The 266,327-nt window shown below is 40.9% G+C and overlaps 31 protein-coding genes, 2 long non-coding RNA genes and 2 pseudogenes across 63 annotated transcripts; 16 read left to right on the forward strand and 19 right to left on the reverse strand.

Moving 5' to 3' along the window:
• The first annotated feature begins 7,684 nt into the window (after nt 1–7,684).
• LOC115756838 (brefeldin A-inhibited guanine nucleotide-exchange protein 1) lies at nt 7,685–20,223 on the forward strand. Of its 5 annotated transcripts, XM_030696803.2 has the most exons (12): nt 7,685–7,723; nt 7,801–8,943; nt 9,988–10,305; nt 12,902–13,235; nt 13,461–13,883; nt 14,354–14,646; nt 15,079–15,352; nt 15,709–16,211; nt 16,484–16,805; nt 17,040–17,409; nt 18,402–19,075; nt 19,400–20,223. In XM_030696803.2, the coding sequence occupies exons 2-12, from the start codon at nt 7,859–7,861 to the stop codon at nt 20,006–20,008; spliced, it is 5,205 nt and encodes a 1,734-aa protein (XP_030552663.1). In that variant the 5' UTR covers nt 7,685–7,723; nt 7,801–7,858; the 3' UTR covers nt 20,009–20,223. The 5 variants fall into 5 exon arrangements, with proteins under 5 accessions (XP_030552663.1, XP_048128460.1, XP_048128462.1 ...); XM_048272503.1 differs by lacking the exon at nt 7,685–7,723 and having other exon boundaries at nt 7,730–8,943; XM_048272505.1 differs by lacking the exon at nt 7,685–7,723 and having other exon boundaries at nt 7,730–8,943; nt 18,402–19,142; nt 19,400–19,541.
• A 5,652-nt stretch (nt 20,224–25,875) lies between these two features.
• Nucleotides 25,876–28,774, forward strand: LOC115756849 (3-hydroxy-3-methylglutaryl-coenzyme A reductase 1-like). Its single transcript, XM_030696818.2, has 3 exons — nt 25,876–27,028; nt 27,348–27,876; nt 28,201–28,774. Exons 1-3 carry the CDS (start codon nt 25,995–25,997, stop codon nt 28,441–28,443), a joined length of 1,806 nt encoding a protein of 601 aa, XP_030552678.1. The 5' UTR covers nt 25,876–25,994; the 3' UTR covers nt 28,444–28,774.
• On the reverse strand, nt 27,046–27,377 carry LOC115756850. The gene is made up of 2 exons (XR_004017257.1): nt 27,258–27,377; nt 27,046–27,224 (listed from the first exon to the last, which is right to left on the reverse strand). It is a non-coding gene; the product is annotated as an uncharacterized LOC115756850 (long non-coding RNA).
• Nucleotides 28,775–38,526: 9,752 nt separating the features above from the next.
• LOC115756853 (AT-hook motif nuclear-localized protein 25) lies at nt 38,527–40,207 on the forward strand. Its single transcript, XM_030696819.2, has one exon. It carries the CDS (start codon nt 39,296–39,298, stop codon nt 40,061–40,063), a length of 768 nt encoding a protein of 255 aa, XP_030552679.2. The 5' UTR covers nt 38,527–39,295; the 3' UTR covers nt 40,064–40,207.
• Nucleotides 40,208–42,399: 2,192 nt separating this feature from the next.
• LOC115756851 (AT-rich interactive domain-containing protein 3-like) lies at nt 42,400–48,007 on the reverse strand. 3 transcript variants are annotated; one of them, XM_048272468.1, is made up of 14 exons: nt 47,943–47,989; nt 47,284–47,904; nt 47,160–47,199; nt 46,272–46,324; nt 45,878–45,923; nt 45,694–45,783; nt 44,812–44,919; nt 44,619–44,667; nt 44,450–44,525; nt 44,285–44,351; nt 44,121–44,171; nt 43,249–43,341; nt 42,777–42,861; nt 42,400–42,667 (listed from the first exon to the last, which is right to left on the reverse strand). In XM_048272468.1, exons 2-14 carry the CDS (start codon nt 47,895–47,897, stop codon nt 42,597–42,599), a joined length of 1,443 nt encoding a protein of 480 aa, XP_048128425.1. In that variant the 5' UTR covers nt 47,898–47,904; nt 47,943–47,989; the 3' UTR covers nt 42,400–42,596. The 3 variants fall into 3 exon arrangements, with proteins under 3 accessions (XP_048128425.1, XP_048128424.1, XP_048128426.1); XM_048272467.1 differs by having other exon boundaries at nt 47,284–48,007; XM_048272469.1 differs by having other exon boundaries at nt 42,400–42,861; nt 47,284–48,006.
• Nucleotides 48,008–49,833: 1,826 nt separating this feature from the next.
• LOC115756833 (protein FAR1-RELATED SEQUENCE 5) lies at nt 49,834–53,645 on the forward strand. Of its 2 annotated transcripts, none has more exons than XM_048272187.1 (3): nt 49,834–50,187; nt 50,358–52,571; nt 53,141–53,645. In XM_048272187.1, exons 1-3 carry the CDS (start codon nt 50,176–50,178, stop codon nt 53,312–53,314), a joined length of 2,400 nt encoding a protein of 799 aa, XP_048128144.1. In that variant the 5' UTR covers nt 49,834–50,175; the 3' UTR covers nt 53,315–53,645. The 2 variants fall into 2 exon arrangements, with proteins under 2 accessions (XP_048128144.1, XP_048128143.1); XM_048272186.1 differs by having other exon boundaries at nt 49,844–50,187; nt 50,309–52,571.
• Nucleotides 53,646–53,967: 322 nt separating this feature from the next.
• On the reverse strand, nt 53,968–57,280 carry LOC115756834 (protein FAR1-RELATED SEQUENCE 9). The gene is made up of 4 exons (XM_030696794.2): nt 57,033–57,280; nt 56,775–56,937; nt 55,176–56,673; nt 53,968–54,360 (listed from the first exon to the last, which is right to left on the reverse strand). The coding sequence occupies exons 3-4, from the start codon at nt 56,655–56,657 to the stop codon at nt 54,193–54,195; spliced, it is 1,650 nt and encodes a 549-aa protein (XP_030552654.1). The 5' UTR covers nt 56,658–56,673; nt 56,775–56,937; nt 57,033–57,280; the 3' UTR covers nt 53,968–54,192.
• A 2,203-nt stretch (nt 57,281–59,483) lies between these two features.
• LOC115756866 (pentatricopeptide repeat-containing protein At4g38150) lies at nt 59,484–61,835 on the forward strand. 9 transcript variants are annotated; one of them, XM_030696836.2, is made up of 3 exons: nt 59,520–59,634; nt 59,762–59,785; nt 60,546–61,835. In XM_030696836.2, exon 3 carries the CDS (start codon nt 60,557–60,559, stop codon nt 61,622–61,624), a length of 1,068 nt encoding a protein of 355 aa, XP_030552696.1. In that variant the 5' UTR covers nt 59,520–59,634; nt 59,762–59,785; nt 60,546–60,556; the 3' UTR covers nt 61,625–61,835. The 9 variants fall into 9 exon arrangements, with proteins under 9 accessions (XP_030552697.1, XP_030552691.1, XP_030552695.1 ...); XM_048272002.1 differs by having other exon boundaries at nt 59,539–59,618; XM_048272000.1 differs by having other exon boundaries at nt 59,560–59,618; nt 60,550–61,835.
• Nucleotides 61,836–62,043: 208 nt separating this feature from the next.
• On the forward strand, nt 62,044–64,548 carry LOC115756817 (pentatricopeptide repeat-containing protein At3g62890-like). The gene is made up of 2 exons (XM_030696774.2): nt 62,044–62,798; nt 62,913–64,548. Exons 1-2 carry the CDS (start codon nt 62,466–62,468, stop codon nt 64,500–64,502), a joined length of 1,923 nt encoding a protein of 640 aa, XP_030552634.1. The 5' UTR covers nt 62,044–62,465; the 3' UTR covers nt 64,503–64,548.
• Nucleotides 64,549–64,940: 392 nt separating this feature from the next.
• On the reverse strand, nt 64,941–75,850 carry LOC115756814 (phototropin-2). Of its 2 annotated transcripts, none has more exons than XM_048271999.1 (24): nt 75,513–75,850; nt 74,532–75,169; nt 73,838–74,020; nt 73,163–73,254; nt 72,802–73,081; nt 72,201–72,417; nt 71,596–71,666; nt 70,700–70,806; nt 70,457–70,506; nt 70,245–70,349; nt 70,036–70,095; nt 69,413–69,502; nt 69,083–69,159; nt 68,784–68,868; nt 68,246–68,326; nt 67,607–67,710; nt 67,146–67,195; nt 66,831–66,937; nt 66,595–66,717; nt 66,347–66,398; nt 66,127–66,239; nt 65,763–65,903; nt 65,502–65,620; nt 64,941–65,309 (listed from the first exon to the last, which is right to left on the reverse strand). In XM_048271999.1, the coding sequence occupies exons 2-23, from the start codon at nt 75,140–75,142 to the stop codon at nt 65,504–65,506; spliced, it is 2,916 nt and encodes a 971-aa protein (XP_048127956.1). In that variant the 5' UTR covers nt 75,143–75,169; nt 75,513–75,850; the 3' UTR covers nt 64,941–65,309; nt 65,502–65,503. The 2 variants fall into 2 exon arrangements, with proteins under 2 accessions (XP_048127956.1, XP_030552629.1); XM_030696769.2 differs by having other exon boundaries at nt 75,480–75,850.
• Nucleotides 75,851–77,643: 1,793 nt separating this feature from the next.
• LOC115756859 (tetraketide alpha-pyrone reductase 1) lies at nt 77,644–80,214 on the reverse strand. The gene is made up of 6 exons (XM_030696826.2): nt 80,040–80,214; nt 79,744–79,913; nt 79,302–79,490; nt 78,982–79,144; nt 78,677–78,869; nt 77,644–78,153 (listed from the first exon to the last, which is right to left on the reverse strand). The coding sequence occupies exons 1-6, from the start codon at nt 80,176–80,178 to the stop codon at nt 77,997–77,999; spliced, it is 1,011 nt and encodes a 336-aa protein (XP_030552686.2). The 5' UTR covers nt 80,179–80,214; the 3' UTR covers nt 77,644–77,996.
• On the reverse strand, nt 78,027–199,511 carry LOC115756815 (ATP-dependent DNA helicase At3g02060, chloroplastic). Of its 3 annotated transcripts, XM_048271967.1 has the most exons (16): nt 199,506–199,511; nt 185,677–185,757; nt 184,928–185,627; nt 184,118–184,343; nt 183,274–183,519; nt 182,923–183,057; nt 182,696–182,820; nt 181,449–181,588; nt 180,305–180,375; nt 178,772–178,933; nt 178,224–178,310; nt 177,884–178,057; nt 177,391–177,435; nt 176,253–176,609; nt 175,277–175,598; nt 175,064–175,210 (listed from the first exon to the last, which is right to left on the reverse strand). In XM_048271967.1, the coding sequence occupies exons 3-15, from the start codon at nt 185,533–185,535 to the stop codon at nt 175,497–175,499; spliced, it is 2,478 nt and encodes an 825-aa protein (XP_048127924.1). In that variant the 5' UTR covers nt 185,536–185,627; nt 185,677–185,757; nt 199,506–199,511; the 3' UTR covers nt 175,064–175,210; nt 175,277–175,496. The 3 variants fall into 3 exon arrangements, with proteins under 3 accessions (XP_048127923.1, XP_048127924.1, XP_030552631.1); XM_048271966.1 differs by lacking the exons at nt 175,064–175,210; nt 199,506–199,511 and adding an exon at nt 78,027–78,153 and having other exon boundaries at nt 185,677–185,775; XM_030696771.2 differs by lacking the exon at nt 199,506–199,511 and having other exon boundaries at nt 185,677–185,775.
• On the forward strand, nt 84,621–89,105 carry LOC115756819 (histone deacetylase 19). Of its 2 annotated transcripts, none has more exons than XM_048271968.1 (8): nt 84,621–84,869; nt 85,173–85,712; nt 86,239–86,679; nt 87,013–87,243; nt 87,939–88,009; nt 88,085–88,145; nt 88,611–88,682; nt 88,768–89,105. In XM_048271968.1, the coding sequence occupies exons 2-8, from the start codon at nt 85,185–85,187 to the stop codon at nt 88,861–88,863; spliced, it is 1,500 nt and encodes a 499-aa protein (XP_048127925.1). In that variant the 5' UTR covers nt 84,621–84,869; nt 85,173–85,184; the 3' UTR covers nt 88,864–89,105. The 2 variants fall into 2 exon arrangements, with proteins under 2 accessions (XP_048127925.1, XP_030552636.1); XM_030696776.2 differs by having other exon boundaries at nt 84,621–84,865.
• LOC115756816 (chloride channel protein CLC-e) lies at nt 89,631–95,450 on the reverse strand. 2 transcript variants are annotated; one of them, XM_030696772.2, is made up of 6 exons: nt 94,542–95,450; nt 93,925–94,125; nt 92,252–92,718; nt 91,240–91,821; nt 90,593–90,831; nt 89,631–90,173 (listed from the first exon to the last, which is right to left on the reverse strand). In XM_030696772.2, exons 1-6 carry the CDS (start codon nt 95,332–95,334, stop codon nt 90,143–90,145), a joined length of 2,313 nt encoding a protein of 770 aa, XP_030552632.2. In that variant the 5' UTR covers nt 95,335–95,450; the 3' UTR covers nt 89,631–90,142. The 2 variants fall into 2 exon arrangements, with proteins under 2 accessions (XP_030552632.2, XP_030552633.2); XM_030696773.2 differs by having other exon boundaries at nt 90,593–90,801; nt 94,542–95,449.
• LOC115756824 (ankyrin repeat domain-containing protein 2A-like) lies at nt 97,350–101,061 on the reverse strand. The gene is made up of 10 exons (XM_048271971.1): nt 100,893–101,061; nt 100,720–100,774; nt 99,901–100,055; nt 99,379–99,585; nt 99,145–99,293; nt 98,880–99,048; nt 98,605–98,697; nt 97,836–97,975; nt 97,516–97,741; nt 97,350–97,471 (listed from the first exon to the last, which is right to left on the reverse strand). The coding sequence occupies exons 1-9, from the start codon at nt 101,043–101,045 to the stop codon at nt 97,642–97,644; spliced, it is 1,221 nt and encodes a 406-aa protein (XP_048127928.1). The 5' UTR covers nt 101,046–101,061; the 3' UTR covers nt 97,350–97,471; nt 97,516–97,641.
• Nucleotides 102,692–105,853, reverse strand: LOC115756829 (uncharacterized monothiol glutaredoxin ycf64-like). The gene is made up of 3 exons (XM_030696788.2): nt 105,506–105,853; nt 104,160–104,429; nt 102,692–102,895 (listed from the first exon to the last, which is right to left on the reverse strand). The coding sequence occupies exons 1-3, from the start codon at nt 105,720–105,722 to the stop codon at nt 102,840–102,842; spliced, it is 543 nt and encodes a 180-aa protein (XP_030552648.1). The 5' UTR covers nt 105,723–105,853; the 3' UTR covers nt 102,692–102,839.
• On the forward strand, nt 107,393–110,974 carry LOC115756822 (eukaryotic peptide chain release factor subunit 1-3). 3 transcript variants are annotated; one of them, XM_030696779.2, is made up of 2 exons: nt 107,393–107,549; nt 109,329–110,974. In XM_030696779.2, the coding sequence occupies exon 2, from the start codon at nt 109,366–109,368 to the stop codon at nt 110,674–110,676; it is 1,311 nt and encodes a 436-aa protein (XP_030552639.1). In that variant the 5' UTR covers nt 107,393–107,549; nt 109,329–109,365; the 3' UTR covers nt 110,677–110,974. The 3 variants fall into 3 exon arrangements, with proteins under 3 accessions (XP_030552639.1, XP_048127927.1, XP_048127926.1); XM_048271970.1 differs by lacking the exon at nt 107,393–107,549 and adding an exon at nt 108,700–108,724; XM_048271969.1 differs by lacking the exon at nt 107,393–107,549 and adding an exon at nt 109,005–109,087.
• On the forward strand, nt 111,798–113,406 carry LOC115756825 (WD repeat-containing protein LWD1). The gene has a single exon (XM_030696784.2). The coding sequence runs from the start codon at nt 111,954–111,956 to the stop codon at nt 113,001–113,003; it is 1,050 nt and encodes a 349-aa protein (XP_030552644.2). The 5' UTR covers nt 111,798–111,953; the 3' UTR covers nt 113,004–113,406.
• Nucleotides 116,029–117,253, reverse strand: LOC115756828 (heavy metal-associated isoprenylated plant protein 35-like). Its single transcript, XM_030696787.2, has 3 exons — nt 117,139–117,253; nt 116,938–117,016; nt 116,029–116,858 (listed from the first exon to the last, which is right to left on the reverse strand). The coding sequence occupies exons 1-3, from the start codon at nt 117,160–117,162 to the stop codon at nt 116,212–116,214; spliced, it is 750 nt and encodes a 249-aa protein (XP_030552647.1). The 5' UTR covers nt 117,163–117,253; the 3' UTR covers nt 116,029–116,211.
• LOC115756823 (glyceraldehyde-3-phosphate dehydrogenase A, chloroplastic) lies at nt 122,718–125,233 on the forward strand. Of its 2 annotated transcripts, none has more exons than XM_030696781.2 (5): nt 122,718–122,966; nt 123,055–123,168; nt 123,755–124,059; nt 124,159–124,403; nt 124,518–125,233. In XM_030696781.2, the coding sequence occupies exons 1-5, from the start codon at nt 122,925–122,927 to the stop codon at nt 125,018–125,020; spliced, it is 1,209 nt and encodes a 402-aa protein (XP_030552641.2). In that variant the 5' UTR covers nt 122,718–122,924; the 3' UTR covers nt 125,021–125,233. The 2 variants fall into 2 exon arrangements, with proteins under 2 accessions (XP_030552641.2, XP_030552640.2); XM_030696780.2 differs by having other exon boundaries at nt 122,719–122,966; nt 123,055–123,164; nt 123,748–124,059.
• On the forward strand, nt 126,072–127,973 carry LOC115756818 (tyrosine--tRNA ligase, chloroplastic/mitochondrial). The gene is made up of 2 exons (XM_030696775.2): nt 126,072–126,144; nt 126,178–127,973. Exon 2 carries the CDS (start codon nt 126,222–126,224, stop codon nt 127,731–127,733), a length of 1,512 nt encoding a protein of 503 aa, XP_030552635.1. The 5' UTR covers nt 126,072–126,144; nt 126,178–126,221; the 3' UTR covers nt 127,734–127,973.
• Nucleotides 129,395–135,919, reverse strand: LOC115733763 (OVARIAN TUMOR DOMAIN-containing deubiquitinating enzyme 12). 6 transcript variants are annotated; one of them, XM_048271973.1, is made up of 10 exons: nt 135,653–135,919; nt 134,421–134,628; nt 132,687–132,760; nt 131,825–131,879; nt 131,676–131,750; nt 131,358–131,431; nt 131,168–131,216; nt 130,595–130,679; nt 129,835–129,891; nt 129,395–129,752 (listed from the first exon to the last, which is right to left on the reverse strand). In XM_048271973.1, exons 1-10 carry the CDS (start codon nt 135,763–135,765, stop codon nt 129,706–129,708), a joined length of 837 nt encoding a protein of 278 aa, XP_048127930.1. In that variant the 5' UTR covers nt 135,766–135,919; the 3' UTR covers nt 129,395–129,705. The 6 variants fall into 6 exon arrangements, with proteins under 6 accessions (XP_048127930.1, XP_048127929.1, XP_048127934.1 ...); XM_048271972.1 differs by having other exon boundaries at nt 134,421–134,608; nt 135,585–135,712; XM_048271977.1 differs by lacking the exon at nt 135,653–135,919 and adding an exon at nt 135,373–135,646 and having other exon boundaries at nt 134,421–134,611.
• Nucleotides 136,059–141,674, reverse strand: LOC115756813. 3 transcript variants are annotated; one of them, XM_030696766.2, is made up of 8 exons: nt 141,466–141,674; nt 140,943–141,388; nt 140,355–140,540; nt 139,736–139,843; nt 138,951–139,151; nt 137,764–138,858; nt 136,976–137,676; nt 136,059–136,624 (listed from the first exon to the last, which is right to left on the reverse strand). In XM_030696766.2, the coding sequence occupies exons 1-8, from the start codon at nt 141,539–141,541 to the stop codon at nt 136,105–136,107; spliced, it is 3,333 nt and encodes a 1,110-aa protein (XP_030552626.2). In that variant the 5' UTR covers nt 141,542–141,674; the 3' UTR covers nt 136,059–136,104. The 3 variants fall into 3 exon arrangements, with proteins under 3 accessions (XP_030552626.2, XP_048127921.1, XP_048127922.1); XM_048271964.1 differs by having other exon boundaries at nt 136,976–138,858; nt 141,466–141,673; XM_048271965.1 differs by lacking the exons at nt 140,943–141,388; nt 141,466–141,674 and having other exon boundaries at nt 136,976–138,858; nt 139,736–139,839; nt 140,355–140,525.
• Nucleotides 143,285–143,824, reverse strand: LOC115756831. The gene has a single exon (XM_030696791.2). The coding sequence runs from the start codon at nt 143,822–143,824 to the stop codon at nt 143,285–143,287; it is 540 nt and encodes a 179-aa protein (XP_030552651.1).
• Nucleotides 153,882–155,003, forward strand: LOC115756830. The gene has a single exon (XM_030696790.1). It carries the CDS (start codon nt 154,061–154,063, stop codon nt 154,703–154,705), a length of 645 nt encoding a protein of 214 aa, XP_030552650.1. The 5' UTR covers nt 153,882–154,060; the 3' UTR covers nt 154,706–155,003.
• On the reverse strand, nt 158,549–159,624 carry LOC115756827 (protein SRC2 homolog). The gene has a single exon (XM_030696786.2). It carries the CDS (start codon nt 159,593–159,595, stop codon nt 158,720–158,722), a length of 876 nt encoding a protein of 291 aa, XP_030552646.1. The 5' UTR covers nt 159,596–159,624; the 3' UTR covers nt 158,549–158,719.
• Nucleotides 160,399–165,389, reverse strand: LOC115756820 (probable magnesium transporter NIPA8). The gene is made up of 14 exons (XM_030696778.2): nt 164,894–165,389; nt 164,162–164,460; nt 163,574–163,661; nt 163,410–163,471; nt 163,184–163,269; nt 162,991–163,064; nt 162,086–162,188; nt 161,848–161,976; nt 161,647–161,746; nt 161,441–161,560; nt 161,272–161,362; nt 161,119–161,188; nt 160,808–160,904; nt 160,399–160,715 (listed from the first exon to the last, which is right to left on the reverse strand). Exons 2-14 carry the CDS (start codon nt 164,252–164,254, stop codon nt 160,503–160,505), a joined length of 1,326 nt encoding a protein of 441 aa, XP_030552638.1. The 5' UTR covers nt 164,255–164,460; nt 164,894–165,389; the 3' UTR covers nt 160,399–160,502.
• Nucleotides 166,920–168,705, forward strand: LOC115756861 (annotated as a pseudogene).
• On the reverse strand, nt 172,826–174,139 carry LOC115756826. The gene has a single exon (XM_030696785.2). The coding sequence runs from the start codon at nt 174,078–174,080 to the stop codon at nt 173,166–173,168; it is 915 nt and encodes a 304-aa protein (XP_030552645.2). The 5' UTR covers nt 174,081–174,139; the 3' UTR covers nt 172,826–173,165.
• LOC115756865 (non-specific lipid transfer protein GPI-anchored 30) lies at nt 188,958–189,731 on the reverse strand. Its single transcript, XM_030696830.2, has 2 exons — nt 189,317–189,731; nt 188,958–189,212 (listed from the first exon to the last, which is right to left on the reverse strand). The coding sequence occupies exons 1-2, from the start codon at nt 189,660–189,662 to the stop codon at nt 189,094–189,096; spliced, it is 465 nt and encodes a 154-aa protein (XP_030552690.1). The 5' UTR covers nt 189,663–189,731; the 3' UTR covers nt 188,958–189,093.
• On the reverse strand, nt 193,254–194,063 carry LOC115756864 (ethylene-responsive transcription factor LEP). The gene has a single exon (XM_030696829.1). It carries the CDS (start codon nt 194,061–194,063, stop codon nt 193,254–193,256), a length of 810 nt encoding a protein of 269 aa, XP_030552689.1.
• An 11,656-nt stretch (nt 199,512–211,167) lies between the features above and the next one.
• LOC115756855 lies at nt 211,168–227,112 on the forward strand. The gene is made up of 4 exons (XM_030696821.2): nt 211,168–211,252; nt 211,285–211,323; nt 211,509–212,280; nt 226,977–227,112. Exons 3-4 carry the CDS (start codon nt 211,531–211,533, stop codon nt 226,998–227,000), a joined length of 774 nt encoding a protein of 257 aa, XP_030552681.1. The 5' UTR covers nt 211,168–211,252; nt 211,285–211,323; nt 211,509–211,530; the 3' UTR covers nt 227,001–227,112.
• LOC125312794 lies at nt 215,939–216,980 on the forward strand. The gene is made up of 3 exons (XR_007196867.1): nt 215,939–215,960; nt 216,197–216,523; nt 216,590–216,980. It is a non-coding gene; the product is annotated as an uncharacterized LOC125312794 (long non-coding RNA).
• An 8,613-nt stretch (nt 227,113–235,725) lies between the features above and the next one.
• Nucleotides 235,726–237,334, forward strand: LOC115732176. The gene is made up of 2 exons (XM_030662843.2): nt 235,726–235,876; nt 236,062–237,334. The coding sequence occupies exon 2, from the start codon at nt 236,084–236,086 to the stop codon at nt 236,657–236,659; it is 576 nt and encodes a 191-aa protein (XP_030518703.1). The 5' UTR covers nt 235,726–235,876; nt 236,062–236,083; the 3' UTR covers nt 236,660–237,334.
• A 6,232-nt stretch (nt 237,335–243,566) lies between these two features.
• LOC115726462 lies at nt 243,567–246,691 on the reverse strand (annotated as a pseudogene).
• Between the last annotated feature and the right edge of the window lie 19,636 nt (nt 246,692–266,327).

Raw genomic sequence — 266,327 nt, forward strand, 5'->3', positions numbered from 1 at the left:
CCGATCCATGTCGACGATTTTCGATCAAAATTGGTTAAAAATATTAAATTGTCAAATTGTCAAAAGATTTATAACTGAATTATCACAATTTTAATGTCTATGACTGAATTGGTTGCTGAACAATGTGTTTGAGATTTTTTGGACAATTTTTCGACTTCATGAATCTATCCTTTCTATGCTGTTCTTGCATTGATCCGGCTGGCGATTTGTATTGTTATGTGCAGTATCTATCTCGTAACTTTTTTTTTTTGGTCGAATCTCGCAGCTATTAAACGCTCGGATTTTTGCATAGACTCTACAATTTGTTTTTTTTTTTTTAACATTTGAGTAAACATATCTCTATACAATGGACGTTCGTCGTATAAAACGATTGGTTTTCTGCATTTACGCTAATTGAATATGACCTCGAACACAATATACATAGATTGATGAACTGAATATATTTACGATGCGTTTGTTTCGTGGAAAATAAATTAAATATTTTTCTCAAAATGATCGCTTGTATCTCTTACAAAAACAAATCAATAGAAAAAAATTTCATTATCCACAAAGTTCTTTATATATAAATTAAAAAAATATTTTGATCAATTATTGCTGCGAAAAACACTTAGCATGTCTATTCCATTTAGGCATTTTTGACCACGATGGCGGTGTAATGACTCCGTCAATAGTTTGAAAACTGGATCGTATTCTTGAAAAATTGCTTGATATGCTTGATTTATGCATCGTTGGGTTTTTTGGAAAGAATATGATGATATCTGATTCATTCATTTTATAAAGCTTATGAACGTCAATGACGGCAATATTTCAATGTGTGTGCATGACATGGCATTTCATGATGAAACAAATGAAACACTCGTCGTGAGGTTCATTTGACGTTATACCGCCGTGAGGTTTATTTGGCGATGCCCCATGGGAGCTAGACGGAATTCAAGATGTCCTTCGATGCTTTCTGTAGGTCGAAGGTGCCTCTGCTCTTGCGAGCTTGAGATGCCTCTCCAGTGAGATGCCGGATGAGGTTTATCTCCGAGGACGGCACGCTCGCATGAGGTTTATCCGTGAAGGAGCCAAGGACATTGCATATAAATTCACGAGATTTTGAAAAGAAACTTGACTGGAAATGCTTGAGATGCGTGCATTGAATTTACGAATTATTGAGATAGCATTCTAAATTTAATGCATACATTCTATTGTGTTAGACGTTCATTCGTGGGGCGTTAGCTCACTATTGTCGAATTGTGGTTTTACAGATAGTAAGAATGCCACAGGTTAGTTCCGCATCGCCAATTCTATGTTATGGAGTCTCCCGGGGATGTATCTCATCCTGGGAGGACTATGTGGATACGAACCACCCCGATGTGAAGTTTAAGAAACTTAGCAGTACCCCGGCAATCGAAGTAGGACTAATGTCCGCCCGAGTCTTGTATCGTTTTGTAGCACCGTACATGATTGGTGAGGAAGACATACTTCTGGGTCGTCTCCCATTCGTTGAGGATGATGATGATGCTAGTGATGCGTAAGTAAGGAGAAGGAGTAGTCGTGGGAAACAGGATAGTTTGCTTATGTATATAGCGGAATTGTGGTTGTATATAGCTATTGACTAGCTTGGATGGTTGTCTTTTGATCCAGTTTCTTGGATATTTAAGCGTGGTTGTAAACTAAATCAAACCCCTTGTAAATATTGTTGACACCTAATTTTGGCGTTCCCCATGTTATATATATATATTTATTAAATAATAACATGTCTAATTTATTTTCGTCTTATTGCAAAATAGAAAATTAAAAAATATATATAACTACTAAAAAAAAAGAAAAAAAAAGAAAGAGAAAGAAAAAAATAATAATAATAAATAAATGAAATGATAAGCTATTGAATATGCATATTTTCTTGTTGTACTATAGAATAAAAAAAAATTTCAAAATTCAAATTTTATTTTATTATTTTATTTCATTTTTTTTTAAGAAAAAAAATCAATTCGGGCCCAAACTCGAGCCCACAGCTTTTTATTTTGTTCTCACGCGTAGCCCACCCACGTGCAGCCCAGTTGGGCAATTCTCTTCCTCAGCCCACCTTTTCTTTTTATTTCTCAGCCCATCTCCCTTTCTCATTTTTCTTCAGCCCATCTTTGTTTTGTTTCCTCCCCCCACAGCCCATCTCTCTCTTTTAATCTTTTCTCTTCAGCCCTTCCAATACGTGAACATGTCCCACCCTCACGTACACTCACCTGCGCATACTCACGTCACCTTCATTTTTCACCGCACAACTCACGTGGTCTTCCATCAAACCACGTCCACATCAAGCTGGATTCACGCTGGTCCACATAAGAAAACTTGCTGAAGGAGGCAAGACTAGTATAAAAGAAGAGGAAGAAGGCAGGCTGTTGGTTGGCTGGTTCATTGGTTCGGCTCCAGTAAGAAGGTTCTGTTCGGCGACCAAAAAAAATGAAAAGAAAATAGAGAGAAGGGAGAGAGCTAGAAAGGTTCGTTCGAGGACTACAAAAAGAAGGATAGGAGAGCAGGTGGTGCGTTGGGTCAAAGAGAGAAGAAAGGGGGGCTTCTAAAAAGAAAAAGACAAGAAAAAGAAGGCTTCAAGAAGTTCCTGAAGCTCGCTTTTCCTCAGCTCGCTAACTAGGTAAGTTTTTGTTCTTTTTCTCCTTGGTTTTGCCCAGCCAAAGTGGACGTTTCCTTGTCCATGTATGCATCGTGTCTTCATATGAATAGTGCATGCGTGGTTTTCTTTTGAACCTAGATGTACTCCCCTACCCACAACCTGCTCGTGCCCCCCACATCTCTAGCGAAGTACCCCAGCTTCCATGATGGATTTTCTTCCTCCAAACTACTGGTTTTGCACTCATTTTTCCTACGATAGTCTTTTATCTGCTGCACTTGCCTTGTTGTGATCTGCGGCCCATCGTTTTGGACGATTGGTCGTCCGAGAAGACCTGACAATACGAGATGGAGCTCTGCCGCCCCATCTTGGATACCGAGGACCCGAAATCTACAAAAGAGACCCGAGGTGAGCTCGATCTGAGTAGAAACCAGTGCGGGAAACCGAACTTAAGTGACGCGAGTCCGAACTTAGGCGACGCGAGTCCGAACGAAGGCGACACGAGTCCGAGCTTAGGCGACACGAGTCCGAACGAAGGCGACGCGAGTCCGAACGAAGTCTACGCGAGTCCGAACTTAGGCGACGCGAGTCCGAACAAAGGCAACACGAGAGTGGACTCGAACCAGTGGCGTTGAAGGTGGATCTCGGCGTCGTTTTTCCGCGGCACTTTCAGCGAACGGCAGAGCGAGGCGGCCTCGGAGTGCACGAGTTGGTCATGGCGGCAAGGTAACCTGAACCAGTGGTTGCGCATAAGGTCCGGACGCGACTGCGAGCCCGAACGGCAGTGATGCAAGCTTGGGCAGATGCGATGCACGCGTGAACCGAAGGCGACGCGTGTGTGGACGGTGCGGCGGACGAACGCGATTCGATGATCGAGCCCCGGCGGTGCAGCGGCTAGGCGAGTAAGGGCTGTTGGTGTCGGAAGGGCAGGACCGCCGTCGGAGGTTGCAAAGAAGAGCGCGTTGCAGGAGGCGCAAGCTTGAAGATGATGAACAGTGGAGCTTGGGCTGAGATAATCCACCGTGTAATTCATGTGGGCTATAGTATGGGCCACTCATGCATGGGGATGGGATTAGAAGAAATGAAGAGAAGCTCCTGGGCCCGTGTAGGTTTGGGCGTTGGGAGTTGGGCTGAAGAGGAAGAGATTGGCCTGTTCGAGCGGGCTGAGCAAAAAGAAGAGAAGCTTCTAGGCCTGGGCTGTCTTGTTCAGGGGAGTGGCTGTTTTGGGCGTGAGGGAGCTGGGCCAGAAGTAGGGCTGAAGCCCAGTTCGTTTAAGAATAAAAGCAAAAGTGGGCCTGAACTTCTTTGTGTCAACAGGCCCGGTTCGGGTCCTTTCTCTCGGGCCTGATCAGGTCCGGGTCCGGAACTCGACCCGGACCCGGTCCCATATTAAAAAAATAATAAAATAATAATTAATAATAAAAATAAAAAAATCAAAAAAATAAATAAAAATTTCAAAAAATCAGAAAAATTTCAGAAAATTAAAAAAATGGTTTTCATGACCTTTTTACCCCTAATGTGAATTTTCAGCCTGAAATTGGCGTTGATTGAAGACCGATGTCCAATCCGGGTCGATAACTTTTGTACTTCGACCTTCGAGTCGAATTTGTTTGTTTAAATATCGCCATCATAGATTTGGTCCGCATGTGCTTATCCCGATCTTTATTTGGCATATTTACCTGATTGAGTGTTTACATACACCGTCTTTTGAAAAATTGCCTGTTAATCGTTTTTCCTATCTGTTAGGTTAAGAATAAATAGGTAATTGCACGAAATGACGGAAAAACATTATGCATGATCATTTAGTACTTGGTTAGATACCCGATAAGCTTAAAATGATATGCAGAATGTGTGGTCACTTTAGGGAATGTCAACCGGTTAGGTACCGAAAGGGCGCTAATCATCTAGTTAGCGTAAACAAGTCCCCGAATCTAGAAGCTGCGGTTGCGTAGGAATCGAGATAACCCTCCCATGTCTCGATTGGTTTCTAGCCGACCCCAATAGGCTAGTGGCGACTCTTAATAGCATTTTAATTTGCTAATCAATAAAAAGAAATCCAATGTCACGCGAGGTAGGACTTGGGAGAGTCCACGCCATTGATCTATGGCAATACCTCTAAACCCGCCGGACCCTCCGCGGGAGGCCGAAGGCGAGGTCGCGACAAATATGTTTGATGAAATAAAGGGTTGACTACATTTGTGTGTAATTTGGTTAGTAAACCAAGAACAGGTCATACCCTTTGGATTAGGAGTACCTACTATTGGTGTTTGAAGATTTATTATGCACTTGTTATGTATGGCCAATTGATTGATTGAATAGAGTTTCCACATGCGCCAAATTTATAATGAAAGATTAAAACGGATAACGTAAGTCTCAAGGCCGTGGCGCGTCCGAGACGTTACGGTTCATGAGTTCAAATGGCTAGTTGGACCTCAAGTAGAATATTTTGAAATATTGTGGAAGACAGATGCTAATGCTTTTCAATTTTTGTTGGCTTTGCTCATTGAAACTTTTTTTAAAGTTATAATATTCCTTTTGTGTTTTGCTTTTTTTTTTATCCAAAGAAGTTTGAGAGATCTATCCTCATCCTATGTCTTCATACTATGAACATGCTATTCGTCGCAATTCTAGCCTCAAAAGCGCCTTCGTTAGGGATATGCACATTGTCCGATTGTATATCTAGCTCAATGCCAGGTTGGAGTAGTTCGGATGTGTGTGCCACAGCAAATCATGAATTTTAATGTGCATATTTATGATTTTTAATATCTTTTGAAAGAAAGTTTCTAATATGTGTTAGAAATATTTAAGAGGTGGCCTATAATGTTTGGAACTTCTCCACTATCTGTTTAATCAAGTTCTAAGGAGTTTTTCCCTTCTTTCCATGTGTCCATTTCAGTGTAGCTATTATTATAGCATATCTAATGCGATCGGAGCAATTAGTTGCAGAAGATTCATATATGGATAGGTGTTCACATTTGTGGAGGTGATGTGACTTGAAAATCAACCAAACAAATTTGTGAGACAAAATGACAATCCTACTAAACCAAAAATTGACTTGATTAAAGTAGATGATCCAGTGACGCAATTGTTATAGTCGGTTTTCAAGTTAATTTTGTGGTCAATATGAAAGAATGAGTGGAAGATTAAGGTACTATCAAGCATATACATGAAAATACAACGCTTTATCTTCGTACACTCTAATAGAAGAAAAATGAGAAAAATACATTTACCTTGGTAATTCGAGAACTAGTCAAGTTTTTGGGAAAGTGAATGAAACTAACACGTTACGTGTCATAGGCATTGCGATTGCTAATAGGCACTAGCCATTGTAAAGAATGAAACTTACAATGGTTAAAAGAGGCATGTCCGGTCGAGATGTGATGTGGTAAAATAACTGCTTAAAGATAACATTATGTACATTGATTATATGAAGTTAGGAGTGGATTTGGTCAATCTTCTAACTATACATTAAGGAAGGGACAAGCTAGTTGAAGAAAATCAACGGTGATGGTAACCCAATGAGTGTGATTGGCGATCCCATGAATTAGGATCATATGTAATAACAAGATACTTATTGATCTAATAATGCACTATTAGATATTAGTGTCCCTCCTAAGGTGAAAATAATGCAATACTACAAGGAAAAGAGGTTGAGCCAAATTCTTAATGAATTCCATGGTAGAGTATTAAGCTACAAAATACACTTGATGGAATCACCTATATAAGTATGGAGTTAGGCTGCACGTATGAGAGTTTTTACCGAAAATCTCTAGAGCACTTATGAATAATTTAAGCACGTGCATGGCCTATTAGCGCAAAACTGCGTTAAACAACAAACATTGTGGGAGGGTAATACAATTGGTGAAAATTATAATTCACAAAAGAAATTCTTAGTTCATAAAAGTTTCAAACTTCACCAATAATTTTGTGAATTATAGTTCAATCTTTCCAGGGTTGATTCATAATGGTTTTCTAACGATTATATGGCGGCCTTATAACAACTTTGTAACATATGATCGATTTCTTCATAAACCCTCCAATATTCTATAACGGCTATGTAATGGTCATATTCTATTATTACCAATTGATTTATAACGGCTCTGTAACAACTTCATGACGACTCTCTCTCTTGCTTTGCCTATAAAATTGGACATCAAATCACAACCCTTGCATCTTTGATTGAGATAGAGAATTTTCATTTCCTGCAAACATCTTTCATTCTATTGCTGGGTTATACATATAATGTTGTTCTTGTCCCTTTTAATATTCAATGTGGGATATAAAATAATATTTGTTGTGTCTTAGGAAAATAGCCGCTAGATGCTTTAAGCGTCGAGTTTTATACTCCGAGAATTAGAATTATCTTTAAGGATAATTTTCGCATGTCTTAGATAATTATTCTTACTTTTCTTGTCTTTTTCAACATATTTTCTACGGTTATTATTTTTCATATCATCTAATATTTTTCCAACATAATCACCCATGGTAATTGTTGTGATTATCCTTATCAGAATAAACTTACCTCATGGGAGGTAATTTGCCTTGAAAGGTGTAGGTTGGGTTTTATGGCCCAGTGAATTGACTTTATGGATTGCGATTAACCTTTTTTTTTTTTCTTTTGTAAAGTCAATTGCATGCGCTTCGTTCTATATTTGTAAAGCTACATAAATGTTCCCTTTGGCATGGCAATTAACAAATACAATTCAAAAACTAGCCTTTGGGGTCCTTAATGTGACCTTTGGTTTTATAAATACCAGCTTCGTGAGATACAATATTCTATATCGGATCGAAATTGATTAATAAAGTTCTGCAAATCACCTCTTATCGGTAAAATGTATGCAAATTGACCATAAAATAGCTTTAGTTTCCGTAAAAATCTTTTTTCAGATAGATAGTAATAATTTTACTTTATGTTACCACATATTTAAATTGACCATAAGTTATTTTTATGGTAATATTGCATGTTGCATCAACCGTAAGTTTTATGTTTTATAGGAATATCGCATGTTGCCATTTGGCAATTTGCAAGTGTTTTCCCATCATACGACACTAGAACTAAAAAGGACTATCACCTCCATCACGAAATTCCCCGCTCCGATCTGACAAAGTCGTACATCATCGCCCCCACATCTCTCTCTATTCTCTCTCGCTTCGCATCGTTCATCTGGAGACTGGTTCGCGATGCCATTTCGTCGCCGCCCCAGATCTGCAAATGCGCCGACTCCCTGAACCTCCTCCTCCTCCCCCTCAATGTCGGCCTCCCAATCCCTCGGCGGCCAGTCCCGCTGCGGCCGCGTGATCGGCCCCTCCCTCGACAAGATCATCAAGAACGCCGCCTGGAGGAAGCACTCCCACATCGTCTCCGCCTGCAAATCCGCCCTCGACAAGCTCGAGACCATCCCCTCCGCCCCCTCCCCCGTCTCGGCCGATCCTCCCTCTCCCTTGCTCGGCCTCTCCCTCTCCGACTCCGACTTCGTCCTCCAGCCCCTGATCCTCGCCCTCGACTCCGCCTACGGCAAGATCGTGGAGCCCGCGCTCGAGTGCGCCTTCAGGCTCTTCTCGCTCAACCTCGTCCACGCGGAGATCGGTGACGTCGCCGGCTATGGCGATCAGGCCAGCGCCGGTGGAGGTTCGGGCTCGATCTTGAGGCTGTTGCAGGGCGTGTGTAAGTCAGGCGGGATCGGGGAGGAGGCCATCGAGCTCGGCGTGCTTAGGGTTGCGCTAGCGGCTGTACGGTCGCCTTGCCTTTTGATTCGAGGAGATTGCTTGTTGCATTTAGTCAGGACTTGTTACAATGTGTATCTCGGTGGCCAGAATGGGACTAACCAGATCTGTGCCAAGTCTGTTCTGGCGCAAATCGTGGTGATTGTTTTCAGTCGGGCTGAGGAGGACTCGATGGCTGTTAGTTTCAAGACGGTGTCTGTTAGTGAGCTATTGGAGTTTACGGATAAGAATTTGAACGAAGGGAGCTCCATACATTTTTGTCAGAATTTTGTTAACGAGGTTGTTGATGCCAACGATGGGACTGCTGTGAATAAGAATTTGGAATTGCATTCGACCTCAGACTTGCAAAATGGGGATGTCCCTGGGGTGAAAGAGGATGAGAAACACGAATTGAGTGATGCAGAGTCGACTGACGGAGCTAAATCAGGCGGTGGCAGTAAGATTAGAGAAGACGGGTTTCTTCTTTTTAAGAACTTGTGTAAACTGTCGATGAAATTCTCAACTCAAGAGCAGACCGATGATCAAATACTTTTGAGAGGGAAAATTTTATCTTTGGAGCTGCTGAAGGTCGTCATCGACAATGGTGGTCCTATTTGGCGCACAAACGAGAGGCAAGTGACAGTTGCTATTTAGTTTTAAATTTCAGCCAGCCTTTTCAGCTTCAGTAACATAGGCAACTAATGTCAGCAAAATTGCTGTAGAATTAAAGCCAAATTTCTTATTCTTCAGCCTGCCATATGTATACGGGTAAACTCATAGTATATCATGGCCGATAGAGAGATTGAATCATGAACTCCATGATACTTGGCATGAAATCTCCTTTCTCCTTTTGAGCAATTTATGATTTCATTACAATGTTCTAACCATATCAACGCTTGATATTTTAACTTCTTGGTCATCGACCAGTGACTGTAATATTGTCCAGCCTAAGCTTTATTACAGTCTATGGGACTCTATAATTTTTGTTGTTGCTTTATACTGGTCTTTTTATCATGTAAAGAAATTATTACACACAAGAAATGATAGTTGGTTACGGGGTTGGAGGGTTTATGCAGAATATAATAGCTGACTATACAACAGGACAAAGTTCCCTGCAATCGTTGGGAATTCTTCTGTAATAGTGTGTAAGTTGCAAAGGATTTCCTCCTGGTGTCTGCAACTCACATGTTCTCTAGCCAAGACAGTGGTAGAGGGATGAATACATTTTAGTCGCCTGCCTAATTTTGTCCTAAATTAACAGGGTAAAGAATAAATGCGCAACAGTTGACTTTATATAAAACAATTCAGATTATTAATTGATGTACTCCGACATATTATTTGGAAGCTTAGCTTTTGGGATGTGATGTGTGAGTACCGTTAACACTGTTACATTCTATTTTGTTTTTTACGTGCACTATTACATGGGAGTTTTGTTATGTTGCGGGATACTCCATTGTTTGGTTTGCAATGGAAAAGGATAAGGAACGGAGAGAAGATATCAGTTATCCAAATTTGAAAATACTTAAGAGATTGGATTTTTAGGATACAACCTAGCGCCATGTGCTGTTAAGTTAGCATGTTTTGTTCATCAAGTTTGTGCACACATGCAGTTATAATGCTTCCCGAAAGTTGAGTGTTCGTTTCTAACGAGGCTTCATTTCCTTACCTTTGTGCAGGTTTCTCAGCGCCATTAAGCAGTTTCTCTGCTTATCATTACTAAAGAACAGTGCATTGTCAGTCATGGCTATTTTCCAGCTTCAATGTTCTATTTTTATGAGCCTCTTATCAAAGTTCAGATCAGGGTTGAAAGCAGAAATTGGAATATTCTTTCCCATGCTTGTGCTTCGGGTGCTTGAGAATGTTCTGCAGCCTAGTTTTTTACAGAAAATGACGGTTCTCAACCTATTGGAGAAGATATCTCAGGATTCGCAGATTCTCATTGATATCTTTGTTAACTACGACTGTGACTTGGATGCCCCAAACATTTTTGAAAGGTACTACTTACTAGCTATGTCTGAGAATTCTGTAATCTATCAAGGGTCTCCTTATGATATGAGCGAATTACAATCAATGTCAGCAATAAGCTTGGCCACCGGCGCTTAATAGATGCTTTAGTCATTGGTTTTATCGGAGCACTCGGATCATTTGTTCTTGAGAGGCTACAGAAGAATTGTTTGAGGCTGAAAGTTAGGTCGATATGGGAACTTTAAACTGAACTTTGCTTTAGGATCCGGCATCATGAGATAGCGAGTCCAGGATCTCGTGGAAATGCAGGATTAATACAGAATCTCATAGAACGTCTTATTGTTCTTTACTAAGTAAGCAGAGAGGTCTATATCTATAGGCTGATGGGACTCTTCATTGGCTAGTTTGCCTCATGCTATCCAAGTTCTGATGTTTTGTCTCATGCAGTCAATTGATTAAGGTTTCCTCGGGGTTAATTTGGTGGCTCCATTGTGGATTCTACCTCACGTGTTACCTGTCAATGACATGTTTCAGAAATTAGCTTATATTGGACTGTTATTGTTATTTGGTAGGAACTTGTTAGCAGTTTTGATGTAAGACCTCCGTAGCTTGCCTTTTTGAGAATATAGGATATTGTTTGGCTCTTTCTATCCTACAATTAATTCAGAGTGGTACTTTATTAACCATTTCTTCTATATCCCGCTATAGTCTATAAGTTTGGATACTTTGGAAGAAATCAAGAGTCCATGAGCCAAAGCAAACTGTCAAGTTAGTAATAAGTGATGCACCTGGTGGCTTTGACCCGGTAACTCTTGGGTTTGATTTCTACATCCCATTCTTGTTCTTGCCCATTGAAACTAGAGATACAGGCACTGGAAATTCCTGAAGTTTGGCAAATTGTTCAATTAGGTCCTACAATTCTCTTTTTCTAATTGGGTCACTAACTATAGATTTTTTGGGGTTGAATTGGTCCTTCCATTTAAAAACAATTGGAATTGCTGATGTTGCGTTAAGTTTCTATTCAAAGAAAATGTGGGATTCTACGACGCCATAAACAACTTTAGAGAGAGAGGCCAGTGAAGGGTTGAGCCACAGTGCACAACATGTCAAATGGGCAACACCTTCTCCTCCAAACCCCTTCTGCTGTCTGAACTTGACCTGCACTGACTTGCCAACACCTTATCCTCTAAACCCTCGCCTTCCCCACCGAGCAATCATCTCTTTGCACCTCTTGCAATCACAATTCAACACCATGCCATCCACCAAATCTATCTCTCACAACTCAGACTCGTTGGTGTATTCGATCAAGCAAGTAATAGTGGCACCGGAGGTCCTTGCCGGTGCTTGAGAGGGGTGACATGGCTCCAGCTGCCTCGTCTCCCTTTCTCTCTGTAGTAGGGTTCGAGTTTTTGATTCAATTTTCTAATTAATCCATGCCATCATCATAGGTACTGATATTCATGTCATCACTCATAAGTCCAGTCACCACTGACATGGAATCCATGTCTGTATCTCTGTTTGCTTTATAATGGAAGAATTGTGAGCAAAAAAGTACATAATTTGGGGACTCAATTGCACAAAAAAAATGTTAAGAGAACTGATTGACCAATTTGCAATAGTTTAGGGACCTCCAGTGCCTTTATCCCTTGAAAATAATAAATAAAAGCAGCAGCATAGTATTTTCTTGTTTATTTTGTGAAGAAAATCAATATATCTTTGTTCAAATAACTATTTGTAGGGTGGCACCTCATGGAAGATCCAACAATGGGACTGAATTTTATGTAAACTCGAGCTTAATGATGACAAATTTATGGGGAAGCATCAGTAATTTGTCATAGTCTACACCAAATTATTGATGACCGTCATCGGCAGGTCAAGATAATAAGAATGAACTTGTTTTGAACTACCCTTGAGGTTGTTTTCTGTGAGATTGAGAAGTAGCTATAATGTTGTAGTAATGTTCTTTGAACTGTGACAGTAGCCATCTTGTGGCACCACCACTGCACCCATTAACACAGATTGAAGCGGCAGAATTGCAAGCTGGGATTCGGAAGAGAGAAAGAGCCAGGAAAGAGAAGACGGAGAAGGGGGGCAAGGGGGGTAGTGGGTTGAAAGTATGCCAGGTTATGGAAAAAATATTTAGGCTGTGGCTTTTTGTTTGACCAAATTTGAAATGTTAAGGACTTTTAGTTTCTATTGGTGCTATTAAGATTGTAGAGAAATATGAGATATACTGAGATATGGTAGGCTCTTTAGAATTTAAGTAGTTGGCCACTCTGAAGTCTGAAACAACAGTGAACAAGGCATATCAGTAACGTGCTTTGAGCTTTCTTTGTAAGTTTTTTTTTGTCCCTGTCTATGGCGTGTGCCACCTTGGTTGGTGGTGATTTGAAATTATTACAGTGTCTTTTATTTTGGTTTGAGATTTGATAGCTTTGGTTCAAATAGAACCCATCACTTCTGGAAGCAGAATATTTTGTTGCCACCTTCAAACTTGAAAGCTATTGAGTCTACTTTGCCCTCATGTTGATTTTTACCTTCACTCAGTCCTTATCTATACTGAGTTTTTTGTATTGTTGTTTTCAAATGTATTAAAACCCTTATAATTCAATCAGATAATCGCAGGACTGTTAATGGTCTACTTAAAACTGCCTTGGGACCACCAGCTGGTTCAGCCACAACCTTGTCTCCAGCTCAGGATATTACCTTTCGGCATGAGTCAGTGAAGTGCTTAGGTACCATCGTTAAATCAATGGGAGGTTGGATGGACCAACAGCTGAGAATAGGAGAATCCTCTCATACACGATTTCCGGAAAGTGATGTATCAACAGAGGCTCATTCTACCTCCAATGGAGAGGATGCAGCTGTCTCAGATTATGATTTTCATCCTGAAGTAAATCCAGAATTTTCTGATGCTACCACCCTTGAGCAGCGTCGAGCCTACAAGATGGAGCTTCAGGTCATTTTCCGTTTATGGGGTTAGACCATATCAGTTAGTCATTAAGCTTGTCTGTAATCAAGTGACACCTGATTGCATATCTGCTATTTAGGTCTTCTATGCAATCTGTTGGCTTATACTCTTGCTTCCTTTGTCTCTTTTTCGCTGAATTAGATTCTTTTCAGTAGAATTGCGCTGAAAAGCCCCTCCCTGCCTTCACTGATTGTTTTTCTGACTTTCCTGCAGAAAGGTATTGCACTGTTTAATAGGAAACCTTCCAAGGGAATTGAGTTTCTTATCGGCACAAAAAAACTTGGTGGTTCTCCTGAAGAAATCGCTGCTTTTCTGAAGAATGCTTCTGGTTTGAATGAAACTGTGATAGGTGATTATTTGGGGGAGAGGGATGAGTTTCCCTTAAAAGTTATGCATGCTTATGTGGATTCGTTCAATTTCAAAGAAATGGATTTTGGGGAGTCCATAAGGTTCTTCCTACGAGGCTTCAGGCTGCCTGGGGAGGCACAGAAGATTGATCGCATAATGGAGAAGTTCGCTGAACGCTATTGTAAATGCAACCCAAGTTCATTCACTAGCGCAGATACTGCATATGTTCTTGCTTACTCTGTGATAATGCTTAACACAGATGCGCATAATAACATGGTTAAGGATAAGGTATGGTAGGATAAATTGCTCTTATCTCCATCTCTCAGATATTCTAAAGTTTCTGTAATGATTAAGTTGGTGCCTCATGCATTTGGTTTTTTTGGTTGAGTTGTCATTTCTTTATTTTTGCCCCTCGTGTGGATTCACAGTCACAGAATAATCGAAACTGTTTGAAAGTGTTGTTCATATGTGTCTTTAGGAACAGATTGAGACTTGTTGATTGTAGGAGTGTATCAACCGGTGCTTTTTCGGTGTTCATTAATAAAAGGGCAAGCCAAGAAACATATGCAACTACTTTTCTACAAAGTTCCTGAAAATCTTGTTCTTCTCTCTTTCAAGAGATCTTCTGTTGGAATATAATAGCTTGTAAATGCAATATTGCCGTATAGTGGCACTGGAATGATCTATGACCTTATTTGCTGAAATATGCAAAACTGACAGTAAGCCTGTGCTGATCATCTGCTCTGGTGCTAAAATAGATGAGCAAGGCTGATTTCATCCGGAACAATCGAGGAATAGATGATGGGAAGGATTTACCGGAAGAATATCTTGGTGCCCTTTATGATCAAATTGTTAAAAATGAAATTAAAATGAGTTCTGATTCTCCAGCTCAACAGAGCAAGCAGGCGAACAGCCTGAATAAACTGCTAGGATTGGACGGTATTCTCAATCTAGTCACTGGGAAGCAGACAGAGGAAAAAGCGTTAGGTGCAAATGGGCTTCTCATAAAGCACATCCAGGAACAGTTCAAGGCCAAAGCTGGAAAATCAGAGTAAGTTCATTAATAGCATATTCTGTTAGTTTCAAAGTTCGAACATATGGTGGTGAGTGGTAATCGAGGACATCTAATGGAGAGCATGTACAAGGCCATGACGATCTTGGTGTTTTCAGTTATGTACGTTGATTGTTCAGAAAAAGAAAAAAGAAAGAATGTGCTTGGCGTGTCATGTGCTTTTGTCAGTCTGCCTGAGTTGGATGAAAATCTGGGTTCTGTCGTTATGTCTCCTTTTCCATTGTAAGGGCTTTGCACATTTCCTCTGCATTAAAGATCTTGTTTATATTTGATAAATGTCAGGGGCTTCGTTGGAACCACCGTAAAATGATTAATGTCATGGGCACTGTTCCAGCCCATGAAAATTCCAACACTGCAATTTTCTCTTGAATTTTCTGAAGTTACTGATGTACTTTTTCTCTGGTGCGACAGGTCTACGTATCATTCTGTCACCGATATAGCAATACTGAGATTTATGGTGGAGGTCTGCTGGGCTCCTATGTTGGCTGCATTCAGTATGACACTCGACCAGAGCGATGATAGGCTTGCTACTGCTCACTGTTTGCAGGGATTTCGTTATGCCGTGCATGTCACTGCAATCATGGGTATGCAAACGCAGAGAGATGCCTTCATGACGTCTGTTGCAAAGTTCACTTACCTCCACTGTGCTGCTGATATGAAGCAAAAGAATGTTGATGCCGTTAAGGTATGTGCTTGCTTATAATAATTTGACAGGTGGAGTTTCACGTATTCTATTAGATGGTGGTACCATGGCACAACTTGTTGAATATGTGTATTGAAAAATTTAGATGGACTGCCTCCTCAGACATTTCTGAATTAACATTATGTGCAATAATTTGGTTTTGCTTCTTCAAACTGTATTTCTGTACCTTCTTGACTCTTCAAGATGATAGAGATTATAAGTCTCAGCAAAAAGCTAAGATACTTAGGTGTAATGAGGATTCTAGTTTTTAAGGTACTCTACGAGATGCTTGTTGCTTTTAGTGTTTTAACAGTTTTACGTTTGACCTTTTCATAATTTAGTGTTTCAACTTTGTGCAGGCAATCATATTGATTGCTCTTGAAGATGGTAATCATCTTCAGGAAGCCTGGGAGCACATACTAACGTGCCTTTCTCGAATTGAGCATCTTCAACTATTAGGAGAAGGTGCCCCTACCGATGCATCTTTTCTTACTGCATCAAATGGTGAAACAGAGGAACGAACACCTAAACCCATTGGCCTTTCATCTCTAAAGAAAAAGGGAACTATTCAGAATCCTGCAGTGATGGCTGTTGTTCGCGGGGGTTCATATGATAGTACTACAGTTGGAGTTAATTCTTCTGGACCAGTAACTCCTGAGCAGCTCAGTAACTTCATATCAAACTTGAATTTGCTGGACCAGATTGGGAACTTTGAGCTAAACCACGTCTTTGTTCATAGCCAACAGTTGAACAGTGAAGCAATTGTTGCTTTTGTGAGGGCCCTTTGCAAGGTTGCTATGTCAGAATTGCAGTCTCCAACTGACCCTCGGGTTTTCAGCTTAACAAAAATTGTAGAAATAGCGTAAGACTCTTTTAACTTTTTTTCTTCTGTTTGGTTGTCTGGATCAACTTCCACCTCGATAGGTCTGTGCTATGGAAAGCACATCACCTGAAAATTATCAGAAGAAACTGAAAGGTGTATGTGCCCTGTTGCAGTGCACATATCCGACATTTTCTTTGAAAGATGTCATCTTGATTGCATATTGAGTTTCTTCCATTATGTGTCATGCGCGTTCCTGTGGAAAATGAGAATTGGCTTTTACGTCTTTGTAATTGTGCATGTTTCTGGTGCAGGCATTATAATATGAACCGGATCAGATTAGTTTGGTCTCGTATATGGAACGTTCTGTCTGATTTCTTTGTGTCAGTTGGGCTATCAGAAAATCTTTCAGTTGCGATCTTTGTGATGGACTCGTTGCGGCAGTTGGCTATGAAGTTCCTGGAGCGGGAGGAGCTGGCAAACTACAATTTCCAGAATGAGTTTCTTAGACCATTTGTAATTGTTATGCAGAAAAGCAACTCCGCAGAGATTAGAGAACTGATAGTTAGATGTATCTCTCAGATGGTTCTCAGCCGCGTAAGCAATGTCAAATCTGGGTGGAAAAGTGTTTTCCTGGTATGTTAACTCTTCGATAAACTCTTTGACTTTAATTATACTATTTTTGATCAATTAAGGTTAGGGTAGCAGAAGGGTCAGAATATTGGAGGTTATGCATTTTATTGATGTCTCTTGTTTGTATATATCTGGTCCATGATGCTATGGCTGACTTGATTGAATTTTTGAGCTTTTAGAAACCGAAATCTCATTAGCCATGTCTTTTCTTCTGAGAGAGTATCTTGTTTTTTTCAGATTTTTACAGCTGCTGCAGCTGATGAGAGGAAGAATATTGTCTTGTTGGCCTTCGAAACCATGGAAAAGATTGTCCGTGAATATTTCCCTTATATAACTGAGACTGAGGCGATGACCTTTACGGACTGTGTAAGATGCCTCCTTGCTTTTACGACTAGCAGATTTAACAATGATGTCAGCCCCAATGCCATAGCATTTCTTCGGTTTTGTGCGGTCAAACTTGCTGAAGGTGAACTTTTGTCCAACGGGAAGAGCATAAGTGATGGTTCAACTTCAGATGCAGCAGAAGGTGGTGGTGAGGTTGTGTTGAATGCAGAAACTTTCATCAATAAGGACGAGCCATCATCTTTTTGGGTCCCTTTACTTGCTGGTAATTTGCCCTATAATTAATGTCTTATTCTAGATGCCGCTGCTTGGCAACCTTATCTACATGTTTGGCATCAGTGCCACAGACTTGAGATGACCTTGCCATTAAATAAAGCTGATCTTAAATGAAGTATTTATTGTTCTGAGAAATATATGACAGTTAGATACATGGTTGCTGATACATAAGGTTGAAAATTTATGAATCACCTGGTTCAGTTATCCGACTGTAACCCCTTGCAGTTTGAGGTGAGCATAGTTCTGTTTAGTTTAGAAGTTTTGAAGATTTAAATATCATATTTCCTTCGGTATACTATTGTGATCGGGCTGGAACTGGTTTTCAGAAATTTGTCTTTGATGTTGTATGGATAATGAGGGGCAAATTATAGAATTATATGCAGAGAATGTTCAAGCAGATAGCATATGATCAAATAGGTTGACTTTTTTATTTTCCTATTTTTTGAAGTATTTGAAGCTTTTGGTCAAGTTTTTCATAACATCATTAAGAGAATGGTCCTTTTGGTTGATATATTCATATAGCGATAGATAAATTGCCAACCTGGTATAGTGTCCTTTTATTTTTTGGTCAGAATAGTGTCCTTCAGTTGTTTGAAGTGAAAGAAAAACAAACAAATAAGGAGTAGTGTTGTTGCTCCGAGATGCAGGATTAGTGTCAAACAATTTCATAAAAAAATCTGGAACTAGGGCTTTATCTATGATGATATGCGTGGGCTCACCTTGAATCTGTCTCGCCATTTTTCACCTTCTCAGTGCTAATTCCTCTATAGACTCCTGTGGAGAGACCTTGAATCTGTCTTGCCATTTTGTTCTTTCATAGAAAAAGGAATTGCTCTTCATTGAGGTGAAACAAGTACACTAAAGATGTGGTACATGTATTTGCTGAAAGAGCTCCTTTGATTTTCTCTCACTACATTGCACATGCTATGTTTGACGTGAGGCTTGCATATGTAAGTCATTAACCTTGGTACTTTTATTCAGGGTTGTCAAAACTGACATCAGATTCCAGACTAGCAATCAGGAAAAGTTCTTTAGAAGTGCTTTTTAGCATACTGAAGGATCATGGTCATGTCTTCTCCAGCGAGTTCTGGATTGCTGTTTTCAACTCTATTGTTCTTCCGATATTCAATTTTGTCTCTGAGAAAGAGGTGCCTGTGAGGGATGACCAGTCATCACCTAGTGCTAGATCTTCACAATCTGAAGGAAGTACTTGGGATTCTGAAACTGCTTCTGTGGCTGCACATTGTTTAGTAGATCTCTTTGTTAGTTTCTTCGATGTGGTGAGGCCTCAACTGCCTGGTGTTGTTTTAATAATAACAGGGTTCATAAAGAGTCCTGTTCAAGGTACTGCCAGTACAGGTGTTGCTGCACTAGTGCGATTAACAGATGACTTGGGCATCAGACTTTCAGAGCATGAATGGAGGCTGATATATGTGGGTTTGAAGGAAGCAACAGAATCGACTATTCCTGGATTTTTGAAGGTTCTAGGAACCATGGATAACATTGAATTCACTCGTTATTCTCAGACAGATTTGGAAATGGATTCCGATCACGGGCTCAGCAGTGATGACATTGAGGATGATAATCTTCACACTGCAGCTTACGTGATTTCGCGGATGAAGAGTCACATTGCTGTGCAGCTACTCTTGATACAGGTACCTCTTGAGTCCCTATGATCAGATGCATTCACGTACTGAATAGGACCATCTTCTAATTTCATCTGTGGGTCTCAATTCTCCTGTGCAATTAATTTATCCTCCACTCAAGCGATCCTCCAAAAGTATCTTTTGATTGCTCCATATATTCACTGATAGACCATTCGTGTCGTGCTCCTTTTCTTTGGTTTGCTTTTATGCTGCAAGCTTGTTTCTCATTTTTTATGTAATTTTCTTTTCTGGGGAAGATCTCTAAGGAACATCCTTGTGGCAAGTTTATGTCAGTGTATTGATCATCCTGGAATTCTTCTCTTTTTTGTACAGGTGGTGGCCGATCTGTACACGTCACACCCAAAATCTCTATGCCGAGGCAATATTGCAACCATCCTGGAGTTATTTTCTTCAGTTGCTTCACATGCCCACCAACTGAACTCTGAAATGAAACTGCAGAAGAAGATTCAGAGAGTGTGCTCTGTGCTAGAGCTCTCAGGTCCACCCATTGTTCATTTTGAAAACGAGTCTTACCAGAGCTATCTCAACTTTCTTCAGTATTTGCTCCTGCAATTTCCTGGATTGTCCAGTGAGATGGGCACGGAATCACGGCTGGTCACAGTGTGTATGGAAGTGGTGCAAACATACTTGAATTGCACGAGCCCTCGATTCGCGCAGGTGAGATCGGCGAACCGGCTGGTTCTTCACTGGATTCTCCCGCTAGGTTCGGCGAAGAAGGAAGAACTGGCGGCCAGGACGGCATTAGTTGTGACGGCGCTGAGAGTGTTGGGCAATCTGGAGAGAGACACGTTCAGGAGGCACGCCTCACGATTTTTCCCTTTGTTGGTCGATCTCGTGCGGAGCGAGCATAGCTCTGGGGAAGTTCAGCGTGTCCTTACATACATATTTCAACAATGTATAGGTTCCATAATAATGGAATGACGATTTCACCTCACACCTCCGAAAAAATTTTGCGATCCCGCGTATAATTGGTGTCACCACCAGTTTGAAAAAATCCTTTACCCTTTGATTCTATGGCAGGATAGAGAGCACGATTCCCTCTGTAAAAGTTCCCTCTTCCTTTTTCCCCACTTGGAAATGTACTGTATAAATGGCGAGGTTGTCGGCCTACCTATACTTTGTGAGTCTCCTTTCTCCGTCGATTCTCAGAGCTCTCTCTAATCTTAGTCAACAATGGTGGATGCAAAGGAGTAACGCGCCACTTTAGAACATCGCTCGTACGCGATAGCCACTTGGGATTGCATAGTCAATGTGGGCTTCCATGGCGCTCGTCATGATGTCTTTGGTCCCCCCCCCTCGCTCTCTCCATGTTGAAAAGCAAAGTCCAATGTATCGATCTTTGCTCGGTACACCGCCCTTGAATCTTGACTTGTTCACCCCAGTCGCACATAATGCTGTTCAAGTCCCTCATGCTCTTTGGTGTCAACGCTGCGTGATTCCATGTTTGTATGTATCCTCTTTTATTTTGTCTTTTACTCTCCCTCCCTCTTCTTATATTTCAGAACTTCCCTTGCTCTAATTTTGTCACATTCTTTTGGCACGGGTGATTAATTTCATACGGTTAGTTAGAGTAGAGATCCCTCACTTAGAGAATGCTTTCGATCTTCATTTGGTTCCCCCACCCAACCCCCCCGCGGAAGGGCTGGCACCGGATGACGGCATATGATTTAGTCATCAATTGGATATTCAAACTCGCTAAGAGGCGGCCGTGACTAAAACTCTTAAAAGCGGGTCTGAGAAGTCCCCCATGCTGTTGCGCAATTTGGCCGTTCAAGCGTATCTATAGAGCGAATACTTTTGTTTCTGGATAATTATCGGATGGACGTTCTTTTTATTAGAAAACTTCTGCATTTTCTATCGTGGCGTACCTCGAGTCACAATGGCCAGCGGGAGGAAAACTCTCCGAGAAACAAACGATACGGATCACAACATCGTCTACCAGAAAATGCCTGTCCATTTACTCAAGAAACCCATCTCCTCTTGCTTGGGAAAAAGTAGGAACGAAAGGGAGCTTCTCCATATTTATAGCATTTATTGTTTAAACTTCCAAGCTTCGACAACGCTTTGCCGATTGTGAGCCGCGAGAAGTTAATCCAAATGGGAACGTAACCACACACCTTTCAATTCTCTTTCTGTAATTGAAGCAAATCAATAATGAAAAAACAAGGAGAGGGGGGTTCTCTCTCATGTGTCAATGTCTCTCTCTCTCTCTCTCTCTCTCTCTCACTTCATCTGTAAATCTAAGTGTCGAAACGAAGCTGGGGGCAAACATCGGTCCCATTCAAAAGAAAAAGAATAATTGATTGCCGTGGTTTCTAAGCTCCCCACCCGAAGTTGCGGTCTGGCCGCTTGAGTCATAATCAGGTCGCGTCTCCAACCCCTTTTGCCAACATTAAATGTTTCCCCACCTCTTTTGAAGATGTGCATCACACCCCCCCTCCCCTCCTCCACCCCCCTCTCTCTTTAATTGAACTCCTTTTCTGTTGAGTCATGATGGCATGTATTGCCCAAATCCACTCCCAATAACCTGATGATGATGTGTCAGTGTTGAGTCCCTTTCCCTTTCCCTTTCCCTTCGTTCAGTGTGCATCACGAAAAGGCCAAAAGGTAAAATCTAGACTTGGCGTCGCTTAGAAATCGATAGCCGAAAAGCGCTGCGAATTACACAGGATAGAAGCGATCGAGCCATGTAAATTGCTCCTCGGGATGATCCGGGCTCGATCCGATAGATTCGTCGTGTCTTCTCATTTGTACAAATTCTTGATTCGATCGTGCTCGACGTGCGGAACGGTGTTTTTGATAGCGACCATCGCTCCGTCGCTTACTGAAACCCTGATGAAAAGTCGTTGCAGCATGCTGCACGGCACGAGAAAGAAATGTCCCCGTTTCATCTCTGTCTCATGTCTGGACTTTTTATTTTTCCTTCTTGTGGATAACGAACGGAACTCTTAATCGAAAATGACGCGATTTGGACAAAAATGCACGATGATGTGATCTACTTAGAATTAACTTCGAAATGAAACTAGAACATGCTACATAAATTTCACTCGGAGGAGGTCGATTATTCATATTTATTTCACTACATAATCATCATATTTTGTGATCGTTAAAGTCACCGAATGCACCTAATTAGAGCGTTCTTTTTCTTCCCAAGTTGCTCATTGACAAATAATCATTCAAGTTGGGGACACAAATGCATTATCGGGCACACGGATTTTGATTTCTTCGAGCGTTGCATTTCATGACATTAAGCAAAATGAACTGGCGCCCACCACAGCAGACTGGAACGAAAGTGCATGGATCCAGATCTCTGCCGCAGAGCAATCGCCTTCAACTTCCCTGCAAATGATTATTGTATAGCCAGCAGTATTTCGTTTACTTTCCTAGCATGTATGATCCTTTTCACACTGCCCTTATACAAGAACTTGGCCATGCTTGGAGATGGACAATGTTGAATGTTTGGGATTCGGATGAGGTCAATCGAGCTTTTGTGATGTCCATCCAATACATGCAACCAAAAAAGCAAAAAAAAAAAAAAAAAATTTGGGTGGAGATTTTTCGTTGAGCGCATCGTGATTACGATCGCTTATGAAGCCAGAACCGCCGCTTTCGAAATCAAAACCGGGGAGGGTGAAAGATCGGGATTGACTTAAGTTGTTATGGAATCGAATTATGTGAGGGACAATGATTTCGAGCGAAATGAGGAACCTAAAACGATATGAGAAAATTTATCCCGAGTAACAATGTTATGGAACTTTAGTCTTTCATTTTTTAATTTTTTTTTAAGTTAATATGCATTGGAGGAAATTTTTTTTGGTTTCAGAGCGATGAGTCGTTACCTGTGCATTGAATGAGTAACGAGGAATGGAGACGTCAAAGTTGGTCGGCTCAACGCATGTTAAAGTGTCGTGCAAAAAATTAACAGTTGAACAATATACACGGCCTCATTTTGCAGACTTTTTCTCCAATTAAGAAATAACTATACTAAAACTTTCTTTGTCGTTGACCTGTCCACAATTCATTTGGCAATTATGGGAAGGACTTGAGGTTGCATCAACTGCCAAAGAGAGAATAAAAAGGGAAAGATATGGTAAAAAAAACAAAGGATTAATATATGTATTATGCTTCCGAATTTTGATAACGATATAAGCACGACTAAAATAGTAAAATTTAACAGCGATATAATCCCGACTAGGTCTCGATCGAAACCCTCCTGGCATCGACCCTTTTTTTTAAAAAATAATTATTATTATAACCGGCGATAATTATCGTGCGAAGCTATCATGAATGTTTTTCGGAAAGAGCAAATGCTCATTCACCCAACGATACCGCGTTAATTATTCCATAACTCTTTACCCGACATGACGAGTCATCTATTCCTTCCTTTTCGAAAACAGAATTTAATTTTTTTTCTGTATTTTCTCATGTCAGTTGTTAACTAGATTAAAACAAAAACACGGCATGAACCAAAACCAAAAAAAAAAAAACAAATGATGTAAAAAAAAATCCGAACCCTTGTCCTTGTCGCTCTGGATACTTCATCCCGTGTCTGTTTCTCTCTCCGAGTCTTATGCAATTTCTGCATGAATTGCATGCCACCAACCTTCGGCATTTATTTGGAGAAAAATATAAATGTGATGTGAACCCTAATTTGACTTTTGAGAGCCGGGCACTTCATCCAACTTTGGACGTAAACGGTCGAAATTAAAAGGATGTCCTTTCATTCAATCCCCTGTGTTCGATTCTGATTGGTCCATGCCATCCATTAAACACTCGTAGGCTTGTATGTATAGTGATCTTCCCTCCGCGTAAAATTAGTCTTAAATGTGCACGCAAATGACATTATGGGTTGGGCAGTACATCAACATAATAATCGTCTTAATTTCGCATCACACGCGGTAACTTGCGCCAACTTTTTTTGTTTTTTTCAAGTCTTTGTGAAGAATATTCATCCGCTTTTAACTTTGTTCGTTCAAATTTTGAATCATTCTTCGGATAAAAGCGAGTAAGAGAATACCTCTATGAATGGATCACGATAAATATGTATTTTATATGATTTATTGCGAGCCGGAGCTTGGAACGAGCCCGGTTGAAATTTCCGCCAATGATAAATTACGCAAACGAGCGAGAGGCGACTAAGCTGTGCACGACCATCCTCTCACACCATATAATAACCGCAGGGGGGGACATGATTAGTTAAAATTTCCTCTCTCCTTGTTATTCGAAATATCGAGATTAATTATTCGCTCAACTACTAATCTTATTTCTGCCCTTGGTTTTGATGAAGAGAAAAAGTTCACCGCCGGCATGCATTGCATTATTCAAAGTTGCCAATTGGACTCCAGCTCTGCTAACTTCTCCCTCACCCAACCAACCACATGACAAAAATTTTCAAGTCAAACAGGGACAGCTGCAGATAAAGCATGAGCACATAGTTCAAAATTGATCTCATTTCCCCATTATAAAACGGTATTGCAGTCAAAGGGTCAAAGGTGAGACCCTAATTCCTGTTTTCTCATAAGGGCAAGCAAAACCTGCTTAATTGGTCTCTATTGGGTAACGCCAACCCAAATCACCTTAAGCTATTTGACTTTTTAAAGCAGCCAAAAGTGAAAAAACCACCTCATGTTATGTTAAAATATAGACCCACATATTTTAAGTGAATTTTAGGGTTAGGTACGAAATTGATGTTAGTTGGGCCTTCTTTTTGGAGGTGTAAATGTACCTAAGTCATAAGTTGAAGGTGGCAAGATTCTAGCTCTTGAGATTAGTCTTGGAAGGATTGAGCTTGTTGGTTTTGATCAAACTACGTACAAGTGGATTGGTGATGTTTGAAGGATTGAAAGGTACATAACCCCCGTTATTCCATATAGCAGCGGGCACGACATCTTAGGGCATTGGTTCGAGATTAAATGTCAATCAAGTAATTTCAATTCGTGGGCGTGAGATTACTGTACTTCGCGTCCCCTCTCATTAAGAGAAAACAAATAAGGAAATTAAAATGGTTTAGCGTCCTACCCCGATGGGGTAATCTCCTAGGACTTAGTATGATCGGGACAACGGCTCTTGAGTTTTGACTAGAACAATATAGGGAAAATAATCAAAATAGTCCTAAACCTCCTGCCTTTCGTTGGAGGCTTGCAGCTAGCGACCCTCACCTAGGGGCCGACGACTTCCGCCAACCCTCGGCTGGTCCTGTCAGCCCAAAGCCAAAAAAAAAAAAAAAAGAAAAAGATAGAAAGAATTATTAAAAAAATAATTAACAAATTTGAAAAATATTTAAATATCATTAAAAATATTGAATTAGCAAAAACATAAAAGGTTTAGGACTTAATTGACTAAAAAAAAGATGTTTAAGACTGAATTGGCATAATTGCAAGAAGTTTATGAATTTTATGGTTATTCTCCTGAAAATAATATTGCGGGCGTAATATAATTTATCGAGTACTTCATTAAAGACGCTATGTTTCTTGTTATGGTAGGGAAATCGTATCATGAAGGCTCTTAAAATGGGAGATAGAAGTGACAAAAGGCAGAAGCAAAAATGTCCACAATTTTTTTTTTTTTTTGCCCTTTTAGAAAGATTTCGAGCTGAAATGGCAAAGAAGAAGACAATAAAGAGATCTACCAATTCTCTCACTTTGACTCTCCTTGATCACTCTCGCACGTGCCAACACTCTCTCACTGAAAAACTGAAATTACCTCATTACCCCTCCAATCCTGCGTGAACCCCCCTCCTCAACGACCCTATAAATACCGACCCTCCTATACTATCGCTCCTCCATTCAAACCCACAGTACAAACTCCCTCCACTATTATCTCTCTCTCTCTCTCTCTCTCTCTCCCGGTCATTTCGTCGAACACCTCTCTCCCTCCCTCGTCGCCGGCAGCCCCGCCGCCGCCCACGATGGACGTTCGCCGGCGACCTGACAAGGCCCTCGACGGCCACGTCAACACCAAGTCCAAGCAGCACCAGGACGCCGTCGCCGGCTACGCATCGTCCCTCAAGGCGTCGGATGCCCTGCCGCTCCCCCTCTACGTCACCAATGCCGTCTTCTTCACGCTCTTCTTCTCCGTCGTTTACTACCTCCTCTCGCGGTGGAGGGAGAAGATCCGCACGTCGACGCCGCTCCACCTGGTGACCCCCGCCGAGATGGCGGCCATCGTCGCCTTCGTGGCCTCCTTCATCTACCTCGTCGGGTTCTTCGGCGTCGACTTCGTCCAGTCCCTCATCCTCCGTCCCGCCGGTGATGTGTGGACGGCAGACGATGAAGAGGATGAGGTCGTGGTCGCCGGGGCCGATCACGAGAAGATCCTCCTCAAGGAGGATTCCCGCAGTTCGCCCTGTGGCCAGGCTCTCGACTGCACGCCAATCGTGCACAAACCTAAGTTTGTCGATCCGGTCGTGCAGGACGCCCCGAAAGAGAAGGTGATTGAGGCAGTGCCCAGCGCTTTATCCGAAGAGGACGAGGATATTATCAATTCGGTTGTCCAGGGAAAGACGCCATCGTACTCGCTCGAGACGAAGCTTGGGGACTGCAAGAGAGCTGCTGCGATTCGGCGCGAGGCGTTGCAGAGGATCACGGGGAAGTCCCTCTCGGGATTGCCCTTGGAGGGCTTCGACTACGAGTCCATATTGGGACAGTGCTGCGAGATGCCAGTTGGATATGTGCAGATACCAGTGGGGATTGCTGGGCCACTGTTGCTTGACGGGAGGGAGTACTCTGTCCCGATGGCGACCACCGAGGGGTGTCTGATAGCGAGCACGAACAGGGGCTGCAAGGCCATTTTCGTGTCCGGTGGCGCAGCCAGCGTCGTGTTGAGGGATGGGATGACCAGGGCTCCTATCGTGAGGTTCGCCACGGCGAAGAGAGCGGCTGATCTCAAGTTCTTCTTGGAGAATCCCGCGAATTTCGACAGCTTGGCCGTTGTTTTCAACAGGTTGGTTTGGTTTTTTCCTGTTTAGAAGGTCTCTTCTGGGTCGATATCACTCGTTGAGTCTAATAATACGTAGTAAAATCGGTGTACAGTATGTTGAAAAGGATTGAGCTTGGTGGCCTTTGGTTCAAGATCAGAAATTGCGAGCCTTAAGACTAGTGGATCGTAATTTTTGATAAGTGGTGCATATGTAGTTTTCCTGATTTGCATGATGATTACTTTATGTAGTTACCTTTTCGCTTTTTCTCCTATTTTGGCATTTATAGTTGAGTTTTGGTTTGAGCATTCATTGATGATGTTTGTTGCAATTGCTTCTGAACAGGTCCAGTAGATTTGCAAGGCTCCAAAACATCAAGTGTGCGATTGCTGGAAAGAATCTGTACACGAGATTCTCCTGCAGCACAGGAGATGCGATGGGCATGAACATGGTCTCGAAAGGAGTCCAGAACGTTCTGGACTTCCTCCAGAACGACTTCCCCGACATGGACGTCCTCGGGATCTCCGGGAATTACTGCTCCGACAAGAAGCCGGCGGCGGTGAACTGGATCGAGGGGCGAGGGAAATCCGTAGTCTGTGAGGCCACCATCAAGGGCGATGTGGTGAGGAAGGTGCTGAAGACGAGCGTCGAGGCCTTGGTCGAGCTCAACATGCTGAAGAACCTCACTGGCTCCGCCATGGCTGGGGCTCTCGGAGGCTTCAACGCCCACGCGAGTAACATTGTGGCAGCCGTCTATATCGCCACGGGTCAAGATCCCGCCCAGAATGTGGAGAGTTCTCACTGCATAACCATGATGGAGGCCCTTAACGATGGAAAGGACCTTCATGTTTCTGTGACCATGCCTTCTATTGAGGTATAAAATCAAGCCCCTTTGCATATCTCACTTGTTTATCCTCTAGGAATATCTCTAACAAATGAACAAAGACTGTTAGAAAAGAGAAATTCTAATAGAGTGAGTTAGCGGAGTTCAGAAAAGGACATGGCTTTAGGGAATACAAAAACAGGATGTGAACTTGGCAATGCTTCACTAGTGATTTCGCTGAATCCGGATGCAACTTCGACATGGGAATTGATTGTATTTTATTCTTGTTTGCATATGATAGAATCTAATAGAAAATTTCCACGAATATCTAATGAGTCTGGAATTAATGGTGCGATTTCTTTCTTTCATCATCAGGTGGGTACAGTTGGAGGCGGGACTCAGCTCGCTTCCCAGTCGGCATGTCTGAACCTGCTCGGCGTGAAAGGTGCTAACAAGGAGGCAGCGGGAGCTAACGCGAGGCTTCTGGCCACGGTCGTGGCCGGCTCTGTCCTCGCCGGTGAACTCTCTCTCATGTCGGCTATCGCGGCGGGGCAGCTCGTGAACAGCCACATGAAGTACAACAGATCCAGCAAGGACGTTACCAAGCTCTCCTCTTAATCTAACACTACCAGTATAAAACACAGGACATGCGAAAGAAGAAGGAAGAGCCATTGGAAGAGGCCTCGACTGTGTGTCTGTAACTCTGCATAAGGCATACCGAAAAAAAGAAAGTAGTGGGCATATATATCCAGCTCTTTAGATCCAGGGTCGGAGGGAGGGAGAGAGAGAAGATGATTGTGGGAAAACGCAAGGAAAGATTTGCAGAGCAGAAACTGGACTCAAAGAGTCAAGTTTGTAACCTGTGTTCTTTCTTTCTTTCTTTCTTTCCGTCTTTCTTTCTTTCTTCATGTTTGTTCTGTTTTCTTTCCTGAATTAAAAAGCAATGTAAGAAGGTCCTGCAAATATTGTCAATAAAGTCCCGAACTTTTAAATTGTACCAATTTAATCTTATACTTTTTGAAAGATACGCCAATGTAGTCATAAACCTTTTTGTCAAATACAAATTTATGACTAAATTGACGAAAATTAAAAAAAAAAAAAGAATTGGGACCAAATCCCACAAAACTCCAAAAGGTTTCTTCCAACTGTGGTGAGATTTGTTTCAGCGTGCCTACATCCGATTCCTAGCCCAACATCAATCTCCCCTGAGAAGGCTGGCGAGCTAAACACGGTTTCCGAGCCCCCTCCGTCGTCGTCCAGTGCATGTGAACGGGTCACGTTCGGTGTCGCGTCTCGTGCAATTGACTCGATCGTGTTGCCCGAGTCACTACCAACACATTTGCACCCTTTGAGCCCCGATGCGCTGGCGTCGTTGCTGCATAGACATAGACTACACAGGATTGAGACACCGGCCAGTTCACATCTCCACCACGTGCGCGGGGCCGCCCATGCCGGGCGAAACTTTTCCTCGTACGAAGGGATTTCACGTGAATAAGATGACTCTACGAACAAGTTCGGTACGCTAGTTCGGTCTCATTCTCGTTGCCTCTGCGGCATTACAAGGTCAAAATCGAAGGACGATAGATTCAACAGATATTTCATATGATTGTACCGGTCGATCGAGGACGAAACGACACGACAAGGAACGATTCTTTTCTTTGGAATTGGTCGACTGATTCCTTCTCCTGTCTTCTCGTCCCCTCCAAAGTCCATCCCATGCATGTTTCACGCGACGTGAAGCCCCGCCACCATGATGCACGGACGTTCTTGAGGTGGGAATTTGTGGTCGTGATCAAATTTGAGGAGTGGTGAGGTGAATTTGATTTATGTTTGACATTAGCCCTTGTGTGTTGACAAAAGAAAATGCATTTGATTTTTTTTTATTGAATAATGTCATGGGAGGACGCTTATTTTAGTAATAGACCAAACGAAAATTCCTAATTTCGCATGCTATCATGTTTGTGTGTGGATGTGTGGCGACACTTCAGAGGTCGTGCAATACCTTTAAAATTTCAATCAAGCCTCTTTGGCCAGAAAGGGAAAAAGTAGGCTAAGTCTTAATTTACACGGGGATAAGTACACCGGATGGCCTAAAACTTGCTGCGAAAGTGCGATTGAGATCGAAATCTTTCGAAAAGTGCAATCATGCTCCAAAAAACTTGTTAGATTGGTGTGATCAAGTCATTCCGTTTACTCCATCCGACTTGGCTAACGTGTGGCTTTATTTTTTTTTTTTTCAGTTATTTTCTCTATCCTACAAGGCGATGACGTGGCCAAACGAATCACGAAATATAAGACTAAAACGGTGACGCTCTGGTCGAAATTTGATCTGTTTATAATTTTTATTATATTATATTAAAAATAAGCAAACAAATAAAAACATAAAAAAGAGAGAGAGGAAGACGCTGGCAAGGGTTGTGCGAATTATTTATGTGGATCCCACAATATATATATATATATATATATATATATATATAAATGGAATAAGTGCATTAGAAATCCTAAAACATACTCGATGAAATAATGTATTTTGTCAAAAAATATAGTTGTGGTTTCATATGGAATTAAAATCATATACCGGTTTACATTATAGAGTACATCGGTAAGAGACTTATATGAGTTGGAAACGTGCGAATAGTTCACGTGATCAATCAATCACGCAACATCTCTCAGGACGACCAGCGTGCCATGATCCAAAATTAATCCGAACTCCACGAAATCGACCTCGACAGGCCAAGTGGGTGACGAATGAAAAAAACATTTCGGCTCACAATCGAATTAGGTACGACAAGACCTCTTTTTTTGTTGTTGTTGTTGTTGTTGTTCTCTAATGGTTGTGACTCAATTATAAATTTGGCTTGTGAGGACATCTTTAAATTCAAATCGCGTTTTCTTTCTTAGATAGAACCAGAATCTGAAATCGGCCTAGCTAAATCTGCAGCCTGAAAATTCATCGTACAGAAAGCAGAAAAATAAAAAAAAAATAGTCCGCGGCGAACGAGTTCAGTATACTAGTCCGATCATATTCTCGTTGCCTACGTGGCATTACGAGATCAAAATCGAAGGACGCGTGAATTCAATAGATATTTCAAATAATTGTACTGATCGATCGATGACAAGACGATTGCAACAAGCAACACATTTTTTTTTTGTGGAATTGGGCGACCGGTTCCTCTCGTCTGTCTTCTCTCTTCTTTGTCCTCTCCAGTGTCCCATTCCATGCATGTTTCACGCAACGTGAAGGCCCCGCCGCGACCATTCACAGACGTTTTGAGGTGGAATATGAGGTCGTGGTGAATCTGATTTATATTGACTTTAGCACTTTTGTTGACCCCAAAAAAAAAAAATATGCATTTGATTTTTTTTTTATATTTAATGTCATGGGAGGACACTTATTTAGTAAAAGAGTAAACGAAAATTTCTAATTTCGTATGCTATCATTTTTTTGTTTTTTGTTTTTTTGTGTGTGGGGGGGAATGTGTGGCTATACTTTAGAGATCGTGCAATACTTTTAATTGCAATTAAGCCTCTTTGGCCAGGAAAGGGGAAAAGTAGGTATCTCTTAATTTACATAGGACAAGTGCACCCGATAACCTAAACCTTACCGCGAAAGCGCAGTTGAGTCCGGGAACTTTTAAAAGATACAATTAAACCCAAAAAGTTGTTAGATTGGTGCAATCAATTATTTCCGTTTTACTGAGTTAACGCGTGACTTTTGTTTCGATTATTTTCTCTCTCGCACGATGCGACGACGTGACTTAAATGGATCGTGAAATGTAAGACTAAAACAATCATGTCTTGGCCCAAATCTGATTTGTTTATAATTTTTCATTAAATTAAATTAAAAATAAGCAAACAAAGAAGAACACAAAAGAGAGGGGAAGATGCAAGCGAGGGTTGTGTGAAATATTTATATGGATACCACTATATATACATACACATATGTACGTACGTATGTGTGTGTCTATATATATATATTGCTCGATTCGAAATCAATGCGAAGTTCGTGAATTCGACCTCAATAGGCCAAGTGGGTGATGAGTGGAAAATAATTCAGCTCATAATTGTATTAGGTGCGAAAAGACCTTTTTTTTATTATTTATTTTGGGTGCTCTAATGGTTGTGACTTATTATAAATTTCGGCTCGTGAGGAGATCTTTAAATTGCGTTTTGGGTCCATTCCATGACAAAATCGCATCCGACGAGAAAAGAACTTCCGGATTCTCAAACTTTGGAATCAATTTCAAATCGGGTTTTCTTTCTTAGATATATAGGCAAAAGCTGAAATCCATCGAGTCAAATATGTAACGGGAAATTCATCATGTGAAATGCATAAAAATAAAAACTTTTTTTTTTTATATTATCGGCCCATAAAGATTAAATATTTTTGGTAGTCATGTTTGGCTGCCGCACAAGTATTGATTCGATCAAAGATAGTGTGCTACTTTTAATAACAAAGGATTGACTAGGAGACTGCATAGCACAAATGCCGTTGACTCCAATTTTTTTTTTTTTGGGGGTCGAATGCCGTTGACTCATTGACTCGTGCAGTCTCCATCAATTTTTATTGCTTGTACTCTTTTTTTTTTTCCCCTCCTTTTTTCCAATATCTCCATCTTGACTTCACAGCTAAATATGCTTTTGCACGATGACATCTTGTAAGATTTGAACGGATGTGAAAATTTTGCACATGAACTTCTTTAACATGTGTTGCATGTTTGACCCCCAAAAAAAAAAAAAGTGTTGCATGCACACGAAGACGAATCAACGGCTAATCCAATTCTTGCTATCCATCCGGTCGTTTGGCGCTCGGTGCAATTTTCAGCAAATTCATATTAAAAGTTTTTAATTTCTCCCCCTCCCCGAGTTATAGTGTTACGGAAGATTATTATTTTTTCCTTAAATCCCGTCTCGTAATTAATTAAATTTTCTGAATATTTCTCGAATTGGGGGTTTTTTTTTTTTTTGGTTTATTCGTGTTGAGAAAGAGATGATAAAAAGATGGTATGGCCAAGTGGGATGGAGACATCAAAAGGTCCAAGTCAAAGGTTGTTGGGCTTTTGGACTCACTCACTCTATCAATTCACACTTGAGAACCACCAACTTAGCAAAATAAATAAGAATAAGTAATTAATTAGTTAATTAAAAACATTAAGAGCACTAGGAGAAGTTACATCAGTTCTGGGCTTAGCCCACATCCGATGTAAACGTTTGACAATCATCTTGGGCTTCAAGGCTGGGACTCTCCGTTCGTGGATTCCATTCAGAAGTTCGTATTTAGGACAGGGCAAGATCCATACAAAAATTCTCAAACTATGCCTACTGTGACATAGTTGTCTAATTTTTTTTTTCTGTGCAACAAAAAATCATAAACTTGCGCATGAGTGACACATTTATCCTCCATAAATGACAATCGTTAAAAATCTGCCTACATGGATGCTGGAAAGCAAAATGCGCTGACATGGCGAAGCCCACGTGGCTTAAGTGAAATAAAAATGACGTTATATTGGCTGAAAAATCATCTGACAAAATGGTCTAAGGTATATGTGTTACAATGAGCATAGTTTGAGATTTCTTATAGCTTTTTTCTCTTTAGGATATGTCGGACTTTGTTGACATGTTAACATCACTTAGGTCACTGAATTATGATCACTCCACATGAAGATATACTAAACAGTGTAAAGATGATGTATTAAGCGCCACGATTGAGTATCATCGAACTTTGAATGCAACCCACTTATTTAAAGTTTTGTTTTGTTTTTGATTGCTCTATCGCTTTATTAAATCGATCTAGCAGACCCGTCTTAATATACCCAGCATTACTCCTAAAATTATAGTATAACAACCTTATCCAAGACATATATTTTTATTACAAAAATAGGAAAGGGGCCCCACATGATTGCTGATTTCTTGGCGTGGTACAATGACCATACTAAATTTTAATGATGTGGCACACGTCAAAAAGTGGAGAAGTGTTCATGTGCAATTTATTTTAACATCAACATTAGCAAGTGGGTACTTGGCATGGAATAACGATGAGATTCTAATCAAAGCCTTTTCTTTTATATATATATATATTGCAATAAAAAAATTTATTTATCTTATAAGATTTTTTTTTATAAAGGAAAAGGCATTTTGGGTAACCTAGGATTTCCACAAACAATATTTCATTATCGCTCCAATATTTAAAATCCGACACTTCTATTATATTGGGCCCTTTTCTTGGCATATTTAATTTCATGGGAGCCATACTTCTCTAGTAATTAATTTCCAAAAGTTATACCCCTCTAGTGACTTTGGTAGGCTAGCACTCCATTCTACACACGCATATATAGAGAAAAGTACCAAAAAAGTTATAAAGCTATTGCATTAGTATCAATTCAATTATAAATCTTTCAATTGAATTAATTTAGTCCTAAACCTTTTTGCATTGGTACAGATCTCCGTCCTATGTGGCACCGTCGGCACCGACGTGAATTCTTTTTTAATTTTTAATTATTATTATTATTATTCCCCCATTTTCTATTTTTATTGTCAATCGCCGATCGCCCACTAATAAGGGGAAGAAAAAAATTAGGGAAATAATAATAAAAAATTCAAAAAATTATTTAAATAATTTCACATCAACGCCAACAGTACCACATAGGACAGCGATCTGTACCATGCAAAAAGGTTTAGGACTAAATTGGTCCAATTGAAAGGTTTAGGACTAAATTGGTCCAATTAAAAAGTTTAGGATTAAATTAGTACCAATATAATAGGTTTATGACTTTTTTGATACTTTTCTTCACATATATATAAGCAGCAAAGTGCATCATGAAGTCGAGATTACTTAGTTTTTCTCCTTTTCAAGTTACATTGCTCCGTAATTTGTTATATGGCCAAAAATAATAATAATAATAACCTTGAATTTATAATGCACGTCGCTTGTTTGAGAAAATTTCAAATAAATGTCATGTTTTTCATTTAAATACGGAGTTTAAGTCGATCTTAAAAGTACTTTATCCCCCCTTCACCTAAATCAAGTGCTTTTGTTGAGTTTTTTTTACTATTCTCGAGACTGTTAGCGCTTGTTGACAAAATTGAACCAATCTCATGCGTTGACACGGGAAAATTACTAAAAAAGTCATAAACCTATTACAATTGTGCCAATTCGGTCTTAATTTTTTTTTTGTCGATTTAGTCCTAAATCTTTTGCAATTGTGTCAATTTAATCCATCATGTTAATTTAACCTAGCCGCATTGACATGGGGGCCGGCCAGCGCCGGCCATCCGACAACATAATATTTTAATAATTTTAAATTTTTTAAATTTTCATTTATTTTCTTTTTCTTTCTGCCTTTTTTCCTACCATCTTCTTTCTCTAGTCGGTCGCCGGTCGGTGGCTGGCTAAAGGTTGAAGAATATACGGAAGGAAAAAAATAAAAGAGAAAAATAAAAAAAGAAGAAGTCAAAACAATATTGTTAAAATTTATCACGTCGGCGCCGTCGGTATAACGTTGGGGATTTCCGTTCAAAATTAATCGAATAGACTGAATTGGTAAAAATACAAAAGGTTTATGATTGAATTGGCATCATTACAAAATGTTTAGTACTGAATTGGCAAACAAAAAAAGTTTATGACTGAATTAGTAAAATTGCAATAATTTTTAAAAAAAAATTTGTAATTTTTCCATTTAAATATGAGTTTTCTGACAGAAATCTAACCCACGACCATCGGTTCCCGAACTGAAAGCACGAGAATGAGATCGGGTCCATACCAGATCAGATCGCTCTTGGTATTATAGAACCATGTTATTATAGGTCAGTTCCTAAAACTGGCTCTCGCTTTGGAAGCATACCCTCCCTCCTAATCTCACTTACAAATCCAGGACTAATCTTTAAGACAAAGGGGCAAATTAATTAGAGGGGTTTCTTTCTTCTTCTTCTTCTTCTTTTTCAATGTAAAGTATTCAAGCAATGCTGGCCTTTTTTGGTGGCTCAAGACAAAAGTGGTTCTATATTATAATTGATCATTATTCTCTCCGAGGTGGCTCTGTTCATTCAAGTTGCACAGCATGTGATTATCTCATCATTTTTTTTATATGGCACATTATTAAATTCATGTACATCCATACAAACATAGACATATATAACTGCACTGTTAAATTATGACACATTAAACAGATGGGCGGTGCTGGAAGATTGAAAAAAAGGAAGAGAGTAGAAATCCTAATGATGAGCATATTGGTGATGAGAGCTAGCTGGGCACACTCTTCTCTGAGGTCTATATGCATGCAAGCATATCTCTGACTTTAAGATTAATTTCTCTTAGTATAGTGATTAGCATAGTGATTAAAGAGTTGTGGGGGTAAATTAATAGTGACAATCATGGCTAATATTGGATAAGGTAGGTTTACTATGTATGGCATGAAAAAGATGAGACGATTGATGAAGCTAATAGGTGCTGCAACTCTAGTGCTCGGCGCGAAAAAAGATTTTGGTACTTAGTCTTCACTTCTTAATGATACTCTTCTGGCGTCAAGTGGACACGACTAAAGTTTAAGATAGTGGAATGAATTAGTCAAATAAAACAAGCAATGGCTACGCAGTGAAATTGGATGGATGTAACGCACATCAAGTTGAACATGTTGAGAATGATAGGGTTTTCACAAGTTGTGGAAGGGGGCAGGTCGAAGGGGGAATTATTTTATGTATCTATTACATGACCGGCGGGGTATGATCCATCGATCACGTTGCTCGTGTGACTACACATATCCTGACCCATTTTTTCATTTGAATTGTGGAACTTTTCGTTTTTGCTTGAATTGTCTCTCTGAATATCACTATTATGTGAGGTAACCGTTTTTATGAAATATCTTATCGTATTGGAGAATGGAATTAGAAGTAGCGTGTGTGTTGACTAACACGATGAGTTGACATAACGATCTCATTGGCGGTTGTTGAACCTCGGCTCTTAGGAGTAAATGGTGAGGACACATCAATAAGTGGAGATACATGACTCCATAATACATCACACGTTAACTCACCCTAGGGAGACGTTTGAGAGAAATCCCTAGTTGAGGTCAATTAATGTATCCAATTGAGGTCACTTTCATTCATAAGTTTAGCTTTAATGAGTTGTGATCTAATCAGATATCTTAACCGACCCATATCACTTAAATCTTATGATATGGTACTCAGCCATGAGCCAACTTCCGTCATAAATATGTCTCAACAATCTCCCCATCTCATGTGTGGCTCTTGAGTGCTAATTAGGCTTGCTCCCCTTTAATCCAAGCATCATCTACACCTTTGATACACCCCAACTGAATATCCACGGACATTGCAACACCTGTCCATCGCTACCTCGAGACTATGCTGTTACACCATAGTGTTCGCCTTCGTCCGTCATCTTTCTCTTGCCATATATCGCTTATTCTGGTGTTTACCGGTGATGGTATACAATTAGTTTACACAACACTTTTGCAATGTCCGGGAACAACTGATTTGGTCGACTAGATCGGAAACTATCAAGAGATTAGAACTCAAGTTCGAGTCCATCTTTACATAACATCCATGAATTGTAGACTTTATAACACGCATTAAAAGTTTGCTACCTTCATCCAGAGCTTATTATCAAAAGAAAAAAAAAGGAAAAAAAAAAAAAGAGTTCAAGTTGTCCAAGCTCATTAACACATAGCTAGTAGGACATCACCGCCCACTAAAAGAGTTTAAGCCAATGGATTACGACACATTATACCGATTCCGTCACGTGGGACTTCGCTTAACATCTCGCATACTCCGTCAAGCATGTTTATTCATAAAATCCTAAAGTAATATCTGATTTCAAAGTATAAATTAATTTCCCGAGAGAAGTCGATATACATATATCGTATATATATCCTCCTTATATACTATGTAATGCCAAATAGGGTTGTGGGGATGGATGAATATGAATGAAAGAGGACCCAAGAAATGTGAGGGAGGAAGAGTGGGAGAGGGATGGAATTGGTCAAGTTCCGATGTCCCGACACCCCTCACGTGTCGGACGCGCCAATGCGTCTCGTCCATGCTGCCTTGACTTCTTGCTTGGCATCTTCACCAGCATACATGCACATTGCTCCACACACATTATATATTCATATCCCAATTTTTTGCCCCCCAATTTCACCATATGGTGTTCATAGTTATCCGAATATTCGATTCGTGAATCTTTCCTTCCGAATTTGTGATTTTAATTTTCGGGATTTCGACGGAAAGATGCTCTCTTCATAATTCCTGGAAATGCAGATTGTTTGAGGTTAGGTTTGTTCTTAGACTATGAGTTGTGACCCCGTGAGTTTTACATTTCTTCTTCGGCACACCGAATCTGACTCGGTGAATTTATGCTCCTCCTCTGCCCTTGCACAAATCACCGCTTTCTCGATTTTATGTTCTGCTTGTTGCTTTTGCGGTTCACAAACAAGATCAATCCCCTATAGGTGGAAGATGAAAACCCTCTTTAAGAGTGGCCATTGATGTCACTCGGAAATTAAAGAAAGCACCCAAGAATACAATAACAAGCTAGCTAGGAGATAGCTCACAAGAATGACGGTGCTACTAAGAATTATATAAGAACTTCAAATTGCAACTCCACCAGTCTAAGGTAAGCTTAAGGAATGCTTCTTTTTGCATAGATTAGGGCATCCATTAAAGTAATTTTTAGTGCTTCCATGCCTTTGTTTGTCAGGCATTTTCTTCCTCTCTCACTCAACCCTTTTTCATCTTTTGCTCCACTTTTGCATTGGAACTCTTCTCTCTCTCTCTCTCTCTCTCTCTCTCTCTCTCTCTCTCTCTCTGAGATAATAAACTAGTAAACCCTCTTCACTCAAAGCCTCTCTCAGAGACCTGTTCATCCCAGACACCATAAGTGATCTGAAGAACATGAGCTCCTTCTTCGTTCACAGTGATCTATCTCATCAGTGATTGCGATCAGTTGATCCTAGAGCTTAGCATTTAACGTTTAGCCTCTTAAACTTTTGCCCTTCGTCTCTTCTCCATGATCTTCCGCCCTCGCCTCTTTCCGGAGACCTCAATCTCAGGCCGAGTAAAAGACGAGAAGATGGTAGAGCGGTTCGAGATGTTCTAATTTTGAGGATGGTCAGTGTCCTCAGATATAAGTTCTCTCTGAAACCCAGAAAACAAGATCCTTTTTTTTTTTTTTTTTCGCTTTTGTTTTATGCACTTACAAGGTTCGAAGTAGTAAATGCAAGAAGATCAGATCACCTGTAAAGAACATAGCTTTCACTTTTGCCCTCCGTCAGTTTCCTCTTTTTCTGGTAGTCTTAAGCTGTTCTTGAGCTTTCTTGCTTCATTCCTTTGATCTTCTAGCCTGTCCTATTCTACTGCATAGAAACCCTAGCTGGAATGTTAGAATACCCCAAAGAAAAAAGGAAGTGCTAACTTCTATTCATGGAGACCTAGAGAGAGATTGAGAGAAATTAGGGCAATGTCCGGTTCAAGAGATCCTGAAGCACCCACCACCAGCTCAGGCACACCATCCTCCTCCGGTCGCAGACCACGTGGCCGCCCTCAGGGCTCCAAGAACAAGCCCAAGCCCCCAATCATCATCACCCGAGACACCCCCAACGCCCTCCAATCCCATGTGCTTGAGGTCTCCGCCGGATCCGACATTGTTGACGCCATCACGACCTATGCCCGCCGCCGCGGCCGGGGCATCTCCATCCTTAGTGGCACCGGTGCCGTCACCAATGTCACACTCCGCCAGCCCGCCACGCCGTCCGGGAGCATCATCACCATGCATGGAAGATTCGACATCCTTTCGCTGACGGGGACGGTGTTGCCACCTCCCGCGCCACCGGGTGCTGGGGGATTGGCGATATATCTTGCGGGAGGACAGGGGCAGGTAGTGGGTGGGAGCGTGGCTGGGCCCTTGATGGCATTGGGGCCAGTGGTGCTGATGGCAGCGTCCTTTGCGAACGCGATGTTCGATAGGTTGCCTTTGGAGGAAGCGAGGGAGGACGCGCCGCTGGCACAAATGCAGCCATCGGCATCGCAGTCGTCGGACGCGACGCCTTGTGGAGGTGATCAAATGGGCGAAGGGGTGAGCAGGACTAGCGCAGGTGGCGGCAGTGGGAACAGCGGCAGTTCTGTCCCGTTCTACAATTTGGGAGGGGGAAATTATCCTTTCTCTAGCGGCGATGTGTTCGGTTGGGGCAGCGGAGGCAGCGGAGGTGCAGGACGGCCTCCCTTTTAGGATTTCCTTATGAAGGTAAGGTGTGTGGAGGATGAGTATTTGATCTGTTTGTTAATCAAGACCTCACACACGGTGATCAAGAAAGAGAGGATTAAACTAGAAATTCAAGCATACGTCCATACACATCAGCTTAGAAGTCGCAAACTCAAGCTGTGTAAGTTTTCTTGATATCGAGGCACATGATTCTCTTCTGGTTTTTCATGGGACTGGTTGCTAAAAATCCTATGTGGGTGTCTTGTGCTTCACCTTCTTGGATAACACAAAACAATAAGCATGCTTTCTTTCTTCTTCCTTCTTCCGGTGGAAATTCAGCAGCATATTTTAAGACATTAAGATCTGGAGGCATGCAGATACATGACTACATTCATGGCAATTATGTGCAGCAGGAAGCACTCTTGGCAGAATTTTGTTTTGACTGGTATTTCATTGTGAAGTATTCATGATGATTTCCTCTCAATAATGGAAGTTAAAGAATAAATAAATAGATAGATAAATGTATGTATAGCTGAAATTTACAAAACTCTACCCAGTAACATGGGCAAAAATAGAAATTTCTGTTTGTCAGACATTTGGAATGTGCGAGGCCAGCTAGAGAATTGGACAAGAGGGACTCTTTTCTTTCCTTTAATTTCTTCAGTTCCCATGCAGTTTAAGTAGCTCGAGTATGGTCATTTTTATCTATCTCATTAGCTGATCACAGTTTCGGGTAACCATCCTCGGCGCTATGTGTATAGTCAAATCACCAAAAATCATGTAAAACACTGCAATAATATCATTTACAGAAGATGTTCACACATAGGACAATAACCTTAATCAAACAAGTTGGACAAGCATATGAGGCTTATCATATAAGCAGACCAGAATTTAAAACACCGACGTGTCTTGGGCATTGGTCCCCTCCGATCAAGCAACTACAGCTTACCAATTCAGTTCACACTCCCAAGTAACCAAGTAGAATCATCTTCTGACTCTCCAGAACAAATAGATTAAGTCAGAGAGGCGCCACGTTGGCTAATGTGATGGCAAATGAAGCGACGGCAAAGGCCACACTCGCTTGAGGCTGTCCAGCAGTGGAGCCACCGCCTCCAGGCGTGACGCCCAGGGTTGGAGCGGCAGCAGCGGCGATGGTGTACTCCTTAGATGAGGCGGACCACACGGTATCTGACATACCCACCGACACCAGGATTGCGAAAACGGTGATTGCTAGGCCAAGCAAATAGCTCAGATGACGCCTGTTATTTGCCATATTTGAGAGGGCAATGGCAGTATTCACCAAAATCTCGTTCAAGGGGACATAGGATTATATATAAAAGCTCGTCAGACAATTGGTTCAATCAGTTATCCATCAATCTTTGCCTGTCTTGCTAAGCAAGGCGTTAGGAAAGTCAAGCCCTCCGATTCCCCGGCGACGGCGACAAGCAGTGTTTCGTGTTCATACAAAGGATGCTTTTAACATGGTAGAGATTGGCTGCTGCTTTAAATTTTGTATTGAACTTTAACCCTGAGATTTCGACTGTCTGAAAACACAGCTTTCATTAATATATGTGTATAGGATGAAGAAAGTCATGAAGTGGTTAAAGCTGTCGCATTTGAATAGGCTTTTTGGCGTTGAAACACTCGTTGCTTAAGACTAAAGGGAGGGCAATGAAGAAAGTGATTATGCACAGCCTTCAAGAATCACTTCAATAATTAATCTCATAATATTTTCCTAATTGCAAGAAAATTAGGGAAATCGCAGTGCCCGCGCATGTGTGTGTATATATATATAGCCTAAATGCTTGACCATCTACGCTTGGGAATTGCAAGAATTTGTGCTGGCTTCACGCTAAAGATTCACTCTTCCTACTCGAGCGCTTCCTTTTGTTGTCAAAAGTACTGACTTTAAGATAATGAATTGGCCAAGTAGTTAAAGTCCTCAAGTTTCTGCAGTTAGAAAGATGAGCCTGTCCTATAAAGACGCTGCAAGAACAATGCAGCGAAACAAGCGAATCGAGTCACGGGACTCTCTCTGTATCAACCTCTACATCTCCTGAAACCAAAGCGCGCCCTAGAATACTTATCGATCAATACCCGCATGGTTATATTTTGTGAACTTCAGCAGTTAGAGACAGTTTCCATCAAACTAGATTTTCATGTTGTATTAGCTGTAATTACCAACAGAATCTAACTGGAAATCAATTACCTTAAGGGAAAGATTATGCAAGAATCACTAATGCACAACAAAGTCAGTGTACTTCATACCATGGAAGCATACCATCTTCGGAATCCTCCTCATGGAATAGCTCCTCACATCAGGCACGCACCACACATAATTCCATCAAAGACTATAAAGATCCGAATACTGAATAAGTGTTCCCTTTTCCCAGTATGCGACAGACATGTTTAATCATAGCTCCTCTTGAATCTCGACAACAAAACTACATAATACCATGATCATAATACACTAAGAATAAAGACAATTATTAGTCAAATAAATATAAAAAAATTATTCCAAAAAGATTAAGCTATCCACTGGTGTAGGTCAAAGCTTCATTTAGGCATTTAGTGCGCAAAAAAACTTATTTGCGAGACTTTTGAGTTGAGAAATTCGGCGAAGCAGGGCCACAGCAAGGTCAGAAGCAAATCTTTCACCTCATAGATATGAACAGAGCATGACATGCAGATGCCTCGCGAAATATGGAATTGCCCTAGCATTACAGATCCTTCTGCTCACATGGAACACGCACAAATAATTGGCCATTCAGGGTGACCACAGCAGATGTCTGGTGTGGATCAATTCTCGATGGTAAGCTGACAACCTGCGAGAAACCGCCTTGATTGTCAAATTTCCAATTGTACAAACACTGCAAATATACGGCAGAAAATCAAAAAGCTGATCAACCAAGAACGCAAGTATCTGAAAATCTATTCTGCAAGATCAGTATCTCCAAAAAACTGTAGGACAGCAACAAGGAAGATGAGATTTTTTATGATCTTGTCCCATATAAAGAAATTTAGTACTTCATCTGAGTTATCATAAAGATAGTAAAATGCAGGCGTAGACATTTGGAACTCACAATAACTCTATCAACAAGGATTGGCACAGTGCTAAATTTGCACTTTAACCGCTTGAAACTAAAGAAGAAAGTAAAAAATTCATCCTTACAGGGACTCTACATAAATAATCTTTATTTTGTTTAACAAACCTTTTTAAAGGGCGTGACACCCCAGGGATTATCCAGTTGCTGTGGTTGACCAGATATAATCAGACGTCCTGCAGGATCAGACTGCACATGTACCTGACTTACAAATAAAAAAGTTATGAAGTGAAGGCTGCAACCAAATAATCACCAATGATTTTAAATGTCTTTTCTGACATTTTCTGCTTTAACCATCAGAAGATTTTCCTGGAGCACCTCTTCTTTTCATGAAAAAAGAAAATCAAATTATCCAGTAAAAGAGTGGCTACCTTATAACAAAATGACTTCCAGGTGAGTCTAATGGATTCAGCTTTGCCTAACTTAGTCTAAGCTCCCTCCCTCACTACAAGCATCCCCTCCCATGGGGCTGACTAACAAATTTTTAATTCCCAAACACCTGTATAAGTTCTTTGTATGAACTAAAACCCATAAACTCCTATCCTGAATTTTATGCCCAAAGTGTTATTACACAGCCATCTTTTAATTACTGCAACACTGGGGACAGAAAATAAAACAATCACGAGTGCCCAGCACTAAAAGCTAAGGTGGCATAGTCAATTCCTCTTGCACCACAAGGACCAGCAGACACCGGTATGCATAAACTATGAAAAAGGTTAACCATCTTTACGTCACATCCACTGAATTTTCTGTCAGCAAGTACAATGTTACTTAACCTTCTCAACAAAACAGAACTATGATGTGATTTGAGATCATGTATTTAGAAATCCCTCTAACCACTTACATAAACCCAATAACATTAATGACAATCCTCCTTTAAGGGTAAAGATGAAACAATAAAACAAGAGGTAACACTGTGTAAATGGAGGAAGCGTGCCAAAAAGGGCATAATAAAGTGCTACTGGCTACATTAGACTTACCTCCTCACGGAGAAGCCCAGGAACTAAAGCATAAACCTCAAAGCATTCATTCTGCAGTCATAGTTTTTTTTTTTTTTGGTCAGACTGCAGTCATAGTTAGGATAGTTACTTTTAATTGCAAATATATGTCTGAAAGAACTCAATCAGAAAACAGAAGAACTTACAATTTTATACACGTTAATCTTTACCCAGTCAGCAGGTGGCCCAACATCAATTACTATTGAGTTTAATCTGCAAAAAATAAAAATAAAAAAAATCCAAAGTCAAGGAAAAATTTTCACTTGTTTCACAAACAATTCAGACCCAAACTAGTTGATTCGGCAAATTACTGTGGCTTCGATGCTTTAGTGCGAGCCGGAGGGACGGTGTTCCCAGGTGCAGGTGTTTTTTTGCGCTTTAACAAACCTGAAGATAAACATTGGGAGTCAGTATAGTAAGTCTCATGTAAGGCTATCCCATGGGCACAAAAATCAAGAAAATTGATTAAAAGATAACCACCACTCTTTATCTGCTTGTCACTTTTCTGCGAAAAGCTATATTTCCCATCCTGAAAAATGAAATTGTTCGTAACAGGGGACCATAAATGGAAGAAATGGATAAAACAGAGGTAAGGCAAGGCAGATGATGGGACATAATTGTTGAAAGTGTCGAATATCGAATCTTAAAATGCCTTAATAATTGGATTGCTAACCTCGGCATTACCAGAACTCTGAGAGTGCCAACCCTGCATAGCACGAGCAGCAGCATCCCTTAGGGCCCTACCTGAGGTTGATGCTTGGCTAATGTGACTACCACCAACCTAAAGATGAATTCATGAGAATTATATGAATTTTGGCTTCTAATATCTGTATTTAGCATAACAGGATAAAGAAGAGCATACAGCCCGTTCTGTGGCCAAATTTGACATGCATCATAACCTCCTGGCTTAACTCTACTAGGACTGGTTCCTTCATGTATTGCCAAAGTAGATGTGACCCCTAGAGCTTTAGTAAGAGTTTCACATACTTGCCAGGTCTTCCAGTTTCGAATGCATTTATGGTGCCAGAAAAAGATATTGCCAAGCTCCCAAAGCAGACATATAACCATAAAGCAATTGACAAGAGATATTACTTACGTCTACAAATAAAAAATGTTAGAATATTCACAACATTCCTCTTGCTTCAATTAATATCTTGGCATCTATTGATCACTGCAAGAAGAGAGTGAGCAACATGATAATGTTCGCGACAAGACTTAGACAAGGGCATCAAATCCCACAATGTTTATCACTCCTATGGATAATCACAAAAGACTTCAACAGAAAGGTGAAATGCCAACCACATGAACAAGACTGACTAGATGATCAGTATCTCCATTCACATGGTCATTCTTTTAAGATGAAACCAATATAAATTCAGTCAACTCTTCAATTGTGAAATCATCCCTAACCCTCGTGCTGCAGATGAAACATTATTCTCAATGGTCAATGGCTTAGCAAAGTTATTTTCAATCTTAGGAAAAGAATGCTTTGTCAAGTTATGAAGCTCAACCCTCATTCTGCTTGGCTCAGCCTTACTATTTGCACAAAAGTTACCTGATTTTCAGACTTGGGAATTGAATTATCATATTCAAAATAAGGAAGTTCACCACACTGCATTCTGTACTTTTCATACTCAAGTAGTGCCTGCAGAAAATCATGTGCAAGAAACTTCACCACATACAGGTAAAATCTGATGGAATTTTGAAAACTGAAAGGAGTGTAGCACGGGTAACAAAACCTTCTCATAGAAGTTCCGGAATGTCCAAGAAACAGTAGTACAAGTCCTGCTCAAGTAAAATAGCAATACCCAAGTCAGCCACTACAGAGGAAACTACAATAACTACACAGCCACCACCATCCCTTGCTCATACACAAGGAAGAGCTTCAGATTTCAATAGTATTTTCCAAAATCTTATCTGCAAAGGCTACGCGCAATAGGTACCCCAGACATGCAGATTACATGAAAATATAACTCGAACCCTCTCTATCCAAAAACCAACAAAGTAAGTGATGCAAAATATGCAAACTAAAAGAATCTACTGACTTATGATAAAAGTGGAACTATTCTATTGAAAAACACCAAGCGGCGAATGAGAACAAATGAGCAAATCATATTCAAAAAGAGCCATTACTTTGGAGGTCTAAATGGTGCTCCCACTTGCCTCCACAGTTTGCATGATGTAACCTGCAGATGCCCAATAAAGAGAAAGCAAGCCATTAATTTCTTGATACCAGCAAGGAGATCATGTTGTCTTCACAGATCAATATGACGGCATATACAGTAATTGAGTTTGGTTGGGATGGGACAACACTATTTTTCACTTGAAATCATCCTTTTGTGGTCTAATGAGCAGTATTGCTTTAGATATGTCATCTCAGCATTTACTGAAAAAAACTGACAACCTTTTCAAATATATCCACTCAAATAGATCGGTATACGCATAAGTAGACATACAGCATAAATCCATGCCTAAACCACCCAACAGTTACGCATCTCGGCAAAGCTAAAGTGTTATGAATTACACAGCAGAAGAGATAATAGACAATTTCAACTAACTACATTTAGGGAAGCAAATAACTGATCACTTGACTCAGGTGTCCCAGTACCACTCACAATATAAGCTTTTGCGCAACAAAGTTCCTTAGTAAAGAACATTTTGCATGCTTTAACCATACAGCCACAAATGGCCTCCAAGTGGAGTTTCCGATGTACAAACAAAATTGTTGCTGAACACGAAGCTTGCATTGCTTGCCAGCAGCCCAGCAAGGAGCTATGAAGAAAGTTTTTGCAAGCTATTCATCATTCTTTCATGGTAATAAGCCTTAGAAATGGGCAGGTAAATGGAGATTGGAGAACGGGAGAAGAAAAGCTTATACCATATCCTGAACCCTTCCCCCGGCTTGAAGAAATGGAATACCACAATGCATCATTGTTCTGGTTACATATATCATTCGTGGGAAATAAAAACGGAAACTTTTCCAAAATTTGCTACAGTAAAGGGGATAAAATTGAGAGGCACCTGCTCATAGCCGCCAAGTTTAACCACAGCTCTGTATAGTCTATTGCAAAAAAGTAAAACTGTCAAAAGACAACAGGGTACGAACAGCTAAATTCAAGAAAATATCGCAGCAGAAAAAAGTTACTTGAGCAAGTTCAGTTCTTCTTTGTAGAACTTCGGAGCTTTGAACTCCAAATTCCTCCCCTTGTAAAAAGTTTCGACCTCCTTCCTGAAAGAATATTGCTCCTCCTCTGTCCCTGATTCATCGCCATAATCATATTGTGTTTCCCAGGAAAACCGTGGCTCCGAGCTTTTCAATGGATCAATCTCTTCCTTCAGAACAATCTGCTTATCATTCTCCGTCGCACTACCCTTGGATTCTTTCTCAATCCGGTTGTCTTCGGCATTTTCAACCTGATTCGAAGGCTCCACATCGCCAGAACCGTTCCCAACGGCGGCGCGCGGTTCGTCAGCACTCGCATCGACCCGAGCATCCTCGCCCACCGGCTCGGGGACGCCATCCGCGTTTGCGCCCGTCGGCGCCTCCGCATTTTCTCGGCCCGCGTCGGCCTCGTCAGCCTTAGCGGGCTCGGCGAGAGCCAAGGCTTCGGGGGCTCGCTCGGAGGGATCCTCGTCGCCGCATTCGCCCGCGGCTCGAGACTTCTCGCACGCGCTGACGCCCTCGCATTGTTCCGGCCCTCCCTCCTCCCCGATGGCCGCCGTCTCCTCCCGCGCCAGAGCGCCTCCATCGTCGTCCATCTCGACAGCCGCAACGACTCGCTCGCCGTTCGGAACTCAGCTGTTCGACCTCGGAGCCCCCGCAAAGCACGAAACGCTCGTCCGCTCGCTCGCTCGCTCACCCACGAGAGAGAGAGAGAGAGAGAGAGAGAGAGAGAGAGAGAGAGAGAGGGGAGGGGAGAGCACGCAGCGTCGCCCCCCGCACCCAGAACGGAAGGAGAACAGACGTGAACACCGAAGCGCGGCGGAGCGAAGGTTACCCAGAAGCCGTGGCTGCTTGCAGGCGACAACTGTGGGGTTTTCTGAGCGCTCTGCGACTGAGATTCGAAGCTCCTGAAACTTTGGGTGAGAGAGAGAATGAGAATGAGTGCGCGCGACGATATATAGAGAAGGCAGGGAAGCAAGAAGCTGCGCAAAGTGGCATTGGCTGCCGTAGGCAAAGGCCTCCGAGGCAAAGGTGTGGATGAACTTTTCAACCTCCTTCTCTATCCGCCTCACGTGCCGAACCCCGCCCCCCTTTCTTTGTCTCTCTCCCTTTGATCTCTCTTCTTAATTTTCTTGATTGTTTTTTTGTGATAAATGTCCTTTTATTTTGAGTGGATATTAAGTAACTCGAAATCTAATTTCGGATATTTCTTTTGAAAACGCAAAACAATTACGTTGATACCGAACATAAGAATATTTGTTTCCTTCGACGGATCGGAACACCCGTAGACGGGAGATATCGACATTATTGTGTTCCCGCCTCTTGACTTGCGGTTTAGGGCATTCATTCCCCTACTCGATTAAATAACGAGAGGAAGCGAATCCAAAGAAGAAATGCAGGTCGAGAGAATTTTTTTACTAGAAAACAAGTTTAGAAATATAAATATTTGAAAAAAAAATATTTGCTTTATTTCTTTCTTTCTTTTTTTTGAATCGTTGCTTCATTTCACGGGACATTTTTAATAGCATGGGAGGAATATGAAGAGTGATTTGATCAAAAGCTTTTGATCCGGTAAATTATAATAGCAAAAGATTAGTTTTAAACTTTTATAAGTGTTAATACTATGAAAAACCTCAAATTAGTACACATATATAAATTTATTCAAAACTAATTTTTTGACAACAAAATATTTCAAACTGATGTACACGTGATAAGTTTACCCTGAACTAATTTTTTTATTACCGTAAACCTCCAAACCGGTACATCTGCTACAATTTTGCTATTAGTTTTCGTTAAATTGAATTAATACCACGAAAAATCCAAAAAGTGATACACTCGGTGGGTAAAACCCCAACCTGGTGACTCATCGATTGTCACATGTCATCGAATTCGGTAATTTAGTAGTAAAATTTAACGAAATCAACGGAAGATAAATTTATCGTATACTAGTTTTGAAAAAAAAAATTGTGGTGAAAAAATTAGTTTGGAATAAATTTATCATAAATATATTAATTTGTGATTTTTAGCAGTATTAAACCCTTGTGATAAAGAGCGAGAAAGACCGATTGTGAATCGGAATAAACATACAAAATGAATAGTGGATGAGATGTTTGCATAAAAGTTCAATAGTACAATTTCTTACAAACATAGATATGTATTATGTCTTGTAATCAACAACTCCGAAGCGTGGCCCAGAAATTAAAACAAGAAAGAAATAAATAAAAAAAAGAAAAAGCCAAACTTTTTTTCTACGGTTTAAAATTTCATTAACTAGTTTTATTTTTGTTTCTCGTATGTGAAGTGAAGACTTTTTCCGCCGAAAACAGAAAATTGAAAAAGAAAAAAGACAATATTATTGAATAATCATGTGAGGTCACGTCACGTGGTTTTCCTTTCCTTCCCCTGAATCATGTGCTCACCGTTCACGTCCCGCTCTGCATCGGCCTCAGCCGTATGATCACATCCTCCTTCAAATCAGACGGTGATCACCACCCTACAGTCAACGCTCAACGACCCCGAACTTGAGAAACCCAGCAACACACGATCGCCACCCCAACACTCCGTCCGCCATTCTCAGGCTTCACGATTCTCTCTCTCTCCCTGTCTCTCCTTTTCCACTCGTGCCAGTTTCATCACTCCTCTCCGTTCAATCGCAAGCAGAAAGCTTCAAACTTGATCGTATTCTTCCGGCGAAACATCTCGCGGAAGCTACAGGGGCTTCCTTCGTCGCTTCTGTCTCAAAACCCTAGCGCGAGAAATTTCTCGCTCTCCGTCGCCTTCATCGGTGTCCGCCCCATTGCTCTTCGAAGCAGAAATGCCGGCTGCTTCAATCACGGTGACGCACGTCAATTAACACTCCGCTCGTTGTTTCTCATGCTCCCGAGGGTCAGTTCTCTCTCTCTCTCTGTCTCTCTCATCGCCTTGTGCGAATACTGCGTAGACACTCGCTCGATATTAAATGCTTGTGTTGCGTCTGCTTTCCTGCTGTCGATCGCATGATATGAAGCGTTCGAGTTAAGTGCAAGGCAGTGGCTGTTTGGGATATTTTCTTTCAGCTGCATATGGAAAACGAGGTGATTGAATTCGACATAGGGTTAGGAGGTGGAGTTGGCAGTAGTGGGAGGGAAGTGGACGATGATGGTGTGGACATAGAGCACCAAGCCGACGATGAGGACATGATTGATAGTCCACAAAATATCAGTGGCGGAGGCGTTTTTGGCAGTGGAAGTGGCGAGATTTATCTCCCTGACGGGGATCTGCTGGATCTCGAGCCTTATGAGGGGATGGAATTTGAGTCAGAGGAGGCTGCCAAGGCCTTTTACAACTCGTATGCTCGCCGTGTTGGGTTTAGTACCCGCGTGAGCTCCTCTCGCCGATCCCGGCGGGATGGAGCCATTATTCAGAGGCAGTTTGTTTGTGCCAAGGAGGGGTTTAGGAATCTGAACGAGAAGCGGACGAAGGACAGGGAGATCAAGCGCCCAAGAACGATTACAAGAGTCGGATGCAAGGCCTCTCTGTCGGTGAAGATGCAGGATTCTGGTAAATGGGTCGTCTCAGGGTTTGTCAGAGAGCATAATCATGAGCTGGTTCCCCCTGATCAGGTGCATTGCCTCCGCTCTCACAGGCAAATATCTGGCCCCGCTAAGACCTTGATCGATACCTTGCAGGCAGCTGGTTTGGGTCCTCGAAGGATCATGTCAGCGTTGATAAAAGAGTATGGTGGAATTAGTAAGGTCGGGTTTACGGAGGTTGACTGTAGGAACTACATGAGGAACAATCGTCAGAAAAGCTTAGAAGGAGATATTCAGCTACTTCTGGATTATTTGAAGCAAATGCAAGCTGAGAATGACAATTTCTTCTATGCAGTGCAGAGTGATGAAGACCAGTCTGTGTGCAATGTCTTCTGGGCTGACTCGAGGTCGAGAATGAATTACACTTACTTCGGTGATACTGTCACGTTTGACACGACTTACAGGTCCAATAGATACCGTTTGCCATTTGCACCCTTTACTGGGGTGAATCATCATGGACAACCGATACTATTTGGCTGTGCTTTTATGATTAATGAATCTGAATTATCATTTGTCTGGCTTTTTAAGACATGGCTTGTGGCAATGTCTGGACGCCCTCCGGTGTCAGTCACAACCGATCACGATGCAGTGATAGGCTCAGCAATTGCACAGGTTTTTCCTGAAACTCGTCATCGCATCTGTAAATGGCACATCTTCAAGAAGTGTCAGGAGAAGCTGTCGCAAGTATTTTTTAAGCATCCAGCTTTTGAAGCAGACTTCCACAAGTGTGTAAATTTGACGGAATCAGTTGATGAATTTGAATCTTGCTGGCTGGCGCTCATTCATAGGTATGACCTCAGGGATCATGAATGGCTTCAGACAATATATTCTGCCCGTAGGCACTGGGTCCCTGTATATCTTAGGGACACGTTCTTTGCAGAGATGTCTATAACTCAGCGTAGTGATAGTATGAACTCATATTTTGATGGATATATAAATGCTTCGACTAATTTGAATCAGTTTTTTAAATTGTATGAGAAAGCGCTGGAGAGTCGGAACGAGAAAGAAGTAAAAGCAGACTATGATACGATGAACACTTCCCCAGTCCTCAAAACCCCATCTCCGATGGAGAAGCAAGCATCTGAGTTTTACACAAGGAAGCTTTTTATAAGATTTCAAGAGGAATTGGTTGGCACACTTACCTTTATGGCATCCAAAGTTGATGATGACAGTGAGATCATTACCTACCAAGTTGCCAAATATGGGGAGGATCATAAATCTTACTATGTTAAGTTCAATGTTCCGGAGATGAGAGCAACTTGTAGCTGCCAGATGTTTGAATTCTCAGGTCTTCTTTGCCGACATGTATTAGCTGTTTTCAGAGTGACCAACGTGCTTACCCTCCCACCTCATTTTATTCGAAAACGATGGACAAGAAATGCGAAGAGCAGTGTTACTTTAGAAGAACATGCTAATAGCTTATATACAAATTATCTAGAGTCGCATACTGTCCGGTACAACACCTTGCGACATGAGGCTTTTAAATATGTCGATGAAGGGGCAAAGTCTCTGGATGTCTATGATGTGGCAATGAGTGCTCTTCAAGATGCTGCAAAGAAAGTTGGTCTTGCTTCAAAAAATGAGGGAAGGGCTGTCATGGTCAATGGACGCAGTAAAGATGATTTAATGCGGCATAGGTCTTCATATAATATTTCAACTGGCCGTAGTCATATGACAGCCGGCCAAAGCCTATCCGAGGTACGAATCATCTCTCTAATTCAGCCATTGCTTTGTCCCTCTAATTGGAAATGACACTTGCCTATGCCTGCCTCTTCTTTTCGTGTAAAATCCTTCCTAGTCAATTTTGTTGTTTCCTCCCCTTTTATTATGTGTGGTGTATTTACTAAATAATGCCACTTTTCCTGTATCCTTAGTATGGTCGTGTGAGAAATGATGGTTAGATCTTGAGATTGTCCAGAGTTTACTTACCTTGTGGAAAGGATTGACTAACCACTGGAAAAACAAACTGCTACCCTACAGTCTAAGATTATTGGACAGTGAAGATTTTCAGAATTCATCTGATGCGGACCTTAGGTTGGTTGTTAAAGCAACAATTTTTCTAAAGATGTCAGTAATTTTTTCACTGCTAAAGTTTCTCAGTGTCTCTGATTTCTCTGAAAGATTAGGTCCCAAGTCTTTTTCAAGTTGCATTGACACTTGTCAGATCTCCATCCTGTATTTGTAATCAGATAGTGATCATGCCTACAGAATGTATGGTGAAACATGTTTTCTGCTGAGGCCTGAAATTGTTTGTGTATCTCTTTCAGGAGGATATGGACCGTAAGATTGGAGAACTCATCAATGAACTAGAGTCTGCAAATCGGAAGTGTGAATTATATCGGGCTAATTTGCTTTCGGTACTAAAAGAAATTGAGGATCATAAACTTCAATTGGCGATAAAAGTGCAGAATGTGAAAATCAGCATGAAAGATGGCATTTGATGATGCGCTAGAGCAACGCCCTGTGGCGGTTCATCTTGGGCTACATCAACCGTGAAACAGGCCTCGGTCGCATCTGCTTTGGCTGCTCAGGAAGAAACAAGGTGCTCTTTGTACATATAGGGTCAGCAGATGAATAGAGTGTAGGAACTTTCTAGGTAGCGTTGTTTGCCTCTCTCTGGCTTTCTTTTCTTTCTTTCTTTTTAAAGAATTGGGGGAATTACGTTTTTATAATAGAAGCGGCCAATTTCTTCCAAACCCTAAAAGAAAGGCATTTGCTAGGTTTGATACTTATCTCACTGCCTTCAATAATTAATACGGGCTTTACCGACAATCAGGGAGTACCGCTATAATTTTGCGGGGAGACAATGTTTACTTGTAAAGTCTCATTTTAATTTCAATTTCGCTTGGGTGCACCTTGCAAGGTGGTCCAACTGTAGATTCCGCGTGCATTATCTCTGTTCAATTGTCTCCGGCATTAACTCCGGGGGTTATCCAACACCGACTGTACAGGATATGTATAGCTTGAAATACAACACGAACTTCAAAAGCCATGCTTGTGAAGATGACACTTGAAGGCTTTGCTTGAGAAAGCAAAAAGATGACCCTTGAAAGGCATTGCTGGACATAATGTGTGAAACTTTCAAGGCATGTACTTTTTACATTAATTGACTATGGTTAAGGCATATAGTATTTCCCGGATGTAACTTTAACTGTCGGCACTTCAACTTTTGTCAAGCACATGGGGAAGCCACGGAATCGGAACTTTCGTGAACCACCGACCTCTCTCTCTCTTAAAGAACACTCACTAGTGAGTTAGATAAGTGCCATGATGAAAAGCTAAGAAACATACAGCTACAAGAACGATTCTCCCAACAGACTCACTCTTTGAGACTTAGCCTAGCATTTTGGACCTTCACTGAGAGCTTTAACTTCTGATCTTCCATATCTTTCAAAATAGCCAGAAGATTTGTCCGATAAACTTCGCATCTTTGATTCGTACTTTCCAATGCAGCAGTCAACTCACGAATTTTCTTTTTCTTCTCATCCTGAAGGCCACAAAGCATTAACATTTACAAGTCCAATGACTTAAGATCACATATAAAGCAAGAATGAAAAGTAACGAGTATAACCTTTCTGCATGAATTGGCACTAGTTTCAGACATCTACAAATTCCATATTCAATCTCAGATTGCAGTTTAAAATTTTCTTCCAACTACTTCTACGATCACATATATCAGAAACTGACAGGCCACATCTACAATGTTCCTGTTATCAACTGTTGTTATGAAGCAAGACATTGAAGACGATAAAAAAACAGCAACATGATATATTCAGCATAGCATGATAAAAGAGAAATCCTTTTCCGTCCAGTATATACCTCTGCAGACAACTCAATGCATAACATTAACTACTCCAAATAACAACAGAGAAACTGAGAAAAATCATCGTATTTATGTGCTTTAAAAACCTTCATTTCTTACCACTCCAAACTGGGGTTCGATCATAATTCCCTATGCTGTACATAAGGAACCCACGCCCCTCTTGGAGGGGATAAAACTAGGTTGGTGCAGGGCACTTCAGATATTATAGCATAGTAACACTTTCCACTAAGTGGATTTTGTTACAGGAATTCTACTATGTTGTTTTGCCAACACCAGCATTTTAGTTCAAGAAAAATCCCAAAACATAAAGTACAGATGAACCAGTAATTACACTGGAGCATCTTGGTTTTGAAGAAAAAGTGGAATAATACAGCTGAAAGTAGCTAAAGTTCAAGAGGGGGTTACATGAACAAATTTATTGGCAAGCCACAAAACTAGAATTAGAAACATGACACGTCCATAAATCAGAACGCACTTACCACGGAGTGAAATGTCAACATGTGATTTTCTCCAGAGGCATGAAACTCTTTACTATTGCCATTTGCCAGATTTCCATCCGGCGCAGCTCCAGGACCTTTATTTTTCACAGCAGCTACCTTCTTAGCAGCATCTTGTAGAGCACCCAGTGCCACATTATAAATGTAGATGGACTTTGCTCCTTCCTCCACGTATTTAATTGCTTCCTGGCGTAAATTATTATACCGCACTGTTAGAGATTCTCGAGGATCATTTGGTACTTCGGGAGCATTCTCATTGGTAATGGAGCCACTCTTGGCATTTCTAGTCCATCTTTTCAGTATATATTGAGAGGGCAGTGTCAAAACATTTTTTGCTCTAAAAACTGCCAGGATATGTCGACAAATGATTCCAGTATATTCAAACATTTGGCAGCTGCAAGTGGCTTTCATCTCGAAAGAATTGAAACTAACAGTGTGTGCTTTGCACTCTTCCCCATATTTTGCCACCCGGTAAGTGCTGACTGCTCCTGAATCCTCAATTTTGGTTGCAGGATTTGCAAGAGTCTCGACTAGTTCCTCCTGAAATTTCATAAAGATTCTTCTCGTAAATAACCCGGCAGCTTGTTTCTCCATAGGAGACGGTGTCTTCAGAACAGGTGGAGTATTGGTTGTGTCATAATCAGCTTTTAGTTCCTTTTCATGCCAATTTGCTACAGCTTTTTCATACTGCTTAATTAGCATCTGTATGGTCGTTGATGCATTGACATAACCATCAAAAAAAGTGTTCAAACCTTCACTTCTCTCTGCCAAGCCTAAATCTCCAAAAAAGGTATCTCTCATGTAAAGTGGGACCCATTGCTCCCGAGCACTATAAATTGACTGAAGCCATTCTTTATCTGTAATGTAATATCTTTGCAGCAGTGACTCCCAGGCTGCTTCAAACTCATCAATTGTCTCAGCCTCGTTTATGCATCTTTTAAATTCAAATTCAAAAGTGGGATGTGATTGGTAAAGGTCTGCCAGCTTGTCTTGAGTTTCCCTAAATATGCCCCGCTTACAAAAACGGTGGCGAGTACCAGGAAGAACTTGCGAAACAGCGACCTGGATAAGTCCGTCAGGATCGGTCGTGATAGAGACAGGATACCGTCCGCCCATAGAATGAAGCCAAGTTTGGAGCACCCAAATGAAAGAGGACTCCGAATCATTCAGAATCAGTGCGCAGCCGAACAAAACCGGTTGCCCATGATGATTCAATCCCGTAAATGATGCAAAAGGCAACTTGTGCCGGCTCGTCCGGTACGTAGTGTCGAATGTCACGGTGTCGCCGAAGTGCGTATAGTTCATCCTAGCCATCGCATCGGACCAGAATATGTTTCCACTGGAGTGGTCATCATCGCTCTCCACCGCATAAAAGAATGCTGGGTTCTCCGCTTGCATCCGTTTAAGATAATCCAAAACGTGCTGACCCCCAACTCCGAGGGCCCTCTCCCTGCCACCACTCATTTTAACTCCCCGGTATCTGTTGATCAATGAGCGAAGTCAAAAAACACCCCTGAAAGGATAACATCATTTCGTAACCAGAGCAAACTAAAAACAATGAAAAGCAAGACAAATTCCAACCTTCAGCTAAAACTCCTAGCCTGATTACGACAGCATCACCAGCATAACAGCAGGAAATTCAACCCTTGACCCATAGAGCTCACTTTCCACATCGTTTGCCACAGTAATTTCAGCAAAAATGCAAAGCTTTAACAGGTAGTAGCAGGAGCAGCTCGAGAGTAAGCTGAAAAGAGAGTTTTTCACCGAGTCGCATGCGGAATCAAACGAACGCGGACAAGACCAGCACGAGATTGAGCGATACCTGAATTGTAAACTAACCTGAAAGACCATGGAAGTGGTGGAAGCAGTTATCAGACCTCTCCGATGTGCTCTGCTTCTTCTAGGGTTCGCAACACACCTCCGATTCGTCCCCAATGCCAGAACAGAAATCTTCAACTGAAAGCTCGAATGATCGAATCGACGGAGTTCGGTGGTTTCGGATTGATAGCGTACTCTGAATCCGCTCGGTCGCACGAGTTGATTGACTCGCTCGGGCTCGCAAGTAATTTTTGCGACTTTTTTCTTTAAAAAGAATTCGTTGTTAAGTGCCCAAAGCACCTCATAAGCACACATGCACACCATTTTTTAAGGGGAAAATGAGACAAATCTCCTTTAAATTTTGGCTCAATATATAATGTAATCTTTAAATTTTTAATTTATGATTTTTAAACTTTAGTCCAATATACAATGTGACTCGCGAGTTTTTAATTTTGATTAATGTGATTTTCGAATTTTGGGAACATGTTTAACTTAGTTCATGAACTATATGAAGATGTTCAAGGTGCAATATGGCCCCTAAATTTTTAATTTCGATCAATGTGGTTCTCGAATTTTTGAAACATGTTTAATTTAGTCCATGAACTATAAGAATACCATCGGATCTCAATCTACCAACGACATTTGGAACCGCGCAATCCGGAGATAATTGAAAGGAACCTAAGCGAGGCCAATGAGTGAGCTGTGGTTCTAGCATATAGTTTGATTTCTCGCTAAAAGAAAAGATTGACAATCAACAAAGGCAAGATCAGCTTCTTGCCCACCAACTCAATCCATCCGAGGTTTCTCCCAGTTTAGGTTTATTGTCATTGCTAGGCTCCCTTATGGGTAGCATTGCTTCGCCTAGGATGATAATTCTAATAATTCATAATCCTTCTCATTATAGTCCTCCTAAAACCAATAGCATTTCAGCTACTATCACTCTACGAACAAATGCCTTCCCATAATTTATGAATTAAGTTAGGACTGAGTTAAATATGTTTAAAAAATTCGGGGATCACGTTGATCAAAATAAAAATTTAAAAACCACATTGCACATGGGATCAAAGTTAAAGTATCATTTGTGATTATCCCTTTCTTAAAAGTCAATCACTAATAAGTAATCGTAATTATAATCATTGTTAATATTACTAACTAATTAGGATTAGCTGTTCTAATCTTGTCTCTGTTTATACTATGTACACTAGTGATGGGCACACGTGCTGCGTATTGGTAAAAGAATTGTCGTTTGAAAGGTTGAACGAAATAATTTTGCAGATAAATATTTGAATTATCGTATAGTGGCAATAACTTACCAATAAAAATACACAATTTACATTAAAAAAACATATATACACACGTGTGTGGACAGGTACAAATATCTTGAGATTTGACATGATTTTAGAAAGGTTACTACTCGATAGGAAAGATTCAGATCTTAATGTTAAAACTCGTAAGAGATTATATTATATTATTTACTTACACATTTACAGATGAATATATTATCAATAAATTAAGTAATTACGAATATTTAGAGCTTTTTTCGAAAGTCCCACTTCGCTTGAAATTAAAGAATATAGGGAAGAGAAGTGAAAAAAAGATTATCTGAATTTCTCAAAAATAAAAGACACTCTTATCTTTACACAACAATACTAGATAAGAGATTACAATCAACTTGGACAGATACTTAATTAATATAAATTCTTACTTTTCATATATAAACAAGTATCGACGATGCTCATGTGATGCGAGTGCCGTAATAATATGATGACTCGCTATACCAGTATACACTAATATACATGATAATATAAAAACTTGTGCTAAAGATCGAGAGGCGTGGAATAGAGAGAGGGAAAAGATTAAATATGGTAGTAACCCATGCTATTGGACAAGTCACTAATGAAGGTCAAGAATGATAATTTTATAAGTAAGTATTCGAATTGATAAATAATGAAAGGAAATTATAGATAGTAAAAACATATAGATATACGTGGAAAGATACGGATATTTCAAATTTAAAATCCTTTTAAGAAAGCCGTTGCTAGACGGAAGATATTCAAATTTTAGTGTGCGAGAGACTATATAGATGAATTGGTTTATTGGTACGCAAAAAAATTGAATATATATGTTAATAATGCAATGAATAGATACGGAAAATCGTACGAAATCAGAAGGCATGAAATAGAAGGAGGAAGAAATTGTCCAGAAAAATGTATCGAGGAATTGTTAAAATAGGCCACTTGTGCTCTCATTATAGAAGTATTGATAAGTATTTTTCCTGTTGCACAAGTTACTAATGAAGATAAATCAGCTATTGGTTAATGGTATAATCATAGTCAAGTATCTATTTTTCACCAATTTGCAATATTTAAAAAAAAAATTATGGGCATAAATGCAGGGAACCAATACAGACAAATGTATTTGGGCCTTGAGGTCCAGATTGGTGGCCCAATTATCGGCCCACAAGGAGGAAGAAGCTTGTCTTCTTGATATTGAGCTCCGCTAACAAGTAGGGGCACTCGCAGAGCTTGAGGATGATCAAGTCAACTTCAACGCAGATTCAGGAATGGTTCACTGGTTGTGGCCAATAACTGGGCATAGATTCATACAGTGAGCGAACTTTCCGGTCTCTCTCTCGCCCTTCATCTTCTTCTTCTTCTTCTTGTTTTTTCCATCCTGATGCGTCCTTTAGCAGCCGAGTGTCTGATAAATTTTTGTTTATGTTCTTGATTCATGTGTTAAAATCCGACCAGCCTCAGGCCTCTTCCCGCATCAAGGTGTGCTCTCTATTTAGGCTGTCTTTCTTACGGTCGACTGGAACGTCTGGTTTCTCTTTCTTGATTGACCCTCTAGATGTTTGATTTATTTCCCAAGTGAAGGGCATCTCTTCTGGGTTATTTCTTTTTGTTTGTTTGTTGGTTTGGTGCTGTTCTAATTATGGGTTGCTGGAGATAATAAAAGACCATTGATCAAATTTGGAACGGTCTATGGTCATGCCACACTAGGCGTGCTATTAGACTTTCTCCTTCTACGGTTGGCTTCAACATTTGATTGGTCGTTGTTTGTGCTTAGTTCAGCTCCCTTAAACTACACAATGATTTTACCTATAAATGATTGACCTAAAAACGAGTATGCAGAGTATCAGAATGTTTGAACTGGTGTGGTTTCCAAATGTGAAGGGGCGATCACATTCAGCTTTAATTTGCATGCATCTCCCCCTGCTCTATTGAGGAACTCTCCTTGATGACCTTTGTTCGATGCTTTTTTTTTTTTGGAAAATTAACTTTGACTACAGGTGTTCATCTATGCATTATGTTGTACCTCGCTTGTCGCATGATGCATACCTCCTTATGAAGTTAAATGCTAGTCTATATGCATTATAACCAAAATGACTAGCTAGATGTCAAGGTTCATGATTTGCTTGTTTAATTGTTTCATGATACTATAGACCCTGCTGCTATGCGCAAGTCGAGCATTTGCGGCTGAATCCGGTTGCCAGAAACTGTAGATCTGCCTAAAAGCATTTCTTTGTCACAGTAAGCTCTAACATGGCAGCACCGTGGCGTCGACTTTGCAACGTCGTCCGTGGTTCCAATATATCTCATGAAAGGATCAAGGAGAGTAGCAGCATAAAGGTGCACAGCATGACATTCCAGGATCTTAGCAGCTCCTTTGGTTTCAATGAAAGTGGGCTGGAAGATGCAAGACCAAACCAAAGCCAGAGCCAGAGCCGGAGCCAAAGCCAAAGCCAAAGCCCTGGCTACAACAAGGACAACCAGTATCAAGCTCCTCCTCCGAACCCAATACCCAATAGACCTTTGAGAGGTCGTCAACAATCTCAACGCATAGAAGGGAACAATGGGCCTAATTTTAGAGGAGAAAGAGTGAGAAGAGATCGATCCGATGATAGTTTCTTGGAAAAATTTAAGCTGAGTTTTGACAAGAGGGATAAGCCCGAGGGAGATGCAGCAAGTGCAACTATCAAGTTGTCTCAGGAAGAAAATAAAGCAAATTCTAACCAAATGGCAACCGAAGGCCAGCCGCCACTCCCAGAAGATGCTGATCAGATATTCAAGAAAATGAAGGAGACGGGTCTAATTCCAAATGCAGTGGCGATGCTTGATGGTCTTTGCAAAGATGGGTTGGTCCAGGAAGCAATGAAGCTTTTTGGTCTGATGCGGGAGAAGGGTTCTATTCCAGAAGTTGTTATATACACAGCTGTTGTTGAAGGGTTTTGCAAGGCCCAAAAGTTTGACGATGCGAAGAGGATTTTCAGGAAGATGCAGAATAACGGGATTACTCCAAATGCATTCAGCTTTACCGTGCTAATACAAGGTTTATACAGATGTGACAGATTGGAGGACGCTCTTGAGTTCTGCGAGGAGATGATTGATGCCGGTCATTCTCCCAATGTGACTACTTTCGTGGGGTTGGTGAATGGGGTGTGTAAGGAGAAGGGTGTTGAAGAAGCTCAAATCATTATCGGCAGGCTCCGGGAGAAGGGATATGTAATTAACGAGAAAGCTGTCAGAGAATTCTTGGAGAAGAAGGCTCCATTCTCATCCATGGTCTGGGAGGCAATCTTTGGGAAGAAACAGTCGCATAACTTATTCTGATTGATTTCGCTTGATAGGCCTGAGCTGGACTTGGCAGTTATGGAATTAAATCTGTTATGAAAAGCATTGTCATATAGGACTTCTATTTTGTCTAACATGGCAGAACAAATCTGCCTGCTTCCTTTAGTGGTAGCCGTTTTCGAAAAGTAGCATAGTATTGTGATAGATGATCCACTTGCTTGGTTTCAATTTATCTTTCTATTTCCATGTGGTACACGCAGCTGCCAACTTGAAAAGACTAATTCAGTGAAATGGTGTTGGATGTGTGATCTCCCAGAAAGAAACAAGAGAGGGCGACTTTAGAGTTGCCAATGCATCACATCGATCATATGAATTTCTAAATGGATTGAATGAATAGATGCTTCGAGCAAAGTTTAAAATGACTTTGTTATTTGTTATTCGAAAGCACTCTTTTTTCTCATCTTTTGCACGATCAGAATGCGAATACTTAATATTTCGAATTACTTTATCAATGCATTCTCTTGTCAAAACCGTTGAATCGTCGAACAAAAAGGGAACAAACAAGTAACTCATAGATGAATAGATTTGGGGGAAAAAAGAAAGTACACTAAGTGCAACCTTGTACAGGAGATGCACAGGCAGAATGCGTCTCGTTGCCTCTTCGCCTTGTCCATTTAAGTCGCGAACATAAAGGGTGAGCACGTGGAGAGCGGAACGCGTCGTCCAAACACATCAAGATCATTCGATCGCGTCGTCGCCTGAGGTTCGCGTTCTACATCCGAAAAGGCATTGGCGGGAGGTAACGGCTTTGCAATTGCCGTCTTCCTTGTGAAAGATACGGAGAGGCAGGCGAACTATGGTTCTCGTCTTCCATGTGTGAATGTATTCGGCACCCAAGAATCTATGGTCTGTTGCCGACCACCTCACTGTCGTACTTCAAAAACATTCCTTCACTCGGAAACAGCTGGAGCAGCTCCACGCCCGAATCCTCGCCGGCGGTCTCCTCCACTCTGCTCCTCTCCTGACCACGTTCCTCTCATCATGCTATCGCTCTCAAGAACCTCGCTACGCTTTGCTTTTCATGCGCAATCTGCCGATGCGTATTCCATCTTTGTGGAACTCGACGGTTCGGTTGTCGCTGGACTCCGGTCTGTGGCCGGATTTTGTGGGTTTATACAATGGGATGCTCCGTAATAGTGTCTTTCCCAGCAAGGTGACGCTTTCTTCGATACTGCGTTCTTGTGCGGCCCACGGTGCGGCCCAGTTGGGCGAATCGTTCCATTGCCAGATTTTTAAGATGGGTTTTGAACTTGACGTGATATTGCAGACTGGGTTGCTCGACTTCTATGGAAAGGTTGGGGATTTGAGGTGCGCAAGAAAGATGTTTGCGGGAATGCTGCAGAGGGACGTGGTGGCTGATAACGCCATGGTTTCTGCGCTTAGCAAGCATGGATGCGTGGAGGAGGCTCGTGATTTGTTCGATAATATGCCGCAGCGGAACTCGGCTTCTTGGAACTCTATGATAACTTGCTATTGCAAGTCGGGTGATATTGGCGCTGCCCGTTCAATGTTTGATGCAAACCCAGTCAAAGATGTGGTCTCTTGGAATGCGGTGATTGACGGGTACATCAAAGCGGACCAGCTACTGGCTGCTCAGGAGTTATTTGTAACGATGGGAACTGCCAGGAATTCTGTTACTTGGAACACTATGATATCAGGTTATGTTCAGTGTAAGGAATTTGGGAAAGCAGTAGCCACATTTCAAGAAATGCGGGTCGAGAATGTGAAACCAACTGAAGTTACCATGATTAGTTTGTTATCTGCCTGCGCTCACCTTGGAGCACTAGACATGGGTGAGTGGATTCATGATTACATCAGGAGGAAGCACTTAAAGATTGATGCTGTTTTAGGTAATGCCCTTATAGATATGTACAGCAAGTGTGGGAGCATAGAGGCTGCTAGTGATGTATTCGACAGGCTTCCTGTGAAAAATATTTTCTGTTGGAACTCGATCATAGCAGGAATGGGCACAAATGGTTATGGTGAAAAGGCAGTTGATCTATTTGCTCTGATGCAAGAGGAGGGACTAAAGCCAGATGGGGTCACCTTTGTTGGACTCCTCAGTGGGTGTAGTCATTCTGGTTTGGTTTCTGCAGGCAGAAGATATTTTTCTGAGATGTATGACATTTATGGAGTTACACCAGCTATTGAACACTATGGCTGCATGGTTGACCTATTGGGACGAGCAGGGTTGCTCAAAGAAGCTGTTGAACTTGTGAAAACCATGCCAGTGAAACCTAATGCGCAGGTATGGGGAAGTTTGCTCATGGCTTGTCAAATTCATAAGGACAATGAACTCAGTAAGGATGTGGTTCAGAATCTGCTTGATTTGGATCCACGCGACGGAGGAAATTACGTGTATTTATCTAATTTGTATGCATCATTAAGTCGCTGGGATGAGGTTAATGTCTGCCGCAAGGTAATGATTGATAGAGGGGTTCACAAAGTACCAGGATGCAGTTCAATAGAGGTGGACGGTATGGTGCATGAGTTTGTGGCTGGGGACAGTAGACATCTGCAGATCACACAAATCAACATGTTTCTTGATGAGATTGCAAAGAAGTTAAAAGAGCATGGCCATGCGTCTAATAGAGCTCTAGTGCTCCATGATATTGAGGATGAGGAGAAGGAAACTGCAGTCAGCTATCACAGTGAAAGAATCGCCGTTGCTTTTGGGCTCATGAGCACACCACCTGGGAAGACTATCAGGGTGGTGAAGAACCTCCGCACTTGCAGTGATTGCCATTCTGCTCTTAAAATTATTTCAAACGTATACAAGAGAGAAATTGTTGTGAGGGATAGGAAAAGGTTTCACCACTTCAAGGATGGATGCTGTTCCTGCAGGGACTATTGGTAAATTAAAACATACTATCGGAGGGCATCATCTGTTTTTGCTATCAATAGACAACAATTCTGAGGTTGTACCTGTGGGTATTACTCACTTCCTTAGGCTGATCAATGACAACCACTTTGAAATTATGAGGCTTCTTTATCCTAAAAGATCGTGTTATTAATATCATTATGTGGAAATATGCCGTTTCTCGCTCATCAGAATTGTGTTCTTCCATGGTTGCTAATCCCGAGTTGTCAAATGTGTCATTATAGCATTTTTCTGCATGATATGAAAGAGTAAACTTCCTGCATTTCGTAAGCAAACTGAATAAAGTCTCATCTCATGTAGCTGTTATGCATAGCAGGCATTCTACCTGCAATGAGAGCTCTCATATGGGTACAAGCATCAGCTTATATTGATTGGCATGCTAGTTTCTTTTTAATGAAGTTGGGCTATACTCTGACAAATTTGTCACTGAAAAAAAATATCTCAACATTATTGATGTCATTAAAAGCCTTTATTGGAACGTTATACACGAATTATTATACCTGACCTCTGTGTCGAACGAAGTTACCTAGAAATACAATGGTTTTTGGCTTTATTTGTCTGCGAGCACCCGTTCACCATACAAACTCAATTGATCACCCTTTTGATTCTGCCCAAACCTATCTATTCTGAGACAGAACTTTAGCTGCTGCTGCTGCTTCCTCTTCTGCTTCTGGACCTTAATAGCCTCAATAATCTGTTTCTCTGTCTTTGGATGAAAGAGTGACACCGCGGCATGTGCAATGGAGATCCTCCGCATAGTAATGTTTGGATACACTCACTTTCCTGCACATTGATCGCCAATGACAAGTGAGAGAGAGCCTAACTAGCAGACCTACCACAAATTCTGTCAAAGACGTTCAGAAGGCATTCATTTCCCTAAGGCAGGTGTTTGCATTTACTGCAGTTATAAGCTGGTCTAGTTCACTGGAGTCGATATAAATTTAGACGTGAACTTAGAAACGGCAATAGACTTGCCTTCAAAATATATCCAGGTCCATGGAAGAGACGAGCACTCCATCCTCTTCCCAATGTACATCCTTGGCTTTTGGATCCTTTCCAATTAGCTGAAGAGGCGCTTCTAGTGGAGGTGGGGACTGCAGGGAAAAACATAATTCAGCAGCCATAAAAGGTAGCTTACGTAGGTTCATGATGCATCTTGGCCTCTATATGATTTCTGAGAGACTAGTTCCTGGATATAGGACAAAGGGTGAGTTTTCACTGCTGAAAGAAAAGTACCATGCAGCGAATGAGAGGCCAGTTGATCTCCCGGAAGAAAGGATGTTGCTTGATTTCATTGGCGCCATTATTTGATCCTAGACGGGATGCAGGATCTCTCTGTAACAACGCATAGATGAGTTGCCTGGCTGCGAGACTTACCTGGAGTGTGAAATAAGGATTCAGTTCATCAGATTCTCCCGAGAGAATGCTAAAACAAATGCCTAGCATAGCAAGTAATTCACATATTTAGGTGGAATATGGCTGTGAAAGTTCAAAGGAAGCATAGTCAGACTTCACTGAAAATCTTTTGGTCAAAGAAGATGAAAATACATGAGGAGGAAGTATGTTTTCATTTAATGTCTAACACAGATGAAGTTCATACTCGAATGCTACTTGGGAATGTTAGATCCTTGTGCAAGATGTTGGCAAATGTCTTCTGCCTGTTCTTTCCTCTAAAAGGCGTCCGCCCATACAACATCTCGTACAATAAGATGCCTGAATGTGTGAAACAAGTAGGTCCATCAGAAACTGACGCAACTGTTGTCATGACCTATCAAATGAAGAGTACAAAGTGATGTCGCCTACAAACTTCATGTACTTACCAAGGGCCCACCAATCGATAACGCTGCTATGCCCTGCTCCTGTTATAATTTCCTGCAAAGACAGATCGAGTTCAACTTGAGAATGTCAGAGCAACCATGCTCAGTTATAACTGAAGCCTTAATTGGAGGATTAAACAATGCATGCTGAACAATTAACAGGACTTTCTGGGTGTAAAGGAACTCCTTATGCAGTTACTCAATAATCTGAACAAAGTTAAAAACCAAAAAAGCATGGAGATCCATCATACAGGTGCAATGTACTCTTCAGTTCCGAGAAAGGAATTGGATTGTGTTACTGGTTCGGCAACAAACATCGCTTGTGGCTGACTCCTTGATTTTCTTCTACTTTTGGGAGGGGGACGATGTATTATCTGTAGAACATGTTAGAAGTTAGTACATTTATGGTCCCTTGTTCGAGCATTCTTTATCAATTCCAAATGATGTTCATGAAAAGTTGACTATATGGTAGGAATAAGAAACTTACTTGGGGTTTACAGGATGTCAAGAAGGATAAGTCGAAGTCAGTCAATACGACATGCCCATCCTTCTGGAGTAAAATGTTCTCAGGCTTCAAGTCCCGATATACTATTCCTGCTCCAGAAAGAACAATACACATCGAATGTAAAAGGAACAAATAAAAGGTTTTCCCATGAAAGGGCATGATCAAATAAAAGGTTTTCTCATGAAAGCGCAAGGAGAAAGATCATCATTGATGAGCTTGGTGCGACAAAAACTAGAAAGATATGCTAGAAGCTTCAGTGACTCTGCATTCATAACTTTTGTTAACTCATTGACATACCTAAGCAATGAAGATATTCCAAACCAACAAGGACCTCTGCTGCATAGAACCTGGAAACAAAGAACAGTTTACACTAAGTAGCTGGAGGTTGTTCCCGGCAAGGGCTAACTATTCCAAACATAAAGCTTAGAAAGGTTCAATTGGTTCTCCACCAGAACAGTCCAACATGGATGATACTAATGAAGAACACCAACTAGGAGGCACTGGTTCATCAAAGAATATATCTGACATTCAAGGATGTACTGCCAAATTGGTAAGATTATTCAATTAATTCATATAGGACAGCCAACATTTGCATCAATCCATGAGGGCAGATAAATATAATCATAAATTGCAGGATGCTAAACCAAATTGGAACGTGAAACCAAAACCATTTCTAGTATCAAGAAGAATTACTGTTCTAAAGCTGGCAAAAATGTTAAAAGAGTTATAGAGTCTTAAGAATGGAATACTGAGAGTACCTTGCAGAATCCTCCGTAAATATTTTCATTGGCTGTTTGTCAATCAAAGCAAACAATTCTCCACCAGGACAAAAGTCCGTGATTAAACAAACATGTGTTGGAGTCTGGAAATGAAACAGAATCGTAAGATGATCAATTGATGCATCAAAAGAGACATCTTATGCATAAGTTTGTACTTCCTAGATAATTTCAGTTCCTAAACCTTTCTACTACATTTCATGATGAAATTCTTGATGGGGAAAGAGTTGCAGCCTGCAATTGTAGAAGAATGACTCATTGAAACACAAACCATGACGCAACTCATGCAGGTAATCTGAAATCGTAACAACCGAACATCGTGAATTGCTAAAAGATTTTTCCTATACATAATGCCTTATACGGTTGTAGCATCCACTAAATCTGCGTATCAAAAAGCAACATCTCCTATTGTTTTTTGTCTTTCATTTATTCTTGTGAATCATTCTGTTGAAGTTTATGGCAATGATTTTGTATATCAATTCCATCCAGACAAGTCCAGTGATAACTCTCTTTTAAATGCAGCTATTGATCATACACATATCCAGTGCCGTTACAGTGGAGTATCTAGGGATGAAGAACATCCAATAATCGGCAAATGTCTTGAAGGAGCAAATGTAAGACCTGAAAGGAACTGTATAGCGTTGGAAGAAACGGATGATCCAGTAATGAAATGATTTCTCTTTCAATACATGCTCGGTGAACCTGCAGGCAACAAACAACCAAGTGTTACATCCTTGAAGCTTTAGACTGAAGTGCTCGAATTACGGATGCATCAGTTAAAGTTAATGTCTGCAGGCTTTTGTTAGTCATGCACACATCCGTTACCCAATGCTACTTGAGGAAATAGAATGATTCCTAATGATTCAGTGCACGGTAGTTTGGAAATTTACCTTTAGAATCACACTAGCAATCAGAGTTGGATGATTACAATGACGATAATCATCAGCTTAAAGACAAAAGATAACCTGGCGCATGACTATTACATTTTTCTCTTAAGTTGTCATTCAAGTCATGATGAGCTGATAATAAAGTTATGATCCACAGATATCAGGTGTTGTGGTGGTGTTAATCATGATGTGCTACAAGAGGACAGCAATAAAACAATATATTGAGAATTAACTGGCAATATTAAAGTTTTGAATCCTTCGCACATGCAAACCTTGTTACGATTCAACATCATTGATTTTTCCATCGCCTTCATAGCAAACAGTTCACCTGTGTCTTGCAGTTCCACCAAATGAACGCTGCAGCAAAATCACAAACTTAGTGAAGTTCTTTAGTTCCAAAATGCGATCTGTTATTTCATTTCTTTTTTAGAATTTATGTACGTAAATACAAATGCATGATCTCATTATCACAATGGATGGATGTCATGGCCTCATAGGCATGTGTAACTGGATACATTCTACATAAAAATGACAGACTGCAACCTAGTTTTTGCATAGGAACCTTGCATACCTCCCAGTGTCGCCACAACCCAAAGGCCTGATGGGCTTAAAATGCCGCAGGCCGATTTTTTCACCGCGTGCTGTGATCTGTTCCAGATATCCAACAAATTATATATTGTTATTAGCACAGATGAGAACAGAGCAGTGAACATGCGAGAAAATTAGAATCCGACAAACTGAAAACATTAGATCAGTGTACTAGAAACACAAATACGTAAATGAAAAGTACAATTTTCCAGACAATATAAACACAATTATCCTATAATTTGAAGCAAAACCTTCCAACAGCATCATAATAGAATACGGCTCGCCAGGAAAATGTGAACTGACCAACACATACCTTTTGGATTGCTATCCATGAAGGACTATATCTTTTGTGAGGCCTTGGGAAGACGGGTTGAGAATGAATTGCCCACAAATCTTCTGGCCTCTAAATGATGGAATCATTTAAATTGCATCAGCTACATTCCAAATAACTTGCAAGAAAATTAGCAGTTTCTCATCTCCCAACGACGTATGAGATGCGACGGCTAAAGTCTAAAACTGGAAATGAAAATGTAAGCGTCAATACTTTAAGCTTCTGAAAATTGATGCAATCATATTTATCATAATAGATGAGTCCTGTGTGCACTAGAACCTGATGTGCTTTCTAAAACAGAAGTACTAAAGGTGTGTGGTAAACGCTTTATATTTTGTAGCACCAAGACAGTTCTTGCTAGCCGTGCAGATAGATGCACAGACAGGAAATATAAGACTATGGAACAATTAGCATGGTCAATAACGAGTAAAAGAAACAATTCCCATTGCAGGGCTTGATTTGATGCTATTTTTTTCCTGAAAGGTAACCCAGAGCACTACAAGACTTGAATGTATCTTTCAGAGAAATGGAAATCAGCGGATTAGTTTTTTTTTTTTGAAAGGCATTAAAGTAAAGCCTAGTCATGGAAAAAAGAAATACCTTACCAAATTGGCATCAGGAAGCTCACGGACAGCTTCATCAACATTTTCAGCTGTAGCTTTGACCTGGTAAAACGGATATAAATCACATTGACCATAGCGGAATACAAGTGCCGATATGTCGTCTATGCTGATGCCTGGAAATACTAGACAGGCTCAAACCAGTTTTTTCTCAATTCTCTGTACACAAATCATTGATCAGCGTGAACTCTCACCAGTTTTGCACTTTGTAGCTCTGTCCTTTCAGAAAGACGGTTCCTAAGGGGTTCCACATGATCACTTCCATCTAGTTGAACACCAATGAAGTATTGAAGCTCACCCTAAAAGATCATACGAACATTTCATGAAAAATGAGAGAAATATTCTGCTGAGAAAGCTGATTCATGAATTGTTTCAATGATTATCTAAAGCAAGAGAAAAGAGCCACCTTCTGGTCGCGCATAGGTTGCAAGTGAAACACGTTCCAAAATTTCTTCCCTGCAAAAATGTGAACTCGATATATATTTGAGTGACGCTAATAAAAGAACTAGAAGGTATATTATTCAACTGAATTGTAATCTCAAATGGGCGTAAAATTCATGATGTGAAGGTTTAATAAAGGGGAATCAAGGTCGAGGTAATGCACCACCAAATTCATTGTAGGGCAGCACCGATCGAACATCTTACTCACCGCTCTTAGTATAGTTGATCAACTGAACAGTGATCTCTCTTTGTTCTCTTATAGCGTCTCTAATCTTGGAGACAATTGACTGATCTGTTTCAGGACCTTGAAGAAACCTGTACCCTTAGAAGTTAGACGTAGTGAGTTAAAGATAGAATATTTACTTATGAGGATCAGAATAGCAGCATTCCATCAGGGAATGTTTCAATATATCAGGATTATTTCACTTTAACTTCATGGAATATCTGGCATTACGACCTTTACTACAACGATGTTATTAGTGCCACTTGTTTACATTCATATTATGTTGCTAATATCATAGTTTCCTATTTTTATGAAACCCTATAACAATATTTTATTGCAAGACTCCTGGTGCAGTGTCATGGAGACTAGAAAATATCTGAAGAACTGAAGTGCCCAGGCAATAATATTAGCAACTAATCTTGGTAGGGTAAGAATTCAAAAAAGGAGATCATCTACCTCTACACTAGAGTAGTTTTTTTTTTTTTTTGGTAAAGAAAAAAATAGAATAACAAATTCTACACTATAGTAGTCGAGTTCTGTGGTGTCAAAGAAATGGGACACAGGAAGTGTTACTGGAAGTTACTCCTCCAAATCGGTTCACTATATGGAAGAAGCACTCTCTCGGATCCTTAGGACATCTTCTCATTTCACTTTCGATCTCTATTATTTGCAGCAGTGTACTATGTTCAGAAAAGAAAATTTTAACTGGCATTTGCAATATTGTGACCAATCTGAATACTGAATGAATCCTTTGGGTTAAAAGACATATGGACCTTGAATTAGAGCAAATGACAAGTAGGATGGGTTAATTATAGTATGGATATGGGCCACCATTGTGAAAGATGGTTACAGATCCTAATACAAAGCACGAAAATTCGCACCTACAATTTCTTCCCAAAATTTCCTCACGGGTATATTCAGTCAATTCAAGGAAGCTGTCAGAAGCAAATATCTGCACAGATAGGACCCAAATAAGTCTGTAGATGTCATCAGCTCAAAGCACAAATGGCATCAGAAGATTCACAAAATAGAAACTGAAAAGCTATCCATACCACTTATTTTTCACATGAACGGATATCTTATCCTGCACAGGGATCTGTAAGACATCTCTAACCACCAAAGTTACAATGATTGTTGAGGTATTGAGTTCATTGTAGCTAGGTGTGTGTATTAGAGTTATTGCAACGTGTTCAGTACCAAATCTCTCAGATACAGTTTTTGGTACAAGTGCAGGTAATACTTGTAAGTCTATGTAGGAGTACGTTGCTTTTCCATATCTCGAATTTGTCAATTGTCATATGCCCTCTATCTATATTTCACCTAAAACCATATATACAAAATTCTAGACAATCATCGAAATTTCCTAGACGAAAATGGATGAAAGTTAAACATCTAATATGTATACAGCAACTTGTTCTTTCTCAATGTTATAATTTCAAATCGCAGTAAGGAACCAAATGATCCCAAGGATGACGACTAAACTTACAATTGGATTATCTGGTAGTCTGGGATCTGTAATCACAAAGTTCTTTTCTATGCGCTCCAATGTGGTTGCAAGGTCTATTCCTTGGCGGATATCCCTCTCTCTATCAGTGCGGTCCCAACTGTCTCTGCTTTCCAAATCTTTTGTCACCAAAACTTCAGGTTCAATACTTTGTTGTAGCTCTTGCTTCCTTCCAATGCTTGGAGACCTCCCTTTGAACCTAGAATCAGTAGAACCTCCCAGCAAAATGTTAGCTATAAGGCTTGCGCAATTGATTAAAGCGAGGATCGTGAGAGAAAAATAGGGATTAGTAGGATAGGAGTGTCCCACTTTCTTGGAAGCATTGCTTTCCTTTCTTCAAATTACCGACAAAGTTCCAAGCACATTTTTTCCTAGAGTTGATGGAGTAATAGAACATATACATGGTTTCAAATGTTTTCTCACATACCAACTGCTGGTTCTGGATACACTAATTGACTAGGAAGGACAACAATGATTTTGAGAGTATCAAAGAGATCACGTGTTTGACATGATCATTAGCTTATTAAATGGAAAAGAGAGAACTGCCCGTGCGCTCATAGAGTGCTTAAATGTAAAAACTCACCCCACCAAGGAGAGATGTCCTGATTTTCGAGATTTCTTTTCCGCTTCTTGAATGGAACTGGTACGCGGCAAACTACTAGCACGATCTATTAGAGGAGTTTGTCTACCAGGGGTGCTCAGTTTTTCGGTATCTGTGTACTTCGGCAGGAAGGAGTCAAGGTTAAATCTTTCCAGTTCTTCATTCCTAACATCGTAACTTATAGACCGAATATGAGATCGTGGATGCTTCACTGTTTGGACAACCTCCGTGATGGATTCCAAAGCCTCTTCCTTCTGACGAGCTGTCACATAAATGATTCGAATATTAGAAGTGAAAACAATGTCCAAGCAGGATGCGGCATCAAGTTGCACTTCACACTTACCATCATAGCGGATTAAGGACTGAGGCAATCCATTTGGCCTCAAAGCTTTATCGACAACACCCTCTGTGTACTTGCTGACCTCAACTTGCATTCTGCAAGGAACTGAACATGAGACAATGCAACATGGAAAGAATCTGATTTATCTGCAGAAACAGATATGTGCTACGAAACTTGTAAAAGAAACATCGCAATCTCATTCTTTTCCACACTCTCGTAAACGTCTTTTATTGAACCACCAAGCCTAGTACCCCTGAGCTCTTCGGATGACTCGATGCATTCGTGAATTCGATGCTCTAGATCCATGGTTTCCATGCATGGAACCATTCCAAATATTTCCGTCTCCATCACTTGTTATTTTCACATAACATGATATGCTTATAAATTGTGCAAGGTCATGTTGCAGCAGCGAGTCAAGTTGCATAGTCGCAGAGATAAAAGGTGAAAACGTCTCCAATAACCTATGGTCAATCTTTCTCTGAGAATCACAAGGAGGTAGGATTGTCAAGATGAAACTACAAGAACCTATAGTAGGATAAATACAGACACCATGATAAAATTGCATATATCTGCCCTCATCTTAGATTGGATGTTCACATGCTTAATGCACATGGAAGACTGGTACGACAAAAAATGTGCGTTACAGACAAGAGGAGTCGAAAGTAATAAAAGACCGACCCGATGAACTTGATGGTGTTTCCTTTGTCATCTTTGATGGGGGTGAGTGTGAGGAGGTTCCAAAAGGGAGTTCCATCCTTCTTGTAGTTCAGAAGCCTACCGCAGTAGCTTTTCCCGGTTTTCACAGCATTCCTTATCTTGGTCACTTCGTTCTGGTCCGTCTCCGGTCCTTGAAGAAACCGGCTGAAGAGGAAAAACACACAAATCCTTCCATGTTTAGTGGGTCGTGAAAACTTTTATGCACAGTCCCACTCATGCTTAAAAGGCAGCACTCGGCATGCAGCTAGTTTACAGAAGAAGACACCTGAGATCACTCTCTTCGTCTCCTACTTCCATTTCAGATACTCTTTGATTTGGTGTTAGATTGCGGCAATTCATGCCGTGCTCGTGTTCAGCAATCATGGCATTGTTCGAAGGATCTTAATAGGATTTTTCCCCGAGAAGAATCGAAACATAGGTGTCGGTTTGAGTTCACCATTGTTTAGAATCATGTTAGCTTTGTTTGTTCTTGCGACATTTCTCAAGTTGCTCACATCATATCGACTGTCATCGTTAATGGGTCAGCAGCTGCATCGGCCTAATTAACTAACATAACGGACTTGATTGTTAAAATGTGGAATTAGAGGTCCAAAGATGGAATTATAGACAAATACGACGAGACGAGGGGACTCAGTCAACTCAGTTCTCGACTCACCAGTTCCTCCCGATGACCTCATTGGAGGAGTAGCCGGTCATGGTGAAGAAGCCACTGCTAGCGTACAAGATCGGGCACTCCGGCTTCGTCGCGTCCGACACCACGAACGTCTGCTGCAGCGACGCCAACGCGTTCTTGAGCTCCTGCGACACCCTCGGCAGCGCCTCCGGCCCGTAGTTCGAGTCCTCCGACGTCCTCATCGACTCCACCGCGAACCTCTCCGACGAATTCGTGCTCCGCTCGCCGCCGTCGCCCGACGCCCTGATCGTGAAACCCGGCGCCTGGAAGCTCCCTTCCCCGCCCTCCGGCTTCACGTACAGCCCCCACTCCGCCGTCCTCTCCGCGATGGACGCTGCGGTCAGGGTTGGGCCTCGCCCGGCTTGGGAGGCCGACCCGCCGTTGGAGGCCGTTGCGAGATTCGGAGGGCTAAGTTCCGAGCTCGGTTGGCTAAGTTCCGAGCTCGGTTGGGGACGATCGGGGGCCTGATGCTTTTCGAAGGCCATCCACTTGCCGGCTTGCTCTCTGTTGACGAAGACCCCCGGAGACTCTTCAATTTCGTCAAGGGCGCCGTGACGGCGCGATTCAATTGGTTCCGGAGCAGGTTTCTCCATCTTCTGACTCTGTTTTTGCCGGGAATCCTGGAAGCAAAATGAGATTAATTTGAGGAAATAAGAACAAATTCAGCTGCTGCTGATTGCTAATCATGATTCTGGAACTTGGGTTTTCTTCTTCTTCTAAATTGAGCTTGTTTACATGAAAAGTTGGAACTTTTAGCTGATCGGCTCCTCTTCCTAGTCATCCATAGCTGCTTCTGGTGCTGTAGTGTTAGGTGACTTGACAAGATTTGAGAAGAGAATGTGAAGTTTCAAAGCAAAAGCACGCTAGGACACTACACTGAAGAGCCAGCGAAAACTACAAAGCCTAGATCAGCTAGCAACAAAAACCAACCTGAATAAGAACTTTCAGTTAAGATCTTCAGACTATCTAAATGGAGACTGAGCCAGTGGGACTCGCTGTTCGAGGCTCAATTTGGAGGAGCCATCAATTTGGCGGCAGCAGCAGCAGCAGCTCCTTCAAAGTTCCCAGTCCAGTCTTGCTGGTTCTTCTTGATGACAAGCTCTGCAAGTCCTCGCTCTGTCTTCAGTCTCTGGCCTACAATGTTTCTGGTAAGAAGTCATCTCTCAAAAGAATGCCCAAAACATACAAATGCTCTAGATTTCTTCATTAGGGGAATGTTCTGTAAAGAGAGTAGAACAGGTGGGAAGAGATAACGTTCAGATTTCAGAATTAATATGAGTCCCCAACTGTTCTTTCATACCCAACAATAAGAACAAAAGAAAAGAATTATATGCTTTACTCATTCTCTATCCATTTGATTCAGATGCATCGTGCGTACGGATGCGCCAGGGCCGTTGGTTCTTTATGATCCATCCAATCATTGTCGATTTAGCATAGTTCTCCCTGTTTTCCTGGATGTCACGTTTTTAGGGAAAAAGAAAATGAGAAATCTTGAAGCGTGTCCTGAAGCAAAACACGGTAGAGAGATTATGTGGCCAGAAAAGATTGATGTGGGATGGTTTGAGGATAGATTTCGCTATCACTTTAAATTTGTTTTGGTCGTTTTGTGGAAAAGTCTGCGTGAGAGTCTGCGCGCGCGTGTCTGTCATGAGTAGGGAAGCTTAAATCCTCTCGGGACCGCAACATTATCGCGCGGTCCTGTTAACTTCCACGTCGGTTTGCTTGCGCGTATGCCGTAGTTGAAGTCAGGAACAGGGGAATTTTGAACAGCATAACCTCATGAACTTGGCTAGAGAAAGTCAGTATCAGGTTGCACCTCCTACTTTTACTGCCTGTGTGTGGCGTGGGATGATACGGGATTGCACGGTTTCAAGAATTGAATGAGACGATGATCGAGCTGTGCATTGAATTCTAGTCCTCAGCCATCAAGACGGGCTTCTCTGCATGGCCAGGTATATAGTTGGACTTTCTTTTTCTTGCTTGGTGATTTCCCTTTACCGAACAAGTTCACCTATCTGAGATATCCCGAGTTTCAAACACCGTGTCTCGTGTTCCCCTCTAGGCCGGTATGCCTGGTGGATGGGCCGCAGATATAAATTCTCGAGAAAGTGGTGATTGACTTCGAGATAAACCGAACCCATCACCGAGGCGTAGCTGTAGGAGATCTTTCTTTCCATGGGTATGCACCTAGCATTCGTTGTCATTGGCGGAAACAATAACTGCAGCCAGTGTGTGGTTAAAGGAAGGTCAGTCGAAATCCTTGGTCAGAGTCCATTGATGAAGGACAATGATCTTTGCATCCTAAGATAAAATTCCACCGTGTTGTGTCCCCCATTGATGAAGGACAATGATCTTCATGTAAAAGGACATTCGGACATCACCAAGCATAAGAGAGCAGATGAAGCACGCGGCGTCGGTTGCCGCCACAAGGGGCTATTTGGCTGTTCTTGTGGATGTGAGTCCAAAGCTGTGAGGCTTTCAGCGAAGACATCTGTGGGGAGTGCGTGACCACTCAAGGATCTGGAGGGCCCTCCTGAAACGATCGGCATATCTTCACATTGAAGAGGAGGGAGGGCTCGTTGCTTTGTGGCAATCATTTTACCTATGGGCTCTCCATGGGGAAAAGAGGAGGGAGGTGAAATAATTTCACAATGTAGAAATAATAATGACAAAAGCGGTTTTGAAGCAAGGGTTGATGTGAGCATGGCGCGGTTTGGTTTCGTTTGGTCCGAGTACCGAACCGCGCGGCAATACAGTTTGAAGATATAATTTGGAAGTAGACTGAGCTGAATCGGTTTTGCGGTTTGGGGCTTCCTAAATCGAGACGGACAGTTCCCCCCCTTGTTTCTTCTTGCTGGTTTTGTGAACTCACACACTGAAAGCTGGAATGGAATTAGCTTTAGATAGTTCACTGATTTGATAAAGAATTAAGCCATTAAATTGCAACAAATCACATGCAAATCCAAAATGCGAATCTAAGCTGTTATATAATCTGAAAAAGAATACGCGACACAATTCGGTTTTGCTGTTTGATTTTGGTTTAAGGAAAAGTAATGCTAGGGTTGTGAACTGCTTTCCTAGCAGCAAAGGAATCCTCTAGCATCGAATTAAACCGCAAAAACATTAATTTGTGATTACTGGTTAGAACCTTCTTTTGCTCACTCTAGAGACGAGCAACGGGCGGTCGAAATTCTTGGAACATTCGAGTAATTCAACCCGGCTATCGACGATGTAATTCAGAACTATCGAATTTGGACACGGCCACAGACTGAAAGACAGTTTGTGCTCGACAGTTCCGTTGGCATAATGAGTGAAACGGATAGATTTCTTTTTCTTGCAGAAGCGATTAGTGTGATAAAGTGTGTCACAGCGTTATCAACTGGCGAAAGACAATGGAGTTATGGAGGAACATTGAACTTAGCCAACTTTGGGGGCAGAACCACGATCTCAACTAGAGCTGGCCTGGACTGGTTTGAGATGGCCTTGCTCCACAAGTGAAGCAAGACAGTCATCAAACATCTCTCCGACCGATTTGAACTCGAACCCCAAGCTCTTCAGCTTTGACGAGTTGTACTCGTAGTATGGCCTATCCAGAGGCTCGAACCTGTTAAAAGGAGCTGCTAAAATTTAGCGACCAAACCACACACATGCACAAACTGATTGCTGCGATAAAATCACGTCAGTAATCCTCATGCATTATCATATAATCCGAGGCAGGACTAAATTACAAGAAAGGAAGTAAAAGGAGGGCGACAGGCCAACGAGAATGATGCTGAATGATGATAGTATTATGCATTCTTGACCCTTTCACATGCTGTGTCTCCCGTTTTGCTGAGGTTCTTGTACCTATGTTGGTCTGGACCCGGATAGCATGAAATCTCAATAGAACATTTGCTTTTGGAATGCTCACATTGAAATTTATAGCACATGATATTCTATGAATGATTGGGTGGGAGAGGCAATGAAATGATCCTTGAGCACTCTAAAATGTCTCTTGCAATTGACAACAACTGCTAGCCGACAGTCATGAATGTCTTTGGCTATGTCCAATATCAAAAGCATAGCATTCAAACAACCAATTAATTGATTGAGCTGGTAATCTTTTTTCGGGTTGTCAGTTTACCGACCTTCTCGGCACAGGTAGAGATGGATAGCGCGATGATAAGAACGACACCAGTTCATTGTTGTCCATGACGACCGCACTACAAATGTAGCGCCCGCGAGCGCTTCTTTCCTCATAAACGAGAATATGGCAGCGCGCAACGTCGTCGATGTGGACGTACCCCATCCTTCCGTGCCATTGGAACTTTTCCGTTTCTCCTGCTTTGCATCAGCAAAACAAACTCATGTTAAACGTAGAACAGCTGAAATCACAACCAGGAGTTGATAAATTGGTTGAGTGACTAGTCAATTAGAGAGCGAAAAACGGCACCTTTAAGTAATCCGAGGACATCGGATGCAGTGGAGCACAAATCAGGCGGCAAACTGGGTCCGATGAGAAATGCCGGAAGCACCGTGACAAGGTCGATCTTGTTCTCATCACAGAAATCCCAAGCTGCCTTCTCAGCTAAGGTTTTCGATAGAACGTACCATATCTTCCCGAAAGCACGAAGCGCACCGCATTTATATTAGCCAAGATAACATGTCATAATGGACATTGTCGAGCGACATAATGAGCGAAAAAGAGAGTTTTCGATACCTCTCCAAGAGCCGAATGTCCCAAAAAACTGTAGTGGTTTTATAGTGCCTTACCTGCAGTCTTTCACAAAGTTCTATGGAGCTCCAAGTTGACTCGTCCAATGGCACGTTTGGGTCGAAGTCATCTCTAGCCCGCACCGTCGAAGAAGACGAGGTGAGAACAACACGCCTTAGGTTCGGGTTTTTCTTGCACGAGTGTAGCACGTTCAAAGTACCCTCAATGGCAGGTTCCAGGATTTCTGCCTGTAACGCAAATTGAGCAGATGATAAGAAATGAGTCAATCGAGCCTACTGCTTTCCGCGGTTGACAGCAACTCATAGGACAGTTTCAGACTGTGTCTAGCACCAAAATCTATCAATCTGTTTGGCCATCTTCTTCTACCCTGTAATTCAAAGGTTCAGCCTTTTCCCGGAGCAACGGAAAATGATTCGGGCATGCTAGGATCTGAAGCTAGAAAAGGTGACAGGCTCAAAGTGAGCTGTGATAACAACTTGCCTTTGGATCACTAGAAGGTTTCAGTACAGGGGAGGCGGTGTGGAACACGCCCTCGCATTCCATAATCGCGTCGTCGAAGCTTCCCTCTTTCATCAAATCCGCCTTCACCAGCCGCAGTCTCTCTTTCGCTCCCTCCAGCTTCCACAAGTGCGCCACTTTCTTCTCATTCCCTGCCAATGAAGCATTAAAGTTATAACGTCATATTAGTCAAATTCGATGCTTCTTCAAGGGAAATCGAAGCAAATGATATTGCATGACGGCCATTCGATGATGATATGTGCTGCAAGTACACGGACCGGGGTCTCTGACTGTTCCAACTACGTGATAACCAGATAAGAGAAGCCTCTTGATCAACCAAGAAGCAAGATAACCAGCAGCTCCTGTAACACAGACTTTGCCTATACAACCAGAATCCATGTTGTTTTCCGCTATCATACAATGTCTCCAAGCTCTGCCAAAGTTGTGCTGTAGCCTGTCATTCCACGAACATTATATACCAAGAACAGCGTTGCTTCGCGGGTTCTTCAGAAATTGTCAAGTGCAGAGAAGGTAAGTCATCTGATGCTCGTGAGCTACGCATATTTCCGAAATCAACCAAGAAAGAAAATGGATAATCTTTAAAGCCAAAAGCAGGATTTAGAGTTTGTTTAGGAGAAGCATTGTTTGTAGTCAAGAACCTGTGGATGTTTGCAAGCAAGAATGTCACCAGACCAAGCTGTTGTTCTTGATTTAGGTGAATCATTCGAAAGTGATGAACCTATTCCAGTCTCACAGCTCAGTTAGCTACCCCGGCAAAATCCTTCAGGGTACTAACTTTCCCATGGGTAAGCAGCTTTTTGGTATAAAGCATTAACCTTGCACATCATATCAGAGCTGGCTAACGATCCATGACATGCATAATCTATAGTCGCCGATCAAATGCTGAGCATAGACGAACACGATCACCGTGCAAAACCGAACTTGGTAATGGGAGACGAGTTGAGAACTTGAGCTAGTCGAGATGACCGAGTCATCTGGATGATCATTGCCAGTTTTCAGGAATGACAGACGAAAATATGGTGAAGTATGTTAGCTGCAACAAAGAGCAGCGTTCCGTCAGTTGAATTTCACGTGGATTGTCTTTGGTTACTCGTTAGTGCTTAGAATCAAATCCATGGCCTGTACAGACTGATCTACAAAATTTATTAAATTATATATCGATTTTGAGCCTGTGAAAGAATCTCAATCTTAAAGCAAACAATTTGAACAATTTGGTAATGTAGTTCATTCGATCAATTTTAATTGAAAATTGCCGCATGATGGTCGTCCTAAGTGGTGTGGCTAGTAATAACCGACGCTAACGTGGATAATTTTTTTGCAATTTTTAATATGTATTTTATATCATTTTTTGTTTTCTTTTCCCTTCTTCCTCCGTAGGTTGCCGGACCACATGATGGCCGGCCGACCACAAGTGAGGATTAACCTCTGATGAGGCTCGCCCTAGTCGAGATTTAGTGAGGATCAACCTCGCCAACCAGCGAGGATTGACCTCGCCAGCTTCGAGCAAGGTTGGACCTCACCGGCCTATGGCGACGTTGCCTTTGTGCAGGCAAGGTAGACCCTCACCAGCGACTTCGCCCTTGCGAGGGTGAGCGTCACTCGGCGGGGGACATCCGCCCTTGCTTGTGGTTGATTGTTTGTCATTGTGGAGGAAGAAGGAAAAAATATAGACAAGAAAAATAAAAAATTGCAAAACTTGTTGACGCCGATCATGCCACATGGAGTCATGTCACGTAGGAGGACCAACATCTTTGTTAACTATTTCCGGCCAAAATTAGCCGGATTGACTATATTGGCAAATTATCAAAATGTCTAGGACTAAATTAGCCAAATTAAAAGGTTTAGAACTGAATTGACATAAGTACAATAGATTCAAAACTTTTTTTATGATCCCGTAAAATAAGTATTGACACTTGAACTGAACCACATAAATTACCGTCGTTTAATTTCTCTAATGATTTCTTCTTCTCGTGTTAAGCTTGAATTGCAAGATTCGTTAGCTTTCATATTATTTGAAAACATAATTTATATATATTTAGCCACGTGACAAACTCTTTTATAATGTGATATATGCCCGAATTTATTTAAATGCTCATTCACAATCCCTCCCGTCACTTAATTCACGAATTTTTATGAAATGGTCTTTGTGGATGACAATTGACAAAAAGGCATTCGTGTTTTCACAAAATACAGAAAATGACTTTAGTATGTTGATCAGATGGTGAGCAATTTATGAAAAATTCCAAATAAAAGATTGAAGTACCATCATTTTCTCAAATAAAAGTCTAAAGTGCTCTATTTGTTTCAAAAAAGAGCCCGACCAAGAACATTTTCGTCATTTTATTTTTTAAAATTTTCCTTTTTTCTTTTTCTATTTTTCTATTTTTCCTTTTCATTTTTCCTCTCCCCGCCCCCGCCCATTGCCGGCGTCGAGCAACCCTCGCCGGGGTCGAGGGAGAGAGGAGGGAAAACAGGGAAAAGAAAAGGAAAAAAATAAAGAAATAAAGGGAAAAAAGTAAATGAGGATAATACCCTTGGTCAGCCCTTTCTTTGAAATAATGTCCACTTTAAGAAAATAAGGGCACTTCAAATTTTTCTTAAAATTTTTTCGGTATTTTATGATGTTGAGACACACACTACAAAAAAGATTATTGCAATCCTACATGTCAACAAGTTAGGGCGTGTATGGTACCACTTACGCTTCTAAAATCAACTTCTAGTCAAAAGTTAATTTTTCTACTTCTCCTCAGAAGCAAAAGTTGATTTTTCTACTTCTACTCCGGAAGTTATTTCTGATAAGAGAAATTTATTTAGTAATGGTTGAAATTTTCTACTTTTGAAACATTATTAACACAAAATATTCTATAAAAAAGCCGAAAAATTTATACTTTATTTTTAAAATTTTAAAATTTCTTTAAAAATAATTTAATTATTGAAATATTATGTAATTTTTAAAAATAAAATTTTATTTTTTTATTTTTTACTCCTACGACTAGAGACGGCGACTCGGAGGCGATGGCCAACGCGGTAGTCGATGGTTGGCGGTGGTCACGACCGGCGAAGATCCGCGGTTGGCGGTTGGCAAAGGTTGGTAGTGGGCGGTGGTCGGCGGTTGGTAGCGGCGGTGGTCGGCGGTCTCGGGCGGCGGCTGGGGGAGGTCGGCGGTGGTTGGCTACCAAGGAAGGTCGGCGGGTGGCGGTCGGTGGAGGTCTGCGATGGACGGGGGGCAAGCGATGGTCGGCGGTTAGCGGTGGTCGTGGATGGCAGACTGCGACGATCCGCGGCGGCGGAGGTTGGCGAGTGTGAGTATGATTGGAAAGAGGATAAGAGCGTAATAAAAAGAGGGTGATGTGAGAAGTACTTCTTGAGTTTGAAAAGTTATTTTTTTTAACTTCTCAAATTGGGAGAAAAATAATTTCGGAAGCGGAAATTTTTTTCTGAAGTAACAATTTTTACCGAACGGATTTCTGCTCAAGTTTATACTCCAGAAGCACTTTTGGAGCATAAATCCGCTTTCAGAAGTGTTATCATGTGCACCCTTAAAAACCTTTTGCTAGAACTAATTCATGGATTATTATAAGAGTCATTCCCAGGATTTTGGACAAATTCATCGTAGCTCGTGTACTTAGAATCAGTTATGTAATCCACTTATCATCTATCCAATATTGCATATATATATATATATATAAAATCTTTTATGCCATAATGCACCAAATAAAAAAAGTACGAGGAGTTATGCACAGTAATTTGAAGCTGCATTCGTTGCACCCCCTTTGGTGGTGGGGCGAAGGAAACCATAAGATAGATTGCTCATCAAAGAGGGCATCATCATTAATTTGTTAAGACTGTTCGACCCTAAAAAAAAAATCTTTGTTAAGACTGATTTAAGTGATGCGTCAGATCGTGAGCGACCAATTAAACGAGTGGATCATATTCACTGACCAATTGCAGCCCAACACATCATTCAGCGAATCCCGTTCGCAAACCAGTCTTTAGCAAGTATAACATTTCCTTTCAACGACCAAATTCATCGCGACATGTCTGTGTTGACTCGAGAATAGCTGTTTAACCAAATTTATCCACGTGTCATCCATCCAATGGTGAGTGTTAATGAAAATCTTTGCGCCGTGAATGTACCTAATGAAAATTCTCATTTAATGTGTCATCCCCCAACTAATCCATCGTGACGTGGAATGCCGACTTGGAAACGCCGGACACAGGCGTTCGGTTGGGCCTTTGGACCCAACTGGTTCGGCCCATCACTTTTCAACGCGATCGGTCCGGTCCAGCTATGGGTTCTCGAAGCTCATTTCGAAAATCCGGACAAGAAAATATGAGAAATCAAAACGCAAAATTGAATTGGCCAATATAGATAATTATAATAATCAGGATTAATACAATAAAAAATTTCAAATTAGCACACCTTAATAAATTTATCTCGAATTAATTTTTTTATCGTGAAAAACTCCAAATCGTTGTATTCATGATAAATTTATCATGTGTTAATTTTCATATTGAGTTCAATCTTACGAAAAGTTTCAAGTTGATACACCTATTACAAACGAAGGGAAAGACTCCAAATCGATACGCTCATTAACTGTCACGTGTCGTCTAATTAAGCAATTTAACGGTAAAATTTAATCGATACTAACGGAGGGTAAGTTTGTCATACGTGTATCGGTTTAATTTTTTTTTATCATTAATAAATAATTTAAGATAAATTTATTATAAATATATTGATTTGTGATTTTTCGTGGTTAAAAAAATTGGCTAATCCTAAGATTTTAGGAGAGTGAGAAAATATAAAACAAGAGATCTAATCCGGGAGTTGTTCGTTCAGTAGTCATATGAACATAAAAGGCCAATTTGATACGACTGGTTAACAGACGCACCCGCACTTTGATTCACCATCGTGCTGGTGTCGTTCTTGTATCGCTTAGCGGCTTCGCTTGCTTGGCCGCTTCGCTTTTGGAGTAAAACATCGAGAGAGAGAGAGAGAGAGAGGGAGGGGGGGAGGGAGGGAGAGTCGGTGAAAGCTTCAAAAATCGTTACTTGGGAGAAAGATTTTGCTCCGAAATCCGAAGTAAGTATGGAGCTTCGCGGCCTCTCGCGTTTCTCTTGATCTTCACATCAAGCTCGTTGTTTTGCGCATCCTCTCGACTCTTCTTCTTCGTTTTTGTCAACTTTTGTCGTTGTTTTCTAGAGTTTTACGAACTGGGTAGTTGAATCTGTAGCCTTTGCGTGTTGTCGTTGTGTCGGGTTATTGTACATTGAACGTGGCTGTGTTTCCTAGTGTGTCGCATCTGATTTGAGCAATTTGTCGAGTTTGCGTTCCTTGTTCTTTCGAGAGTGTTGCATCTGACTAGGGTTTACTTGGGGGGGAAAAACAGAAGTGACGAGGAATGGATACTGGAGGGAATTCTCTCCCATCTGGGCCTGATGGGGTGAAGCGAAAGATATGCTACTTCTATGACCCTGAAGTTGGCAATTACTACTATGGCCAAGGGCATCCGATGAAGCCGCATAGAATCCGCATGACTCATGCCCTGTTGGCGCACTATGGCTTGCTTCAGCATATGCAGGTCCTCAAGCCCATCCCCGCCAGGGACAGGGATCTTTGCCGCTTCCATGCCGACGATTACGTCTCGTTTCTTAGGAGTATAACCCCGGAGACGCAGCAGGATCAGCTGAGGCAGCTCAAGAGGTTCAATGTTGGCGAGGATTGTCCTGTGTTCGATGGCCTTTACTCTTTCTGTCAAACTTATGCCGGAGGCTCGGTTGGTGGTGCCGTGAAGTTGAATCACGGCCTCTGCGATATTGCTATCAACTGGGCGGGTGGGCTGCATCATGCCAAGAAGTGCGAGGCTTCTGGATTTTGCTATGTCAATGACATCGTGCTTGCCATATTGGAGCTCCTTAAACAGCACGAGGTTTGCATTGCATCTGTTCATTTAAATGCTTTATCATATGATCTGTGTTCATTGGCTTGATTACGAGTCCTGGAAAGAATTGCTTGTGATTTTGTTTATGTTAATTACAGAAGAACGCTATGTGACTGTTATCTTATTTAGTCGTTAGTGGCTTCCTCTTTGGATAGATAAAAAAAAAAAAAAATCAGAGATGGAGTTTTCTGTAATTGGTTAATGGATTTAGTTTGCTAACTTCTCCTTCCTTACGCATGATGTTGAGCATGGTGGCAAATACCGACAATCATGCTAATCATCCGATTAATATGGTCTGCATGTAATGTATTGGGGGGAATACATCTTTTTCAGTTGTGTTTATAGTCTCAAACGTAACCTTTTTGTTCTAATGATTGGAGCAAAAGACATTAGTAATATTTCACATGCTATGTCAATGACATTTAATGTTAGATTTAAGTGACAACTAATCCACGCAATCTATCATTTTCTCTGTTTACGTTCCTTACTGATTTTTTATCTGTTAACTTTGCAGCGTGTTTTGTACGTGGATATTGATATTCACCATGGGGATGGTGTTGAAGAAGCTTTCTACACGACTGATAGGGTCATGACAGTTTCATTTCACAAATTTGGTGATTACTTTCCTGGTACTGGCGATATACGTGATCTAGGATATGGTAAAGGGAAGTATTACTCCCTCAATGTTCCATTGGATGATGGGATTGACGACGAAAGCTACCATTATCTGTTCAAACCAATAATTGGAAAAGTAATGGAAGTTTTCAAACCCGGTGCTGTGGTCCTTCAATGTGGTGCTGACTCTTTGTCAGGAGACAGATTAGGATGCTTCAATCTATCAATCAAAGGACATGCAGAGTGTGTCAGATACATGAGATCATTCAATGTGCCAGTATTGCTGCTAGGAGGCGGTGGTTATACCATACGTAACGTTGCTCGTTGCTGGTGCTATGAGGTATTCTGTTGTTCTGATGTTCTCTGGAGCACTTTTAATCATGTACATGACACTATAAATAATTAGGTTTCATTGTCCTAGTGGAAGGGCCAGGTCTTGTAACCCGTCTTGTTTTAGAGTCCAGACATGAGATTAGATTAGACATAAGAAACTTCATGGTTATGGAGTTCTTAAAGCTATTATTGTAGGGAAACTCTACAAGAGATATACTATCCCTTCTCATCCTATCCAGCTAGTTTACACTCTTGTCATTGTTAGTATTTTATATGTTTGGAAAAGTAAATTTGTAGTGTGCTATTTGAGATTGTCATTAATTTGGTATCTCTGAGGCAGACCGGAGTTGCCCTTGGACTTGAAGTTGATGATAAGATGCCCCAGCACGAGTATTACGAATACTTCGGTCCTGACTATACTCTTCATGTTGCTCCGAGTAACATGGAAAACAAAAATTCGCGACAATTGCTGGAGGAGATAAGAACAAAGCTTCTAGATAATCTCTCTAGGCTGCAGCATGCACCCAGTGTCCAATTCCAAGAAAGACCCCCCGATACTGAGCTCCCAGAGGTTGGTTTCTCTGGCTAAATATGCCACACTTTATATAGTGATTGCTTATGTTATATATGTGGAAGAATCTGTCGGATGATATTGAGAATGCTTTTCCGTTGCTTTATCTTATCCAAGTTTTGAATTCTGTTTTATCTGCTGGAGCAGCAAAATGCTGTGAGATGCCACTTGCTCTTAATTGCAGCCCATCCTTTGAGGTAGTTAAATGGACTGTTGTGATATAAGTGGCAGCTTTGCCTTACTCGGACTAGGGCTGGTCATTCGTGTTTACCTGTCATAATTGGGTTTTCTAATTGTCTCTAGCCGTGTCTCTGGATAAACCTACATTTTTGCTAATTATGCTATAAGGCATGTATGTTAAATTTGTGTCAGTTTGTATTACTTTCGGGTTTTCCATATAATCATGCATAAACGTGTTAACTTGTGTTTTAAATTGCCACCCCCAACTCCGATGTGTATATGCCAAAAAAAAAACTCCGATGTGTCAAAACCTCAAACTCAAAGTGGTGTATGCTAAATATTCATGAATACGTGATATTGGTGAAATAACATTCCCACGATTGCATTTCTTGAAGAGCTTAAATTTCAAAAGTGTTATTTTATGGCACTGGTTTAATTGCTGGTTCCGTGACTGTTTCTTCTTAACCTTATGGAACTTGATTGTTTGATTAGCTTTTTTTTTTTGTAATTTTTAGGCTGATGAAGATCAAGAAGATCCTGATGAAAGGTGGGATCAAGATTCTGACATGGATGTTGATGAAGATCGGTATGTTTTTCTCCTCTGCATTCACTACCATCTTATTTCATTGTAATATCGCTAACTGAGCTTATAATATTGCAGCAAGCCCCTGCCTAGCAGAGTAAAGAGAGAACTAATAGTAGAACCTGAGGTCAAAGATCAGGTTGGTCCTTTATTTGTGTGTAATTTTAAGTTCTATTCTCTTTAATCAATAGTTTAATTCCAGATTTGTCAGATTATCTCCACTTTGTAAGTTTATCTTTTTGTCCCTTCTTTTGTGCGAAATTGTGGATACCCATTCTATTGTAGTCCATGCATTATTCTCTCGCTTTTTGTGGCAACGCCCATTTTGTGAGTGTTTTAAGTAATGTTGCACATGTACATGTAGTGGAATTAAATCTTACAATGTCAAAATGCACAAATAACATCACTAAACCTGACATAATGACATGTGAGTGACAGCCGATTAGATTTAGTTTACAGCTTTTTAAACTCAATTTCGTACTATTCAAAATCTCGAAATACCTCTCTTGCTTCTCTAGCTGAGGGAAGATTTCTTTCTGGTTGAGGTTCTTTTGCTTCTGGTGCTTCGATGTTTAACCTAATTACTCTGCACCTTCTATTGCAGGATTCTCAGAAACCATCTATAGATCATGGTAGAGGGCTTGACACAGCACAAGAGGATAATGCATCTCTAAAGGTGACTGACGCTGTAACATACATCATTATCTTTCATTTTGACCTGCGGACTGGCATATTAATCTCCATTCATGTGGTTTTTGCAGGTCTCTGATGTGAATTCTATGATAACAGATGAACAGAATGTGAAAATGGAGCAAGACAATATGAACAAACCATCTGAGCAAATATTCCCCAAGTAGATTGTCCATTGTTGGTGATTGACTTGTAATGCTTCTGAGGCAAATGCTTAAAGCTTATGATGTGGAAACATAGGCTCTTTTTTGTGTGAACTATCATGCTAAATTAAACCTCAGCAAATACTGTTTCCTTGTGTTTTATACATGCGGACATTCCAATTTCGTGTAAAGTTGACAGTGAAGCTATTGAACTCCCAGTACAGTTCATTAGATTTTAAACTGGTCAATGAAGTTTTCATAGTTTTGTGATAGACGTTATGTGTGATTGATTTTCCAAGTTCCTAATACTGGCTGAGAAATTATGCGTTAGTGACATTGCAATCAATGCGACTATATATGGTTGGTTGTTTTGATGATGTTTGCACTAATACCACTCTATATCTTGCTGATTGCACCGACAGAAGGACTACAGCTGAACAAACCACGTGAGAGAGAATTAAACTGAGTTTTCACTTCTGTCTGTTTCACCAGAACATGGGTCTCACCACGCATGCAAGAATGTATGATTCAATAATCACAACTTAAAAAGGTTTTGCAGTGAGAGTGCCAGAAACCTAAGGATAACAGGGCTTGAGAGTAGTCCCAGTGATCATGGTCAGGAGCATGCCAGGCTTTAGATGTCGGAAAACTTCGCATTAACCAGTGGGTAGCACGTCTTGAGATGATAAACAAGAAACCTACTATGTTGTTGTCTGGTCAAATACAGTGCTTGTTCAAACTGCATTTGTGTTTCGACGATCAACTTGATTTGAGAAAAGAATGTTTTGTACAAGCATGTTGAAATAAGTCTGCGCCTCGGTTCCTGGGTTTTATGGCATAGAGCACCATCCGAGATGCACGCTTGTCACTGGAACGTGTCTGATGCGGTTGAACTCCCCAAACTTCAGCAACTTCCTAATTACCCAAGCTGCTAAAGAATTTCAGACACAGTAACCGTCCCTTTCTGAATTATGACTGCTCCTTTCCACCCCTTTCTGTAAAGATGGATTAGAACGTTTCTTTCTAAGCTTTATTGGGCAAGGCCATCTTGGCCGCGGCCAAGGCCAGCCTCTCCCAATAGCTGGTGGCAGCACCCGTTGAAGCGGCCAGATACAATTAATGGTGATCGAGCAGAACCCACCTAGGAAGTTGCTTTGCTGCTTTCAAACAGGGATTTGGTCTGTGCCTGCGCTGCATCATACATGACTTCTTTTGTCCATCTTGTAATGATGGGTGCTTTATAATCCAAAGATTTCATGAGGAGACATTCATTGTCAAGCACGGATCACCGGAGTGAAGCTTGTCATTTGAATAGTTCTTTCATTGCTAGAACTCTGCATGGAAAAGGGGAAAAAGAGAGGAACGGAAATCAAAATAGATACCTATGCGTGCGTCTCTACACTTGTGTGGACACACGAATGTGGCATATTAACACATGTGCGCGCACACAGAACAGAGTGGATACTTTCCCATCTCACCTCTGATATCTGAGCAGTAAGTCTTGTCTTTTATGAGTGGGACATACATAAAAGCATTAAATTTGTAGAGACGTTTTTCATTACCCTATGTTCTCCTTCAGACATTTTGTTTATCGAATTTGAAGTGAAGTTTATTGATAACTTCTGGTGCTGCCGCTATTCATTGTGAAATTGTAAAAATAGCACAAGAGCCAAGTGAAACAAGACAGCGTGTTTTCTGGTGAACTTTTATTAGGAGTAATCACTTAGAGAGTGCTTGAAGTTGGGGATGGAACCTGCAAGTTAGGCTGATGCACTCTCTGTCCAAAAGACCAACAGGGTGTCCTCTATGACCTTCGATGTGCTCTGAAACAACTGGAACATGGCTCAAGCCATGCCTGTTCATACTCATACGAGCATAAAGAAGATTCATGCTAGGAACTGCTGTCCAGGGGACTCGACATTTTCCATCCTCAAGAGAACACAGTTCGGATACCAAAAGCTCCTGTAAAGAAAAGTCAACATTCTGTAATATCTATGCAAGTAAAAGCCTTACAATAATGAGGCAAAAAACATGTGAAGAAAGGCACTAGTCGCAAAAGATTCAGTCTGATAATTCATGTGTACATTATCTTTCGTTCCTCATTAAACTTCATACTTGGCCGTTTCATCACTAAAACTTACTTTTCTTCCTTATATCAAAAATGATTTCCAACTAGTTTGAGATAAAGGTGATGTTGATGTTATTGATGTTGATCAAAAATGATTTCCAGGGTCGTTCTTCCCTACATTCAGTTGATTTTCGGGGTCATGTATGTCAAGGAAACTTTGCGATACTAGTCTAGACTTGTAGGATCAGTCGCATCATATTCCATTCAAAAAGCATTCTTAAAGCACATTTGAAGCTAAATATGACAGTAAAACCAAAAAAAAAAGTGCCCACCTTTGGTTCTTTGCTTTTTGTGGTAGAAGATTTGCTGAATCCTTGAATGTCCTCTAGTGAAAGTAGCCCGACCAAAATTCTGTCATCGTCAACAATTACTGCACATGATTGCTTCTCTGCGAGCATGAGGCTCACAGCTTCTGACAGCAAAGTCCTTCCTTGGACAGTGACATATCTTGTCCGCATGGCCTGCGAAACCAAAACTCTTCCTTCCAACTCGTCAATTCCCATAGTGGGCTCCTCCAGACATAGCGAACTTTCGACATCACAAAGGTTATAGGCATTTGCATTTGTTTCAGCAAGTGGGTAAGACGAAGGCGCTTCCCTTCTGTTGCCGGAATTTTCGAACTTTTGAGTTACAGGAGCATTTCCTCCGTAAATATTTGTGGAATCCTTGTCATCTAGCTTTCTACTGCTCTTGCTGTCTCTTCTTTTGGACTGTCCAGATGTAATCCATGAAGACAATCCAACAGCCCCAAGTAGTGGTAGAACTATCCGATAGTCCTGTGTCAGTTCAAAAAGCAACAGAACTGAAGTAAGAGGCACCTGACACACCCCTGCCAGAGTAGCAGCCATTCCTACCTGCAACAAATTATTTCTGTCATTGAGCATTTGATTTTTCTGCATAAAGACAGCACGGGTCTCTGAAATCATAATGAAGTGGATTTGTAAGTGATTGATGTTTTACACTGCCACATTTGCTGCATGGTTTTATATTTACACACGAACCCGACAGGATGTCAAAGTAGTACTCCCATAATGCCAACAAACAATCTCATTTGTGGACTGATATAACTGAATCTTATTCCCATAGATTGCTTACACAGCTTCTTGACATGAAATACGGTAAGCATCTGACACCTTTCTGGTCAGATTATGCCACGGAGAAATGCTTGTCAGCATGTGTGTTTCTCCATATAAATATAGAAATCTTGTCAACTGTCAACATGTTTCTGTGTATGTCAATCTAAAATTCAACAGTGCTGATGATGATTGAATTATGGAGAAGTACCAGGCCATATGCTTGAGGTGATGCCACCTCCAAAATGGAGAGATGGACTACTGGATTCAACTGGGAAAGTGCAGAACTAATTAACTTCCCATACGCTGTCCCAGTTGCTGCACCAATAAAGAGGGAAGGGGCATAGTAACCACCTACTAATCCTGAAGCACGGCATAGAGAAGTTGCTAGAACTTTAACAGCTACTAGTTGAAGCAATAGATCAGCAGAGAGACCTTTCACAAATGGCCGAGATTCCAACAAAATGTCAACGTTCTCAAAACCCCAGTAGAGTATTTCAGGATATGCCAAGGCTATTAGGCCAACTGTTAAGCCACCCACTACGGGAAAGGCAGCCCTTGGCATTCCGGTGGCTTCATGAATATTGTCAACAATGACCAACATATATGATGTGCAACTAGACAATGCCAGTGAAACCAAGCCACATAGGGCACCCAATAGAAGATACAACGGGAGTTCTGAAAATGTATTGAACAAATTCCAGATCAGCAAAAGTAGAACTGTCGTTTCTCCAAGAACTGAAGTTAAGAACAGAAATGCTCATCAGATAGTCATGCATAAATCACGATGAGCAATCTGGATTCTTTAGCCAATCATCACATGGACAATAACGTCCACTAGAGGTGGATGACATGTTTACCAACAAAGAGTTGCAGCAATCTTCTGCAAAATAAGACATAAGGACCAGTAGTAGCAAATTATGCCACCTGTGTCTATAACAGCATAAGAAGCATCGACATAATTAAAGAATTTTTGTGATAACTATCCAAAAATATAAAGCAACTTTGAAATTATCTAAGAATAATTTCCATACATACAGTCTCTAGCCATTTGAAGAGTTACTAGAATCGAGGCAGTCTGTGAATTTCAAGTCTGCACTTGCAATGGCAGCAGCAGCAGCTACTTTCTTGTCGATTCAATCAGTGGAAGAGAGACTTAGATAATTAACATTAGTGACCCGAAACTTGAAACAGTGTGCATGAGGACCACTGCTTTAGGGCAGCAGAAATGGAAGCGTGTAGTTGCATCCCAGGTTGATCTAGATGCGAAAGAACGGTTGCAGATGTATCAAAATCAAGAATAAGATTCCTGATCTAGGGGATGAACCTTCAGACTTGAATGCTTTCCAAAACTAATATTCCTAATGTTTTATTCTCAATATTTGCATTAAACTAGTGAAGTTACATTTACACAAAGCTCGAACTCTAACTTGTTCAAGTCCAAACACGATGCGTCCAAGCAAGTGGCAGACGGCAAGCAAAAGGCAATTGGGTGAGGCACAAGTCTTAAGTTTCTTCTACACCCATTTTAGTACCTTTAACATTAGCGTACCTTTAAGCTTCAAAATCTAGAAACAAAAACTTTAAGATGGAGTTAGAAGCCTTTTGAGGTTTCTCTATGCATGATTATTGAAACTAAACATGGTTTGAGAGAGAGAGAGAGCAGTGAGCACATAATTTCTAAAGAGAATTTGATGTGTAATTGCTTTCTTTTGAAAGCAAATTTCACATGCAATTTAAAATCTTTAGCTGTGATTTGCATGTATGGCACCAGTTGCTATTCTCTTGTCAAGCAGAAAAAATGTCTAACAGAACCATCAATGTAGGAGACTAAACAATGAGCATATCTATGTAAGTGTCGAGCATTGATAATGCATGACTTACCCCCAGGTGATCGGAAGTCATATAGTGGAACTTTGAAGGCTGGTTGAGAGCCAAGACCAACTTCTGATACAATCGAAGCTATAACAGCACTGAGGATAACCATAGAGGTGTTATTTGTAAGTGAGATGGATGAATCTGCCGGGGAGGGCCACAAGACAGACTCCACAGCAAAAAAACAACCAGCGACAGCAGCATTAAAACCTAGACACAAACGACACTAGTATAAGTATTCAAGAGAAACATTAGGAGCCAGATATCCTTTAGGATAAGGACGAAACAGGGCAACTTTCCTCAAAGCCAATTTCTACCCACCTGTTTCAAATATTCACATATAAATTGTTCTTTAGGTATAAAATATGAATTAACATTGAACTTACGAAACTCCCAATCTCTTAGCTAAACTACGTTGTTAGTAAAGCTTCTATGGAATAAAACATGAAACGATGTTAAACCAATGAAACTGCCAATCTTTTAACTAAACTACCTTGCATTGCCCTTGAAGCTTCCTATATAAAAACCTGACAGAAAATGTCAAACAGAGAAACATGCCCTTCTGCAGAAACTGAAAATATCTACGTAAAGGGTGTGTTAGATCAACTAAGAAGGCAAATATCCACCTGAGGAAATTCCAGCAGCAGACCCCGCCGCCACGAGCGAGAGCCTTCTCTGTGAACTCTTATCAAACAGTTTGCCGACGCCCTTTGCTACCGATGCTCCAATCTCCACACTGGGACCTTCCGGGCCCAGAGAATTCCCAGTACCTAAAGTAACACAAGCAGCCACAGCCTTTAGGAATGGCCTGAATCCATCCTTCACTACATCGCCCTCACCAAACTCTTCTAAACCACTCCTCACCGCGTTCAGCGCCCCAACAATCAGACCACCACAAGCAGGGACAAGAATGACCCGCGTCCAGACAGCCTGAATGGGCTCTTCTCTGAGCCACGAAGCTCCCCTAGAAGGTATCCCGTCCCAGAACAAATCGCGAACTTCATGAACCCCGCTGTTGAATATCACTACGCTAATGCCGGTCAAGAGGCCCACCAAGCAAGAAGACACGATAACCCAGTTCCCGCTTTGCTGCGGGAAAGCTTCTTGGATCACACCGTCCACTACGCCGCCTCTGCTTCTCTGTTGGGTGCGTCCTTGCGGGCCCAGAGCGTCGTCAACGCCGTCGTCTTGAAGGAGGGATGAGTCGTTTTCTTCGTATCTCGAACAGCGAATGTGGATAACGCTGCTGGCGGGAGACGAAGATAAAGATGAGCGCTTTAAGAGCAAGAATGATGATGGCGAAAGTGAGAGAGAGGATTTGGGGATGAAGGGTTCGGAGAAGAGTGGAGGTGGAGGTGGAGGTTGGTGCGGGTTGGAGATGAGAAGTGAATAATTGAAGCTCGCCATTGCTGTTTTCATTTCTGCTTCAGGCACTGTTTCGTGGATAAGGAGGAAGCATCTGAGCCTCAAGTGTATCGCCGGAGATCGAACCCAACTGTAAGTAACCGCTCCACGAGTGACTGGTAAAATATCAGATTAACGAGAAAACCCGGCCAATTTATTTATTTATTTATTTTTTGTCTGTTTTCCTATGAGCTTTCTTTTTGTAGTCTCGATCATCTCTCAATCTATCCAATTATTGACAAGACTTAAAGATATCTTATTTTAAATAAAGACTTGAAATGCCCTCATTTTCTTAAATAAGCAATTAAAGTGAAGTTTATTTTAAATAAAGGCCTGAAATGATCATGTTAATATCAAAAAAGGGCTTGACCTCACTGGCCGACCAAGGGCATTATTGTCCAAAGATAATTTTAACCTAAATTTAGTAAAATTAGATTAAAATTAAAAAAAGTTAAAAATGATAAATAAATATAAAAAAATACATGCCAGCAATTCGAGTTCTCAACGAGGGTTGTCGGCCCTCTCCCGGTTCTAGCGTAGGCCGGTAGGCCCTCACCTTTGGTTGGCGAGGGTTGCCAGCTCTTGTTGAGGCGCCAATGATGGGGCAAACCCTCTCACTTGTATTTTATTCTTTTGTTTCTTTTCTAAAAACTTTTAAATTTTTTTTAAAATTTTAATCAAATTTAATCAAATCTTAGGTTAAAATTATTTTTGGACAAAATACCCTTGGCCGGCCAGAATATTTAGCCGGCCAATGAGGTCGAGCCCTTATTTGAAACTGTCACCGCCACTTCATGACCTAATATTGTGTTTGCTACGACAAATGGAATATAAGTTATGAAATTAGCAAAATTTAAAAGGTATTGCAATGAAGATTCTACTCTCTATGTTTGATGAATTATGAGAATATGGAATGGAATTCTTATATTTGTTTATGAGAGAAGCTTTGATGGAATAAAATGGAATGATAACAGGATTCTTCTACAGGACACTATCGTCATACTAAAGCATATGATACGATTTAATCTTGATTGTACTTTAAAATTGATAAACAAAGATAATAACCATAAAGTCTTACAACTTTAATGAGTTAATTTTCCAATTAGTTATTCTAGTATTAATTAAATGTACTAAAATTTTCAAGTAGATGTTCATGCCTAATTAATCTAATATCCGATTTCACTTAGATTTTCCACACTAAATTCATAACTGCAAATAAATTAACCCATATTCCTACCTCCAACAATACGTACAATCGAACTGTATTTCGCGAAATAAGTTATTCATTTAATTTCAAAATTATCAATTTCTTTAATTCAAATGTGTGTTAAGATTAATATTTACAATTGTCAATCCAGATTTATAAATTAATCAATTCCACAACTAATATTTTGGTTTCAGATGGAAATGGAATCACGACTCTATAACCCAACCAAACCACATGGGTAAAAGGAGAGGGAATTCCAATTTCCAAGCAATGCTCATTCCCTCTGTACCCACCATGCTGTGAATAATTTCTCTCGGAGTTGCTGGAAGATTCACATCATGAACTCGGGAGCAAAATCAGGTGCAATTGCGCATCCGTGCCAGTTACGACTCTTATAGTTTGAGAAAAAGGAAAGAAACTTAGGACTATATGCATTGCAATTACTTTAAATGCGAACTCCATGAAAGGAAAAGGAGAAAACCCCAGCTAAACACGAATACATTCAGTAAACTCACTGTAATAGAAAGAACTGAAGTTTCAGTGGCTTGAAAAGGGATCCAAAATCTCTCATCTGAAGATAATCAAGACTCACGAGGATGAATCGACAATTTCAACCTCCCATTTTATCGCAACCAAATGAGACGGCTTTTTTGCTTCTTTTGTCAAAAAATTCGACCCTGACATTCGGAATAGGTGATGACCGGGGTCCATTCCCCGTGAATGTGCATAATCTTCTTGGAGAATGAAAGCACCAAGGCCTATTTTGACCAACTCCAGTAGGGACTCAGGCGAAGGACGCGAAAAGAACTCCCAAGCCACGACGGGATAAACATTATTGCATCATTGCCCACACTTGCCAGGTGAAAAATAAAGGCACCAACAACACTGCACCGTCCCAATAAACCCACCTCCCACAAATCATCCTATGGAAACATTGTTTGCTAGCTACGGCATATGAGATTGTGATTGGATTTTAGACAATAGAAAACAGCAAATATGACCTCAATATATGGAGGACAGGAACCCTTATGCTGAACAAAAGCTACAACGGTCCCGGAAAGCGACATGTACTGAAACCAAGCACGCCAAGTTGCTGCGGAAATATCTTTTTTTTTTTACAGGAAAGCATCCTTCTCGAGCAGCTTTAGTACCTCATGCTGGTTGTTCAGCTTTGCGACGTCAATAGGAGTCTTGCCATCCAAGTTCTGCAGGGTTCTGTAGTGACGAAGAGCGCAATAAAGGACATATAAGGGTAGAGACTAAAAGCAATAAAGCACATAATCATATTCAACGGGGTAGTTGGACTTACACAGCAGCACCATTCTTCAATAGAAGTTCCACGCACTCTTTCCTACCATAGCCAGCCGCATAGTGGAGAGCAGTGTTTTTGTTTTTATCCAGAGCATCGACTCCCGCTCCTGCTTCAAGGAGGACCTGAGCACACTTCTCCTGCAAATCACATATACTGATAAAACTTCTCTTCCAAAATTTTACTTAGTCGAGTCTGGCAAAGTAAGTCCTCGGTCTCCTCTGGTTTTAATAGGTCCACAGATGATTCATGTCTGAGCAACTTGTAAATTATACCAAACCTAATAGGGTCTAGAACCAAACAGAAACAATCAGACCGGTTCCACCCAAACTGAACCGATCTGGAGAAGTAACCCAAACCACATCAAAACTATCTGACTCGAGGGTGAAAATGGGCTCAATTTCTTTGTGATTGTTGGCTTCATACCTGGAACTGTAAATATACTATCTAAGAGGTACAGACCGGGAAAATCCTTTCACATCAATGTTATAGCTTGTCAAAGCCAATGTATGCCGATTTCTGCCATGGGCTCACTGTTCCGACACTATTTGACCATTCTAAAGACTATTTCACTCCAAGGACAAAGGGAAAAATAAATAGATAGAAAAAACGGATTAGATTAGGCAGTTCAGTTTATTCCTGAAGAACATTGCGACTGAACTGAACTGCCAAAAAAGGGCAAAACGCCCGTTGCACCAACAGAATCGAAAAAACCAAACAGACCCATAAATTCGGTCAATCGGTATAAACCTTTTTTTTGCTTATATACCTCTCCATATCCACATGCGAAATGCAATGCTGTTCTTCCTTCAGCATCTACTTCATCCTTATCAGCACCAGAAGCAAGTGCTTTCTTCAAACCCTGGTACAAAATTAAGTCTTTCAGTTTCTGTACATAGGCTGAAAAGAGAAGTGCCCTGCAGGTGAACCATCTCTTGGGAAAATCCCTTCGACTGCCAAGGAATCACTATTTCACTCTTTTGGTCTTTTGATCAAACAATAGTTCTTAAAAAAATCATAAGGCAGCTTCGATTGACGCCATACCTCCACATCACCAGCACTAGCAGTTCGGTGAACTATAGGCTCGTCATCATTCGCTGAATCATCTTCTTCGTCTGGAACAGAATTTTGAGCAGAAGTCGCTGCTTCTCCTGTAACTGCGAGTCCCATTGCTTCACCCAGCTTCTGCAGAACATCTTTATCGTTCCAATATCTAAAGCAACACATATGGACAAAAGTTAATACAGCAACAGCTTTATCCACAACTTAAGTTGGATAGCCAAAACATGAAAGCTCTAGTAGTGGTGACCTCATCATGGCAGGAGGACCCCCCTTCTCTATTTCTTCCAAAATATGCTTCAACGAAGGATCCTCCTTGATACGTGCCATCCGTTCCTCAATCTGTTCCTTTTGAGATGGATTCGAAAAATTCTCAAGCATGCTAGACATGGCAGGATCCTAAGAAATAAAGAGAATATTATCCACCTTTCCTTCCTAACATTCTTTATAAGGACCACACAAAAGAACTTAAAGCACATTGTACCTGCATCAGTACAGTACCAAGCCGCTCAGCCATGGACATGAAGTCGGGATTATCCATGACCTGCTGGATGGTCGACATGTACTGTTGACTATCAAACTGAGGAATACCCTCTTCTTCACCTTGAAAAGTCTGCTGAAGCTGCTCTGCCATTTGGTTGAATGCAGGGTCCTTCGCTATCTGTTCAGCTAATTCCTTGATGCTAGGATCCTGCAAAATCATGCTAATAATCATCAATAGCATTTTATGAAGAAGACCTCTATGGGACAAAGAGGCAAGTTTTCCAAATCAACCAGTGAAAAAGGAGATCAAGAAACCCGACATCTCAGGGAAGAAGGAAAAGAGAATCTGGGTCTGGGCAATACCCATAAATGGTGTTATTTCATCTAAAATCAAGCACACACTTCAATTGTTGACATCACGTTGAAGTCACGACTTATACACCGCAGAAATTAATATAATTTAAATAAGTAGTCTGATCACCATAGATTAGACAAATAATGAGTGAAAGTACAAAATACATACATTGAGCAGGTTGGACATAGATGAGAAGTCAAATGGATTGGCTGCACCAAAATCAACTCCTGGCAGAGGAGAAGCCACAGCTTGCCCTGATTGTGCCAGCCCCTCAGACGACTCAGATGCAGAAGGCCTATTTGCTTTGACTTCAACCTTCTCATCTATATGAAGAAAAGGAATACATGAATTTATCATAGAAAGAAAACTTCACATTAAGCCCCATATGCACCTCTCCCGACACTCAGTATAAATTTCAGGTGACCAACTTTTCTTAAGCCGGTTACTTTAGGAGATAGGGTTTATCCTCAGTTGGACCAGAAAGTTAAGGGAAGCTTTAAACCAGTGAAGCACTTTCATAAAATCTATTAACATTATCGGCATGTTCCTCCCATTAGAATTTTCATTACAGCAAGAACTAACAAAGCAGCTCGTAATCTTTGACTGACTGACTAAAGGCATCTCCTCTGCGGATCAACTAGCTGATATTTTCACTCCCCAGCCAGACACAGAAAAACCTCACGCAGCAAGCTCAATTGCCTTCTGTTTCGCACCAAACTCCACCCAAATCATCCCCCACAAAGCACACGAAGGGCCCTCCCGATGCCATACCTCAGCAAAGACAACGCCAAACAAAACAGATCCCCACCGCCAATCGAAGACAAGACCGATCTAATTACCAAGCAGCAACAAAGCCGACACTCTCGTCACAGACAATCAGTCCGGAAAAGCGCAAAACCATCGCGACCGAAATCAATGTCAAACCGAGGAGGGAAAAACAAGAGACAGAGACAGAGAGAAAAAAGCGGAAGCAATCAAGAAGCTCACCGGAAGGAGCGTCCTTGACCGGATTCGAAGCCATGCCTGCAAAATCGAGCTCGAGCTGTAAACAAAAAAGGAAAATGAAAAATCGAATCGCTAGGAGAAGAAGGAGAGAGCTCCGAAATCGTCGAACGACTGGAGGAGGCGAGACGGATAGCGAGGCGGGATCGGAACTATACCTGACGAGCTGAGGGGAACGAGGAGGAAACTTGCAGAGGAGGGGAAATGAATCCTATCTTCCCTCTCTCTCTCTCTCTCTCTCTCGCGAGATTCGCAAAAACCCTATTAAACCAACGAGTCGATCGAACCGCGAGATGATTGTAGCTCCCCATCCCCCACGTAACGGTTTTTATATTAACGTTTAAGTTAAACCGGATTAAAAAAAAAAGGTTAAACCGGATGGGACGGGTTGCCGAGCGGGGGGGACTCGCCCTTCCCAGGTTCCGAATCCGAACCTGAGGTACAGAGGCTTGGCTTCGGTTCGGCGGGCCCCCACCAATCGGTCGACTTGTCTCCTTTGATCCTTTCCCATTGTGATGAACGGCTCTCGTCCAGCGCCGGCCAATTCCGATAACCGGCTGATCTGCGTCACGTTGGCCCATAACGTATGGGGAGAAGTTATTAATTTATTGATATAATTGCACGATTCTAAAACTTACGGGCCACTCAAACTTTAAGTGGAGGCTCAAATTTTCTTTTTGTCTAGAGAAAATCCCAATCTTTAGATCCAATCTAAATATATGCCTCGAACTTTTCTTTACCTAAGAAAAAATCCCACACCTTAGATTCAATTCCGCATCTATCCTTAACTTCTTCTTTTTTTTGTCTAAGATAAAAATCATTAATTTTTACTTTAATTGCAAGTCTACCCCCACTAATGCTATGTCCAAATATCGACGTTAGTCATATCTTATTTCCATATCTCAAAATGATTTCATTTTAGGGGTAATTTTACATGTCACCTTTCCGATATGAATTTATTATTCATGTGAAAATGTCACATCAAAGTCGGAACTAGGCCATGGGGATATATTTGGAGAGTAGATTGAAAGTTGGCCTTTTCTAGAAAAAATAAAATTCGAGATAGATTTGAAACCGAACTTAAAATTTGAGATTTCTTGTGAGACAAAATTAAGTTTGAGGTAGATTTGAGAATATGCCTAAAATTTAGGATTTTTTTGAGATAAAAAAAAGTTCAAAATAGAATTGACACTAAACCTAAAGTACAGGATTTTTTTTAGGAAATTAAGATAAAACATATCATGAATGTGCAATTGAGTCTTAGAACTTATAAAAAGTTCAATCGATTCTTAAAACTTATCAAATTCATATCAAAACGGGATAGGAAGATTAACACAGACGCCACATGTCTGTCACTCACATACCAATGAGTTAACCCTTCATGCAATGAACACAATGAAATTTAACTTGGACTGCTTAACTACGCATCATGTCCCTACTGTTCAAATGGGTCTACTTCGAAAATTGTGGGCTTAATTTTGAGCCACTCCCCTGGGAAACAGGCACAGACAAATAATCGCATGAGCACTTCTGAACGAAGAAGCGACGGTTAGCACTGGCTAATCTGGATCTTATTGTTTTTTTTTTTTTTGGTCGGAATGGATCTTATTGGTTGAAGAGCCTGATTTGGCATCTTCATTTTCTTGACATTCTCAAGAGATTGAATTCGAGTAAGTAAAATTTTCTTCTTAAAAGAAACATTTGCAAGCTTCTCATGGGCTATCACCATTTCGCAGAAAAATGTAAAATCTTCCAAAAGTCCTTGGAACCATATATCTAGATGATCTTGAACGAGGGAAAATACATATCAAGAAGTCGCCTTTTCTCCATCCTCAACCATGTATAGAAGCATCCTGATTAGCAGTAACAAATACCGACAATCATCGTCGTATGATCAGAAACGAAGTCGCAGATCCTCAAGGAGCACCCAGCTTCTATGCGATTGAACAGGGCGTACGGCAAATTTTTAGCAGTTATTTTACATGTAAAGTTAAGCATCCAACAATGAGATGTTCTATACAAATTTCTCCGGCATCCTAGAGCAAATCCTCAGAAACTTCCGCATCCCACCAACAAATATCAATCTTCCTGAATCAAAGAGCACATCAGGTGCACATTGCTTTCTCCAGTAGTTCCTGCAGCTCCCCGCTTTTGTATGCCTCTGTAGGAAAAGTGATTTCTCAAGAGATAATGGAGGCTAGAATTTAAAGGCATAATAACATGATCAAAACCGACACCAGACAGCGGATACGTCACGACGTGCATAAATTTCAAATCAGCAACGATCGTTAATTCTTTTCCCAACCCGACCAACTACCAGTGGGCAGAATTGAAAGCTGAGTCCTCACTGACATTCGACCTATGGGATTACCACGTGCAAGTCGACGCACACCCGCATAAATGTCACCTCACAGTCATAAAGAACAGCTTGCATTCCAGAATTAATATACATACGGCTAGTATTAGATGCTTCATCCATAAACATTGTTGATCAGAAATAAAAAGATTTAATCCTCCGGAATAATGAAAAATCTATCCAAAGGAATGGAAAGCCTTGATGAGACACCAGCCAGTTGGACCATGTCTTTCCACTTAGCAGCCAAATTCATTAACTTCAGTTCAGTGCTTGGCTCAAGCGAAATTTCCTTTAGTTGAAATTATCCAGATTATAACGTCCTGACCGTGAAAAGATTGTATGTTCAGATACCGTAGAGCTAACTAATCTTTTATGCAGACTTTTTATCTGTAGAGGAGCCTCCGGTAGAGAGATCGCTGGATTTGGTCATGGTCAGTGAGGGTGATTTGTGTGAAGTCACTTCCCACAGCATCCCCTTATAGAGGTTCCTCTGGCATCAATGTGACCATCCTACTGCACCAGAGCTTTGAAGAAGTTCAACCCACATTGCGCTCTCTCTCTCCCCCTTCCTGAAACCCCCCCCTTCTTCTTTTTTCCCTTCCTCATTTTTCATAACCAAACAACGACTAATGAAGGCTATACTACCATGTCCTTCATGTGACAATCAGAAACTGAGTTGATTGGAATTTCACATCAACATTTATTAAAAGTCCAACAATGAAAACTATCTTCGGTTAGGTCATTCCTATTGTTTCTCTAGCACAGATAAGTCAGTTGGTAACTTAGAAGCATTTACTGATAAATTAGGCATCAAGAGGTATTATGTCATTTTCAACGATAGTGAACCGCAGAAAAATGGAAACCACCAATGATACAATTGTACCCGTGAAAACATCTAGTGAGGAAGAGTCCCAAGAATAACCATCAGGAGGTTGCAAAGATCTTACATGAAAGTAGTGAAAGAAGTGTGTGAATAGTATGATAACAGCAAACCATTAAACAGATTTTCATAGGAACAGCTGAAAGTAGTTGAATCATTTTTCCACTGGAACCATATATCTAAACTTACCAACGGTGATGTCACACCCTCCAAAAAACTCTCCTTCAATATAAAGTTGAGGAAAGGTCGGCCAGCTGGAGTACTCCTTCAGACCTTGACGGAGTAGTTCATTTTCAAGAATATCTATAGTTTCAAAAGGTACATTGAAGGACCTCAGTATTTGCACAACGGTGTTTGAAAACCCACATTGAGGGAAATCCTTAGTTCCCTTCATGAACAAAACCACCTTGTGCGAATTAACCACTGTATCCAGTGTACTCTTGAGTTGTGGAGTTAATACTGCATACATAGACGAGCAAAAGGAGACATATCAGACATTCGTTTTTCTAAAGAAAAGAATAGAAACAGAAGATGAGGAAAAAAGAACACTTAAATACTCTGGCTCCCACAGGAAATTGCGAAAAAGTTTTGAGTGGACATTTAACTAGCCTAAGGACTTGGGATCTCCATAAATCATCACAAATCATGTAAATGCAATCTTATGATGATTTTTCACATGGATGGAGCTCACTTAACAGTTAGAGAAGTTCTTTCATTCTGTAAAAATGCTACAGAAGAGCAAATACAATTGACACGAAATCAGTGTAGCTTGCACCCTCCGTTCAGTTATGAACTGTAAGCACAACTGATGCGTAATTAGTGAAGCTGACGTTTCTCCCAAAATAAAGCGCCACAGATAGAAAATTCACCGTTATAGTCACCACTACTCCCCCTTCGAACAATTTAATACCAAGCCCTCAAATATCACAGCAGCTTCCAGCCATCAAACCCAATGCCTAAGCCCTATTTCCAAGTACTGTAAATATGATCGCTCTTTTCCACTGTCATGCGAACCAAATTTGATGAAGTCGCAACAACATGCCAGTACATATCGAACAAATAGTGCGAACTTCATTGGTAAACTGTGACCCAGCATTCTTCAATGGAAAAATCCAATAAACTACAACATTGGTCGTTCTTCACATTTCACGCCTCCCAACCATCGACAGAAAGTTCTTGGCCCAGGCCAATACCCTCTAAATTCTTCGTAATACTCTTTTCCCCATTTCTTCTGTTTTTCCCACTATCGACCTTCATCTGAAAAGATCAACATTTCCACACTCCTGTGTTTGTGAACACACAACATTCTTAAAGAACGGCGCAAATCGATCGTCACTTAATCAAAACTAGAATGTCAGGAAACATCAGGAATCAGCATGGCTTTCAACACGTTGGCTTAGCTAAATTAAGAATCGACTTCGCAAACCAAAAGCCCATTCCAAAACCCTCTCCTCCAACGAACACACTCGATTCGATGCAAAATTGATCAATCATCGAGGACTGAAACGAAAAAGGGGAACGAAGGGGTCCCATACCAGAAGCGAAGCAGCGAAAGGTCCCGCTGGTTCTGGACCTGAGCCCAGGCACCGGGTTGCCCACGACGGTCAACGCGCGCGGCGAAAGAGACGACGGAGATGGGTAGGCGGAGAACTTATTGGCCGCCAAGGATGCGACTGTCCTCGGCGCCAATGACGGCGATTTGGCGGAGGAGAAGGTCGCTGGCGTGAAGGTTGTTGACGGGAGAGAAGCCATCGCAGACCCACCTTCCGATCGTCGTCCTCCTTCAACTGTTAACGTGCTTCCCAGAATCCTCCCAGCTTCTACGCTCCACCACAAACTCGAGTCTTGTCGGGAAGTGAAGGGTGTACTCGTGCGAAGCAAATTCCACGATGCCATGGGCAATTAAAAGGAATAAAACTGGGAAATTTTTCAAATAAGGGACGCCTCATTTTCTCAAAAAAATAATAATATATATATGAATAGGAGATTATTTAAAATAAAAATCGAAAGTGTTCTTATTAATTCAAATAAAAGCTTGACTAAAAACATTATCACCATTTGTTAATTTATTTTTGCTTTTTTTTTTCCATTTGCTTTTTTTTTTTCGCCCTCCCTTCTTATTGGTGGCCGGCCACCTACTAGGGTTGGGTGAGGCCGCCCTTGAGGCCAACAAGAGGTGAGATGATCCTCACCCGAATCTAACAAGGATCCATCTTGCTCGTGCATGGCGAGCGAGAGCAGCCCTCGCTATGCACAAGCCAATTTGAACTTGCGGACTAAACTAATTTTATAGTTCGAAAAAACAATTCATAATATCATCACGGCCTTATTCTTCATGCACCATTTTAATTATACTTTGCACGGCAACCCGCACAATGCGTGAATCACCATATAATACATAAATAATCATGAAACAAATATATTTCTTTCAATCTAACATCCGTAAAAGCACGATTCTTTGCCAAGTTACTGCTCATGTAAAGAAATTACCAATTATTTTGAAAATTCTCTATTCTCTTTTATCGAGGATTTGTATTTTTTTTTGCTTTCTCGGTAATTTTCCAAAGTGAAAAAGTAATCTCGAAACTACCAAAGCTTAGTGACATTTAAAGTTATTGCAAGTAAGCAAGTTCAAGACTATCAAAGTTGGGGCCTAAGTGTTGAAAACTAAACGTTCAGTATTAACAAGGTTAAAATTTATTTAATAGCCTTAGTCCTTAGATAGAATGAAGTAAAAAATATAGTTAATCTAGTAAGTAAGGGAATGGTTACTTATTTCGTTCAACTGAAGTATAATACATGAAAATTATAATTTAATCCGTTACATTGATAAAATAAGTCGATAATGATCGTTTCTAATGTTCGGTAAGAAGATAATCACATTAAGCTATCGATTCTCAATTATTATTAATAACCGTTCCCCTTTTTTATTTTTAATACTTAAGATCATCAACACCCAAGGCCCGTTTGGTACAGCTCGTGTTTCTCTTATTCCTGTTCTTTTGTTTCCGAGTGCAAAAAAAAAAAGGAAATCTATCTAATAATGTAAGTTCAATTTTTTTTTCTCAAGATCACATCGGTGGCTAGGAAATAGATTTAGAATAGAAAGAAGAAAAAAAAATCTACTTCTTTGTTTTCGGGAATAGAATTAGAAAAAAAATTATTTTCAAACAGGAATTATTTTCGAGAATAAAATTATTATCAAACATGCTCCTAAAGTATTGCATTTAAGCCAGTTATCTCTCCAAGAATCTCTCCGAAAAACAAAGTATTTTCCCCCAGATATTTTTTTTCAAGTATCAAATGACAAAATCCGAATTTAGAGCAGGAAAATAGATACCGACAAATATCTTTTAGAGAGAGAGAGAGAGAGAGAGAAGGGATAGGAAGAGGAAGACGATGGGCGCGTAGTGTGGGCCCGGAGCATTATTAGCTGGACATAGAAGAAGAAGAAGAAGACGACGACGAGGAGGAGACGACGAACCACTAGGGTAACAGCTTTGAGTCTCGAGAAGGCGGAGCTCCGCGGCGGTACTGAAAAGCCCTAGCTCCTTCCATCCGACTGCTCCTATCTTGCAGGTATCTGGAGCACTATCCATCGCGATTCTCCATAGTTGCATCTTCCTCCGCTTATCTAAATACGTCTGTTCTCGCATTCGCACGCCATTTCTTTTGTGCTTTTTTTGGCTCAAGATTGGTTCGCTCTTACTTTAAGCTCCATCTTGGCCTTTGACTCGATTTGTTGGTTCGCGGAGCTCGATTTGCTCGGATCTTGATCGCTTCTTTCGTTGAATCGGGCGCGACAGCGTTTGCCGACGACACCGCCATTTCTGTTCTAGTGTTGTTATGTCGACGCCGTCCTGGGGTGGTCTTCTGCATTTGAATTTTCAGTGCATCAGAGATGCGTTGACTTCGGAGTCAATCGCTTACTCTACGTGGAATTCCAAGTCCGTGATTGGTTTACATGATTCGATCCGGTTTCGGAGTCTAGGATAGCGTTAGGTGGAGAGACAACTGATGCGTTGGGGTCGTTTTGTTAGATCTCCGTCGCTTCTCTGTTGTTGTACTGGGTAAATCCCAGCTTGAAATGGCTATGCAAATTTGATGGACTGCTGACCTCTGATGGAAAATTCGTAATTAAGTCGATCCAATCGAGATGATCTGATATAAAACGCTTACATTTTTTTTTCTATAAGCTAAATAATTTTGTTGCTGATACCTGTTCAAGTACCCGAGGAATATACAAGAACTGAGAAGGAGTCTAATCTAGACAAAGTACATTAGAATAAATTGGTACATGTAGATCATAATCGACTAAGTTAGACCAGAGCAGATTGGAGAAAAGATTCAGATCCTTCAAAAGGTCGTTTGTTTCGTTCCTTCCAAATGTAAAATCAAGTGCTCATTGACATGTATAACTTCTTTTCTGCTGTTTTTTTGGGGACCTGGCTGTAAATTAGGTTCTTAATATTATATTTTGTGATAGCCGGCATATTGGATGGAATAATCTAGGCCATCTACCATTTATGCAATCTTATGCGCAGACTAGTCGTGAATTCTACTTTATTATTGTTGGCGTCTTTCGTCGAGGAGATCCACGGTTCATGTGGTTGTGGGGTTTTCCAATTGATGCTTATGCACAAGAAGGGTTGTGACTTAATGGGTGAAGAAGATAACTGCACATATTAGCCTGCCCCTTATTACCATGTTTTGTTATTCTTTTGGGGGTGACGGTTCAAAATAAAGAAATATTTGTATGCTCTTTTCCTTCAAGCTTTTCTTCTGGGATGTTGGATTTGATTTTACATCCATATCAGTTGGTATCATACAGTTTGGACTAGTGGCTTATCTTATGGAAAGGCTCTTCCTCGATGTCTAACACGGTAACATTTGCATCTGCTCGGTGGACCTCGACTGCCCTTTTTCACTTGACCCCATGAGAGGACATACAATAGATATCTTGCGGCTATTTTATTTCAACTATTTTACCAGCTGTTATATAACTATTCTACCATTCTCAATTCATTTCTGGATTTAACCACAGAAATTACATATGCATTCCTTCTTACGATAATTGCCATGTTACAAAATCTTTTTGATATTTGCACAGTGCCAAAATGAGTTGTCACTTCTTATTTGATAATGCACAAATAGTTCTTTTGGATAGATACATGTTAAGTTTTGTGTTCAATATAACTTGTTCAGGATACTGATGGTTTAGGGTTTTTCCAATCAAGATTTTTTCCCCTTTTCATGAGATTTCTACTCGATGTGCTGCTCCATTTTCTCTTTCCTTTTGTATGATCAACAAGTTTCCTGGATTTGACTTGTTTGTTGCTCTTTACTAATCTCATGCAGCTACATTGCTGTCCCATTGTAACTACCTTCACCAGCAATGGCAGACAGTGAGTCAGATAAGAATATTGAAATCTGGAAGATCAAGAAACTGATCAAGGCTTTAGAATCTGCCAGAGGCAATGGTACCAGCATGATATCTCTTATAATGCCCCCTCGTGATCAAATATCCCGAGTAACCAAGATGTTAGGTGATGAATTTGGAACTGCTTCAAACATTAAGAGTAGAGTCAACAGACAGTCTGTGTTAGGTGCCATTACTTCTGCCCAACAAAGGCTGAAACTGTATAACAAAGTTCCTCCTAACGGGCTGGTGCTTTACACCGGAACAATTGTAACTGAAGACGGCAAGGAAAAGAAGGTGACAATTGACTTCGAGCCTTTTAAGCCTATAAATGCATCATTATACCTCTGTGACAACAAATTCCACACTGAAGCTTTGAATGAACTCTTGGAGTCTGATGATAAGTTTGGGTTTATTGTCATGGATGGTAATGGAACTCTATTTGGAACATTAAGTGGGAACACTAGGGAGGTACTTCATAAGTTCACAGTGGACCTACCGAAAAAGCATGGAAGAGGAGGGCAGTCAGCTCTTCGTTTTGCTCGTCTTCGGATGGAGAAACGACACAATTATGTAAGGAAGACGGCAGAACTTGCCACACAGTTTTTCATCAATCCTGCCACCAGTCAACCGAACGTTGCTGGGCTAATACTTGCTGGTTCTGCTGATTTCAAGACAGAGCTTAGCCAGTCAGATATGTTTGATCCTCGTCTGCAAGCCAAGATTTTGAATGTTGTTGATGTTTCCTATGGTGGAGAAAACGGTTTCAATCAAGCCATAGAGCTTTCTGCAGAGATTCTGTCAAATGTGAAGTTCATACAGGAGAAACGTTTGATTGGTAAATACTTTGAGGAGATTAGTCAGGACACCGGAAAATATGTCTTTGGTGTAGACGACACTTTGAAGGCGCTGGAAATGGGTGCTGTTGAAACCCTGATTGTCTGGGAAAACCTGGATATCAATAGGTATGTGCTGAAGAACAGCACGACAGGTGAAATCATCATCAAGCACCTGAACAAGGACCAAGAGACCGATCAGAGTAACTTCCGTGATGCAGCCACCTCGGCAGAGTTGGAAGTTCAGGAGAAAATGGCACTGCTTGAGTGGTTTGCCAATGAATACAAGAAATATGGTTGCACGCTGGAGTTCGTCACCAACAAATCCCAGGAGGGATCACAATTTTGCAGAGGGTTTGGTGGGATCGGCGGCATCCTTCGCTACCAGCTTGACATAAGATCCTTTGACGACTTATCTGACGATGGAGAGGTTTATGAGGACTCTGATTAAAGCGAAGGGCGAACTTTTTGCTGTGGCGGGCTGCTATATGATACTATGATTGGCAATGGTAAGTGCAGGATTCTGGGAAGCTACTGACGACGTTACTGCGAATTCTCTGGCTAGCCCCTCACCACTTAGATTCAAGATCGCTCCGATCCTCGGCTTGCACCGCTCACCCACTTTTGTTTTTATCATGTATTACCTGCAACTTAAAACTTCCATGTGTGATTTCCGGGTGTGGACCCAAAAGCAGGACAGATGAAATGGGTTTAACTTGCGAAAAAGGACCGAGCTTTTTATTCCTTTATTACCCGAGTGCATTTCAATATACTTGGGAATAGATGATGAAGACAGGGTGATGCTGTGTCCTTATATCGAAGGATGTTTCACAATTTTCTCTTGCAGGGAGTTTTCACCATCAGCTTCAGCTGGTCACGGTTGCTTGTTGGTCATTTAGATGGTATGCCCGCTCACGGGTCGATTCGATTAGCTCCATGCTCAAGCCTTTTCCATTGTTATGTTCTCTCGATGGGGGTAGCATTTACAACATAGCCATCTCCTTCTCTCATTTCTCTTACAATTTGGAATTACAGTTACGATAATCCAGAGTCCCAATGCAAATGTTGCATTTAAGCAGCTATACACCATTTGCTAATGAGGGCAAATCGGGACCTAAATGAACCTTAAAAGGCTTGCCCAATCGATTCCAAATGACTTTTTTGAGTCGGGAATAAACTAAAATTCAGGGAAGCAAGAAGAAATGCAAAGATTGATTATCGGCATTTCAATTTACCCGCTAAGAAGGAAAAAAAAAAAACAAATTGTAATATGGAGAAAGAAATGACTTTCACTTTAAACGAATTTCAGGATTGTCAAATTGAACTTTTATGTACATGTATAGATTGTTTTACAATTTGTTCGCAACTTAAAATGTTTTTTCAATCACGTTCAACTTTCTATAGAGAAAAAAAAAATTACTGGGTTTGCAATTTTTTTTTTTTTTTATGGTCAAAAGGGTTTGCGAATTCACGTTATTCTTTTTTTGGTCAAAAGACTTCACCTTGTTTACCCGGATCATATCCCTCTGTTTTCCTTTTACGCTCTAATTACATCCATGCCCCTTATCCATTGGCATTTTGACTCTCTCTTATCCTCCTCGGAGAATTCTCTCTCCTCTACCTCGGCTCAGCTCAAAACCCTATCGAGAAACATTCCCATCGCTCGCTCCTCGCAGAGCTCGAATCGAGCCCCGTTCAGTCCGATTCGGATCCGGTTCGAGCACGAAAATGGGGATGAGCAGCGATCCGAACCCGGACGTCTCCGACGAGCACCAGAAGCGGTCGGAGATCTACACGTACGAAGCCCCCTGGCACATCTACGCCATGAACTGGAGCGTCCGCCGCGACAAGAAGTACCGCCTCGCCATCGCCAGCCTCCTCGACCACCCCACCGCCATCACCAACCGCGTCGAGATCGTCCAGCTCGACGACTCCACCGGCGAGATCCGAGCCGACCCCAACCTCTCCTTCGATCACCCCTACCCCCCGACCAAGACTGCCTTCGTCCCCGACAAGGACTGCCAGCGCGCCGACCTCCTCGCCACCTCCGGCGACTTCCTCCGCATCTGGCGCGTCGCCGACGACTCCTCCCGCGTCGAACTCCGCTCCTTGCTCAACGGCAACAAGAACAGCGAGTTCTGTCGGCCCCTCACCTCCTTCGACTGGAACGAGGCCGAGCCCAAGCGCATCGGCACCTCCAGCATCGACACCACCTGCACCATCTGGGACATTGAGCGCGAGACCGTTGACACCCAGCTCATCGCCCACGACAAGGAGGTCTACGACATCGCCTGGGGCGGCGTCAGCGTCTTCGCTTCCGTCTCGGCCGACGGCTCCGTCCGGGTCTTCGACCTCCGTGACAAGGAGCACTCGACCATCATCTACGAGAGCTCTGAGCCCGACACCCCCCTCGTTAGGCTCGGGTGGAACAAGCAGGACCCCCGCTACATGGCCACGATCATCATGGACAGCGCCAAGGTGGTTGTGCTCGACATCCGCTATCCTACTATGCCAGTCGTCGAGCTGCAGAGGCACCAAGCGAGTGTGAACGCGATTGCCTGGGCGCCACACAGCTCCTGTCACATTTGCACAGCTGGGGACGACTCGCAGGCGCTCATCTGGGACCTGTCATCGATGGGGCAGCCCGTGGAGGGTGGCCTAGACCCGATTCTGGCCTACACGGCAGGGGCGGAGATCGAGCAGTTGCAGTGGTCGTCCTCGCAGCCTGATTGGGTTGCGATCGCATTCTCTTCCAAGCTTCAGATACTTAGGGTGTAATGGTTAGTGAGTAATCGTTAACTTGTGTAGTGGGGCTTAGAAAGTGATTTATTTGTGCCCCATTCATTCGACTTGACTGACTGGTGAAACTGAGGTTACTGATGGCTGTTGATGGTAAATGTGATTATTGCAGCTTCGCACATGTTTGCATGGCGTAATGCGTCCGACCTTTTATGTTTTGAGTTTTCATGGGCTGCCAAATACTGGGTCTCACGCTCCAATCAACATACTGAAATGTAGAGCTCCTATTTTTTTTGTGATCCTATCCATTGGAGATCAATTTGAATAGGAATTTTTGCATTTCGAGTTGATCGTAGTTCTAATTGCTGGTGGTCTGGTGTGATCATCTTCTTCTGATGTAAAGCCTGCCTATGAGAAGAAGAAGTTTACCCTTTTCCAGATTCTTCTGGTCTCTCTTGGAGATTCTGACCTGGCATTGCAACTATGTGACTTGATGATGAGCTGAGGTTCTTATTCTAATGTTGCATACTACCATGCACATGCCTGATGGTATAAAATGATGGAGCTGTATGAGATCGTAATGAAGGCAACTAATGTTGATGTTAAGCCATTGCTGTATGCAACGATTGGTGCTGTTTGAATTTCGTTTACCCTTATGTAAGCTTGCCTCTGAAATATTTTGCTCGTCTTGTCTGCTCAGTGAAAATGTGAAGCACAAGGCAAGTATTGGATTCAGTGTTTTGCTGAATGGGCAAGGACAGAGATGACTTTCCATGCACTACTCATCTCATGCATAGATCCAAGAAAATAATTCATGTAGAGCTCTAGGTCAATTTCCATGGGCTAGAGTGACTGAGGTGGTGTGGGGAGAGTTTTGATGTGAGTAATCAGTAATATCTTTGCACAGTGATGTTGTTGGTATAAGACTAATGCAATTAGAGGACACTCATTGCTTCTTTCATCCTGCCTTATTTTCGCTCCGCGATTCATTGATTTATGCCCTTATCTTGTATTTCTGGACATGTGTGGAGGTGATGAGCTGAATATACTGTCTCAGAAATATTGTTCCTGAATTGAGATTCTTGAACATATTGAAACACTGCACATATATCAGTAATTGGGTCAGGATCTCTTGAAAGTCCCAGCAGAGTAAGATTCTGATTGCACTTTCAAATTGTTTTCTACTGCATGGCCACAAGGTTGATCTCTTGCCACAGACCATTTTTTGACCCCTGCTTTGCTCAAAGGTTGGGTTAGGTATTAGGGGTTAAAATTCCTCCCTAGTCCCTGGCCCTACGTCCTGGGGGGCATTTGGTCCTTCTGGTGTCTGCACGAATTTCTTTTTCATTGGTAAGTATTAGTCAAGGATCAGTCTCTTGGCACGCAGATTCTCTTCTTAGGCCACTTGTGATCCTGAATTTTACGCACTCGTATGTGAACATCTCTCATTATATATGCTTTTAGTAGATCATTTCTTACTTGTCTGCACTGTTTTTCTGGCGTTTGTAGCATGGATGGATGGCTTGATTCTAAATGAGTCAGAAATGGGTATTTCAGATGTTGTGGAGTCGTTGATGATGTTTGCTTGCATTCATCCGAGTTTCTCTCTGGATGTTTTACCTCACCTGAACCTGATCTCTCAATCTCAGCATAGACAAGTAATTCTAGTTCTAGTTCTGATAGAAGTCCCACTTAGAACCGGTCCTGGTCTGGTCCCTTCTCTAGTAAAATGGGCTCCTCCGATCAGGTTTTGTTGTTTTAGATCACGAACTCAGTCCACCATGTCAGCAAAATTCAAAAGGAACTCTTCTCGTTGAAGCTGGTCAGGCATCTACTGTAGAGAAACCCCACCCAAACCGCCTCAAGATGCCTGCACTTGCAGGGACTGAACGATCCCAGTTAATCCTTCAAAAGTGGAAACTCCCCAACCACAACTTTCGAGATTCACTACAAAAATACCACTATAGCATTCATCCTCTCTCCCCCTCTCTTCATATTTATTGAAAAGTTGTTCTACGCGGAGTAGAATTCCTAATACCGTTCCTTAGAAATGAAGCAATGAGTTGGATCTTTGGCCGCTAGTACCTACCTACGATCTCATCTCTCAAAAGGACTCTCACAGCATATGGCTCGAATTTGAGTCAAAGGTCAACTCCCCACCTTTTCTTTCTGGGTTCAAAGATCTGCCTTTGAGGGGCTCTCTTTTAGACCTCTTTCCTCTCTTCCTCTCAACTATGAGCGAGCAATCTCTGCTCTACAAGACTTTGGGAGTGACAATGATATTCCCTGATCTGATCCCAAGTCCACCATGGATTGAAAAGGATGTCGTGATGTACACACCAAGTAAAAAGACATAAACTTGACCAAAGAGCTGGCAAGATGAGCTCGGGCCTGCCTATGGAAAAATACAATCCCGGCCTTCGCTCCGCATCAGGCATATAGAACCTTGTTCAGATTTGTTCATGAACAATAAACATCGAGGATTTCTGTACAAAGTTGGTTGAGCCCGACGGGCAGTGCCGCTGGCCTAGACGCTCCCAAAAACAATGCCCTTAGCCACGCCAGCCATCATTCAGGATGACGAGTAAAAAGAAAGTAGAGATCTACCCTGAAGATTACAACTTTGAACTTCTCATTGGGTGGGAGCCTTAAACCCGCTTGAAACGTATCGGGTCATGACAAGTTATAACATAGGATGCACTCACAAGGTGTGAAGGCTATGTGGTTTGAACGACACGCTCGATTTGATGGAACAGTGGCCTGATATAACGGCAGCAACTGTAGTGGGGCCACGACCTTCCACATCGCTCCGGTTGTGCGCATAGCATGTGGATTTGTGTGCTAGGAACATTAATAGTAATGTGGTGATGGTACCCACGACACCCCTGACTCCTACCTGGATGGTGGTTTGTACTCTGTAGCACCGCTCGAGTACTTCTTTCTAAAGCTTGACATGTGCTGTGGTCCTTATGATCCCGATTTATTTGCTAAGTAGCAGCAGTGTGAATTTTGTGATGATGCTCGTGGAGTGAAAGCAAAATATGTATCAGTTGTAGAAGCGGAAGAGCAGAATGCTAACTGCATAACTGTGTATACAACTTCAGAAGGAAAAGAAACCACAATCTAGACTAACAAAAGGTAGTAGTTTCGCTCTCTCCTCAAAGCGATTGTCATCCCCGCAGGAACTCATCATACAGAAGAAATCACCTCTCTTCTGAATTCATTTCTGTAATAATGTCTGTCATTCTCACATCACATGGCATCCCACCGTGTTCTCGTCATCAAAGTAGTCTCCTACGCGGGCCAATGGCGTCTGAAATTCCATCTGTACCGGTCGCCTCTCATGGGAGTAATATTCTTGGCCATAACTTGTTGGAGGCAAAGAAGCCATATACGAGCATACCGCGTAACATGGGATTCCCATAGGACGAGGCTCGACCAAGTAAAAGCATTGGGTACTTGTCTTAGGATCACCTTGCACAATGCCTGGGATTGGATACATAAAATTATTGGACTCGGATAGTCTTGAAGGAAAAGGAGCCTCGTTTTTAATAGCCTCAGTGTTTGCAGAACTCTTGCTGCTGCTGTTGTTTTTGTTGTTATCTGTTTCCTCGTTCTTCTTTGAAGCTTTTTTTTTGCCTTCATCTTTAGAGGGGATTGCCTCATTGGTTTTTCCTTTCGGTTTATCATTTGATTCCGAGCACTTTGCTGGCTCTGACCCGGTTTTGGGGGTTTCCTTCTCTCTTTTGTCTCTGTCATCATTCTTGTTCTTGCGAATCCAAACTTCTGCTTGTTTTCCGACTCGGGCTAGTTTCTTGATCAGTATCTGGGGATCCACATTTCCGAGGACTGTGACCTTCGGCTGCGAAGGATCAATTTCCGTCTTCAAAACGCCTGAAACTCAAGTGAGTTACTCCACATATTTAGAGGCATGACAAGGCCTAGAGTCATTGCAAATCCCAACTTAATTTACCTTCAACTGCTTGCAAAGCCTTCTTGACCTTCTTCTTGCAGCCATCACAGCAGTCAACAGACACCTTCAGCTCAATCTTCTACAACGGGTGAAAAGTCAAACTTTCCACTCAGACCATTATAGCTAAATGTGTCGGAACGGCGACAAGAAAGAACTCAGGAAACATTAACAAGAGACGTCAAAGTTTCGAGCTTTAAGCACCTTGAGTTCAGCTTCCTTGGCCATGCCCTCTGACTTCTAGAACCTCTCTGTCACGGAAGTCGAAAAAGCGAAATGACCTTAGATTTTACAAAGGAGTTTCTCTTCTGTTCTGTCCTGTTCTGTGTACCTACTTGTCAGTTGGGTTGCTCCTATTTATATGCAGCAAAAGAAACATGGGCAGGTGGGGTTTGGAATAAGAGGATGGTTCGTTTTATTAGCCTTTGCTTTTGCTATATTATTTTTTTGTATTTGTAGCTTCTGGTTCCAACTCAGAAGTCACCATTAAAGGACTAGCTTTCTATGCAAGCAATATATATGCAACTTCTTCTGCTACCTCCTTTTGAAAATGCCCAACCTCCCCTTGTCGACCGACACTACATGTACCTATGTCTTGCCCTTGCACGCGAATGACAAGTTTCTTGCTTATCTTGCCCGCTCGGTTGAAGAATTTCATCAGTAATAACTCACTGGTCAGCTTAGCTCAAGTTAAATCCTTAACCGGCTCTGTAAAGGCGGTTGAGTTAAGGCGCGGAGTCTTGATTGGAACTTGAGTTTCGGCCTTGTGGGAGTGTAGAGAGCAGAGCATCAACTGACACGTTGCTATGTCCAGAGGATTGACTCTGCTCTTGGAGATTTGAGAACCCAGATGTCCAATAATTCCCAAACTTTTCCACGATGAAATGATTTTCACAAACATGAACTTATGTAATTTTCCCATTTTTCAAGGAGAAGTTCTTGATCTTGAAATTTGAATGATCTTTAGCCACTTGCATTTGGCTGACCAAAGATACCTTTCTTGTTTCCCTTTAGCTACTTGCAGTATGGCTACGGATCATTTGTAGCCTTATCAGCTGCATGCTTGATCTTGAAATTTGAATAATCTTTAGCTACTTGCATTGTTGGCTGACCATAAGATACCTTTTCCTTTTTCCCTTTAGCTACTTGCATTATAGCTGCAGCTCATTTGTAGCCTTGTTAGCTGCATAATTCCTCGTCCTTTATTTGGTTTTCATATCTGAAAGAATACAATTTAGTTACAGTAATCCACGTACTATGATGTAAATTATGATTGTTAGTTCGAAGATTTCTGTCCATTGTTCTCATGCATCTTTATTCTGTTTTGATTGGGCTGCCTTTGTAATGACAACAAGGATCCCACATCCAGTCTGCTGATTTCCAAAGCTTGGTTTCCTGCTTAAAAACTCTAGACAAAGCATCAGTGTCCGGAAAAGTGGTGGGCCTTTTTCTTACACCACTAAGCAGCCGCAGCTTCCAACCACGGGCCGACGCGCCTGTTTTAACGCGCTAATGCGAACTCAAATGACGCTCTATTCGAATCACCACGTCGAGAAAAGCGTCGATCAAGTATGGTTCTTGATAAACCCGGCTTTGCATCACTTGACTCCAGCAACTGCATGAACTGCTCGGATGCAACTGGTCTCCATTCATGAGCACCTATTAGTTGATTGACATTCCAAAACAGGGGATACCAGCAAATTGCAGGGTAAAATTCCTCGTTCAATGCGAGTTTTCAAAGTGAAAAATTAGTCGTGTCCAAGCACAGTGAACTTGAAAAAAGCGACTTTAGTGCAAAAAAGCTAACCTTCAGAACTGATGATTTTTTTTTTTTTTTTTGGGTTCATGAGTTGCAAGAGAAAGAGAGCCGCACACGTGGATGCACATCGACATGAATTTTGTTTATCATGTTCAAATGTAAAGAGAAAGAAAGAACAGATGCAGTCTCGTAGTTCTTGAATTTGTTTATAACCAAGAAACGCATGAGGGCCAGGGGGCTTTTTCTTGATTCCGCCGAGCTATTAGACGCTGAACATGGGGCGGGATGCTCTTGGACTTGACCATATGAGGTCAGCCCCCCCATTGATGAGTCATTGAGTCTACTGCAAAGTCACTGTTCAGCTGTGGATTTCATGGGTTTCTCAGTGGATTAATTTGTGGCAAAATCCAACAGTGAACCGGCCGGTCCGATCGGATGCAGTTCTAGGGTCAGCAAAGTCGGTTCTCGATTCCCTCAAACTGGAAATCGACGCTAGCCGGACAGGCTCCGGGTTTCAAGATAGGAGTCGATCCACCCTGAAACCGACTGCTCTTGTATAGAGGCACGAGAGAGTGGATGATATCCGAGCTTCGAGGCTAATTTTAAGAATATTCCATCACGTACGGTCGAAATGATCATTAACCCAGCAAATTATGAGGCTCACAAAATTAGCCAAGATGCGGCAAATGGAGGCCGGGATAGCCAGGGCCACGAGCTTCTTTTAGAGAGTCAAATCCTCAAATTCTCTCTTTGAACACATTCTACGCTATCAGGAAAGCAAATGATTCGGACATGTCAGTCTTATAGAGCTTCTCTCTCTCTCTCTCTCTCTCTCTCTCTCTCTCGGTTTCATTAATGCAGTGGACGAAAAACCCTCTCGAAGCAAAGTTTAATTTAATGTTTTGACCAATCTTTCGTTTGTTAATCCAAGAAACCTTAAATAGCCCAGGGGTGTCCGCGCATGCCTCGCCATAGAAGCTCTCTGCACGCTTCTCTAATTGGGCGGTTAAGCTCGATTACAAACTTTGCTTTTGTCGACCAGCGCTTCGATCTCGTCCACGTGCCATCGGCTTTGCGCTCTCACCAAAATCCCATCGAGGTTGACCAACTTGGTCGAACTTTTGGGAGATTTTCAGTTCAGGAATTGGAGGTCAACCGTTCGAATCTCACCCAAATTACATGCAAATTGTTCTGGATTATGGTCACCTTTAGGTAGCCGGGTCTTTGCTCGCATACCCTTAAGATTATTTCGAAGAAAGAACGCAGGGAACATGAAAGGAACAAATGAATTTCGAGGGCATGTAGATAGACTTTCAACTCGTCTATTATGAATATTTTCGGGTTAGTTTGGCTAATAAATATCCGTATTCGGTCCATGTCCATACTTTGGGAAAAGAAAAAGTGAACCAAAAAATTTATCAAGATGAGCCCAGTTAGTCAGCAGAAGAAGAAAAAAAATTGGGAGGATTACATTTCTACTCGCCGGCTCTTCTTAGAAATCAAATTTCTCGTCAAGGGTGCGTTTATTTCGTGAAGAAATGAATGTTTTTAAAAACTATATTTCTAAAAAAAAATAATTAGTCGTATCGCTTTAAAAAAATGAGCGAGCGAAAAAATAAATGCATCGTTCACAAATAATTTATGAAATTAAAATATATTTTCGGAAAAACAGAGGAGACCATCTTAATTTTTAAGTTTTCAACTCGACTCAACATGCAATGCTCTTGGCTGACCTTCCACCAAATACTCGGCGGATGGCACTTACCATTCGGTCCATATCATGTCTAAAAAAGGCACCACACTAACTCTTGGGACATTCAATCAGGATACGAAAAAAAAAAAAATTAAGGATTTCAATCAAAGTTGTTATATAAGATTTCTTTAAACCGTATACAAAATTCGATTTCATGATAGCTAGTAGGGGTAAGCAGTTCTAGATTCCATTGGAACCCGAAACCTACCCCGTCACGGATTCCGAGATCGGTTCTAGGGTACTTGGGAACCTGTCAATTTATTTTCTTATTTTTTATTTTTAGTTAAGCAAAATGAGAGTGAACACAACAGCAAAAATGAATATTTCTCATCCGTCAATAGCAACAATCCATAAAAGGTAAACACTTAAAATAAAATAATCAACAATTCATACAAGATGAACACACAGAATGCACGAAATAATAATAAGTTCAAAACGCGTGATATAAAACCTAAATTATAGAACTTCCGTCCGCCATCAATCTTCCATGATAAATCAAGGAAAGAATTTTGCTAAATAAGAAAGGAAGTTTGAATCATCTAGCCCAATTCCACCAAGCAAACAATACAAACGTGACCAAGAATTCATGAAATACAGTGCATCTGCCTGAACAATTATGAGAGTTCAAGTTCATGCATTTCTCAAGACTCTGTATTTAGATTCAGTAGAAATTTTCTATTTACCTTCAACATCTCTAATGTTGCACAATGCAGATGTTAGAGACAAGATATCAGTTTCATCTTGATCATAATAAGCAAATGACATCATCAAAAACGACTTGACAGATGCTTGCATCTTCGTATGCCATCAATTTGATTTATCACCGATAGTGTGGTGTAGGGGAAGTGCATAAGTAAAGGCTGAAGCAAAACAGACCACTTTGTCATGCAGAGTAAGAAAGCAAGGGACACATAAGTTACATGACAAAAATCAGAGCAGATTCCAAGTTAATCATTAATTTGTCAATACGGGCTGGAAGGTATTTTCGGTTCTAGTTCCTGGTTCCTGGGAAAATTGGAATCGGGAACCGGATCCTGGCTTATCAGAACTTGGAATCGGATCGGGAACCGGCGGTTCGGTTCTTCGATTTTCGGTTCTACCTTGAAACCATGCTCACCCCTAATAGTTAGGTCACATTTGGGTTGTTCCATGTCACATAAGGTTTTGGCTCATTTCGGGCCAAAGAAGTCCTCAAGGAAGGCACGGATCATATCCCATGCTAAGGACATATTGTTTGTGCACACTTGACCACAATTCAGGATGTGCATGGTTCAAGCATTTCTCTCTTGATTTAGTATGATTTTAATGGGATAAGTGCGCTGAAAGTTATACAGCTTGTCAAAAAAGTACAATCGAGTCCTTAAACTTTCAAAAAGTGGACTGAAAGTCGTGAAACTTGATAGAAAGTGCAACCGAGTCCTAAACTTTCAAAAAATTGCAATCAAGAGCTTGTTAAATTGGTGAAATCAAATCATTTCATTGATTGCACTTTTTGAAATTTTGAGGACTCGATTGCACTTTCGTGATAAGTTTTGAAACTCCCAAAATCTAGTAAGTGCTATCCGACTCTATAGAAAATTTGACTTAGATGCACAGCTCCAAGTATTGGGCACAAACAAGGAGACTCTCGAGGGGCACAAAATGAGGTGAAGGCCACCCAAAGGGAAGGGAAGGGAAGCTGTTTATGGCCACCAAATCCAGAAATTGGTCACTGAATTGTGGCCATTGATCCTTTCACATATGCCGCTGATGAAAAGAGGGTGTGAATGCAGATAACACTGTCAAGCCAAACTCAGATTGGCCATCCATTCCCATCCCCAACCATTTTTCCAAAGTCTCCCTCCCTTGTATTCTTTAGGCAGGGGAATTTTGTCTGCAGAAAAATTCCAGATTCTAACTGTTGGAATCATCAAGCAGATGTCGTAAAATCAACTCGACCTGAGGAATTCGACCGCGTGGCTAAACCCTTGAATTGAATGTCCGTGCACGCGTTTTCTAAATCAACAGCGCTTTCCATTCAAAATGGGGTCTCAAGCTCGCTACCTTGGGCATGAAGCCCTGATCGATGCTCGTATAAGGGGCGATCAGCGTGCATCCATGGGAATCGGTAGGATCCGAAATGTTTGGATACCCGGGGTTGCGAAAAATTAAGGCTAAAAACCATGAATTAAGAAAAAAAATGAAGAGAGGCAAGACTCGCGTGGTTTGTGAGAACAGGGGAGGGAGGGATATAAAGACCGGGATTGAACAAGAGCCATACATTGGATGAGAGGCTATCCACAACCTCATCCTCTCTCTTTGGTTACACTCACCAGTCACCACCCAACACACACACATTCCCTTCTTCTTCTACTACTTCTTCTTCTTCTTCACTTGTTACCACTACATGTTTTAAGCTAAGATTGAAAAGAGCCCACTTTACACTTTCTCTTTGCTAGCTGCTGCTGCTGCTGCATTGGGACACCCTTCACTCCAACCATGGCCTCTGCTGCCCTTTCTGTAGCCAAGCCATCCCTTCAGGTTCACTTCTTTTGGTGCATGAGCATGAGACCCATCTTTGTGTCGCCTCCATCTGGCTGACCTGTATTTGTTTCTTGATTCTGAGCAGGCGAACGGAAAGGGATTTGCGGAATTCTCCGGTCTTCGCAACTCCGCCTCGGTCTCGTTCGGGAGGAAGAACTCGGACGACTTCCTCTCCGTCATTGCCTTCCAGACCTCTGCAGTGAGTTTTTTGTTTTTTTTCCCTCTCTCCTTTGTCTTGGCAACCGTATTGAGCAATTGATTCCTACAGTGAATTCAACATGATCAGCCTTCTAAAACATCCTCCCTCCCTTGAAAAACTTGATGAGATCCTACCCTGATGCTCATGCATTAGGGACAACATTTCAGGATGCAAAGATATTAAGTTAGCTCTCTGACTGGAATTGAAGGTGAAAATTGACAGCGAAATTCGATCGTTTCGACCCCGATGGCCCCGTTTTGTAGATGCTACAGTTGAAAACCAATTGGATGTTCACATATTTGCTCAAGCATGAACTACAAATACAACAAGCCAAGCCTTTCGAATCGTGAAACGGCGTAATAGGAATGGCATTGAATCTTTCAACTCTGTGATGGATGGAGTATTTGAACAGCTTATCATGGCTCAATTTGAAGCCTCATTTAATAAAAATAAGATGGCCAGTGTAGTCATGCTAACCCAAGTATTTTACTGATACAACTCTGGTTTGTCACAACTAAGGGCTAGTGTTGAAATTGTGACTGTCAGTCCAAGTCCCTTTGAACAAAAAACAAACTCTTGCTTGAAGGTGGGAAGCAATGGTGGATACAGAAAGGGAGTGGTAGAGGCAAAGCTGAAGGTGGCCATCAATGGGTTCGGCAGGATCGGCCGCAACTTCCTGAGGTGCTGGCACGGCCGCAAGGACTCGCCCCTTGATGTCATTGTCATCAATGACACCGGCGGCATCAAGCAAGCCTCCCACCTCCTCAAGTACGACTCCACCCTCGGCATCTTCGACGCTGATGTCAAGCCTGTGGGCACTGACGCCATCTCGGTCGACGGCAAGGTCATCAAGGTCGTCTCCAACCGCAACCCGCTCAACCTCCCCTGGAAGTAAGTCCTCCACTGCTCTCCCCACACATCCAAGTTTATTCGCTTGCGTGATGCTCAAGCTCACATGAAGTTCACTTTGTCGTGCTGAATGAATTCCAGGGACATGGATATTGACCTCGTGATTGAGGGAACGGGAGTTTTCGTGGACAGGGATGGAGCAGGGAAGCACATTGAGGCCGGGGCGAAGAAGGTGCTCATCACAGCGCCCGGCAAGGGCGACATCCCGACGTACGTCATCGGGGTCAATGCCGACCTCTACAACCCGGCCGAACCCATCATTAGCAATGCCTCTTGCACCACCAACTGCCTCGCCCCCTTCGTCAAGGTCCTCGACCAGAAGTTTGGTAATTCGCCGCGTTTCTATCAACTTCCATGAATTCCTAACTTCACACTCATCAAAGAGGATCAGAACGATTGTGTCGACATGAATTTGTGGTGACCGAATTGTTATGTGACAGGCATCATCAAGGGCACCATGACCACCACCCACTCGTACACCGGCGACCAGAGGCTGCTCGACGCGAGCCATCGCGACCTCAGGCGCGCCAGGGCTGCCGCCCTCAACATCGTGCCGACTTCCACCGGGGCGGCCAAGGCCGTGGCCCTCGTCCTGCCGTCCCTCAAGGGCAAGTTGAACGGGATCGCCCTCCGCGTTCCGACCCCGAACGTGTCGGTGGTCGACCTCGTGGTGCAGGTCTCCAAGAAGACCTTCGCGGAGGAGGTGAACGCGGGCTTCAGGGAGAGCGCCGACAAGGAGCTCAAGGGCATACTCTCGGTGTGCGACGAGCCCCTGGTCTCTGTCGACTTCCGGTGCTCCGACGTGTCGTCCACGGTGGACGCGTCGCTGACCATGGTGATGGGGGATGACATGGTCAAGGTGATTGCCTGGTACGACAATGAGTGGGGCTACTCTCAGAGAGTTGTGGATTTGGCCGACATCGTTGCCAACAACTGGAAGTGAAAAATCAAAATCCGGACATCATCATCATCTTGGAGCTGATTTTGTTCCCACTCAAGAAAATGTCTTGTGTAATTTGGATTTTTAGAAAGAAAAAATTACCTATCTTCTTCTTCTTCTCCTTCTTTTTCCTGAATCTGTAATGCGATTGGGAATTGCAGGACCACTTCTCATTTCTTCTCTTTGTTTATGAAATAATTTAGCTTATATTCATTAGAAGGATTGAGCAACTTCTTCAAATTTGCTGGTCTACTGCCAAAATATGATTCAGAATTCTTGCCCTAACTGTTAAGATTTCATTCCATTGCTGAATAAACATGTAATATTCTATGGTCACTCATGTCATTTTGTATGGTTCCTTAATTCTTGGTGCATCCACTTATCCACGACTCCAAATCATGAAATGAGGCGTTCCCATTTTCCCTATTGACTGAAAAATGTTCGCGAAGGGATAATACTTTCAACTTCATACTTTACTCAAAAATAGAAAATTCCCGTCAACATCAACATTAATATCAACATCACACTTATCTCAAATTAGTTGGGGTCGGCGGTCGATGAACCCAAAACTAAATAAAAAAGAAGCAAAACCGATTGAGGGAAAAGAAATAATTATATAAAAATATAAATATAAATATAAAAAATATATAAATATATATAGAAAAAAATGATTAAAAATGACAGTCCGGAACATAAGAAGTATGCCCCTCCACAACGCTAAAGAAAATCCCCGTCTCATGAGAAAATAATAAATTTTTATTTGCCGTTGCTAGGGTGAGTATTCGAAGCGGCCATCAAATACAGAAGACCAATCAAATTCAAAAATTTGGAATAATGCATTACTCGACTCATGATAGACGCTGAATTTTCACACGGGATGATTGCTAAAGGAAACTTTAGCAAATAGAATCGCCAAAAACAGAATAATCATAGGAAGAACATTAAGAAAGAATTCTTTATAATTCCTTCAAAATGACAGAATTAGACGGTTATTCTTGTTATCACCCAGACCAGGAGAACCTTTTCATCTTCCTCTTGTCTGTCCACCTTAAAAAACACGAAAAAGAAGAGGGAAAAATAAAGCCAAAGGGGAAAATTTTTCGTCGCACAGGAAAGGAAGGAGCCGATTGGATTGTGGTGGGCTCTGCGTTCTGCTGGTTTAAGGGCGTCGGTGTTTTCCTTCTTCCCTCGCATTCAGCAGAGCATGGCAACATCGGCTGCAACGGCAGCCGCTTGCAGACTCTTCTTCTCCTTCAACCCAACCTCTCTCTCCCCACTCAAGGGACGACCCTCCTTCCTCTTCCCCACCCTCACCCCGACCCTCGCTCTCCCTCCTCTCAATTCCACCTCTCGCACCACCCACTCCACCACCCTCTCTCCCCAGCCCCCACCCTCCTCCGACGGCGACCGGGATCTCCCTCGCCGCCTCCCCAACGTCGTCGACGTCCTCGAGGAACGGGGCTTGCTCGAGTCCGTCACCAGCGAGAACCTCCGCTCGGCTTGCTCTTCGGGCTCCGGCTTGAGGGTCTATTGCGGCTTCGACCCGACTGCGGAAAGTTTGCACCTTGGCAATCTCCTGGGCATAATCGTGCTCTCTTGGTTCCGGAGGTGCGGCCACCGCACCGTCGCGCTCCTTGGCGGCGCCACCGCCCGCGTCGGCGACCCCTCTGGCAAGAGTCTCGAGCGGCCCGAGCTGGATTTAGAGGCCCTGGAGAGGAACACAGCGGGGATTGCGGCGACAGTGACTAGGATTCTCGGTAAGAGCAGTGACGGTGATGATGATGGTTCTTTTGTGATTTTGAATAATTATGACTGGTGGAAAGGTGTGAAATTGCTTGATTTCTTGAAGAGGGTGGGGAGATATGCTAGGGTTGGGACGATGATAGCCAAGGAAAGTGTGAAAAAGAGGTTGGAGTCGGAGCAAGGGATGAGTTACACTGAGTTCACTTATCAGTTGTTACAGGGTTATGATTTCCTGCACTTGTTTCAGAATGAGGGGGTTAGTGTGCAGATTGGAGGAAGTGATCAATGGGGTAACATAACTGCCGGCACTGAGTTGATCCGGAAGATCTTGCAGTTGGAAGGGGCTTATGGCCTCACATTCCCCCTTCTGCTGAAGAGCGACGGCACGAAGTTCGGGAAGTCGGAGGATGGTGCGATTTGGCTGTCGCCGTCGATGCTGTCTCCTTACAAGTTTTATCAGTACTTCTTTTCCGTTCCTGACACAGATGTCATTAGGTTTCTCAAAGTTCTCACCTTCTTGGAGATCGAGGAGATAAATGAGATGGAGAGGGATATGAAAAGACCGGGCTATGTGCCTAACACGGCGCAGCGGAGGCTTGCTGAGGAGGTCACCCGTTTTGTTCACGGGGAGGATGGTTTGCAGGAGGCTCTTAAGGCGACTGAAGCGTTGAAGCCTGGAGCTGAAACAAAATTGGATTGGAAGACCATTGAGGGAATAGCAGAAGATGTCCCGTCCTGTTCCTTAAGTTATGATGATGTGTTGAATTGTTCTCTTGTAGACCTTTCGGTTTTGGCTAGCTTGATGGAGAGTAAATCAGCTGCTCGTAGATTGCTGAAGCAAGGGGGTATGTATTTGAACAACTGTAGAGTCAATGGTGAGGATAAGAGGATTGAGGTTGAAGATATCGTTGATGGGAAGGTTCTTCTGCTATCAGCAGGTAAAAAGAATAAGGTCATTGTACGGATTTCCTAGTGGACACTTCCTTTTTTATCAAATATATTGAGTTTGCTTTCTTTTGTGGAGTATCTGCATGCACAAGAATTTTGGTTTTACGCCATAGCCCTATGGGCGCTTTCCTATATCACAGCTAAGATAGCTAACATTCAGCTGATGTTGAACACTTTGTTGTATCTTCTGAAATCCTCCCTTTTTTCATTGGTTTTCTAGATCGATCAATCAAAGAACTCATCTGGATAAAAACAGCTTTGTTTCTGCTTTTTATCATCAACTATCTCTTTGTTTAGCTCTTGTTACTCGTCCTGCTGAGGTTGGTGAGTTGCTTGTCGATCCTTATGTTCCTGTCTTGTCAACCATTTTCCCCCACAATCTGTTGTATGATGGCAACATTTAATGAATGGCCATTCTATAGCTGATCGCGTTGGTGATCAATTAGCAGAATCTGGGTCCAATTGAGTTGGTGTGATGAGGATAGATGCATAATGTTTGATGCTGAAGTACAGATAATATCGGGGGTTTCCAATGTGTATGGATATGGCAAAAGGAAATGGCAAATCTGGGAAATGCCTCAACATTGTGCTGAAATTTTGAAGAGCTGGGATAAATGCTTCAAATTCACCTCATGGTTGTGAAGATGAGAAGTAAGGTAACCGAGGGCATTGATTTATGTTCACCTCAGACTAGGTGCACCGAGCATCTGGGTGTGGTTGATCGGGGTAGTCCAGCTCCAGTGACACGAGTGGGAGTGATGCATCCATTCCTGGTGCTTTATTTGCACACTTGCGAGTTACGATCCTCGTCGGTGAGAGAGTTGCATTATCTGATACCAATTTCATAGCACAGAGTAGGATTTGTCGAGCAAGCATGTGAGATAAACTTCAGTGTTCCAACTTCTAATGGTTGTTCGATTCTGCTCTCATTTCATGTCGGAATTTTAAGACCTTGAAGTGCACCGGAAAGACCAACATCTGAGAACTGTACTGATGTGAAGACCCTGCTCAGTCTGCTGAATCAGATGCCCTGCTTGGTTTGTGTACGGGTGATGTAGTTGACTTGGTTCATAAGATTTCAGTAGATCCTCAGTCAAATCAGGCAAACTAAAGATTGCATCCAATGTGGATCTTAAGACTTCAAAGGATCTATTAAGCTAATACCCATAGATGGTACGGTTCTACTGCTTTGTGTCCTGCTATCAGTTCAAAGTGCAATGTGCAGTGTCTAGCAACTACAACTGAATGTAGAAAGGTAAATCTAAACCCACTGAGATGGGACTGAGTTACAGATTGATTCTATGAGTTAAGCCACCGATAATAGCCTCAAGCCTCAAGAGGGAGACTGTTTATTTACAATCATCTTACAAAACATCGCCTTATCAAGAGAGTTAAAAATCCAAATTTTAATAATCAGGTTTATTGGCGCAGAATATCCAAATTAATTAGCCAAAACAGGGCTGGGAGAAGTATTGACTCCTGAACAATTCTTTCCTTCTTCTGTCCACATTCACGCCATATCTTTTCGAGAGCTTGGGACAGGTAGAGATATCGGATCCACATTCTGCATCTGTCGGTCGAAGCTGTCTGCGTCTAAGTCGAAAAGAATCGGTATACTTCCACACTTCCCTCAAATTCGGTACATATGGAAATTAACACAGTAAGTATTGAAAAGAATGTAATGTCATCGAGCAAAGAAATTTTTTCAAAAATCTGATGAAATCAAGTACTATACATAAAAACTTAAAAGTATCCAATGAAGGCTGCAACAGAACATCTACCTCATCAAAAGAAATCTATCATGAATAGTAAAATTATACTGTGGATCATCACAACTCATCTATGATAAACCTACTATGACGTGATCCACAAAAATGATCAATATGATACAAGCCAAATGGGGAAAAAAATAAGAAAAACATGTAAGGTATACGGACTGTCTAAATTTCGACTCCCATTTTCCTGCAGGTGGCAACATCATGAGCGACCTGCTGCTTCTAAAACAACCAGTGTTTCTTTTTCGGTTTCTGAGGAATTGGAGCGTCTGCAGAAAATAAAAAGTTATGCAGGCAACATAAATGTAGATTCCATGCCAGAAGATAGAAGTAGCCAATAGGAAAACACACCTCGTATTTCGTAGAGGGAATTATAGTGAACCTCAGACCAGAAACTCAACCAAAACTCTGCATCGATCGAAAGCAGTGTTAACCAGGGAAAAAGCTTCAACCATATGGAGTTTCGAAAGACCAGTTGTACATTGAACAAAAGTATTAATAGATCAGTTGCATTTGTTCACATCCAGGTTCTAAATCAAGCTATTCTCTATGTGCCTGCCATGCCAAAAGAAAACATCCAATGAAGATACCATAGATCTGGACAAATACCCATTTCAGGAGATTATCGAAGGAACTACAAGAATCTAAGATAAATTCATCGACCTAATCATTCAATCATTGCATAAGTAGAGAAATCGAGCCGACTTGGAATCTAGGGCAACTACAAATTTTGCATTAGGCGAAAATGTGAGAGAGAGAGAGAGAGAGAGAGAGAGAGAGAGAGAGAGAGAGAGAGAGAGAGAGAGTTTTCCTCTCCAGTTAAGCCCTAGAAAATCGACAAATCTTCATGAAAGCTTCGTTTGTTTAGTGGAAAATAAATTAATTGAAGAACATTTCATGAAAATGATTGTTTATATTGCTTAAAATAATTAATCAATAAAAAAAGTTTCATTATTGACAACAATTTATGCCAACATTTTCACAGGCAATGGAAACATTTTTTGTTCTTTCATTTTTGTAAGCGATATAAGCAATCATTTTTAGGAGAATGTTTTCCAAATCATTCTTCTTCTGCGAAACCAATGAAGCTGAACTATAGAGTTAGACTTACCACGTTTGGGCGCCTGAGATCGGGGCATTATTTCAATAAAACACGTATCTCTGAATGAAGTTAACAGGCAGATCTTTGCCGCAAACTGCATTGCATTAAAATACTGACTTACTAATTCAAGAAACAATATCACAAATGTTAATAAAAGGGCTCATGCAGCGAATTAAACTTGGGCCATTCACCTCAAGGACAGGACTAAAGCAATTATACCACCTCATGCGCAGTACCATATGGGACATGATCACAAAATTATTTTTATGATAGATGCTTTCTTTCCCATTATGTGCTTACAGCCACATTTGCTGGACCAGTTCAGAACTCAAAGATCACATCAATCACAAAGAATAACTTAGCAACATAGTTGCAATGATGCCTTTATAACAGAAATTTAACGACGAGTAACTATCTCAATTTTCTTATCTTACATCAAGTCATGGGAATCATATTGCAAAGAGTTTCATTGCAGAAAATGGTTGATGTGTGATTGCATTGCATAGAGACTGTAGACATGAGATTAAGTTGGAGACATAGTTCTTGAAAAATAGTAAGGGTGTTAGAACAAGAATAGAGTACCTTATCTGCAGCTGCTTGTAAGGTAACATGGTCCCCCCATTCACCAGATCTGCATCACTCGGAGGTCAGAAAATAGATAAGCGATAAACTCTGTATCAAAACAAAGATACAAAAAGCAATGATAGAATTTGAAATTTCAAGACTGGTACATCGCTGAGGCAGCAATAACAAAACCAAGACGTTAACATACTTTGCCATCTTCTTGTAATAACGTTTGTACTTCATTGGAACATAACCTTCATATAAAGAACGATAGTCTTTAAGCTGGAAAGGAGAGAGTTCAAGAATATTAGAGCACAAAAATGAGTTGCTATGTTAACTCTAATTTCTTCACTGCAAACTAGCCAAATAATTCACAGGAATTAATCTTCAGTTTATGTAGTGGGAATCCTATGGAAATCCAAATCAAACAGAAAGAGAGCATCATGCTAGACAGGGGTCACAGTGCAAAATTTGATTGAAGCATCTGACTAACTAGTGGACACAATCGCATATTGTGATGTTGTACCTGCTTCACTATGTCCTTCCTGACATGCTTGTGATATTCAGGTGATTTATACATCTGGTCTGACAATGCACGGAACTGCAAGGCAGAAAAGAAACATTTACTTATATGAGCTTTATGCTTTGTAATATTGATTTCTGAATCCAATATACCTGGCAATTTCCATCCCCAGAGACTTTCACTTCATATAACCCATAGACATTCAGCCTGGAAAAAACAATAAAGGATTTGGCTTTGATAGCTTACATGCAATGAAGAGATGTATAACCAAAAGAGAATCCTCTAAACCTATCATTTTCTGGGGAGAGCAATACAAGTGAGTTGCTGCTAGGCAAAGCAGCCTGGGTAGCGACACGGGGAGGGGGGGTGTGGGGTGGGGGGAGGAGGGAGGTGTGGTGGGGCGGTTAACAGTCCATCTGAGTTCAAGTGAAACACACATGTATGAAGAAACGTCGCCTAGATAGCATTCAGAATTATATACAAGAGGTGAGGAAAGGGGCATAGATCAACAGCAAATAGCTTCTCATGGTATAAATGAAAGAAAGCCACTCTAATTAAAAGAAAGGGGCACAGACTTTGATTATGTGTTCATTTTCTGTTAACCTAACTGACAGGATGAGTGGTCATCTAACATGGTATAATATGAGAGCTCATTCATGCTTTTAATTCCAACACTCTCTCATTAGGTTATTGCCCTGTTTCTTACGGGTAAGGCTCCTATTCTTCTGTCGCCTCATAGATGTGGGTAAGTCTACATTGTGTGATTCATGTCTCTACTTACACATGAGGCAGAGTGTCAAATATAAACTCGATATACATAGTGGTCCTATTTCCAGATAGCTTTTCCAATGGTAATCATATTTCCAAAAGGTATTCTATAGAGAAAGCTTCTATTCCACTCCACCAAATATGCTAGCTTTCTTCTTTACTAGCTCTGAAGAGTTACACACACTTTTGTTGGTATAATTAACAATGACGATTGAAAAAAGCCTTTGCCATTTAGTAGGCAAGTACCTCTGTAGCAGCCGCTGGTGATCTAAACTGGCATCGCTTAGATCGGGGATATAGGAATTTATGCGGGGAACGTGCTGAAAATTCAGAAACCAGTTCCAGGAGTTAATGATTGGAGAACTACTGAACAAAAAGAGGGTGCTGATAGATGAATGAAGCAACAATTAATAGGAGGAGCAACAAAGCCACCAGACAGACAATTCAAAACAATGTCCAAATTCACAAGTATGGACCTCTTGAATATAATCATTTTCAACCCTATCTTTTAGATGCGCTAATACATCCTTTACCCTAAGGGCACATCGTTTGTAGTCAATACTTCTGATACATGACCAGATCACCCAGGCACACCTCGCTGGCATGGCAAATGAACACACTTAAGACTGTTTTCTCATTGACAACTTCAGGCTCCCCCACATTAAATCCTAAACTCATTTTGGCACTAAAAGTTATTTTTCTCTCAATCCTCAAGAATTGGACCCACAGCAAGCTTATATCAAAGGCATCTACCATCTTTCCCAGTTGCCATCTAGCAGCATGGATGGTGACGCCACTATTGCAGTGTTCGTCCCGGACTAGCAAAAAGGCTAGTGGAAAGCCAGCCCAACATGGGTGTGGTTCTCCTAAGGTTCAGATAAATCACACATCAAAGTTTTATACCATCAATGTGAGAGTTAAGCCTCATAAGTTCTTTTTCTCTCAATCCTCAAGAATTGGACCCACAGCAAGCTTATATCAAAGGCATCTACCATCTTTCCCAGTTGCCATCGAGCAGCACGGATGGAGACGCCACTATTGCAGTGTTCGTCCCGGACTAGCAAAAAGGCTAGTGGAAAGCCAGCCCAACATGGGTGTGGTTCTCCTAAGGTTCAGATAAATCACACATCAAAGTTTTATACCATCAATGTGAGAGTTAAGCCTCATAAGTTCTTTTTCTCTCAATCCTCAAGAATTGGACCCACAGCAAGCTTATATCAAAGGCATCTACCATCTTTCCCAGTTGCCATCGAGCAGCACGGATGGCGACGCCACTATTGCAGTGTTCGTCCCGGACTAGCAAAAAGGCTAGTGGAAAGCCAGCCCAACATGGGTGTGGTTCTCCTAAGGTTCAGATAAATCACACATCAAAGTTTTATACCATCAATGTGAGAGTTAAGCCTCATAAGTTCTTTTTCTCTCAATCCTCAAGAATTGGACCCACAGCAAGCTTATATCAAAGGCGTCTACCATCTTTCCCAGTTGCCATCGAGCAGCACGGATGGCGACGCCACTATTGCAGTGTTCGTCCCGGACTTAGCAAAAAGGCTAGTGGAAAGCCAGCCCAACATGGGTGTGGTTCTCCTAAGGTTCAGATAAATCACACATCAAAGTTTTATACCATCAATGTGAGAGTTAAGCCTCATACCTTGCAATTAGGATCGTAACAGCTTAATATGGTATAATGATGCAACTCCATTACTTGTACATTTCAAGTACACAGGATGTATAAGGGCCCAAATTCTAGAAGATGGCATGCAATAGTCAAATCTCCACCATATCCTTCACACTTGATGATGAAGTTCAATGAAATAAAACATCATAAGGGTGTCAGCTACAAACTCGCACAATGGCAATGCTCCAGTAAGAGATAAAGTAGGAACTCTTTCATTCTCTTTTGTTGGGGGCCTCTCCCTTGTATGCTGTATTCAAGAACTAAGGATAAGAGAAAAAGTTACAAAAGAAAGTATGGGATCTAACCGCAACAGGAGCAAGATTAGAAAGGCGTCTAGCCACTCCTCCATCTAATTTCGCATATTCTTCAGATAGAACAAAAGCAATCATCCGATCATCGTCCAGATCCTGTTGACTGCTTAAGGAAGTTGAGCTGGAACATTCACCCACGCTTTGAGTTCCATTCCACATATTAGACATCCACAAAAGTGTGTAACCTGCCGAAGGACGACACCTTAAGTGCACTTCCCCAGCTCAAAGCTCACAAAGAAATATAAGCTCCGCGACAATCAGACATCTAGCGGAAAACCATCGAGTAGCACCATGCATTGTCCGATTAAAATGCAGAAAATTCTATTGACACAAGTCACATGACTAATTTGAAAAGACGAAACTTTACCAACTTGTAACATCGACAGAAGGACGAGGAAGTGTATGACCACCCTTAATTTTAGAGGAAAATAGGGATACCAATCAATGGAGATCTTCCTTACACTGAGATATGCCAGTTCAATCAGAGGATAGAGTACATGGTGGTGCAGGTGAAAAGCTGCACATGTGACCCATCATGACGAACACAATCCTAAGATGCCAAAACACTCGTTTGGCACTTCTAGGGGAGCATTTTCGAACGACGCCTAGGCAGGACCCACATGCAGTTATCATCAACCTAATGGCAGGCAGGCAGGCAGGCAGGCAACTCATCGGTACGGTATCGGTTTCTGGTCAATAGTGATCATCCAATCTAAGAAATCAGAGGCGTCGCCAATTCGAAAAACTAATTGCTGTCCGATAGTAAAACGATCGACGGCTACTTGAAAGCGGCTCTTCTTCACAATTTAAACACAATGAATCCTCCCAAAAAAAAAAAAAAAAAATGAAACAGGAGAACACAACCGAAACCAATCGCAGAAAAGAATCGAACGGGATAATTACCGAGCAGCAAAGGTGGATCGAAGTCACAAATTGCGAAGCGCACCACAACAACGACCGTGGAAGGTGACGACGAGCTCCGAGCGCAAAGGCGCGAAACCAACAGAAGCGACCCGCGACGCGATCGAGCAGAACAAGTATGGGAGACGTGAAGAGACGAAGAAGAAGGTCGATGCCCTTCAAAGGTTGGTCTCGGTCAGACTGGTGGGTCGAGACGCGGCAAGTCAGAGGCAGAGAGAGAGAGAGAGAGAAGAGACACGCCACGCCTTTTAAGACCGATTCGTCTGATGATGGGTCGACGTCGATCAAGAGGGGAGATATCGCACTCTTCGCTGCTTATCGCCAACCCCCGCGGCGAAGAAGGAAGTTCCGCCCGCGTGCATTCAGTTGCGATCGTGAGAGTTATCATCAAACACATCTTTTCTCCTCCCCACCCCATTTTAATTTTTAATTTTTAATTGAATCCGAATTCGGGGAGTTTGGTGTTGGTTGGCTTTCGCGGGGACTTTTTCACAGGGCTGAGGAAGGAGGGGCGCAATGCCCCGCCGACGCGTGTCCTCTGTCGGATAGCGGCTCCACCTTCCGCGCGCTGGGGCAGATCTTGAGCCCGTCTGGGTCTGGGACCCCACAATATGGCCCCGCCGTCCCGCATTTGGACATATGACGTTCGGCAAGTCTACCTTCCATCCCACTCGGGAGTTCAAAGACCTTACTAGATGGATTTTCAATTATAAAGTCCTAAAGTAACTGGGATTTTATATTTATCTCCGTATTTATGCTATTGTACAGTGAATACAGGTCCCAGATTTAACGGGGGCAGACTCCAGTAAGAATCCCAATCGTCCAGACATCCGCCGTGCCATTTCAGCCTGTAACGACCCACTGGAAAATGAGAAACGTCGAGCAGGCAGTCCGAGAACCCTTGGCCCTTCTTATTTAGCTTAAAATGCACATATGCTGTGGCACCGTCACCTCGGACATTCTTCGCGCCACACTTCTCTTCGCATCCCATCACCTCATGAAACAGCTTCTCGTTCAGGTCGACCATATCTTCTCTCCCCCAAGGTTGATAAACCATAGAAGCAGCCTCAGCACACGATCCGCTTGGTCCTTGCAACAACCCGATGGGTTCTCTGCAGTGAATGATGCAGTACAACTGCCGAACAGGAAGATCGGGGGGCATGTTCTTCAGTTGAAGGCAGAGATTCAGAGACAGTTGGAATCCTCGCGAGATGCATAACCCATCTGGGTGTCTCGGATCAGCATTGAAGACATAGAGCTCTGCACCGATGGGAGGCCTGAAATCAGTCACATCAAGTGTTAGAATAGCTCCCTATAATCAAAATGTCACTAGTCAAAAGCAATGCAACAGATATTCCCCTTTCCTCCTCCAAACCCAGAAAAGAGACATCAGACTAGCTAATTCCTGATCAATAATCTCAGAGACATTCTCTTGGCTAATCAACTACGAACCTAACAGATTATCAGACGAAAAATAAACAGTGATCTGAATGAGCATGAAATTTACACTAATATCGCAAGATCAATAAAGAGCATGCATGCCGATTTTGCCACTTAATCTACAGAAAGATCTTCTGCATGCTAAGCATTCTGCAGGCTAGCCAAAGACCTTGTAAAAGTGTACTTACCTCACTTTAAAATAGTATTTAGGGGCTCGAATAGGAATTTGGAACCAGTTCATAACGACATTCATTGCTAGTCCTCCACTGACTTTGGTAATCTCGGAGAGAGATTCTTCCCGTACTCCGTCCGTCTGATTTTGCAAATCAATAACTCCAGAAACTGCACAGTGACAAATGCTGAGCAGCTCCCTCACTTCGCAGCCGCTAAGTTGATTGTTGGACTGCAAGTGAAAACAGCTCTTGGGCTGCTCAATCACAGCCAAGAGTGAAAGGATACTTTTGGCGGTCTCGTGATTTAAGTGGAATAAGCGCCCAGACAGATTTTGCAATATCGCTGTCGGTGTAATTTTTTTGGAGTCTTCTAAACCAGAGGCTAAACTTTCATTAGGGGACAAGCTTGGAACAAAGAGAGCAAAACCAGTGACAAATGAGAGTAGCGAGCAACCTAACGCAAGTGATGAAATGTTTTGCAAACTTTTTCTGTCAATACTGACAAAAGATACAGCAAGCAAATCAAACTCCTTAGATAGCTTCATCAATCGAGATGAGATTAGAATGAGCTCCCGCAAGTACTTCATGGACTCATCCCCCCTTCTCTCAATCCCTTCGTTATTGCCATGGTCATTATCAAAAGAAATGGAAGCCGAGACTTTGATCATTTCAACCACAATTTCCAACAGTTTCACTCTTAATGCCATAAACCACGTCTGGAAGAGAAATGCTCTGTCAGATGTAGCACTAGATTGCAACGTTTTCCACGAAGACTGCAGATCAAAATAAGCATCAGAAACCACCTCTCCAAATTCAGATGAATACGTAGACTCGACAGCACTTTCTCCAGTCTTACAGAACTTTCCTCGAATAAGCACATCGGGAAGCTTGATCTTCTCTAAACATTCTGTCAAACTTGATCCTTTATCTGGTAATACAAGCATTTGAAGTTTCATCTCCGCCACAGAAAATTGAGCTAGTGATTTCAACCAGCAACAATGAGATTTATGTTTGACTCTGGCTGACAAATCGGTAAATATACAATTTGCTGTAAACCATGCTCCCTGACATGCTGCATAAAAGCCAGCATTATACGCAGGCCAGTAATCCTTGTCAGCCAATATCTTTCCTGCACACTCAATACTAAAGCATTCTCGTTCAACCAAGTAACGACAAAGAGTAGCATGGAGGTTCTCATCAACTACCTCATTATTCTTTATTGTGCAGATCCAAATAAATGGACTGTGCAACAGTAACGAGCATATTATCCGTACATAAGATGTAAATAAGCTGCAGTGCTGAATGCATTCAGCCAGAACCTTAATTTTATCAAATATCTGGGTGGTAATAGCACCAGCTTCACTTAGAACTCCCATGAAAGCTGTCAAAAATCTGCAAATAATAAGTACAAGGTTTGATATTCTAACTATGTTTCCTTCCTTCATATATTCTGTACCATCATCCACTGATAGGCCATTTTCTTCTGACGACCTAGCACCCTCACACTCATTTATAAGACCTTTAACAACCAAACCAGTTTGATCCAGCACCAAAGCACCCAAATCCAAGTCTCCGCTAGCCAGACGAAGAAGTAGCCTGAGCATAATCTTAACTTCACCAAACACTTGAGAGTCACTATGAGAAGGATTTGAGGATGGCCTAACCAAAAAAAGAATCCGATCAACGATGGATCTGACAACTTGCAGAGGCAGAGAAGAATAGTACCCAACAGATCTCATTTCTTCCCTCACAATCACCATAAGAGATGCATCTACTAAAAGACAAATGGCTAAGATGCTCTTTGGCTTGGTAGGACGTTGGGATGCAATACTTATAAATATCTTAGTGAAATCGAGCATGTCTGTGGGAGACATGTTTGGCAATACATAGAACCGAACCTGCAAAAGTGGATAGATCTCAGTATACTTCAATCAGGATACCACAAAAAATAAATCAGATGAAGAATGCAGGAGCATTTAAGAGACGTAACCTGACACAAAATCCGTAGAACTTGGCATTGAAGACCTGTAGGATGGATAGGATCATCTGCTATCCTGAGCAACTTCTTAACATTTCCAGCATCAGGGAAATGAAGAACTCCTCTTCTGTAGACATAATGGATACATCTGAGTGCCATTTCTTGCATAAACAATGTTTTCCCTTCACTCAAAATTGAGAAAAGCAAGTCCACCTGCATTTAAATGTCAAAATGCCAGGCAATTATACATCAAGAGTAGAAATATGCAATCATTGCCACGATTAGGGATGAACAGCAAACTTTCAATACAGTCTAAAACCAATAAGCGGGTTTACAGCCAACTACGAGCCATAGGGAGTTATCTATCAAGGTCATGTCAAGCAAAATAGTACTACAAGGAGATAATATTCTTGTCCTGAATTAGTTGAGTCCAAATGTGCTACAACCAGTTGTTCTCTTCTCTGTGAAGAGCACGGAGAATCGGAAGATGAAGGGGGTTACCAAACACAAACTCCAGACTTCCCAAGGCTAAAACAAGAGGGAAAATATCAGTGACACGAAACAATTTTCCAAAAAGGTTGATGATAGAACAGTCTAATCGACTGGATTTGCTCCCCTGTTGAAGAGCCAAGAATGTCCTGTATAGTGCAAGTTGCAACCAACTAAAAGGCAGAAACATCTTAGCTTTTCCTTGAACAAATGATTTACGCTAAGAGCATGCGGTTGAAAAAGCAATTGAGGACAAACATCCAACTGCGAGATTTCTCAAAGTTATGAATATTTTACGTTAAACTTACCTGTTCAGAAACAAGTAGAGGTGATGTGCAAGCAAGTTTTGATAGTGACACCATCATGGCAGCAAGAAACTCCTCATCAACAGAGCCTAAAAGCATCTTTAGACCTGTCTGCAAAAATTAATGCTTAGTAAACTGTGAATAATTGTCAACAAACATTCATGTAAATAAATTTACGAAGCTTATAATAAGACTTCTGCTTCTGACTGCTGACTATCATCCTATACCATCAAAGAACAGAATAAGCTAGCGATAGCTAAGAGCAAAAATTCCAATTACCAGTATGGTGCCGAATTGCAGGCACTTATATAATAGAGTGGCAAGGCATTTGCTGACACTACAAGAAGAGATAGAATTTAACATGAGATTATTTATTTATATGAGTGGATTTTGGGCCAATACAACATAATTCTTTAGTTCTAGAATTAATTTTAAGAAACACGTCAAAGTGACACAGCTAATATGCTACATCCACTGTCAGATATTACATCAACACTAGAGTCTCTGTTCACATTCTTCTCATGTCAAGGCACAAGCAATAACAAACCAATCATGCCGAAGTTAAAAGATTTTTTTCTTGCGAATGCATGTCTCGCAAACAAGCATAGAGAAACTGCTGAACCTTGTAAGCTCCATCTGCAATCAAACATGAGCAGTTCATTTTCGGGAAAATGCGTGCTCCAGCCAACCTAACAGTAGATGATGTATCAGGTGAACTCATCAGATTAGCAAGCATCTGCAAGAAAACCAATGCAAAGTCATCTGCTAACTCACAAAAACACCCTCCCGCAAATAAAGACGCCTGCACCTGCAAAAAAACAACAAAATTCAAATGAATTCCTTTCGATCATATACTGCATTAAGTCGACAAATTGTCATGCGTAGAAAAAAAAAAAACAAGAATTGTCCTAGCAAATTGGAGAGGTGTGAATATGAAGCAAAACATATAATCCCCCTGCTTATACGCTTAATAAACACTTGTTTTGTCAACAACAAAAAAAAATCAACAAAATGTCCAATAATCATAATATACTGTGCTTCCAACAAGCAACAATGTTAATCCAATTTCAAAAGTACACTAGCCTTACAGCTCCAAACTAGACAAACAACAGGTGCCAGCTCAAAAAGCGCAATTGGAAGTATGTCGTTCACACTGTCAACGAAAGTGAGACAATGGGGTTTGAAACATTTAACACGTAACCAATCTAACCTCTAAAATCTCCGAAGAAACCAAACTTGAAAGTATCAGGTACCGCACATGAGCACTATCTTTAGCGAAATCAGCGCAACACCCGAACATCACGAGAGCCATCGCTCTCGATTCGACATCCTCACCATCAAACACAACCTTCATTCTAGTCAGCAACTCAGTGGGATTATTCACGCGACCTTTCGACAAGATCCCCAGCACCACATCCCCGCTCCTCTTCCTACTGCATCTGCGGAGCCTCCGGAAGACCCTGACAACGGCGCGCTTGATTTCTCCGTCGCCTGACAAAAATGCATCGGCAAGGCGTAGCAGGATCGTGTTGGCAAAGAGCCTCTCCTCTCCGGGAACCAACCCGTACATGCTGTAGACCGACATGGTCGGCTCCGGTTCGGAGCTCCATTGCTCCAACCTCTGCCCCACCTGCAGTATTGCTTCGACCGCTCGACCTGTGGTTAACGAAACAAGGCGTTGATTTTAAGCGAGTATGAAGGTGTATGGTATCGGAGCCAAAAGGTGAACTTACCAGGCATTCTGGAGCGGAGGGATTTCTCGAGCTCGATGCTCCAATCCATGGCGCAAGCTGCCGATATCTTCTCCATCGATTCGACTTCGCGGAATCATCAAAAGAAGAAGAAGAAGAAGGAGGAGCACACAAGTCTAGGAGATGCTGAGAATCGAGCGTATAAACCCTAGTCTTCTCAGTTCGATGAAGGTGGAAGCAAGAGATTTCGCGGGGTTTTTGGTTGATGAGGCAGGTCCGTTTCGCCACCTACGACGCCGTTTCCATATGGTGCCGCCTGCATTTTTATTTGGGAAAATTCTTTTCAAATGAGGTCTTAATTGCCCTCATTATTTTAAAGAATAACCTAAGAAAATTTTCATTATTTACCTTTAGTCTTTTTTCTTTTCTATTTTCATGTTTCTTTTTTCCTTTTTCTTGCCCTCGGCGGCCTCGCCCGAGAGAGTCGAGGGTTGCCCTTGCCTAGGCCCTCGCCAATAGCCTGCCAACTACCCTCAAAAAGGGGAAAACAAAGAAAAAAATACAAAAAAGTAAAATGATATAAAAAAAAAATGTCATTAGTTAGACCCTTCTTTAAAATAATTTAGACACTTTATGCTCTTATTTGAAAAAATGATGGCACTCTAAACCCTTATTTGAAAATTTTCCTTTTTATTTGGGCTTGTATTTGTATTCATTTTTCCTCTGTTAATAATGCTAAAGCATTCTTTTTCATAGGACGAGCGGTTAGTACTTGTAATAAGCACATAATAGGAAAACCTAATTTAGGAAATTTATTTGGACTTTTCAAAATGAGTCATAAATTCAATTTTTAACCCATATTTAATGAGTTAAGTCGTTAAAGGGATTAGTTGTATTTAGTAAATTGGTCATTACTAAGTTTAGGGTGGTAAAGCAGGGAATAATATTGGTGATAAATGTGCAAAAATTATTTAGACTTAACCTACCTTTGTAACTCTCTTTTCACTCTCTCTCGCCGTCACTCGATCTTGCACCCGCTTGCACCTCATTTTGTGCACGAATTTTCCAAAATTGAATTAACTATGGAAATGTTTCAACAACACGAGTCAAGCATGGATCACTAGATTTTCCATTGCGTGAAAACCGATCAATTCGAGTCGAACAATCTTCGATCCGACCCAAACCCAATCAATCTAGACCCGCGCACCCGCTTGACAGATCTAACTTTATTTTCTGAAGTCTTCAAGTTTACCTACTGTAATACCAGCCACACCCCCACAGAAGGGAGCAATCTTGGTGCGCTAAAAAATCTCGAGTTATATCGATTTCAGTAAATCATACGTTAGGTCGATGACGTTGATGCTCAAGCTCAGTTCATCATCACAAAACAAAATCGACCATTTGCACGAGGATTTCAAGCTCCCTCCATGGTCTTGGGACTTGGAGTGGAATAGGACGAGGACACCTCCCCTCTAAGACAACCTCGGAAGTTTTCTTTAATATGAAGTAAGAATCCTATTTTCTCAACGGATTATATAACAAAGATACTGTTTAGGAAAAAAACAAAGTTGTATTTCACTCACGAATCATCTGTTCAACTTTAAACTCCGGTTCATTGTAAATATGATTACACTAATCCACTTTATTTTCTGAATTCTGTATCATGTTAAATTCGCGAGGGAATCGGAGAGAGCGACCCAAAAAATGGCGCGAAGGGAAGTCAAACCGAAAAGACCGATAGGCCCTCGCTCGTTCCTAGCCCCTTCCCTCCTTCAACGCGACGATTCGTCGTCAATCTGAGTTCGCAGCTCGATAACGGGAAAAAGACTAAGATTGGAAGATTTGATGGCCGAGTGGCGAATCACTGCGGACTCCGATCCAGCGCGTCGTTGAACCGCTTCAGCGAGAGCTGCTTCTGCATCCTGATCTGCCGGTGGAACCGCCGGATGAACAGGTCGGCCACGCGGTCGATCTCGTCCTCCAGCACGAAGTCCTCCCCTTCCTGCTTCGAGTTCTTCACCAGATCGATCACCGACCCCCCGGGGTCCTCCAGGTCCTCGAGGCCGGACAGCGAGCGCGTCAGATCCGGATACTTGTCCTCCTCCTCGCCGCCGCGAGCTGACGGCTCGCGAGCCATCCCGCGGGCGTAGAGGACGACCGCCCTGCTACGGTCGGCCGATTCACCGTCCTCGCAGCCGCCGTGCCCGCGCGGGCCGAGGAGGGTCTGGAGCTTGTGGGAGATGGACTCCACGAGGAGCCGCCTGTTGCGGAGGAGGGAGAGTAGGGCGACGCGAGCCTTGAGCGCGTTGGTCTTGCTCTTGAGAGCCAGGGACTTGGCCTTGGTGAGGCCGGCGAGGACGCCAATGACGTGCTTCAGGAATCCCGAGGCTTTGTTCCTCATCTTCGATTTCGCTCTCGGCTTTTCGAATCCCCCGGCCTTTTTTTGATTGAAGTGACGGTGGATTGGATGGAACGAACAGGGGATGTTCGTATTTGGGGGGGATTGAACAAAAAGGCTCAGTGGTTTGGCATGGGAAGAGCGGAGGAAGGTGGATGGGGGTTTATATAGAGAGATTCTTTTGGTGTTGCGTTGCATGGATCTAGAGAGAGAGAGAGGCGTGGGGATTGAGGAAAAGGAAAGTTGATGAAAGTGAAAGTTAAAGTCCCAAAGCGATGTACACGTGGCTCCGTATGTTTGGTCGGATGTATAATCCATCAGGGCTCTCTAATTCTTGTAATGTGATTGGGTATGGTCTTCAAAACTTCGGTTTAATGCGATGTTCTGTGTACTTTACATTGGAATATCAAACATGTGTGTTGAAAATGCAGAGAAGCCCCGCCTCGAGAAATTGATGTGGTGTGGTGCGCTTAATATTTAAATTGGCCCATACCACTTGTTTAAGCAATTTGTTGGCAACTTATCGACGCTTTCATAAAGTTACCATCTCATTTTCACAGCTTGCAAACTAACAGCTTGTCTTATGTTTTATCAACTTTCATTTGGTTTTGCCCTCATGCCTTAAACTTACCAGCTCTTATATAAATCTACCAATATATTTGAGCGACTTACAAATTGTTATTATTTTCCAATGAAATGACCACCTAGTGTTGGATCACCAACTCTCATTCAATTTGCTTATTGATGTTTGTTTGGTTGTCTTTGTAATAATCCACTTTTCTCGTCGTTCTTTTTTAACTTTTGTTTGCATGTGTAACGAATGCCTTAATTTTATCTACTCTTATGCATGAGTTAGTAATTTTTATATGACTTACCGGTTTTTCTCCCTATTAGGTTATCCTATTAGTTTTGATTTACCAACTTTCATCCTGGTCGATTATCAACATCCATTACATTCTTTAAAAGAAATCCCACTTTTCTATTGAGTTATCGACTTTCATTTGCCTTACTCAGCCGTACCGGTACATTAAATTTACCTCTAGAAAAGTTGGCAAATTACAAAAATCAAATAAACACCGCTCAGTAATTCAAATGAGAGATGGTAACCCAAAAATAGTTTGTTACTTAATTTGATAAAAGTTTGTAAAGTCGCTAGCATGGCAATTTCATATAAGAGTAAGTAGAGGTTGAACATTAATAAGAAGTTATTCAAATGAACTTGATATTTGACCGAAAAAAAATATTGATCAGTGGACAAAAACTTGGTAATTTTAACACTACAGAAAAAGTCAGTAATTTTATTGGCAAGTTACCAACAAATTACATGAAGAAAAATTATGTTTTTGGACTTCGAAAAAAGGAATTTTACGATGGAGATGCATATGCAAATAAAGATCAACCGTCTCGAGATTGCTTTACCCTCATCGAATACTTATAAATTTATGTTAAAACGCCATTTCATCTCACTTTTTATCCCTTCAAAATTTACCATTCCAAATAACGAGAAAAGGGTTATCAAAATAACTATTCTTTCACCCGTTCCCTTCAATCGAAAAATAACTACTCACTTTTTCTTTTTTTGAAGTTGCTCTCGATCTATTTGTTTTCTTCTTCTTATCTTCTTCTTAATTACATATCTTAGTTGCTCCACTAAAAATGACAATTGCTTAAACAAGTGGTTTTCTTTTACGTTGGAATTAACGAGAAAACATTTTCGACCGCGCTCTTTCTCGTTCGGTGCGTCTGGTGCCCCACTTGCTTTGACTATTCATTACATCGATAGCCTTTTGAACTAAGTGATTCTAACGTTGGATGCAACGGCGAAGTTGCTAGTATTAACGCCTTCTTGTGATAAAGGTTAATCATTGTTTATTGAATTTATTGACTAATACCTATATAGTTGACATATCTAATCACAAGAAGGGCAAAGGAAATGCTAACTGTTCACCATATTTCAAATCCACGATATCTTACTATTAGCAGAATCATCAAAGAAGTCATAAACCTATCATAAGGCCGCCAATTCAACCTTAAAATTTTTAATTTGACCAATTTAATTCACTATAGTCCTTCCGGCTAATTTTGATAGGAATCTCGGACATAGCGGTTCGGTTAGCACATTTCATTCTACATGGCACGACGGATGATGACATAGACGATTTTTTCAATTTTTTAAACACATTATGCATTTTCCGCTTTTTTATTTTTCTTTTCTTTCGTTTTCCTTCCATCGGTTGCCGGGGCCTCGGCGATGGCCACAGAACTTAGGAGAGGGCGGTGGCCGTACAATTATTCTAGTATTTTTGGGCTAACTAATCCCCTTTACCAAGCCACGCGTGGTATTATATGCCATCTTTTCATATAAGATGTATTCGTCATATACATATATTTACGTATAAATGTATACGTCCGTACTCATCCCAAACGATCTTCTTTTTGCAACAACTTGGATCGTAACAACAGCTTCCAACGAGGGCACGAGCCAAAGACGTGGAGGAGAAGAAAAACGAAACGTCGCCGTCTAGAAGAACACGATACACACTCAGGTTTAGGTACAAATCACGATTAAGGAAGACTATCAAAATCGAGCAATCGGCCATGGTCGAGAGCCGACTCCATTGAGGTCGATAGCCACGTTAGTCCATGCCAACCCGTCAAATTCGACCCGACCCAAATAAAATAATTCCCGACCCAAAAAGAAGAAGAAGATCAATTTAACACTTTTTGACCCCATTTTCCGTACAATGCAAATCAAGTGACTTATACCGGACCCGATCCATATTACTAAAACACTTTCTCATTTAACCTGATTTAGGAAAACTCACACCCTAACCGAAGTGAGTGAGTACGAGATAGAGCGAGGGCTATAGAGAACAAAGAGAGAATCATAAAGATAGGTTAGGTCTTTGAAAGTTATAAGCCTATTTAACACACATAAGTTCAATCCCATTTCTAACTCATTTATTAAATGCAATCAACTCATCTTACAACTCAACTCATCACGTATGGGTTAAAAAATGGGTTTATGACCCGTTTTGGTAGGTTTAGGCCCCGTGTCCTTATATTTCATCCTCGACGATGCACGTTGTCAATGGTACCTCAAAGATATTTAGCTACGGCGATTCGTCGTGCATTGGCAATACTTAAATAAAAAAATGGGTGCCAAAGCAAGGAAACCCTAATTTGCCAAACCAAGGGGCGCTTACCCAATGAAGAACCACACCCCACTTGTTGAATTTTGTGGAGGAAAAGTTAATTTGGAGGAAAAAGAGACCCCACTAAGCAAATAATATAAAATGTGGAAGAGCAAAGGCAAGAGGGGAGGGGGTGAGTCGCTTTTGCTTTATGTGCACTCGCCGCTCTTCCGGAAAGTAGGCAAAAAGCAAACCCTAAATAATCGGCAAAGCAAAAAACGTATCGATGTCGACCAAATGTCCATAAATTGAGAAATTGTTTATTGTAATTTTTATAGAATTAAACATTGCGTGAGAGCTTGTGCATGCTGCACTCAGAGCTGTAAAGCTCCGTAATAATATTATAATTGCTAGGGCCAAAAAAGAAAAAGCAAAAAAGGTGACACAGTAGAGAAGCACGCCCCAAAGAAAGAAAAGATTAGAGCAAGGCGACAAACGTTAATTGTTAATATAAGTGAGTTTTGCTTTACTTTGATGTTAACAACGTTAGATATGCATTGCATGCCCGTTCGCGTGGTCATGCTCGTGAGGTTAAATGTGCGGTCAATGCTAAACGTGAATTAACCCACGTGCAGTTCCTTCGTAGCCAAAAAGAAATTGGCAAAGTTACCAGAAAAAGCCTCCGAATTTATCGTGCATATATCAATTCAGTCATGAATATTTTGATTTAATTAATTGAGTCTTGAACTTTATGATGATTTGTCAATGCAGTCCTTCCAGCAATTTTAGCCGATGACCCCCGATATATATGCCGGTTGTTCTATGCAGCAATGTCGGCGTCAATATGGACAGGTTTTTGAATGTTGATTTTTTTTTTTCTCTTTTCTTTTTCCTTTCTTCTGTGGCTGATGACAATGGCAAGCGACATGCCACAACCGAGGGCCGGTCGGCAAGGCCCAATCTCACCAAATTCAGGCAAGATCGACCCTCGTTGGCCCTATCCCGTGGCCGGTTGCTAGCCATGGAAGAAGGAAAAAAATAAAAAATAATATTCACGTTAACGCCTATCGTGCCACGGTCAAAGGGCACACTTGTATTTATTCAGGAATTAGGATACGTGTTAATAATTATTTTCTTGACTTCCGTTGGTAGAAATACTGAAACTTGCAAAGGACCAAGCGAGAAATAGTTCTAGTACTAGTTATAGATCATGGAGCTCAGCATGTAAAGGGAATTGTAAGACCGGAACTTCAGGTTGCCAGTCAGTCGCTACCCTAATTGGGGTTAGGCCCATAGCCTTTTCGTCCTTTCTTCTATTAAGCCCAAACTTGTTCCCAATATTATGCCAGAATAAAACTTCGTTAATTTCTCAAATGACAAACGCAAACTCAATCAAAAGAAAGGTCAGCTAACATAGAAATATCACAAGCATATACTCAACAGTCCATTTATCGACACGGCGAGGATCACACGACGCGTGTTCTCCTAACACTTCACGTGAAATAATCGGATCCGGTAACGACAGGATTAGAAAGCTGTTGTAACAAATTCCACGTCTGTTTCGAACGTACGGAGCCGAGCGGCCATAAAGTGATTGAGAAATTATGGAGAGGTTAAGGTGCGGCATTCATCGTAGACAGGCAAGAGGGCATAATGTTAAGTTACGAGACGTCGATTTGATTCGTTCTATGGTAATTTAGTAGATGAAAAGCTGTACCAGTGAAAGTATCCCTCTTTTGATTCTTCTCTCTCTCTCTTTTTTGACAAGTTGATTTTAATAGACAAGTACCACTCGACGAGAATAAAACGAAAGGAAGAGGGTATGGTAAGCACCAATGCATTCACAAAACGGCATTTTTCCAATGATCAAACGGAGTCTTCTGTTTTTCAAGGCAAAAAAAGGAAAACGAAAAGACTAAAGGGAGAAAAGCAAACCAAATCAAGAAGAAAACGTTTCGAATTGGCCGAAAAATAAAGGGACGAATGCGTTGGAAGTCCTAAAACTTGTCGTGAAAGTGTAATTAACTCATAAAACTTTCAAAATGTGCAATCTAAGTCATAAAACTTGTCGGGAAAGTACAATTAAGTTCTAAAATTTTTAAAATGTGTGATCGAATTCTAAAACTTGTCAAATCGGTGAAATCAAGTCTTTCCGTTGATTGTTTTTTTTGCACTTTCATAATAAGTCGTAGGACTTTCGGTACATTTGTCTCAAAAAGAAAGAAGAAGAAGAAGAAGAAGAAGAAGGCGACGAAGACGAAGGACGTGCATGGTTTCTATTCTCCTTTAATCACATCATAGCTTGATTAGAGGAGAAGGAAGTGAACGGAAAACATGGTTTTGAACATGGATTTTGCACGTCAGTCAACCCTTCCTTTTAAGACTATTTCCACAATCACATCCAATCTACAAAAGCTAACGTCTACGATTCAAAAAGTGCAAAAAAAAAAAAAAAGGGGGTAAAAAAGATCAAACGTATCAGATCCAAAACCCGTCTCGAACGTACAGAGAGCCGGGCGATCGTAAAGGTGAAGGGCATTTTCCCCGATGATGAAATGGGGTGTCCTACCTTTCAAGGCAAAGAAGGTGAAAAACGAGAGAGCAAAGGGAGAAAAGGCAAAAACCAAATCGAGAAGGAAAACCCACGTGCGTGATTTCTATCCTCCCTTCAATCACATTTTATCGAAGCTTTGATTAGAAGAGAAGAGAAGTGAAGGGAAAAACATGGTTTTGAACATGGGTTTTGCACGCCAATCAACCCTCCCTTTTAAGACTATTTCCACAAATCGGGGTCGAATCTACAAAAGCTAATGTCGGCGATTCAAAAAGTCCAAAAAAAAAAAAGGGTAAAAAAGATCTCGAAAATTCGTTCCACCACCCTTAAGAAAAGCACGAGAAGTGGGGGACTTAAGCCGCACTTCATGCTCCATTATTGAGCGTAGAGAGAAGTCAAGCTTCCCAGATGTTTCGCATGGGAAATTAATTAATTAGTTCCAATGATTAATTGAACCCTAATTAGGTAATTAAGGAAAGCTTTGAAAAGGAGTGATACAGACTGGTCACAGCTTCTAAGTTCTAAAGCTCAACTTTGAGGAGCCTTAAAGGCCTTTGACGTCTCAAAGCTCAATGCAGCAATCTTTCCCTCTTTGATGTATGTATGTATGTATGCCTTGTCATCGTTAACATTTGGAAAATGCCTGCGAGTCTCGGGATTAGGATGCGAGATGAAAACTGTGCCGTTCTCTGGCTCCGAAGAAACATCGCGCGGGCAAGCTAGCTTTTGCAAGAAAGCGCACATTTTCCATTGACCGTGACTCTCAATCAGACACGATGATTTTCCTTTTATGGTTCTGGTGGTGCTCCCGGGCCTCAACATCGATAGTTTTACCCCCACAACGTCATATGCATATTTACTGAGGGCTAAGAGCAAACTTGATTGGGTTAATTGGACATATATTCAAGTGAATATCCGGCGTGTAGTTGGAGATTTGATCATACATTGTCCAAAGAGCGTTTCTTGGTGGGCTAGGGACAATAATGAAGGCAAGCCTCGAAAAAATTATCCAAAAGAATTCTAAACATATTGCAGTTTTGCCAATTGAGTCCCATTAATGTTGAGGCCCGGGAGCACCACTAGAACCATCCAAGCTCAATGTAGGAATCTTTCCCGCTTCGATGTGTATATGTATGCCTTGTCATTAGTAAGATTTGGAAAAGGAAATGGACATTGTCTCGATGTACTTCCGTCGTCGTGCTATCGCGAGCTACAATAGTTGGAAAAACTCACTTACTTGTCCTGTGAGTTAACATCTGTGCATCTCGGGATCATAATGCAATGTGAAAACTGTGCTGTATCGCACGGGGCAAGCTGGCTTTCGCAAGAAAGCGCACAGTTTCCATTGACCATGACTCTCAATCAGACACAATGATTTACCTTTTATGGTTCTGGTAGCGCTCCAGGGCCTCAACATTGATAGCTTTGCCCCCACAACATCATACACATATTTATAGAGGGCTAGGAGCAACCTCGATTGGGTTAATCGGACATATATTGTTCGAGTGAATATCCGGCGTAGAGTTGGAGATTCGATCATACATCGTTCAAAGAGCGTTTCTTGGTGCGCCAGGGACAATAATGAAGGCGAGCCTCCCAGCTTTAGAGCTTGAGATGTATATAGGATGGTGCGTAGATGGGGAAAATTGTCGAAAAAGTTATAAACATATTGCGGTTTTGCCAATTCAGTTCTAAACCTTTTTATGTTTTGCCAATTGAGTCCTAAACATTTTCATGTTTTGTCAATTGAGTTCATTCGGGTTATTTTAGTCAAAAATTACCGACAATGACGTTGGCCGTCCTCCATGGCACAATTGGTACCGACATAGATAAAATTTAATATCATTTTAATATTTTGGACATTTGCGGGCAAAATTGGCTTGATAAACTCAAGTGGCAAAACGTGAAAAGATATAGAAGTCAATTGACAAAATTAAAAGATTTTAAGGCTCAATGGCAAAATTGCAACAGGTTTAGTACTTTTTGGACAAATTCGATTGAACACAACTCTCTCGCTCGGAGACAGTAACTTTCCTTTTATGGATCCGGCAGTGATCTCAAGCCTCGACCTCAGTAGCTGTACCCCCCACGACGTCATACATATACTTACAGCGGCTTGCCATTGGCGACTCCGATTACATTAGCCGTGCACATATTCCGTGTGAATATCCGGCGTACAACTTTAGAGATTCGATCATCACATCGTTGCAAAAAGTGTTTCTTGGGAGGTTAGGGACGATCATGAAGGCGTGCCTTCCAGCTTTAGAGCCTTGAGAAGTACATAGGATGGTGCTTGGATGCTTCTCCAATCAACAAAGAACATGTGACCCAACAATGATTGCCCTAGAGCTCGTCCTTGGCTTTTGGACAAGAGAATACACTTTTGTTGAGTTGGTTCCGGATCGTACGCCAAGTATATGTCCCCATGTGATGCTCCAATGTCTCGAGTTTGTCGGCGACCTGCTGGAGGAAGAAGATGGGAAAAAAAAAAAAAAGAAAGAGAAAGAAAATGTAAATAAAAAAAATATAATTTTAAAAAAATATTAAAAATATTTTTAAAAATTATCAATATTAATGTTGATCGCGTCACATCAGTGGCTTTCAGCCAGATGAACTGAACATGCATAAATATAAAAGATTCAAGACTATATCAGCCCAAAAAAAAAAATTCAAGACTGAATTGACACAATTCCAATTGATTAAAGATTTTTTTTTTTAGTAATTCTCCTGTTAACATTTCAACAAAAAATAACAAATTTTCCCCCACAAGAAAATGTAATTTGTCGGAGACAACAAGTCATTGAGTCCCTGTCAAGACCAAGACCACCCACTTCTCCCCCCCAGTTCATTCCAGCTTTTAAGCAAAGACATGGATCCAACCATTAAATAGTTTAATTTTGGATTTTTTTTTTTTTTGCATGAGTTCTTCTTTTTTTGGTCTTATTTTTTTTGTCATGAGTTTTTCTTTAACTCAATTTTTTTTCATGAGCTTTTTTTTAACTCAATTTTTTCGGCAGGAGTTTTTTTTTTTTTTTTTTGGGGGTCATATTTGGCATGAGTTCAATGGCAGATCTTTATGAGAAGAGGAAATAGGTGAGGCCAAAACACAAAAAAAGGAAAAATTCTGGACTTTGGGGCCCATTTTCTTTGGCACACCAGCTGGCAATTTCTTGCAACAGGGGCCTTGCAATATCACAGCCTTCTTTTCAGTCCATGAGAATACCAACGTTGACCAAACTTATGTGTCAAATTGGACTTTTCCAACCCTAATAATTGAGAGGTGGGTGTAGCTAGACAACGCGGCTAAAAATCTATTAGGACAACTAATCAGTTAATGACTGTTTAAGTACAATGCAAGTGATATGGTAATTAGTCCCTGCACCGTGTAATGCTACTCTCTCTAAGCTAAATGGAAAAAAAGAGCAGCTCTACCAGAGAAGCTTTCCTTTTGCGAGGGGAAGAAGGGGCAGGTGGGCGGGACATCGATTGTCTTTGAGGCTTTGTCTACTTAGATCTAAAACTTACATGGCGATGCTTACGATTTCGATAGCCATATCAATAGTTTGGAGGAGATCTCTTGAAAAATATTTAGTGCTTGTTTCGACCGACTCTCCATTCTTTGACCTAAAAGAGAGGGGACGCTCTCGCGAGCCGCTCTTTTGTGAGAGTCTCGGTGCTAATCGAATAATTCGAAATTTTCGTATCTCGTGAGGGCACCAAACACATTCAAAAGTGGATCGATTTAATTTAACTAGATTGCAATCGAATTTGTCTAAATTCACACTTTAATGGAACAATTCGATTCTAATTGAAGTACCCACATAAAGATACGTACGTTGCCTACCCGTCTTTCAGACTTAGTTTTCTTAGCCAAGGCAACTAAATAGCCGTTGAAGAAAAAGGGCAGCAACAAATTCGAACTTCTCCGACCAAAAGTAGTCCCACTCCACAGCTCAATTATTACCAGTATTCATTCAGGCAGAACCAATGTTAGCTGTATTGAACTCAGAATAATTTAGCTATAGGTGGTCCCCACAGCCCTTTTATATCCTTATTTTCCTATTATTTTGTTTTAGCTTTTTCCTCTTTTGAAAAAACATATTGTTTATGTTAAAGGAGGGGAGCGGTTGTTGGGTCCATTTGAATATATGGTCGTGATGCCTTTCCAAAGGACATTGATGGGTACGTCTTTCCTATTTCCCTTTCCTAATCATGGGGCCATTTTCTCTCTTTTTATTTAATTCTATTATTTTTTTTTTTGTGACTTACCTTTGTCTTCACTTTTCATAATAATTAATCCCGTCAAGGCACACCATGTCCCGCCCCTATAAATTGGCATCTCGATCCGGCTCCCTTCTCATATTCATTAAGGGTTTTTCTTCGGCTTCTGCGAGGTCCCGCCTCGCAGAACAAGAAAGCCCGTCGCTTCTCAATCCCTTCTTTCTCATAAACACACGCAAAGAAAAGAATTTATCTTTGTTGCTTTTATCGAAATTTTTGATTTTAGGGTTTGAGAAGTGGTTTGTGAATTAGCTTTGTGGAAAAAAGAAAATGGAGTTGCCTAACTCTAGAGTGAATTCTCCCATGGCCAAGAGGCTATGGAATGTGCTGAGGATCTCTTTCTTCATGATAAGGAAGGGGATCATGTCAAAGAGGAAGTTGATCATGGACATGAACATGATGATGAAGAGAGGGAAGCTCATGAGGAAAACCCTAACCAACCTCCTCTTCCACCACCACCACTCCAAGGCCGTGGCGCGCGGCGGCTCTGCCATACGGGAATACGAGTTCTCATGCAGCAACAGCCCGAACCCTGTTTTTTTCCGCGTGCCGACACGGAACAAGCACCATTTTTTTCCATGCATCAACCATCCTCAAGTCATAGAAGAAGAGGAAGATCAAGAAGATGATCACGAAGAAGAGGCTAAAGCTGTCGCTTTAATGCCCAAGACTCCGGAGTACGACTTCAGCTTCCATTTCGGCGCCCCCGGTGAACGCGTAAACAAGGAAGACGAGAAGCTGAGCCCTCTACTGCTATCTCCATTCGCTGTAAGGGTCTCCAACTATTCATCGGAAGATGAAGATGATGAAGGTGGGAATTATTGCGGAAGGGTCGATGACGAGGCCGAGGAGTTCATCGGGAGGTTCTATGAGCAATTGAGAATGCAAACTCGGATGCAACTTCTGCAGTATTAAGAGAACATTGTGCCGTATCTCGAAGAATGAAATCATCAGCTTAAGCCCGAAAGGTGAGAGTACAGGTGAGCATGCCACTGTACATCCGCCTTATCTGGTTCGGTTCGGGTTGAGATTATGCAGATGAAGATGGCCATCGCTTGGGCAAGATTAAACTTTTAAATCCCGATCTATCGAAACAGTGATGATATATATATACACACTGGTTTTCTATGTATACCGTGAATTGGTGGCGTCGTGCGTGTAAATTTCTCTGAGTTCTTTCCTTTCCCTCCTACATAACACGGTCTTATCGCTTTCGCTATACCGCCACTAATAATGTCTATACACCATCGCACCGCATCCGACGCTAGGAGGCAGCGAAGGATTTCGACGCATTAGAATATGGATGATGCTAGTTGGCATTTCATAATAACAACATGTGGTTGCAGCTGTTGCTTCTCTGCTTCTTTTCTCCTTTCTGTTGCTTTGAGTCCCCACCAATGTCCATGGCTGTCACCTAACCCTCCTTCCTCGCTTTTCATGCATGTTAGGATCAGCAACGGAGGAAAGAAAGAAAAAAGAAACATACCTTTCCTTTTTAACTTTCTATGAGAATGTGTGGTGGGTGTATGTGCATATGCTTCGGATGGAGCGTAAAAGCCTGTCTGGACATTGGAATCGCCAGGTTGGGTTCTCACGTTTGGCATAGCTAAGCCTTTTTGGTGGTGGTACTGGTATTCAAAGTGGAGAATGCTAGACAATGCCGATTGTTTGGGCACAAAAAAAAAAAAAAAGGTTATTATTGGTTTCGTGAAATAAATGCTAGCATTCGGGCACCAAAGAAGCAAGATTTAGGGCAGACATTTGAACATACTCAGGATCTCATAGACAGTAACTTTGCCTAGAATCCTCCAGCCACTGGTAAGTAGTCCTAATTTACACGTGTTAGAAATTGCAACCCAAAGTTGGGTTGGATTGGACTTTCTAATACAGTAGCAGAGCTAGTGTTATTCTTTTTCGCGTATATGGACCCATATACGTGAATATAAAGAGCATACTGAACTCATTCACAATCGACATGGGACGACAACAACTTCAACACCCCCTCTCACGTGCAAGCCGGGTTACGAGCGACACATGAAAATTGATTGATGAGGGTGGGGCCCACATACGCGAAAAGGAAAAATATTGGCTCCGATATCATGTTAGAAAGTCCCACGTACATAATGAGTTATTCAATTGGAAAAACAAAAGGGGTTGAAGAAAAAATTGAATTTTTCGCAAGAAAGAGTCGAGAGGAACAATCTAAAAGTTTCGTTAAATTTCTTCACGCATCTTCAATTTTGTCCCCTCACAAACAAAGCCTTTACAGAGCTACACATCTAGCTCTTGCGTGCCGAGTTGGAGAGATATCTTTCCTAGACCATTAAGATACTTTGCCATTGATCGATTGTTTATTATTAGTTAGAGGCGCATCAAAGCAGGTGCAAAGCTCATTATTTATCACATCTTTTAGGGGTCAGGTCATAAGTGGATCAGCAAGGGCGCACATGACAATATTTCTGCTCTAGAAATCAACTTCTGGCCAAAACTTGATTTTTTTACATATGCAGAGAAGGTTAATTTTTTTTTTTAACTTTTTCAAGTGGCTTCAAAATTAGTTATGGAGCAAAAAAAAAAAAAAAATGGTCCGGAAATAGAAAAATGAACATGTATAACCAAGTGGATTTTGTTCCGGAAACACTTTTAGATTAGAAATTCTACTCCATAATTGTTGTCATTCCCTGAGATGTTCGACAAGTGTTCAAGAAATAAATGTCTAATTAGGGAACATATATATTTCAAGCCCATACCCACTTTCGGCCCATGTAGCTAATTACTTTGAGATGTACCTATTTGGTTCTCGCATTTTATTCAATGAGAGGTAGATATTGTCTCCAAAGGATTCTCCTTTTTTCACCGGCATTAGATTTTTCGGATCGTTGTTCGAACCTAGACTCAATCCAAGACCATTCAGTGTTGGGTTCCGAAAGTCTAAGGCTAGTATCGTGGATTCTACTCGAGAACCGATTCAAACTGATCCTAAATGGTTCTCAGATTAAACCGACCCTTGAACCCATCCAAGAGGGTATTCTTGTCCGTCAGAGGCTCACGCACGTCTCCACGTTGCTCAATTTCTACCCCGAGAGTCCTAGCTCGGGGTCCCAACCTCGGCAACCAAGCTCCTTCATCGACTCGGCAAGCCGATTCAGGAGTCCTCCATTCTTCGGAGGCAACAATTTGAGGAGGAAAACCGCAAAGTATAAAAACTCGGGTTAGGTCGGGTACGGGTCCGGCCTATTATCGGCGAAGAGAGAAAAAAATGGTGGGAGATGGTGGGCATTCGACGATTGGGAGCCTTGCGACACGGTGCGCCCAAGGACGCAGAATCCGAAGCTCACGGCGTACGCGTTCCACACTTCATACGCGCGTCCGGAGGGCAAAAATGTGCCTCCTCCTCTTCTCCGTCCTCGCCTTTCTAGCGAAACGGACATATCAAAGGCCCGATAAGAAGACTGGAGACGGGATCTTCCGAGGCATAATTCTTGGCACGACACAAGGACACGACTCGAGAAAAATCCAAATCTGGTACGAAAGGCTCGAAGTAGACACGAATTGGTACGTAATTATTCCCAGTTAAGACCCAATGAACCGTGCTTCGCCGCTAAGATGGAGATGATCAGTCACTCACTCTCTATCTATATCTTAAGCTTCATCCTTCTTCCATATACGATTACAAAATACTTGGCTATGAATGAGAAAATTATCAAAAAAAAGTCCTGGACTTATTGCACTTGTGTTAATTCAATCAAAAACTTTTGAATTGTGCCAAATAAAAATTTTTTGTCGGAAGAAAAAATTTTCATTTCACTTCAAACAGAGATACATAGTTTCAAGAAAAAGATGCAGATCAAACAAAGCAAGTAAATTTAAAAGATAAATCAACTTAATACACAATGTAGAGACTCGCTCATTCCATAAGGACGGATCTAATACAGCATCAAAACACAATCGGCGGCCAATTACCAAATCTAGCATCAACATCGGGATTATCTACGGTTTTTCTAAAAGGCGTTACGCGCCTAGATTCGACGTCTCTAGTACCATCACTGTATAAAGACAACAACAATCCTAATAGGTTGAGGGGGCACAAAAAAAAAACATTGTAAATCCCATATCTATTTCTAGATCAGAATAGAAGAGCACCCAAATCTAATATAATTTTAAATCGGAAAAAAAAAAAAGACTTGTAAAAGAGATATCAGTTGATTACAAAATTACTTTTCGAGATGCTTGCCCATCGAACTTCTACAAAACTCTCCACGCGAAAAAAGTCGCAAACGTCCCATAAAATCAACGAAAAAATCCTATAGATAAGGAAACAAAGATTGAGAAAGAGACGGAAAGGGAGAGGGATCTCCTCCTCAGAAAACAGGCTACAGGAGAAGTGGGGTTTGGCTGCGGCTGAAGGAGAGCAGGAAATCCTATTGGAAAAAAGAAAAGAAAAGAGAGTAATTATGATAATTGAATCCTTAAAAAAAATTTATATTTTGCTAATTGAGTGGTATCATTTCAATTGATGGCGAAAGCTGCTGCTGAACACTGATTGCATTTGTAAGGATGTTTTGCGGTTTTAGTAATTGCATAGTGTCCGCAAACGTAAGATCAAATCAAGCACGAACACGACACAACTTCAAAAAGTTGGGAAACTGTATCGTTGATAATGTCCGATGACGACAGAAGCCACGCTGAAAATGCTAAATCTCCAGAACATGCAGATTCCGACAAATTGCGTTTCCCCAGCGCAAAACTTTTTTTCCAGGAAAGTGACGGGGAAACGTCGCGTAACGGAAAATCTCGAAAATCTTTATCTCAACAGCTGGTCGTCGGTCACTACCATTTAATTCAGTGCGAACATCTTTTATGCAAAGCACATACATACATCGATGTTACCCGCACGCTCCAACGACAATTCAAACCACCGTCCCCATCTCACCTGCCAGTCCAATACGACAAGCTCCGATCCCTCTCCCACGGCCCTCCTCGCCACCCTCCGCCGAACCTGTGGCCTCCTGCGTACGGATCGTGTTGCCACGGACCGAGCGGAGGCGGACGCGGTGGGTAATAACACGCCCCGTGCGCAAAGGGCGGCGGTGGCGGAGGCGGCAGCGGAGGTAGCATCGGAGGCGGCTGAGGATAGTAGCTCTCCGGCGGCGGGTAATAGCTTTCGTGAGGTACTACGGCAGGATAGGTTTCGTTTGATTCGCTCTGAAAATCAATCACTGGGTACTGAACTCCTGGCGACGAAGGCTGGTTTTCTGAAAACGTGGCTCCGACTTCGCCCCATCCGCCGTGCGGAGGGGGGTTAACGACCGCATATCCGCCGACGATCGGGCCCGGTCCGGTCCCGGCCGCCGCGGCGTCGTCGGTCTGGCCCTTCCCGCACACTCTGAACGAGAAGGTCAGCGCTCCGTTGGGCTTCCCTTCCGGATTCTTCACCTGGTAGCTCACGAACCTGACCACTCCGTCCCCCTGCTCGGCCAAATCCGTGAGCGGCACGCGGACCTCGCCGATGTGCTTGTCGCCGAACATCACGCCCTCGTGGAACAGATCGACGCGCAGGAAGACGTGGCCGCAGTCCCGGAGGGAGATCTCCGACAGGTCGAACCGCACCTCGTGCTTCCACTCGGGGTCGCCGTCGCATTCCTTCACCGTCGGAGTCCGATGCTGCTGGTCCCGGCCCAGCTTCTTGCTGGGGTCGTCGCTGACGACGGAGGCTCGGGCGTAGACGTTGAGTTTCTGGAAGAAGTTGAACGCTCGCACGTCCTTGCCGTGGAGGAGCTTGACGATCAAGGTGTTGGAATCCATGAACTGCGCCAAGAGAGACGAGCAGCGAAATGGGTCTTGGTGAGCTTAGGCACCTCTCTCTCTCTCTCTCTCTCTCTTCTAAGCGTTTTATCAAGATGAGCAATTTCTTCAATTGCGTGTAGGTGGCAAGTACTTTAAGACTCATAATGTCATTTTCCAGCAATACTGCCATTACACTTGATTCCAGTTAATTTCACATCACCGCCGGCCGTGATTTCCGGTTGAAATTAGCTAGACAGACTCAATTGGCAAAATATAAAAATAATTAGAATCGAATTGATGAAAAATGCAATAAATTTATGACTTTTTGAATAATTTTCTCATTATCTAACGGCGGCGAGTATATCATCTTAAGATAATCTGTGGACCTCAGTCGCATTTAACATGACAGACCGACAATCGGACACTATGCACTTACAACTGCCAAATAGCGAGGCTGCTCCGACTCCGACTCGGCATGGTTATCCATTGGAGCCGGCCGGAGATGAAGCCGCATACAAGTGTAATCTAGAGCAGAATTTTCTTCGAACATTTTAATGCAACGGAGATGTACAGGGCTTAGCCAGTAGCCACAGCCACAGCCACATCTGCCCATACGCATAGATACAAAAAGGGTAACAAGATGAGTTAGTGAAGATTTGAGTAATGAACTTGATCGTGATACCTGTTCCTTTAGTTTACAGCAAGTTTTCCAAGATAGCCAAGTCCCTCACTTTTCTACCAAGTGAGTCAAGATATACGGCCAATGCACGCCTCCTCTCCATGCGAACCCGCCCCAACCCACCCGCCGCCGCCGGCCCAAGCCCCCCTCTAAAAACCAAAACAATCCCTAAATACGTGTAATCTAAACAATCCCTACTTCGTGGATGTTCGAATCGATGATATGCTACAAGAGTTTGAAAAGAATCTATGCGAGCACCACAGCCGTGTCCATCATTTTCGCGCCCTCCTCGTCGAGCGAGATCCTGCTCCACCCGAAGTTCTTCATGGAGAAAACCTTTGACCGGTCGAAACCAGTGCTTCTAAAGCCCGTGATCTTTGAAGACACCATGGGCATTACGAGCACGGCGGATGCGTTGATCGAAACGTCCGTGAATCCTAGTGAAACCGAGCAAGCATTCTGCAGAATCACAGAAAGATGTCGTGTTAGGTATCTCACGTGTCAAGCATTCGCTGACAATTAAAATATTTGTTGACTTCCGTAATTAGCACCTTCGCCCTCACTAATATGTCCGTAATCCTGAAGGTGAATTCTTGCATGAACGATCTCGTCTCTTTACTGTGTCCATCTCCGTATGGCGCGATCAATCTGCCACAAACAGCCCAAAGTTTGATACCCACGTTTTAATGCGTCAAATATCATGCAAGATCATATGAATGCCAATTAGAAGATATCCTCATTTTGTGAGGGACCACAAAGATCAGGAAATTATCTAAATGGCATTCTACCTACTATTTTTTTTCTTCGGTCGAAGCATTGTACATACTTAACTCCTCCACACCCTTGGCAATTTCAAAATTACCTGTCCGCTTCACTTGAGATGCCTGAAGATGTCACAGACGCTAAGGATGGATTATCTTTCACTTCACCGCCTGAAAAGAAAATGAAAGATAAGTGTAAGCAAACCTACGTCTACGTAACGCGCTGAATTTTCACTGCTCTTGAAACTCAGTACCTCTTGACTCATCGGGGGCCAGCAAAGAAATCCCTACGAAAACGGCCGTCATTCCCAGTATGAACATTGTTGTCCTCAGTGCATCAAACACCTGTTTAAAAATGGGTGAATCATACAAAATGATTGTGTTCTGGCTGAATAAAACAAAATGAATGTCTCATTGTAGGACCTGATATTCCTGAAAGTAAACAAATCCTGTACAAATGGAAAAGAATGTCCAAGCAATTTGAAACATGGGAACGATCAGAATTGCATCAAACAATGACAATCCCTCATTCAACCTTGTCATCTGCAAACCAAGAAAAAACCGTTAAGCTTTCTGCAACAGTTAGGCACATCGAAAGATCCAGGAAAAGACTATGCCAGCTATCTTACCCAAAATCCAGCAGTACTGAGAAACAGAAGCAGCATTGAGTATGTGAACCAGCTGTGCAACTGATAGCTGCTAGACATTGCCAGTCTGAGCAAGTTAGACCTGAAAACAAGAGAAATTATCTAGTTTATACCACAAATAGTTGAAGTTTTTACTGGTCACTCGCACCACAAGAGTTACGATGTCTAAGATAGCTTGCTTACAGAGATTTTGCGAATAACACAGAGCATGAGCCTACGGCACCTGAAACTATAGCATATGAAAAAGGAAGGAGCATATGCCAGTATGGTCTCAGCTCCTGTCCTGCAACTGCAACAAGAAGCTCTCCTCTCCTGCAATCCAACACTTTCAAGGTAAAGAAATTGCAGGCCCAGTGATATAGTGAGCAAAGAAGCATACACATAATGAAGAGTCAGGAAAATGATAGTTTGCAAGGCTCACCTGTAGACTGCATGATGCAAGGCAACGATGAGCATCAAAATCAGACAGTAAAAAAGGAATGTGATGTTGCTGTATTTTTCAGCCAATTGCTCGGGCGTATATACTGAAAGGAAAGTCAATGAACAGGACATAAACTTTCCACCCAAAGGAACCAGTAAAGCAGGAAGAGAATAGGATTATAAATGGTTGACATAAAATGATCAAATTCCGTCAAGGTAATCAAATGTCTCTATATATATGAAACTAAGCTTGCCGCCAATGATCACATATGAAATCATCTTCACAGCCAAATGGGCTCTGGACTCAACACATTGACAGACAATGTTTCGGAAAAAATGAACTCCATGCAAACCTTCCAGAGCTAAATGCAGAGTAGAGAGCAAAATGAGATGGAGCCATGCTGTAGAAAGGATGACACTCTTTCTAGAAGTGCTAACTGTTAACGGAGTCTAATCACTATCATGGTTAATGGAAGTAACATATGGTCTTCAAGATTGATGCTAAATAATCGACATTGCAGTTGCAATGACATTGTCCATCAACAATGCAGAGGCGCGTCTCAAGTACAAGAACAAGCAGATGTATGCCACAGAAAAGATGAATATATTACCATCTACGGATTATGAAACATCCGTCACGACCATAGCAACATTAGCACAGCTCAGGTGCACAGCCGAATTAAACTATAAGAAAGTATCTAAAAGGGTTTGCCTGAAACAGTAAAGCCCCGTCAATGACAACACTTTTGCTGTATGAGTATGGGAACTCTCAAACTTAAGACATAAGACAACATTACAACTTCCGAGAATTCAAGTTCCAAATATTGGCGCCATTAGTTCGAATGTCAGTAAGGCCTGCCATTGAAAGCAACAAATGATAGCGAAAAGATTGCGGCTCACACTAACCAGGTGATTGATGGTTACCAAACGCAACCAGAAAGACATTTCCAAGGACTATGAATGCTGTTGCAACCAAAACCCTGTAAACAAGAAATAACACAGCCTTTCATAATATGATAAATAGAAAGAAAGACACATGCGACTATCTAGTGTGTCCTGAAAGTAGACTTTACTATTAGAAGGGTTCTAATCAACATACTTGACGGTAACCATTTTGTTCAACACAAAGTATGCGAAAGCGATGTTGGAGACGAACTGAACTGATCCCAAAGCTGCAAGGAGTGACTGCATGAAAGGGAGATAATGGATGAAAAGAAATTGAAAGTAAAAGGATCAAGAAACAAAGCTATGCGATCCATCCTCTCATACAATTCTCTGTGACAATAAAAACTGTAGGTGCACTTTTGGTAGATAAAATAAATCACCTGGGCAGCATATCCAAAGGAAATAAAATTCAGGCAATTCCCCAGGAAGAAAAATAATATGCCTGCATGTATGGAAACATAAAGCCAAATGAGGACATAGGCCATTGGTTTCGCAGAATACGTCATTCCTACAGCGTATGCAGTGCCATGAGATTAGGATTTACCAACTCTCCAAGTGTGGAAGTATATAATAGGTTTTAAAGGAAGCTTGCCATTTGCACCATCCACATCTTGCACGGACTGCCTTTCTCTCTGCAAGATTTTAAACAAAGCTCATAAAAGCTAATTTTGCTGGAGCAATAAGTGATTCTTGTGATAGTAATAAGTTGCTTCATTTCATCTCAGCTCATGCTTAAGATGATCAGAGATAAACGATAAGCAATGGCATGTAAGAAACAGCTATAGGATAGTCACTTCTTCCTACATTCCAAGTAAGCTGCACGTCATTGATCGGACAAACCAACCATATGTTTCCAATCAAAACAACCTAATCCAGTTGACTCCTCAGATTGACGAGCTGACATTTAATCAGAACAGACGCTGTACACTGTCAAACTCAATGCCATGTTCTCCATGACATTGCTAAGTCTGTAGGTGGAGCACGACCCGGGAATAACACATAATAGTAGAAGATTAATATCGGAACAGCACTTCTGGAAGAGATCTCCAAGAACATCACTTTGGCAGCTGTTGGTATAGAAGGCAAAGATCAACCCAGCAAACTATTGTCTCGATAGAAGAGAGGGGCATACCTCATTATGACCTAATTTAAGGAGGTTCGTTCCAAAGTTGATGGCAATGCTGCCGAAGAGGTTAATGAAAGCTCCAATTACCCAATCCCCCATGGATTAAGAGGTGCCAATGACACCCCCGCATAAAGCACAAGAAACACGGCACCGTCCTCTTTCAGCTACGCACTCTCACAACATTGCGAAAGCATCACATCATCAGAAAGATGACTTTCGCAAATAAGTGAGGTCTTACAGTCTAGTTTCAAGATGGATTCTCAACACCGAGGTTGAAAAACTCAAAAACTCAGTAAACTCTTTACCTGCAACATTCACAGACACCCCAATTCAGAATCGACTTCATGTAGCGCAAACCATAAAAACACGAAGCCAAAGCACGCCATGATATCTTATGATTTATCCCCTTAAGCTCTTCTCACCCATAACATGCTCTAGGGTAAATGGAACGAAAACCAAGGTAACATCTAAAATCACTGAACAAAGAAATGTAATGTCCCCGTGACGACAAAAATTTCCAGCTAAGCAGCTCACAATGATGAAGTGCAATTCACACAATCGGACCCTTAAGCAGTCTCGTTCGCACCCAACCATCGAAAACACAAAAGATCGAACTTAATCCACAAGAACCAGAACCCGGAAAAGGGAATCACTTCCTGATCTAACAAAGTTCCCCCCGCGTCAAAACAAACCATACCCAGATTCAGCAGATCGAAGAAAAAAGAAGAGGAGATTAACCTCCCAAAACGAGACCGATTATGTCGGGAAAGAAAGCGTGTGCGAACAAAAAGTTTGCCGCTGCCCCTCCAAAAGCTCTTGGGCAAAACAAAAACAAGTGAATTTGATTCCCTCCCAACTTTTTTCACACCGCGGATCGCAATGATGGACGCTTCGAGGCACGCGCTGGATCCAATGATGCTGCCCAAGAAGATTTCTGGGATTGCCTCTTTCTTGGTCGCCTCAAGAAAATCTCCTTCCTTTGGTTTCTAAACTTGCACTCTTTTCCGTCAAGAGAATATTTCCCAGAGAGAGAATAGAAAATTGCTTAGAAGTGGGAAAGAGAAAAAGTGGAGATAGGGAGAATTTGAGGGTGGTGGGTCAATAGCAAAAAAGCGCGACGCTTTGCCGACCGCGCGATCCTCTGCGTCAGGGTCCACGGCAGCCCCTGTGGTCCGCTCAGCCTTTGCCGCTAGATGCGTGGAAAATGGGCTCCGTTGGCTGTGGGGCCTTCGATTTCGCCACGTCACGTCTCCCTCTTGCGACGGGGCGCGATCCAGGGGATACGTGTGATTTTGGGGGGGAATGTTCGTGGAATCGCTGGAGAAGCAGGGGATTGGCGGCTGTTGAAATGTCATAGGGAGGGAAGTTAAGTCAAACTTTGAATTTATGGTAAAACGAGTCATGCGGGCGGAGTTCGTCTCATATCCCAATTTCATTGGAAGCCATCTTTATTATTTTTACCCCCCTCCCTTTTGGGGAAATTTCACTTTGGGCCGCAAGCTAATTATGGAGTTGTTTCTTGTTGTCCCTTTTGGGTGATGCTTGGAAAGAGGTTATCTACTGGCCAAACCCCCAAGAAAGTGTCCGGAGTGCGGCAGCTCCACAACGTCTGCCTTCACCCCGGGAGAAAATTTGAACAACGATACATATCGAGAGTGGCTTGGTACCGGTTGTTGCCGCCGAGTGGGCAGCGGCATATGCCCAATACATTTGATGAGGAGATTATTAAGAGAGAGCTCGAGTTTAAGCTTGTTACCGTATTCAGATAGTCTCACATTTGCTCTCACATTCGCTCAATACTTCATGCCACAATTCTTGGATATTGAACCTTTCCAACACAACCTGCACATGCCTTTCAAAAAAAGAATGTATTGATTTATAATCATAGGATACATATATTCATATTAAATGGTCCAAAAAATGCACAAATTCTTACTTGACGGGTAAAAACTCTCACTGAGTTTTTTCGTCCATGTAAATAGACGAATCCGCCTGAACCATTCTTTTGGACTACTAATTTTTGAAACGGGATAAAGGAGTACTCAACTCAAGAATCCCAACTCCTTCCAATTAGGGTGGCTCAATTTTTTTTTTTCGTTGAAATAGACAAATCTAAATTTAGAAGACTTAAAAAACGACATCGTTCCTCCATATGAATGCGAATGCTGTTGAAATGTCTACTGTACAAGTCCGCATCGCTAACCAAGTAAATTGCCAGATTGGTTTGCGTGGACGGAAAAAACTTAATGGGGTTTGTTGAAGGAGACTGAAGAAAGTGCTGAGCGTCAAAATGTACTTTATTTGAGAACAGAGGAATAGTGGAAGGAATAAAAAAAACTTGTTGAGCAGATTTGTTTCACCCTCAATTTTGAAATTCACAAGACTTAAAGCGTTCTTGGGAAACGGGGAAAGTACTAATATGGATTTAAAAGAGCTAATTGGTATTATTGCATTCAATTATGCGCTCAAAAGCCCTTTTAGAAAGGGTTAGGCCCCGTTTGGTTCAACATTTGACCAAGGGACTTTGAAAAAATGCAAATACCTTTATGCTAAAGGCCTTTTTCTAAATGGAAGTAGTGTTTGATAAAATGTATTTAAGCAACTTTGACGTAAATATTGTTTGGTGAAAAATGAACTTTGTAAAGTATTTTTATTTTTTGAAAATAAAAGTGACGGCGAGCAACGGTGGAGGGCGGATGGCGGCGGTTGGCGGGTGATGGGGAGGGGGGGTGGCGGGGTTCGCTGGGGGGGGCGACAACGGATGATGGCCAACGGTGGGCAGGGGGTGGTTGGGCGGCGGCAACAACGGGTGGCGATGATGGCCGGCGGGTTGCCGCGGTAGTCCGCAAGTGGAGGGTGGCGACGGCGGCAAGCGGGCGGGTGGCAGCAAGCGAAGATGACAAATTTCAAATAAAAAAAAATTAATTGCATTTCGTTAAGTCCTTTAGCTCAAAGTACCTCTAGAGATACTTTGAGCTAAAGGACTTTGGAGAATATTTAAGATGCAACTGTATCTCCCTCTTCGACGATTGTCATTGCGATTGCGTTCCCGAATCGCCTTGTCTCGATCGCAAAGATGAAGACGGCTTCCCTCCGAGGGCGACGGAGAGAGTTTCGCGTCCAGCTTCTATGGCAGTGGGACCGATTGGTCTAGCTTGCGATTGGAGGAGGAGGGCGATAGAAGTGGCATAATTTTGGATGAGGACGGCGACGATGGCGTGCGAAGTGGAACGGTGTCGGAGAAGAAGCTGAAGCCGGGGGCAATCTTTTCCGGATGTGGGGGTTGACGAGGAAAGAGGTCGGAGGCGGGAAGCTGAAGCAAGGCAATCTTCTCTAGATGTGGGGATTAAAGAGGAAAGAGGTCGGAGCAGGAGGAGGCGAGGTTGCTCCGTTGGAGCCGAAGCTAGCTCCGAGGAAGAATAGGTCAAAGACGTTGAATGTGGGGAATAATGGTGGAGCTGCGGTGGCGCAGCCAAGAGTTTGCCCCTTCTACAAAAAGATTCCAGGTCCGGAACTTACTTGGTGCTTGATAATTTGTTCGTTATGGATGCACATTTTGCCGAATGAGAGTTGTTTTGGTTAGTTAATGGGTACTTACACACCTGACACCAGTGTTGATCATTATTTAAATGCAGGAACTTATTACATTCGGGTTGAATTTGTCTAGTGATAATGGCTTGTGAGTGACATTCGTATATAATGCATAGTAAAGGAGATGTTTTGGTGTTTCCTCAGGGACGCTATTCACTGTTGATGCATTCCGCTATGGTTGCGTCGAAGGATGTTTGGCATATTTTCTCGCACATTTTCATGCCGATCACTATAGTGGCCTTAGTAAGCGATGGTCTCACGGCCCTATTTATTGCACCCCTCTCACTGCTCGGCTTGTTATAATGTGTCTCTAAGTCAATCCACAGTGAGAATTGGATTTTGTTGTTTCCTTTCTCTCCTTTCGTGCTTATACTCCATACTCCAGAAGCATTTGTTTCTGCCACTTTCCGCAGCATAGTGTTAGGAGTGTACTTAGAACAGTTTTATGTGCTTCCTGTGTAAGCAGGTTTATCCGGCCTCTGGAATTGAATGAAGAACATATAATAGGAGGAGTTAGAGTCACACTGTTAGAAGCTAATCATTGTCCAGGTGCAGCTTTGATTCACTTTCGTCTGTCGAATGGTCAATGCTACTTGCACACGAGAGACTTCAGAGCCTCAAAACTGATGCAAACTTACCCTCTTCTTGCAAACCAACGAGTTGATGTGCTTTACCTGGACACAACTTATTGCAATCCAAGATACAAGTAGGACACTTTCCTTTCTGCAGAGTATAACCGACAGACATCTTTTTGGTTGCGACTCATGTCCAAACAACTTGTTTATTCCGCGTGTTTTTTTTTATCGGTCCTTTTCAGGTTCCCTTCCAAAGAAGATGTACTAGATTATGTTGTTAGAGTTTCTAATGACTTCCTCAAAAAGCAACCCAAGACCCTTATTGTGGTTGGGGCTTATAGCATTGGGAAACATTGTGTCTACCTTGCTCTTTCAAAGGCGTAATGGGTATGGCGATGCACTTTTTCCTCTTTTTTTTGTAACACATTCTTACTTTATAGAGCAATAAGGCTGTGTATGGTAACGCTCCAAAAAAAGTATTTCTGTTCCCAAAGTGTTCCGGATAATTGATGTCCACGTTAGCGCTAACCGTGCCACATAGGATAATTGATGTCAATGCCGGTGATTTCCAATCAAAATTGGCCGAATTGACTCAATTGACGTAAATGCAAAATTTTTAGGATTAAATTGGCACTATTGTAAAAGGTTTAGGACTGAATTGGCAAAAAAAAAAAAAATTTAGGACTGAATTAGCACTAATGCAATAGGTTTAGGACTTTTTTGACACTTTTCCCACTTATAAAGCTGAAAGATACAAACGACCTCTGGTCGGTTCATGACCTTGTTGTAAACATATATACTCATTTCTGTAAGAAAGGTTCTTGTTTTCTTTTTCTTTTCTTTTTTTCCTGTTTTATGGCTTTTGGGTAATGCCGAGATCATTGTAATTAAGCGCTACCTAAAGAATGAGATGAGACTGCTTCCAAGTAGGAAGCCTTGAGTAACAAGTAAACGTGGAATTAATGGAGCAATTCCTTGTGTTTGCAGCCTCTTCTAGGTAATTTTGCTCTATGGACAGCAATGATCAGTTTGTCCTTTGGCCTGCAGATATAATCCTCAGTCCTGGTCAAAAAAATAAAAAATATCATGTTCACTTGGATATGGAATTGAATGTCCAATTTGCTCCCACCGAAGATTGTTCTAATTACCAGTTGGCTGCAATTTCGTCGCTCAGAGACACCTGAAATCAAGTTAGAACGGCGCTCTTTACTGCAGCCGGGCTTGTTCTGGCCAAAATTACAAAAATAAAGCAGTCAGCTTGCTCAAGGCTTTTTAGATTATTACCTGATCTCTGGGAGACTGGGAATCGTCTTCTGGTGGACCCTTATTGTTCAATTGCTTATCGTTTAGTTTTCCCTTTAACTCTTACTAGTACAGAATTTTTATCTTCTGTCAAGAGCATTTTGGTCTTTGAATATAGCAAATTCCACACCATGTTATGCAAAATAATTAGCCAATTGACCAGCTGAGCCTTGACATGTATTGTGGTCTTGATTTCGGAATCAGAAAAGACTTACTAAATTCACAAGGATACTTAAGATGAAATTGAATTGCATATTTGTTGCACCTAATGAGAATTTACCTCCTTTTGAATTCAAGAAAAGGGAGGACATCATCCAATTCATCCCCTCATTGGGTTGGTTGAAAAACTAATTTCAATGCATATCACCTGATGCATGCAGTTTATTCTGGTTCTTCGAAGAAGGGTTATGCATGAAAACCCATTTTGTGGAATTCTATCTTTTGGTAATAGTAGAACTTATTACAGGCAAAAGCTGTAACAAAAGATTGGGAGCAAATTGCAGGAAGCTCGGCCATTCTGCTTGCGGACCAGATTGAGGTACATTTGAAGAGGAACATACTTTATATGAATCCCCTCCCCGCAGGCTTCTCCTCCCTGTAACTTACTTCAATAAGCAATCATAGAGAGAGAGAGAGAGAGAGAGAGAGAGAGAGTCACCCCCAACATCTTAGTAAAGGTGGATGGCATCATATGCTCAAGAGAAGACACTGATGAAATGTGAGGACAGGAAGCCTACGAGGGAGAGAGTTCAAATATAGTAGATCTCTCTAAATCTCTTGATGCTTCAGTCGATGATGAACGCCTTCTTGCTTACGAAAGGAAGAGAGAGAGAGAGATGGTGATGATGATGATTATGATTATGGTTTAAAGGCATCAATATATAGGTACAGCACGAAATGTAAAGTCAAAACTCTTTCTTGTCCCATTTAGGCAGGGGGGAAACCTTCATGTAACGCCGCAGGAGAAACTTCTGGGTTGTGTGCCTTGACACAAGAAAGAAACTCATATCCCCTTGTTTGTCTGCTCGTTTCTAACGACACCGAGCAAGTAGCAGTGGGTGAAATTGCTCTGCAACTACGGGTTCTCCTGTTACCCTCGTTCGCGACACGGCAAAAACGTGCTTCGAATGACTCAACCGATGAAAACCGATGAAAACGAAGCTGGTTGATTGGCATTCAAATTCGAGGAGGGAGCGCGTCGCAGTTTCTTGGTTTTGACTGCGAAATTTCCTCATCTCTATTGATGAAAAGAAACAAAAACCCAACACATTGATTGATGGAAATGACTCAGGGATGTTGTCACCACGACAACAAAGAGCCGATGATTACTCTGCTCATCTCTCAACCTCTCATATAGGCCCGACCTTATGTAGCAGAAACTGGCCAACGGTCTCTTCTGGCAATCCCCATGGAGAATGCTCAGTTGGTCGCAACCATTACGAAGCAATGCCATGGTGAACCTGTCAAAGAGACCATTCTAGGGTCCACACATGCAAACCCACTCCGCCGGATGTTCGACAATTTCCTCAATATTCAAATCACACGCGATCCTGCAATTCTGTTAGGAAGCAGATCCTAGAATTTTAAATTACCATACACAATGAAGGTTCCTCCCCAGCAAGAGTAATTGGTCAGAATCATCCAGGCTGTTGGTTGTCTTCGGTCATCGCCTAATACTTCTTGATCCTAAATTGACAGATCCAGACTGCAAAGCTACCGACAAAAGAGAGTTTGCTCCAGAGAGCAGGACAACCCCGCAATAGGCATCCGACCAATGACGGAAGCAGTACCCCCTTCAGAGAATTGCCTCGTAATGTCAATCGGGGTGGAAACAAAGATGGTAGTTAAAACTAGCCTCTGGTCGAGATTGAACAGCCGCACTCACAAATGGGGACATGAACTCTTATTCAGGTTTAAGCATGACGTCCAACTGTTTCATAAGAAGGTACTATGAAATAACAATTCCACCCACTGGATGTTTTGAATTAGAATATTGTCTAGTAAAAGATCTTGTCTTTGTGCAAAAAATTTTCCAAGTTGAAAAGCCGAGGAGCATTTTGCTGAAAAACTAGCAAGAAGTCACATAAGGACACAGGCAAACAGTCATCTCGTGAGTATCATGTAATGCACGTCAATTTCAATATGACACCATCAGGTGCCGATGTGTACAGAAGCTGAACTAAGATCTAAACCTAAAGCATATTCAAATGGGCTGAAGTGCAGAAAGTAAATGCTCGAGGCTTAATCCACCTTCATTTTCACTGAATGCAGCATCAAACATGAAACTAAAGAAACCCACTTTCTCTCCTAGTGTATAATATTTGCACCAAATATAGGAACAAACAACCAAACAACCTTGAAGCAGCTCAATCAAGCATCCAGATAGTCTTGCCCAGAACATATGGCGTATGTTATCCTTTTAGTAAACTAGGAGCCATGCATACTCCAGTTAATATAGCAGGCAAATGAAGAATGTCAAACAAGTCCCAGTCAATTAAAAACATTATTTCAAGGAGCCATCTAGGACAACTAGATCAGAACTTCAACATTAGAATTCAAATAGGTGACAGACAGAATCAACAGGTAACCATGCAAGATCAGAGCGATCGAATCTTTAGACCTTTTATGCTGCAAGAGAAGGAGAACTCAGATTCATGCACCACTATACAAGCCGAAAACAAGACAAACCAAACTTGCTGGCAATATGTCTAGAATACTGGAACAATGGTTCGTTTGCAGACCCGAAAAGAAGGGCCAAAGATTCAACGGCAGCAATTAAGTAAAATAAAGATGTCGCAATTTCATCCTTCTTGATATTACACGACAGTAATGAAATATGACTCCTAACTTTGAAGTCAATAATAGCTCTCAAAAGATCATATTAAGAAAAGCAGCTCCAACATCCACAAAGTATTTTTAGTCAGCAATATGCTTACACAAAGATATACACACACCCCTTCGCTTATTCAGTTCACTCAGCCTTACAGAACCACCAGAGTTTCTTGGAGAAGAACATAGAAACCAATATCTGCTATCGTTCATGAATTTTAGACACTTACAGATTCAAATTCATTGTGGTCTAGCAACAATATAATCAACCTATTATGCAAGCTTCTATTGGACCGTATCAAATAATGGAGAACTCTTCATCCTCCAGGTTTGGCATAAGAAGGGAAGTTTTGAAGTGACGATGCACAACTTGTTGAGAATGAAACAGTTAGTCAGCAGATAATTCAAGTTCCAGAACTACAGTCAATTCACAACAATTCGTAGACAAGGAGATAATTTCCGCCATGATTGCCAGTGGATCAGTTGCAAAGCACCATAGTGATGACAGGCAGTAACAGAGACCAGAAATCAACTGCCGGTACCGTAGCTATGGCTCGAGATAAAACGCCAAGTTTGTGTACAAGAGAAACCCTCCTCTAACTCTAAGAGGTTTACAGTGTTTTCAAAATCTGAAGTGAAAGTAAAGGACTCGGATTCATTTCAGCTCGTCACTCATACAATCAATGCTAACAAAAAGAGAAAAGGATATCAAGTCAAGCCTGTGTGCCGGACAATGCCTTCATCTGAATAAGATTATTCGCATCTCTATCCCCAGTAGTAGGCAATGCTTCATAAGATCCCATCCTCCTCATACCTACGCTCTTAGCCACAGCAGCATAAACAACCATCACAGTGACCACCGCAAACATGACATGAAGCACAAACACCAGATCAAGAATGGCGACGGCCCTCAGCCTCGACTCCTCCAAATCGCACTTGGTAGATCCCTCCACCCCTTTGACCACATCGAGCAGCTTATGACACCCTTCGGGGATAAAAGCCTCGACGTAGAGCGAGAGCCCGGTCTGCAGCGACCAGAGGCCCTGGAGGCAGAGGGAAGCCCCGAGGGCGACGTCGGCCACAAAGAGACGAGGGGAGCAGGCGAGGGCGAGGCAGAGGAGAGAGGAGAGGGCGGAGACTAGGGCGGAGACGGAGTCGCACTTGGCCTGGAGGTCGGAGATCTGGAAGGAGGCGGAGGAAGAGGAGGAGGAGGACTGAAGGAAGAAGGCAGCGGAGGCGAGGGCGAAGAAGAGGTCGTGGGGGAGGGGGAGGAGGGAGGGGAGGAGGTCAGAGAGGAGGAGGGAGAGGGAGAGGAGGAGGAAGAGGAGGAGGACGGAGGCGGACTGGAGGGAGGAGAAGCGGTGGACGGGGGTGGAGCCCTTGAGGAGGGGGTCGGAGTCGGAGGAGGAGATGGCCTGGTGGCAGGAGGCGACGAGGAGGAAGAGGACGGCGAGGTAGAGCTGGAGGGGGCGGAGGCGGGGGTGAGCGGAGGGGGGCAGGGGGTGGTAAGGCTTGGCGGCGTAGGTGGAGGGGGATTTGAGGTGGTTGCGGGTGGCGGAGACCAAGTGGTAGAGGCCAAGGGAGAGGAGGGACGAGGAGGAGAAGAGGTGGTATAGGAAGGCCGCCATTCGAATTGGGGTTGGGATGGATCGGAGGAGGGAAGTGTTTGATCTGGAGGGAGGTTAGAGAGGTTTAGTTTAGCTTAAGATTGGACGACGCGACAGTGCAGTATCGCAGTTGGAGAGTTGGTGAGGCAAGGCAATGTTGACATTTGCGTATCTCTGTCCGACGATGATGATGGTTTGCCGATTCGATCGTCGCAGGTCCCAACTTTGTTATGTCTACGAACACGACACTTCCGACAGTGCCCAACAGAGACGAGGGCAGATGAGATTTGCCCCTTGCATCCCATTGTGGTCGGGGTCGACGTTGACCCTGTTGGGGGGCTTTCCGTCTCGGAGGGCCGGCCCGAGGTGTTCGGGGGTGTTATGTCGAGGGTGACGAGGCTCTTCCAGGGCCCATGATGGGATAAAGTCGCATCGTGCTAGTTACTGCTATCACTTTCCTCGATCTCCGATGGAAACAAAACAGATTGGAAGATGGGATAAAAAAATAAGCGATAGGGGAACAGATTGGAAAGAGAGAGGTTGGCGACTTGGCGGTACTTCGTTCTAACACGAGGAAAGCCACGAGTTTACTTAAAACACTCGTGTACGAGGAATGTCATCGGTCGTTGAATCACGCTTTCTTAAATCTTACCTTTCCACAGTTGCTTCCACCGTGTAATCTGTGAAAACCGACCAATGAATGCTAGAAAATGTGATTCTGATTGACATTATTCTGGTTCAATTGGGCAAATGCGGCGACAACAATTACAAGAAGCGAATGCTAGAAAATGCGATTCTGATCGACAACATGTAACATCAGTTTCTTCAACTTTCTACAATTCACTGTTCCTCAATAGCCCAATTCTTAAAAACAAAGAGCTTACTCAAACACTTGATTTCAGAAAATAAAAAGAATGATGAAGCTTCCCTAGTCACCAAAACCTAAAACGAAGCCTCCCATGGTCATTACAACTACACATCAGAGTATCCAATAATACATGCCCCCCCTTCTCTCTTCACCCATAATTCAGCAACAGCACTGCATAGATCTCCTGGGTGGTGAATCTGTTTGTTGAAGGTATATATATTGCAGTAATGTTCATAACCAGGCACGCCATTGAGCTGACCTCCCAATGTTGCTACCTCCATACCTGCAGACAAACAGTGTTGAGAAGAGATGCTTCCCATGTAATAACAAATAACTATACTTCTCTTACCCTTAAACTGTCTGCACTCTTTTAGACCAACTTCATGTTAGCTCATGGAAAGTCATCTAGCCTTCCTTGTGTGAGATCACCCCAGGCACACACCACAACCGAGCCAACTGGCCTTGATTTTGGTGAAGCTGCTGACGCATATAATCCATCTTAATTTGCATTATAGAGTTTGGCAGTCAAATGCTGGAGCCAGAACTGTTGACACATGGTGTCCGCATATCTAGTACTTTATCAGAGCCGGTAATGAAGCATATAGTTCTGTCAAGCATTGAAAAATCCAATTCAGGAGTTGCTCTCTTGGAAGCTCCAAAAGCAGCTCGGCCTGCATTACATTACACAGGAGATGGATAAATTGATCGATAATCAACAGCAAAACGAAATCCAAAGAACTAGATCAACCTCGAAAGAAAACTCCACCTTCTGCCTGGCCTAGAAATTCAACAAACACTCTCTAGTTACAAACAACGTATAATCATACGGGTAGGGAATTATAGACATCAAGCTGATAATTCTTAAGAAAGAGATGGGAGGCAATCAAACATGCAGTAAATCGCAAACCAGATATATCTAATTATTTGACTGGCGACTTGAACTTTGAAGAAACATGAGTAATGTATGCCCTCACATATCCAGAGATCCTTAATGAATATATAGGCTTAATGTTTGGATAATTCCATGAACTTGATAACTGTACCGCCGAAGATTGAGAAGACCAAAGAACCCATTGTTTATCGCCATCGGGAATTTTATTAGATAAATAAGATTTCAAGACCAAAGCCAGCCAAAACAGCGTAGAGGCATAGCAGAGAGCTCAATGTGTATCCCCAACTAACAATTCTATTCAATGTGGTTGTACATAAAGGCAAGCAGAAGAATCTACAATATGCGAGATTCTTCCTCATAAAAGATGGCAAGTGAAACAGGCAAGTTGACTGATGAATATCAGAACCAAACATGATAAAGAATGAATGCATACCTTAACGTGGTCTCCCTCATATACCAATGAATTTCTGTGCATATCAGAGACCATTGAATCTGTCATTAGTTTGAAAACATGTTTAGTCATGTTTGTTTTCATTCCAACCATCTTTCCTGAAGCATAGATCCTCGAAATTCCAAGGTCTGCTGCCATTCTTCTCACATAAAGCTTCTTCAACAAAATCTCCATGGAACGAGGCTCTTTTCCATATTGCCGACGCAAATTTTCTGTAAACTGCATCAAGCTCCATATGTCTTTCTCAGCAGCTTTCTCGGCTTCATCTATAATTTCCATGGGGTTCTCAAGATGATTTATGTACTCCGAAGGAAGATGGGGATTTATACTTATATCAATCTAGTAAAGGCCAACACCGAACAAAAGTCAGACTATGAAAGTTACGGCTGTTCGACATGCCAGACTATGAAAGTTCATTTTCAATCAATCAAAAGTTAAAACCAATTAAAATTAAAACTAATGTGATTACTGAAGACTGTGATATACTCATCAGACTTAACTTTTGCTCAGATGCCAACACCATTTTCCATCAATCTTGTGAGTGTTACCATAAAAAAAGGGCCGGGGGGTTAGGGGGGAAGGATATGCTGGCCAAAAGGGACATAATACTGTGCTTTATACAGAAGGGAAAAGGTAGAGTGAGGGGTCATTATTTGCATAACCATTCTCCCTTGACACATTCTATAATATGTAGACCCACGAAAGAAAAAGAACAAATTATGTAGACTCCACTGCCACTCCCTGAACTAAAGAGAATTCAGAAGGGCCAAATTAGATAACGAGTCATATCAAAGCCCAAGTCATTACCAATTTTAGGCCGTGATCCGACTTTGTGTTTTAGGATGTGTTCAAAACCAACTTCTTTTGGCATGGTTACTGATATTTACATACTGCTTCATGATAATTATTCCCTTCTTTGTTATAGCTGTTGTACTCTAATGACCTATGAAAGAGTTGTCAGATTTTTAGAGACATCAGATCTGGTCTTTCCTTGTCCACTGACGCATCGCATTCTTTGTGCATAAATATGAGCTAGAGTGGTAAATCATTATCCTTCAGGAGTTCACAACAATATAACGGCTCACTTATCAGAAATTAATTCGACGAAGTATCTAAGTACCTGGACATCTCGGTAATAAACTGGAAGTACACGATGCTGCTCTACCTAGAAACAAAGTAAAGAGTTGCAATGTTCAGAAAATAAACTGGAAGTATACGATGCCACTCTATCTAGAAACAAAGCAAAGATTTGTAATGCTCAACACAAATTCAGCAACTAAATATGGAATTCCAGTTGCATACTTTATGGTAAACAGAGATGGCAAAAAGTAGATGATATAAGATTGGATTGTCTCAGCAGCTAGAACTTAGGATCACATCTCCAATAAGACACGTGACACACAAGCTGCCAGCACTTAAGCTTTTAAAGGTGCTCAAAACAATTGATCTCATGTCATCCCAATAGGGATAGGGTTCGATGAACAACACAGAATAACAAAGACTGCCAAGGCAAGGCAACAGACATAAGCTAAATGGGAAGCATCATAAAAATTGGAGATTATAATGCTAATGGGTGCCACAGTTGCGTGAGCTAATCATACAGCAGAAGATACCTTTGACAAGCTCTCAAATAGCATTTCAAAGAAGAGATCAATGCCGACATTCCCCACATCGCCTGTCTGTTGCTCGCCGAAGATAGTACCAAAGCCTCTTATACCCATATCTCTCTCTGCAAGGTGGAAACCTTGGCCAAGTTCACGGCATTCCTCGAGAGCAGCAAGCCTCTCCTGTAGCCCAATATTGATAATGTCCACATCCACAGCATTATTTTGTGCATGCAAAAGAAAAACGTGTGCATACGGCATACAAAACGTGTCTTATGACACCAAGATGGGTCAAAGTGCATGAATCTCTTTGGCGTAAGAAATAAGGAACAAAAGTCAAAATACTTACCAGGGCTTGATCAGATAGCAGCGACTTATCAGGGTAGAACAAGTGTGCATGAGCCTCTTTATCACAGCGCCCCACCCTTCCACGCAACTAATGAAAGAGAATAATCATAGCAATGTCAGAAAAAAAGGCCATAGTTCCCATTTTAGGAGGAAACAATGACTGCAAATATCCGGAGGAACTTGGTCGATGCTTAGAGAACAAACTGCTTTCTTATGATCTGCATAGGCAACCAAAGTATGTGAAAGTTTTCAAGAAGAGCAAATAAAAAAAGGGAACACCAGATCCCGTCAGGAAACAGAAATGTAATGCACTACAATACCGAGGGATCTTTATATGCAATGACGATAAGACAATCGAATTATTAACATACTCCACTACCGGAGTACTTCAACAAGGTATATTTGTACAACAAATAATGCTCCTTTCTCAATTTGTACTCTTATTTGACCCTGACATTTGCATGGGAACAATTAGTAGATATTGTTTTCATGGTATTGAGATTTTTAGGAAAATTTAAAGCAAAACACAGAGAGGGACTGAGACTGAACCTGATAGAGTTGTGCAAGTCCAAATTGTTGAACATCTTGAATGATAATGGTATTTGCATTTTGAATGTCAAGGCCACTCTCCACAATGTTTGTGCATATTAAAATTTTAATATCACCTTGAGCAAATTTCTCCATGGTGTCCTCAAGCTGCTTTGAATATTGCTGGAGGAAGATAATAAATCAACGGGATGTAAATCAGTGAACAAATGTGAATGATGAACCAGCTCATAAAGCAAGCATAACATGAAAAGTAAATTTTGCCCAAGGTGTAAACAAGCAGCCTCATTTTCTTACACCCTCCCATAGATAAATTTTGTCAATGTATTGGCCAGGCAACCACAGGTCCACATGACTATATGCAGAGCAGTTGCCCCACTCAGATATATGTTTATTTGTCTTCAACATACAGAAGCTCAAATAAAATTTATGGTCTAGAATGGGAATGTAACTTCTCATCAAGAATATTTCAAGATTTAGGTCACTCCTAAGCTACGGAACCCAAATAAATTAGTATAAAATCAATATAAATTTATACTTTTTCAGTCGATATCACCACCATGGCACTCTAATTGCTGTCTAAGCTGGTATTTTTTTTTTAATTCTGCTGAAAATCTAGTCATGCAACCCCAAGAGTCAGCTTCAGATGCTCCAAGGTACATGTTAATTTTTAATTTTGGATAAGTATAAGACAAATAGGGCACCAAGGGAGTGCAAACCCATATATAAGAAGAGCTCAGAACCAAATAAAGCTCAAATTACAAGACACGACATCTACAACACTGATCAAAGCATTTACATCCACAAGTTTCCACTATACCAAAAGTGTAAGAAACATATAAATACTTTAACGAGAGAGGTGATGTCATTGATCCCTTAGTGAATATAGTGATGTGCAGGTCATTACCCTTTCAAGATCATACCAGTGAACATCACTGGCTCATATGCATGTATACTTGCATGCCTCGCCATATAAATTATTCTGGGGTCAGTCTACTAAAATGTTTCGAATCATTCATCAGTGAGATGTTCGGGGTTTACTAAGCAGATTTCCAGTCTGTAAGACTGAGAATTATTACGTAATATCCTTTAAGTTTGCCACATTAGTTATTCACCCTGCCAGTAAGTTATGTGATTTGCATAATCTGGCACAGAATCGAAAAAATAGAAGTTCAAAGTGATTGGTATCATGAACAGTTTTCACCATTAAAATTGGCATGAACTGTTAAAATGACTTGCAACAGTTCTAAAGTATTGCAGATCTCCAATTTGAATCACAACATATTTCCTAATATAGACACTCGGAGGTATATCGAGTATCTCTCTCTTGAAAGGCATATTCCACAATACAGAATATTGACCTTTATTCTACTGCTTTATGACATAGAACCTGGGGTAATCTCTAGACAATCATGTTCAACTAAGTTCTGAGTCAAGATTGCATTTTGACTTTGATTACATCACTAAAGATATGGAATCTTTTTCACATTTCACGACTGATAATAAGGAAAGAAAATTTGGTGAGAGAAGCACTACCTTGCCATGTGCAATAGCGATCTCAATATCTGGGAATGACTGTTCAAGAAACTCCATCACTTCTTCAAGTCCTGTTGCGTGATAATGGTGAGTAGGGCCATACCAGAGGAAAGATACAACCTAGAAGTTGCCAAGAACATATTTCTCGAAAACTATGAAATCACAGCTATCCACCAGGAGTTCTTAAGTAGTTTTTCTTAAATTTCACTTTTCTTCCTGAATGTCATCTCATTATATAACATAACCAGATCATGAACAACCAAATTGTCCTAACATTCATCCAACAATGTTAAAACTGTTCACACTGCATCTAATGCAGCAAATCCTAGAAAATTCTGAAACAACCTGCAGCCCATAATCTTCTAAGAAGAAGGGTTGAGTGCATTTTTGGTTTCCTAACTCGTCAAACATCCACCGCTGGTGACGGCCGGTGAACCTCATGGATGCCAAGCAAAGTCCCTATGGCTCTTGCCGTGATCACAGGCAGAGGCAAGGGCCCTTGCCAGAGGTGGCTCCACCATGCACCACTAACATACAAGGGTTGGGCAGCCCTGGTGACCTCCCCACAAGGGTCAAGAAAGTCTCGTCGACGGTGGTGCCAAAGCTAATCAAGGTCCTTTGGCCTCGCCGTAATTAACAAGAGTGCAAGCTGGCCTTTGCGGACCAGCTGGACCTCGCTTGACATCAGCAAGGGCACTAACCCTCTTGCTCTCCTCCTCTCCTTTCTCTCTCTTAGTTTTCTAAATATTTGTTAAATCGCCACATCAACAATGTCACCTCTGCAGAATTGACGAAATTAATGGTGCTAGGTGATGGAAGGACCCAATTGTTCTAATCAAGTAAGAGGATTTATTGCACTAATTGGGTAAGTTTGAATACTTGACTGCGCAAGAAAATAACTTGAGGACACAATGGCACATATGGCAACTGTCAGGCAACCAAACAAGTCTTTCACCCAAAAATGAATAACAAAAAGTACCAAAAAGTAGGAACTGTGCATGAGCTACAAACATGAAAACATTACACTACTCGCATTGATGGGGAAACCTAATTCTATCTGGTCCCACCGCTAGTAAAATGGAATGACAAATTGTGCAAGCTCTGCTACTACCAAGGAAGCCAAAGAAGAGTAGTTTGATGTTACCTTTAATCCTCGGCAAAACATAAAAAACTTGGCCACCTCGATCTACCTCATACTTGATTGCTTGAATTACTTTCTCTTTGCTGAAGGCTGAAAGATGAGTCCTTATAGGAACTCTTTCTGGAGGTGGGGTTGAAATTAAACTGGAAAAGTAAATACGATTGTGAGACATTCTTTCATCATGTACTCAGAACTTGTTAACTCTACATCAGCGTGATCCAAAAAGCATACAGAAACTAGAAGAAATGGACAAAAAATTATTACGACCTAATATATGGCCATTAGCTGTTTCTTATTCACGGTTAATCTTAATAGTAGCATGGGATAGCCCATTCCCAATAGCCTTCAAATCCCAACTTTGCAGTGCATGGTATGGTTAAGCGAATCACAATTCGACATGCCTACAGGTAAGAAATGAACTTACAACAAGGGCAGGCCTAATTGTAGAAATCGAACGAAAACTACTATGAGAACTACCATATTTCAATCAACTCCAAAGCCGGGGGAAAATATGCAACTAAACCTTTCAAAACTATACATGCCATTGAGTGCCTCCTACATCCTAGTGTAGGAGGACTGTTTAAGCAAGATTATCATACTTCCACGAGTGTTCTTGAACCTAATAAACTTTGACCAATGCCAATGCAAGTTACATACAGATGCACAAGCGTCCTCAAAATAGCATCCAAACGCCAATGCAAGTACCATACAGATGCACAAGTGTCCGTAAAATAGCATCCATAATCGGAGGGTCATCAGAATAATTAACCCTTGAAGGGACTCCCATCTAAAAGGGAATAAAAAGAAAATAGTGATATTCACCGATTAAAGTATATTCCGAAAACAGACAACTCTAGCCAACGGCTATAGAGTTATAATAGAGGGAATGGATACTCAAATTTTTAAGTTTGACACAGTAGAATGATAATCTCACACTTCTTTTCCTGAAAATAACATAATGACGAACGCAAATCTTCCTTTGTATGCAGATAACATGAGTTCTTTAACATTATCCTTCTACATAGCTATGCAAATGCTCAAAAATTAAAACTTCATTTCATCTCTCAAAGTTCAAATGTAGGTTTACATGCAATTACTTGAGTACAAATCAAAATCTAGTTTCACTTGAGCAGCAAATACATCTGTGAAAAGGTTAAGACCACATTTCCTTAGACATCAAAGTTTAACATTAGCTAAGCAATAGAAAAATAACTACTTCCTGCACTAAAGAATCGTGAAAATCTTTATACCTTGCATCACGAAACCCGGTCAGTGCTAAATAAAGGGTACGTGGTATGGGTGTTGCCGAGAGAGTGAGAACATCAACTGAAGTTTTAAATGAAGCAATCTTCTCCTTCTGTTTGACACCAAATCTCTGTGAAGCAAAGAAAGAGTGGTCCCATCCAATAAATCACGAATACTACACCAACATGTAGGCACATAACAAAAAAGTGAAAACTAGAACACATCGGAAAACCTGTTCCTCATCCACCACAAGAAGCCCGAGATTATTGTACACTACACGACTTCCAAGAAGTGAATGAGTACCAACAATGATATCCAGATGGCCATCCTTGATCATGTTAAGATACTCTTCTTTTTCAGACCTGGTCTGCAAGAAGTGAGGTTCAATCAGTCCAGGATTGAAGTAGCCACAGAAAATGTCAAACCATAAGTCAATGTCTAGCATGCAGCATATAAGATCTGCAAAATTCAGAGGTATAGGATACGAGATGAACTCTTTAGCCTTTTTTTTTTTTTCCGGAAACAATGCTATGAACAATTTCAGATATTACTAACTGATTTAGATGCGTGTTAAGACAGCTACCTGAAATCGGCTCAAAAGTCCAATCCTTACGTTGGGGTAGTGCGAGAATCGTTCAGAGACAACATCAAAATGCTGTTTGGCTAGAACAATCGTTGGTGCCAAAACCATAGCTTGCTTCCCTGCCGAGATGACACAAAAGATTGCACGTAGTGCAACTTCAGTTTTACCAAATCCAACATCGCCGCAAATTAACCTGTCCATTGGAGTTTCCCTCTCTGTCAGATCCCTCTCGACATCAATAAAAGCCTGTATTAAGAGTTCAATAAATGAGATGAAAGGGCCACAGAAGATAGTAATTACAATGACTTTTTCACGAGAAGAAATAAGCTGATTTCAGACATGCAATCTTCTTTTTTCAACTTTTGCTCATTGTGGCAAACAAAGGGGAATCGACAAGAGAGAACCCCATAAATAAGAGATTGTTGAAGTGGGAAGTGAGAATGAATATAACAGGAATGAGCTTTATGCAACTCTTTTGGCATTTATTCCACTTTCTCGGGGTTTACATAGAAGCAGTTGACAACATGAAAGCAGCCTGTTTTTCTCTGGTAAATATTAAAACCCAGTCTCCAATCACATGGTCCTTGTCTCCTCGTAGCTCGAGGACTTGGAAGAAATTCTTTCTTTAATATAAGAAAACTAAAGCACCACCATATAGTTCAAGATAGAAACGAGATAATTATTTATTTTTGGGGTTTCAAAAATGGGAGGCAAATAGACTACTCCACACTCATCGTTCCCTCTGCGCACAAGAACAGTTTTTAAGATAAAATTAAAACGTATCAGTGAAGCTAGTTATTGTTTTCTCTGTTTGGCAATGAAAATCTGTAGATAGAAATTAGACCTGTTTTTGATCCGGAGTGGGCACATAAGGAAATTTGGCAGTAAACTCAGCCATGGCAGGATTTTTTGGATAGGGAGGCCTTCTCTGTTTAAGCCTATGTAGATATAGTTCCATCAAGTCGACAACCATTTTCTGGATTGCAACCTTTCCTTTAGTCTTTCTTCTCTCCCACGCACTAGTATCACTCAGTTTGCTCAATGTCCGGGGTCTTTTTGTTTCATTTGGACTGCATGGTGATCACAGCAAGCAGTCAGAAAACAAAAAGATACACTTACCATGAAAGTAAGGTAATTTTGTGTATGTTGCTTCTAAGTATCTTATAAATCACATTGAATGTCGAAACAATACGAGTTGCTGAGTGTCAACAAGCAGTTCACTCTATAGTGGAACTAAAATTCCCATATATCGTACCTTTCCCAACACTACATCACATGACCAAGATGCCTCCACAAAAATAAAAGATCAGTTGGGTGTAGTGGTTCTATTAAGTTTTAAGAATACTCAGATTCAACTAAACCACAATTATTCTGTTCAATTTGGTATGCATCCAAATAGTATTTGGTTGTCTCCAATACCTACAATTAAGCAACTAAATCCGGTAGCACCAACTTTATGTCTCCAATACTGTAAGTATCAGTCATCCCTAAATATAGTACACTTGAGAGCAACAAGCCTCAGCTACTGCAACAGTTACTTACCTATCCATAATATATATGGCAGAGGCCGAACGGAAAGTGATACAGTCATATCGTAGAATTGAGAAATATGCTAAACCATATCAACATGATAACTATAATTTCAAAAACTCACAGATTGTAACGATAAAGCATGCGGGACGCTTGCTTAACAGGAAGCTTCGCCATTCCGTCCGCATACTCGATGAAAACATACTCTATCGGCTCCGCTGAACCCTTGGGCACATCGAACTTGATTCCGACAAACCTCCCAATACCTACCTTCTTATGGACCACGTAATCCCCAGAGCGAAGCTCGTAGGGGTCAACCTTGTAGCTGAACACCCCGTCCTTCACTTCGCGGTCCCCCTTGAGCTTCTGCAGCCCCCGCTGCTGCTGCTCCTTCACCAGCCGGATGTACTTCTCGGCCTCCTCCGAGTCCATCGCGTTCCTCGACGCCTCTCGGCTGCCCTGATCGCGGCGGATCCTCTCGTTGAGGAGCGAAATCGCGTCCCCCTCGGGCTCCGAGGACGACCTGTCCCGCCGTTGGCCGGCGAGCTTCGGGGTGCCGAGGGAGGAGACGCCCTCGGTGTAGACGGCGTTGGCTATGCGGAAGGTGCGGTTGGCCCTGGAGGAGCGAGGGAACCCGGCGGCGAAGAAGACGCTCCACAGGGTGCCGGAGCCGGGCTCGGGCTTGGAGAAGAAACGCGTGGGTATCTCCGGCACTGGACATAGCGCGGACATTGAGAGAGAGAGAGAGAGAGATGGCGGTGCAGAAGGATTTGGGAATGGAGGTTTTAGAGAGGTTTTGAGGAGGGGGGTGGGACTGGCAACTGAATCCAGTCACGAAATTATCATCCATTTTTGTGGTTTTTTTTTTAAATCCGATATTTCTTCTGTGGAGTCGAGCGGGGAGTTTATGTGGAGGAAGATACGTTGCCGGAGTGGATATTTGTTTGCTTTGAGCTTAGCTTTCGCGGTTAAAGGACACTCGCTCAACACGTGCGGTGCGGGGGTACTAGATTACTAATCCCACTCCACAATAGTGGTCGATTCTCGGCCCAAGACTGGACCGATCCCGTAATTCCTGATTCCAAAACCTTAAAATCGTGAACCGAATCGACGGATTTTGAAAAGGCCGATTCTAGATCGGACGGTCCAACTTTTATTTTATCCAACCAAATGAAATTCTATAGTAAAATATAAGGAAAATTTCAAATAATAATATAAAATGCCATCATTTTTTCAAATAAAAACTTGAAATACTTTCATTATTAAAAAAAAATAGTTTGATCAAGGGCCATTTGGTTATTTAGTTTTTGCCCTTTTTTTCTTTCTTCTTTTCTTTTTATTCTTTTTTTTTCCCTTCCTTCACCGGTGGCCGACCACCTGTGAGGGCAAGATAAGTTGAGGACAACCCTTGGTTGGGTCCATTTCTAAAACAATAAGAGCACTTTAGACATTTATTATAAGGTTTACTTCAAACCCTTATTTGGAATAAAGTTGCAACATTTTGCTACAAAAATATATGTTGATCGAGTGGTTGTATTATTACTTGTCCATGTCGAAGACTATGGCTCAATTCTTCATGTGCACTTAAGTGTTTTTTCCCTTTCTAAATGACCGATTCACCCCTCCTGGTTCTAGCCTTGAAAACATAAATCGAACGACCCTAGGTTTTCGGAATCGGGAATTGGATTGATTCTCCCTTCAACCGATCGATTTGGTTCGGTTCCTGAATTAAATCGAGAATTCACCCCTTCTCCATACCACCATTTTTTTCACTTATTCGTGATTTTTTTTCTGCATTTTTAATTTTGAAAACCAAAGAAGTTGTTGACTATTTTCTTTTATTAAGTTATGAGTAGTTTCGAGTTAGTGGCTCTCATTTGAATTGTTTACTAACATTTATTTATTTACAATTTTTTATTTGCCTTACTTAGCAACCATTTGTACAATTAACTACTAATTAATTTTGAGTCAGTCAGTAACTACTGTTTTAGTTAGTTAGCAAATTTTGTTTGTCTGATTCTTTTAATGTCACCTACTTCTCTTGTTTCAGACAAAAGAAAGCTTCTCCCATTATTTATCAATCTTTTGTTAAATTTACCAACTATCTATGCAATCACCAACCTTTATTTGGTGAGTTATCAATTTCTTTCCCAATTGAGTAACCTAACATGAAAGTTGGTAAATAAAAAAGTCAAATGTACATTTAGTTGGTAACCAGAACTGGTGAATAGTTTAATAGAAAAAATTGATCAATCGCTTAAATTAAGTTAATATTTTGATATGGGAGTTGGCAAATCATGATTAAGAAAGGTAAGTAAAAATTCGTCAAAGGTAAAAAAAGTCGGTAATTAAAAAAAAACTCAATAAATAACTCAAATAAAAGTTGGTAATTTAAAGTCAGTTGGTAATTTAATTAAAGAAAATTTGTACGTCACTCTTAATAAGGTTAGAAAATTGATTGATTTAAGGGATTGCTAAGTGATTTAACTAAAAGCCTTTAACAAAAAGAAAATTGGCAAATTAAAAAGGGTTAATACTTCGAAAAATCCCAAATCGATACACATGTGACAAATTTATCCCAGATTGTTCTTTTGGCCATGAAAAATCCCAAATCGATACATTTGTAACAATTTACCCCAAACCGGAACACATGTGACAAATTTACCTTATGTTAGTTTTTCTTAAATTTTAAGCGTCAAATTGTTGAGTTAGATAGCACGTAGCAGTTTATGGGTATACCATTTTGGGGTTTTTACCATATGTTTATCACAAGTATATCAAGTTTGGATTTTTCGTGGTATTAATCCAATTTAACGGAGGGTAAATTTGTCACGAGTATATCAATTTGGGATTTTTTGTGGTAAAAAATTTAGTTTATGGTAAATTTATAATAGATGTACCAGTTTAGGATTTTTGATAATCAAAAAAATATTTTGAGGTGAATTTGTTACCGGTGTACTAGTTTGGGATTTTTCGTGGTAAAAAAAAAATAGTCTAGAGTAAGTTTGTCATAGATATATCAATTTGTAATTTTTGTCGGTACTAACCCAATTTAAAAAGAGATTTTATGAGGTCCACTACCAATGTAAATAACCTCTTTTTACATTCACCATTGGATGTATGATGTCTACTTGAAGATAGTCGTGTAAGTGCATTCATCCACAGTACACGTGTCACCTATCCAAGGGTGATGCGTAGGAAACTTTTTACATTGGCAGCGTACATGATTAGAATCCTTAAAAAACAAAATAAGTACCTGTAAGTAAGTCAAATGATAATTGGTAATTCACTATTTTGCAGTGATCTAATGAGAGATAGTTTAGTGAGTAGTGACTAAATTGACAATAATAAAGGATTGCTAACCAGTGTAAATAAAAACCGGTTATCAATAAAGAAATTGGCAACTGAAAAAATAACTATATAAGTAACTCAAATGAAAATTTTTTTGGCCAAACTCAAATGAGAATTGATCATCCAAAAGTAGTCATACTCTAATATCACAAATCAGCAAATAACTCTAGTTTAAGTTGATAGTTTCATATGAGAGTCAGTACTTTTGAAGTGTTGATAAGTTATACCAATAATAGTTGTCAAGTTAAGGATAGAAATTGTTAATTTGCAATCTATTAAAAAAAGTTGGTAATCTCATAAATATCTTGATAAGTTATTGCTTAGAAAATAAGTCGCCGATCATTCTTTTCAGGGAAAGAATCACGAAAAATCTAAAATTATATACACTACGACATGATTATCCCAAACTTTTTTTTTTTGTGACACAAAAAATCATAAACTTGTACTCTTGCGACACATTTACTCCAGTGCCTTTTTTGTGACACAAAAAAATCCCAAGTTTTTACGGTGCGATACATTTACCTCAGGTTATTTTTCTGTGACACGAAAAATCAAAACCTGCAGTTCACGTGACCCAATTTCCAAGGATTAATTGGGGATTTTTGGTGTCACGGGAAAAATTTGGATTAAATGTGCCACATGAATACAAGTCTAGAGTTTTTTGTATCACAAAAAGGGTAAATGTGTTGCGGTGATCATAGTTTAGGATTTTTTATTGCTTTTCCCTTCTTTTTTTTTTTTTTTTTATAAACAGTGTTTTTAACACTTGCCAATGCCAACCGAAACTTACTAGGACACCATCTTCAACATGCAATTCTTTCAAATTCACAGCCTGTGAAACCAAGACAATTTACTTCAAGAATGGAAAAATTGAAAGCAAAAACCATAGTACAGACTCAGATCAGTCAGTCGAAGCATGACGAAGGAAACCAGACTGTTCTAATCCCACAGAATCCGAGCAGCCACCGACAGAGCTATGATCGCCATCGGCGTCCTCAAAGACGAACCCGGAAAGAGACCGGCCGCATTTTCATCTGAATTCCCGGAACTGGGAGAACCTGAAAGATAGCACAAATAGAAAGCCCAAAACTTGAGGCATGTTCACATGTGAAATCGATAGGACTAAAAATTACAACTGAGACCGAAAAATTGTGATGCTGACCTGATAGGCAAGCGATGGGATTGACGTTTTGCCCGCACCGACCGGGCAGCCGCTGAGCCTCGGTCACATTGATGCCGGCCTGCTCGGCCTGGGCAGCTCCCTGGTTGCTGATCAAGCTGCACAGGCATCCAGGGTCCGAGCTTATCACGGATTTCAGAGGGTCGCAGCAAGCGCTCGGCGGGTCGCGAGTCCCGTTGAGGTAGTTCAGGCAAGGAGCTAACTGACTCAGGCAGGACGTGTCTTGTGCCTGCGCATCTACGACCAAAAGTGCGGCGAGCACCAGTGCCGCCGTCTCGAGCCCTGCCCGTATGTTCCTTCTCTCCATCTTTTCAGTGAATGAGCCCATTCAACTCCTCCTAAGCACAGCTATTTAAAAGTATGTGCCGAGAGAGAGAGAGAGAGAGAGGTTGGTGATCAAACTTTTGGGGGAAGTTAAGAGGCTGACTGGCATCACATAGTCGGTGGCAGGCTTGTGAAGGAGGAAAGGTCGTCACACGGTTATGGCCGTTGGACAGGTGAAGCTACTACCATGGATTAAGAAATTTCTTGTTTAGAAGGAAACTGCATAATCTCCAACCTTTTTCTCAAATTTAAAAACTAAACCTATGCCGCCAAGATCGCCTGAAGAAGAAGAAACAATGTACTACTGAGCTTAACCTCTCTCTCTCGCCGGACCCTCTTATCGATTCTGTAGTGTTCCGAAACAACTATTTTTTTCAGTTCGTTATCACCTCCGTATAGAGAGAGGTACAGCCTTTCAATCAGTCCAAAGCAACATCTTCCAATTTCCAGGGACTGATATGATAGATCACAATTTCACAACCTTAAGGTATGGATATGGTCGAACCATACTGTTGTAACTTAGAGATGGTGACCCTTCACTGTTTCCCCATATTTAGTTCAATTGCAAAGCTTCCAGTTTTCTTCTTAGGAGAGCTTTTAGTTGGCTTCTACCAGAAAGGCATTGGAACAAAAGCTAGGAGCCAGAGTAGCAGCTGGAGGAAACCCTCGAAGCCAAATCCAGTGCCGAGAGCGTAACATCACAGTGAAGTCGGTATCGTATTAGACGGTGTTCAGGGGTCCTTGGAAGAAACTCATAAGACATCAGAAGCAACTGTCTTCGATGTGGTTTAAAAACCAAAGCGCGCTGTGATTACATTATTACAGATGGCAAATTTTCAACTCTTTAACAAATCCAGAAGTTGCAAATCCTTTTTTTTTGTAAAGCAGAGATTGATGTACAGGGGGAGGACACTATAACAGCACAATCAGAAACAGATGACTGACTGAACGTAGGCACTCCACTGACTCGGCTTTTTCCTGCATCCAAGGATGACCTAAAATGCCATGTGCGATCGAGACCCTCGACCTTTGAGAAGGATCCTCAACTCTCATGTCACTGGCGGTTTGCTCCAGGGGATGAGCAGGAAGGATGAGCCAAGGTTTGGCTAATGAAGAGCGCATCATGCACCAATGGGTTGTCTGTGCGCCGAGGAGCTGACCAGCTCAGGAAGCCTCGGTCACATCCAGGAACATCAGGAACACCTTCCTTGTCGCCTGGCCATATGGAGAGGGAAGACAGGGTGAACTGTCAATAAGGAAAAGGGTTCGGTTATTCCGTTTTAACTGTATTAACCATAATAACCGAACATTTAGCAAACGGACACCTCTGCAGGAAACATATCAAGAAAGTCAGAAGTCAAAACACCTTCCTGTCTGGGCCAATTTCTGCAAAAACAAGACTAAAGTCGATGGCATAATTTATTTTCTCAGGCAAAGACTGGCAATAGAACTTTTCCATTAGGGCAGAGCTCGCTGCCTTCCCACCTCTGCTTAGCTCAAAATCTAGAGGAAATGACCATTCCGACGTATTCCGACGGAGAAAACAGAGATGTGTAAAGCCGGTAGTCCACAAGAGACATGCAAGTGCCCCAATCATAACCGGCGAAAGGTTCTATTCTATATAAAGTTCAGTTATATGGTAGGGCATGTCAGTTTATACTTGCAACAGTACCTATCAACATAATCGACCCCACGAGAAGTCCCGGGACGAAATGGCTTCGGGCATGACATGACTTCTGCTCGTCCTGAGGCGGGTGAGTCAACGGGGCCCGGTTCCGTGACGCTGCAACCCGGACATCCCAAGAAACAACTCGGCGATGCCTGATCAACGTTCAAGATTCTCATGTTACTTCTCACCTCCCTAAGAAACTGCAAAAGAATGCAGAGACAGTGAAGATAGCATCCGCCGCCGACTAAACCGTGTCTTGTAGAAACTATGATGGAAACCGACAACACGAAGAAGCAGACAGAGATCCTAGTACACCGATAATTCGATTATTTTGAACAAGCCGCAGAACATATGCATAGCCAACATTCTCTAAATCATTCAACCCTCCGCAGGCAACACATCAAGTGATCTTCCAACAAAAGCAGGAATTCCATTCGCTTCGAACTACAGAATCACCTAACGTTCGGACCCGGCTTAAGCATCCAGTTCCAGAATTTGAAGACCAACCACCCATTTTCTCGCGTCCCGTGCAAACACGAATTGAACTGGACAAGAAAACGCATGCACACGCTGCAAAGTGGAAGAGGAACAGCTCACAGTTGACCGCCGAGGGCATGCCGCACCGATCGAACCTCCTCGGAGGAATCAGGAAGAAGCTGTCGCTGCTTTTTGCTTCTTCTATCGGCTCGAGACTCGCTCGGAAAATGCAGGCCTGTTTTATCTCCCCCATTGCGAGCAGATTGTGGGCGCCGCCTCTCTCTCTCTCTCTCTCTCTGAGCCGTCCGTTTCGGTTGAGAACGGCGGTGGCCGGCGTTTGGGCGGTCCGTGGGTCCCTCGTTCGTGGCTACGCCATATTTGACTCAAACTGGACCGGACACTAGCACCGCCAAATTATAAGTTCGATCCCTCAACGAATCAAATTCGAAAGACCAACATGAAATTACACTGAAAATTTATGGGTCAACCTGCAAATTTTCTATTCGGTGTCTAACTGCTTTATTGATTTCACAATAATTTTCTTTCCCAGTAGTACACTATAAAATTTCGACCAAAACCTCCGATTAGGCGAGGAGAAAGCATTTTTTTTCAGTAGGAGAAAGTTCAAATTTTGTCCTTTTATCTTCAAATCGACCCTCCTTACCAATCAATGTGGAAGATTTTGAGTGGCCTCGACGACCTTGGGGAATTAAAGGGGAAAAATCCAACTTGGGTTATTTGACTTGGATCAAAATTGATCGAACGAAACATAATAGTCGGGTTTCGAGATTATAATACCAGTTAAACTTTCATGTCCCAAAAGGAAAAGTCTGGGGCGCATAGGCGGATGTAGATATTCGCGGATCGGTTCAAGGTCGGATGTGTCGATATCATCATATCAATGCGTACCGGTGACAATCCAACTTGTGTTATTTGACGTGGGTCAAATTGATCGAATCATAATAGTCCGGTTCCGCTATTATAATATCAATTGACTTTCACATCCTAAAAAGAAAAGTCTCGGGCACATAAAGCGATATAGATATTAGTTGGTCGGTTTAAAGTCGGATGTGTCGATATCATCATATCAATATATAGCGGTGACATTAGATCATGAAAATTATAATCAAAAGAAAGTGCCATCCATGAAATGAGAAGTAAAGATTGAGCTCAAACTGCTCCAAGGTCGACAAGGACAAGGGGACTAATAACCAACAAAAGTCACCCCCCATAACATGCGTCTCACCAACCCCAACACATGCCATACAAAGCAACTCATCCCTCTTTGTCCCGCCCAAAAAAGAACAAAACCCCCCCCAAAAAAAAAAAAAAAAACCATAACAATTCCGAAACACAGGAAAAAAAAAAAAAATTGCCCAGACCCGAAATTCGAACGGAAACGTCCAGTGTACTCTGGTTTTGAGCTCAACTCAGTACTCCCTCCGTCCATCAGAAGAAATAAGAGCCGCCCAAGTTGAAACTATCCGGGACGGAGTCAGAAACCGGCGGCATCCTGCTAAAGAGCGGGCTGTGCACGTACTCCTCCGTGGCTTCAAAGCCGAAGTACGGTCCGTTCCCTCCCGAGCTAAGCCCGCTGGATGCCGCGGCGGGGTCGTGGAAATCCGCGGAGCTGTTGCTGCCGTCGCCCCAGGTCCCCTGATCCGTGTCTCCGTAGCCGTAGTTCGAGGTTTCCGAGACCGAGGAGCCTGAGTAGCCCGACAGGTCGGAAGGCAGGGGAGGGAGCTCCACATTGTCATAGTGGCTTTGAGAATAGGCTTCGCTGCTGCCGTAGGGGGTGGCCTCAGCATGTTGGCTGTAGTACGCGGAAGCTGACCAGGCGTTCTCGGGGTACCCGCCCGACGAGTAGTGGCATTCGGTGGCCGGGCCCAGCTGCGGGGTCGGGCCGGGGCGGGGCGCCGAGTTGGCAAACATGGGGGAGAAGTTCTGCTGCTGGGGCTCGTCGGGGGAGAGGATGGAGGTCACGGAGGAGCCGGCGGGCATGTCGGAGTACACGAAGTTGGTGCGGGCGCGCGAGCCGCGCATCGAGCGGGCGGCCCGGTCGTAGGCCAGGGCTGCTTCCTCGGCCGTGTCGAAGGTGCCGAGCCAGTGCCGCTCCTTGGTCGAGGGGTCCCTTATCTCGGCCGCGTACCGGCCCCAGGGGCGCCGCCGGACACCCAGGAACCGCCCGCTGCCCGCAGCGGAGCTCTCCCCAGCCTGTGGCTGCTTCTTCTTGCCTTTGGAGGAGGACGGTGAGCTCATGATGGCGTCGATGTATGGTGTGGTTCAGTGAAGGAGAGGAGAGTGAGACCAGAGAATGAGAACCGATCGAGACCGACAGTTATTTTCTAGGACCGTGGACTTGCTCTTCGGCAGTTGCATGTGTTGGGGTTTAAGTAAAGGACGAGACTCTCTGGTGATTTACCAGTTTTGCCCTTGGAATTTTGGAATTCCCCTTTGTGTCCTTCGGCCTTTGCGACCGGGCCCCATGCGTCATGGCACAAGGTTGAACCCTATTTTTTTTTTCAATTCAAAACCATCATTTCCCAATTGCATACAATCTCTTGAGTTTAGTGTCACATGAACCAATTATTTAAAAAAGGATGATTTGACTAAACGTTTACGGTCGCTCCCTCTTGCTCAACATACATTTACAAACATATTAACGCATAACATAGTCATCCGTTCATAAATTTTCTTCTTAATGAAACACCATTTCCTTTTTCAATTTTGTTCCATACAAGATCAATTTTTTTATAAAAAAAATCTTTCATTTTCTATTCGAATAGTGAAAATGGAGATGAAGAATTTGAGTCGCTTACGATTGGCACCTATCAGAAAAGATAGAGGCGCCTCCTAGTTTTTCTTCTTTTCTTTTTTATGATGGATTATGAAAATCCTATCGAGTTTTAGATGATGAAGATCTTGCAAAAGAAGTTGATTGGCATGATTGGGGGAGAGCTTGATGACCACAATAAGCATGTTCTCTTAGATACTCTCTGCTCAATCATTATTCGCCAATCCGGCACTAACTTAAGCAAACTATCAAAATATATTTTTTTTCTCTTTCTCTTCAATTGAAATGTATACTTTGAGTACCCTGAACAGTCCAAACCTCCTTACATGTGAGCTCTCAAATCATGGAAGAAGGTGCGAATGAGGATCTAATCATGACAAGATCTTACACAAAGCTCTCAATCGAAGATCAATCCATCCTTTACTTTCAATGGTCAGTTCATATGAAAAGGAAGCTCCTTTACCACCATCATTGTACCAATCAGGCCCAATTCCATCTTCTAAGAAGTTTGTACATCACATTGAGAACTCCTTGAGTGCACAACTAGGGGCGAGCGAATTTAGGTTCCAAGTGAAGCTCGTCGGAATCAATTCCTCATTTTTTGGAACATGAAACCTACCATACATACTCTATAACCTGGAACTTACCATATTATAGCTTTCAAGGTCAATTTCAAGATCTACTCGGGTTCTACATGTATTTTTAATTGAATGATTGTAATGAATTATCACATCCAATGATTATAATTTGCTTTTATAATCCATTGACTTTTATGAAATATTAATAAAGTCAAAGTCTTAATCATGATATCGCTGGAAATGAAAGCTCGGACTAACGGTTCCAAATTGCACATTCATCATTGCACGTCATGGAATACCGCAGGAACACGCAAAAACATAAACAAGAAAAGCACAAAAACCTGTTCTAAATTCCGTGTTCCACCTCTAGAACCTACCCTACTTTTACCAGTTCGATTCACCGATTTCCAGTTCTATTGAGAACAATGCTCACCCATAGATAGTGGAGGGTCTAGCATGAGTAAAATGGTCTTTTATCCTGGTCGGTGGAGAGATTACCAAATGTATGCATAACTGCAATGCACTTAGGTTCAGATTCTGATTTTTTCTAATTGACTTGTTGATTGAGTTCATCATTAAGGGGTGACCCGTTGATGGGAGTTGAATTAATCTCGTCTAATTGCTAGAAATCTATTTTTTTAAGGGGGAATCGAGTCGAGAGATCATGAGGGTCTATCATTAGGATAACATTGCTTACAATAGTCCCCACATGCCCTACACAAAAGGAAGATGCAGAAAGGAACTGTAGCATCATCAGAAAGAGTTCTCTAATGATGAATTTACACTTGTTTTACTCAATTCTTAATCCTATTTCCATGTCCAACAGTATCCAAACTGCCCATCAATCATTTTCTGCACATAAGCAGTTGCCAAAGGAGGTTGTTTATGAATAGTATACTTAACCTCTGTATATAGAAAGATTAATGAAACTTATAACAAAGATATTCAAGAAGGTCCTAATTTCTTATTGAATTGATTTATCTTGTTACTTAAATATAGTCCTTAAGTAGGGTCCTTGAGTAAATTATTGCTCAGCCATGTGCAACCGATTTCGGACAATCCATTTATCAATGATAAGTTCCACGAACTTCTCCATTGTACTTGTACCCAAAACCTTGCATTGTTTTATTTTTTTTTTTTTGTGTTGGTTTTCTTAATAATTTGACGCCTTTGAATTTTATAATTTAATTTTATTTTAGAAGTTTGAGACTTTCCTTTCCTTTTTCTTTTTGTTTATATTCGGCGCATGTTGCGAAATAGAAGGGGTTTTCAGTCAAGGAGGCCGTGTTGGGATGCATGTGTAAAGAAACAAGCATAGGCGGGCCTTTCTTGAAGAAAACAAATGACTAGCCACTACCACTTTGACAAGACATTATCGATAGCCAACAATCAGAAATTAAGAGAGCTTTGACCGAATGTCGCTTTCTCTACTGATTAGTGAAAATTGATTAAATCAACCCGGTCTCCACATCAAAACAAAACAAAAAAAAAATTCAAAAAATTGAAATTATAAAACAAAAATGTCCATGTTAGCGCCGACAATCCCACGTGGGGAGATCAATGTCTACGTCAGTAGTTTCCTATCTAAATTGACAAGATGGATTGAACTAGTATTAATGCGAAAAAAGGTTTAGGAATGTATTGGCCAAATTAAAAAGTTTCGGAACTGAATTAATATCAACACATTTGCGGACTTTTTTGAAACTCTTCTCCTCCGAAAAAGCTCCAGATTCTATTATAACTGCACCATGTGCGGGGCAAAAGAAACACTTTAAAGGTGGGGGAATTTTCGTGTCTCCAAGGGAAGGATTGAGTGAGGATGACATGTTACTTAGCCTTGGGATTTTGTGTCACCCTATGCGGAAAATAGGTCGAGAGCACTAAAAAAAAAGAGATTAGTGATGCTGATTTCCCACATTAGCGACGCCCGAAACGATGTGAAGAGAGAGATGAATGAAAGTTCCTTCTGGGGATTTGGACGAAACGATGCGATTATTGAGACGCTTGTCTTCTTCGATGACGGTCATGTGGGCGTCGACCAAGATGATTTTTTTTTTCCCCTTTTTCAAAAAAGTGCATTTCAGTCAATTTGATTCTAAGGAGTTTCTTGCATGTGCAACAATGGTTCCTCTAATACTAGCTATCAAATCGGAGAGAGAGAAGAGGTTATACTCAGAAGAACTCGGAAGATGTTATGTCTGTTCAAAATTGATGTTTTCCACGGTAGTCGAGTTGATCGCCGGTCTGAAAACTCTTTCACGTACTATCGGAAGAGCGACATCTAAAAATACCCTTTTTTGTCAAATTGATGATAAATAAGCTCGTCGAATGTCGACTTTCTATATATTCCGTGATAAGTTCAACTAGAGTGACACCTTTCGATACTACTGTGAAACTTTCAATAAGTACCCTTTGCATCTACAAAATTTATTGGAAGCAAATGTACTTTACACCCTTAATGCTCAATAGTCGTTCTCCTCGAAGAGAACTAAGTTTCCACTAGGCTAAATACAGTAAATTAGAACTCAAGAAACCGCTTTAGGTACAATACACGAACAAGCCATGCGAGAAGACAAAGGCATCTGCGGGAGACAAGAGACCCTTGGAACATGAAGCTATGTTGTGGGGCTCGTTCACGGTTGAATTTGCTTTGTCTCCACATGCAAGCAAAGCGTGGTCCTCCATCTCCTGGTCTACCCAAAGTGAAGAATAAGGGCAGTGCCACCCATTTTAATTTATTCAACTTAATTGTTAGTATGATATTAGGGTTAGGGTTTGAGAATCTGTTGAAAAGGACCACGTTGGGTGGTGGGATTCTCGAGCCCGCCCACTTCAAACCTAACACCGGATCTTGTTTTTGCTCGCACGAGAATCATTCCTTCGCCTGAAAAATTTGACGAGGACACCGCCCAATCGCAAGCACGATGCGATCCCCTCTCGTCCCATTCTCGGTTCAGGAGCTCGAACCCCTTTCTCACCCGATCGGAGAGAGCCACCGGCGAAGGATAACCGCGGGCATGTCCGCAGACGACGAGACGAGCACGTGACGACTTGGTCGGAGACACGCTTTACGAGAAGACAGCTTTAAGTGTGTTCTTCCCCTCTGGATGATAATCTTGAAGCACATGTTAATGGCTCCGGGAATTAAGGTAGGGCACGGAGGTGTTCGTCGTCGGTCCGCGACCAAATGAGGTTGTATGACCAAAACTTATTTTGTATCCTCTTTTTTTTAATTTTTTTTGTTGGTAATGGTAAATTGTCTGTCTCGAAGTGCACGGTGGGAGATGCAAACAAAGTAGAAAGCGCACACCTTTTTTCCAGATTTTCCTCGTACATGTCTATGGCACTCGACGTGGACAACCAGAGAGAGGGAAAAAAAAAAGGTAGATTCTGATGTGATGATGATGACTGGGTTAGTGGCACCAATGTTGTGACCGAGCATCCACGCTCGGACAGCGACTTCGGTTTCGTTCAGTACGCTAATAAACAAATAATTGTGCTCTTGCCTTGGTTAGCGCTCTTGCTTAAGTGGAATCTTATTCGGACCAGTTAGTGTCTTCGGCTCCCCCGCAAGTAACGATATACCGAACGCTCTCTAATGAATACTGCATCGTTTGTATGCCGTCAAAAGATTGAGACCATGCAAAGTTTGATGTTGGGATCACGGATTCCAGATTGTTATCGGATCTATTGTACCGGGGCCAAGAATTTGTGGCACAGCAAGGATTCAAATATCAATCATCTAAGAAGAGCTTCTAGGAAGATTTAAATCGATGCGATATACTGTGATCGACATTATCTTTTATGGAGGGTCTTCCAATCGAGATGGCCCGTCAATCTGAGGAGAAGAGAAAAAGTTTGTCTATCCTATTTAGACAGTTGGTTAAATTAAATGAATGATTCGATACTAGAGACATTGCAGTCACCATGTTATGAAATATTGACCATTCTTCTATTTTTCATTGGATTTACATTTTTCACTAATAAAGATTTTCTTAGCGCCACCATATGACATAACACTTCTCGAAAATGGCCATACGAGCCTCTGCTTACGCTCATGGATGTAGTTGAGACAGTGACGGGCTTTAAGCCCTAACTAGTGATTTGGATGATGTTAGTGCCATGAATTGCCATCTACCGCCTGTTGGAAGAAGGGTCGCCAGCACCACTAGCTCAAGCTAAATGCTCATTTACCATTTCATTGTTCAACCCTAGTCTTCCGAGGGGCTTATACTCTTTCGACCTATACGGCCACACGTCACGGGCCGGCACTTGAGATCGAGATAGTGCGGCAATTTAGTTTTCCTTTAATTCGTTGGGTTGCCTGACCTAAGTGTTTTGTCAAGGATTGATCGCTCGCTTACTAACTCGCTCGGATCGTAGAGATAGAAAGTGTCTTAGAGAGACAAGCTCTAGAAGAGTATGACTTGTATTGCTAAGTGTTGGATGATACAAATAAGGGGCATGGCATCCTTATTCATACATTAGACTCTCCATCTCGATCTAACGGTACAAAGACTCAACAATTATCAGGATGAGATCGAGTTGATCCACTTCGATATCAATCCTAGTCTGAGGGGTCTGATAGTGGATATCTATTTGACCTAACGGTGTTCGGGATCAATCCAAGTGACATTGATCTAACAGTAGAGTTTGAAGATCCTACTGATTGGATGGTTCTAAGGCACTTTGGCCTTGACTTTTCAAATTGATCCGTGACATTCTCCTCCACCCATTCTACTGGCGCTCTCAACTCAAAGTCTTTCGCTTGCGCGGTAGCATCCTTTTTTTGGTCCATCGGGCTTCTTCGGAGGTTGGCGGTTCCTCTGTCTCTTATGTCGCCTGGTTTTTTCCTTGTTGGTTTGTCCACAATGCAGCTCTCGAATCGCAATTTGTTCTACAAGTTAAAATCCTCTTTTGGTTCAACCGATTCATGTTGTTCCGCAAGTCCTTCACTTTCGGATAGGGCATATGGGTTCACATATCTTCTCGAGTTGATCGCACAACACTAACTCCAATTTGGAGCTTGAGTTCAGTGAACTGCTTCACAGACTCCTGTCCTTTTTTTGTTCAAGGCGATGAAGCTTGCCACGAGCTTAGGCGAACTCGGAAAGAAGTAATCCCAAAATTCTTTGACAAAATTCACCCATGTGATGATGTGATTGTCGCTTGGCCTCATCACACCTATTACGCCACATAAGCTTGGCATTATTAGTTAGGAACATAGAGACGTTTCTTACCTTGGCCATTTCGTCTGGATTATCAACGGCGCCAAAATATTGCTCCATGCTTCAATTGAAGTTGTCCACCTTTCTAGCGGACCCATTGTTCTTGAACTCCTAGGAGTTTGGCACCTCCACCTCGTGTGTCACTTGAACAAGGCACCAATCGCAATACTAGTCTTGCACAAGACTAGTTCGGTCTTGAACTCTTGAACCTCCAACTTCAAAGCTTTGACTTCGAGAGTTATCCTCTTTGAACTCGAAGACTTCCATTTTCGGAGCTTGACCTTGGCTTCAAGGGATTTGTCAAGTGCAAGGAGGCCGTGGATTGGTTCGTGATTCGCGGGGGAGCTTCTCTTTGGCCTCGTCAATTCCGTCCATCATCTCCACTACTCTTGCCTTCATTTTAGTGAGCCTTCCTCGATCGCGAACATGACATCCATTGAAATGGCCCTCTTCTTGGCTTTACCGGTTTCTCCTTCTCTCGGACGACCTTTTCTCGGAACCACAACAAGAGCAGCAATAGCGACATCCGAACACCACTTCATATACTCCTTGATCTCGGCTCTAATGCTACTTTACACGTCCGATGCCTGAGATCAAGACCGTGTGACAACTTAAGCTTTGGATTGCCTTACGCTAAGCCGCTCGTCGACTAACTCGCTTGAATCGTAGATGATACAAATAAGGCGGACATCCCTATAAATGCATGAGAGATTTGGTCTCAATCTTAATCTAAGCGCACAAAACCCAAATCCCTCATAGATTGAGTTGATCCAACAACAATTGGATATGATATCCATAAAAATTTATATTTTTTTTCATACATCGAACTTCACGATTGTAAATTTTTGGATTTCGATTTCCAGTACAATTTTACAGGAACTTACTCAAAGATTGAATATTGTGGTTGTTGTATCATATACACAATTTACTCACATTTCATTTTATTACTTTTATGTAGTGCGGTCATTGTGGAAGGCAAAATTCAAGAAGACCCAAATTGCTTAATGGTATCCGACACGAATGGAGAGGAGCAATTAATTATGTCAACAAGTTCATATGGTCTTCCTAGGACAACATTATCCACAACCCAAAAGTATCACTGGTGATCCTGCGTGGCTTCCTGTTCCGCAAATGGGTTGTCTCCCTCGTTCAGCGGGTCTAGTATTATACTATTTATTTGTCGGATTTTTCTTTTTCAATTCATGGATTGTTATCTACTATTGCACTTTCTTTTAATTTAGATATTTCATCTTTATGTATCTTACCAATTTATTTTATGCATTTTGCTTTTTATTTTTGTAGCCATTTTATCTATATCTATTAATTATTCACATACTAAAAAAATTAATTACATAAATATTAAATTATTTATTAATTATATGTCTTCATAAATTTTAAATTAATTATTAATAATTACATTACAAAAAAAGTTTAAAAAGAAAAAATGTTATGTTTATGAAGTTATTTAAAAATAAACGTTATTATAAATATAAAATGAAAAAAGTAAAAATGAAAAATATAATGTGATGCAAAAAAAAAGGCGCACATCTTATGCGCGTCTTAGAGGAGGCCTCTCCAAGAAGAAGCGCACACGCCCTATATTGGTAATTTTTTAAAAATATACATAAATTGGTAAAAAAAAAAAATTACCATAGTATGGAAAAAAGCCCTGAGAGTGTTGGTCTCAATTTCAATCTAACCGTACAAAGACCAAATCCTCATAGATTGAGTTGATCCAACAACAGTTGGATATCATATCCGTAAAATCTATTTTTTTTCCATCCTTTCCTAAGAGAGCAAGAATCAAACCCCCTACCCGTAATATAAGAATCCCCAACCCCAATCCATTTACCGACGTCATAGTGTGAACGGTTTCGAGCCACTTTGGCCTTACCTCTTGGGATTGAACCATGACACAAGTCCTCCATGGTCCTAGACATCGTGGCCATTTGGAATCATTCAAGTGCATAAGCAGCATAAGCCATGTCTATAGCCTCGTGGCCTTTATGGATTATGATCCGCCAGGGTCTACGTTACCTCTTCCAAGGACTTTTCTATGTTGTCTCACGTAAATAAGGATTAAAATATTTAGGTGGAATATGGCTATGAAAGTCCAAAGGAAGCATGGTCAGACTTCACTAAGAATCTTTCGGTCAAAGAAGACGAAAATCCATAACATGTTAAGAAGTAGATTGGATGATGTTGAGAGAACACTAAGCCCATCAACAGGAGGAAATATGTTTTCCTTTAATGTCTGATACAGATGAAGTTCATATTGGAATGCTACTTGGGAATGTTAGATCCTTGTGCAAGATGTTGGCAAATGTCTTCTGCCTGTTCTTTCCTCTAAAAGGCGTCCCCCCAGACAGCATCTCGTACAATAAGATGCCTGAATGTGTGAAACAAGTAAGTCAATCAGAAACCGATGCAACCGCTAACATGACCTATCAAATGAAGAGTACAAAGTGAGTTCAACTTGTGAATGTTAGAGCAACTGTACTCAGGTATAACTGAAGTCTTAATTGGATGATTAAACAGTGCATGCTGAATAATTAATAGGACTTTTCGTGTGTAAAAGAACTGCTTATGCAATTACTTAATGATTTGAACAAAGTTAAAAACCAAAAAGGCGTGGAGATCCAACATACAGGTGCAATGTACTCTTCGGTTCCGACAAAGGAATTGGATTGTGTTAATGGTTTGGCAACAAACATCGGTGCTGGCTGACTCCTTGATCTTCTTCTGTTGTTTTTGGAAGGTGGACGATGTAATATATATATATATATATACACCTCAGCTTCATTTCCAGCCACACAAAACTGACACAGTTCACGCGGCCCCTTATCAGTCCACGTCCACATCAGACGAGATTCACTCCCATTCAGGTGAACAAACTTGCGGAAGGATGCAGACCCCTCACTCTAGCTTCTCTTCTGTATAAAGCACAGTATTATCTCCCTTTTCCACATCATATTCTGCCCAGTTTTGTTTTGTTTTTTTAATGATAACACTACATTTTACAAGGTTGATGGAAAATGGTGTTGGCATCTGAGCAAAACTTAAGTTTGATGTGTATATCACAGTCTTCAGTAATCACACTAGTTTTAGTTTTAATGGGATTTAACTTTTGATTGATTGAAAATGAACTTTCATAGGCTGGCATGTCAAATCGCCTTAACTTTCATAGTCTGACTTTTGTTCGGTGCTGGCCTTTACTAGATTTATATAAGTATAAATCCCCATCTTCCTTCGGAGTACATAAATCATCTTGAGAACCCCATTGAAATTATAGATGAAGCCGAGAAAGCTGCTGAGAAAGACATATGGAGCTTGATGCAGTTTACAGAAAATTTGCGTCGGCAATACGGAAAAGAGCCTCGTTCCATGGAGATTTTGTTGAAGAAGCTTTACGCGAGAAGAATGGCAGCAGACCTTGGAATTTCGAGGATCTATGCTTCAGGAAAGATGGTTGGAATGAAAAAAAACATGACTAAGCAGGTTTTCAGACTAATGACAGATTCGATGGCCTCTGATATGCACAGAAATTCATTGGTATATGAGGGAGACCACAATAAGGTATGCATTCATTCTTTTTCATGTTTGGTTCTGATATTCATCAGTCATCTTGCCTTTTTCACTTGCCATCTTTTATGAGGAAGAATCTCACATATTGTAAATTCTTCCGCTTGCCTTTATGTACAACCACATTGAATAGCATTGTTAGTTGGGGATACACATTGAGCTCTCTACTATGCCTCTACGCCATTTGGCTGGCTTTGGTCTTGAAATCTTATTTATCTTGATAAAATACCAGATGGCTATAAACGTTCCTTGGTCTTCTCAAATCTTCGGCGGTACAGTTATCAAGTTCATGGAATTACCCAAACACTAAGCCTATATATTCATTAATGATCTCTAGCTATGTGAGGGCATACATTACTCATGTTTCTTCAAAGTTCAAGTCGCCAGTCAAAGAGGATGACTCCCGAGGTCGAAGCTTTGAAGTTGGAAGTTCAAGAGCTCAAGAACGAACTACTCTTGTGCAAGATTAGCATTGCGAATGGTGCCTTGTTCTAGTGGCATACAAGGTGGACGTGCCAAACTCCAAGGAGTTCAGGGGCAACCGGTCCGCTAAAAAGGTGGACAACTTCAATTGAAACATGGAGCAATTTGGCGCTGTTGGTATTCAAAACGAGATGGCCAAGGTAAGAACCGTATCTATGTTCCTGGCTAAATAGGTGTGATGAAACCAAGTGAGGTGTCGATCACATGATCGCGTGGGGTGATTTTGTCAAAGAATTTTGGGATTACTTCTTTCCGAGTTCGCCTAAAAAAAGGCTTGTAGCAAGCTTCATCGCTTTGAACAAAAAAGGATGGTAGTATGTGAAGGAGTTCACTAAACTGAGGCTCCAAATTAGAGTTGGTGTTGTGCATCAACTCAAGAAGAAATGTCAACCCATATGCCTGCCCGAAAGTGAAAACTTGCGGAACAACATGAATCGGCCGAACAAAAGGACGTGTTACTAGTAGAACAAATTGCGATTCAAAAGCTATATTGTGGACAAACCAACGAGGAAAAAACGAGCGGCATAGGAGAGGAGGAATCGCTAACGTCCGAAGAAACTCGATAAACCAAAATAAGGATGCGACCAGGCGAGCAAAGGACTTCAAATTGAGAGCGCAGGTAGAGTGGGTGGAGGACAATGTCACGGATCTATTTGAAAAGTCAAGGTCAAAGTGCCTTGGAACCGTCCAACCAGTAGGATATTCAAACTCTACAGTTGATCAATGTCACGTGGATTGATCCCAAACACCATTAGATCAAATAGATCTCCACCATCGGACTCCTTAGACTAGGATTGATATCCTAGTGGATCAACGCGATCTCATCCTTTGGATCAACATGACTTGTATCGAGTCTTTGTACCGTTAGATCAAGATAGAGAGTCTCATGTATGAACAAGGGTGTCATGCTCCTTATTTGTATCATCCAACACTTAGTAATACAAGCCATTCTCTTCTAGAGCTTGTCTCTCTAGACACTTTCTCTCTCTACGATCCAAGTGACTGAGTGAGCGAGTAATCGATCCTTGAGAAAATGCTTAGTTTAGGCGACCCAACGAATTAAAGGAAACCTAAATTGCCACACTATCTTGATCTCAAGTGTTGGTTCATGACATGTGGCCGTATAGGTCGGAAGAGTACAATCCCTTCTAAAGACTAGGGTTGAACAATGAAATGGTAAAAGAATAATCAGCTTGAGCTAGTGGCGCTGGTGACCCTTCTTCCAACGAGAGGTGGATGACAGTTGATGGCACCGACATTGTCCAAATCACTAATTAGGGCTTAAAGCCCGTCACTGTCTCATCTGCATCTATGAGCTTAAATAGAGGGTCGTATGGCCAAGTTCGAGAAGTATTATGTCGTATTGTGGCGCTAAGAAAATCTTTATTAGTGAAAAATGTAAATCCATTGAATGGAAGAATGCTCAATATTCCATGACATGGTGGTTGCCATTTGTTCTAGTCTTGAATCATTCATTTAGTTTTACCAACTACTCAAATAAAATAGACAAACTTTTTCCTTTTGCCTTAGATTAACGAACCATTTCGATTGGAGGACCCTCTATAAAAGTTAATGTCGATCACATTAAATCACCTCAATTTAAATCTTTCTAGAAGCTCTTCTTAGATTATTGATATTTGATTCCTTGCCGTGACATAAATTCTTGGCCCCGGTACAATCGGTCGCATAACAATCAGGAATTTGTGATCCCCGCATCAAACTTTTCATTGTCTCATACTTTTGACGGCATAGAACGAGATGCGGTGCTCATTAGAGAGTGTATTGTTATTTGCAGGGGAGTCAAAGACACTAACCAGTGCGAATAAGATTCTACTTAACAAGAGCCCTAACCAAGACGAGCACAATTACTTGTTTATTAGCATAGTGAATGAAACTAAAGTCGGTGTCCAAGCATGGATGCGTGGTAACAACATTGATGCCACTAACCCAGGCATTATCATCACATCAGAATCAACCTTTATATATATATATGGTCATCCACGGCCAATGCCATCTAGTCAGATGGAGAAGCAAGAAGCAATCAGTTGTGGCTAGGTCTAGTGCTGAACCTGAGTATAGGACTACAACCCAAGGAATTTTGTGAACTATTACGGCTCAAATTACTCTTGGGAGATTGAGGACTGATACGTGAGAGACCTATGAGATTATATTGTGATAACCAAGCGGCAATCAACATTGCCGATAACCCGATCTAGCATGATAGAACAATGCACATGGAAGTTGATAAGCATTTTATCATAGAAAAGTTGGATCAGAAGATAATTTGTACACCATTTGTGAAATCAAAGAATTAGTTAGCTGATGTATTTACTAAAAGGTTGAGTAGTGGAAATTTTCATTCTATTATGCAAGTTGGGCATGCGAAACAACTATGCACCGACTTGATTGTATAGGGGTATACTTGTAAATGTATTTCTCTCTCTTATGTAAATACAAAGTCGCCTCTATCAAACCTGATAAGCCAATATTATTAAACTTTTTTTGTTAACAAATATCTTATAGCGTTATTGACATGTGTTAAATAATACTCCTATTAGGAAGAAGAAAAATAACTCCAATTAGAAATACAAAAATAATAAACACTATTTAAGTAATAATTAAGGGGTGTGTGTGTCTATATATATATATATATTCTCGCGAGAGCTATTTCTAAACGGTGATATTATGATGTTTGTAAATTTAGCCGTTGGATTTGATATCCTATGTATGTAGATCATGTATGTCAAATTTCAAGTTAATCATCTATAAGTATTTTATCTATTGAAGTTATCTTTTACTCTTTATTTCTAAAATTTATTACGTTGAAATTTTTCATGTGCTAATGAAATAGTTAGAAAAATTCAATCAATTTGAAATTTGATATACATGATTTAACGGTTGAATTTACAAATACCATTTTGGGAGTAACTCTCATTAGGAATATGGGAGTATGAGAGCTATCCTAAAATAAAGATTGTCATTAAATTTGGTATTTAATTTCTTGTTTTAATAAGAAGCAACATTGACTGCATCATACCACAAAATCATCAAAATCAAAGAAACATGACATATTTATGTATACTTTAGCAATGAATGAATAACATTATTGGCAAACTTAAAGATTTATCCCTAAATTGTTAACTCACGATTTAATCTATCCACAGTCCAACATCCCATTGGGTACTCGCTCGCTTAGTGAATTATGACTCAGAGACCTACATCCAATAGAGATTAATTAGCACATCTCACTTTTGGTTAGACAAGTAGTAGCGAAAGATATAAGACAGACAATGTAAGAAATTAATTAATTAAATGTGAGGTAATTTGATAACCGAATATACCTTATTCTATGAATGTATTAACTTACATGAAAGTTAAACTTTCAAAATTATGAATTGTCCCAGGGATTTCATGGAAATTTTTGTAAAATTAAAGCTCAGATCTCCGCCAAGAAAAGAGAAATCACATGAACATTAGTAAGAAATATATTGCCTCCATAAATTACAAACTATAATACAATTTAATCCCTTTGCATTTTTTACGAATATATTGAGGATTGAACTATCTTTTGAGTACAACTGTTTGCAAAAATTAAGCCAACACCACAATTGATACTTTAAAATATAGCAATTTTTTTTATAGAAATTTCAAATAATAATTGTTGTATTTAAACTTTTTTGTTAAACTATTTTGGTTAGATATGGTCTCATTTCAAAAGCTAACACATACCACATAGATTTCATAAGTTCATCGCTCTGCTCATGAAGATTTTAATAAGAATCTTAAACCAAAGAAAAGTTAACAAAATGTTTCATCTATGCAGACTACTTAGATTAGGGAAATTCAAACTTGATACATTCAAATCAGATATCCTCCTGACAAAAAAAAATAAATCAGAAAAAGTCAATTGTTTCATCTGTGTAGACTCCTTATTTGTAGCGATGCATATAATGCCTAAACTGCATGTAGCAGCAACTAGATAGAGGAATATGATCTCACAACTCTCCTAATAGTCTCAATGAATATATGGTAGAAGGAATGGGCCCCGGCCTCTACTAGTGTGCCTTGCATATCCATACAACACAAATATACAGACATTAGTAAAATGAAGATATAGTTCTTTAAGAGGAAAAAGATTGATAGATTAACAGAATGAAATACAATACATACAGATTGGTAAGATTGATCTATTTCCCAGAAAAAGCAAATATATTTCCTGATATTGAATTGCCACCTATCCAGCGGCACATAGCATGTACGAAGTTCAAAAGGAAAAAAAAGGTTATTCCAAATGCCACATATCTAACTAATTGTCACATTGCATCACTTACAACTCAGTTAACTTGGTTAACATGGCAAATGAATTTGGTATTGGTCTAGTAAAATTGTTTCTAGAAAAATAACTGCAGGACTAACAAATAGTCAGATATGCATTTCTTTCAAACGAGTGATTAAAGAGCAAGGTGGAACATGGATATGAGGTGCTTGACACTGCTTCAATAAGAACGGAACCCAATGTAATTATAGATACGGAAACGAATTCAAAGCATACTACGGATAAAAAAGCAAGTTACATCCTAAAATTTTATGCAATAAAATCTTAGTCCCAAGTCAATTCGAAAATTAGTGGAATGTGTCAATTAATACACATTTGAAATGTCTTGTCATAACCTGCTGTGATCATATTGTCAAATTGGGGTAACAAATTAGGGATAGTTCAAGAGATTAATGGTAAAGCTTAAGATTTCATGGTCATTTAATAAGAGTGACAATGCGAACAAAAAATTACTGTCAACAATAAATTTGACCCCCACTTTATCGTTTTCTGATATTAGTTTTTCAACCATATGCCTTTCATCATGCTTAGGAATCAAAGAAAACCTTCCAAGCCAAGCAAATAGCTTAACAACAATGGTTTTACAGTTCAATGGATAACAGTTGAAAACTAAAGTGCTTGCCTAATGGTTTAGAATAAAGATAGATGGAAAACTATAATGAATTCAAGATAATCTAAAGACAACAGTCTTACAGTTTCTTTGAGTTGCTCAAATTTCCAAGGCTTGAATTAGGAGGGCCATCGAGCCGATTATCTTCCAGTCCAATTTGAAAAGCAATACAAGTTGTAATCCATGTTATAATTTATTCTTTGCTCTATAACTCATGGAACTTTACTTCATGACTTACAAATAGTCAAGTGAGATAATGTCACTGATTTCTCCTGGAATCAAACCTTTGAGGCGGTTCCCGAAAGGGACCTGTAGGGTATCAACAATTACAAAAGGGCAAACCAGTTAATTTGGTTATAATTGGCAATTGATAGGCTTTAACAGATAAAAATGCAAATATTCACTCATGACTAGGTAAGAGGGGCACGAGCTAAATTTGCAGGAATCAATCCATTAAGAAAGTTGCCATCGAGATAACTGTTAAGTAAGTAAAAGGAAATCCTAAGTCACTGGTAGCATGATGCTGCAATTATAAAAGACATCATACCAAATAAGACTTAAAGACAGTTTCTTGGTAAAATCATAAAAGTTTTCTTTCCCTTTCTACGTGGGATTGTGTTCCCACAAAATATTACAATCTACTCTAACAATAATGAACTAAATATCATTGTTGCGTGTTTGATTGATCCCTCTTCTACATACCACATTTTGTCCAGATAAATTTTAGTGCATTTCTTTTGGGGTTGGTCATGGTCTTTGTAAATTTGGGTTCCAATAAGATTGGACTTTAATGAGCTTCATCAGCTGGTCTTTTTTGGTGGGCTTAGTCTACCAGATTTTTTTAAATTTTAATCTAGATAGGATTTTATCATTAATAGATTTTTCGTTTGGATTAACATATGCTATCTTTATGTTTTCAATTATCGGTTGTTATCAAAATAGCATATGATTTTATCTTTTATGTTTTGCAATCTATTTATTGTGCTATAAAATCTGGTTAAACAAGAACGCAAAGGGGAGATTTTTTAGTAAAGCCAGCATACACGGAGAGGTAAAGCCGGCATACATAATAAATAAATAAATAAGTCCCTTTGCCATTGCATCTTTCTAATCCTTCACAATTACCTAACAAACACAAAGCCAAAGCTAATACCTCACCTCATCACCACCATTACCATCTCCTCATCACCACAACCCATCAACGTTCAAACATTCCAACACCACGATTGCCGATTTGCTTCATACCCAAATCAGCATATTTGGAATCTTTAAACAACAGAATTGGGTTATTTAGTTTCATAGGTGCTAAAACAGAAGATTTGTGAAAAAAAGAAGATGTTTCTTAGAAAGAGTAGCTAGTGGATTCCAATTGTGAGAGAGTGAGAGGGCTTTTCGGTTACATTGTAAAAAAAGAAAAAGAAAATGAAAAAGCAAATGAGAAGTTACTAATTGATAAAAGGGTTGAAATCACTTTTGCCCCTTATGTTTTTCGCTCTTTACCAATTGAGTCCCTCGTCTTTTCAATTTACCAACTGTTGGCACCTAATTCTTGACGGTCATGTATTTTATGATCTCCTTAAAAGAGAATATGTTTAATCAGATAAATATGCACTTTTTTCTTTTTTATTTTACTTGATTGCGAATTATAAAAGAAAAAGAAAAAGAAAATATAAACGGATGGGCCTCACCTGCGCCGTTCCTCTTTTGATTTTCCCCTCGCATGGGCCCGTGCCTACACATGGCCATTTTCAATAGGGTGAGATCGTTGGTGAGTTGGCGAAAGGAGACTGAAGGAGGACCCACAGGCTCCATCGCCCGTTGCCGCCGTCTCGATCGCGCCGATCAGTAGCCTTAACCAAAGCCATTCGACGACCACCACTAGCCCAGCATCCTCCCGCCTCTGAACAGGCAAGCTTGAGTCCCTTATCCTGTCCTGTTCCCGTAGGAACTGTGACTGGGCTTGTCCTCTTCGTCGTATATGCGTGTTAGGTTTCGAAAGGACCGACTCTCGTTCGTTTTCCATGCGCCGTTCGTCGTTCGTTTCGCAGCCTAGATGCTAGTTCGGCATCTTGATTGGATTAAACATTTTGCAGGGCACCACGAAGGGTTCCACGGATGGCTGTTGAGGCCTTTGGACAACCAGGGCGGGTCGCTTATGGACGGCCACTGGTGGAGGTGTTCTCGGTGGAGCTGCGCTTGAACAACCCTGGCGGCAAGCTGTACGGCATAATCGCATTCACCGACGGCGTGGGTTGTCAATACATCTACGACCGAAAAAGCCAAAAAAGAGATGAGGGCGATAGCGGTTCGGCAGCTTTGTTGAACGGCCCAGCTGGAGGCATCTCCGCCCTTGGAGGCTTTACGATTGATGTGGATCTCATGGATGACATTAAAGGGCAGTTCTCATGGAACGTTTACGACGTCACTAATGTGTATGACAGGCTCTTACAGGAGAACGTCAATGGAAACACGGGTTCGGCGATAGTGAACTACGCCGTGTTTCTTGATGCAGCGGTAGCTATTGTGGAAGTCATACTCTTTAATGGAGATGGGAATGACCCTGCCTACGTTTATGGACAGATTACTGCTCGCAATACCAACTTCACAAACGAAAGTACCCTCTTTCAGAAGACTCTGGACGAGCACAGAAGAGTAAGTCCTGGGAAGCACATTCCTTTGTCGAGATCTGTAGTAGCTGTGCCATTGAGCTCTTCCCTCGTGGTTGGGGCGAATCTGTTAGTTCACAGTGGGTACAAACGTGAGAGCGAAAGGGAGATCGCCAAGGGCACTGCAGAGTTCCCTGCTCAATCCTTTGGTACATTTGAAAGGGATATTTGGGGCAAGTACGGTATGATCCGAGTGAAGGTCACTTGGACTTTAGTTATTTAAAATTCATATGCTGCTAATTAAAGTTGTAAGATAGTAATAGTATGAGAATCGAAATTTGGTTGTGGATTTTACTATTTGGAGCATGGTTATGGTTTGAAGAGAGAGGTTTCTATACCTCTGGCGTTGAGGTTAAGTTTAGTTGCACTCTGTTTGAGGTTGTTATGTTGGGCCTTAACTCTCTGATTGCTCGAGTCCTAGTAGTGTTGTATCGGCGACCCCTTTTTGGTGTGAGCTGGATGCACTGTGGCTCGCGAATATCAGTGAGGCGCTTTCGCATGCTTAAAAGCGCATTCAAAGACCCTCGATGAGGTTACTTTAAAGCATCCAGAGACGTTGACGAGACTGTTGCTGAATTCATAGTAACTTCTGCTATTTTGCTTCTGTTTGAAATGTTCCTGCCAGAGAGTCTTGGAGTTTATGTATAATCTGAATGTGTTCAACAAAAAGTGGGGAAACGTGCTGGTGCCCATTTCATCAGATGGGCCATTTTAGCCCGTGTCCCATGAATTCTGCTATTTTTGAGATACTCTGTTTTGTCCATTCTTTCCCCGAAGCAAAATATTAAGGATTATTCTTTGTACTTATTTACGTGAGACCATATAGAAAAGTCCTTAGAAGATGTTGGGTAATGTAGACTCTGGCTCAAGAGCCAAAAAAAAAAAAAAAAAAAACCGTAGACTCTGGCAATGTAAAAAGTCTTGAACAAGTTGATTGCCTTACTTTGTTATTTGGTCAGAACAAGCCCGACGGCAGTAAAGAGTGCCTTTCTAACTTGATTTCTGGTGCATCTCTGCGTGACGAAATTGCAGTCAGCTGGTAATTAGAAGAATCTTCAATCGGAGCAAATTGGACATTCAATTCCATATCTAAGACAATATTCCAATGTGAGGTTGCAGAAAAAGTGATTGACCAGGATTTGAGGATTATATCTACAGGCCAAAGGACAAACTGATCATTGCTGTCCGTAGAGCAAAATTATCTAGAAGAAGAGGCTGCAAACACAAGGAATTGCTTCATGAATTCCACGTTTACTTCTCACTCAAGGCTTCCTACTTGGAAGCAGTCTTATCTCATTCTTTAGGTAGCGCTTAATTACAATGATCTCGGTGTTACCCAAAAGCAATAAAACAGGAAAATAAGAAAAAGAAAATGAGAACCTTTCTTACAGAAATGAGTACATATGTTTACAGCAAGGTCATGAACCGACCAGAGGTCATCTGTATCTTTAAGCTTTATCAGTATACTTATTTACGTGAGACCATATAGAAAAGTCCTTAGAAGATGTTGGGTAATGTAGACTCTGGCTCAAGAGCCAAAAAAAAAAAAAAAAACCGTAGACTCTGGCGGATCATGATCCACGAAGGCCACGAGGCTTTAGGCCTGGCTTATGCTGCTGATGCACCTGAATGATTCCAAATGGCCACGATGCCTTTTCAGGTAGGACTTGTGTCATGGTTCAATCCAAAAAGGTAAGGCCAATGTGGCTGAGAGAGAGAGAGATATGGGTATAAGAGGCTTTGACACTATCTTCGGCAAGCAGCAGACAGGCGATGTGGGGAATGTCGGCATTGATCTCTTCTTTGAAATGCTATTTGAGAGCTTGTCAAAGGTATCTTCTGCTGTATGATTAGCTCACACTACTGTGGCACCCATTAGCATTATAATCGCCAATTTCTATGATGATTCCCATTTAGCTTATGTATGTTGTTTTGCCTTGGCAGTCTTTGTTATTCTGTGTTGCTCATTGAAACCTATCCCTATTGGGATGACATGAGATCAATTGTTTTGAGCACGTTGAAAAGTTTAAGTGTTGGCAGCTTGTGTGTCACGTGTCTTATTGGAGATGTGATCCTAAGTTCTAGCTGCTGAAACAATCCAACCTTATATCATCTACTTTTTTACAATCTCTGTTTACCATAAAGTATGCAACTGGATTTCCATATTTAGTTGCTGAATTTGTGTTGAGCATTACCAATCTTTGCTTTGTTTCTAGATAGAGCGGCATCACATACTTCCAGTTTATTTTCTGAACATTAGAACTCTTTACTTTGTTTCTAGGTAGAGCAGCATCGTTTACTTCCCGTTTATTACCAAGATGTCCAGGTACTTCGCTATTTCGTCGAATTAATTTCTGATAAGTGAGCCGTTATATTGTTGTGAACTCCTGAAGGATAATGAATTATCACTCTAGCTCATATTTATGCACAAATGATGCAATGCGTCAGTGGACAAGGAAAGGCCAGATCTGATGTCTCTGAAAATCCGACTACTCTTTCATAGGTCATTAGAGTACAACAGGTATAACAAAGGAGGGAATAATTATCATGAAACAGTATGTAAAATATCTGTGACCATGCCAAAAGAAGTTGGTTCTGAACACATCCTAAAATACAAAATCGGATTGTGGCCTAAAATTGGTAATGACTTGGACTTTGATGTGACTCATTATCTAATTTGACCCTTCTGAATTCTCTTTAGTTCTGGGAGTGGCAGTGGAGTCTGCGTAATTTGTTTTTCTTTTGTGGATCTACATATTATAGAATGTGCCAAGGGAGAATGGTTTTACAAATAATGACCCCTTACTCTGGCTTCTCTTCTGTATACAGCACAGCTATCTCCCTTTTCCACATCATATTCTGCCCAGTTTTGTTTTGTTTTGTTCTGTTATTTTAATGATAACACTACCTTTTGCAAGGTTGATGGAAAATGGTGTTGGCATCTGGGCAAAAGTTAAGTCTGATGTGTATATCATAGTCTTCAGTAATCACACTAGTTTTAGTTTTAATGGGATTTAACTTTTGATTGATTGAAAATGAACTTTCATAGTCTGGCATGTCGAATAGCCTTAACTTTCATAGTCTGACTTTTGTTCGGTGTTGACATTTACTAGATTGATATAAGTGTAAATCCCCATCTTCCTTCGGAGTACATAAATCATCTTGAGAACCCCATGGAAATTATAGATGAAGCCGAGAAAGCTGCTGAGAAAGACATATGGAGCTTGATGCAGTTTACAGAAAATTTGCATCGGCAATATGGAAAAGAGCCTCATTTCATGGAAATTTTGTTGAAGAAGCTTTACGTGAGAAGAATGGCAGCAGACCTTGGAATTTCGATGATCTATGCTTCAGGAAAGATGGTTGGAATGAAAACAAACATGACTAAGCAGGTTTTCAAACTAATGACAGATTTGATGGTATCTGATATGCACAGAAATTCATTGGTATCTGAAGGAGACCACGCATTCATTCTTTATCATGTTTGGTTCTGATATTCATCAGTCAACTTGCCTTTTTCACTCGCCATCTTTTATGAGGAAGAATCTCACATATTGTAAATTCTTCCGCTTGCCTTCATGTACAACCATATTGAATAGGATTGTTAGTTGGGGATACACATTGAGCTGTCTACTATGCCTCTACGCTGTTTTGGCTGGCTTTGGTCTTGAAATCTTATTTATCTTGATAAAATACCAGATGGCGATGAACATTGGGTTCTTTGGTCTTCTCAATCTTCAGCGGTACAGTTATCAAGTTCATGGAATTACCCAAACATTAAGCCTATATATTCATTAATGATCTCTGGATATGTGAGTGCATACATTACTCATGTTTCTTCAAAGTTCAAGTCGCCAGTCAAATGATTAGATATATCTGGTTTGCGATTTACTGCATGTTTGATTGCCTCCTGTGTCTTTCCTAAGAATTATGAGCTTTGTGTCTATCATTCCCTACCCATATGATTATACGTTGTTTGTATCTAGAGATTGTTTGTTGAATTTCTAGGCCGGACAGAAGGTGGAGTTTTCTTTTGAGGTTGATCTAGTTCTTTGGATTTCGTTTTGCTGTTGATTATCGATCAATTTATCCATCTCCTGTGTAACGTAATGGAGGCCGAGCTGCTTTTGGAGCTTCCAAGAGAGCAACTCCTGAATTGGATTTTTCAATGCTTGGCAGAAGTATATGCTTCATTACCGTCTCTGATAAAATACTAGATATACAGACACAATATGTCAACTGTTCTCGCTCCAGCCTTTGACTGCCAAACTCTATAATGCAAATTAAGATGGCTTATATGCATCAGCGGCTTCACCAAAATTAAGGCCAGTTGGCTCTACGTGGTTGTGGTGTGTGCCTGGGGTGATCCCACACAAGGAAGGCTAGATGACTTTCCAGGAACTAACATGAAGTTGGTCTAAATGCGTGCAGACAGTTTAAGGGTAAGAGAAGTATAGTTATTTGTTATTACATGGGAAACATCTCTTCTGAACGCTGTCTGTCTGCAGGCATGGAGGTGGCAACATTGGGAGGTAGGCTCAATGGAGTGCCTGGTTATGAACATTACTGCAGTATATATACTTTCAACAAACAGATTCACGACCCAGTAGATCTACGCAGTGCTGTTGCTGAATTATGGGTGAAGGGGGGCATAGTGTAAAGGTACTTTCTGATATCTGTACATGTATTATTGGATTCTCTGATGTGTAGTTACGATGGCCATGGGTGGCTTGTTTTAGTTTTTGGTGACTAGGTTAGCTCCATCATTTTTTTTCCTTGAAATCAAGTGTTAGAGTAAGCTGTTTGTTCTTAAGAATTGGGCGGTTGAAGAACGGTGAATTGTGGAAAGTTGTAGAAACTGACGTTACATGATGTCAATCAGAATCGCATTTTCTGGCATTCGCTTCTCGTAATTGTCGTCTGTCGTCGCCGTGTTTGCCCGATTGAACCAGCATCACATTTTCTGGTAATCATTGGTTGGTTTTCACGGTGGAAGTAATTGTGAAAAGGAAAGAGTTACGAAAGCGCGATTCAGACATTCCTCGGACACCGAGTGTTAACTCTGTAGATTCGTAAGCAATAGAAACAGAGAGATAAAAAAAAATATCTTCAAGAGAGGAGAGATAAGGCTTAATCTTATTCAAATCTTTGAAGCCTTTTAAATAGGCAAGCGCATAACAAAAACAGCTTCAAAATAGGATCCATAACAACCATGATCTCCATAAACCAACTACTCCACTAACTCCTAAAAACAAGGACAACTAAGAAACAAATCAACGTGCAGAAAAAGAAAGACAACTTCAACTATCCCTCCCGTAAACTGATGTTTGCTAACATTCAGTTTAAAGCCTTGACTGTTTTCAACATGCAAACACCTAGTAACCTTATGAACTTTACAAATCACTCCATCTTGAGGGCTTTGGTAAATACATCAGCAACCTGATCTTCGCTCCTGCAGTAGATTAAATCGATTGTTCCATCATTGCTAAGATCTCTCAAGAAATAAAACTTCACGTCAATGTGCTTGCTTCTTCCATGTAGCACGGGATTTTTCAAGAGTTTGATTGTTGAGTTGTTGTCACAAAAAATTCTAGTAGCTCTTGGTTGCTTGAATTGCAGCTTCTCAAGAATTCTCCTTAGCCAAGTAGCTTGACAAGCACAAGTTGTTGCAGCGACAAATTCAGCTTCTGTACTTGACAAGGTGACAATTGGTTGCTTTTTAGATGACCACGAAATAGCACCCGTCCCAAACATAAAGGCATAACCAGAAGTGCTTCTCCTATCATCTTGATCTCCTGCATAATCACTGTCGGTGAACCCTAGCAAATTGGACTTTTCACCCTTCTTGTAAAACAGCCCAAAGTTTCTAGTTCCCTGCAAGTAACGAAGGATTCTCTTGGCAACTAACAAATGCATTTCTGTGGGATTCTCCATATATCTACTGATTAAACTCACAGAATACATTATGTCTGGTCTTGTTGCAGTTAGATACATCAAGTTGCCCACATTTGTTTGTAAAGTGTGTTGTCCACCTTCTTCCCTTCATCATCTTTGTGTAGCTTTAAGCCAAATGCAACCGGAGTGTTCACGGGATTACAATCCTTCATCTGAAACCTTTCCATAATTTCTCCCACATATTTCTTTTGAGAAATCAAAATCCCATCACTCCATTGTAGTACTTCTATGCCAAGAAAGTAATGCATCATACCAAGATCAGACATTTCAAACTCATCCATGATAGACTTCTTGAATTCTTCAAACATGGCATCACAATTTCCCGTAAATACCATATCATCAACATACAAGCAAACAATGAGCATTTTTCCTTTATCTCCAACCTTAATAAAAAGTGTATGCTCATAAGGATATTTCGAAAAACCAACTTTAAGAAAGTAAGTCTCGATGCGACTATACCAAGCTCGTGGGGCTTGTTTTAGCCCATAAAGGGCTTTCTTCAATTTGTAAACTTTATGCTCATTTTCAATCTTAACATAACCAGGAGGTTGTTCGACAAATACCTGCTCCTCCGAGTACCCATGCAAGAATGCCGATTTGACATCTAGCTGGAAAATAGGCCAAGAATATTGCGCCGCCAATGCAACCACCAATCTGATTGTGTCATGTCTTGCAACCGGAGAAAAAACTTTTGTATAGTCGATCTCGTATTGCTGCTTGTATCCCTTGGCTACCAAGCGTGCCTTGTATTTGTCCACTTCACCATTTTCTTTTAGCTTTGTTTTGAAGACCCACTTTACACCAATGGTTTTGTGACCATTAGGAAGATCGGATAGCTCCCAAGTTTCATTTCTTTCAATGGCATCGATTTCATCATCCATCGCTTTTCGCCATTTTTCTTCTTTGAAAGCACTCTCAAAAGTTGTAGGGTCACGGTCTGAAAACAAAGCGAAATGAGTAATTGGATCTTCAATTCCAGTTACCTCATAGTCTTCCATCCAAGCAGGCCTTTTTCTAACACATCGAAGAGACTGACCCTCTTCTTCATTGACTTCAACAATTGTTGGTGAGGTTTCAGCTGTAGAAGTTGTATTTGATGGAATTTCGGGCATATGGGGTGCTGAAATTTGCTCCTGTTCAGCATCATTGTCATAAAGAACTTGGGTAGGCTGCTGCCTATTCCAATCCCAAATGTTCTCTTCATCAAAAACAACATCCCTATTGGTCACAATCTCCTTTGTTAGTGGATTGAATAATTTATATGCTTTGGATGCATCACTTACACCAAGAAAGACGCATTTTTCAGCCTTGTCATCAAGTTTCTTCCTTTTCTCATATGGGACATGGGCATATGCGATGCATCCGAAGATTTTGAAGTGGTCTACAGCTGGTCTTCTCCCACTTCAAGCTTCTTCCGATGTCATGTTTTGAACAACAAAAATTGGACTTTTGTTCAAAACATGAATACTCCAATTGCTTCCGGCCAAAAAGTCTTTGGAACTTTTCTTCTTGCTAACAAGCTTCTCACCATGTTAAGAATGGTTCTATTTTTCCTTTCGGATACACCATTTTGTTGTGGTGTATATGCGACCGTAAGCTCTCTTCGAATGCCATGCTCTGCACGTAAAACTTCAAATTCTTTTGAGCAATATTCGCCACCACGATCTATTTGAAGAGTCTTAATGGCCTTTCCTGCTTCATTTTCAACACGAGCTTTGAAGCATTTAAATGTGGAGAAAGCTTCTGATTTTTCCTGTAAAAAATAAACCCAAGTTTTTTTGGAAAAATCATCAATGAAGGTAATTAAGTATCTTTTACCTCCATTAGAAGATGGGTTTATTGGACCACAAATGTCTGAATGCACTAGCTGCAAAACATCCTTTGCTCTCCATGACTTTCCTTTGGGAAATTGAGAACGATGTTGTTTGCTAACAACACAATCTTCGCACACTTGGGAAGGAGTAGTAATTTGAGGAAGACCCGTTACCATGTTTTTCTGTTGGAGGGTCTTCAATCCACCAAAACTCAAGTGGCCATAACGAAAATGCCATAACCATGAGGGATCTTTCATTTCAGCCACCGGACAAGATTGAATACTTTCAATCTTTAATGGAAATAATCTATTTGAACTCATCCGAACAACGGCAATAGCACCTCTAACGGAATCATAAATTTCACAAGCATCCTTCTTAATAGTGATAACATAACCCTTTTCTTGTAACCGACCAGCACTCGGTAAGTTACTTTTCGTGTCAGGAACATACAACACATCGGAGATCGTTTCCACAAAACCATTCTTGGTTCTTATCTTAATATCACCTTTTCCCATCACTTTCACAAGAGAGCGATCACCAAAACTCACAGTAGAATGAAAATCTTCATTTAGATAAGAAAAAGAAGACTTACTTCCACTCATGTGATTACCGCAACCTGTATCCACGTACCAAATATCCGACTCGGAATTCTTTTTATCTTGAACAGTCATCAACAATGTTTCTGTTTCTTTCTTTTCAACCAAATTTGAACTCTCTCCCTTTTCTTTATCATGAGGCAGTCTAGTATAACATTCAGATGCATAATGGCCAAATTTATGACATCTAAAGCACTCTACCTTGGATTTTTCAAGATCTCGTCCTCTCCCTTTGCTTTGATATTGGTCATTATTGGTTTTGAAATTCTTGCTGACATCTCTGTTTCCTCGATCTCCCCTTCCTCTACCTCTACCTCTATCCCTTCCTCTGAAATTGAAGGAATGAGTATTAGTAGAAGCCTTCAACGCTTGCTCCTCCATTGTTGAACTTCGGTTCATCTTACGCTCATGGACCAATAAGGAGCTTTGCAATTCATCAAGAGAGAGTGCATCTATGTCTTTCAACTCTTCAATTAAGTAGACGACATAATTAAAATTTGGAGTCAGGGAACGCAAAATCTTCTCCACAATGGTGACGTCATCCATCTTCTCGCCATGGAATCGCATCTTGTTGCTAATCTCCATTGTTCTGGCACAATAGCTACCGACTGATTCTCCATCCTTCATTGCTAACGTCTCAAAATCTCGTCTCAAGGCTTGAAGTTGTGCACGCTTCACCCCGACAAAACCTTGATATTTCTTCTTCATAGAATCCCAAATATCCTTGGAAGTTTCTTTGCAAAGAATAGTTTCCAAGATGGGACAATCGATAGCCTGAAAGAGATAATTTTTTGCCTTCGGATCCTTCGACTTCTAGCTTCTAGTTACGCTTTCTGGGGATCTGTCAAAGATGTGCCTGCTGGTGGCTCTTGAATTCTCCATTCAGATCCTTCAACGACCGGCCAATACTCCTTTGATTGTAAAAAATTCTCCATTAGCATGCTCCAATGATCATAGTGACCATCAAAGCGTGGGATGGCTGCTTGCACAAAATTGGAATCTGTCGCCATTGGGTAAATGAAGAAAATAGACGAAAGAACTTATTTGTTGCCTCACGCGTTTTTTTTTTTTTCTCGGGGTCTCACGGCTCTAATACCACTGTAGATTCGTAAGCAATAGAAACAGAGAGATAAAAAAAAAATATATCTTCAAGAGAGGAGAGATAAGGCTTAATCTTATTCAAATCTTTGAAGCCTTTTAAATAGGCAAGCGCATAACAAAAACAGCACCAAAATAGGATCCATAACAACCATGATCTCCATAAACCAACTACTCCACTAACTCCTAAAAACAAGGACAACTAAGAAACAAATCAACATGCAGAAAAAGAAAGACAACTTCAACAAACTCGTGGCTTTCCTCATATTAGAACGAAGTAACGCCAATCTTTCTCTTTCCAATCTGTTCCCCTTCCGCTTATTTTTTATCCCTTCGTCCAATCTGTTTTCTTTCCTTCCCGAGGGATATCGAGGAAAGTGATAGCGATAACTAGCACGATGCGATCGTGTCCCGTAATGGGCCCTAGAAGAGCCGCATCGCCCTCCACTTAACACCCCCAAGCACCTCGGGCCGGCCCTCCGAGATGCAATGGCCCCTTAACACTCCCCGGGATGTGAGAGGCAAATCTCATGTCCCATCCCCTCTCGTCTTTGTCGGGCACTATCGGCGGTGTCAACATTGCCTCTCCAACTCGCCAACTCCGATACTACTACTGTCACGTCGTCCAATCTAAACTAAACTAAACCCCATTATCATCGTCATCAAGAACCTCCCTCCGGATCAAAACTCTTCCCTCTGCTGATCCATCCCAACCCCAATTCGAATGGCGGCCTTCCTATACCACCTCTTCTCCTCCTCGTCCCTCCTCTCCCTCGGCCTCTACCACTTGGTCTCCGCCACCCACAATCACCTCAAATCCCCCTCCACCTACGCTGCCAAGCCTTGCCACCCCCCCCCCCCACCCCCGCATCCGCTCCCTCCAGCTCTACCTCGCCATCTTCCTCCCCGTCACCTCCCGCCACCAGGCCATCTCCTCCACGGACTCCGACCCCCTCCTCAAGGGCTCCACCCCCGTCCACTGCTTCTCCTCCCTTCGGTCGGCATCTATCCTCCTCCTCTCCGACCTCCTCCACAAGGACCTCTTCTTCGCCCTTTGTCGCGACCCTCCTCCGTCGGATACGCGGGAGGTGAGTGAGGGTTCACGAGCCGATCCTTTTTTATAGGTAAGACCCCGGTTGTCCGCGGGATCTTTTGGGATCGCGGGTCTCTCCCAAGACCCGTTACTCGAATCGCGATGTCGGAGAAGATTTATCAAATATCGAGATCGACCTTAGTGTGGTCGAGTGGCATGTGCAATGTATACATGCAATTTGGAGTCGCCACCGATCAATTTATTGGAGGGTATGATCGGAAAACTCTACCGAGCGGTCGGGAGAAACCGTTCGATTCCGCGAAAACCAGAGATTTTTGGGTCCGGGGACTTGGTTACGCCGAGATTTTCATCGACGCCCTTTCGGTTACCGATGTTGAGTGATTTTCTAACCCGAGAATTCATGCAGATGAAATTTCGGGTGAGGTAGGCCCTAACGATTTAAGGTAATCATGCAAATGGGAATTTTACTATTCCTATCAATCACAATCAGAAAATTAAAAGCGCAATATAATCACAAACAGTCAAATCAGTCAATCAAGGCTCGGTATATCTAAAAATGACCCTATCGGCCCACGTAAATATCAAATTTAGAATCCAGGGGTAGTTCGGGAAAATTTAGGGCGGAAGGCCCGGAAGGGTGGAATGGTCATTTTGGGGTTCGGGACCCGAAAATCACAAAATTGGGGTCGGGCCGGTTGAATGTAGCAATTTCCCATTTTTTGTGATTTTATGAAATTTTTCTAATTTTTTTGAATTTTTTATTTATTTTCTAAAAATGTTGGGAATTTTCCGGATCGACACGGATCGACCCTCGAAGTCTCAAAATTTTCGATCCGTACTATATGAGTCCCGAATCGATCTAGAAATTTTTTAGAAATTTTTTGTGAAAATCTGGGAATTTTTATGAATTTTCTAAGTATTTTTGCAATTTTTTGGATTTTTGGAAATTTCTTTTTATTTATTATTTTTTCTTAATATTTCGGACCGGGTCAACCCGGTCCGACCGTTCGCAGACCCGCTCAAACCCTATACGGTGCCGTATATGTATTATCCTATTTATTATTTTTTGATTTTTCAAAACCAATTTCTAATATCTAAATATATCAAAATGGAATGGACGGCTGAGATTGAATCTAGAACTCATCTCAATCGTCGATTCGGCTCAACCAAAACGACGTCACATATTGACATCGAACGGACGGCCCAGATTAGATGTCCAGACTTCATCTCGGCCGTCGATTCCTATTAATCCAAACGACGCCGCATTAGACATTGAACGGACGGCCACGATCTAGTTCTTAGGCTCGATCTGAGCCATTCATCCCTACTGCATATAAAACGACGACGCTTCTAGGTCTTGATCTAAACGACGTCGCCTAACTAAATCAACGAACGGCTGTGATTCAAAATAAAATCTAATCTGGGCCGTTGAATCCCTTAAACTACAAAACGACGTCGTGCGGGTTAAAACGTTGGACGGTCACGATTGATCCTATAACTAATCCGGGTCGTCCGTTCCTTCTATGCCCTAAACGACGTCGCGCGGATTGACTAAAACGGCACCGTTCTTGAATTTTCGTATTTTCTAACTAATATACTAATTATCCGGAAATACAAAAAGAAAGATCCGACGGTTGAGAATCAAATCCCTCGATTTATCTCGGCCGTCGGATCGGATCTGAGTCGGCTCACTCGCGCCGGCGGCCGAGCTGACTCGGATCTGAGCTGGACCTATCAGCTCGTGACACCTTAGCTTGTTGACCTCTTGACCGCCATATCAGCATCGTCTTCTCCATCGCGACGACAACTAATGGACGGCCGAGAGCGTTCCGGCGAGATCCAACGGCGAGATCTCGCCGGATCGGCGCAAAACCAACGTCGATCGACTCAACTCAACGTCCAGATTAACATATGTGAAAATCAAGCAAATCCACTCACGGAATCAACGTCAATCGAGCTTGCACGGAATCGATTTCGCAAAACACAATCTCATAAATCGGGGCATAACAATGCGATTCAAACTTCAAGCACGTTAAGGTCAAGTTAAGGACACTTACCTTGGGCTCCGATCGAGCCCAGAGTTGCCCGATTCGCCGGCCGAAGTCCGGCCCGGGCCGCGATTGGTTTGAGGTTTGATCGGACGTAACGAGGAGAGATCGATGCAAAATAACAATGCGATCATGGTTAGGGAGGTTCCAAAACAAAAACGCACAAAATAATTTCAAGGATCGTGCTCGGAACCGTGTGATGCCATTGATGCACAGTGATGACGTTGGAAGTTCGACTTACCGTTTCTGGTGGTTGTACTCCGATTGAGCCGTGCCGATCGACTCCTCCTTGCTCGAGCGAGCTTCCGGCGACGATCCGCCACTTCGATTCGGCCTGGATTGGCTGGGCCGAAGTCACACAGGTTTGGTCCGAAACTTGAACCGGAACGCCTCGCGGGAACTTCTCTCTCTTCTTCTCTCGCTTTTTCTAATCTGTTTGATCTCGTGAGCGGAATGAACCTCCCTTTTGATCTGGAACCTTCTAGCCTTTTATACTCGATTTTCAAAAAATGCGCGCGCACGGGCCAAGCTTCGCCGAGGCTCTCACGTGCCAATCGCACGAGTTTAGGCTCGCCGGACGGTGACGGAATCATTAGGATTCCGTCCAACGTCCGTTAGGCCTCCAATCGTTCACAAACGAGCGCAAATTTGACACGGTTTGGGGATTTGTTGAATTTTGTGCCGCCGCGCCTTTGACTGGCAATGCCGCCGTCCTCCGGCGATGATTGGCTCTGCCGCCGGTGTCAATCGGAACTCCCGACTTCGAGGAACAAAAGCCCTAGGTTAATTGAATCAATTAATCGCGAATTGATATCCAATTTAGCCATTGAAATTGATCGTCCAAATCTGCAAATGGCTCGTGCAAAAGGTAGAAGATGACACTGTTTGGACCGGTTCGACCGGCGGTCAGACCGGTCCGAACCAGTTCATAAAGTGGATTTTTAAAAAATTTCAAAATTAATCCAAATTTACTGGGAATTTTTGCAATTAAACTTCAAAATTGGATTCAGGACCCTGAATATTATCTAAAAAAGTATTTTTGCCCAAAATTTTCTATCAATTTGCACAAAAACCCCAAATTTTCCAAAATTGCCAATTTGGGGAAAAACTCAATTGAGTGTCGATTTGATTGAATTGGATCATGAGGCCTATGCCAATCGATTCTAAATGTATGAAAACATAGGGGGACAGTCCAATTTTATCATGATAGTCCCTCAATTAAAAATAATTTCAAAAATTGGCAAATTGAGGGACTAAATTGCAAATACTTTGGGGATTTGGCCTAATTCGCGCAATTCATGCAATTGAGGGTGCAATTGACCAAATTAAAGTTCAAAGGGACTACAATTGAATGTCAAGACACAAAATGTGCAAAAATTGCAAGTAAAAAGACTCAAATGGTGTTTTTTGTGCAAATTCAACCTTAGGCGTTGTGAAGAAACACCTAAAATTGAACTCAATTTTTAATTTTTCATGAGGCCAATATGAAAAGGGAATTAAAATAAAAATATTGGACATTTTTTTGTATTTTTGTGACCTCGAGAGGTATTTTTTTATGAATTTTCAAGTATTTTCCTTTTTTCGAAAATATTAAAGAAAAAATGAAAAATATGAAAAATTATTTTTTGTTCCAAATTGGTTCCTTAGGCTTGGCCAAGGCTTCCAATGTTGATTTTTTAATTTTTTGATTTTTTGTGAATTTTTAGTGAATTTTGAAAAATAAAACTAAAGGAAAATTGATTAAAAATCAGGTGTCAATACCCTTGCCTCCGCCGCCTTCTTCCTCTAGTCCTCCTCCTCCGCCTCCTTCCAGATCTCCGACCTCTAGGCCAAGTGCGACTCCATCTCAGCCCTTGTCTCCGCCCTCTCCCTCGCCTTGCGCTTGCCTGCTCCCTCCCGCCTCTTTGTGGCCGACGTCGCCCTCGGGGCTTCCCTCTGCCTCCAAGGCCTCTGGCCATTGTAGACCGGCCTCTCACTCTATGTCGAGGCTTTTATTCCCGAAGGATGTCATAAGCTGCTCGATGTGATCAACGGGGTGGAGGGATCTACCAAGTGCAATTTGGAGGAGTCGAGGTTGAGGGCCATCGCCATTTTTGATCTTGTGTTTGTGCTTCATGTCATGGTTGGGTTAGTCACTGCGATGGTTGTTTGTGCGGCTGTGGCTAAGAGTGTGGGTATGAGGAGGATGGGGTCTTATGAAGCATTGCCTACTACTGGGGATAGAGATGCGAATAATCTTATTCAGATGAAGGCATTGTCCGGCACGCGGGCTTGACTTGATCTCCTCTTCTCTTATTGTTACTGGTAAGTACAGTATGATCCGAGTAAAGGTCACTTGGACTTTAGATATTTAAATTCATATGCTGCCAATTAAAGTTGTAAGATAGTGACAGTATGAGAATTAAAATTTGGTTGTGAATTTTACTTTTTGGAGTGAGGTTACGCTTTGAAGAGAAGAGGTTTCTAATGTGGGACTACCTAGGAAAAAAAAGGGTCACTTAGGTAATTAATCTGGTTATATCTCATCAGTGACATTGTCCCGTGCTGCATATTTTTTTCCTTCTATGTTAATTAGAGTAATTGATTACTCAATTATATATGATTTCTTTTCAATAGCAAATCATGAGGAAATTGTATTTTCAATTATGTTTGACATTATAAAACATTATAATAATATAGTGGCATTCAAGATTGAGATACAAAGCAACAATAGCTACAAAACAAAATTAAAAGAAAAATAATTACATACCTCAAAATCTCAAATACGTCACAAAGAAAGAAAAAATAGAATGTGTTAATGTGAGAGGGTAACAATATTTTAGGGAAAAGTACACTAAAAGTGTCATAACTTGTGTACGGCGTTCACTTGAGTGCCATAACTTTCAAAACGTTTACTTAAGTGCCATAATTTTCAAAAATCGTTCACTTGAGTGCTACGTCGGAGTAAAATCATTCACTTGAGTGCTACAGTAACTTTTCCGGCGTGCTACAAAAACTTTTCCGCGTGTGCCACGTCGGCTTTTCTGGCGTTCACGTCAACATGGCACTCAAGTAAACGATTTTGAAAGTTATGGCACTTAAGTGAACGTTTTGAAAGTTATGGCACTCAAGTGAACGCCGTACATAAGTTATGGTACTTCTAGTGTACTTTTCCCTAATATTTTACGTTCTAGGCATTGCACAAATAGTATTTCAATTAGGAAGACAATATTACACATATATCACTCCAATTGAGTAGACAAGAATAACTCATGCTCTAATTAGGAAGACAAATATTAGGAATAAAACTATTTAAGTTATTACAGGGTATTTCAGGTATTAAACAAAATTATAAGGATGTTTTTGTTCAGTGAAAGTTTCACACTAACGCCCTATTTTATATAGAGTTAGATTAGATTGGATTGGATTAACATCCATATAAATGTTTGAATTTACCATTTTGTTTTTTTACTACATTTCTTATGTCCCTTTGCGACATTTTTCACTATAAAGATCGCACTATATGACTTAGCGCATCTATATATATATATATATATATATATATATATATATATATATATATATATTCTTGTGAGAGCTATTTCTAAACGGTGATATTATGATGTATGTAAATTCAGCCGTTGGATTTGATATTCTACGTATGTAGATCATGTGTGTCAAATTTCAAGTTAATCATCTATAAGTGTTTTATCTATTGAAGTTATCTTTTACTCTTTATTTTTGAAATTTATTACGTTGAAGTTTTTCATGTGCTAATGTAATAGTTAGAAAAATTCAATCAATTTGAAATTTGAGATACATGATTTAACGGTTGAATTTACAAATACCATTTTGGGAGTAACTCTCATTAGGAATATAGGAGTATGCGAGCTATCCTAAAATAAAGATTGTCATTAAATTTGGTATTTAATTTCTTATTTGAATAAGAAGCAACATTGACTGCATCATACCACAAAATCATCAAAATCAAAGAGACAAGATATACATATATATGTGTGTATACTTTAGTGATGAATGAATATCATTATTGGCAAACTTAAAGATTTATTCCTAAATTATTAACTCACAATTTAATCTGTCCACCGTCCAATATCCAATTGGGTACTGCTCCGCTTAGTGAATTATGACTCGGAGACCTACATCCAATAGAGATTAGCACATCTCACTTCTAGTTAGACAAGTAATAGCGAAAGATATAATACAGGCAATGTAAGAAATTAATTAAATGTGAGGTAATTTGATAACTGAATATATCTTATTCTGTGAAGTTATTACACGAAAGTTAAACTTTCAAAATTATGAATTGTCCCAGGGATTTCATTAGTTAACCTATTAAAGCTCAGATCTCTACCAAGAAAAGAGAAATCACATGAACATTAGTGAGAAATATATTGCCTCCATAAATTACAAACTATAATATGATTTAATCCCTTTACATTTTTTGCACTAATATATTGAGGACTGAACTATACACGGCCGGTTCGGTGGAACGGCCGGTTCCTGTTCAGGAACCGGCCGTGTATACTTCCGGTTCCGCTTCGGAATCGGCGGTTCATTCCGATTCCTTTTTTAATATTAATTTTTAAAATAATAAATAATAAAATAAACATAATAAATTATAAATTATAAAATACAATTAAATTGTACATTGTAAAAAAATATGGGGAAAAAAAAAAGAGGAGGAATGGGCTTGAACTTAATGAATTATCATTAAGCGCCTACATATCTTCTTGGGGATAGAAGAATCAAAGCCCATGTAGTTCTTTTACCTTTGAGAACCCCAACTTACCCCATCGTCAATCGTCGCTACCCATTGTGGTACCCGTGGCGGTGGTATCTCCAACATCATCGCTAAAAAATTCGTGTTCACGATCTAACTCTTGGTGTCGATATTTCGCCCTCGTCCAATCGCCGACACAAGCTTGAGCTTCCACGGAGTCCGGGCTTAATCTTGAACGGCGAGAGTCCAAAATTAATCTTCCAGCACTAAATGCTTGTTCAACTGTAACCGTTGAAGAAGGGGTTGCTAATATCTGACGAGCGATGAGGGCGAGAACTGGATAATCGATTTGGTGACTCTTCCACCACTTCAGGATTTCGAAATCTGTAATATGTTCCGCATCACGAAACTCAAATTGAGTGGTTAAATATTTTTCTAATTCAGAAATACTACATGTTGCCCCTTTTTGTTTTTTTTGCTTACTCTTAAGCATATTATACCCTCTACTAAGTGAACTACCACCTTCGCTACGTGAGGCAGTAAATTGTAAAGATCCGGAATCACTTAAACCATATCTACTACAAAATTCTCCATACAATGCTACTATAGATTCTTTAACATCTCCTAGTATATTTGAAATATTTATTGAATCTTCTAAATGTAAACAATCATGATAATACACATTCAAATAATCTTGTAAACCGTCTAATTTAATACGTGGATCAAAAACAATACCAACTAAATAGATAAGAGGAATTTGCAAATAATAATGCAATCATTTTTCTCGCATTACTAAAATAGTTCGATCTAATACGGTATCATTTTCATATTCACTAAAAACACTACCAATATTAACACACTCTATTAAAAATAAATGCGTAGTAGGATAATAAATACCAAATAAAGTCTTAGTAGCATCATTAAAAATTTTCAAAATATCTAAAATTTTCTTGCAAACGTCACAATGTTGAGGAAGTAAAGTAATTTCGGGAATATTTTGTGAAATAAACATACATAATAAATCTTTATATTCAAAAGTTTGCCGAAACAACTCGTACGTAGAATTCCAACGAGTCGGAATATCTTTTGGAAATCTTCTTGCCCTTCTCCCATTTTGTTTACAAAATTTTCCCCATGATTTCATACAATGGGGACGACTCCATAAAAATTTAATTGCACTCTTTATTGGGGCGAGAGAAGTGTCAAGAGTTCGTAAACCATCTTGTACACATAAATTTAAAACATGACAAGTACATCTAATGTGAAAAAATTGTCCACCAAAAGTGGGTTTGCAAATATTTTCTAATTCGGGAATAGAAGCGGTATTTACGGCGGCATTATCAAAACCAATTGAAAATACTTTATTTATTAAATTATATTCTTCTAAAACTTGCCTAATTATTCTATAAATATTATGAGCCGAATGTCTTTCATCAAAAACTCGGAATGCAATAAGTCTTTTTTGAATCGTCCAATCGTCACCTATCCAATGACACGTGACACCCATATAAGAATGAATTTGCCAAGGATCACTCCAAATATCGCTACCTATATGCACACGTCCATTGAATTCGGCAAAAAATTTTGCTAAAGATTTTTTTCCTTTTTTATAAAGATGAAAAACTTCGCGTTTAAGAGTATTTTTTGGAATAGTTGGCGCTTGCGGAACCAACGCAGTATTTATCAAATATTTCATATTAAAATTTTCACCAATATTAAACCGAGCATGATCAAGGGCAACATATTCACCTAATGTTTGTTTATAAACTGCTTCAGTGAAACGAAATATAGGATGAGGATTAGAAGTGGCGTACCCGGAAATTTGTTGTTACGTATTGTCGATCCCCGCTTGCGTTGGATGTATTTTTGTTAAATGCCGATGGAATGTTTCGTAGCCGTCTCCTTTCGTAAATTTATATGTTTGCGAACAATATTTACATTTTATATTATACTTACCTTCGCCTTCATCACGTACCTTGTCGAAGTGTAGCCACAAGTCGGATGTATTATCTCGGCCCTTCCGTTCCGGCTCATTTGCCGTTGACGCTTCTTCGACACCGGTGGGAGGATGAAGATTTTCTTGTGTTGGGATGTGCTCGACGTTCGGAATCGGGACATAGTTGATATTATCGTCATCGTCTTCCCAACTTGCATACTCACGAGGATCATATTCGGGAATGGGATACTCGGAATCTCCCATAGTCATCTTGCCCTTGTCGGCATTTCTGCTTCCACTTGCCATTTTTGAGAGAATTGATCGGAAATCCGATTGACAGAATTGAGTCGGGATTGAGAGAATTGGGAGAATTTGAGCGATTTGAGAGGATTTCGGAGAGAATTCGAGAGATTGTTCGGAGAATTTATGACCAAAATGAAAGGGAAAGCATATGTATTTATAGGCAAGAATTATTTTTAATTATTTTTTTTGTTTAATTTTCCCAACGGCCCAAGAGAGGGTGGCGGGGCCCGGGGCGAGAGCCGTTGGGCTCTCGCCCCGGGCCCCGCCTTTTTTTTTTTTTTTCACGGTTCCGGGTTGGAACCGTGGGCCCGGTCAACGGGCCGGTTCCGGGCCCAAATGGCACTCTCTAGACTGAACTATCCTTTGAGTACAATTGTTTGCAAAAACTAAGCCAACGTCACAATTGATACTTTACAATATAGCAATTTTTGAAAAAAATTTCAAATAATAATGGCTGTATTTAAACTTTTTGTTAAACTGTTTTGTTTGAATAAGAAGCAACAACATTGACTGCATCACACTACAAAATCATCAAACTCACATAAACATGACACATATATGTATACTTTAGTGATGAATGAATAATATTATTGGCAAACTTAAAGATTTATTATTGAATTATTAACTCGCGATTTAATCTGCCCATTGTCCAATATCCAATTGGGTACTGCTCTGCTTAGTGAATTATGACTCAGAGGCCTACATCCAATAGAGATTAGCACATCTCACTTCTGGTTAGACAAGCAGCAACGAAAGATATAAGACAGACAATGTAAGAAATTAATTAAATGTGAGGTAATTTGATAACCGAATATATCTTATTCTATGAATTTATTAACTTACACGAAAGTCAAACTTTCAAAATTATGACTTGTCCCAAGGATTTCACTAGTTAACCTATTAAAGCTCAGATCTCTGCCAAGAAAAGAGAAATAACATGAACATTAGTAAGAAATATATTGCCTCAATAAACTACAAACTATAATACGATATAATCCCTTTGCATTTTTTACAAATATTTTGAGGACTGAACTATCCTTTGAGTACAATTGTTTACATAAATTAAGCCAACACCACAATTGATACTTTACAATATAGCAATTTTTGAAAGAAATTTCAAATAATAATTGCTATATTTAAACTTTTTGTTAAACTGTTTTGGTTAGATATGGTCTCATTTCAAAAGCTAACACATACCACATAGATTTCATAAGTTCATCACTCTGCTCACGAATATTTTAATAAGAATCTTAAACCAAAGAAAAGTTAACAAAATGTTTCATCTATGCAGACTACTTAGATTAGGGAAATTCATACTTGATACTTTCAAATCAGATATCCTCCTGACAAAAAAGACAAAAAAAAAAAAGTCATTTGTTTCATCTGTGTAGATTCCTTATTTGTAGCGATGCATATAATGCCTAAACTGCATGTTCCAGCTACTAGATAGAGGAATATGATCTCACAACTCCTCTAATAGTCTCAATGAGGATATGGTAGAAGGAATGGGCCCCTCTACTAGTGTGCCTTGTACATCCATTCAACACAAATATACAGACATTAGTAAAATGAAGATATAGTTCTTTAAGAGGAAAAAGATTGATAGATTAACAGAATGACATACAATACATACAGATTGGTAAGATTGATTCATTTCCCAATAAAAGCAAGTATATTTCCTGATATTGTATTGCCACCTATCCAGCTGCACGTAGCATGTACGAAGTTCAAAAGAAAAAAATGGTTATTCCAAATGCCACATATCAAATTAATTGTCGCATTGCATCACTTACAACTCAGTTAACTTGGCAAATGAATTTGGTATTGGTCCAATAAAATTGTTTCTAGAAAAATAGCTGCAGGAGTAACAAACAGTCAGATATGCATTTCTTTCAAACGAGTGATTAAAGAACAAGGTGGAACATGGATATGAGGTGCTTGACACGGCTTCAATAAGAATCAAACCCAATGTAACTACATATATGGAAACGAATTCAAAGCATATTACGGATAAAAAAGCAAGTTACATCCTAAAATTTTATGCAATAAAATCTTAATGCCAAATCAATTCGAAAATTAGTGGCATGTGTCATTAATACACATTTGAAATGTCTTGTCATAACCTACCGTGGTCATATTGTCAAATTGGGGTAACAAATTAGAGATAGTTCAAGAGATTAATGGCAAAGCTTAAGATTTTATAGTCATTTTATAAGAGTGACAATGTGAACAAAAAATTACTGTCAACAATAAATTTGACCCCCACTTTATCGTTTTCTGATATTAGTTTCTCAACCATATGCCTTTCATCATGCTTAGGAATCAAAGAAAACCTTCCGAGCCAAGCAAATACCTCAACTACAATGGTTTTGCAGCTCAGTGGATAACAGTTGAAAACTGAAGTGCTTGCCTAATGGTTTAGAATAAAGATAGATTAAAAACCATAATGAATTCAATATAATCTAAAGATAACAGTCTTATAGTTTCTTTAAGTTCCTTAAATTTCCAAGGCTTGAATTAGGAGGTCCATCCAGCTGATTATCTTCCAAGTCCAATTTGAAAAGCAATACAAGTTGTAATCCATGTTATAATTTATTCTTTGCTCTATAACTCATGGAACTTTATTTCATGACTTACAAATAGTCAAGTGAGATAATGTCACCAATTTCCCCTGGAATCAAACCTTCGAGGTAGTTTCCCGAAAGGGACCTGCAGGGTATCAACATTTACAGATAGGCAAAGTAGTTAACTTCGTTATAATTGGCAATCGATGGGCCTTAACAGATAAAAATGCAAATATTCACTCATGACTGGGTAAGAAGGGCACGAGCTAAATTTGCAGGAATCGATCCATTAAGAAAGTTGTCATCAAGATAACTGTTAAGTAAGCAAAAGGAAATCCTAATTCACTAGTAGGATGATGCTGCAATTGTAAAAGACATCATACCAAATAAGACATAAAGGCAGTTTCTTGGTAAAACCGTAAAAGTTTTCTTTCCCTTTCTACGTGGGATTGTGTTCCCACAAAATATTACAATCTAGTCTAACAATAATGAACTAAATATCATTGTTGTGTGTTTGATTGATCCCTCTTCTACATACCACATTTTGTCCAGATAAATTTTAGTGCATTTCTTTTGGGTTTGGTCATGGTCTTTGTAAATTTGGGTTCCAATAAGATTGGACTTTAATGAGCTTCATCAGCTGGTCTTTTTTGGTGGGCTTAGTCTGCCAGATTTTTTTAAAATTTTAACTTAGATAGGATTTCATCGTTAATAGATTTTTCATTTGGATTAACGTATGCTATCTTTATGTTTTCAATTATTGGTCGTTATCAAAATAGCACCGGATTTTATCTTTTATGTTTTGCAGTCTATTTATTGTGCTATAAAATCTGGTTTCACAAGAACGCAAAGGGCGGATTTTTGGGTAAAGCCAGCATGCATAATAAATAAATCCCTTTGCCATTGCATCTTTCTAATCCTTCACAATTACCTAACAAACACAAAGCCAAAGCTAATACCTCACTTTATCACCACAACCCATCAACGTTCAAACGTTCCAACCCCACGATTGTCAATTTGCTTCATACCCAAATCAGCATATTGGCAAGCTTTAAACAACAGAATTGGGTTATTTAGTTTCATAGGTACCATAACAGAAGATTTGCGAAAAAAGAAGATGTTTCTTAGAAAGAGTAGCTAGTGGATTCCAATTGTGAGAGAGTGAGAGGGCTTTTCGGCCACATTGAAAAAAAAAAGGAAGAAAAACAAAAAGCAAAGGAGAAGTTACTAATTGATAAAATGGTTGAGATCACTTTTGTCCCCTATGTTTTTCGCTCTTTACCAATTGAGTCCCTCGTCTTTTCAGTTTACCAACTGTTGGCACCTAATTCTTGATGGTCATGTATTTTATGTTCTCCTTAAAAGAGAATATGTCTAGTCAGATAAATATGCATGTCTAATTAGATAAATATGCACTTTTTTCCTTTTTCTTTTACTTGATTGCAAATTAAAAAGGAAAAAGAAAATATAAACGGATGGGCCTCACCTGCGCCTTTCCTCCTTTGATTTACCCCTCGCATGGCCCCGTGCCTACACATGCCCATTTTCAATAGGGCATGAGCGTTGGTGAGTTGGCGAAAGGAGACTGAAGGAGGACCCACAGGCTCCGTCGACCGTTGCCGCCGTCTCGATCGCGCCCGATCAGTCGCCTCAACCAAAGCCATTCGACGACCACCACTAGCCCAGCATCCTCCGGCCTCTGAACAGGCAAGCTTGAGTCCCTTATCCTGTCCTGTTCCCGTAGGAACTGTGACTGGGCTTGTCCTCTTCGTCGTGTATGCGTGTTAGGTTTCGAAAGGACCGACTCTCGTTCGTTTTCCATGCGCCGTTCGTCGTTCGTGTCGCAGCCTATAGGCTAGTTCGGCATCTTGATTGGATTAAACATTTTGCAGGGCACCACGAAGGGTTCCACGGATGGCTGTTGAGGCCTTTGGACAACCAGGGCGGGTCGCTTATGGACGGCCACTGGTGGAGGTGTTCTCGGTGGAGCTGCGCTTGAACAACCCTGGCGGCAAGCTGTACGGCATAATCACAGTCACCGATGGCGTGGGTTGTCAATACATCTACAACCGAAAAAGCCAAAAAAGAGATGAGGGCGATAGCGGTTCGGCAGCTTTGTTGAACGGCCCAGCTGGAGGCATCTCTGCCCTTGGAGGCTTTACGATTGATGTGGATCTCATGGATGACATTAAAGGGCAGTTCTCATGGAACGTTTACGACGTCACTAATGTGTATGACAGGCTCTTACAGGAGAACGTCAATGGAAACACGGGTTCGGCGATAGTGAAGTACGCCGTGTTTCTTGATGCAGCGGTAGCTATTGTGGAAGTCATACTCTTTAATGGAGATGGGAATGACCGTGCCTATGTTTATGGACAGATTACTGCTCGCAATACCAACTTCACAAACGAAAGTACCCTCTTTCAGAAGACTCTGGACGAGAACAGAAGAGTAAGTCCTGGGAGCACATTCCTTTGTCGAGATCTGTAGTAGCTGTGCCATTGAGCTCCTCCCTCATAGTTGGGGCGAATCTGTTTGTTCACAATGGGTACAAACGTGAGAGCGAAAGGGAGATCGCCAAGGGCACTGCAGAGTTCCCTGCTCAATGCTCTGGTACATTTGAAAGGGATATTTGGGCAAAGTACTGTATGATCCGAGTGAAGGTCACTTGGACTTTAGATATTTAAAATTCATATGCTGCTAATTAAAGCTGTAAGATAGTGATAGTATGAGAATTGAAATTTGATTTTGGATTTTACTTTTTGGAGCGAGGTTATGGTTTGAAGAGAAGAGGTTTCTATCCCTATGGGGTTGAGGTTAAGTTTAGTTGTACTCTGTTTGAGGTTATTATACTGGGCCCTAACTCTCTGAGTGCTCGAGTCCTAGTTGGGTTGTATGGGTGACCCCTTTTTGGTGTGAGCTGGATGCAGTGAGGCTCGCGATTATCAGTGAGGCGCTTTCGCATGCTTAAAAGCGCATTCAAAGACCCTCGATGAGATTACTGTAAAGCATCCAAAGATGTTGACGAGACCGTTTCTGAATTCATAGTAACTTCTACTATTTTGCTTCTGTTGAAATGTTCCTATCAGAGAGTCTTGGAGTTTATATATAATCTGAATGTGTTCAAACAAAAAGTGGGGAAACATGCTGGTGCCCATTTCATCATATGGGCCATTTTGGCCCGTGTCCCATGAATTCTGCTGTTTTTGAGATACTCTATTTCGTCTATTCTTTCCCAAAGAAAAATATTAGGGATTATTCTTTGTACTTATTTACGTGAGACAACATAGAAAATTCCTTAGGAGATGTTGGGTAACGTAGACTCTTGCTTAAGAGCCAAAAAAAAAAAAGAGACTCTGGCGGATCATGATCCATGAAGGCCACGAGGCTTTAGGCCTGGCTTATGCTGCTGATGCACTTGAATGATTCTAAGTGGCCGCGATGCCTTTTCAGGGAGGATTTGTGTCATGGTTCAATCGGAAAAGGTAAGGCCAGTGTGGCTGAGAGAGAGAGATATTGGTATAAGAGGCTTTGGTACTATCTTCGGCGAGCAGTAGACAGGCGATGTGGAGAATGACGTCATTGATCTCTTCTTTGAAATACTATTTGAGAGCTTGTCAAAGGTATCTTCTGCTGTATGATTAGCTCATGCAATTACGGCACCCATTAGCATTATAATCGCCAATTTTTATGATGCTTCCCATTTAGCTTATGTATGTTGTCTTGCCTTGGCAGTCTTTGTTATTCTGTGTTGCTCATCGAACCCTATCCCTATTGGGATGACATGTGATCAATTGTTTTGAGCACCTGTCAAAGTTTAAGTGCTGGCAGCTTGTGTGTCACGTGTCTTATTGGAGATGTGATCCGAAGTTCTAGCTGCTGAGACAATCCAATCTTATATCATCTACTTTATTACCATCTCTGTTTACCATAAAGTATGCAACTGGCTTTCCATATTTAGTTGCTGAATTTGTGTTGAGCATTACGAATCTTTGCTTTGTTTCTAGATAGAGCAGCATTGCATACTTCCAGTTTATTTTCTGAACATTGCAACTCTTTACTTTGTTTCTAGGTAGAGCAGCATCGTGTACTTCCAGTTTATTACCAAGATGTCCAGGTACTTCGCTATTTCTTCGAATTAATTTCTGATAAGTGAGACGTTATATTGTTGTGAACTCCTGAAGGATAATGAATTATCACTCTAGCTCATATTTATGCACAAATGATGCAATGCGTCAGTGGACAAGGAAAGGCCAGATCTGATGTCTCTGAAAATCCGACGACTCTTTCATAGGTCATTAGAGTACAACAGCTATAACAAAGGAGGGAATAATTATCATGAAACAGTATGTAAAATATCAGTGACTATGCCAAAAGAAGTTGGTTTTGAACACATCCTAAAACACAAAATCGGATCATGGCCTAAAATTGGTAATGACTTGGGCTTTCATATGACTCATTATCTAATTTGACGCTTCTGAATTCTCTTTAGTTCTGGGAGTGGCAGTGGAGTCTACATAATTTGTTTTTCTTTTGTGGATCTACATATTATAGAATGTGGCAAGGGAGAATGGTTTTACAAATAATGACCCCTCACTCTAGCTTCTCTTCTGTATAAAGCACAGTATTATCTCCCTTTTCCACATCATATTCTGCCCAGTTTTTTTTTTTAAATGATAACACTACATTTTACAAGGTTGATGGAAAATGTTGTTGGCATCTGGGCAAAAGTTAAGTCTGATGTGTATATCACAGTCTTCAGTAATCACACTAGTTTTAGTTTTAATGGTGTTTAACTTTTGATTGATTGAAAATGAACTTTCATAGTCTGGCATGTCGAATAGCCTTAACTTTCATAGTCTGACTTTTTTTTTTTTTTTTTTGGTAAGGATAGTCTGACTTTTGTTCGGTGTTGGCCGTTACTAGATTGATATAAGTATAAATCCCCATCTTCCTTTGGAGTACATAAATCATCTTGAGAACCCCATGCAAATTATAGATGAAGCCGAGAAGCTGCTGAGAAAGACATATGGAGCTTGATGCAGTTTACAGAAAATTTGCGTTGGCAATATGGAAAAGAGCCTCGTTCCATGGAGATTTTGTTGAAGAAGCTTTACGTGAGAAGAATGGCAGCAGACCTTGGAATTTCAAGGATCTATGCTTCAGGAAAGATGGTTGGAATGAAAACAAACATGACTAAGCAGGTTTTCAAACTAATGACAGATTCAATGGTCTCTGATATGGACAGAAATTCATTGGCATATGAGGGAGACCACGCATTCACTCTTTATCATGTTTGGTTCTGATATTCATCAGTCAACTTGCCTTTTTCACTTGCCATCTTTTATGAGGAAGAATCTCACATATTGTAAATTCTTCCGCTTGCCTTTATGTACAACCACATTGAATAGGATTGTTAGTTGGGGATACACATTGAGCTCTCTACTATGCCTTTATGCTGTTTTGGCTGGCTTTGGTCTTGAAATTTTATTTATCTTGATAAAATACCAGATGGCGATGAACATTGGGTTCTTTGGTCTTCTCAATCTTCGGCGGTACAGTTATCAAGTTCATGGAATTACCCAAACATTAAGCCTATATATTCATTAATGATCTCTGGATATGTGAGGGCATACATTACTTATGTTTCTTCAAAGTTCAAGTCGCCAGTCAAATGATTAGATATATCAGGTTTGCGATTGACTGCATGTTTGCATGCCTCCTGTCTCCTTCCTAAGAATTATCAGCTTGATGTCTATCATTCCCTGCCCGTATGATTATACGTTGTTTGTATCTAGAGATTGTTTGTTGAATTTCTAGGCCGGACAGACGGTGGAGTTTTCTTTCGTGGTTGATCTAGTTCTTTGGATTTCATTTTGCTGTTGATTATCGATCAATTTATCCATCTCCTGTGTAACGTAATGCAGGCCGAGCTGCTTTTGGAGCTTCCAAGAGAGCAACTCCTGAAATGGATTTTTCAATGCTTGGCAGAACTATATGCTTCATTACCGGCTCTGATAAAATACTAGATATACAGACACAATATGTCAACTGTTCTTGCTCCAGCCTTTGACTGCCAAACTCTATAATGCAAATTAAGATGGCTTATATGCGTCAGCGGCAATGAATTTGATGAGGCCCAATAGAAGCATGTGTAATAGGCTGATGATATTGTCGCCAGACCACAATGAATTTGAATCCGTAGTTGTCCAAAATTCGTGAACAATAGCGGATGTTGATTTCTATGTTCTTCTCCAAGAAGCTCCTAGTCTCAGAAATTATATTGGGTGGTTCTGTATGGCTGAGTGAACTGAATAAGCGAAGGGATGTGTGTATCTTAGTGTAAGCCTATTGCTGATTGTACTTTGTGGATGTTGGAGCTGCTTTTCTTAATATGATCTTTTGAGAGCTATTCTTGACTTCAAAGTTAGGAGTCATACTTCATTACTGGGGTGTAAGATCAAGAAGGATGAAATTGTGACATCTTTATGTTACTTAATCGCTGCCTTTGAATCTTTGGCCCTTCTTGGTGGGTTTGCAAATGAGCCATTGTTTCAGTATTCTAGACATATTGCCAGCAAGTTAGCTTGTCTTGTTTTCAGCTTTGATAGTGGTGCATGAATCTGCATTCTCCGTCTCTTGCAGCATAAAAGGTCTAAAGCTTCAAGCGCGCTGATCTTGCATGGTTAGCTGTTGATCACCTGTTTGAATTATACCGTTGAAGTTCTGATCTAGTTGTCCTGGATGGCTCCTTGACATCCTTTATTTGCCTGCTAATATTAACTGGAGTATGCATTGCTCCAAGTTTACTAAAAGGAAAACATACACGCCATATGTTTTGGACAAGACCATCTGGATGCTTGATTGAATTCCTTCAAGGTTGTTTGACTGTTTGTTGACGTTGCTATGTTTGGTGCACAGATTAGGAGAGAAAGTGGGTTTCTTTAATTTCATGTTTGATGCTGCATTCAGTGAAAATAAGCCTCGAGCATTCACTTTCTGCAATTCAGCCCATTTGAACCTGTTTTAGGTTTAGATCGTAGTTCAGCTTCTGTACTAATCGGCGCCTGATGGTGTCATATTGAAATTGATGTGTATTTCATGATTTACTAGACAATATTCTAATTCAAAACATCCAGCGGGTGGAATTGTTACTTCATAGTACCTTCTTATGAAACAATTGGGCATCATGCTTAAACCTGAATAAGAGTTCATGTCCCCCTTTGTGAGTCTGCGGCCGCTCAATCTCGACCAGAGGCTAGTCCAACTACCTTCTTTGTTTCCACCCTGGTTGACATTACGAGGCAATTCTCTGAAGGGGGTACTGCTTCTGTCGTTTGTCGGATGCCTATAGCGGGGCTGTCCTGCACTCTGAAGCGAACTCTCTTTTGCTGGATCTGTCAGTTTAGGAGCATGAAGTATTAGGCGATGACCGAAGACAGCCAACAGCCTGGATGATTCTGACCAACTACTCTTGCTAGCCAGGAACCCTCATTGTATATGGTAATTTGAAATTCTAGGACCTGCTTCCTAACAGAATTGCAGGATCACGTGACATGAATATCGAGGAAATTGTCGGGCATCTGCGGAGTGGGTTTGCATGCGTGGAACCTAGAATGATCTTTGACTGGTTCGCCATAGCATTGCTTCGTAATGGTTGCAGCCAACTGAGCATTCTACATGGGGATTGCCAGAAAAGACTGCTGGCCAGTTTCTGCAACATAAGTTCGGGCCTATATGAGAGGTTGAGAGATGAGCAGAGTAGTCAACTGCTCTTTGTTGTCGTGGTGACAACATCCCTGAGTCATTTCCACCAATCAATGTGTTGGATTTTTGGTTCTTTTCATCAATAGAGATGGGGAAATTTCGCAGTCAAAACCAAGAAACTGCTATGCGCTCCCTCCTCGAATTCGGATGCAAATCAACCAGCTTTGTTTTCATCGGTTGGTCATTCAAAGCACGTTATTGCCGTGTGGCGAACGACAATAAGAGGAGAACCCGTAGTTGCACTGCAATTTCACCCAATGCTACTTGTTTGGTGTCGTTAGAAACGAGCAGAAACAAGGGGATATGAGTTTGTCTCTTGTGTCATGGCACGCAACCCAGAAGTTTCTCCTACAGCGGTATATGAAGGTTCCCCCCTGCCTAAATGGGACAAGAAAGAGTTTTGACTTTACATCTCGTGCTGTACCTATATAATGGTGCCTTTAAGCCATAATCATCATCATCACCTATCTATCTATCTCTCTCTCTTCCTTTCGTAAGCAAGAAGGCGTTCATCGTCGACTGAAGCATCAAGAGATTTAGAGAGATCTACTATATTTGAACTCTCTCCCTCGTAGGCTTCCTGTCCTCACATTTCATCAGTGTCTTCTCTCAAGCATATGATGCCATCCACCTTTACTAAGATGCTGGGTCTCTCTCTCTCTCTCTCTCTCTCTCTCTCTCTCTCTATATATATATATATATATATATATATATATATATATGACTGCTTATTGAAGTAAGTTACAGGGAGGAGAAGCCTGCGGGGAGGGGATTCATATAAAGTATGTTCCTCTTCAAATGTACCTCAATCCGGTCGGGAAGCAGAATGGCCGAGCTTCCTGCAATTTTGCTCCCAACCTTTTGTTACAGCTTTTGCCTGTAATAAGTTCTACTATTACCGTAAGAGTTCTTACAAAATGGGTTTTAATGCATAACCCTTCTTCGAAGAGCCAGAATAAACTGCATGCATTAGGTGATATGCATTCAAATTAGTTTTCGACCAACACAATGAGGGAATAAATTGGATGATGTCCTCCCTTTTACTTGAATGCAAGAGGAGATATATTCTCATTAGGTGCAACAAATATGCAATTCAATTTCATCTTAAGTATCCTTGTGAATTTAGTGAGTCTTTTCTAATTCCGAAATCAACACCACAATACATGTCAAGGCTTAGCTAGTCAATTGGCTAATTGTTTTGCATGACATGGTGTGGAATTTGCTATATTCAAAGAGCAAAATACACTTGACAGAAGATAAAACTTCTGTACTAGTAAGAATTAAAGGGAAAACGAAATGACGAGCAATTGAACGATAAGGGTCCAGAAGAAGAAGATTCCCAATCTCCCAGATCAGGTAATGTAAAAAGCTTGAGCAAGCTGACTGCTTCACTTTGTTATTTTGGCCAGAACAAGCCTGATGGCAGTAAAGAGTGCTTTTCTAACTTGATTTCAGGTGCATCTCTGCACGACGAAATTGCAGCCAGCTGGTAATTAGAAGAATCTTCAGTCGGAGCAAATTGGACATTCAATTCCATATCTAAGACAATATTCCAATGTGAGGTTGCAGAAAAAGTGATTGACCAGGATCTGAGGATTATATCTACAGGCCAAAGGACAAACACAAGGAATTGCTTCATGAATTCCACGTTTACTTCTTAGTCAAGGCTTCATACTTGGAAGCAGTCTCATCTCATTCTTTAGGTAGCGCTTAATTACAATGATCTCGGCATTACCGAAAAGCCATAAAACAAGAAAAATAGAAAAAGAAAACGAGAACCTTTCTTACAGAAATGAGTACATATGTTTACAACAAGGTCATGAACCGACCAGAGGTCATCTGTATCTTTAAGCTTTATCAGTATACCATCTTTCTCCTCTTCCTGCACTTTCACAAAATAGAATTTCAAATGAGCATGTGGACTCCCAGTCCTTTGCACCAACTGGAGTTAATATGTTAAGCCCTTCTGTACAGAGTTGGTGATGTATGTATTTTGTGGAGCTGAAATCAGGACTACTTGGAGAAACATTAGTAAGAAAGTGGGGAAAGAACATTAAACCAAACAGATTTCCAAGACCTGATGAAGGTGCGGTACACTTGTACTGCAGGCGGGACCGAAGATTTTTGCAGTGACGTACAGAAATCATGAATTCTGGCTCATAGGCTTGTCTTTCAGCCATTGCCGAAAGTACGATTGCATCTTGCCTCTAGTAGAAGCATTCCAAACATTCACAGTCGGGATGATCTTGTTTGGCCTCAAAAACTGAGAAATTGCAGATTTTTGGTTTTATGCCAAGCCCAAACATCAATGTTACACAGAAAACGTTCCTGAAAAATTAATGAGTTTGGAAGCATACCTGCACAAACTCCCTCAATTCTATAAAACTGGAGTGCTCATTAGAAGGAACTCCTGCAAAGTGCTAAGTAGTGGTCAATGCTGTCTACTTTTGTCATGACAATTGCCAAAAAGGAGATATCAAATCCTTTGCAACCTATTCGCTTCCCCAACCCCCTCCAAAAGAGAAGATACAATTACAAACCGAGAGGCCAAATTACACTCATTGCACTCAAATTGTTGCTGAAAAATATAAGATGCGACACTTCGGAAATACTGATGCAGTTTGCAGCTTGTGCAGTACCAGTTTACCCGACAAACATAACATCAAATCTCACCATAAATGGTAACTTTGCCTTTGTGGATGGGTTTGATTGGACTCAATTGTGTACGCTCAGAGTAGGTCCAACCTGAGGAAATGGAATTAAGGACCATAAAACAGATTGCAAAGGAATTTGTCTCAATAGGTTTTTAAGTTGTGTGCATATGTAACACTACCAGTTGGTTGGAATGCCGAAACATTTGTGCATTGATCTCCATAAGACTTCAAATAAGTATGGAGGATCTACAACAAAAACATTACCGTCGTCAATTACGCGGGAAAAAGGGATAAAAAGATTACGTCGAATCTTCATTAAGGTAGGCATAGGATCAAACTTCAAACCGCAGGGATGATATAGGCAGGACATGAAGATATGTATCCTTTGGGTTCGAGCTGATCCTCTCAGATAGGTCTGGCCATTTGAAAGACTACAGAATACGTCTGCGTGATGCATTTGCATGTACTCTAACCTAAAGAAGCAACCAAACTATACTGAGAACTTTTGGTTTGTAAATTCATATTTTTCTTACGTTCTGATAATTTAATGGAGGCAGCAGAACTTAAAAACATCATGAAAGAAGTTGACGGAGAGTAACTGATGTTGTTTGCCCAATATCACTTCGTCCAGAGAAGGATAGCTAGCTCCTACAAGAACACTTGCAATCAAATGCGTTCCATGCAAGACTTCTTTCAAATTCAATTACCATCTCATCGGCGCATGACAAGGTAACAACATGAAAATAGATAATCCTCTTACTACCGATCCCCAATGAAAAGGTATCCAAAGATTTTGCAGAGATATGTTCATCATTCTGAGGTTCTTTGGAAACAATACTAGGACCGCAAAGCTATTAGAAAGAAACGCGTAGGTTCTCCCCAATGTGCACAGAACACATATTGCCTTCAATATTTTCACATCAAGAGCCTCATGTAAACCGCATTTTCCCCCAAACTGAAAAATAGTTGCTTGATAAGAACAAGACATTCAGAATTAGGTTAAACACGAGAGATCTGTGGCCTAATATTTGACTGGTGCTTGCTTCCCCAACTATCAGGATCGAGTAAGGCAAACCAGTTTACCAGACTAGTGGTATGAAGCAGACTTATAAATTTGTACTGCTTCTCAGATTTGGCTCCTTTATTTGTGTTATGACCCAAAAATTAAGACTATAAACTGCCTCCTCGGCATCCCAACCCACAACATAATAGATACAGTTCATGATGCTTTATTTTTCTGACACTCAGAAACAAACATGTATGACCACTCCACCTGTAGAGCTTCTGCCACATGCAATTCACAGCTAGGGATGCTTATTGCTCTATAAAGTACGAATGTGTCACAAAAAAAGAGGAACAAGTGCATCGCCATACCCCTAACGCCTTTGAAAGAGCAAGGTAGACACACTCTTTCCCAATGCTATAAGCGCGAACCACACAATAAGGGTCTTCGGTTGCTTTTTGAGGGAGTCATTAGAAACTTTGACAACATAATCTAGTACATCTTCTCTGGAAGGGAACCTGAAAAGGACAAATAAAAAAACACTCGGAATAAACAAGTCTTTTGGACAAGAGTCACAACCAAAAAGATGCTTGTCAGTTATACTCTGCAGAAACGAAAGTGTCGTACTTGTATCTTGGATTGCGATAAGTTGTGTCCAGGTAAAGCACATCGACTCGTTGGTTTGCAAGAAGAGGGTAAGTTTGCATCAGTTTTGAGGCTCTGAAGTCTCCCGGGTGCAAGTAGCATTGACCATTCGACAGACGAAAGTGAATCAGAGTTGCACCTCGACAATGATTCGCTTCTAACAGTGTGACTCTAACTCCTCCTATTATATGCTCGTCGTTCAATTCCAGAAGCCGGATAAACCTGGTTACACAGGCAGCATGTAAAACTGTTCTGAGTACACTCTTAACACCGTGCTGCGCAAAGTGGCAGAAACAAATGCTTCTGGAGTACAAGCATGAAAGGAGGGAAAAAGGAAACAACAAAATCCAGTTCTCACAATGGATTGACATAGAGACACATTCTAACAAGCCGAGCAGTGACAGGGGTGCAATAAATAGGGCCGTGATGTAAGGATTTTCCTAACAAGGGCATTAATTGGAATTGTAATTACCGTTTTTATAGGATTGGTCTAATAAAAGAGGGATATAAAGATTTTTAATAAGTCAAATATGGACCTGGCTAGTGTGGTACGAGTTCGGCCCGGCCCGTGATGAGAGGGCCCGGCTAAAACTCTATAAATAGGGTTAAGGTGCCCCCTCTAACCCCGATAACTTCATACGCCATTTAGTCTACTCATGAGGTGAGAGAGGAGAGTGTGAGGCGCTCTCATCGACTCCAAGCATCCGGAGGGCGATAGAGGGGAAGCGCTTGAACTTCGAATCGTCAGAATTCCGCATCAAGAACGACAAATTCCAAATCAGGTGCACAAATTCCTTTTCCTCTATTGTTGTGTTTCAAGTTTTTTATTACAGCAATCCTAGCATGTCGTTTGCAACAACGGGCAGCCGCATGGATGGCCTATCGCCGATATTAGAGCCGCCGTAGTTCGAAACTAGAGCCTTACTTTTGTGCCTGTTTTTTTTTTTGCAAATTCCGTGCAATGAAACTTGTGTTTGATTACATAATTGGAAAATACTCGTCAAGACAACTTGATCAAGTGGTCACCGGCCACCGGGAGACGCCGCAGGAGCCTCCACATGCGGCCATGCGCCGTGGGGCGAAGGCTCGTCGCTCCATGCACTCCCTCGTGCGCTGCGCAGGTTGCCGCCTTAATCGCTAACATCAGCAATGACGTCGGCAAGGCAGCACCGCCTCACCAGGGCGTGCCACATGGCGCCTCCTCATGGGAGGCTGCCACGTGGCGGATGACGTCATGACGGCACGACCATTGACCATTGATAGGTCCGGCCGATTGGCGGTCGGACCAGCAATCGAACCGTCTTGATCGGGCCGGCACCCGATTGGACCGAATCGATCAAACAAGCCATTTGGACCGGTTGAAGCGCCATACGTGCAATGCATGTGTGGCGAGTGGGCCTCACTCACCAGCTATTCAAGCGGCACGTATAGGCGCATCTAAGGTCAATTTTTGGCGATCTTAGTACCATTGTACTCGTATTGAAATTCTCTACATTGTGATACATTTATTTTAAATTTTTGAAGCTTTTAATGATAGAAAAATGCATGAAAACCCTATATTTGTGTGCCTTTAGGGGTCTTTTGGGCCTTTTTCTTGTGTTTCCATATGGTTTCGGAAATACTAAGGCTAGCTCATAAGAATATGACCTCATACAATATGTGTAAAGTATTATTGAGTGTTGGCATGTATAAGGTCCAACATGCATTAATGGCTAGAGCAATGCTAAAGGCATTTCTTATGATTTTAGAATAAAGTGCCCCCATAATGAAGTCTAAAATCACTTGGATATGACAAATGTGAGACATAAAGTTTATATCTCTAGTATGAGAGAGTTTCACAGATTCGGTTGGACGGTGATCGCCAAAGCGGCACACCCGATTGGGTTTGAGAAATATCAATCTCATATTATAGTAGGATGTCTCAAGTTCTAATGCATGGTCATACTCCCAAAAGAGGTGATTGTGTATTAGTTCATGAAGGGATACATGTATAGCATATGCTTGAGGATTGATCAATTCTAGTGATTCATACACCCAAAGGTGGTGATTCACAAAAATTGGAATATATTCTCATGGTTGCTGTCATGGGGAGAGTTTACAATCGCATGTCATATATTCCGCCCAAAGGTGATTATATGATGATGTATGTAACTCTCGGGATATGTGCTTATACGGTTTTAAGTTACACAATATTGATTTACGATGGGTCACATGTGCAGCATAAGGTTGAAGAGTGACTAATCATGGTGGCTCATCCACTCAAAGGTTGGGGTATACTCTCATGATAGGCCGTCATGTATAAAGTGCACATTATATATTCTGCCTAAAGGTGATTACATGATGACGTGTCTACCCCTCAAAATGTGTACTTATAAAGTTCAAGTTACACGGCACTCGCATGATGCCATTAGTATACATTGCTCATTAAAGTAGTCACATTCTCTATAAACGGTAACTCCATTAAGATTGAAGTTCATACTGGTTTAGACTTTGTGAAGTAGGTAGAGGATTTTATGTTTGTGATATAGGCGGCAGAAATTTATGTTGCTCTTAATAAGGATAAGTCGGCAGATTTTATTGCCTTTGTGATGGAACTCGAGAAGACACATTTTGTTGTGCGGGTTAAAAGCAATAGAATTTGCTTGTTATTTCTAAAGCGATCCATTCTATACCACTTTGAAAGTGGGTTGCTAGCCGACCGCACCGTTATATAGATGATTGAAGCCTTGGGGGCTTGTGTAAAAATTGTGATATATCTGCGATGACTCTTCAATATAAAGTTTGATGGTTCTTGTGGGATCGGAGATTACGTCATAAGAATGGTGGATACCTTGAGTAAGAAGTTTAAAAAATATACTCATAAAGGAACTCATGAAACCACCGATCATTCTGACGGTTTGGGTTCAAAGATAACAACATTTAAGAAGGATGGTGACAATAACTTCTTTTGTAAGAAAAAAGGTCACATAAAAACGGATCGTAACAAATATAAAGCTTGGTCGTCTAAGTGTGAGCATACAAGTAATGATTCTTTGATTTTGATTTATGAATTCAATCTGTCAAAAGCCTCATCCAATTTACAGAGGCTAGATAGAGGTAGAACCAACTATGTTGTATTCACCATATGGGATTCATGAATCGTAAGAAGCCAAATCAAGGAGAATCAAAGCTCACTGTGGGAAACAACAATAAAGTTGATGTTGAGTTCGTGGGAGTTGTCATTTTATTTGAAGTTTCTAGTTTTGATTTGACATTAAGGAAAGCATTTACTGTACCTTCCTTTAGATGGAACTTAGTTTCTGTATCATATTTGGACATATGCAGTGACTCTTCTGAACCGCAAGAACAACAATATCTATGTGTTCTTAAGTCAAATAAGACTGGGTGTTGCAATATGTCCAATGGATTGTACATATTGTGCTTAACTCCCAATGATATTTACGTCACTTATACAGCTAAAAGGTTGTTGTCAAGAGACCTCTACTTAAAGAAGAGTCTTACGCATTGTAGCACAAAGGACTTGGCCATTTATATAGGGAAAGAGTAGGGGGCTGATAAAGGCTAACATCTTATCTGCTCTTAAATGTGGCATAGAGACTTGCATAGACTAGACATGGCCAAATTGAACCGTGGGCCCAAAATCGGCCCGGAATCGGCCCATTGACCGGGTCCACACAAATCCTCTCAATAATTCTCTCAATCCCGCCTCAATTCTCTCAATCGGATTTCTGATCAATTTTCTCAAAAATGGCAAGTGGAAGTAGAAATACTAGAAAAGCCAAGATGTCGATGGGAGATTTCAAGTATCCTATTCCTGGATATGATCCTCGTGAGTATACATATTGGGAAGATGACGACAATAATATCAATGTTGTTCCCATTTCGAACATCGAGCACGTCCCAATACAAGAAAGTCATCATCCTCCTACCGGTGTCGAAGAAACGTCGATGGCAAATGAGCTAGAATGGAAGGGCCGAGAGAGTACATCTGACTTGTGACCGAACTTCGACAAGGTATATGATGAAAGCGAATGTAAGTATAATATAAATTGTTAATATTGATCGCAAACACACAAATTTATGAAAGAAGACGGCTACAGAACATTCCATCGGCATCCGGCGAAAAAACATCCAACGCAAGCGAGGATCGACACTACGCAACAACAAATTTTCGGGTAAGCCAATTCTAATACTCATCATTTATTCCGTTACTTCGATGCACTTTATAAATAAACATTAGCTAAATATGTTTCCATTGATCATGCTCCGTTTACTACTAGTGAAAATTTTAATTTGAAATATTTGATAAATCTTGCGTTGGTTCCGCAAGCATCAACTATTTCGAAAAGTACTCTTAAATGCGAACTTTTGCATCTTTATAAAAAATAAAAAAAAAATCTTTAGCAAATTTTTTTGCAGAATTCAATGGACGTATGCATTTAGGAAGCGATATTTGGAGTGATCCTTGGCAAATTCATTCTTCTATGGGTATCGCGTGTCATTGGATAAGTGACGACTAGACCATTCAAAAAAGATTTATTGCATTTCAAGTTTTTGATGAAAAGCATTCGGCTCATAATATTTATAGAATAATTAGGCAAGTTTTAGAAAAATATAATTTAATAAATAAAATATTTTCAATTGGTTTTGATAATGCCACGGCAAATACCGCTTCCATTCCCGAATTAGAAAATATTTGTAAACTCTCTTTTGGCGGATAATTTTTTCACATTAGATGTGCTTGCCATATTTTAAATTTATGTGTACAAAATGGTTTACGAACTCTTGAGACTTCTTTCGCCCCAATAAAAGGTGCAATTAAATTTTTATGGAGTCATGCCCATTTTATAAAAGCATGGAAAAAATTTTGTAAACAACATGAGAGAAGGGCAAAAAGATTTCCAAAAAATATTCTGACTCGTTGGAATTCTACCTACGAGTTGCTTCTTCAAACTTTTGATTACAAAGATTTATTATGTATGTTTATTTCGTAAAATATTCCCGAAATTACTTTACTTCCGCAACATTGAGACGTTTGCAAAAAAAAAAATAGATTTTTGGAAAATTTTTAATGATGCTACTAATACTTTATATGGTATTTATTATTCTACTGTGCATTTATTTTTAATAGAGTGTGTTAATATTGGTGGTGTTTTTAGTGAATATGAAAAAGTTATTGAATTAGCTTGGACTATTTTAGTAATGCGAGAAAAATAGTTGCATTATTATTTCAAAATTCCTCTTGTCTATTTAGTTAGTATTGTTTTTGATCCACGTATTAAATTAGATGGTTTACTAGATTATCTGAATGTGTATTATTATGATTGTTTACATTTGGCGGATGCAATAGATATTTCAAATATACAAGGAGAGATTAAAAAGTCTATAGTAGTATTATATGGAGAATTTTGTACTAGATATGGTTTAAGTGATTGTAGATCTTTACAATCCATCGCCTCACGAAGCAAAGCCGGTAGTTCACTTAGTAGAGGGTACAATATGCTCAAGAGTAGATAAAAAAAAAAGTGGCAACAAGTAATATTTCTAAATTAGAAAAATATTTAACCACTCAATTTGAGTTTTGCAATGCCGAACACAAGTCTGATTTCCAAATCTTGGAGTGGTGGAAGAGTCACTCAATCAATTACCCAATTTTTGCACTCATTGCTCGCGAGATATTAGCAACCCCTTCTTCAACGGTTGCGGTTGAACAAGCATTTAACGCTAGAGGATTAGCTTTGGACTCTTGCCGTTCAAGATTAAGTCCGGAGTCTATGAAAGCTCAAGCTTGTGTCGACGATTGGACGAAGGCTAGATTTCGACACCAAGAGCTGGATCAAGAACATGAATTCTTTAGTGAGGATTGTGAAGATACCACCGTCACGGGTACTACAACAAGTAGCGACGATTGACAATGGGGTAAGTTGGCGTTATCAAAGGTAAAAAAACTACATGGGCTTTGATTCTTCTATCCCCAAGAAGATATGTAGGCGCTTAGTGATAATTCATTAAGTTCAAGCTCATTCCTCTCTCTCTCTTTTTTCCACAAATTTTATTACAATGTACAATTAGATTATAATTTATAATTTATTATGTTTATTTTACTATTTATTATTTTAAAATTTAAATTTAAAAAACAGAATCGAAACCGCCCGGAACCGCCGGTTCCACCTTTTCTTAGAATCGGAACCGGCGGTTCGGCCTAACCGACCATGTCTAGCATGAGACGATGTGGAGGTAAATTACCAAGATAAAGAAGAAAATTGCAGTCCGTAGTTCTGACCTATTAGAGGTTATTCGGGCTTGTATCAATGGACCCATACAACAACTTTGTGTTGAAAATTTTATTTCAAGACATTTGTTAACGGCTTCCTTATATGGTTATGTGCACTTGATCAAGGAAAAGTTTGAGTCTCTTGATAAAATCAAGATCTTCAGGCTGAAGCCAAGAAACAGTTGGGAAAAAGTCATAAAGGTTTGTCTAGGGTTTTCTACTAGTCTCTAGAATATTTTAGAAGGTTTCCGGGGACGGGCGAGTCGGTAATTTGCCGAGTGTTCCGGAACCTTCCTACTTAATATCGGTAGTTGAAAGGATAGGAGGTGCGATCTAGACTGTTAGATGATATCTAGATCTACAGTTATAATCCGAGGTCCCCTACTATATAAAGGGGTGCCCTCCTAATCATTTGATCATCCACAAGAAATATAAACAAAAAGCGTCCTCCCAGAGTCTCTTCCTCTCTCTAACGCTCCTCTCTCTACGCAATCCGAGTAATTCAAGACAAAAGTCTTAACTCGGGCGCTCCACCTATACAAAGGAAGCCCGAGTCGCCTCACGGGTCGATCACAATCTCCGAACCCATGACGAATGTATATGACAGGTCACTCCGGCCGTTCTCTAGCGCCAGCATTTCACGGGGTAGCACATCGTCGAATGTTGTCGTGATACGGTTAGAGATGCTATCGAATCTAATCAATTTGTAAATCATTTGAATAACAATGATCGGTGATTTCACCCTCATCCGAAAATCCATGGAGGGAGTGAGTTGGTTAACAACGGTTGTGAGCTGGTTCTGGCCAAGATTAATGACATCCCTCCCTCATCCCGCAATGTTTTCTAAGTTAGTGTAGTCACCACGGAAGCCTAGGAATGTGGATCCGGAAATCGGATGTACGGGACTAGCAGTCCTTCCGAACTCTAACCACTACTCAAAATTCTCCATTTAGTAGCTGTCCAAGTAGAGGTTGTCTCGCCGGATCCTCAACATGTTCCCGTCCGCATGAGATGTGGTTTGCGGTATGATGTGGAGCCATTGAGTAGAGGGATCGCTCTAAAGGGGAAGCACGAGACGATTGTGTGAATAACGTCTCTCTGATGGATCCTCTGGTTGCAATCGATGACGCAAGTCCTCGATGAAGCGCCTAAATATCGCCCTCCTCTGGTTGCAATCGACGACGCAAGTCCTCGATGAAGCGCCCGAATATCGCCCAATCGGTGGTGTTTTGCTACTCTAGGTATATCAACCCTGAATGACACCGTGAAGACCGGTTTGCTCGCCACGAATGACACTTTTTACTACTGGATGCATAAACGAAAACCCAACATTTTATGATATTAGAAATCCAAAAAACTTAGATTATCAAAAGCAGCAAGGGACAAATAAAATATTCTAGTTAAACTATAGACCAAAACAAATATGATATATAATATATCAACCACATACAGAATTTTGAAGCTTAATAAATTTAAGATCCAAAAAAAAAAGAGAACATGATAGAAACCATTTACCTTAAACTAAAGCTTCAATGAGTCGTCCAAATGAGATATAGAACTCAACACTTGTTGTGGATGTATATATAGTAGTGTGTAGCCACATATCTGGCCATGGTTAATCCTAGGTGGCCCCTTAGCAGGGCCCTTACATTGTCAGAATTTGGCCACATAGCTTAAATTTTTATTTATTTGAATTTACTATTCATTTGCTCCTATGGTTATTGAAAAAATAAAAATGATAAAATTGAGGCAATATATTTATAAAAAGTACTTTAATTTTTAATTTCTAAATTTTAAAATTTTCAAACTTTTTTATTAATTATAGGATCAAATAAATAGTAAATTCAAATAAATAAAAATTTAGGCCACTTGCTAAATTCGGAGGCTGATGGAATTCAAGATGTTGAAATTGCAAAAGGAAGTGGAGGATTGGTGATCTTGACAAAACCCAATTCCTGATATTTGTTGAATTTAATTTGTCTAAAAAATAAACAAATACAAAATTTAGTCGTATGATAAGTTTAGTGTTCACATTTCTTTTTTTTTTGTAAGGAAGTGTTCACATTTTGATGGTTACTAGATCTTTTAATCTTCTTGTTTCATGGATGAGCATGGTTTAATCTTAATTTATAAAATTCAACCTGACATCTTTAAATTTGACCATATTTTAGTGATTTTTATTTTTTGTCACATGATGCCTGTCGCGACCTAAAAATCAAATTTAGGCTAATGGATTATCGGGTTAATTTTAATGACTAACCTAATACGGACTCTCCTAAGCCCTACCAAATTGTAACTTTGATTAATTAGAATGAGTTAGAATTTGGAGTCGCCACTAATCATTTTTGGTAGGTTGATTAGAAACCTAAATAAAATAGTGGATAACTATTTTATTCCTACGAATCAGAGATTAAGGATTCGGAGATTTGGTTACATTAACTAATTAAAGCTAATGCCCTTTCGGTACCTTAATTCCATGAGATGTCCTAAATCGACGACTCAAGCTTGATTGAATTTAGGCTCGAACGAGGTGTTTTTATATTTTCACTTGTTTAAAATGGATGCAATGCATGACATGCAAGACTAACCTATATGCTGAATTTATATGATTAAATCAAGCATACAAAAAAAAAACATCAATTCAACGCAACATTCAAAGCGACGTGCAAACAATCGTGCAATTAAATATAGTAAACATGCAAAGGCTATATGTAACATGCAAAAATTATGATTAGACTAAGTATCGTGCAATTCTTGATTCAAGAAAAATAATTACACAACTAGATTAACCTAGCATGACATGCAAGAATGACATGGCAAATATAAAAAATTGACATGGGCACGCAACATATGATATGCGAAATTACTATGTCACATAGACATGTAAAAATGCTATTTTCTAAACATGGAAGGCAATATGCAAGTGGTACTCAAAAATATGAATGTGTGGATAATATGTGCTAATTTTCAAAAAAAATGGATGATGGGCTTGGATGACACTCGAAAATATGATGCAACCAAAAGATGATGCAAGATATGAAGTGAGCAGATTTTTTTTATTTTTGGCAATATAATATGCATGAAACTAAAGATGATTAAAAGATATGCAAGTGATTTTGAAAATGTGGCATGCAAGATGTGATACTCAAAAATATATGAAGTGAATTTGGCAAGATAAATGAAACAAAGCAAACATAGATATGCATGGAACGTGAGATATGTGGAAAAAAAACATGAAGATATGCATGAGATTTTTTTTTTTGTTGTTTTTTTTTTTTTGTAAATAATATGAGATATGCATGAAATCATACAAGATGACAATGAACTGATTTTCATTCCTTTTCTTCGAATTTTTGGCCAGATTAAGGATATTCTGATTTGATTCTCTTAACCTGAATTTTCAAGATAAACTTAATGAGATGAAGTTTTTAAGAAACTTTATCTTTCTAAAGATTTAATCGAACATAGTTTCTAGGAAACCATATCTTACTAAATTTTTTAGGATTTTTTTTTAAAAGTTTAACAGGAAATTTAAATCGGACCATATATCAATCAAGCACAGAATATCAACTCAATCGGGCAACCCAAGATAGCAATCCGGACAAATTGAGGCAAATCGGACCATATCTTTTTGCAATTTTTTCGAAAAAAGGATATTCATAAATCTAAATTCGGCTTAACGTAGATGTTAACTAAATTCCCATCTTTGCTAAGTTGGAGGGTCGTATCCGAATGACGACGGATAAATTTATCCAACTTAACGTAGATGTTGTCTATTAGGACATAAAATTTAGATTTAGAATTTTTTATACTGAAAAATCATGTCCAATGAGTCCAATTAAAATCTCTTTTCGAAAAAATCTCATAAAATTAGGGTTTTATATGCGAAAATTGTTCCTTGAATTTTTTTAAAAAAAAATTCTGTGTTTACATTGAAGAACAGCAAGCAAACAGCCTTCAATCCATGCAAAACAGCATCTAAAACATGTAAAATACTTACATTTATGCTCCCGCAAAAATCGGCATGGTTAGTTATCATAAAGCATGCAAAAAGGCCTCGATTCGGAGAAAACAGCACACAAACAGCATAAAAACAGCATGTGAATTGTGGCAAAACAGGTTGTTTTTCAACTCAAAACTTCATGAAATCAAACTTATAAAAGTATAGAGAGATTACCTTGAACTGAGCCCAAAAATCTACACTTAACCAAACAATAAATCGCCCAAAATCAGCTTCTTCGAACCCAAACGCAGCAACGGGTGCAAAACCGCAGTAACAGAGGGAAAACCGAAGCAATAGGTGCAAAAACTGCAGCAATAGCCTTAAAACCGCAGGGAAAAGAAAGAAAACCATAGCAATAGCTCCATAAACTGCAGAGAAAAGCGACCAGCCGAAGAACTCCTCTTTTTCTCTCTCTCTCTCTCTCTCTCTCTCTCTCTCTCACAATTTTTTCTCTCAATTTTTCTGAATACCTCTATTATTCCGACCCCTCTCAAACCCTAGGCTAAGCTTCTTATTTATAGTGAAAATTGTTGCAAGCTTGGGGTTTAAAGTTTCTTAATCTTTGCAAAATAGTCTCGAGTTTAAATCATGACGTAAATCAAGTCCCAAAGGGCTAAAATACATCAATTTGACTTCAATTTAAATCAGAATTTTCGCCCCTCTCCCGAGCTTGCCGAATTTCACATCTAATTTTGGGCTCAATTGCACAATATTTTCAACTAAATATGCATTTAAATTAAGCCTTTTCCCAAATTAAAACATTAAGATGGATAGAACAAAGATTTGGCTCACACATTCTTACCATGGTAAAAAATTTCACGATGCATTCCAATTTCCTGTCAAATAGAGCACAAACCCGCATCACCAATCCCGATAATACAAAATGTAATGTGGGAATGAGAAAAAATAAAATATGCTATGCATTAAGATTATTTTTTTTCGAGAACTAAACTTAATTGTCATTTTTATGAAATATGAATGATTTAAGGAAAGCCAAAATTTAGGTGTCAACATCTACCTCTCTTTGAGTGGAGGCTCGCAGAGGTTTCGTTCAAAAACAAAATTGAAACCTAAATTTTGCAAATGAGCAATAATTGTTTTGGCGGGAGTTGATCCCATTTTCTAATGCAAGAGAAGTGATGCATGATGTGCAAGACTATAAATAACATGCCCCAAGCTTCTCTTTTTCCCATATTAGAGAAGCTTGCACATGGATCGCATATGAGAATACCTATTTTATCAAATACCTCATAAGCTAACAATTCCCTTAATTTCCAAGCTTCTGATGCGAGGATCTCAAGGTATGGAGCCCATCTCGTTACCGAGACTTTTCCCCGATGCGAGATAGCGCAAGATCTGAAATGAAGAAATGTGCTTGAGTTATGGTTCAAGCTGCACCATTTTGTCTCTTGGGACTGCCATCATTTTAGTGAGCCACCATGAATCGATAAGACACTTCTCGAGACCTTCTCCGTTTTAGTGGGTCTCGTATCAGCTGAAAATGCCTCTTGAGACGACCTCCGTTTTAACGGGTCATCATGAATCGGTAAAAATGTCTCTCATGACTCTTTCGTTTCAAGGAGCCACTACGAGTGATAAAATGTCTCTTGGGACCGCCTCCGTTTTAATGGGTCATCGTGAGTCGGTAAAATGTCTCTTGTGACCTTCTTCGTTTTAGCGGGTCTCTCCGTATGAATGCAAGAGATGATCTAACGTCCGAAACTTGCCGATACGAATCACAAAAAGGGTGTGATACAAACCTTATTAGTATACACACAAAAGGAATATGTCACATGCACCTTATCGGCGTGAACATAAAATAGGTATGCCGCACGGACCTTATCGGTACGAACATACATAGGGATTAAAATGACAACCAAGGTCAATTTGGAAAAGGATTCGGAAAACTTACCTGGATTTTCTGAGCCATGGTTAGGGAATGACTAGGCTGACTGCGTCATACCTATTCAATCACTTAAAATAAAGTTGCAAATAATTGTGCTCATAATAAAAATGCAACATCCTAAGTCAAAACTTGTTCGTGTTACCAAGCTTCCCTTGAAGAATTTATCGGTGAGGAAATCCGTTTGATCCTTTTGATAAATTTGATTAAGTTGAATGAGGAACCTTCGGTCAGAAAGGACTTTTCGCTCACTCTCATGAAAAGGCTTTTGAAACCCGACCATTGATGCCGATACGAGAATCACTCAAAAATTTGCCATCATCACACTTGACAAGGGTCCAAGTATTCTCGCAATCGGTATGACTAGACCAATCCGTGAGGTCTTTTATAAGGATTGTAATTTGGGCTCGCTCAGAGGTTTATCAAAGGGGAATCATAAGAGTCATAAGGCTTAGAAGTGAAATGAGATCTTCATTGGCTGCATCGGGTTTACAAGTCAGGAACCCCGCAAAATGAGAAAATGATCTTGTTTGCACTTCTTCGAGTGACATTTATATGCATTTGAAATCCTACATTAGCTCAAGTGCCCCGATCTGAAGAGCTTTTTTGGTAAGAGCCGTAACGTATGTTCAGGGTAGGCTTGGAAATAAAAGGCCTATTTACAATGAAAAGGGAACGTGAAGATAAGATTGGTGATCATCCATCTTCGATACTTCAAAAATGGGCATTGTTGCTAATAAGCAATCTTCCCTTAAAATGATTTTTCGGCTAGGAGCATCCAATTGAGACCTTCCTTCCTTCTCCGACAATTTTTCTATCGAGAGAGATCTCTTCTTCTTCTTTTTTGTCCTCTTTTTTTTTAAACAGGAGTGGGCCCTTTTTTTTCAGGCTGCACTTGTTTTTCTCTCTCTTTTTTTCTATAGGGTGAGTCTTTGCTTTTCTTACTCCCTCCTCCTTTTTTTTTTTTTTTTGAGTTTCTTCTCGGGAGGAAAGGAGGATCTCATTTGAATCTTCTGCATATTTCGTGACGGAACTTTCAAACTTCATCTTGCTCCAAGGCACTTTGTTTCCCACCTGCTAGATACTTTGAGATGATTCTCATTTGCCTTTTTATCACAAGAGTGATAACCGGCTGGGTTATGAGGAATGAATCCGCCGCTCAAGTTGGGTTAAGCAAGGGGTAAATGTGTATGGCGTAGAAAAGAAATGTTCTTCATCATTCCTAGGGCACTTGAGCTAATACGGAACTCATATGTAATAAATACACTTGAAGATTAATGCAAGTGAAAGCAAGAAAATTTTAACTATTCTTTGATCTAAGAATTACCCTAGTGTGGGGTTGTTCCTGACGGGGGTAAGAAATGGAACTATCGTTCAAAAGGGGGTTTAGCAAAGGGCAACCTGTAGTGTTTAGATAGAGGAAATGAATGCCTCATATCATCTTGATCGCCATACTTTTCGCGAGATAACCCTTTACCTTGTAAGCATGGAAACTCTCACATCCACCACTAGGGATTACAATATGGACGTGTATGGAAAATGCTTGCCTTTTATCGTCATGATGTTCTTCATTCAAAATGATCGGTTCAATTGGATCAAAGAGACTTCTTGATTGAAACTATCTCACAGTGTAAATTGGCTGTGTAAACAGAGACAAGCGGATAAACAAGTATGGAGAGTTTCATGAGTAAACATCAAATGAGTTATAATTTGATCAAAATGCCTGAGCAAATCAAGTATAATACTTCTTTACAGCATTAGAATTAACAAGACTAGTAAAAACACGACCATCCATTTCTGCTAGGATTAAGGCACCGCCCGGGAGCACCTTCTTCACAATGTATGGACCACCATAATTTGGAGCAAACTTTCCTCCGGGAAGTGGAACAATGGGTAACAGCTTTGGCAAGATAAGATCTCCTATCTGAAAATGTCGAGGCCGAACTTTCTTGTTAAAGGATTTAGCAACCCTCTGCTGGTAGCAATGGCCATGACACAGAGCCTTGAGCCGTTTTTCCTCGATTAAGCAAAGTAAGGGGAGTCCATGATAACTTACCTGCAAGATACGATCACTTGGTGAGTATAGCATGTGAGAGAAATCGAGTCGATCCATAACTAGGCTAGACTCATAAACACTATTCAACCTAACCTGTGACCTTGATCAAGGAAATTCCAGTTTCGTCGGATTTTTAAAATAAAATCGTGAAAAATCACCAGATGGTCAAAATAAGGTGAAACTTTACGACCTCGAAGCTGAGAGGATGATGAACAGATTTTGTGTTTAGTGTTTGAGCTGGAAATGAGTATATCAATACAGTTTAATACATCTTTCAAAAAAAAATTTCCAGAAAACTGCTTCGTTGGATCCCCATAAAAAGAACGAAAGACATCCTAAAAATGTGAGTCCAGGTGTGAAACTTTGCAGGCTGCTAGTTAAAAGACCATGCTACAACTTTCATTTTTCGTGATTTAGCAAAAGGACTCATTTACTAGTGGTAATCAGAAAAATGGAATCGACGTTAGGCAACTGCCAAAACTCCAGCCAGTATTGTTCTCAATGGAAATTCTCTAATAAATGGAAAACACCTTGGATCAATCTAAAAATTTTACATATGATAGCTCAAGATGCCCTGAGAATTTTCCATTCAAACATTAAAATTCAAAAATGAGTAGAAAAAGCTCGAAAAAATGAAACTACGCAGAGAGGTCACCTAGAAATAGTAATACCCAGAATATCATCCTAATGAAAACAATGACTGAAACTTGTAAATAAAGACTCTAGCTAGCTCGAACTATAGACTTCTGGGAGATAAGGCGAGCCTTGAGTTTCTTGTACTTTTCCTCGCTCTTCTTGGCTTCTTCCTTGGCTTTGGCAAGCTTACGCTTGAGACAATTGTTCTCGAACCGCTTCATGTCTTGTAGGGCCGCTCGAGGTATAACCGGAAGCCACTCCTTTGGGATAACATGCCCTTGAATGTAGCTCACCGTGGCATGATATGTCTTAACCTCCCTAATAAGAATTCCCTTGGGCAACACTAGCTTGGTTGGCCGGCACCACTCCCACATAGCATAAGCAAGAGCGACATGCTCCTCAAATCTTCAACTCTTCAGGTCAAAGTCAATGCGAACCTCCACGCTTTTCGGGTTCGGAGGAATCGACTGTATCACGCCATATTGTCGGACTACCCTCATCAAATAATACTCCGTAATGCCAGAAACTCCCAAAAGAGGGACCGGTTCTCCATCTCAACATGTAAGCCTAGCCTCCTCCACTTTGAACCAAGGAACATTCCATAGGAAAGTCACGGGACTCGGGCTTCCTAATAAAACTAGCCATTGGTAGTAATGATATTCGGGAACACGGTCTTGCTCATTTTTAAACATCAAAAGAGGGTGTTCAAATTCAAAGATTTTCAAAATTTCAAGAAGGCTCCCAAATTTGGAAAAGTGGGAAAGGAACCAAACTTGAAGAAGCTCGGGTGAAGCGCAAAATGCTCTATCTTAGCCTGTTTTGAACTTTGTAAGGGAGATGAAGGTTTACGCCAAAATGGCATTGACAAAAATTTTTCCTTTGTTTACTTGTCGAGCAAAAAATGCAATCATGGGGTCGATTGCATTTTGTTTATGTGGAAAAATGATTGAACCGAGGGATAGTAGTATGAAAACCTTAGCTTTATCATATTCGAACGGAGCTCTTGCAAAACATGAATCCAAAAATGACGTGGAGCAACTTCCCCGGTTTGCTTTCAAAACGTTAGTTACTTCATCTCAATTAACATTCAAATATTCAGATAGAACCAAGACCGGATTCTCTCCAATCGGCGGAGTAATCAACCCAGAATCAAGTGACTTTCCAACAAGAATGCCATACTCTTCTAAAGTTGGAGTTAGCTCGTACTTACCAAATATGAAAATAGTGGGCTTCGGACTCCAAAAATGCACCAGTGCATGGATGAGACCAAATCGAAGTCGAATATGAATCAAGGGGAGCATTCGGCGGATGCGAAATCTAACTGTCTCTCGGCCACCCTCGGGCAATTCGCACCACCATCACTTCGGTTGATCTTTTGTCGGAGCTATGACTCGAACTTCCCCCATAATATATAACTCGAGACTATGACTCTCCTAAAGAATTGTGATGGACCGACCCAAAAATATAAGTGAGTAGGAGAAAAGGGTTCAAGAGAATACCGCCTTTGAATGCCCAAAATAAACAAACACATAGACATACGCATGAGAATGCTTGTGAGGTTCGATTTCTATCTAACATGGCTTGACAAAGGTGGAGCCCCAGGGATATCCAAACTAAATCACCTTGGCTTGTTATTGAACCAAGATCCCCCGCAGACATCCGGCTCGGCCAAGTAACGACCCACATCACACGGCGAATGATGGAGGTGTTAACTCTTGGCACCGATTTGAAAAAGTTCTGGACTCGAGAAGGGGGACTCAAGCCGGACGGCGATGGCCGAAGTATCCCTAATCAAGTACCATCCTAAGCCTAGCCATTCGGGTCCAATGGCGGGTTGTGTGTGCTAAGTGTGATGCATAAGCGAATAAGACACGCATAACGGTTTAATAGCAATCACTGCTTCAATAGAAACCATCACACATTCTCCTTCAACCTGCAAGAAGAGGTTAACAATCACTCATCCCCTCATCACTCCAAATCTGCAAAAACATTTAACAGCTTAAAGTGAGATTCAATCAAGATCGCCAAACGCGAGACATCCATGAAATTTTGCAGGCCTAAATCCACTAAAAATTTTAATTTTCCAAAAGATTCAAGTGAACCAGTTAAGTCTTGAATTTTTTTGAAAAATTAAAGTTATTTCCCAACAGAGTCGCCAAGTTATCGCGACCTAAAAATCAAATTTAAGCTAATGGATTATCAGGTTAATTTTAATGACTAACCTAATACGGACTCTCCCAAGCCCTACCAAATCGCAACTTTGATTAATTAGAATGATTTAGAATTTGGAGTCACTACTAACCATTTACGGTAGGTTGATTAGAATTCTAAATAAAATAGCGAGAGAACTATTTTATTCCTACGAACCAGAGATTAAGGATTCGAAGATTTGGTTACATTAACTAATTAAAACTAATGCCCTTTCGGTACCTTAATTTCATGAGATGTCCTAAATCGACGACTCAAGCTTGATTGAATTTAGGCTCGAACGAGGTGTTTTTATATTTTCACTTATTTAGAATGGATGCAATGCATGACATGCAAGACTAACCTATATACCGAATTTATATGATTAAATCAAGCATGCAAAAAAAAACATCAATTCAACGCAACATTCAAAGCGACGTGCAAACAATCGTGCAATTAAGTATAGTAAACATGCACACTAATGGAGGTGCCTATTCCTTCTACAATATCCTCATTGAGACTATTACAGGAGTTGTGAGATCTTATTCCTCTATCCAGGAGCTGCTACATTCAATTTAGGGATTATATGCATCATTACAAATAAGGAGTCTACAGAATGAAACAATTGACTTACTCTAATTTGTCTTTTTTGTCAGGAGGATATCTAATTTGAATGTATCAAGTATGAATTTCCCCAATCTAAGTAATGTGACAAAAATGAGAATATTGTAAGTTGAACATGAATTAATTGACTGCAATGTACAATCCCATGTGATTACTTTCCAGGTGCTGTTAATTAAGTAGGCTATTATTTTTTTGTGACTCAGGATGCTGAGAGACTGCTCAATTAACTGGTTAGTGCCAGAGTACATTTGGAACTTGACTTCGTTAACAGCATTGTAAGTTGCTTTGAGTGGAGATGCTCAATTACGTGAATTTCTTCTTTCTTTTTATGTATTGCTAACTTTGATTTTACTAAACATGCTCATACTCTCCGATGTCAACAAACTAGCATAAAATAAATTTTGATATATTGTTCATCTTTTGTTCTTTTTCACCAGCTTGTTCATTTTTCTTTGGTTTAAGATTCTTATTGAAATATTGATGAGCAGAGTGATGAACTTATGAAATTTACGTGGTATGTCTTAGCTTTTGAAAATTGAAATGAGCCCATGCCTAACCAAAACAGTTTACCAAAAAGTTTAAATACAGTAATTATTCTTTGAGATTTCTTTCAAAAATTGCTATATTGTAAAGTATCATTTGTGGTGTTGGCTAAACTTCTGCAAACAATTGTACCCAAAGGTTAGCTCGGTCCTCAATATATTAGTATAAAAAAGTGAAAAGGGGTTAAATCGTATTATAGTTTGTAATTTGTGGAGGCAATATTTTTTCTTACTAATGTTCATGTGATTTCACTTTTCTTGGCAAAGATCTTAGCTTTAACAGGTTAACTATTGAAATCCATGGGACAATTCATAATTTGGAAAGTTCAACTTTCGTATAAGTTAATAAATTCATAGAATAAGATATATTCGGTTATCAAATTACTTCATATTTAATTAATTTCTTACATTGTCTGTGTTATATCTTTCACTACTACTTGTCTAATCAGAAGTGTGGTGTGCTAATCTCTTATGGATGTAGGTCTCTAAGTCACAATTCACTAAGACTAAATTCCTCGTGAATGAGATTGAGTTGATCCGACAATAGTTGGATATCATATCCATCTATTTTTTTTTTTTTTATCATCTCATAACTCTCTTCTGCCTCTTTACATAACGCAAGAATCGAATCCCGCACCTATATTATGCGCGTCCTCACCCCCAATCCATTTACTGATGTTGGAGTTCGAACAATTCCAAGCCACTTTGGCCTTACCTCTTCGGATTGAACCATGACACAAGTCCTCCATGGTCCTAGGCATCGTGGACATTTGTAATCATTCAAGTGCATCAGTAGCATAAACCAAGTCTATAGCCTCGTGGCCTTCATGGATCATGATCCGTCAGAGTGTACGTTACCCAACATCTTCTAAGGACTTTTCTATGTGGTCTCAAGTAAACAAGTACATAGAATAATCCTCAACATTTTGCTTTGATAATTCAAAAAAAAAATGATCGATAAATACATTTATAATAATGAAAAAAAAATAAAGAAAATATTTTAAAAAAATGAAAATACAATTCATTTGGAAAGATCAAATTTCTTTATCAATATGCCGCTTCTTGGACACATTTATGTACAACCTAGAATAGGAAATAGCTAGTAGTTAGGACTCATTAAAAAATGGAAAATCAACCACTCATGAAAAAGCCATTTCCATACCAAGTACTAATATATTTTTAACATGTAATTAAATCGGGCAATCAAAGGCAGAAGCTTGTTGCTTTTTTTTTGTTTATAATTAATTGAGGTCATAAGACTATTCATTTATTCATTCGACCCAAATCCGAATTAATTTCATCTTTTTTTTTTTACTAAAAATTCAAACAAAGTATTGAACCAACCAGTAAGAATAAAATATTTTCAGAATTCTCTATTAAAACGACACGTTATTTTTTCTAATCATTCCTTTCAAGATCAGTAGTGATCATCCAAAGGTATAAACAAATTCGTTACTTTATATAAATTTATAAAAAAATTAGGCTATGTAAATACAATCCTCATAAAATAAATAAATTCAATTGCGGGTTAAAATGACCCATCTGATGAAATGGGCACCAACACGTTTCCCCACTTATTTAAAACACATTCAGATTATACATAACTCAACACTTTGAATGCTTTAAAGTAACCTCATTGAGAATCTTTGAATGCGCTTTAAGCATGCGAAGGCGCCTCACTGACATTCGCGAGCCTCACTGCATCCAACTTGCACCAAAAAAGGGTCACTGATACAACACTAGAACTCGAGCACTCAGAAAATTAAGACCCAACATAATAACCTCAAACAGAGTACGATTAAACTTAACCTCAATGGCGCTGGCACGACTGGAGAACCAAAAAAAAGCTATTCTATTTATCAGA

The sequence above is a fragment of the Rhodamnia argentea genome, chromosome 11 (assembly GCF_020921035.1).
Source record: "Rhodamnia argentea isolate NSW1041297 chromosome 11, ASM2092103v1, whole genome shotgun sequence".
Taxonomy (NCBI): domain Eukaryota; kingdom Viridiplantae; phylum Streptophyta; class Magnoliopsida; order Myrtales; family Myrtaceae; genus Rhodamnia; species Rhodamnia argentea.

What these genes read in the sequence shown, in the direction of transcription:
- LOC115756833 (XM_048272187.1), top strand. An exon ending in CCGGCCAAAGCCTATCCGAG is followed by an intron (nt 52,572 to 53,140) that starts GTACGAATCATC and finishes TATCTCTTTCAG; the next exon opens with GAGGATATGGACCGTAAGAT.
- LOC115756813 (XM_048271964.1), bottom strand. Translation starts at nt 141,541, where the DNA reads ATGGAGAAGATATCGGCAGCTTGCGCCATGGATTGGAGCATCGAGCTC. An exon ending in TTGCAGATGGAGCTTACAAG is followed by an intron (nt 139,844 to 140,354) that starts GTTCAGCAGTTT and finishes TAATTTTTGCAG; the next exon opens with ACAGGTCTAAAGATGCTTTT. An exon ending in TTCTACGGATTTTGTGTCAG is followed by an intron (nt 138,859 to 138,950) that starts GTTACGTCTCTT and finishes CCACTTTTGCAG; the next exon opens with GTTCGGTTCTATGTATTGCC.
- LOC115756822 (XM_030696779.2), top strand. Translation starts at nt 109,366, where the DNA reads ATGGCAGACAGTGAGTCAGATAAGAATATTGAAATCTGGAAGATCAAG.
- LOC115756815 (XM_048271966.1), bottom strand. Translation starts at nt 185,535, where the DNA reads ATGTCCGCGCTATGTCCAGTGCCGGAGATACCCACGCGTTTCTTCTCC. An exon ending in ACCGGGTTTCGTGATGCAAG is followed by an intron (nt 181,589 to 182,695) that starts GTATAAAGATTT and finishes TTACTTTTCCAG; the next exon opens with TTTAATTTCAACCCCACCTC. An exon ending in TCGCTATTGCACATGGCAAG is followed by an intron (nt 178,934 to 180,304) that starts GTAGTGCTTCTC and finishes ATCTTCCTCCAG; the next exon opens with CAATATTCAAAGCAGCTTGA.
- LOC115756824 (XM_048271971.1), bottom strand. Translation starts at nt 101,045, where the DNA reads ATGGGGAGCTACAATCATCTCGCGGTTCGATCGACTCGTTGGTTTAAT. An exon ending in TTGGTACTGTACTGATGCAG is followed by an intron (nt 99,294 to 99,378) that starts GTACAATGTGCT and finishes TTTATTTCTTAG; the next exon opens with GATCCTGCCATGTCTAGCAT. An exon ending in CTAGTGCTGGTGATGTGGAG is followed by an intron (nt 98,698 to 98,879) that starts GTATGGCGTCAA and finishes ATTTTGTACCAG; the next exon opens with GGTTTGAAGAAAGCACTTGC.
- LOC115756823 (XM_030696780.2), top strand. Translation starts at nt 122,925, where the DNA reads ATGGCCTCTGCTGCCCTTTCTGTAGCCAAGCCATCCCTTCAG. An exon ending in TAGCCAAGCCATCCCTTCAG is followed by an intron (nt 122,967 to 123,054) that starts GTTCACTTCTTT and finishes GATTCTGAGCAG; the next exon opens with GCGAACGGAAAGGGATTTGC. An exon ending in CCGCTCAACCTCCCCTGGAA is followed by an intron (nt 124,060 to 124,158) that starts GTAAGTCCTCCA and finishes AATGAATTCCAG; the next exon opens with GGACATGGATATTGACCTCG.
- LOC115756849 (XM_030696818.2), top strand. Translation starts at nt 25,995, where the DNA reads ATGGACGTTCGCCGGCGACCTGACAAGGCCCTCGACGGCCACGTCAAC. An exon ending in TTGGCCGTTGTTTTCAACAG is followed by an intron (nt 27,029 to 27,347) that starts GTTGGTTTGGTT and finishes GCTTCTGAACAG; the next exon opens with GTCCAGTAGATTTGCAAGGC. An exon ending in TGACCATGCCTTCTATTGAG is followed by an intron (nt 27,877 to 28,200) that starts GTATAAAATCAA and finishes TTTCATCATCAG; the next exon opens with GTGGGTACAGTTGGAGGCGG.
- LOC115756834 (XM_030696794.2), bottom strand. Translation starts at nt 56,657, where the DNA reads ATGAGTGGTGGCAGGGAGAGGGCCCTCGGAGTTGGGGGTCAGCACGTT. An exon ending in TGTTGACATTTCACTCCGTG is followed by an intron (nt 54,361 to 55,175) that starts GTAAGTGCGTTC and finishes TGTGGCCTTCAG; the next exon opens with GATGAGAAGAAAAAGAAAAT.
- LOC115756838 (XM_030696803.2), top strand. Translation starts at nt 7,859, where the DNA reads ATGTCGGCCTCCCAATCCCTCGGCGGCCAGTCCCGCTGCGGCCGCGTG. An exon ending in AGAATGTTGATGCCGTTAAG is followed by an intron (nt 15,353 to 15,708) that starts GTATGTGCTTGC and finishes AACTTTGTGCAG; the next exon opens with GCAATCATATTGATTGCTCT. An exon ending in TTGGGTCCCTTTACTTGCTG is followed by an intron (nt 17,410 to 18,401) that starts GTAATTTGCCCT and finishes ACTTTTATTCAG; the next exon opens with GGTTGTCAAAACTGACATCA.
- LOC115756828 (XM_030696787.2), bottom strand. Translation starts at nt 117,162, where the DNA reads ATGGCCAAGGAAGCTGAACTCAAG. An exon ending in CCAAGGAAGCTGAACTCAAG is followed by an intron (nt 117,017 to 117,138) that starts GTGCTTAAAGCT and finishes CACCCGTTGTAG; the next exon opens with AAGATTGAGCTGAAGGTGTC. An exon ending in GGCTTTGCAAGCAGTTGAAG is followed by an intron (nt 116,859 to 116,937) that starts GTAAATTAAGTT and finishes CTTGAGTTTCAG; the next exon opens with GCGTTTTGAAGACGGAAATT.
- LOC115756864 (XM_030696829.1), bottom strand. Translation starts at nt 194,063, where the DNA reads ATGAGCTCACCGTCCTCCTCCAAAGGCAAGAAGAAGCAGCCACAGGCT.
- LOC115756831 (XM_030696791.2), bottom strand. Translation starts at nt 143,824, where the DNA reads ATGAGGAACAAAGCCTCGGGATTCCTGAAGCACGTCATTGGCGTCCTC.
- LOC115756851 (XM_048272467.1), bottom strand. Translation starts at nt 47,897, where the DNA reads ATGGACGACGATGGAGGCGCTCTGGCGCGGGAGGAGACGGCGGCCATC. An exon ending in AACTTGGCGGCTATGAGCAG is followed by an intron (nt 46,325 to 47,159) that starts GTGCCTCTCAAT and finishes GGGCATCTGCAG; the next exon opens with GTTACATCATGCAAACTGTG. An exon ending in ATTATTTGTGCGTGTTCCAT is followed by an intron (nt 42,668 to 42,776) that starts GTGAGCAGAAGG and finishes CTGACCTTGCTG; the next exon opens with TGGCCCTGCTTCGCCGAATT.
- LOC115756816 (XM_030696772.2), bottom strand. Translation starts at nt 95,334, where the DNA reads ATGAAAACAGCAATGGCGAGCTTCAATTATTCACTTCTCATCTCCAAC. An exon ending in CACCTCAAGCATATGGCCTG is followed by an intron (nt 91,822 to 92,251) that starts GTACTTCTCCAT and finishes AATTTGTTGCAG; the next exon opens with GTAGGAATGGCTGCTACTCT. An exon ending in TGCATCAGCCTAACTTGCAG is followed by an intron (nt 90,174 to 90,592) that starts GTTCCATCCCCA and finishes TTTTCCATGCAG; the next exon opens with AGTTCTAGCAATGAAAGAAC.
- LOC115756826 (XM_030696785.2), bottom strand. Translation starts at nt 174,080, where the DNA reads ATGGCGGCCTTCCTATACCACCTCTTCTCCTCCTCGTCCCTCCTCTCC.
- LOC115756830 (XM_030696790.1), top strand. Translation starts at nt 154,061, where the DNA reads ATGGAGTTGCCTAACTCTAGAGTGAATTCTCCCATGGCCAAGAGGCTA.
- LOC115756855 (XM_030696821.2), top strand. Translation starts at nt 211,531, where the DNA reads ATGGCTGTTGAGGCCTTTGGACAACCAGGGCGGGTCGCTTATGGACGG. An exon ending in ACGGTATGATCCGAGTGAAG is followed by an intron (nt 212,281 to 226,976) that starts GTCACTTGGACT and finishes ATCCGAGTAAAG; the next exon opens with GTCACTTGGACTTTAGATAT.
- LOC115756853 (XM_030696819.2), top strand. Translation starts at nt 39,296, where the DNA reads ATGTCCGGTTCAAGAGATCCTGAAGCACCCACCACCAGCTCAGGCACA.
- LOC115756817 (XM_030696774.2), top strand. Translation starts at nt 62,466, where the DNA reads ATGTATTCGGCACCCAAGAATCTATGGTCTGTTGCCGACCACCTCACT. An exon ending in ATAGTGTCTTTCCCAGCAAG is followed by an intron (nt 62,799 to 62,912) that starts GTGACGCTTTCT and finishes GTGATATTGCAG; the next exon opens with ACTGGGTTGCTCGACTTCTA.
- LOC115756827 (XM_030696786.2), bottom strand. Translation starts at nt 159,595, where the DNA reads ATGGATTCCAACACCTTGATCGTCAAGCTCCTCCACGGCAAGGACGTG.
- LOC115756866 (XM_048272000.1), top strand. Translation starts at nt 59,575, where the DNA reads ATGGTTCACTGGTTGTGGCCAATAACTGGGCATAGATTCATACA. An exon ending in ACTGGGCATAGATTCATACA is followed by an intron (nt 59,619 to 59,761) that starts GTGAGCGAACTT and finishes AAATCCGACCAG; the next exon opens with CCTCAGGCCTCTTCCCGCAT. An exon ending in AGGCCTCTTCCCGCATCAAG is followed by an intron (nt 59,786 to 60,549) that starts GTGTGCTCTCTA and finishes TGTCACAGTAAG; the next exon opens with CTCTAACATGGCAGCACCGT.
- LOC115733763 (XM_048271973.1), bottom strand. Translation starts at nt 135,765, where the DNA reads ATGGGGTGGGGAGGAGAAAAGATGTGTTTGATGATAACTCTCACGATC. An exon ending in GGAAGGACATAGTGAAGCAG is followed by an intron (nt 131,432 to 131,675) that starts GTACAACATCAC and finishes TCTCCTTTCCAG; the next exon opens with CTTAAAGACTATCGTTCTTT. An exon ending in TACAAGCAGCTGCAGATAAG is followed by an intron (nt 130,680 to 131,167) that starts GTACTCTATTCT and finishes AATGCAATGCAG; the next exon opens with TTTGCGGCAAAGATCTGCCT.
- LOC115756865 (XM_030696830.2), bottom strand. Translation starts at nt 189,662, where the DNA reads ATGGGCTCATTCACTGAAAAGATGGAGAGAAGGAACATACGGGCAGGG. An exon ending in TCCCATCGCTTGCCTATCAG is followed by an intron (nt 189,213 to 189,316) that starts GTCAGCATCACA and finishes GCTATCTTTCAG; the next exon opens with GTTCTCCCAGTTCCGGGAAT.
- LOC115732176 (XM_030662843.2), top strand. Translation starts at nt 236,084, where the DNA reads ATGGCTGTTGAGGCCTTTGGACAACCAGGGCGGGTCGCTTATGGACGG.
- LOC115756814 (XM_048271999.1), bottom strand. Translation starts at nt 75,142, where the DNA reads ATGGAGAAACCTGCTCCGGAACCAATTGAATCGCGCCGTCACGGCGCC. An exon ending in GGAATATCTTCATTGCTTAG is followed by an intron (nt 66,938 to 67,145) that starts GTATGTCAATGA and finishes TTTCTGGAGCAG; the next exon opens with GAATAGTATATCGGGACTTG. An exon ending in TATCGATTGGTGGGCCCTTG is followed by an intron (nt 66,240 to 66,346) that starts GTAAGTACATGA and finishes TCACACATTCAG; the next exon opens with GCATCTTATTGTACGAGATG.
- LOC115756818 (XM_030696775.2), top strand. Translation starts at nt 126,222, where the DNA reads ATGGCAACATCGGCTGCAACGGCAGCCGCTTGCAGACTCTTCTTCTCC.
- LOC115756825 (XM_030696784.2), top strand. Translation starts at nt 111,954, where the DNA reads ATGGGGATGAGCAGCGATCCGAACCCGGACGTCTCCGACGAGCACCAG.
- LOC115756819 (XM_048271968.1), top strand. Translation starts at nt 85,185, where the DNA reads ATGGATACTGGAGGGAATTCTCTCCCATCTGGGCCTGATGGGGTGAAG. An exon ending in AGCTCCTTAAACAGCACGAG is followed by an intron (nt 85,713 to 86,238) that starts GTTTGCATTGCA and finishes TTAACTTTGCAG; the next exon opens with CGTGTTTTGTACGTGGATAT. An exon ending in CCGATACTGAGCTCCCAGAG is followed by an intron (nt 87,244 to 87,938) that starts GTTGGTTTCTCT and finishes TGTAATTTTTAG; the next exon opens with GCTGATGAAGATCAAGAAGA.
- LOC115756820 (XM_030696778.2), bottom strand. Translation starts at nt 164,254, where the DNA reads ATGGGGGATTGGGTAATTGGAGCTTTCATTAACCTCTTCGGCAGCATT. An exon ending in TTGCATCATGCAGTCTACAG is followed by an intron (nt 161,977 to 162,085) that starts GTGAGCCTTGCA and finishes GTTGGATTGCAG; the next exon opens with GAGAGGAGAGCTTCTTGTTG. An exon ending in ACATATTAGTGAGGGCGAAG is followed by an intron (nt 160,716 to 160,807) that starts GTGCTAATTACG and finishes GTGATTCTGCAG; the next exon opens with AATGCTTGCTCGGTTTCACT.
- LOC115756859 (XM_030696826.2), bottom strand. Translation starts at nt 80,178, where the DNA reads ATGATAGCGGAAAACAACATGGATTCTGGTTGTATAGGCAAAGTCTGT. An exon ending in AACCTTCTAGTGATCCAAAG is followed by an intron (nt 79,491 to 79,743) that starts GCAAGTTGTTAT and finishes TTTGCGTTACAG; the next exon opens with GCAGAAATCCTGGAACCTGC. An exon ending in AACTTTGTGAAAGACTGCAG is followed by an intron (nt 79,145 to 79,301) that starts GTAAGGCACTAT and finishes GCTTTCGGGAAG; the next exon opens with ATATGGTACGTTCTATCGAA.
- LOC115756829 (XM_030696788.2), bottom strand. Translation starts at nt 105,722, where the DNA reads ATGGCTTCTCTCCCGTCAACAACCTTCACGCCAGCGACCTTCTCCTCC. An exon ending in CTTTCGCTGCTTCGCTTCTG is followed by an intron (nt 104,430 to 105,505) that starts GTATGGGACCCC and finishes CTATGTATGCAG; the next exon opens with TATTAACTCCACAACTCAAG. An exon ending in AGGGTGTGACATCACCGTTG is followed by an intron (nt 102,896 to 104,159) that starts GTAAGTTTAGAT and finishes CTTTTCCTACAG; the next exon opens with AGGCATACAAAAGCGGGGAG.